At 32.7% G+C, this 202,668-nt stretch overlaps 21 protein-coding genes across 21 annotated transcripts; 9 read left to right on the forward strand and 12 right to left on the reverse strand.

The window, feature by feature from the left end:
* Positions 1-5,898: 5,898 nt before the first annotated feature.
* On the reverse strand, positions 5,899-11,497 carry LOTGIDRAFT_209346 (hypothetical protein). The gene is made up of 13 exons (XM_009057190.1): positions 11,420-11,497; positions 11,076-11,180; positions 10,753-10,810; positions 10,289-10,447; positions 9,871-9,987; positions 9,576-9,680; positions 9,067-9,235; positions 8,641-8,728; positions 8,079-8,218; positions 7,717-7,846; positions 7,307-7,371; positions 6,978-7,116; positions 5,899-6,524 (listed from the first exon to the last, which is right to left on the reverse strand). The coding sequence occupies exons 2-13, from the start codon at positions 11,160-11,162 to the stop codon at positions 6,378-6,380; spliced, it is 1,404 nt and encodes a 467-aa protein (XP_009055438.1). The 5' UTR covers positions 11,163-11,180; positions 11,420-11,497; the 3' UTR covers positions 5,899-6,377.
* Positions 11,348-19,157, reverse strand: LOTGIDRAFT_153285 (hypothetical protein; the record flags this gene model as incomplete). Its single annotated transcript, XM_009057191.1, has 7 exons — positions 11,348-11,365; positions 11,420-11,485; positions 11,879-12,021; positions 13,120-13,261; positions 13,886-14,029; positions 14,192-14,292; positions 18,989-19,157. 7 exons carry the CDS (start codon positions 19,155-19,157, stop codon positions 11,348-11,350), a joined length of 783 nt encoding a protein of 260 aa, XP_009055439.1.
* Positions 19,158-23,264: 4,107 nt separating this feature from the next.
* Positions 23,265-27,441, reverse strand: LOTGIDRAFT_64759 (hypothetical protein; the record flags this gene model as incomplete). The annotated part of the gene is made up of 11 exons (XM_009057016.1): positions 23,265-23,384; positions 23,695-23,774; positions 24,026-24,092; positions 24,347-24,469; positions 24,728-24,830; positions 25,329-25,439; positions 25,615-25,699; positions 25,994-26,131; positions 26,728-26,794; positions 26,998-27,055; positions 27,332-27,441. Coding segments are annotated over 11 exons (1,062 nt in total), but the record flags the coding sequence as incomplete, so codon positions are not given.
* Positions 27,442-30,075: 2,634 nt separating this feature from the next.
* Positions 30,076-33,764, forward strand: LOTGIDRAFT_182228 (hypothetical protein). Its single transcript, XM_009057192.1, has 6 exons — positions 30,076-30,152; positions 30,616-31,446; positions 31,849-32,071; positions 32,433-32,620; positions 33,117-33,237; positions 33,552-33,764. Exons 2-6 carry the CDS (start codon positions 30,658-30,660, stop codon positions 33,713-33,715), a joined length of 1,485 nt encoding a protein of 494 aa, XP_009055440.1. The 5' UTR covers positions 30,076-30,152; positions 30,616-30,657; the 3' UTR covers positions 33,716-33,764.
* A 66-nt stretch (positions 33,765-33,830) lies between these two features.
* On the reverse strand, positions 33,831-43,662 carry LOTGIDRAFT_228583 (hypothetical protein). Its single transcript, XM_009057193.1, has 12 exons — positions 43,547-43,662; positions 42,292-42,443; positions 41,832-41,965; positions 41,068-41,201; positions 40,613-40,725; positions 40,043-40,182; positions 39,724-39,828; positions 39,145-39,273; positions 38,759-38,886; positions 36,619-36,840; positions 36,109-36,229; positions 33,831-35,735 (listed from the first exon to the last, which is right to left on the reverse strand). Exons 2-12 carry the CDS (start codon positions 42,429-42,431, stop codon positions 35,599-35,601), a joined length of 1,503 nt encoding a protein of 500 aa, XP_009055441.1. The 5' UTR covers positions 42,432-42,443; positions 43,547-43,662; the 3' UTR covers positions 33,831-35,598.
* Positions 43,663-43,695: 33 nt separating this feature from the next.
* LOTGIDRAFT_182233 (hypothetical protein) lies at positions 43,696-48,357 on the forward strand. Its single transcript, XM_009057194.1, has 8 exons — positions 43,696-44,012; positions 44,431-44,628; positions 44,832-45,010; positions 45,469-45,676; positions 45,932-46,101; positions 46,487-46,664; positions 47,099-47,257; positions 47,508-48,357. The coding sequence occupies exons 1-8, from the start codon at positions 44,000-44,002 to the stop codon at positions 47,669-47,671; spliced, it is 1,269 nt and encodes a 422-aa protein (XP_009055442.1). The 5' UTR covers positions 43,696-43,999; the 3' UTR covers positions 47,672-48,357.
* A 1,057-nt stretch (positions 48,358-49,414) lies between these two features.
* On the reverse strand, positions 49,415-61,468 carry LOTGIDRAFT_228585 (hypothetical protein; the record flags this gene model as incomplete). The annotated part of the gene is made up of 18 exons (XM_009057195.1): positions 49,415-49,525; positions 49,940-50,053; positions 50,539-50,619; positions 50,859-50,955; positions 51,267-51,344; positions 51,546-51,679; positions 52,080-52,226; positions 52,598-52,720; positions 53,696-53,769; positions 53,906-54,037; positions 54,165-54,291; positions 55,017-55,074; positions 55,205-55,301; positions 55,911-55,986; positions 56,197-56,270; positions 56,563-56,676; positions 59,884-59,980; positions 60,776-61,468. The coding sequence occupies 18 exons, from the start codon at positions 61,466-61,468 to the stop codon at positions 49,415-49,417; spliced, it is 2,427 nt and encodes an 808-aa protein (XP_009055443.1).
* Positions 61,469-65,566: 4,098 nt separating this feature from the next.
* Positions 65,567-69,804, reverse strand: LOTGIDRAFT_182240 (hypothetical protein). The gene is made up of 4 exons (XM_009057196.1): positions 69,729-69,804; positions 67,625-67,798; positions 67,018-67,140; positions 65,567-66,520 (listed from the first exon to the last, which is right to left on the reverse strand). Exons 1-4 carry the CDS (start codon positions 69,729-69,731, stop codon positions 66,428-66,430), a joined length of 393 nt encoding a protein of 130 aa, XP_009055444.1. The 5' UTR covers positions 69,732-69,804; the 3' UTR covers positions 65,567-66,427.
* A 296-nt stretch (positions 69,805-70,100) lies between these two features.
* Positions 70,101-72,846, forward strand: LOTGIDRAFT_104548 (hypothetical protein; the record flags this gene model as incomplete). Its single annotated transcript, XM_009057197.1, has 3 exons — positions 70,101-70,190; positions 72,293-72,352; positions 72,541-72,846. 3 exons carry the CDS (start codon positions 70,101-70,103, stop codon positions 72,844-72,846), a joined length of 456 nt encoding a protein of 151 aa, XP_009055445.1.
* Positions 72,847-76,864: 4,018 nt separating this feature from the next.
* On the reverse strand, positions 76,865-88,642 carry LOTGIDRAFT_209369 (hypothetical protein; the record flags this gene model as incomplete). Its single annotated transcript, XM_009057198.1, has 17 exons — positions 88,483-88,642; positions 88,173-88,285; positions 87,183-87,313; positions 86,870-87,048; positions 86,273-86,434; positions 85,869-85,969; positions 84,929-85,043; positions 84,535-84,650; positions 83,835-83,966; positions 82,999-83,089; positions 82,624-82,744; positions 82,165-82,324; positions 81,836-81,949; positions 81,329-81,460; positions 78,379-78,615; positions 77,878-78,075; positions 76,865-77,092 (listed from the first exon to the last, which is right to left on the reverse strand). The coding sequence occupies exons 3-17, from the start codon at positions 87,284-87,286 to the stop codon at positions 76,865-76,867; spliced, it is 2,190 nt and encodes a 729-aa protein (XP_009055446.1). The 5' UTR covers positions 87,287-87,313; positions 88,173-88,285; positions 88,483-88,642.
* Positions 88,643-90,451: 1,809 nt separating this feature from the next.
* LOTGIDRAFT_228589 (hypothetical protein) lies at positions 90,452-93,388 on the forward strand. Its single transcript, XM_009057199.1, has 8 exons — positions 90,452-90,560; positions 90,895-90,961; positions 91,464-91,517; positions 91,733-91,765; positions 92,108-92,225; positions 92,431-92,534; positions 92,747-92,935; positions 93,116-93,388. Exons 1-8 carry the CDS (start codon positions 90,528-90,530, stop codon positions 93,148-93,150), a joined length of 633 nt encoding a protein of 210 aa, XP_009055447.1. The 5' UTR covers positions 90,452-90,527; the 3' UTR covers positions 93,151-93,388.
* A 441-nt stretch (positions 93,389-93,829) lies between these two features.
* On the reverse strand, positions 93,830-105,935 carry LOTGIDRAFT_182249 (hypothetical protein). The gene is made up of 23 exons (XM_009057200.1): positions 105,803-105,935; positions 104,692-104,772; positions 104,293-104,483; positions 103,998-104,098; positions 103,703-103,803; positions 103,192-103,371; positions 102,605-102,760; positions 101,974-102,105; positions 101,479-101,547; positions 101,187-101,296; positions 100,691-100,827; positions 100,449-100,538; positions 98,872-98,993; positions 98,216-98,368; positions 97,892-98,024; positions 97,456-97,604; positions 96,979-97,212; positions 96,464-96,715; positions 96,187-96,303; positions 95,870-96,004; positions 95,347-95,559; positions 94,940-95,056; positions 93,830-94,593 (listed from the first exon to the last, which is right to left on the reverse strand). Exons 1-23 carry the CDS (start codon positions 105,851-105,853, stop codon positions 94,522-94,524), a joined length of 3,096 nt encoding a protein of 1,031 aa, XP_009055448.1. The 5' UTR covers positions 105,854-105,935; the 3' UTR covers positions 93,830-94,521.
* Positions 105,936-107,326: 1,391 nt separating this feature from the next.
* LOTGIDRAFT_104529 (hypothetical protein) lies at positions 107,327-115,125 on the forward strand (the record flags this gene model as incomplete). The annotated part of the gene is made up of 5 exons (XM_009057201.1): positions 107,327-107,483; positions 110,253-110,512; positions 110,822-110,893; positions 111,481-111,563; positions 114,969-115,125. 5 exons carry the CDS (start codon positions 107,327-107,329, stop codon positions 115,123-115,125), a joined length of 729 nt encoding a protein of 242 aa, XP_009055449.1.
* A 7,885-nt stretch (positions 115,126-123,010) lies between these two features.
* Positions 123,011-123,397, forward strand: LOTGIDRAFT_78635 (hypothetical protein; the record flags this gene model as incomplete). Its single annotated transcript, XM_009057029.1, has 1 exon — positions 123,011-123,397. A coding segment is annotated over one exon (387 nt), but the record flags the coding sequence as incomplete, so codon positions are not given.
* A 3,193-nt stretch (positions 123,398-126,590) lies between these two features.
* On the reverse strand, positions 126,591-128,685 carry LOTGIDRAFT_153301 (hypothetical protein; the record flags this gene model as incomplete). The annotated part of the gene is made up of 2 exons (XM_009057202.1): positions 126,591-126,772; positions 128,445-128,685. The coding sequence occupies 2 exons, from the start codon at positions 128,683-128,685 to the stop codon at positions 126,591-126,593; spliced, it is 423 nt and encodes a 140-aa protein (XP_009055450.1).
* An 808-nt stretch (positions 128,686-129,493) lies between these two features.
* On the reverse strand, positions 129,494-131,479 carry LOTGIDRAFT_228595 (hypothetical protein; the record flags this gene model as incomplete). The annotated part of the gene is made up of 5 exons (XM_009057203.1): positions 129,494-129,747; positions 130,024-130,147; positions 130,332-130,465; positions 131,064-131,259; positions 131,467-131,479. 5 exons carry the CDS (start codon positions 131,477-131,479, stop codon positions 129,612-129,614), a joined length of 603 nt encoding a protein of 200 aa, XP_009055451.1. The 3' UTR covers positions 129,494-129,611.
* Positions 131,480-133,972: 2,493 nt separating this feature from the next.
* On the reverse strand, positions 133,973-141,154 carry LOTGIDRAFT_153303 (hypothetical protein; the record flags this gene model as incomplete). The annotated part of the gene is made up of 4 exons (XM_009057204.1): positions 133,973-134,100; positions 134,159-134,470; positions 139,571-139,764; positions 140,898-141,154. 4 exons carry the CDS (start codon positions 141,152-141,154, stop codon positions 133,973-133,975), a joined length of 891 nt encoding a protein of 296 aa, XP_009055452.1.
* Positions 141,155-143,741: 2,587 nt separating this feature from the next.
* On the forward strand, positions 143,742-145,555 carry LOTGIDRAFT_228596 (hypothetical protein; the record flags this gene model as incomplete). The annotated part of the gene is made up of 2 exons (XM_009057205.1): positions 143,742-144,177; positions 144,906-145,555. 2 exons carry the CDS (start codon positions 143,742-143,744, stop codon positions 145,241-145,243), a joined length of 774 nt encoding a protein of 257 aa, XP_009055453.1. The 3' UTR covers positions 145,244-145,555.
* A 2,013-nt stretch (positions 145,556-147,568) lies between these two features.
* On the forward strand, positions 147,569-152,106 carry LOTGIDRAFT_228597 (hypothetical protein). The gene is made up of 5 exons (XM_009057206.1): positions 147,569-147,608; positions 149,142-149,748; positions 150,108-151,690; positions 151,837-151,840; positions 152,074-152,106. The coding sequence occupies exons 2-3, from the start codon at positions 149,172-149,174 to the stop codon at positions 150,680-150,682; spliced, it is 1,152 nt and encodes a 383-aa protein (XP_009055454.1). The 5' UTR covers positions 147,569-147,608; positions 149,142-149,171; the 3' UTR covers positions 150,683-151,690; positions 151,837-151,840; positions 152,074-152,106.
* Positions 152,088-157,773, reverse strand: LOTGIDRAFT_182253 (hypothetical protein; the record flags this gene model as incomplete). The annotated part of the gene is made up of 5 exons (XM_009057207.1): positions 157,720-157,773; positions 155,296-155,522; positions 153,337-153,419; positions 152,711-152,857; positions 152,088-152,431 (listed from the first exon to the last, which is right to left on the reverse strand). Coding segments are annotated over exons 1-5 (804 nt in total), but the record flags the coding sequence as incomplete, so codon positions are not given.
* A 34,497-nt stretch (positions 157,774-192,270) lies between these two features.
* LOTGIDRAFT_153307 (hypothetical protein) lies at positions 192,271-198,800 on the forward strand (the record flags this gene model as incomplete). Its single annotated transcript, XM_009057208.1, has 4 exons — positions 192,271-192,353; positions 194,937-195,721; positions 198,328-198,499; positions 198,779-198,800. The coding sequence occupies 4 exons, from the start codon at positions 192,271-192,273 to the stop codon at positions 198,798-198,800; spliced, it is 1,062 nt and encodes a 353-aa protein (XP_009055456.1).
* Between the last annotated feature and the right edge of the window lie 3,868 nt (positions 198,801-202,668).

The following is a 202,668-nucleotide window of genomic DNA, read 5'->3' on the forward strand; positions in this document are numbered from 1 at the left end:
ACAAAAAATGCAAAAATTAGTTAAAAATAGGCATGTAAAAACCCAAAAGGGAGGGAGAAAATAGCATAAAATACATTCGTATAGAATCAATTGCATCAAATGTTTTAGTGGACTGGACCCAGAAGTGAGTAAATGTCTCTCTATAAATCACCATACAAGATGGATGTAAGCAAATATGTTTAGTTGGACAAACGGACCTCTTTATTTTAACAATTTAATTTTATTTTATAGCACCTATGAATTCTATGTATGCCAATGGAATGATGGCCAATACAGGTTTTAATTCTCAGATGAGTTCAGTACATCAACGTGCTTTTAGTGCTGAAAATGTTTCTCAAGTTGTACAACTAGTAAGAAGCAAGGTAAGTTTATTACTTGTTTCCTCATATAATATACTTGAAATAAAATTATGATATTCTTTAACCTAATTCTTACCTCAACCATCTGTCATTTATCAATTGAACTTTTACTAATAATATACTTAAAAGGGCATATTTTGAGTAATTATACTTGTAAATTTCAGTTCCCTCACCTTCAAGGAGATATGTTTCAAGCACAAGTTCAGAACATTATAATGCAGCAGATAATGCAATACAATCAACAACACGAACAAGAGGTATTGATTAAAGATTGATTACTCAACAAATGCTAATACTTGCAATTTGTATTCACTCAAGACAATGTAAATTAAAATAGTCTATCTTTGTTAGTTAAATTCAGGGTGTTTTTTTTTAATACGACCACACGAATGTTTTGAGAGTATATTGTATTCACTCTGTCGGTCCGTCAGTTTACATTTGACTCATGGTCACTTCACGGGCTACAATCCTTTAAAGATTCTTTTTCTTTTTAGTTTTTGGGTCATTGTCATCATGAAGATGATCCCTATCGATTTTGGTGATGATCTGATTTTCACCGAAATGTCACCATCTTAACGTATTCACTCTATTAGCTATACAGTGCAAATTTTGCTTACTCTTCATGCAAAAATTCTTTGTGCATTCTTTTGATTTTTATATGCCCACACGTAGTAAGGAAGCATATTGTCGTCCATCCGCTCACTCTACAGGCTACAAACAATGATTTGTACTTGCAATCAAAGCTGCTGGTGGGTGTATGTCACCTTGCTTTGCAAAGCTATCTTAATCTACAGTCCTTGATAGTTTTCAATCTGCTGATTATTTATTTCTATTTACAGTTGGCTATAAGACAGAGACAAGAGTTAGAGAGGTTAAGATTATTACAGAATCAAGTTGCCTCAAGACAGAGATTATTTAATCAGGCTAGTGTTCGTCCACCGCAGGAAGTCTGGGTTCGTCCTAAAATTTTGCCAGCTGGAGCCCAATCATCTCGATCTGCTAATATGACAAGTTTAATACGTAATCAACTAACAAGTAATAATACTTCAGATAAATCAAAAACATCTAAACCTAACCCTGGTGAAAAAACTCCAGAAAAAAATCCCCCACCGTCAGTGGATTTAACTAAATCATGATCTGAATGACAATAAAAGACAGGATTTTTGTGTCTGTGTTTGAAAATTTGTGAGGTTTGGTCTTCTTAAGAAGAATCATGATGAATCAAGAAGAGTTTAAGTGTTGTGAAGAGACAGAAGGATATTAAAAGTGTTATGAAAACACTCTAATAAATTAGTCCTATTACAATACTAGTCTGGATCATCTAGACTATAGATACATCAACTATACAGATGGCTTGTATATCAAGTGGGATATAGTTCTATCTATTGTTGTAGTCTGAACAGCCTTTTATTCATTGGATACCGGTAAAATTCAGTCTGAAGCCTAGAGTGAAAGTCTGTTTCTTTGTGTATGTAATCTTGAATATTTTGGGCTTACATTGATATTTCATAGTGGCTTTCAATCATCATCATTTATTTTGTGTATGCACATAACTAAATGACATCCTTCAATTATTTTTCATTTCATGAATCATTTGGGGCCTATTCTAAATTGTTATCCCATCATTTTTAACAAAATTTATATTTGTAACTGATTTAGTTACAAATCAATCACTTTCCATCTGTAGTTCATGAGAAGGGTTTTAACAACTTCAACAATTTATTATTGTAGAATATTGAATCAGGTGAAAACTTTCTATAGATTTCTCATTCTCATTTTGACCAGTATTCCCAATTAGAATAGAAGCAATTTTACTCTTGTAAGACAATACGGGTCAAAATGTGATTTGTATAAAAACTACCACAGGATACAAGCAGGCACTTGCTGTCACATGTTTGCTGTAACATGTTTGCTGTCAGAACAATTTTGTCAATGAACAGGATTTATTCTTCTAAGAATCTGCTTTACCTTAATCTGTAATAAAGTATTCAAAGATAAAGTGCAAAGATACCTGCATTCATATCTACAACGACCATTGTCTGACAGTAACCTTGTTTGCAGCTGGACAAAAATCTTCTTTAATTGTTACGTGGAAGTTACGTATGCGTTACAAAAAATAGTTCGTCAGATGTTAGTTATCTCTATTGAAGACTATCCTCGTCATAGATAGAAGTCTGGGTGTCAGAGACTAGTCAAATGTGAACGAAAATTAAGCTATTGCCACATGACCTAATATTTGAGAGGAGTCTGATTTATCCGCCAGCTGCATACAAGGTTATTGTCAGGCGTAGCAAGAATGACCGACTTGTTTTTACAATTGGATACCTGGTATAGCAAATATTAACTATACCATATAATTCTATTGTTTAATAGCTGATGTAAATAATTCATTATGAAACCAAAAAACTCATTATATTGTACCATATGTTAAATTAGATATATTGATATTTATTGTAATTTATGGTTTTTAGTCTCTCCACCATAAATAGTTTACTGTTAAGTTGTGGGCTGGGTCCATATATTGATGTTAGGTTAACAAAGTTACATTTGTGTTAAGAACAGAAATTTGTGGTAACTTACTTAAAATATAACTTACCAGTTTCATCTCAGTGACATGTCAAGTAAATTAATATTTTTATCAAAACCTTTAAGAATCATTTTTTGAAGCTTGACAATGGCATAGCTCATATCTTACATACATGTATTCATTATTTTGCAGTGAAAATAGAATTCAAGGGTATATTGAATTTGTGATATTTATTTTGTGAATGATTCATTACAATTATTAGATCAGTTGAAAAGAAATATAGATTTTTATTCATTTGCATATTGAATCAGTTGTCAATCATTGTAAGACCACACCCACATCTTTGTTTGTTGATCATGTTGTGAAATAAAGCTGCTTCCATTGAAACTTAGATTTTTCTTTTATCAGGGAGTCCACAGAGTAACATAATGAGAATCATGCAGTAGAGTTCCTATACAAGCAAACTAAGTAACATTTAGGCAACTTCTCAGCAAATTTTACAGATCCATCTGTTGGATCCACTGAATGTTAGAATTCAGTATACCGATGATATACGTATGAAATAAATTGTGAGTTCCAAAAGACGTCTAATTACGACTTTATAAAAGCACATCTGTTGTACAAATTATTCCATCGAATCGGGTTCAACAGATATGCTTTTGACTAAAAAAAATTATACACCACAAAATGTATGGTTAATTCAGGTAAATCAAACTCACAGTATCAGCTTTATAATTGTTTTTATTCTTTTTAATCATAAAAATACAATCTGATATACAAAACAATGAGAAAACAGTCATTTTAACATTTATAAAATTAAGGTGAACAAGCTGTAACAAAGGGAAGGAGAAACTCCCACCAAGATCAACAGTGTATGAAATAAAAGGAATGTAGATAATTTTACAGTATTGTATTTGTAAGATTTAAACAGTCTGCTAACCATAATCACTAATAGCCAGTCTGGTCAAAATTGTTATTAGTGTGAATAGCCATGTTTAAATTTTCAACTAGAGACAAAAATTGATTACTGGTATATCATTTTAAACCTATTAATTTTATGTAATTTATAGTATCTGCTTCGTAATAGTAGTAACATTTTCAGAATAACTTTACATTAGAAAAAAATCACAATGAGAATTATATGGTTGTGCCTGAAAAATTGCTCCTTCTATAGGCTTAGGTATCTTAGTCTCGTAACTCTTATAAGACCTAGTTACATTACCAGATTGAAGAGATCAAAATAAGTATAAAAATTTGCCTTAAATCTTGATGTCTTGAAAATTGCAGTAATGAATGATAATCAAATTGAGACAAATACAATCAATCTCACTGCAAAACAAGTTAAACAACACATGTCAATATAGAGAACAATTGGACAAATTTGAGACTAGTTTAATGTAAACAATAATCAAGCACTAAAAAATATGAAAATATTGTTCAAATTGAAGCACTTAACAAATCAGTTGCTGGAAATTTACACAATTGGCACTTTTTGGTATTAAAATATTTCTAACAAACTAAAATCAAAAATTTCAGTCCTTGTATGACAGTCCTGTTTTCTTTTTTTCTATTTGAAGCTTAAAATGGTTCATTCAGTTCATTGCAATCACAAAAAAATGTCATAGATACAGAATTGTATTGCCCTAAAAATTATAATTATTATTTTGAAAAAAAGTAACACAAAAATACGACATGGACAAATAACAGAGACTTTCAAGAATTTAAAAATTTGAAAGATGGTAAAAAGAAAGTATTCTTATTGTTTATATAAATCAGATTGACTTTAAAATATTTTATCAATAGATTATTTACAAAACACAATATACATGGAGTCAACAAAACAATGAAATGATGAAAAACGATCAATATGTGTAGTTTATGTCTGATCTAGTTCTTACTTTATAGATACATAATAATAATATTAATATTTGAAAACAACTGTCTACTTCAGTTAGTCTATTGAGCAATATCATTTCCACAAGAAAAGTTACAGTACATATCTGACACAAATAATAGTGTTTATGTACACAAATTTTGCAGTAGAAAATTATAAATTTCATTCTGAACATAAATGGAAACGTAACTATAAGATTTTGAGCAAGAGTTCGATTTTCCTTATGTTAGTCCACATCACATTTTCAACCACAAACGAAGTAAAATTCTTCCCAACATGTTTGACTATTTACTGAATACACAAATATTTGTGTTAAATATACAAATTTGAAATGTTTTAAATCACATTACTAAGAACATTTTCTATTCCCATTACTAATAATATTCATTCAAAACCGTGAGATATGTAACTATAAAGTAAGAATTAAATTTGATGGGGTGGGACAGATATATGACAGAAATATGGGAATTGATGGGGGTGGGGAGAAAATATCTCATCATTCACAGAACCTGCCGGAACAAAATATATCATACACTTAAGTATATTTAAATAAATTTGTACAAATTTAAAAGATTTTTCTTATAAGAAGTAAGCTGTCATATTCAAGAAAGAAACACAAAATGGAGTAGAAATTTGAAGTTTCAAAATTAATTTGTTGAGAAATCATCTGATTATATGACATAAAATTCTTCTTGTCTTTTCCACAATAAATTATATTCTCAAATCAAAAATATTGTACAAATTATAGACAAACACAAAGTTTATCAAAAATGGGAAAAAGGTGAATCACCATTTAAATTTCATTGGTAAAACAATAGAGAAAGTACAAATAAACCATTTTCAGATCACCATTCTTCTGTCACCATGTTAGGCCATTTTAGACAATTGATACATTTATGACAACACAAATTATAAAGTAAGCTGTTTTTGATTACCCTCTGAGAGACGGATAGCAACAGCTGATCTCACTCTACCCTGAAAAATTCTAATTCTTATTAAATATTTTCACCGCACATTTTATCATTCTCAATCTCCTTAGACAGATGAAATGAAAACTGAAGACTAGTTTTGATTTTTGAATTCTTTTAAAAATTCAACTTGAATTCATTCACAAATTAAAATCACTTTCCAGATGTCAAATAATATTGACAGTTCAGACACAATCACACTCCTCTTATAAGAAATAAAGGCAAGTTGACCTTTGAAAGAAAGAAATGAAATGAAATGACTCAATAAATGATAAATGACCTTGACATGACCTTCAAAACGTGATACTGCTGCCTGTTAAATAACATATAGCTACTTTTACCCAGTTTGTTTTTAATTCATTGAAGTAGCACCAACACTGCTATAACACCCAAAGACTTCAAGTCTTCTCGGCACTGTTTATCTGTTATATTTCACAGCTGAGTCCAGATCATCAAGTCTTTACATACACAGTATAATACACATGATTTAAGTCACAAAATCAAGGGCAATAACTATTAAACACCTCTTAAACAAAAACAATTTCTTTAACAATATGAGTTTTAACATGAGAGGCTTCGTCTCAATTTATCTGCGAACACAAATGAGATGGGGATGTGAAATAACGCGGCTATGAATAACCTTGAGGATGACCAGAGTTCAACAACTCACTGAAGGAACTTTCAAAACATCTCTTGATTTCAGCATAACTGACAATAATAACACTCTGTTCATCTCGAGACATCAATGTTACTTTCTCTGGAACACCAGCATCAACCTATAATATCATAAATATTCCAAATAAATATCTACTTCATTAGAATTATAGTTATAATTTAACAACACACACTTTCAGATCAGAGAAATTGTGCCCAAAAAAGAAACTTTGTATTGCATTAGTCTACATTATTTTGTAGAGGTAACACTATAACAGTTTGTAGGTTTGACTTGGATGATTTCAAGCAACATCTATTCTACCCTCGGATATATTACTCCCTGTTTGGTTATGATTTGAATTGTCTTTGGATGTGTTTCAACATATTATTCTGTCTTTCACTCTTTACAAACTACTATTTATATTGGAACAGTTATCTTAGTCAGAACACCTTTAGCAAAGCAGAGACACTTTATCTAGTACAATCATATTCTATAAATAATAAAGAATGTGAAATGTCTAAAGCTATTGGTACCAAATATTATACAAATAAATCATATTACATAGTTTTATTACCTTATTTAAACATTGTATAATGTGAGCCATATCTAACCATGGTGTACCATTCTCATCTACTTGATGGAATAGATAATCTCTAAATAACTTTAATATATATCTATCACCAGTTTCAGACCAGGCTTGATCTAAACTAAAACTACAAATAACAGCAACATTTCATTAATAGGATTATTAACTGAACAATTAGCAATATTAATCTTCATACATGATTTCTTTGCATGTGAATACTGTTTCATGCATCGTTTCATTTTCCATTAAAAATGAAAAACTTGACAATGATATCAAGAATTGTGGACCCTTAAATGAAACAGATAAGTCATACTTACTCTTGTCTTTCATTGATGGCACCAAATTTACATATCAATCGGAATAATCTACCATTCTCTACCTCCTGTAATTAACAATCAAAATATTAAAAACTAAACTAAACAACCTTTTCATTTTTTAAGCCAATGACCTTAACAGGCAGTGTGCAATGATGAAAAACTAGATTGAGAGTCTAATGTATAAATATAACTCAATACAAATAACATTATAATCATAGTGTAATAATGATAACCATGATTGTAATAAATTCTCATTGCGACACTTCTGGTGGATAACACAGACTCGAACCTATTTAGTCCTACACATAAATTTTTAATGTCTATTTGGAAATAATCAATATCTATGTTTGTATGATATTGGTTTTTCTTATTCTGGAATATTGAGTCAGAAAGGGTTTACAGTTACTTACTTTAGCAAGTTCATTTTGTAAAACATCACCACGTAACTGAGCAGCATCAAGCTGTGTAAAAAATCTCGCTCCAATCATTGGCATAACATCATTAATACTTCGTGGTCGATTGGGATTAGTCAATAAATACCTAGTGAGAATCATAAAATAACAATACATTAGACGCAGACATTTTGGGAAATGTGTACATAAGATATGATATTGAATCTTTATGGTACTTGCTAAGAAAAATATGCTTTATGCTTTAATGAAATTCATTTTTGTTTGAAACAGTGTCAAATTCCAAAAATTCCACTTTCAAACAGAAATATACAGCAATGGTATATTAACAATGAAAAAAAAATAAAAGAAAAGTAACGAACAAGATAAGATTTTTCAAATCCGGTGAATAGTTTCTGGAAACCAGGTCTAAAGCATTTTGTAGATTTTCTCTCTGTAAAGACATCACTGAATTACATGCCAAGGCCAACACTATATTTCCTAAAGCATAAAGATCCTTTTGCTGAAAAACATAAACAAAGAATAATTATCATCTGACAGCTTTGAAAGCACAATAGAAAATTTTTTATCTAGTAAAAGAACTACTTAACTTAAGTTCAAAGACTAAAGTATTTATTTTGAAAGCAATTTTCTAAATAAGTTGTTGCAAAATCATATAACTTTTGGTAACCAAATTTATCAATTTGTCCTTGGAGACATATTTGTGGATTCCTATCAAAACTCACTCAACTTATTGTGTTTTTTTCCATTTCTGCACTTAATTTGCTTACTTAATTTCATTGTTTTATGAATTCATGCATTTGTGGATAAGCTGGTCTATAAATAATATAATTATCTTTTCACTGTACTTTTAAGATGAACACACGAGTCCTATTTGAGTAGCAATATGGAATTAAGTAAATTAGTTCAAGACTTATTTCCTACCTGATAATGAGGCATCAATGCCAATGGGTTTCCTTGACTATTATCAAAATTCAATACATCACTTATACCCACACAATTTATACGTAATCTGTCAAAATAAACATTAATAATCAAATCAAATCAAATAATGTCTTTTTTTCTTGCAGCCTATCAAATTTTATACATCTTTTGATTACCATCTGTTAAACAAAAACAATTGAGTTTTACAACCTATTTTTCTGAGATATAGACAAAAAACCATAGAAATAGATGTCAATATTGATCAGTATTCTACAATAAGGTATTTTATTTAGAGTTTCAACATGGTTCAAATAGTCTGGTTATAATATAGATAAACTTTGCTCATGGCTACAAAAAACCTTCCACGATTGTCTTGGCAAATGAATAATGAAATAAATTTATCTTAATACGAAATAGAAAACTAACCTTGATTTACCATAAATCAATATTTTGGTTGGGTCAAGAGAACGACATGCTAAACCAGTAGCATGTATAGCTCTTAAAGCTGAACTCAGTTGTACAACATATGTCCATATCAAACTCTCAGGTAATAATCCATTATTAGCTGGCTGAGGTGTACCACCATTCATAGACACTAAAAATATATAACATTTATTTCAACTTATAATTAATATATTTATCCAGCTTTTATACACAAATACCAAATTAACATCATAGGCTACAAAGACTGTCCAGTTGGAAAGACCTGGTTTTCTAAAAATGAAGTTCACATAGAACATGTATTTTGCCATAACCCAATCTTATATCAAATGGAAAGACCTATTATGTTCTATAATATAATGTTAAAATCTAAGATTTCAGTTTCGCCAGTTTATTTTCAATAAAACACACGATTATTATAGCAAAAAGAGAGAATTAAAAGCAATACTTACCATTACCAGCACTATAAGGTCTAGAAGCAGATGGTGTTTCACCATTAAATGGACTACTATAACCATTAACTGGAGCAGGCATATTACTGAAATGTCTAGACATCAGTGTCTCACTAGCCGGGAAAAAATCATACACAAATACAATGGCTGAAAAAGTAGAGGTTTTAACATTATTGCCAGTAGGGGAATTAGTCCTAACCATTATATTAAAGTTCATTATGTATGGTAACAGAAATATTTGGAAAAATGTTGACTGTTCGATTGAGGGCAGAATGGAACCAATGGAAACTGTTCAAAACAACCCAAAGGCCACCAAATTGAATGATTTGAAACTTACAATTATCACCATAAGCTTTAGTTGTAAATACTTCTTTCAACTGAACAATATTAGGATGATACATTTTCTTCCACATATCAATTAATGGCATACATTTAGTATTAACTAATCTGAACCCTGGAAAAAGATTAAGTTAGCTTTTCATTTCATGTACTATGTAAATAAAGATCTCAAATTTACCCAGCTTTGTTCTAGTACTGTATTCTAGTCTTACAAGCTGATATGAAGTCCAACTCTAGAAAGACATTTTCCTTTAATTTCAGAAGATCTGGCCACTGAAAAAACCAGCATCAAAATATCAGATGTTCAATTTTATTGTATATTCTTACACTTATGATAAATTTTGAAACTAAGATTATCTCATTTAGACTATCTCATTTATAAACAATTGTGAATTTAAGCAAAAAATAACACCTACCATGTATCCTACGTAAACAATAAGTCATACCATCTTTAACATTAACAGCTTTAAAACATGATGTAGGATAACCAAATATATTAGATTTCTGCAGAGGGTTCGCTGGTGGAGGTTCCAGTGGAAACAAATTATGATAGTTATCAACTTCAGCTGGCAGCTCTACAAAATATATAATTATTCATCACTATTTTCAAACCTTACAAAGGAAACTGAATTTTGTGTAATTTATTTTATTTATCAATGACATGTGCTTTTTCTATTTATACCAATATTTCCTTCTTTCTTTCTGACATCTTTGGTTCCTTAGACCAGATTAAACCATCATTGTCATAAATGATATTTGTTTTACATGTGGCACAGGTATGATATTAATTTGATGTAATTGATAAATTTGTTCAGTTCTCATACAATGTTTGTAGTTTAAATTGTGTTTAAATTTGACCAAAAGAAGGAAGTTGTAATACCTGTGTTATGAGACTGATCAAGTTGAGCCATAGTTAAAGCATGTTCATTCAAAATTTGCTGAAAAACATAAGACTCGAACATTAGTTTATGATGTCAATTATTAACAACAGAAATGAAATAAATGGAATATTTCAGGCACTTTACTAGACTAATGAAGACGGGCAACACGATAGAGTGTACAATGAGGGGAATTTTGCCAAGACAGTGGCATTAGCCTACTCTTTTTCAATTTCCAACAGTCAAACTCATTAAACTACTGACAAGGAGACACTAGAGGTTTACAATTCAACTTGTCTTATTCATATTATAAAACTATGCTTACTAGTTTGATTTCATCTGCCATGAAAAATTGTGGCAAGTTAGCTTTCAATTTCATATGGGCTATATGAGGTGGTATGCTTGGATACATAGCAAAATTTGGTAAAACCTAAAAAAACAAATAGTATAACGTAGGCAATTTGGTCTTCATATAGAGAATGTTAATTACTATCTGGAAGTGACAGTAAACTAAACTTCTATGTTTTTAATGAATTGTTAGGGAAGAAGTTGTAAGATTTTAATTATTAAAAGTGATGTGGATAATCAGTTAAAATTCTACACCCCATCCATATCCTGTAAATTGACAAGATATTAACTAACAAAATATTTATGAAGAAAACAACTTACAACTCCTTGATGTTGAGGTGAGAAATCATCAGGTGAATAGAAATAAGTCGTACCACCAACATTTTCCTTTAAATAGATAGTAATTACATATTAATAACTGATTGTCTTTCAATTAACATTGATAATTGGCTAACAATTCTTTTCTAAAGCTACAAACACACAATTTCATTATTTTCCACGTCTGCCAGTATAACCAAATCAAATTTCATTGCAAAATAATAAAATTTGTGGCAAAGACATTTTTACTTACACAAAGAATTTGATTTTTGTTCTATATAGCTGTTTGACAAGAACTCATTCTAGAATTGCTGGTTATACTAGAACTAGCCTACTAGTATGAGCAAAACAAGTAATTATACAGAACATGAACAATATTCAAATTCAAAGAAACAAAAACAAAATTGGTAAGGCACTGTTTGTCACAAAAACATATAGACTAGAATGAATAATAAATATTACCTGAATAGTATTGGCTGATTTCTGAGGGATAGTAGTTTGACGGAGAGGAGTGACAGGAGATGCTGTACGACGTAACATTAGAGGAGAATTAGTTGGTGATATTCCAGGACTCGGGCTTGGACTAACATTAGATGAATAGATCACTGAAATAAAATAATCAATTAATATTTCAGGTTTAATTAATTAAAATTAGTATACAATATTGCCCTCAAAATTTATAGTCAGCATGCATATATTTCTTCCATCAACATGCTATCTCAATGATGGGTTATATAACCATAACTAATTATCATCACTCCTGATAATTTTATGGTTTTAACTCATTCTGATCTTTGTATTTGTATTAACAATGGCTTGCTTCTGCTATCCTTGATTTTCTTCAGGACAAATATATGTGAAGTACTTTTTTGTTATATTTTGTTTAATTTGTTATTAAACTTCATATAGACAATACTTACTATAAATGATATGATTTGATAAGTATATAAATATAGACAATACTTACTATGATTGATATGATTTGATAAGTATATAAATATAGACAATACTTACTATGATTGATATGATTTGATAATATAAATATAGACAATACTTACTTTGAATGATATGATTTGATAAGAATATAAATATAGACAATACTTACTATGAATGATATGATTTGATAAGTATATAAATATAGACAATACTTATTATGATTGATATGATTTGATAAGTATATAAATATAGACAATACTTACTATGATTGATATGATTTGATAAGAATATGAATATAGACAATACTTACTATGAATGATATGATTTAATAAATAACAATATTTACTATGAATGATATGATTTGATAAGCATACAAATGTAGACAATAAGACAATACTTACTATGATTGATATGATTTGATAAGAATATAAATATAGACAATACTTACTATGAATGATATGATTTGATAAGAATATAAATATAGACAATACCTACTATGAATGATATGATTTGATAAGAATATAAACATATACAATACCTACTATGAATGATATGATTTGATAAGTATATAAATATAGACAATACTTACTATGATTGATATGATTTGATAAGTATATAAATATAGACAATACTTACTATGATTTGATAAGAATATAAATATTGACAATACTTACTATGATTGATATGATTTGATAAGTATATAAATATAGACAATACTTACTATGATTGATATGATTTGATTATCAATAAATATAGACAATACTTACTATGATTGATATGATTTGATGTGGTTGGTGTGATAGTATTGGCAGTAGATATTATATTACTATATGTAGAGAATGATGGAGTACTAGCACTATGTGACAGTGAATTATTCGTACCAGATTTTGGAGAAAAATCATTAGGAACCTGAAATAGAGGAGACATATTTAAGACAGTTGTACAAAATTTCTTTCATGTTGTAGGGCCAAGCATGTCTTGAAATATATTGAAAACAATAGTTTAAAAAACATATAGAAAAAAGATAGCTTGCCATACACCGACTGGCAGATTTGATTTTGAATAGAAATATTTGGCAGTGAGAATCACCAGTATGAAATATTCAACCTTCATTCGTACACTTCTTTTCAACTTTTTGGACCTAAAAGTCAAACACGTTTTCAAGGACAAAAGCAAAAACTCATATTTAATATTTTTGTTCATCCTTGGGTGATAACAAACACTCACACCAAGTTTTGTCAAAATCTGTCAAAAATTCCACAGAGTTTACGAGCTAAAAATTGAACACGTTTTCAAGAACAATGTCAATAAATTTTAAAAAGGGGTTCATCCATGGGTGGTAATAGACAATTCAACCAAATTTCATCAAAATCTGTCAAGAAATGTGCTGTCTAGAGTGTTTACAAGCAAGTGTGAACCAACAGACGGACATGGGTGACGACAATATACACCCCCCATTTTATGTGGGCCTATAAAAATAACTTAAAATCAAATCACTTAAAAATTCAGAAATTATGAAATGGATTCTCTTACCTTATTTGGAATATTAGCAGCTGCTAAATTTAAAGCAGCAAAATCATTGGCTATACCTTGATCGTTGGCAGGTGTAGGCACAAAGGGTTTCGCGTTCTGGGAAAGGGATCCAAGCATACTGTTCCGAGATCTGGGTCTTGGACGCTAAAAAACAAACAAATGTTACAGGTATTAACAAGTACAAAACTTTCAAGATTTAAGTCAATACATCATACTTTGACTATTCCAGACACTTTTTAACCTCTTCTATCACGTAAACAAATATTAACAATTATAAGCTTACTTATATCTAAATTTGAAACTTACACCACTGGAAAATTGTTGGAATTCTTGAACCGAGTTCGGAGCTGAACAGAACGTGGCATTAAAATATTGATCACCGCTATTTGCTAAGCTATCTGTCATTCCTGAAATGATATTTAATTAAAGACATTAAAATTAATTACATAGCTTACAGAATATATTCACCTGTCATTTTTTAAATGTTATATAATAACTCATTTATCATTAGACCAGAGTAGTCCGTTATTCACTGTTTCTAGTAAAACATATCATCTTTCTCATTTTCTCAACTTGTAACATCTTCAAATGCAACTGTAGTTATCCTTCATTTAAATAGTCAATCAAGAAACTCATCCACATCAAATTTGGCGTTTTTGTTAGCATGATTGTAAGAAGCATGAAAAAGATAGCTTGCCAGGCAAGGTAACATACGCCCACTACTAAAAATGATTACAAAGTCTTAAGTGACTTAATGAATTTTCAAATAATCTTTAAAAAAAATATAAGTCAACGAAAGACCTCAAAACAGTTCATCAAATTATTATCAAACAAATTATCATAAACAAGGTCTTATCAATATATATATATATACAAGCATACCAAGTTTCATTAAGATCAGATGAAAACTGTAGTCCCTATAGTGTTCACAAAAACATTTGGACATATTTTTACTAAGCCAAGGCAATAACTCAAATTCTGTTCATTGAAAAATTGTCAACTCTGAACTTGACCACTACTTCTAGATGATCATACCAAATTTCATTCAGATCAGATGAAAACTGTAGTCTCTATTGTGTTCACTAACAAATTTTGACATGTTTTTACAAAGTCACTGGCAATAGCTCAAAAAAATAATACATCAAAAAATCTTCAAATTCAAACTTGACCAAGACCTCATCAATATAAATACTCACACCAAAAAGCATTAAAATCGGATAAAAACTGTAGTCTCCATTGTGTTCACAAAATCGTTTTACGCAGTTAAGGGCAATAGCTCAAAAATCGTTCATCGAAAGATCGGCAAATTCGAACTTGACCAAGATCTCATCAATATAAATGATCACACTAAATATCATTAAAATCAGATCAAAACTGTAGTGTCTATTGTGTTCACAAACAAATTTTGATACGTTTTTTAGGCAAGGGCAGTAACTCAAAAACCATTCATCGAAAAGTCGTCAAGATCTCATCAGTATAAAAACTCTACAGACGGACAAGGGCGACGACAATATACAACCATTTGGAATTTACACATTATGAGGTGGGCGCGTAAAACCAAAGATGGAATGAAGCTTGTAATTGCATGACATCGACCATTTTCTGAAACACCATCCAATTGATGTTAGATCCTGATCCTAAAAGCCATAAGGTAAGATATACATCATAACCTGAATCTATGAACTACCAAACATCTAACAGCAGAGAAGAAAAAAAAATCTTTTGATATCAAAAATCAATTGATTTTGTTTCATTAAAATCAATTAAAAACAAACTCACATAAGCTGGTCAGTAGCAACACAAACAAAATCAACAAGATTCCAAATAATATTGAATAACAATTGCCAATAACTTTTGAGCCAAAAATAAATAACCTCTCTTGTCACAGTTCAAGTCAATTATCTCTTAAAAACTGTTAACTAGAAATGAGTCCAGTTATAAGTATAACAAGTATTCAGTATAATCAACTGTTATAACAAGTTATAATAAGAAGTACTAACAGTGTACAATAACTGTGCCATCTGAGTAATCAATAACAACACCTACTGACAACATGTCATTCTAAACTCTTCCACTGACATCAGAGATGTAAGGAGCCTTGAGCTATTGGAAATTCAAACAAATCCACTAATTGGAAAAGAAACTGAGAAATAAAGCTTTAATCTTCCTTCCTTCTTATGTTTTCATTTTCAATATCAACTGCAATCCTTTGATAATTTATCTTAAAGCTTAATCAATCTTATTTTAAAGGAAATCAAAGTAGATTAAAGTTTGCTTTAATGGGTCGGACATCATATTTTTTCTTGATTAGTCTCTTGTGTCAGACACGTAAGCTTATAACTCAGAACAGGTTGAAAAAAGAAGGTATAGTCAGCACTATTAACTGGGACACTCTCAGATTAAAAAGGCTTATCATCGTTGGGTGACATAGAAAAAGCATCTTGTTGTACAGATGGAACAATAAACTGAGGGCCTGTGTGCTACAGACTGTGCATATTTGCACATAAATAATGTTAAGGAAGTGGTAACAATCTATACTTCCACAAGGCTTTTTGGTTGAATTGCAGGAGAACTGGAAGTTGCGTTAACCTTTACAAGTGATTATATAATAACTGATTTTCACACAAAGAAACAAAACCCAAGAACCAAAATTCATCAATCATTAAAAGGTTTTATGTCATTATACAATAAATAAAATCATCAACTATCTATGTAGCCCTACAAAATAGATCTTCCTGTACAGATTAAATTGATTATAAACCTACACCATATTTCTGTGATAGTGACATCATCTGTGAGATATCCCAACTCATTACATTCAATTTTTAAAGGGGCAGGTTCGCTCTTTTCAGAGGTTGATTTGAGTCTTTAATATATTCAAATAGTCTTCACAAATACTACAAAATCTCATAATTCCTTCAAAATTACCTCAAACAAGGAATTGCACTTTTTATTTTTACGTCTTTTTTTTATATATGGCAAAGTCTCAAGAAAAGACAAGTTCAGTCTAAACAAAATTAGACCAAACTTTCATACCGTTTTTATTAATTTTTTTTTTTAATATAGCCACTTTAGTTAGGGTCTAAAGACTAACCTCTTAAACAATCGTCAAAAAAAACGTGTGACTTAACCCTGTTTTAGCCTATCAAATTTCTGCCCTCTCCAGCGCTGGATTGGTTAAAGCAGATGCCATCAGATTAGGTCAAAACGTTATTGCGAAAGAATGTTTAAGATGCCAGTCTTTAGACCCCAACTGAACTGGCTATATCAAAACTAAAAGCTAATAAACCAAAGTTTGGTTCAATTTTAATCATAGACTGACATGGTTGTCTTTTTACGTTTCAAACGTGAATAATTCTGTACACACAAGGATTTGAAGGCTCAAATTTCGACAGTGAGCTGTGAACACTGTTACTGATCAGCTTAGCTAAAAAATTCCTTTTCCTGAGACTAAGGTACGATTGGTTAAACACATGGCCATGTCGCTTTAAAAATGTTCGATTTCAAATGATCATGTTCATGTTCAGTTATCCTTGAGATTGTGACCTTGATTGGGTATTACTATTACTAATCACGCCATTTAATACACATGTAGGTCAGTTATCTGAAGAGTTAAACTCTGATTAACAACATGTTTCAGGTTCTGTTAATATTTCTGATATATAAGTGACATAAATATTGCCCTTGGGACTATTAACATAAAAAAAAAATCAATCTAAATTTATTTATCATACTATTATAAGCTTATATATGTCTAAATTCATAGAGCATGTCAGTATTGTTTTAAATTTTTCACAAATTGTCTTTAATCACCAAGTCAAAATTCTGTTTGTTCCAAAAACAAAGTCCACAACCAAAACAAAACCAAAACAAAACTAGGTAACTCGTCCAAAATATCCTAATGCATTTTGTGAAAATCATAGTATGGTACAATAAGAAAGTCAATTGTTAACATGTAGCAAATGACTAGTAGGCACCAAAAACTCACTATCTGATTTTAGTCAAGGGTACATGTTATTTCTACAACAAACAACTAATAGGCCTACTACTCCCAGAATACCATATTTAAAGGGATTGTAAAGAGCTTTTCTAAGTATTTTATGTGTATCAGGGATACTGATTGAATCAATTTGCACTAGTCCCATTTTCAATCTGACGTCTGTGGTTCGTGCAATTCCACTAAAACTAAGTGTTTGATGACGTCACTAATGACTAAATATGCTTTATCACCTTCGCGATTCTTGATGTCATCAAATATTTAGTTTCAGTTAAATTGTACAAACCACAGTCTGATTGAAAATTTGAATGGTGCAAATTGATGCTATAAATGTCTCTGATACACATACAAAATCTAGAAAACTTCTTTACAATCCATTCAACTTAATACAAATAGTGTGTAGGATATCTATCAATAGATCAGTTTCTACTGTTACTGTTTACTGCATTTTAATGTGATCAGTTTTAGTCAATAGTTTTACTCATATTGCTTAAGTAACACTATTGATTAAAACAACTAATCACATTGAAATGCTTACACATATTCCACTTTCATGTAAAGATCCAATCATTATGACATTGTTAGTAAAGATTAAGTAGACCATTTTTAAAAATGCAGAAGCACAAGAAAAGATAATTAGGCCTATTAATTTTACTATTTCCTCGACAAGAAAAATGAAACATGACCAGACCCTATTGAAGAAAAAACCCAACAAACTCTACACATTTTACGTCATCATTATAAGCCAAGGAAAATGGTTTTTCTTAAAATTTCAAAAGATCTATTGCTTATCTATTAGCATTACATGTTAAAGGCCCTAACATGATTCTTAGTTTTTAGTTTATACATTTTTTTGTTAATTTTGGATTGTTAACCTTCAAATATAATTATATCATGCTTTATTATCAACAATATTGTTCATTAAATATTTAGATCTTGGGACTAAATTGATGACTGTCAATAAAGTCTAAGTAGGCCAAGAAGAATCAGACAAAAACAATCACAATGGAATAACATTAGATCTTCTGACACCATCGGAAACAACTTATACATTTCGTGGCAGTGACCTTAGAAAAGACAATATATCTAGGCCACACAATAATTACCTGGATTTTCCGGAACACCATTCGGTGTGCCAGAGAACGAGTTTGGCATCGAACCTGGATTTGGATGTCCATGTAAAAACTGACATTCGTCGCCGTAGGCACAGACACCCGAGTTCATAAAATATCGGCATAATGCGGCCTTCTTTCCGGGTGGAACCGCACTTGTCATTGTTAAAGGGAGGCGAAATTCACCTCTTCATTAATTTATTCTAAGAAAATAATTGTATTGGCATTTATCCTTTCAAAAGTATGTTTATCTTTCAACTAAGTTTCCCTTATTTTTGAACAGGTACTCCATTATTGATGCGCGCGCACAATTTCAGGGAACTCTGGGAGTAGAAATTTAGGTCAGTAGCAGTCGGCAACATTATAAATATTTGTGTACGAAATTTATCTCAAAAATTATACTTGGATTTTTTATTATCGCAACACTAAATATTCAATTGTGCACCCTGCTAGATAGCACAATCGATTTGCATTCAAAAGTTATATAGGCCTGTAAAGTTTTGGATATTGCGATTTTGTTCATATCGTATAATTATTTTGGAGTAGTGTAGACCACACCTAACGAATCCTACCTACCAACTTAAGGTAATAAAAAATACCAGAATTACATTCCGTAATTGTGTTTGGAATATTCCTTCATTCACAAATGACCGAAACATCTGCCTCTATTCCAGACTCTGGAATGAAATTAAATGAGTGGCGTTTGACGTCCTACTTTTCTGCACCATAGGCCTATGTGCAATGAAGACGGACAACGACATGCAGGTGCAAAGAAGGAGATTTTTTCCAGGACAGCAGCTGCGGCATAAGCCTGCTCTTTTGAACATTGTCAGCTGGTGTCTACTCCGGCCAATGACTTCCAAAATATCTATCAGGGGCTGGAATAGAAGGCAGGTGTTTCGGACTATGCTAGCTGTGATATCAATGAATCTAAGACTAAGGGCATCGCATCCCATGCTAGATTTTTTGAGGCTCCTCCAAGACCTTGAACGAAACGGATTACTTTTTTCATGAAGTGAAAATATAAGCACATCTCATTGTTCCATCACATGATTAGAATTTCATTGACTAATTCTCGAAAAGAAAATACAGACAACCTATCCTTTAAAGGGACATTCCGGTTTTTTGTAGGTCGAAATTTTTTTTGCTCAAATTTGTGAAAACTTTACACCAAAATCTAGAGAAATATGCCCTTTAACTTATCTATTTTTAGGTAAGCTAACTGATGAATATATACTCATATTGACCTTTTCGAGAACTTCAATTTATATTCATTCCAAGACGTAGGTCTAGTATCACTTTAAGGTATTTTGTTCAACATCGATCCTTTATGATTAAAAGATTTGATTATTTCAGACTATTCCTCTTTTCCAGATGTAGGCTACTGTAGGTTATGTCGTGATTAGATGATAGATTTCCACATTATCCTACCGCATTACGGTTCATTATGACCTAGACTTTATTGGACTTTTTTTCTTGTAGCAATTTGATTGGATTGTACGCCAGAGAATACAGCAAATCAATATACCCTCGACATATAGATTTACTAATTCCTACTCTTCTGCACCTAATTCAACTAATGAAGACAAGCAACTAAAAGATATTCCAGTTCGAAAAAATCCAGATGCCTTTGCAAGTTCAATAAACAATAGAGCCATAATGATTAGTAAAAAATAAAGCTGGTAGTAAATTTTTTGAAAAACGCACCCTTTCGGGTTTTTTTTTGGTGTTGTTTTTATTTTATATTCAAACAAAAGTCATTAAACATCCATTCCTCTACTGACTATTTTGGAAATCAATATTGACTTCACAATATTATGTAAAGATGAAAGTAGCATTTATGAAACTGGCATAGGCTTCCCATTTAAGATGTTTCTACAACCGGTGAACGTAATAAGAGTTATACTTTAGAGTTATATCTCGGTATAAAATGGTCATAGGTTTCGATTGAAAGGCTCAAAACATCTCGTATATTTTGTTTACTCAAACTGTGTTCTATATATGAGATGTCAACAAAAAGATTACTATAATCCGATGTTCATTTAAATTTTTCAAAAAATCAATAATAGAACAAAAATGATATAACTCGAGACTACTGCTAAATACTGTCTTCCCACATACGTCGGGAAAATTCTAATTTTTGTAAGAATTGTAATATAGTATGTAGGCCTAGTCGAGCATAGTTAAATTTATGCACACCGGGGAGTGATTCAAATCATAAACACGAACAATCCACTTTAACATGAGGTAGGATAAAAAGGTATGAACGCGATATCAGTGTGGTTTTATATCAATTTATAACTGAAAGTGGACTAGACTACTCTATATGTATTGAATTTGCTCCAAGTGTGCATACATAGGCCTAATAGGCCCTAACTGACAGTTTTAGAATGACTGACATATACATGAACACAAATAATCACTTGGAAAATGTTTTTTTTTTAGTGGCCATTCTCTAGCCAAAATTTGAAAATGTTTGGGTGAATCGACAATTGGTGTACAACCTATGACAAATCAATGGTATAGGCATACTCGAAAGAGGTAAAATGCCTAAATAGGAATAATTTTGGGTAAGAAAAGGGACAAATTAGGAAGGGGCAATATCACCAGTGTCAACATCTTTTAATTAGGCCCTATATAGCATCAATTTCCAGAGCTCAAAGAGCAGAAATGGGGCACGAATAGCCTAGATCTATATTTTCAAGAGAGGAATTAAATGGTATGGTACAATCCAATATATTTTTACTGTTGTGTATCATGAATAAAACTGTTAATATATGCTTTAATTAATGTTCAAAAAACATAATAATTGATGAAAAGAACATAAACATAATATAATTAAGAGCATAAAATATCAAGGAGACAAAACATTTATGCATAGAAAATTATAGGCGTGTTACAAAGAAACTAACTAGAATTAAAATATAACGTATAATACAGAAACCACATAGATCTAGAAACCATGTGAATGATGTCATTAGAGAAACAACATGCTATGAGAAGCTTAATTCGGCAAACAAGTCAAAAATGTTTTCTTATTAACATTATTATGTTTGTTTTTTTTAACATTATGTTCACATCTTAGAAAGGGCTAAATCTCCAATTTTCACGTTTTCTGTCTCAAGTCACTAACTAACAAAAACTCATAAAATTTAATTTCAATTAATTTAAAAATTTTCAAAATTAGTAATTAATTTTGAACAAAGTAACAAAGGGGTACAACATTACAATCAAACATTAACTCATGTAATTCATTGAATAACAAATCATGATAGGGTAGTTAAAATCATGAATCATTCTATTTTGGCAATGAAACTTGCAACATGGAAAATATTCAGAATAACACTAAAACATCTTTAACACCAATAATTTTCTTTAACATAAATAGGAATTCAATTCTTAAAAGATTCAAAAACAAATTATCATAAAACTATGCCTGATTATAAGATATTACTTCAATCTCATTTTCGCTTGTGACTCATATTCACATTTTGAAAATCATTGGAATAAAATTCTTTCAATTTGACATAATTCTCAAGACAGGATTTTCAAATTACCCTGATAAATAAGACTTTCAATATGAAAAAAGCGTTCTTTCATAATACAAGCAAGGTGTGAATAGAATATTGAGTAGTGTATAAATATGATTAATATAAATAATGACTAATATTCAATCAGATTCAAATATAACACTTAATTTTTTCTTTTCTTCAAAGAAAACGGAGAAAACAAAATATCTTGAGCTATATTTAAATCAGGCTGACTATTTTTGGAATTCTTTGTAAGGGATTTTAAGCTTTGAATAACTTGCTCCAAATAACTGTTATAAATCATTTCAAATAATCATCATTCATTATATACTGAGAGAGAGTTTAGTTTTCATTCATTCCATTTCTTCAATCTTTCTCTCCTCAATCCAGATCATCCTGAAAAGAAAAATGTTTAAGATTAAGAGACTTTTAACTCCTGTCCAATGACTCCTCAGTATAAGAAATCATACATCAACTAGATCAAGAATCAATCATTGATCAAAAGATTTATAAAATTAAAAAATGTACAAAAGTTCTGGTGCTATTTTCTCCTCTTTCCTACTGGACAAAAATCTTAAATCTAATCTAACAGAACATTTCTTTTAATTTTATAATCATTCTTTAATATAGTACTATTAACTTACTGTGCTGCTTGGGGGTCCACCTGGCATACCGCCAGACATACCACCAGGCATACCATCAGGCATACCACCTGGCATGTCTCCAGGCATTCCACCACTACCACCAAACTTGGCAGCCATCTTGTTTATAATCTTTTGAACTTTAGGATTATTTTGATATTTTGAAATGTTAGCAGGATTAGCTGAAACATCTTGGAAGGCTGCCATAACTTCTGGATCCTGCAAGATAAATTGATTAGGAACATTGTTTAATAGCATACAAATTTTCAAATCTAATGGATCAATATATATATCACTGGTTAAAGTTTTATGTTGTTCCATAAAGCTGTGTCTATATATCTACTTACAATTGCTAACTACCATTCAAATTAACATTTCTGTAAAATTAGAAACGGGTACAATCTACCTATCACTTTCCAAAAAAAAAACTCAAAAACCTTGTCAACATGTTTTTTGAAAAACTGTGGCAATATTTACTTGTCTTGAGATTTTTAACCTATACATCCTTTAACAATAAAATATATCTTACCTGGAATGCTGTCATTAATTCAGGGTCAGAGAATAAGTCACCTAAATTAGGCATTCCTGGCATACCACCCATACCTCCACCTGCTGAAAAACAAATACAGAACTTGACAGTTTACTTCAATACATTAAGGTCTTAAGGTCTGGTGTAAGTAATCTTTCCTTATTGATCACTTCTGTAGATTTGGTTGTAAAAACGAACAGGCTAAAAGGGAAATTAATACTACAATAGGTAAAAGACTAGATAGAATTTATAGGTCTTTTGGCATTCAGGATTAAAACAAATTGTAAGGTCTAGCTGAGGCTCTACTACTAAAATCTAGAAGATGTGTTACCTTGGAAACCTGGCATACCACCAGGGAAACCACCAGCACCGGGCATGTCCCCTCCAGAGCTTTGTTGCTGTAATAGGAATACATAAGTTTTAATCAATTCTGTATAGTATAGATAGATACAAACTTAAATGAATTTAAATTTATCAGAAAGAATAAAGAAAAATACAAATCATCAATGATATACGTAATCATAGTATCTTTCTAATTTGGGCTTGTATGTTGAGAGAATACTGAGTAGTATTATAACAGAATTTTACATGTCAATACCATCCTTTATGAGCTTATATTTTCATGAGAAAGGAAAGTGGGAGATATCAGTACATGTACCTGTTTTTGCTTTTCATATTCTTCTCTAGCTTTCTTTATTTTAGCTTTCCTTTCATTCAGTATTTTTTCTTCCCTCTTTCTTTCATATCTTCTGTTATGTTCCATTATTTTCATGGCCTACATGTAAATAGAGCTCTTTCAGTTATGGTAAATGTATTTGATTGTTGAGTTGACAGAAATTCTGTTCAACCCTAGGTTCCCAAACTTCTCTAAACACCCTTACTTTCTTTGTACCCTTATCCATTGTGATTTGCGAAATCGTAATGATATCCTTGATCAGAAAACATGTTAGTACAATTGAGTTATCAATAATATCAATTCAAATCACTGAAAACTGCAAATGAAATTTCCAAATAAGGAGAATACCGTACTTACATTAGGTTTGACTTCATTTAACATCATATTGGCATCATCATCATAATCTAATTTACATGCTGTAGTCAAATCATGGTAGGCTTCTTCCCATTTCCCTAACAATCTACAACAATATTTAAATAGGAAATAACTAGAAATGATGATGCAGTTTTTTAACTTTCATAAAATAAAGAAACATTTTTGGGATAGGGGTTAGGCAAAAAGGAAACAGCCTCTTCCACAATGCATTTTGGATATATGTGAATAAAATATTGTTAAAAAAAAAAAAAAGTATATGCCAAATCTGTGCTTCTCTCAAAGGGATTTAGAAAGGCAAGCAGTACAAAAACATTTATAAGGCGTCTGAAATTCTACAATGGATCTCTGCATTCTTTAGCACCCAGGTCATTAATAGGAATTTTATAAATGAGACTACAGGCCAATAGATCTCATCTTTAGATGATCTTAAGAATCCAGATACTGACTATTGTTTGGTAAATTCTTAACAGATGTAATCACTACAAATGAATTTGCTTCATGTTTATATCTTTCTACTCAAACTATTTCATAGGCAAAAGTCCAATGAAATTTCCATATTCAATGAAATCTTTTTAAACATTACCGGTTTGCTTTGCCTCTCCATTTATAAGGTGCAGCAGAATCTGGATTGATTTCTATAGCTCTATCACAATCATGTATTGCCTTTCTAGGTTTCTTGGACTTCAAATAAGCACTGTAAACCAAGAATAAAAACATACTGAATATACTATATAAAATCTTTATTTCAATAGCCTGAAACCATAGTTGAGAGAATAGATTGTATATACAAATCAAATTGTCTCTGCTTGGACATTCATGGATCAATGTTACATTCACAAAAGATTTTAAAAGCTGTAAGAATTACATACCTGGCTCTTTTAGCATACATTAATGCTGAATGTGGATTAAGTTTGATGGCTTCCGTAAAAGACTTGATAGCTTCTTCATAATTTCCTAAAATGATAAACAAAAAATTGTGATCATTCAATGACTTTGTAACGATGTGAAGTGTTTATTGTTTCAAAGCGCAGATAGAAAAACAAGTACTACCAAAACTTCAGTTGGTACACAGTATGAAATAGAGCAGTGATCGCACAGAAACTCTGAGAAATAATATGTTTCAGGTTCTTTTTAAATATTTTTAACTATAGAAAACATTCAAGATGTTAAATACTACTTTTGGATCCTCTTTTTTATGGGGTTAATGTTTTATTTCTTTCCTCTGAAATTGAATAAGCTGCAACTTACCTGAACTAAGAGCATCCATAGCATCATTACGTTTATCATTAGCTTGGTCAATAAGATCATCAGTTACTTCATGATCATCAGGTGCATACTCTGGTAAGCTACCATCACTATCTTCTATTACACCACTGTTATCTAGTTCTGTTAAAGAATTATTAAATATATTTCATTAACGATTTATTCAAAGTTAAGAAACTCATATCGATACAATAGTTTCAATTCAATTCCTTTCTGTTGGAAATACCACTAAGCTTGATAACTTTTTACTCAACAGGCTTTAATTGTAATGAAATATTGGAAGTTTTACATTTTCCTTTTAAGCTCCTGAATGAGCTTATAAAAGGTGAGTCATCGAGCAAAACATGACATAACAGTGTTCAACGCAAGTGATATTCTCTGACTTCCAACAGTTTTGGTTGAAAGGAGTGAGGTTGGCACTATGTGGATGAGCTGTAGCATAATCAGAAATACATTTACTTTTTACATAAAAAAAATAGTAATCTTCAGTTCTTCTCTTGGTCGACATGTGAAATTCTGGTGGCCTTGATTAGGTCATCTTTCCTTATTATTCCAGTTGACCCAGCTGTAAATGGGCACTGATAATCTAGAAAAGATCAATGCCGAAGGATTTGGCCACATATCTGCTGGTTTAAAAGATCCTTGTGAACCTGATGCCTTTTAAAAAAGAATGGTTTTTATCAAAGTAAACTAAGCAGATATTAAATAGTTTTACATACCAATATCACTCTCTACTTCTTCTTCTTCCTCTTCTTCTTCTACTTCAGGTTCTGCTTCAGCAGGTTTCTAGCAAATAAAATCACATAAGGTTATGAGTTCTGCATACATATGTAAGAACCTGTCTATTGTGTACAAGTCTAATGACACTGAAGATCTTTTCTCATGACAAGAATCAGCGCCAGGAATATTGGTTGGAGAAACTAAGCTGTTATGTAAGGTTATTACTTCTTTTTCCTTTACATAAATAATTCACAATGATTTATACTTACAGCCTCTTCTGGCTTAGGCTCTTCTTTGGGTCTACATGGAGGAATTTTACCACCATAGCTAAAATAAAAATTTAACATTATCATTTAGCACTGACAATCAGAAATCTTAAAAGTTAGATGCAACGCAAAGATGTACATGGCGCCTTGAAAACAAATTTGTATGCCTGTGACAGACAGAGCCAAACTTTTTCATCTCCTTGTTAATGACTAGATGTTTGAACTATATCAAACTTCCAATTTGCATCATTGACAAAATGAAAAGATAAAAAATCAGAAAAAGATAGCAAGCCTCCATATTACAGACCACATATTGTCACAATGAAAAAATGTGTACCTTTCAATGAAATCTTTAAAGAAAGCTAATGCAGGCATGTGCAAGACATTAGGATCAGTTTTACACATTGAAACGAACTGCTTTAAGAGATTGATTTGTGTTGAATCCATGTTGATTCTGTGGATCTTATCTGCAAGAAAAATAATTTTGTATCAAAAATACACCATTTTTAACAAAACATTTATATTATACAGTGGTGTAACCTATATTAGTGCATATAATGATTCAAAACCAAATTTTGTCATGATCAAAAATAGGAAAATTATTTTAATGTATTATATGTATGTATTAAATGTACTTCAGATATCATAAAAAATATTCAAAGTTTTCGATTTCCTTTATGTATCTCCCACTTTGACCCAAATTTCATGAGTATCCAACGGTTGCAAAATGCATCACTTATTTTGGCATAAAATGTTTGATCTATAAATAAGTCGAGAAAACATGTTATAGAATTATCATTTCTTAGCATTTATCTTTAATATCAATTCATTGTAACTAATGACAATTCTTTCAAAGAACAATGATTGAAAAATATGACTGTCAAAATAAGATAAGTAAAACGTAAAAATTGATTGAAACAACATAAGAATATTGCCAACATTGTGTTCCATTTTTTTAAATTTTTCTGTCGACATGGAATCCGCTAGTTTGTCACATGACTTTGTTCACTAGAATATATTCTAGCAGACGACACTTGGAATTCCGGGTACAGCTAGGATTATAAGGAAATTGGGCCGATAAAAAATTGTGATATTTGGTATATCTGCCATATTTTGTTTATGCTATAAATACATAATAAATTTGACATTGGTTTGAAACTATAAGAAAAGGTTTGCAGGTTGATGTTGTGGAGATAACCCATGTTTATCAAAACATGCAAATGCAGAGGTCACGCGAAGTTGAACATGCAAATTATTTATTATTTTTTGGAGATGCACGAAATTAAGTTCACACGCAATTAGGTTACGTGACTGTATGTCAATATTATAACTTAAACTTGCAGTAGAAAGTCTCTAAAAAGCAAATTTAATAAACCCTTTTCGGATTCATGTCTTTGAAATAACCATATTCATATTTAAATGAAACTCTGAACCTGATAGTTCTTTAAGTTTAAAAAACAGAACACAATTTTATGGTATACTACTCCTTAGTTTTATTACACACAACATTTCACAATCTACATTGTCATCATCAGGTGAAGTTTCTTTAAGTATCGGCATATCGGCATATGAATATACAGTCAAGTAATTTCGTGGAAACCTATTATTCGTGGATTTCCGGAAAGGATTAATAATTTACATGAGCGACCTTGCGCGAACTCCGCATTAGTTTGTTTTGATAAACAAGGGTTTTCTCTACAATGTCAGCTAGTAGAATGAATCCAGTAGTTTCAAGCAAGGTAAAATGCATAAATGTATACTTTAACAAATACAAAATGGCAGATTTCAGTTATTACCAAACGTCACCATTTTTTTATCGGCCGAATTTCCTTATAATCCCAAGTGATAATCGGAATTCCAGGTGTCATCTGCTAGAATGTAGTCCAACGAATGAAGTCACGTGATCAACTAGCGGATTCCGTGTCAGCAGAAAATTTCTATGGAACACAAAGTGGACCATATTCTTATGTTGTTTCAGTGACTTTTAGCAATAAATCACACTACGTATCTTATTTTGGCAGTCAGTATTTTTTTTAAATCGTGGTTCTTTGAAGGAATTGTCAGTAGTTATAATGAATTGATATCAAAGATAAATACCAAGAGAAGTTAATTATACCACCGGGTATCCATACAACGTGTTTTTCTCGACTTATTTATAGATCAAACATTGCACACGAAAATAGGTGACGCATTCTGCAGCCGTTGCCAAGTTGGTTGCTCATGAAATATGGGTCAAAGTGAAGGATTAATAAAGAAAATCGAAATAAACCAATTTTAATTATTTCGTAGAATATCTGACGAAACATTTAAGACATAAATAAAAAATTTTGTTTTTTTAACTTTGACGAAATTCGGTGTTGAATCCTTGTATCCACGAAAATAGGTTACAGTACTGTATCATTTTGTCAAAAGTTAAATGCTATAATGATATTGATAGGGCATGATTGATTGAATCTTGATCCCCATCTTTGTGCGAAAGCTCTAAAATGTTCCATAGATGTATAAGAGAAAATTATACATTTTTTCCATGAAAATGAAAATGGTGTGTTAAGACCATACAGTTCTATTCATAACTCTATGGTTAATGCAGGCTTGCTAAGAGAAGGGAGATAATTCAATTTTACAACAACCACGCGTTGTTTTAAACCCAAAGAATTTTTCATCAAATAATGCATGAATATGTTCATTTCTTTACAGAGATCCTCTAAAGATTGTCATTTTACAAATAGCAAGACTTTTATACCTGAAGCACGCTTGTCAACGTAGATAATTTATCTCAAAATAACCTATTCTGAAAACAATCGCCTCATAGAAAATTGAGAACGGCCTTGACCTAAATAAAATTTTTATCGCTTAAAACATTGACAAACACTGTTTTTATTTTTTATTATTCAAAAAGTTGACATTCATATTCCAAGCTTATTCATTCATAAATTCGAATATAATTTCATTTGTTGATATAATTTTTGTTTAGAAGAAGACTAAGTCTACTTATTTGACTCTATTTTGCTGTATTTTTCTTGATATAAGCGATATGAAATTATTCAAGGGCTGTAACTCTGTCCTACTCTTCTGATAAAAGTTTTTTGCTCAAGAAAAAAGTTACTTTGTTGTAATTTAATTTCAGACAGCCTTCAGCATCTTTCTGCATTTAATTTTTAAGTCTATTTTTACTCAAAGTTATAGAAGTATTAATTGATAATTAAAAGCTAAGCCAAGCTAGAGCCAGTGACATTGAGCCGGAGTCAACCATCAATCATGCATGGAGCTTAAACTGCTATTCCATTTTATGCGTGGTGTATTGAATTATAACTTCTACAGGGAATGCTGTCAATGATATGTAATTGACAACAGTCCACATTTTCATACTGGCTACAATGAAAAACGTTGAGAACTAGAACTGACTGTACTGGTTATGCTTGACATCAGAAAATAGAATTAAGCATTTTCTGGCTGCTTTGCTCTCAATAAAGTGTGGAAAAATTTACGATCACAATGGCAGATAGATCTTATGTTATGACATCCAACATCTGATGACTTAAATTATTGACTTTGTATATATTTATACTGTATTAGCTGACACCAATGCTATAATCAACTAATTTGATTTTTTTATTATAGAAACTGAAAGCATGGAGGGACTATGAAACGTACACAACAAAAATGTTGAAGAATATGCCTAGGTTAACAAGGCTCTTACTAAGATTGCCTAAAACAAACAATTACAACATACATCAACCAAAAATTTTAGTTTGCAGACATTTTGGTCAGCCAGTGGCATTAACTCATCCACATCTGTTAAATGATGGTGAAGTAACTCCTGGGATAACTAAACTAGAATATCTCACACGTAGAGTGAACTTGGTTGATAAAGCTATCAATCTGTATAAACAAGTTCAGGTCTCCAACCATATCTTTATCATACCTGGAGCAGTAAAATCTTATATGACGAATGATATTCCTTATCCGTTTCACCAACAGACAGACTTTTTATATTTATGTGGTTTCCAGGAACCAGGCAGTGTTCTTATTTTGGAATCTGCAAAAGGCAAAGCTAATAATCATACCTCAACTCTTTTTGTCCCTGAGAAAAATCCAGATAAAGAATTATGGGATGGACCTCGATCTGGAAAAGATGGTGCCTTGACTGTTACTGGTGTAGATAGCACACACAATATAAGTGATTTAGAGAAATATCTTTATGATTTTAGTAAATTTAATCCAGGATTTGTTTTGTGGTATAGGTTTGATAAGCCATCCAATGTTACTGTCCATAATGCTATTTGTCATGAATTCATGATAGAGCCAAAATATCGCAGTCTGGAAGATCCCACTCGTTTGTGCCAACAACTAAGATCTATTAAATCTCCAGCAGAAATTGACTTAATGCACAAATCTGCTGAAATTTCTTCAGAAGCCTTTATTGACGTCATGAAATTTTCCAAACCTGGGGTGAGATTTTGTGTTTTACTGGATGATTTATATTAATCATATATAGTAGACAAGGGATCATTTCAATCTGATGATATAAGTTTCCAATATAAAACCCTTATGAATGGTGGGTTTTAATTGGAGCTCAAATTTATATTGGTCATTATGTGCTCTCTAATTAGGAGCAAGAATTTGTGAACCAAAAGAGTATGTTGCATTCTTGTTTGTGCAGAAATAAATTTGTTTTCATTATTCAAGGGCATTAAAAAATTATCTTATGCTTTAAAAGACATTCCGATCCAAATTCCAAGTATATGATTGCTATTTTTGAATTCAAGAAGTAAATTGGTGTCAGTGATAATATCAATTTGATGTGACAATTGTAGATCTTTGATAACATTCCATTTTGATATATCCCTGCAGGTAAATGAATCAGCGTTGTATGCTAAGATGGATTTTGAATGTAGAATACGTGAAGCTGAGATATTGGCCTACCCACCAGTTGTAGCAGGAGGAAATAGAGCCAATATTATCCACTATATTAACAATGATCAGATTATTAATGATGAAGAATTAGTATTAATGGATGCTGGGTGTGAATATCATGGTTATGCTAGTGATATTACAAGAACTTGGCCAGTCTCAGGTAAACCATCTTGAGCTACCCTAGAAATGCATTTAGTCATGTTTTTATATCTCATATAGTCTCTTACATCTAGACTTCTCCCTCTCCTTTCTTCAGCTGTGTGCATTCCTCACAACCTTCCCCAATGTTGTTAAGTTTCCTTGAGTTGAACAGCAGCACTCTAGTCCCAAAGTTGATACAAATACTGCTGTGTGTATTAAAATGTCCTCTATCAATACTTTTCTTACCCATTTGTTAGATTTGGCTAATATGCTTATAGGAAAGAGTATTGAACAAGAAATTGGAATGGCGCAAGGAAATTTGCACTACAGTTTAACCTTTCATGAATCTTTGTTTCTCGAACATTTGAATCTTGTTTCAGGAAAATTTACTCTGGCCCAGAAACAACTATACAATGCTGTATTAAATATTCAACTATCATGTATTCAACTATGTACAGTACAGTTTTCATTAGATCAGATATATCATGCTATGTTAACATTAATTGGTGTACAGTTACAACACATTGGTCTGTTAGACTCACAGTTAAAATCAACTCAATTAATGAAGGTGAGAGTCTTTAAATCTGTACATACTTGAATTGATTCCAAGTTTTGAATATTCTATCATGCTATCATTGAAATTCCACTGCTGACTGATTACATGTCATTTATATTGCGTTTGGACACATTATTTTTTGTGAGGAAGTTGAGTTTGATTGGATTATTTACAATATCATGAAATTATTTTGACCAGTGAAAAGTATTGTTTCAAAGCCAGCAACTTATTCACTTTATTGACAGTGCCTCAGATTTTCATCACTAATAAGGGAGCCAGGCTATCTTTAATCTTACACATTCCAATGAATTCTTCTTACTGAGTGTATATTTTCTCAAAAATTATGGTGTCCTGTTTTGTTAAGCATACTTGAGGAATAACACTTGGGTGGTAAGTTTATTTTAGTTGAGATGACAAATTTGTTTACATTAATTGACTGTTGCATGGGAACAAATTACAGAAACTGTTTTTGTTGGTTTTCATTACGGGTTTTTAATTTTGTTTGCAGGCTGCCAAAGAATACTGTCCACATCATGTTAGTCATTATTTAGGTATGGATGTACATGATACAGGTGAAATATCTCGTAGTATTAATCTTCAACCTGGTATGATAGTTACAGTTGAACCAGGTAGACATTTTGCTTCTTCTATTCAGTTGCAGCATTAAACAGATGATCAATAATAGAATCTGATTACAATGTAGATTAGGATGTTTAATATTGTAGGGTTACTACTCTCATCTTTTTTTATGCCAATGGATTTAATTTTTTTTTTATTAAAAAGGTATATTTTAATAAAAATTTGTTCAAACTTAAGGGGCATCCTTTTTGGAAGTCAGTTTTGGTCTATTTAAGATATTTTGTTAAGATCTATGAATAATATACTTTGAAATGTTTGTTTTGTTTAAATGTGATATGAGGATGGTTGAAAATTTTTATTACAGGTATTTATATCAATAAAAAAAATAAAACAGTCCCATATGAATTTCGAGGTATTGGTATTAGAATAGAAGATGATGTTTTAGTCACTGATAGTAAACCTATAGTACTAACTGATGGCTGTCCTAAAACAGTAGATGATATAGAAAGTATTATGGCTAGTAATTAAGTATAAAATGATGTTTGTAAAACTTAAAGGGATTTTAAAGAGGTTTTTTAAATTTTTGTTTGATTTTGTCACCAATCATGAAGGGCCTTATTTGCATATTTACTGATTAGTGGTGTCATCAATCACTTAATTTTTGTGAAATCACAGGTAGCACAGACATCTGACTGGAAATTTGAATGTTGCAAATTGATGTTATCAGTGTCCTCAATACACTAAAAATTTACAAAGCAATCTTTACAATGCCTTTAAAGGGATGTAGTCATCTGATTACCTAGGTAACAAGCTACTTCCATTAATATCTGTATTTATTGAACTGCATGTCATATGAACTTGATATTGTTGAATGAAAATTGAACTCTATCAGATACAATGGTGCTTAGATGACTATTACTCCGCAATTGAAGTTTGTTGTGCTGTTTCTTATGACATAAACCAAAGAAAATTATATGAATGTGAAACATTAATATTATAACAATGTTACCAGGTTGCTTGTCTTTTACAGTCTATCCTCTTTTAATTGAATCTTATTGGCATAGTTCAAGTTCAATGTCATCAAATAAACTTTGTAACCATTGTTTCGGCAAATTAAACTTAAGGCAACCTTATGCTTCAGATTCAACGACAATTTGAAAGAAAAGCTGAATGATGCTGCCCTAGCAAATTTCACTCATGTTACTGGCAACTGTGGTGGTTAAAGCTCGGACCAATTTAAACAAATCTCAAACAAAAACTAAAAAAAAAATCTAGATCTGCATTTTAATCACATTGACAATTTGACAAAGATTCCTGTACCTCACTAATAAATGAAACAACTCTCTAGTCTGTGTGTATCAATGCAAGTTAATGGGTGGCCTTATTAATTTTTATAATGTTTATATTAATAAATTGATTTGTTATTGAAATGTTGGCTTCATCTGTGTTGTCGAAATTATTTCAGGGGTTATTTTCCACCAAATAGAAATGTTCAGATTCAGATAACTGGAACTATATATCAATATCACACCAAGCATCCATACTGGTGTTTGCCATTATTTAAGCTGCACTGCTTATCATGTATTGTCAACCACCATACCCCATCCTTCTCCCCCTTTCTATGTCCAAACATGTATGAAATAAAACTTTTATTATAAAGTACGCGAGAATAAATTGTAGGAATTTAATACAAGATTGTCATTATAACAAAAATCTTGAATCTTCACGGTAATAAAATGATATGATTGGAGAGAAATATTTCAACTAACTGTATGTCTGTATGATATGATAATGACAATCATCATATTAAAAATTCAAATATATGAGTATTAGAATAATTATCATTAATGGACAGGAGTATTTGAAGCCATGTCATAAACAAACAAGCAATTTTTAATGCTTAATGGATCCTAAATTTTCATTGAAAATATAAAATTTTTTGTATCCAAACAAGTTCCAAATACAATTCATGTAAACAAAACAATCGAAAAAAAAAAATATCTCTAATAGCACTTCAAAAAGTTTTGATTCGGAAAAAAAAACATCCTGGGTCCGATTTCACAACATTTGAACTATGAAACAATCAAGTTTCTAAGAAATAGAGTAATTTGATAAATAACAAATATTTTTTGTCCCTCAGTCCCTAGCTTCAGTGAGTCTTGATTTGTCTGACACAAGCTGAGTATTATTAACACACTGCACTTGTCAAAAACATTGTAAGTTTAACATAATTGTACTTATACAAAGCATACAACTCTATATCAAGACATCACTTTTACACCTAATAATACAGACCAATCAGATTTTTAGAAGTAAATTAGATAAAGAATCTTAACCTATGAACTTTCTAAGATGAGCTTTCTTTAACAATTCACACAGATATCTCTCTCTGGTCAGTTCTTGAGTTTTGGTCACCAATCTAATTTGACAGGGTAATCCCCTGATAAACATGCTGTACAATGTCCAATAGGCTGACCAGTAGTTGTAATACCTTCCTGTATAGCTTTCACTAAACCTTCTATAGTTAAATATTTCACACTATCAGCACCTACATCAGACAACATACAAGTTTAATGAAATCCTTTTTTATAATATCATTCATGCATTGATAAATAATGATAAAATTATGTGCAGCTTTGTGTTGTAAGGGTACAGCCTATAGCCATAGCATATATTGTTGAAAAGCCCACACTAAAGATAAACTTAGAGAGATGAGTAGCACAGTATGTAGGTACAACAGTATTGTATTATGACATCGTATGAATTATTGAAAAAGGGGTAGCCACAAATTGTGAGCTTGGTAGATGTGGTTAAGTCTAGTGACTATTGTATGGTCAATTCTAGAAATATCATCACCAGACGACAAGTGTTTTTAACACACGCATGCATTTATTGTTTGATTATAATATGCACAAACTTACATAAATGATCTGGTAAATCTTGTAAAGAGATTCTATTAGCTATTAATTCTTCTTTTGTAGGTATATTAATACCCATATAACATGGATATTTAATAGGTGGTGAGGCTACACGAACATGTACCTAAAATATATCAATTCTCAATATCAGATGACACAGGTGAGTTAATTTCAAGATCTGTTCAAGCAGATGTCATCTGTTGACAAAATGGTTCTGTATGTGATAACCCAATTCTTGTCCTCCGAAGTCTGTGGAATAATGTAAAGCAATATGTTAAAACCTCAAAAAGTCAAATGTTTATAGTCAGATGTATCGAGCTTCCTTTGTAGAACCACTGTACTTCAAGATGGTTTATTTCTACAATTTTGATAACAATAGTCAGGGAGTTGTCTTGGAGTAGTTACAAGTAAGTTTATCACAGATTCCAGATAGTCAGGAGAATTGTAATGCTACAGATTCTAATGAAGATGCTACTAAAAGTTTTTTGGTTACGCAATCAATGAATCAATTACCTCTTTAGCACCATATTTCTTCAATAATTTGATGAGAGCTTGCATGGTGTTTCCTCGTACAATAGAATCATCCACCAAAACAATCCTTTTACCAGCAAAATTATCAGTTAATGGTCCAAATTTCTTGGCAACACCCAACTGTCTCAATCTAGTGGTTGGTTGAATAAATGTACGTCCAATATAACGATTTTTACTGAATATTTCTGTATATGGTAAACCTAGCTAAAACAAATTATAACACAGCTGTACACTCCATAGAGACAAAGAAGGGGGGAAGGATCTACTGCCTATTTATCAATTTTTGTAAGGCATTCGATTTGTCCGTCAATAAGAATCTGTTTGAAACAGTGATAAAAAGTGGTATCCATGGAAAATTTATAAATGTACTTAGAGAAATGTACTCAAAATGTCGATCATGTGTTGTAACACCGTTTGGTTTAACTGAATTTTTTGAATGTTGTATAGGAACTAGGCAGGGGTGTATGCTAAGCCCTCTACTTTTTAGTTTGTACATAAACGAGTATGTAAATGAGCTAAATAAATCGATGACTGCAAGGGTATCTTTATCTCAGACTTGGCTGAAAATGTATTTTGTCTGATGTTTGCAGATGATATAGCAAATGTGGCAGATACAGTTTCACGACTGCAACAACAGCATTGTTAAGTTCTGTGACTAATTTAAGCTAAAAGTCAACTTATATAAAACAAAAGTGGTTGTTTTCCGCAATGGTGGGCCACTTTGACATTATGAAAAATGGACTTTTGATGGGGTGCCTCTTGAGACTGTTCCAGAATACCGGTATCTTGGCACTGTATTCACACCTAAACTATTATGGACTAAAACCAAACGAACTCTAGTAGCACAAACAGAAAAAGTCTTCACTATGCTTAAGGTCGTATGCTATAAAATTAAATCATTATCGTTTAAGTCAGCAAATGAAATCTTTGACAAAGCTCTAGTCTCCATAATTACGTATGGATCTGAGATTTGGGGTTTCGAGCCCTCTGACAAAATCGAATCTATTCAAATAATTACTTTAAGTACATCCCTAAAATGCCCAAAGACTCATGAATGTAATGCTGCTGTCCTAGGGGAATGTGACAGAAAACCTTTATATGTTATTTATATAACAAATTGAATTAAATATTGAAAGAACGCTTGGAATTAATGTAAAATAGATGAAAAGAAATAGGTCCAAATCAAATATTTTGTAAATAATAACATTTTGTTTATATACTGCAAATGAAAGAAATTGTCCATAAATTATTTTACAACTATTCACAAGTATAATCTATTACCAGATTGTAAATATTTATTCTTGATATATATATAATTGTTGATTTAACATGTACTTTGTGGCTTTTTGCCTTGTTTACAAATGTCTAATAAAATTATTATTATTATTATATTCAAAACATTGGTGCATAAAGTTTTTGGAAAGGTTACACTATGCCCAATCTGTCTTTAACAAGTGGTTGCCTAGCAAGACACACCCACTTCCCTGATAAATTTTCAGTATATCAAATGCAGTCACCAATCTGTTTCAAATCGTACCAAAAAAAACCATTTGTACAAGATATGTTGATTTAATCAAACACAAAAAATTTCATAAACTTTGGACATGAACTGCCAACAGATTTTGATGCATTTTTGCTAAGTCAGGGCAAGATTGACCAAGATCTGATTATGATAAATGATCACACCAAATTTCATTTGGATGAATGAGATTAAAACTTTAGTCTCTTTTGTGTTCACAAACAAATTTTGATGCATTTTTCCTAAGTCAAGGGCAATAACTCAACAACTGTTAATTGAAAGTTTGTCAAATTTGAACTTGACCAAGATCTTATTAATATAAATGATCACAAAATTTTTTATTCAAATTAAATAAAAACTGCAGCCTACATTGTGTTCACAAGCCAATTGTTGATGATCAGAGGCAACGACAATGTACAACCACATTATAATTTGGGTGATAACAAAAGCAACCAAAAGACCTTGTAGCCAAAAATGCAACAATAATTGCCCATTGAAATCAATGTAAAAGCAATAAAACTGTTGTTTTCTTGTTCTTCAAATCCAAGTATATTGAATTTAATTTTTTTTCAATTAGGTAAGTAAATGAGTTCAATAAGTTACCTTTCTAGCATATTCAACAGCTGATGGTGTAGCCGATTCTGGTACAGTACTAACTATATCTGCCTCAACAGGAGCTTCTATAGCAAGCTGTTCTCCACATCTCTGTCTTGCTGTATATACCATTTGACCTATGACCCACATATTTCTTGAATTAAGCACAAAGTTCAAGTTTTAACTCGGAAATTTTTCTACATGAGTTGCCAAGTATCATAATTAAAAATAGGTAGCAGTAAGAAATCATTCGTAACTGAACTGTATCTCATGTTTAGCAGCTGAATTATATAATAGTCAGCCCTACTTATTTACAGTAAACTTTGAGCTTCTTTCTTTATTTTTCTAATGAAATGAATATAATAATTTTAACATCCTTTTAAAAAGATACTTACTTTCAAAAACAGTATCAGCTCTAGCAAAATAAACATATTCAAATATACAGAATGCTGGAAGTTTACCATTAGGTCTCGATACAATACCACAAGATTTGATACCTTTCTTACTGATTTCTATTATCTCACCTAGTTTAAATAGAAAATGAAATAAGGGGTTTGACAAACACAAACAAAGTGTAAATACTTTCAAAAACAGTATCAGCTCTAGCAAAATAAACATATTCAAATATACAGAATGCTGGAAGTTTACCATTAGGTCTCTATACAATACCACAAGATTTGATACCTTTCTTACTGATTTCTATTATCTCACCTAGTTTAAATAGAAAATGAAATAAGGGGTTTGACAAACACAAACAAAGTGTAAATATGTCTTGAATACAAATGACCTTTTCAAAAAATCTAATACTGTAAGAAAAACCTGGCTCATACTGGAAACGATTATAATTTTTCCCCAAAGAAGGCATAATCTGCTGATAATACATAATGCCAACAAAATTTTTCTTCTCATGAGACATAATGCAAGACAAATACGATCTATCAAATACCTGAGAAGAAATAAAAATTCCATCCTACCTGGAAGAATATCTCTATAATATTTAGCACCTATAGCATGGAATGAACAGGATTCAGAGCTCACTACATAGGCATCAACATCTTTTTCATTACAATTATCCACACCTTAATCATCAAAAACATTGTCTATCATAGATTTATTTAAATTGTATCTCATTGCAGTATCAATATTCAAATCAGCTTTATAGTTGTATATCAATACAATAACCAAACACCAGTTTGCAAAGTCCTTTTAGGGTAAAGGGTACACTATACAGTTTATTAATACTTAAGTTTTTATAATGGATGAATAACTTTTAGAAATAAAAGTTAAACTTACTAATAAAGCTAGAAGGTGGTAGAATTTTACCAATACATAATGGTCTGTTTCCAAACGGATCTCTAACAGCATATACTACATCTTTATACATTATTAATAATGAATAAGACAACATGGCTACCTTCATCATAGCTTTTATTCTACAAAATATATCAGACATGCGTCATTAATGCAAGATTCAGACAGAGCCAAAATAAAAACTGGGCTATGACTTATTAACAGCATAATACAACAAGTTCAAAATGAAATAGTGAAAAGAACTTAGAGATTGATACAAAACGATTCCTAGCACAGCTGCAGGTAAAAACCATGTGACATGGCAATAAAGTGCAAACAAGAGTGTCCAATCCAACACAATCCTATCAAATAAACTCGTCAAACTTTTAAAATTAAAATTTGTCCTGTTATATAATCATTTGTTTGTGTTTTGGAACCATTTTAGCAAGAAATGTAACACAGCTTTAGCTATTTGAACATTGCACATTGTGTGTTCTCCTGTATTTCTTGAAAAAAGGTTTATCTTTATCAACTCTTTATCAATTTCAAAGATAGAAGGTTAAAGTTAAGTACCTGTTTATCCAGTTAGCGCCATCAGGTTCTCCACAAGACGGGGGATGTGTTAATAACTGTATCAATAATTCACTATCACTGTCAGTAGATAATCCTACTCCACTCTTTAATAACTGATACATTTAAATATATAAATCAATGTAATCATTATATATGTTATGTTTATTTTCAACAAACCTGTAAACCTCTGTTATACAACAATCCAATGAAATCTAATGCTACGTCCTGACAACTAGATGTGTGCCACATTTAGGGCGCTGATAAAGTTTTTTCAGAGGTTTTTTTGGTATAAATGCTGTTAATCAATAGTACACCACACCACACTGTCTTATCTCCTAAATAATGACACCTATCAAGAGTTTGTTTTAAAAAAAATTTCTAATATACATTACAAACATTTCTATGGCCTCCGATTATTCTTTATAATTCCTTGTGAATTCAAACAAAAATATTACCTGATGTCTTAATTCAGCTGCATTGACTATTTCACCATTATGTGCTATAGCTATTTTACCATGTATAGTATTTACAACAAATGGCTGTATATTTAACAACTCAGAACCTCCCATAGTAGAATATCTATTGTGAGCTACAAATATATAAATCTGAACTAAGTACAGTCAACCATATCATGTCTTGTGTCTTTAAAAATGGACATATAGGTGATCTGATAAATATGGAGCCAATCTTTACAGAAATTAAGCGAATCTCTTAATAAATCAAAAAACATTTCAAGGAATAAATCAGGTCAATCCAGGAATAGATCATGTTGATCCTGAAATAAATCTGATAAATCTAAGAATAAATCTGGTCACACAGGAATAAGTTTAGGAATAAATTGGGTCAATTCAGGAACGAAGGAAATCATAACAAAATCAGGGAAATCTCAAAATAACTCAAGCCAATCTAGTAATAAATCAGGTCCATCCAAGAATAAAACAGGTGAATACAGAAATAAGTCAGGTCAATCAAGGAATAAATCAGTCAATCGAAGAATCAGGTCAATACAGGAATAAATCAGGTCAATTCCAGAATAAATCAGACCAATATAGAAATACATCAGACCAATCAAGAAATAAATCAGGTCAATCCAGAAATATATCAGGTCAATACAGAAATAAATCATGTCAATCTAGTATAAATCAGGTCAAAAAATTTGTAGATCAGGTCCATTCAAATTCAAACAAACTGATATCTATGCTGGTTAAGAAAGTTATACCTATTCCCATATTTCCATTTAATTTGATCATATCTTCATTTCGGAAAATTTGTTCTACCAGTCCCATTCCTTTCTTTTGTTTAAACTGACCCTCTTCACCTGTAGTTGTGATTATACCAGCACTTTCTTGGCCTCTAAAATACAATTGTAAAAGGGCTAAAAAAATAATTTCCAAATCTTCAAGAGTTGTGACTATAAGTAACTAATTATGAGCTTTAAAGCAACTAAAGACAATAACTCAATTAGGTCAGGTCAAATATCTTCTGATTTACTGTTTTTTTTTTCGATATGGTTCATCCTTGAAAAAAAAATAATAATGATAAACAGTTTCACAAAGTTTTTTCTTAATCCATGAAAATGACCAAGTAAAGAAATATTGATAGTATTTGTTGTTGATGGCAATGATATTTGCCCTAAATTTGATACCTACATAAAGCTCTCTGAGGGAAAAGTTACAAACCGATGTTGAAGTCCAAGCAGTCCTAGAGTAAGAATATGAGGTAAATCCAACTGTGTAGGCCAAGGTTCTACTGCTACTGCACCAAATATACCACAATAATGTTTCATTCCACTCTCCTCTTGATTATCACAATCAGCCATATCTTAACTTAACTATAAATGAAAAAAAGAAAATCTAACAAAAATTGTTTTAAAAAAAGAAAACAAGTCATGTTGCAATCAAGCCACAACTCAGAGATTCTGACAAAATTTGAATTTCAAAACTATTATCAATGCCATGAATCCTCAGAATAATTAAAGCAGCTTAAAGCAAAGTAATATCCTATTTGGTGTTTAATATTTCTGCTTCCACAACAGATTAATCAAGTTCTGACTACACTATTTCAACTGGGTGATACAATAGGCCTAGTGATAGAGCTCTAGTATATCTTAAAAGGTTCAAGTGCGGCATTTGGTGGGTTAAATTCGACCTTGACTCTATGTAAATAGTCTTCTAGACTTCTAAAACTGTAAGAAAAATCAAATAATTCCTTCTAATAGACCCCAAACAAGAAATTCAACTTTTTATTTATTTATTTCGTTCACAACCTTATGTTCTTTCTAGAAAATTGGGGTAGCCTACCAGGGTATCCAAAATTTGAACGTCTTGTTAATATAGTCTCTGACGTCAAAATCTCTCTCGTCAATTCTGTGCGTGGACGAAGTGGGATAAGGTAATCATTGAGCCTACTTTATACATGACAAAATAGTTCAGGTATTCAAATATTCAAGTTTGTTAAATGGATGACTTGATGATATCACATTCAAATATTGATAGGCCTATGGCTAATTATGGATACACTCGGATTTGAAGGTTACAGTTAGCTGTGAACATCACATTGATGAGATTACAGGAACAATTCACATTTCTGAGATCAAGGAATCATGAAATGATTTACTCCCGGAAATCTCACTTCTGTCCTTCATTGGCTTCAATCTTATCTCTGACATGGAAAATGTAAGTTTATCACTTTTCAGTATGAAAATCCACCACTTCTTATCCTGTAATGAATGCCTTAATTTGATATCTTTTTGAAGCAGTAAATATAATTTATGTGTATTTTTACTTATAAGCTATCAGGATAGCAGAGGAGGAACAAGAAGGGTTCAAATGGTAATAATAATAATAATAATAGAGAAAAATAAATGATGTTGGACTGGATTCCTTTGCAAATCAAATGGAACAAATAATGGCAAACTACTGCAGATTTACTTACTAGTTGAAGAATGTACGCTTAAAATTCTCAAATAATAAATGTGATCGGGGGTTTCCTTATGAGATTGAAATTGAAAATTTGCTCTTGACCGAGAAAAATGTTGTCATATTTTGTCAATGGCCTTGTCCTTAAGGCAAAATTGACCTGGGTCAAAAGAGAACAGTGCAATATTCGTTCGCTAAATATGCTTTTGTCGTGCAGACAAGGCATTTGTCCAATCATAAAATACAATTTTATAATGTTAAATATAATCTCAAAATCATAACTATTATTTACCTACAAAATATCTTAAATGAAAAGAAATAAATATGGACTATACTGTTGCGGAATTTGATATTGTGTCATGAAGTGTTGACACGTGGTCTCCATATTTACCCGGCAAATCGCACGTGTTCTGCTACTCTGACTACTGATCAACATTGATCATCCTATTTAACTAATCTAAATACAATCATGGCTGATACAGGTTCATATTTTGTGTTTGTCTGATATTCGTTTATGAATTGTTGCAGTTGTCATTGTCTGTTTTGACCGTTATGAGTGACTGGTCTACTCTCTGAGACTACAAATGACAATGAATAACGATTTCTGAATTGAAATTTGAAGTTTGCCAATCATTTTCATATGAACTGAAATATCAACTACAAAATGCAACTGAGAGTTTTTGGTTGTCTTTGAGTTGTTATTATTATTATTCGTAAACACTAATTTATATAGGAACGTAGCCAGTAGGTCATTTTCACATGAATTTTCAAATCAATTCTAAGTGCACCTTTGTCTATGAATAACCCTTGCATTACAGTTGCCTTACATAAATAATGGAATGAATGAGTTTTTACTTTTTCCAAACAAAATATTTGTTAAAACTTGTGTTTTCATTGTAGAGATTAAATTAGGAGCAAAAATAATTGAAGGTAAAACTAAAGTGGTGTATGATATATTAGATCAACCTGGTCGTGTTTTACTTCAATCTAAAGATAGAATAACAGCTGGTGATGGTGCCAGATCACATGAACTAGAAGGCAAGGCAGCAATATCAACATCAACAGCATGTTCTGTTTTCAAACTTCTCACTGAAGCAGGTAAGATGGATATAAATGTGACTTTCTGATAGTGAAGCAAAGTTGACAATCACACATGCAGAAGAGCAATACATGATAATGATCTTATCCTCATAATTACCCTATGGCTTATGCCACAATTTTTTCTACCCAAATTTTTAAGCCAGATTAGACGATAGGAGATTGTTGACTAGTGAATATATAAGTGCCAATTTTTTTTTCAGGTATCAAAACCCATTTTATTGGTAAACATTCTGATACAGCATTGATAACCTACAAATGTGATATGATACCAATAGAATGGGTTACCAGACGAGTTGCTACTGGCTCTTTCATCAGACGTCATAAAGGTGTACCTGAAGGTTACAGATTCTCTCCTCCAAAATTAGAAACTTTTTTCAAGGTAATGTTAGATATTGAACTGTAAGAAAACATTATCAAGTGAGGTCCTTTAATGTTTATATCATAGCTTCTACTCAAATAATTTAATCTTTAGGGTATTTGATGCATTTTTATACGCCCACATCTCTCTATGTGGACGTATATTGTCGGCCCCCCTGTCCTTCCGTCCATCAACATTTGCTTGTAAACGCTCTAAAAACTAGATTTTTTGATGGAATCAAATGAAATTTGGTATGTGTATACATATTCATAAAACAAAGAACAAGTTCGAATATGCTATTACTCTCTTAGTTTTCAACCGATTTTGATGAAACTTAAAATGGATGTTTCGTTTTTACCATCCACATGCCGTGGTCCACTATCTTTTGTTTTTGAAGGGTTAGACTATTTTAAGCATAAGTTCTTACAGCTTTTTCTCCTTTTCTGTTTCACCATCAAGAACCATAATTCTGTTTACAGGATGATGAAAACCATGACCCACAATGGACCCATGAAGAATGTGTGTCTGCTAAGTTAAAGGCGGGAAATAGAACAATAGATGAAGATGATATTGATATTATGGGGAAAATGACAGTAGCAGTATTTGAAATATTAGAAAGAGCCTGGTCATCACTGGACTGTAGCTTAATTGATATGAAAATTGAATTTGGTGTTCGAACAGACAATGGTGAGAGTTTTATTGTAATTTTCTATTGAAAGTATAAAGAACATTTTAATTTTTGATCTGTCAATGATTTAGGATAGGATGTGCTACATAATAGGTGTCTGAACAGAATGGTAAGGAGTTTTGTCTTGGCTGCCAGAGATGTTTGTGTTTATGAAGAACTTTCCACTTTTTGATCAGTCAATGATTAAGGATAGGATTGTGTTTTGCTAGTAGTGTCTGACTACAAGTTTAAGGTCTACCTCTCTGTCATTCTAGGAGAATTAGTAGTAGCTGATATTATAGACAGTGATTCATGGAGATTATGGCCAGCTGGTGATAGAAGGTTAATGAAAGATAAAGAGGTTTATAGACAATTAAAAGAAGTGACATCAGAAGGCTTAGAAACTGTCAAGAGAAATTTTCAGTGGGTGGCTGAAAGAGTAGAGGTATACTTTGAATGTGGTTCTATATATCTAGAAATGCAGAGGGTTACCCTTATGTTATAGATTCCTGAAGTGGCCAAGAACTTTTTTTTCACATATTTGGTATCCCAGAATAGTTTTATTTCACTTCTATAAACTTACTTATCAACCCAATGTTGCTGTTTAGTTGTTGTAGTTTGATTAGTTTATCAAGTATCTTAGAAGTTTCTGACGTATGAGTGAATAACATAACAATTACCCCAGATGGTGGTAATTAGTAAATTCAATGGTAATTGTGGACAAAATGGATTTATGCAAAGACCTGCTTTCTATATTGAGTAGCATCATCTACACTGGTCAATTGATGCCACTCTTTTCTGTTTTACAATCAATATGATTTTCAACATAGAAACTGGTAGTCAAACCAACTGGTAGAGCTGTAGTATTTATGGGTTCACCCTCAGATAAAGAGTATTGTGAGAAGATAAGAGAAGCATGTCAAACCTATGGTGTACCATGTCAGCTACGTGTTTCCTCAGCTCATAAAGGCAGTAAAGATACTTTACAAATACTCAGTGAATATGAAGGTATATTGTTTTTTAGAATTGTACCAATACTTTTTAATAAAATGACTTGGATTTGTGAAAAGCTCTTTCAATTATTGAATACCTTTCAAAAATTAGTTAATTACAGTAGACTACATGTATTCATATTTGAATAAAATGTTAATCTGATCAAGATTTTCTATTTGTTCTTGTCTGTAAGTTAATACACTTGCCATTTTAGATCTGACAAAGTTGATTTCAACTAATAATGTTGCACAACAATTTTTCATCTACAGTGTGCCATCTACAGAATATAAATAATAAAACCTTTAGATCTGTATTTTAATCAGATATGGACTATTTTGACTAGAAGAAACCTGAAGTAGTGATAAACTGCTGGATGGACAATTATTCTTGTCTGAAGATTTGTTAAAAAATAGTCATGTTTGTGCTAATTATTATTATTGATATTTAAGGTGAAGGTATACCAACAGTATTTATTGCTGTAGCTGGTAGAAGTAATGGATTAGGACCAGTATTATCTGGCAATGCTACATGGCCTGTTATAAACTGTCCACCAGTCAAAGCCGACTGGGCAGCTCAAGATGTCTGGTCTTCTTTACGACTTCCATCAGGTATTTACATAATCTATTAAAAAAATAATATCCGCTGTAAAGATGAGCCGTTGTTTGCCTATCTAGAATTTTTTTTAAATTCAAGCTGTAAAGGCTTCTGTGTATGTCCCAATACATTTGTGATCTATACAATGATCATTTTAGTAAAGTGGTTATCTGACTGAAACATAATATGAAATAATATTGAAATAATATACAAAATTGTCAAAGACCATGGATGAGCCTTTGATTCAAATCTTATTTTTTTAAGGATTAGGTTGTGCTACAGTTATATCACCTGAAGGTGCTGGTCTGAATGCTGCTCAGATTCTAGGTTTATATGATCATGTGATCTGGAGTAGATTACGGGCTCGACAAGTCAATACAAGAATTGGTTTAATAGAAGCTGACAAAAAGACAAGAGACGTAATCTGAGCATTTCTAATTGAATTCCCACAATCTTAAATAAAATCTATCCTTTCTAACAAATACTCAACATGTATGAATGTTATTGTATTCATAATAATTTGTGAAATTTCTCTCTATTCAGTCAGCCATAAGCTTTAAAATTTCCAACATGTTTATGATGTCTTGCAAAATGTAGCTTGTTGCACAACATGGCCTACTGAGAATCAATTTGTTTTTGAAAATCCCCTTGGCTATCCTGTTAAGGTGACTCAAATGGTTTGAGTATGAACTTATACACAGTTGATAACTCTTCAAACTCTGCTGAAATATCTGACGAACTCCATGAACTAACTTCATTATCAACAATACAATTGAGTCAGATATCTTACAAGTTCTACCATCATAACCTAAAAGAATATGACCACATGATTTACATTTTCTTAAATGAATATCTATCACTACATTTTGAATTCCATTAAAATACATACTAATGTTTTGTTTGAATTATTTTTTGTCAATTTGTTACTGTATAATATAAACTTTAATTTTTAGATATAACTTCTTTTTTTTTTTTTTCAATTTTAGTTATTTATCCATTATATTTAGATTGGTGATCAAATGAGTTTTTTTAGTGGAGAGCTAAAATCAGTTCATTTCTGTGTTGTCAATTTCAGTAACTTGAAGAATTGTTATCCATAAAATGTATATTCTGTTATTTCTAATTCATTATTACAAGCTTAATCTGGACTATTGTGGATGCCTTCATATGAATTAGAAAAAATACTTTAATATTTTATTTTTTTCCTATAACATAGATAAAAGCTACAACAAATACATAAATAAACATACAGGTAAATATAAAATAAAGGCGCAATGATAAAAGACAATTATCAAAGTCAATACAAACACATACAATTTAAATTATTATGATAATTGATTTTAACCAACAAGACTTACATACATATGTTCGTGACTTCATTTTGACCTGCTCAAAAGTGCCCTGAAGTGTAATGACACTGTCTTATTAACAAGAAACACATGTAAATGTGTAAGTTATACAGTTTTTATAGATATTTATAACTCTTAAAACTCTTAATACACATATCTTATGACCACATAATTGCAATTTTTAGACCCTGATATTAAAGTAATAGATAATTATCATTATTGGAATTAAAACAATATAATTAAAACAATGGGTACCCATCATAAATAACTTAATTCACCTACATATTCTAAAGAATCTCTATGAAATATGAAGGCACTATATACAATAGTAATAAATACATGAAGCCATTGACAGATATACCCGGTACACAAGAAACATTTTACTACAAAAGATTGAATGAATGTTAAATTCTTGTAAAAAAGTGAAGCATGACTGAAGCTAGCTATATAACGCATAAAAGTCTTGCCAAGTTGTTTGATTTTACAACAATTAATAAACTATCAAAGAGCTTCCTATTTCTTTTACCAGACCTGTTATTTCCTTATCTTAATAAAACAGCTGAAATTGGAACTCTAATAATAATAATAATGACGATATTTATATTGCGCAGCAATTAAATATTCGTGGAATTTCCCAAGGCGCACAAGTGGTAAAGCGAATATTTAGACATCTACACCTCTTTAGCTCTAGTAGGCAGTTCTTATAGCTGTCTTGTCTATGTACATTTGAAAACAATGCATTGTTTAGGTCTGCACACAACACCACAAGGCAGACGTTAAGCAGAATGAATGACTATATGGTAATTAGGTAAAATATGATAATTAAAATATTTCATCTTCATCTTCAGAATGACTGTCACCTCTAGCATGTAATGTTAAAGTGGCCCCACCACGACCTTGAAAATATCTTGATCCTTTATCTAATGCTGTTGACTAGAATTAAAATTGAAATCATTGATTAATATATTGATTTTAATGAGACAAATTGCAATCTAAGTTCACCCCACATATTTCAACAAAATAAATGTTCTCAATGAACAGAAACAGATATACCCGATCCTGACGGGGTCATTCTTTAGCTGATAGTCACCGATTTGCCTTCGGTTACCCTTATGTACAATAGCCTTAAAAATAACTCCTAACTTCGTAAAAATCCTAGTTCACTATCTTATAACCTAATTTTTTTGTCATAAGAATTTGGTCAAGAGCTTCCACTGGACTTGTTTAGGTAATACATATGACAGATGGAATATTATAAGCAGAATGCTGTGATACACAAATACATATAGGAACGTTTGGATGAATAGTACCAAAACAGATATATTTATAAATTTAATCAACACATACAGCAATAAGTCTAATACCAGCTGTATCAGATTTTATCTTTTTATCCTGGTCAAAATGACTGTTTAATTTCTTGGTAATATTATCATGTAAGTCTTCATCTCTTGCCGTATCCGACTGAAAAATACAATCATAGGCTATACTGAAAAATTTCATTATTTGTGAGAGCTCAAATTACGTGAATCAAACAATTTGTGAATTTTTCTCCTTAGAAATATACAAGCATACTTTCAATACATATATATATATATACCTTACACTTGAATAGACAAATCTGTGAAATTAGTCTCTTATGTTCTATGGAATAAAAGGACCCTATCAACGTACCACTCTGACCGATTTACCTTGGTTGGAGATGTAAGCAAGGTTTTTATTTCCACTTTTCATGAACCAACACCAACCCCGTTATCAACCAGATATGACCTTCACAGAATAATATATAATGATCATATCCCCAGAAAAAGCCCTTGCCCAAGCCAAGCATAGAATTGCTACTGATTGCCATGGAAACAATCAATATGTTATCTGAGAAATGGTGCTGCACAAACAATCTTGAACACATTGATTGGTAATTGAGAAAAGTGCTACAAGATGATACTTACTGCTACCCAAGGATGTTGTAAAACTTGTTCAGCTGTATAACGATGTTCTGGATCAATTACTAACATATTAGATATTAATTCCTGAAAATATCAATTTAAATACATTTCATATAACCTCATATGACTGTTCTAAGCTGAAAATTTAATGGTGAACTATGCAGAAAGTCAAACTGATAAGCTTTAGATGGTTAGGTTCACAAATTTTAAAAGGTCCGTGAAACATAGACAGTTGACTGTTTGAGTTTAGTATATTCATGTACATCATATTCCCCTGTAAGCTGTAATTCTGATTTTAATTGAAAGTTAAGGTTATTACATACCTTAGCTGAGTCGGAGACATCATCCCAATATGGTTGTATAAATTCAAATTTTCCCTCTAAAATTTGATCAAATAGTTCTTCTTGAATGTCATTTTTGCTGAAAAAATCAGAATATTACAAAACATTTTCTTCAATATTAGCTCATAAAGCAAAACAATTGTAGAACTTTGGAAGTAATCATAACGATTTCCTGCGTTTTTATTTATTGCTCACGTGTTATGTTACACTACTATGCACATGGTGTTGTACTGCTCACATGGTGTTGTACTGCTCAAATGGTGTTGTACTGCTCACATGGTGTTGTCTATGCACATGGTGTTATATCATTAGTACAAGAAGATGATATAATTGAATCAGGTGTTAAAGATTTATTATTGATTTACCAATATGTTTTATAATCTTTCTTACCTGACAAAAGGAGGAAATCCACATAATAAGATATAAGTAATAACCCCAGCTGACCAAATATCTATCTTAACACCATATCTATAATAAATGGTAATATATCTCAAATATCGTTTATACTGTATAACATTACAATAAAAATAATACTGGAATTTCCTGGAATGGTGATATGGAATGTCAATGAACCATCTACATGGTCAAAAACTACGTGCCTTCAAGCTTTGATATAGTAATTTTCGATTTAAGTTAAGGGAATAATTGAACTAACTCTGTACAACTTACCCTGATTCAGCAAGTACTTCTGGAGCTACGTAAGTAGGTGTACCACAAACAGTATATAAAACATCATTTACTTCTGTTGCTAAACCAAAATCTCCTAGTTTTAATGATTTACTTTCGTCTCCATGATCACACACCTGTCGATGAAAAATAAATTATAATTTTTTCACATTATGTTGCCTGCGTTATGCCTCGTCACGACAAAGTATGCATTATTAAAGTCGACAAGAGATTTTCCACGAGTAAGAGGGTAATCGCATTATACATGCTTGCACACTATATTCGCAAATATATGGTATTTTGTGTTGTATATATCTTAGAAGTCAAAATGAAAGGAATTAATCTCAATAAATCATTTTTAATTGTCAAAAATAATCATTAAGCAGACAGTGGGTCTAACTTAATTTACTTGCATCCCTGAAAAAAGATACCTTTAAGGACCAGTATGTGAAAAGAGCAACTGTTGACTCCAGCACCACGAGAACACATATAAGATCACACTACGAAATTAAGTAAATTCGATATAATCTTACTTACCAAGAGGTTTTCAGGTTTGATGTCTCTATGTACGATGTTTAATGAATGGAGATATTTGAGAGCACCAGCTAAATTATATATCATACCACTAGCATCTTGTTCTGTATATTTAGTAGAGTTTGATATAGCATCAAATAGATCTCCTCCCTAGAAGTAAACATAAACAACACATGATGAAAACACTTGGGTCTATTCCATAGGGTCATTGCTCTGTTTGTCAAATCAAACCAAGAAAGTGTTTAGATTTCCAATGATTGCTCTAAATTGAGTTCTTTAGAAGTAGTAGCAATCATAATCTTGGCTTGGTACAATAGATCAAAGTCAAACAGCACGGCCATTTTGCTGGGGGTACAATTTAAATATAGGGACAGGCTGACTTCATGGGGGACAACTGCTGAGGCTGAATTCAAATTATGGATACTCGGTGGTGGTGCCATAGTCACAAGCCTCTCATTGGCGCCGCCAATGCCATTTTGGGTGAGATCATTGCTGACAAAAGTATCATTTCACTAACTCACCTTGACTAACTCCATAACCAAATAAACATTTTCTTTTGTTTCAAATTCTTCTACTAATAGAATAATGTTTGGATGTTTGACCTTTCTCAAAATAGCCACTTCATTTTGTAACATCTCCTCTTCCTGGAAAGATTAGAAATTAGTGAATTAACACAATGACATTACTTCATCTTACTAGCCCACAAACATCATATAAACGTCGTCTACACAGATCTTACTACAAACATCATATACACAGATCTTACTATACACAGATCTTACTACAAACATCATGCACAGATCTTATTACAAACATCGTATACACAGATCTTACTACAAACATCATATAAACAGATCTTAAACACAGATCTTACACAATCTCCGTAAACGTCGTCTACACAGATCTTACTACAAACATTATATACACAGATCTTACTACAAACATCATATACACAGATCTTACTACAAACATCATATACACAGATCTTACTACAAACATCGTATACACAGATTTTACTACTAACAGCTTATACACATATCTTACTACAAACATCATATACATAGATCTTACTATTAAACAAACAGATCTTACTACAAACATCATATACACACATCTTACTACAAACATCATATACACAGATCTTACTACATACGTCTCATATACAGATCTTACACGCAGATCTTACAACAAACATAGTATACACAGATTTTACTACTAACAGCTTATACACATATCTTACTAAAAACATCATATACACAGATCTTACAATTAAACAAACAGATCTTACTACAAATATCAAATACACAGATCTTACTACAAACATCATATACATAGATCTTACTACAAACATCATATACACAGATCTTACTACAAACGTCTCATATACAGATCTTGCACGCAAATCTTACAACAAACATCGCATACACAGATTTTACTACTAACAGCTTATACACATATCTTACTACAAACATCATATACACAGATCTTACTATTAAACAAACAGATCTTACTACAAACATCATATACACAGATGCTACTACAAACATCATATAAACAGATCGTACCGCGAACATCATATCCACAAATCTTACTACAAACATCATATACACAGATCTTACCATTAAACAAACAGATCTTACTACAAACATAATATAAACAGATCGTACCACAAACATCATATACATAGATCTTACTACAAACATCATATACACAAATATTACTGCAAACATCATATACGCAGATCTTACCTTAAACATCATATACGCAGATCTTACTACAAACATCATATACGCAGATCTTACCACTAACATCATATACGCAGATCTTACCACTAACATCATATACATAGATCTTGCCACAAACATCATATACACAGATGTTACTACAAACATCATATACACAGATGTTACTACAAACATCATATACACAGATCTTACTACAAACATCATACACAGATCTTACTACAAACATCATATACGCAGATCTTACCACAAACATCATATACGCAGATCTTACCACAAACATCATATACGCAGATCGTACTTCAAACGTCTCATATACAGATCATGTCATACACACAGATCTTACTACAAACATCGTATACACAGATTTTACTACAAACATCATATACGCAGATCTTACTACAAACATCATAAACGCAGATCTTGCTACAAACATCATATACACTGATCTTACCACAAACATCATATATACACTGATCTTATCACAAACATTATATTCACAGATCTTACTACAAACATCATACACACAGATCTTACTACAAGCATCATACACAGATCTTACTACAAACATCACATACGCAGATCTTACCACAAACATCATATACGCAGATCTTACCACAAACATCATATACGCAGATCGTACTTCAAACGTCTCATATACAGATCATGTCATACACACAGATCTTACTACAAACATCGTATACACAGATTTTACTACAAACATCATATACGCAGATCTTACTACAAACATCATATACGCAGATTTTGCTACAAACATCATATACACTGATCTTACCACAAACATCATATATACACTGATCTTATCACAAACATTATATACACAGATCTTACTTCAAACATCATATACGCAGATCCTACTACAAACATCATTATACGCACGATTCTATCGGGAACGGAAATGTGCGGGTAAACGAGGCTTCGCTGTATTTACCGACCTTACTACAAACATCATATTCATAGATCTTACTACAAACATCATATATTTGGATCGCACCATAGACATAATATACACAGATCTTACTATAAACATAATATTTGCAAATCTTACTACAAACGTCTCATCTACAGATCATGCACACATATCTTAGTACAAACATCATATACGCAGATCTTACTACAAATATCACATAATAGATAACGTCCGTGTGCTTGGCAAGTACAATTACTTATTACTCACCTTTCCTTGGCATTTGTTCTTTTCAATGACTTTCAATGCAAATCTTCTATTATTGAATCTGTAATATTAAATATGTGAAATCATTATAAAAAATGAGTTAAAAATGTTCGAGCTGACATTTATGTTCTTCATACACTTTTGCGCAGCATTACCATTATAAAATGTTGTTTGAAGAAAATATCACTTACCTATCAGTACATTCTTTGACGTGAGCAAAATTTCCTTCCCCAATAATCATACCAATATCGTATCTTTCTGTTAGTTCATCTGGTAGTCTAGCTTTGCCTGAAAAATAAGATATCTGAGATTGCCCGAATCTTTAACCTAGATTTTTGCCCGAAAAAACTTACTTTCGGGGCTTCAAGGGGCGGCTGCCCTCCCCACCCTTTGGCTCCGCCACTGTCGAGAGCCATCATCCAACCAATTTAGAAATTTATCCTCGCATATAACAAAAGGTATGAGAGAAAAGTATGGACTATGGAATGCTCTTCCTTCGTATGTGGTAATTAGACTATGCGTTTACAGTTGAAGTAGTCGATTCAGTTGCCATTAAACTGAAAAAAGGCTAGCACAACGAGGATATAGGATATGGAGAGAAAAGCAAGGAGTATTTCAGATCTAGACGAGGATATTGATTATGACAGGCTAATAAATATCATGTTACTCAATATTCAATCAATAGAAATACTGTGTTACAGATACATAAAGATTATAGTGTGTGTAATAGAAAACAGACCGCTATGAATAAACATGAGTAATTTCATGCTCGGATATGATTCTAGTCTCTGGTTTTTATTTTTTGATACAGGGAAGCCATATCTATCAAACAAAATTATCAGAAATCATATTAGGTATCACTGAAATGATAAAAACGATAATTAATAAGTTACTAACCTGCTGATTTTCTGGTAAGTCTTGGAGAATTAGGAAGACTGGAACTACCATTAGCTGTGCCATTTCTGTATTTTGGCTATAAGGTAATTACATATTATTAACTGTACATGCAATGGTATTTCTGAAAAAGGGGTACCAAGACAATAATAACTCCAGTCTCCATAATGCATACTTTAATGCCCCGAAATCAATTATTGACCACATTGTCGTCTGAATCCTGATTCGCAATGGTGACGAATTTCTATCTTGGCATTTCAAAGATAAGGTTTACTAATAAATAACTCACTGCTGAAACTGTTCTGAGTTTACGTGGTGATTTTGGTGACGAATGACGTGAGGTGTTTGGTGATCCAAGGCCAGCTAAAAATTAAAAAGTGTTACAATATATATTTCATTTCTACATAAGTCATTGTTAATATCTACATAACTATAAAACGACTGTGAATTTAACAAAGATAGAGATCGTTAAAAAAATGTCCATGTGATGGTAGTGAAATGGTCTTGAAACCGCATGTGATAACTAACATTACTTTCACAACTATTCAAAGCAACTAAAGTTATCTGATGGGGTGTCAATGGAAACACATTCGGGCTTCGATAAAAGTGTAATGTAGATGCTGCAAAATTTTTAGAATTTTGTGAATGGTCTTACCTTCATGAAGACTGCGAGATGAAGATGATTTTCGAGGTGATTTTGGAGATCTGAGAGTGATTCTTTCTCTTGATTGACTTAAACTGGATTTATAACCACTCACCAATCTTACCTCTACAGTGGAAAATATTGAAAAAATTAATATATTACACATTAAAGTAAAATACTGTTAAAACACGACTCAGCTCATAGAGATTACAATTGGCAATTACGAAATTTTGTTATCTATCATTTAAATGAATAAAGTATAGGATACTATAATAATGATCAATAAAACATTATTGAATATTATCAACCCATATCAATGGAATAAGCAGGTGTTTCGGACTGCTGGAATCGTAAATAGAATCAATGCATCTGATAAAGCACTGGATTAAAAAATACATCAAATAAGAAAATGAACTGATGATTCAAGAAGGTTCTTTTTATGTCTTCCTGTCAGTTACAATGAATTAAGAAACATGTCTTGAGGCGATGTCAGAGAAACTCTTCTATACAACTGAAAACTGTTCTTTATGTTATTTACTATATATAACTAATGTCTTTAACCTTGTTTGTAATCAAGAAAACATGGAAGAAAATCGAAAAGATATTAACTTCGTCTTTGATATTTGACCTGAGTGTCGACATTGAATTGATTAGGTCATGGTTTAACTCAATATAACATTACTATATATCAATCTTTAGGTCTGTTGATTTTAAAAACATCAAAAACATTTCATGATCTCAGGTAAACATCTGCCGCTCTTCCAGCCTTGCGATAGATATTTTGACAGTTATCGGCTAAAGTAGAGTCAGAAAAACTAAACCCTGTTTTATGGGATTTTCCACCCTAATTTTAAATTACCTTTATAAATGTTGATTAGGGCATCACCGTAACTTTCGTTTTTTAGCATAATGAAACTGCCCACGAAGTTTTGAATAACCGACGAGAAATCAGTTTCGTTAAAAAAAAACTTTGATGGAACCGTAGACGTGACATTAATGGTGCATGGAGATTATAAGGCAAGACTGAACTACAAAAAAAATCCATCCGTGTTTGGCGGGTCCGATTTAAATAAACAGGTTTTAAACGCCCGCACCTTCGGAAATGCGGAAAATCACCATTAACCAGGGCCTATTTTTTCTGTCTCTCCAACTCTCAAATTAGCTATTAGAGGCTGAAATAGAGGCAGATGTTTCAGTCTAGGTAACGACAAGCAAAGATTTACCAATTTACTATCTGGTAATGACAAGATTTGCAAATTATTTAATATTTCTAAATCGTTCCTTTTAATTACAATTTGTAATTTTGTATTCCAATAAATACGTTTCAACCCAATCTGCCTCTGTTAGCTTGCTTGACACGATATTCTGTACCCTACCTACCAGTTTATTGGTTTACTGCTCAGCAACCAATGCCATACTGTCAGTATGTCAGTGACACATTTCCATTATAAATGCGTCTGAATGAGCAAATTGTAGTTTGTTAATTTCAACGTGCAGATGCAACAAAATACATCACATCTCGATTGGTTTCGAATTCTAAATCAATGGAGATGTATTTTAATCATTAAATACTAAATTCAGACTCATGACCATCTGTTCTGATGTGATTATGCCAAGAATTAGCAGGAGATTAAGGAATTATACACATAATTATGACATAATTCGAGTATTATTATTAGATAAAGTGAGATTATTTTTGTAATGCCATGTCATTTATGGAAATATTGCATTATTCTAGAATATTATAGAATATATCTGATTGTTTTATCTCTTTGTTCGTGAACACAGAGTCAAATTTCTGAAAAGAGATACGATAGATTCAATTGCCTTTAAAGCATGATTTCTCTTGAGAGACTAGCAGACTATATGACAATCTTGAGATATACAAGAACCAAACGGCTAGCTTACTCTACTCGTGAATTGAAATCATTTTTTTCAAAACAATCATTTAAGAGCCTGTTCAAATAATCCTTGGTAGAAATGCAATTAGTATAATTAATATACATAGGCCAAATGAAATATTCAGATGTTTCAATCTATTTAGATTGCGTGTTATCTGTATGATTTGATGCTGGGTTATTTCCGACTGGAGGAAGGATTACGTCATCAAACAATGCCAACTGGCATCATGTAATGACAGATGTCACAATGACACGGATAATTGCATACAAATGGAACTGGGGCGAAGCTGTGTACAGATGCAATTATCTTAGTAAACGGATGTTGGTGACAATAAATAAATGATCGTAGAAAACTTTTTAAATATACCTTAGAGAAATGCTACCATTTAAATATCGGGTGACGGAAAAAAATTGTATCTTTTGGGATCACCAACATGGTATAGCAGGCTATGGGTCTCTTAATAAGCAGTCAACTTAAAAAATACTAGTAATCTGTATTTTGCTTATTTAATCATAAATAAATCATTGTTATAAAAGATGCGTGGGATTCATCTTTAAAAAGATATCCGAAAAATCATCTGACCCGTCACTTCATTTAGTGAACTCATTCCTTATGTTATCCAAATCCCATTTAAAACAGAAAAGCATTAATAAATTACATATAACGTATTATATATTACTTATTCTTATATAGATTATTATGATTTAATATTCTCTCTCTGCTTTAACAACCTGTAGCAACAAGCCTTCTCCTGAGAAATCAAAATCACAAAACAATTCTTTCTACAGACATTGTGTAGAATCAAGACCGTTTTAAATTCATAATAAAACACTATAGTTCATGTGTATGTTTTTATAACAGCCCCAGGAGATACTTTCTAATTTGTCTAGTTTGCAGCGACTTTTTATATCCCATGTAGAAAATGTCATTAAATGCCATTAAAAGCTCAGTGCTCTCGGTGAAGAGATCAGTGGAGTAAAATAAACTAATTTTCCGATGGTTGGAGTTGAATTATAGACCTATTAGTATCGATCTTTTACCATGTTAAAAAACAAATATTAAATAAGCCAATTTCTAACCAGATAGGTTTCCATTTCCTGAATACACCAGACTATATAGATTTTATTTGGTTAGTTTTCATTCCCAATATATTTATCCCAAACATGCGTGTCCGCTTTACATAAACCAGGGCTATTAAGATTATTTCTCCAAGTGCACAATAATAAAAGTGTTTTTGTAAATGTTACCATTGTAGTCTTACAGGTCAGTTTGATTTTCCCGTTGAGATGGAGACAACTTTGTTTTTACTGCATTTACTTTTCCAAAATAGTATACATTAAATTTATTGTATTGCCATCTTTCCATTCCGACTCGGGTACAAAGACTAAGTACGACTGGTAATCACGAAGAATGAATGTAGTTCGTACTAACCTTTATGATCTAAATCAAAATCGTCAGCTGACAATTTCTCAGCACCATAAGCAATAAATATAGTGTCATCTTGGAAGAAATCGGACAAACAGGTGACCTGAAATATATACATGTACATCATTCCATAAAAGACAATCTACAAGAGAAGTGACCTTGAATGCAATGAATGTGTCATTTTTATCAAGCAAATGAAATCCTCAGTAGTTTTCATTTCGTATAAAATCGATTAACCTTAAGAAAATTCTGAAATTCCATCATCAAAAACTAAACAAAGTTCATTTCAACTAATGGTATTTGCTTTTTTGTAAGGATGCACATGGCCAATGACTAAGTGACTTGTTTATATAATTCAAAGAAATGTGTTAACGTTTTAGTTGATCTAATAGAATGTTCTAAGAACCAACTCTTAACAGTCTAATCTGTATAGAGACATGCAACTCCTTGACGTCTGTTTGTCATCTACTCGATCATCCATTCTAAAGTCTACTTTATCATACTGTAGGATTTGTTACCATAGAAACAAGACAAGGTATCATATAACCTGTCATTGTTCTTATATACGACAGTCTGAATAAACACGATAATGTATGTAATAAGTTTACATTAAAGGCACCTAATTTATTACAAAAAATTTGTAACTACTGGTTATAGGTGTTGTGGTTTGTAATTGTATAATACAACATGGTGCTCATTAGGCTACTTACAACTTTTTTTAGCATCGGTTTCTGGAAGGTTAAGTTTAAGGGTCCTTAAGAGAAGGTACTTTTGTACTAATTTGACTCAACAGTCAAGCTTTTATCATGCATGCAATATGTAGTATTGCCCCCAATTTGGCTCCGCCATTGTATACAGAATGTCAAATAGAACATAATTAGAAAGGAACAAAACATACCTGTCTGCCATCAATAGTAAAAATTCTTTTCACTGTTCCTGAATCTAACTTAATAGCATTTGTGATATCATCCAGCACTTGTGAGAAAGAATGGGCAGTCTTTCTATTCAATAAAATACGAACTGCTTTTCGTGGTTTTGAACCATTCCGTATAACTGTCACTAATTTGGGTTTGATAAATGCTTTGTCTTCGTCATTCAGATCACTCGGTAACATCGAGGTCGGGTCTTGATTCTCACGTGCTTTGACATTCCAATTCCAATTTTGGCTGCCAGTTCTATTGTATTTGACGTCCTTAAAAGCAGCAGTGGAAGCGCAAATATAACTTTCACCCTCTTCTATTTGGTCCAAAGAGGTGATGACTTTCGAGGTATCCGCACTAAAAATGTACCTCACTCCATTTGGAAGAATATTTTTGTCACAAAGTGGACTGAGTGTCAACTCTGCCAAGAGAGATTCAAATGTTCTAAAGCGTTCTGGCGATACAGCGTAAAGTAGACCTTGGAAGAAACGGTCTCCATTTCTATAGAATCGTACTTTCTTGGCACGTTTATTTTCTGACACTCGCAGAATGCTTTGTCGGAGGAAGTTGTTACTGTTGCTAGGACTAACATTCCGGAAGAGTTTGGTTCCTCGTTGTCCATTGCGTGATCGATCATCAAAATGTTCATCCCATGCTGCTGTTTCTGCCATTCTGAAAAGAAGATATAATCTACTTATGAATATGTGGCCAACCATTAGAAATAAGCCAGGGCATTTTAAAATCTTAAAAATCGGAATCAAAGAACATTCTATATTCTGTGGAGAGTACACTTTAATAAGGATGTTTTTCTAGGCATACCTGATAAAAACTGTCTGTTTCCAAGAGTTTATGATATCCGACTGAAGAATGGAAAGTTAAGCTTTTATAGATAAATAGGAAATGTGAGTCATCGGCGTCTAGCACATACGATTTCTCAATCCCATTACCACACAGCCTATCTCTACTATTATTATTCAATGACAGTTCCATATTCCGTCGTTCATTCTGAAAAATCGATGATTCAGCTTACTTCATTATTAGCTTATAGTGAATCACATTCTCATATTCAATTGAGAAATGTAGAAATTTAGAATTAAATCTAAAAGAGGCCAGCTCAAATTATATTAAGCATTTCTTTTGTTCTGAACTAAATTTATTTGTGGAATATATCGTTATATGTTTCAAATGATTTCTTTGAATTTTATATAATCATTCCAAATTATCAGAAACGGAAGTAATATGTCTTCAGATAATGAGATATTATAAGAGCAGTAACTTTTGGTGTCTCGAATTACTAACTAGTCAAGAGCAAGTTATCATGATTGTCTATCTATGGGTTGCAGAAACCATAGAACTGGAAACTAATTATCATGATATAATATATTGTGGCAGTCGAGAGTCAAACACTGTAGGAAAAAATTGCTGTCGTTGTTAAAAAAAAAAGAACACATGGGATCAATAGTTCCAAAATTGAGCAATGTTTGGTGTTTTAAAGGGGCAGTCTGATTCTTTAAGTAGGTTGGAAAGTAGATGCTGAAATTATTCAAAACGATAGACCAAACTCTAGTGTGTTGTTTAAATTATCTGAAAGTTTTGATAAAAAATATCTTGCCATTTATTTTTCGAACTCATGTTGATCAAGTCAATAGGTCTACATAGCATATTTTATAATATATATTCACGTATAATTTACAACGATTTTAATGAATTGTTTGTACCGCCGCTTTAACTTTAAAATAACCACGATAAAATTTATTCTGCATGTCGACATTAATTTAAATTATCTCTAATTAAAATGTCGAGAGCTATTGACAATCTAATAATCAACAGTAGTAATTAGTCAATGAATTGATTTAGAATATTCTTTACAAATACAATCAGATAGAAATGAATTCGGATGAATAAAAGCCAATATAATGAATTGTCTAACAAGAGCTTTGTTTTTAGTCTTGAATAAAATCAATATCAGGAATTGTGGCATCATGTTTTACTGATTAGATAATACATTGTCTGGCACTATCTGTGACAGCATGTCACGTTCTGCTGTGAGTGTTTGTTCAAGAAATGTGATTTAATGCATGTCCAAACAGTTCGCAGTAATGAATGCATGGCCATTAAGAAATTGAATATTGCAAATTCAGAAAGTGGAGATTCTATTGGGTCTCATGAATCAAGATGCTTTTCCTATGACAGGTTTATTTCAATGCAAATCCTTCATCGATTATATTTTGATCATTTTTCTTAAAGGAACACAATCGTAGAGATAAGCTCTCTCAGAAGATAGGGCTGATTTCTACAGCTATGATATTGAATGGTTAAATCCTACGTCCGTTTTCTCTACATTTCATCTTTGACGTTTCATGGAAGTAAAATTTTAATCTGAAAAGTAATGGGTCTGCCTACAGGTGACTGAAATATAACCTTGAAAGCAAATATTTATACGAGTATATCCTCGTATTCGTTTATTCGATCTTCGAGGCAAAAACTGTGGTATGAATCACATCAGACCTGTTTATTTCAAACTCTAAGGGTCAGATTACTCGAGGTTCTTATGGGTATTTAAGTGCTAATGTTAATAAATTTCGTGTAAAAGGGTATAATTACTAGATGATATCGTATTAAGGGATTATCGGTTGATTATCCGTGTTAATCTGATATTACTTATATATACAATGTATTATAATGTAAATAACTATAGTGATTCAGATCAGATATCTTCGAATGGAGTTATGGTTATGCAATCTTTTACGTGCCTTCCTTTAAGTTTTAAGAGGACATTTCAAAATGTCTTTCAAATATTTTTTCTTTTTTTGTAAAATCTATGCAGCCTTCCGAAAAAGTCGGATATGAAAAGATTGCCAACATATAAATTTGTATTGTCTGTGCTGTGAACATCTTTTCAATCTCTAGCTATTAAAATAACTCATAATAAATTATTATGCTATAACACACGTTACGTAACATTGACCATTGATCCTGAGCTAAAATATATTTTAGAGTTCAAGATGTCTATGTTCAAATTGACACCCATCCGTTTTATCATACAAGATAACTCCTTCTAACATATTTTAAACCTCGTCTACAGACTCGACAAATAAAATTACCGAACTCTTCAGAAAACATAACTTAAGTTCTAAATTTCTTTTTCTCGATAAAACATATTGCAATCTGTCATTTAGACAATGACACGGTTTTTCATTTTAAATAATTTTGGACTGTATCTTTCTTTACAAAATTGATTGTTTGCAAATTTTGCTGAGCAAATTAAATGATCTCGACTTACCTGCCAAAAAATGTCGTCTTGCCCTTATCACAATAATCACGTTTGACCAGCTACTACGGTGTATTCCCTAGTAACACAAATCTCGGATCGTCTGCAACTTTAATTCCGAAGCTCTACCAGACACAAACACCAATCGATATAACGCACGATTTTCATAAATTATTCCATTCTGTGGAGAGAAAGTTAGCCAAGTTTAAAACTGACTAGATAGCGTTGACAACACATACACAAACTAAATAAAAACTATACATAATAACTTTCTATTATAGAAATCACCTCTATTGATAATAATGTAAGCCTTTTATTTAACAATCATAAATTATAATAGATATAAAAAACACCATTCTTTACACGGATTAACGTTATTGGACTAGTCGATTGCTACTCAAGGGTTGATAGGATAGAGACGCGCAAGTCTTATATTCATTAATAAGGCTTAATCAACATAACGAACTATCCATCAAATTCAACTAAATGCAAACTTTTGTTGCGTTGCACATCAGAAAGTTTAGATGGAAAGCTTTACTTTCTTTTTCAACATTATAAGCGGCCTAACGTGAAAGCTATACCAACAAAGCTTTACGCAGACTATCGAATGTATAAGGAATATTTATAAATATTTTCACAAGAAATAATGAAAACGGTGTCCATCAAACAGTGAGCCACATATATTTCAAGTGTAATAAGGGGAACTTTAAATTGGAAATACCTACACAGAATGGTATCAAATGTTACGACTTATCTGTTCATCCTTCGAGTTACCTACTGTGCAGATTTGACCATGGCAGTTGCTCCTCACTTTTTGTATCAAAAAGTCGCTGTTATTTTTTTTTTTGAAGAACTCTTATGGCAAAAATGTGTGAAATTTGTTTTCATCAAGAAGGGACACTTTTCAAGTGTAGTAAACCCTATTTGTTTTCATCTGATTTATGTATTTCTTTTAAAAAAATTGGGAATGGAATAGATAGTCTAAATCTCTAATGCTGGTCTCAAACTATGGTGAATATGCTAACAAAGGTACTTACGAATGGAATATTTGACAGTGTCATGTAAGTGTTAGTAACAAATTCGGAATGTTCAAAAGTCATTCTCCACCTCCTTACGAACACTGGTCAATTTTGGAAGCTCTTCCTTAATTTCAGCAAATGTTGTGAAGATGGTCATTTGCCCTAGGTTTTCATAAGCATTATTTATTTCGTTCACTAGCTTCTTTTTGAAATTTGGGATATCCGAAAGTTTAACATCTTGTCTCTGACACCAAGACATCTTCCGTCACATCTGTGGGTAGGAGAAATGGGACAAGATGATTGAGTCTACTGTATATACATGTCATTATAAGATATTCGAAATAAAATGTCTCTTAAAATGAGGACTTATTGAAATAGATAATTATGGATTTAAGCTGTGAGCATTATTACTGATTAGTTTAACTAAGCCTGGAAATGAAGCATTTGTCCCTTTAAATATTGAGGTAAATATAGCAAGATTTCAAAATAAAATATTTAATATTTCTGTACAAGCTAATATGTTCATAATTTACATTAATCAAACAAAACAAATATGAATAGCGGATTCAAAAGAGGTCTTAAAAAATAAAGGCCTCATTTGAATTACATGACAAGACGATACACTTATTCACACCAAATAAGCACTCATACACAAAGGATATGAATTTTCAAATTTTACCAAAAATGCACCAACATATCTATTCAATTTGACTTAATTTCAGCATTAATACGGGTGAATAACAATGTTTATTGTTCAATCAAGGGTGATAACTCTGTAAACAAATTAACCAAACTACTTTTCTCAAACAGTAACATGTGACGTTCCAAATTCAGATAAAGTAGCAACTTATTTATTTTCAACAGTTTGCAACGAAAGAATGTTATCAACGATGAATAAGAAAAGCCACGGATCTTACATGTGGTGGTCATCTATGTTTGTTATCTGATTCTAGTAAATGGGTTGCCACATTGTTTTGTATGATAGTCTTTCTTCATACAGCCATTCATATTGCAGTTTATTAAACTCTGATTATCTCAATTCACAATAAAACATGGCTATTGAACAACATGTTCCTTTGTACATTATCTACCATGAAAAGAAGTATCTAACACACTAACACATATATCTTGGAAAACTAATTATGTTTTGTACAGTTATTGTTACCATGGTGATATCAAGATGGAATAATGTGGTGTTAGACAGAAAAACTATCCAAGATAATTAAAACATCAGACCAACATTAATGTCTTCAATAAGGATTTTTTTAGAAGAGCACTTCAAGGTTTTTTTTCTTCTCCATATTAAAAAAGATTTTCACTAAACTAAAGATGATATACTATCATGTCTCTTCCTTTTTGGCTTCTGATTTTTTCTCTTTATTGTCTAATGTTTGTTTTACATCCATCTCAATTCTTTCTTTAGCTCTCACAACCTGAACAGAAATAAGGTATACCATTTTATTAATTGCCATGGCAATAGAATCAGCTGGCTTTTTTTATTTTCAATTAACACAGCACTAAATATTTCAAAACTATCAGGAGACAAAGGCAAGATTATAAGTTCCTTTTTTTTTTATTTTAGAAAGTAAAGTTTATGGAGCAGGAAGTTACATTTTCTCCACTGTTCCAGTTAACAAGCAGTAATCTCTTCACATAGTTTCCCTTCAGCACATAAATTGCCCACAATAATCTATAATAGGTAATCAAAGCAAGACTATACTTCTATGATGCAAAAATACACTATGAAATTCAAAATCTTGGGATGTCTTTAATTTTGTATTTACAAGGATTCTCCATTAAAATATTTTGATTATTGACTGCCATCAATAATCGATCTCAATTTGGTAATCGCTATCCGGCCCTACTATTTTAAAGAAAGGCTTCTTTTGCATATCATTTTCAGCATGAAATAAAATCTATTAACAGCTACCTTGGATTGTAAATAAAATGAACCACCCTTAGTTTTATCATTTACATCAAAAAGATGTTGATATTTTTCATTGATTGTTTTAACATCACCCAAATCTGATACATTCAATATTTGTTTGGCTTCCTGAAGAATAAAAAAATAATACAGGTATTTTTAAAAATCATCAACTAACAAAGTTAGTACGTTCCCCTAGAATGTAATTGTCCACACAATTTCTTAATACAATATGCAATGTAATCATTTATGTTTCTTAGTTCAAGATACTACAAACTAACAGAATCAAAACTGATGCCAAATCTTGTACATTTGGCAGTATAAAACATTGTTTGAACAATACAATAACATATACATATTGCGCCAACATTATTTACATATTCATATCCAAGAGATTAAGAAACAACAGTTTACAAAGGGATTGTAAAGAGGTTTTCTTAATTTTTGTATATGTATCGCAGAATGGAATTGGAATGGTCAAATTGATGCTATAAGTGTCTTCGATGCACATAAAATTTTAAGAAAACCTCTTTACTATCCCTTTAAGGGCACTCATCAGTTTTTTCGAGTATTCATATATATATGAACTGTTTAGTCTGTTCATGTTTTATACCTGCAGTGTCATACCCAATGATGTATCAGCAGCTGCCTTCCTAGCCCCCTGTTTACCCCCTCCAGCTCTCTGGGCTGCCTGTTGACTAGCTGTGTATTCTTGTTTTAATGCTCTGACAAAGGCACGGCCAACAACTTGTGTTCCTGCCACAATAACTTGGATGAGGTATTTAGCCTGGAAAGATAAATGAAAATGAATGAACAAATGGGTACGGTATAATTTTATTATCTGATGATCAGGATTTTCTTTTCCTTTTAAAGGAAATTGTTCTTCAGATAATTTCTTGCTTATCTCCCAGTCCTATATTCCTACTACTACTACTATCTGACTACCTTGAGCTCTGAATTGAATTTTTTCTCTCATTTCATAAATATTTCAAACTCTAAACTTTATGTCATTTGTATGGTTTTATAAGAGTAACTCTCTTATAGAAGCACTGGCCTAGGTCACAAGTAGGGACTGTGAATTACAGCATTGGAATACATCAATTTGATAGAAAATTACCTTCTTCTGGAGAGATTTACAAGATAAACAAATAATTCAGAAATGCAAAGTGATTGTTTCAGGTAGTTAATGAAAGGGGATCTAATCTACCTTGGACAAGAACATTACTCAGATTTTTATTCCTTTTGTAAGCAGTCACCAAACGTTTAGTATCGGTGTTTGGGAATTCGGCCTGAAGTTCTTTATAAAAGCGTTTGACAATCACAGAGGCATTTTTAGCTGTAGAATTGTAGGTTGCAACGAAAGGTATAATTTGATTGTCATGCTGTATATTTAGTCTTAGAATGTCTTTTGGTCCATAGAAATATAAGGTTCAGTGATTTTACATCTGAATGAATTTAGCCGAATGAATCCATTTTTTTATCGACCACATTTCCTCATAATCCCAAGCTGTAATCTTATGTTGTTTCAATGATTTTTAGCCATAAATCAATTTTACGTTTTACTAATTTTGTCAGTCAATATATTTTATTTAAAGCATTTACTTTTCAAGGAATTGCCATGACAATTAAATACTAACAAATGTTAATTATACCACTGGGTATCCATATAAAGTGTTTTTCTCGACTTATTTACAGATGAAGGCACTGTTGCCCCAATTTTAATTAGTTTATAGAATCTGAGGAAACATCTATTCTAAGACATAAAAAAATGAAGTCCTGCCTTTCTGGAATTACAGTCAAGTAACCTAATTTCGTGGAAACCTATTATTTGTGGATTTCCGGAAAGGATTAATAATTTACATGAGCGACCTTGCGCGAACTCCGCATTAGTTTGTTTTGATAAACATGGGTTTTCTCTACAATATCAGCTAGTAGAATGAATCCAATAGTTTCAAGAAAGGTAAAATGTATTAATGTATACTTTGACAAATACAACATGGCTGATTTCAGTTATTACCAAACGTCACCATTTTTTATCGGCCGAATTTCCTTATAATAATCCCAAGCGGTAATCGGAATTCCAAGTGTCGTCTGCTACAATGTAGTACAACGAATGAAGTCACATGATCAACTAGCAGATTCCGTGTCAGCAGAAAATTTCTATGGAACACAAAGTGGACCATATTCTTATGTTATTTCAGTGACTTTTAGCAATAAATCACGCTACGTATCTTATTTTGTCAGTCAATATTTTTTTTAAAATCGTGGTTCTTTGAAGGAATTGTCACTAGTTATAATGAATTGATATTAAAGATAAATACTAAGAGAAGTTAATTATACCACCCGGTATCCATACAACGTGTTTTTCTAGACTTATTTATAGATCAAACATTGTACACGAAAATAGGTGACGCATTCTGCCGCCGTTACCGAGTTGGTTGCTCATGAAATAGTGAAGGGAAATCGAAACAAACCAATTTTCATTATTTTGTAGAATATCTGAGGAAACATCTAAGACATACAAAAAATTTTGTTTTTTTAACTTTGACGAAATTCGGTGTTGAATCCTTATATCCACGAAAATAGGTTACACCACTGTAATTCATAAATCGAAATTGCATCAGTCAGGAAAGTCGACTGATCTGTGAATGTGAGATATTCGACAATTTCAAAATAAGGATACAGGCCTATAAAGAGGAAGAAAATGCGAAAATTACCATTCGACAGTTGAATGAAAAAAAAATAAAAACTGTTGATTTACAAATTCTCACATGTCCTCAATCTCAAAACGAAAGTTATCCGGAAGTAAATTTAACCGCTCCGAGATCATGACCTTGACTTTCAAGATTTTTTTTTCATCATAATTTAAGTTCTTTAAAAAAAATTAATACTTTTCTAAGAATATAAGTACATAATAAACTGTATGAGAATGTAGCCCTTTTATTTTTCTAATTATTTCCAAAGTGTACTTTTGTAGACACTGCCGACTTGGTCCAATGATGATACAACAACTTCCGGTGTAAACGTGGGCCGGTTTTACTATTTCACCCTCACAAATTATTTTTCTTCCCAAGATTTATTTAGCGAAAATGGCAAAAAATAGTTTGCGTGATAGAGTAGATGGCAATGAACTTGACCTTAGTCTAAGTAACTTGTCTGTGGTTCCAGTGAAAGAAATAGTAAGTTATAATAACATAAAAGGTGTCCGGTCAAGTCGTCGACACGCCAACTCGTCGACAAACATGATCAAGTCGTCGACAGATCATATTTTATATATATGCAGATCATACGACAAATATTGAATTGAATTGAAATTGACAAATATAGAGTCCATTGATTGCCAAAGTGAATAATCATCTCATTAACCAAGTGAATAGTTTTAATTGAGATTAGCGTTAGTCAGATTAAACCGATTAATCCAATATATGGCTTCCGAAAACGCGTATTATAAAAAGGCAGTATCAACCTTAGCAGGGCAGAATATAGGAAATTGATTAAAGACGGTACTGATTTCCCATGGCAATGTATGTTTTATTAGATAATACCTTTACCTCAAGCTTCAAATGACGACGAAATATGCGACATACCTTTTGTTCGACCATCCTAACTGGTCGCCCACACAATCACCAATCACAGCCTGGTTTGACAGATGGGTTGAAATGCAAAAAAGAAGGGAAAACGGCCGGGGTTAATAATATCTTTAAATCTGGAAATGAAATAGCCGAAGATATCATTTCAGAATGTATTAAGGAAGGCAGACCCGTAATAGGTTGCAGTCAGAACCCAACAGGCCCAAATTCCTTCAATAAGAACTCTCTTCACCAACGAAACGTTAATGAGTCGATTTATAAAATTCTGTCGACGAGTTGACTTATGAAATTCTGCCGACGAGTTGAATTCCGTTGACCACTTGACCGATAAAATTCTGTCGACGAGTTGGCGTGTCGACGACTTGACTGGTATTCACATATAATAGGACCGGTCTGGGGACAGCGTAACTTTTTTTGGAGACAAGAAGCCTACTTTCATTTTCCTTTCAATAGGCTAGTGAAATACGTTTAAAAGAAGAGACAAGTTCGCCATTCGTTTGACCAATTTTATTTTAGTCTCAGAAATGGGAATTCTTTAGCTAAGCTAATCAGTAAAAAAAGTGTTCATAGCTCACCATCCAAATTTGAGCCGTCAAATCAATGGATATCCTGAATTGGGCTGTTTAAAGGTTAAATTTTAGCTTTCAATGCTTGTACTTCAGTAAAGTAGCTAGATATACCAGCTGCAATAGAACTTATCAGGATTTCCAGGTTCCTAACTACGACTAACCTCAAGTAAATTCATGACCAACTATGGGTTTCGCAAAATGAGGGTATTCAACAGCTTGTTCACCGCTTCCACGTTTGTAATGATATGCATGTTGAGGAACATTTTTAATACGGAAAAAATAAAAAAACAATTAGAAATCCATCTATTTACATTAATGTTTTTTTCATCTCGCTAAAACATTACTGGCGGTCTGTAGGTTGCCCACCCCTGGGTTAAAGGGACCTTCCACTTTTTTTTTTGTAGGACGAAAATTTGAGAAAACTTTACTCTAAAATCAAGAGAAATGTGTTTTAAAAAAAAATCATTTTTTTACGCCAAAACTATCAGTTGTTGGATGTGATCCTGTCTTAGATTTGCACAGTTGTTTCCCTACCCTCCTTCAGCAGTTTCCATGCTTTTTAAAGTACAGAATCCCTTTCCAATTAGTAATCTATTTTACCTATATAATTAGATTCGAATTCGTAAAATCCAGATTTAACTGTTTTTGGAAGATATTACCCTGAAGATATTAGATTTAAGACAGACACATCTTAATTTGACAAGTATAACTTAAAGTGACAGATGCAGCATTTTGGGAGTTAATTTTAGTATTGAATATATATAAATTGATTTTCAGAAGTACTAGAAATGTACGAAAATGGCATAATTCCTACTAGGAATTTCACACTAGGAATTTTACTCACTATTTCTATATATGTCTTTCAACATATCACAGAGTATCTTAAAATGACCAGTCGCATTTTAACATTAAAACGCGGATAATTATGGACACACATAGATTTAAAGGTTCAAATTTGGACATTGAGCTGTGAACAATATTACTGATTGGCTTGGCTAAGGGACTAATTAGTATGATTGTTAAAAAAAATGATGCGTCTGTCCCTTTAACGGTCCTTGATCAATGTTATATTAAAGCATGTGTAAAATTTTTATTGAAATGGAATTTATGTTTTGTTTTCAGGCAGCTTTGAAGAAGGCAAACCACTTAGACTTATCTTGTAATCAGTTGAAAGCTTTAAATGTAAGTAGTGTCAAAATTTGATATTAACTCCAATTTCTAAACAGTATTTTACTAAAAAATCCCAAATCTTAGTAACTTTAATTAAACTAGTATGCCTCATACTCTCTAGGATGTTAATCTAAATATGCTTTACTTTAGTGTGGAAAGAAATGGAATATTTTATCAACAATATATTAATTTATTTTTAGGACATATTTTCCACATCTTTAACACATCTGGTAAAAATTGATTTAAGTAAAAATCAGCTCACATCATTACCACATAATTTTGGAAGTTTAAAAAACCTTCAACATTTAGATGTCCTTGGTAACCAATTAACAACATTACCAGTCAGTTTCTGTCAGCTAATAAAGTTAAAATGGTTAGACTTAAAAGACAACCCCATTGAAGAACCATTAAAGACTGTGGCAGGAAATTGTTTAAATGATGCAGAATGCAAGAAATGTGCTCAAAAGGTGAGGAAGTGTAAATGTTTTATGTTGTCGGGTGTGTAAATTGTTGGAAATGTTGCAAAATGACACACGTTATATGAAATAATATGCATACTTAATGAAATAAAAGAAATCAAGATGTTATTTATTTTCAGGTGGTCAGGTTTTTAACTGGTGTTAATTCACAATTATTAAAAAAGCAAGAAGAAGAAGAAGAGAAACAACGAGGTATATAAATATCAAATCAGGAAATTCCAGCAAAAAAGTGTCTAGTTGTTCGGATGGGACCATAAACTAATGCTCTGTGTTTATTCCTTGACAGTTAAAAAACAGAAAATGCTTCAGTCCTTGCATGACATTTTGTTAGCCCAATCAGGTGTAGAAAAGTAGGATGTAGAACTCCATTCACTTCAAAATGACTAACAATTTTAAAAAACTAAGTAAAATGTATTTTTTTTCAGAGCTGGAGAAGGCTCAAAAAGCAGAAATAGCTCGAGAAAAAAAGAAACAAAAAGCTGAAAAACAAGCTCAAATGGAGGAAGCAAAGAAAAAGAAGCAAGCTTTGAAAAAAGCAGAGAAAAATCAGGCTAAAACTGAAGAAGAAGAAGAAACAACAGAAGAAGGTAATATCTTCTAAGGAATATTTTTTTCCAATTTCAGATTAATCATTTGAGTTTGAGTTTTCTACTTTTTGTCAGAAAAGGTCTTTTACAAACATTTTGTCCATAATAATTCTCTGAAAGGGGTAGGGAGCTTGCAGTGTAAATTAGGGGTTCCAAAACACTGAGAAGAAATACAAAAATGAAGTAAGATTTCCTTATATATTTGTATTGGATATCACACATGTTTAAAACCTTTTGCATTCCACAATCAGATATATTTATTTTGTACTACAATACTCTGTTTTTATTTAGATGAAGTAAAACCAATGAAAAATGGTATAAAGAAACATGAAGTGGTTGACAACATTTCAGGTTAGTAGGCTTGTTCAAATTATTTGGGCACAGAAGAAATGGGTCTTATGGGTTTCAATACTAGATGATGAGATTTTAAAAACTATTATCTTTTATCAAATTAAATGAATAAAGGTTAAAAAGTGAGTTTTCAAACACATTTTGGCTTGTCTGTCTGTTACTTGTTCATTAGAAAACTACATTAAAGGTATCAAGCTATCTCAACTTGAGTTTTCAGAGACGCTGTTCCTTTGAAATGAATACTGAATTTGTGAATTTTCAAAATTGCTCATCTATAAAATAGCGATCTCACATATCTGAAATTATTTGAAACTTCATTTTCTTTCAACCATGTACCAATCCTGTCTGCCTGAATTTTTTTGCTCTATCATTCAAGTATTCTAATTCAATAACATTGTTTTTCCTTTACAGAAGGTGGCGTGTTATTTAATTTTTGTGGAATGTTGATGGCTCTGTTAGTTTTACTCCTTGCAGCTTGTATTGGTTTACAATACTTCTGTAACACTCACAGTGATGATAAATATTGTAAAATATACTATAAACCGGCAGAACAACATGTATTACAACATTATGATACAGTACAAAAGAAGGTGTTAGATTTGTACAAAAAGACTGTTGCATCATTCAAATAAACTACACAAACTCATGGACATTGAAGATATTAAAAGTGATGATTATACATCTATGCATAGTGATTTCCATTTTCTGTTAAATACAAATTTAACGTTTTTACCAAAGGTGCTAGTCATAAATTTTAGGCAAGTCAAGGAATGCTGGGCTGACTTATATTTGTCTGTTCTTCTTCAGACACATAAGATTCTGGGAGAGAGTTTGAGATAAAGGGAAATTTGTCATAAATATATTCATTTGTTGTTCAATAGTCATATAAATATTCATCTATTCATCTGGAAACATGGGAACTTCATCTAGAGAAGTATGGAAATTCATCTCTTATTCTTAAGATATATGGAAATTTATTAATATTTTCCGGAGGCATAACTTTATCTTGTCTTTTAACCAGAATACGAGTGAAAATTTAATATGGAAATTTAGCTCTATCTGGAAACATTATATATATGTTTTTTTTCAAAATAATGGAGTGTGAATATATATGTCAGATTGGCAGTTAATTCATATTCCTTAAAAAAAAATATGTTAATAAGTTTTTGAAGTCTTTACCTTTAAGCTGCCTTATCTTATGACTAAATCTGTTTTGTAGTGATTATCTGATTACTAAATGTTTCTCAATTATACTATATTATGTACATTATCAAGATATTGTTACCGGTTATTGTTATTTTAATTTGTAAATAAAAGTTTCATCTCAGTAAAGTGAAATAATAATATTAAATATCTATTAGACTCAATTGTATGTCAAGTCAATATTGTAAGCTATACATGACTAGCTCTCATATGGATTTTCTTTCTTCAGTTTTAAGAGCCAAGGAAGTCAACAAAATGTAAAATCAAGCAACAATTTTTTATGCATAGTCAATGAACAAAAGCAGTCTTTGTTTTCGGGTACAATCAGTATTTAATTGGCATGTATAGTTTACTGTAGCAGAACAACTATATTTGTGCACATCTGGGTCAGAATTAAACATAAATCAAGTGGACTTGTGTCCTCAATCTGAAAAGAAAACACTGTTTATGATATGAATCATCCCTTGATGTAGATTAATACCTTAACAGGACTGAGAGTAATCCATCATGTACAATCATCATCAATTTCCATTCAGAAAATAGAATACAAAAATGGACCAGGTGGCCTTCTGATTTTTATTTCATATATTTAAGATTTACAGAAACTTTTTACTTTATCACATTTCCATTATCACAATAAAATATTTTCCCCCCACAACAAAACAAAATAAACTTTAACTCATGCAAATAACAATATAATATTCCATAATACAACATGTATTTGTACTTCAATAATGCTTGTTGACTTCATGCTTACACAAAGGTTAGGCAATATATAGTGAAGCAAAGATATTTGAGAATATGAACAGTCTGTTTTATTTCCATAATAAATATTTATACAACCCCATAACAAATACTGCTAGACATTTGCAAACATCTCACACTTTGGCTATCAGCATCATTCTAACTATATATACCATTTTAATTAGTTTTTATATTAAATCAGGAATATAATAAGACATGCTGGTGATACAAACCATTGACATGAAAAACTAAACGAACATATCTACCCGAGATATTCAATATGCAAAAATTTATCAAAAAATTTGATTAAGATACATTTATAACAGTATAAGCTATTGACTTTTACCTTGACTATTGAAGTGAAAATGAGCATAAACATATAACTCACTATCTAAAGCATATCACTGAAATGTACGACACGTAAGGAGAAACAGTTTGGGATTAGGATTGTCACATGGAAGATGGAAATAGCAACAAATACAAGCAATGGTGGAGAAAATAATAACTGACTCATTCTTTCAATCATACAGTTGACTATTTAGATATTTTGATTTTTTCTATGATAGACATACAAACATTTCCAAGATAGCCCCTGGCCTTATTCTTGAAAATTTAACTAAGGTGTTCCTGTGATATGATGGGGCACTTGCTTTAAATTTAAAATGTAGTTGTAACAAGTTATCAAATGACTATGATTCTTCAAATCTTGATATTAATTGACTCTCCAAACACTTATTTTTGTATTTAATTTTTTTGCATTGGCTTTAGGCGCTTCAGAAACCATAGCGATCACAATTAGTTCAATTTTGAAGAAACTGGCCTTTTTGATTTCCAAATGTAAATAATTACAGCTTTCTAGACACTCATATCAAATATAAGTGAATGGATGACAATGTGAATCTTTCAATAAACCATGGGATAATCATTGTCATTGGCCTTAAAAGTATTATTCCCACTGATCAATTCCTGACAAAGTTTAAACACAAAACTTAATTTAGATATTTTCCTCAATAACTAATACAAAAACCATGAATGAATAAACATACCAAAAGAACATTATGAGCAATGTGAACTCTCTTGAAAAGGATGCTGAGAAGTAAAGCGTTGTCATAAATTTCTAAATCAAACTAAACTTCTTTTGTTCCATTTATTTTGTTCTGTTAATCAATACACGTGTAGACAAAATAACAGAACAATAAAATGCCTAATATAAGAGAAATAGTTACAAGAACAGTTTTACCATGTTTACTACACCATGATGGTTCTATAACTTCTTCATATTCTTTACGTTGCCGTCTTTTTCTACCTTTTGTCTTTCTCTCAAATGCTTCAAGTTCTTCTCTTTCCTTTCTCTCCCGTTCTTCTTTTTTTAATCTTTCTGCTTCATCCTCCTTCAATATATCACAAGACATTGTAAGATCAATCCTACCTTAGTCTCAGAAACAGGATTTTTTAGCTAAGCTAATCAGTAATTTAAATAGTGTTCTGCCTTCCATCTATGTGTGTCCAGAATTATCTGGATTTGAAAGTTAAAACAAAGACTCATCTTTTCTTGATACTTCTCCATATTCAGAAGAGGCATATAGAAATAGAAAAATAAATTCCTAGTTCAAGGTATATTTAAAGGGATTATGTGATTTTCGTGCAGTTCTAGCACTTATATTTACATATATTCAGGACCCAAATCATCCTAGAAATTAGCGAACCATGCCCTTTAACATAATTAGCCAAAAGAAATCAAAGATGATAATGACTTTTTGGGACTGAAGATTCAGCACATGTTGAAGAGAGGAGAGATTTCAAGGGATTGTAGAGTTTCATCTTATCTATGATAAGGTTTAAGTATAGATTAAGCTATAGATTAACAAAGAAACATAACACTACAGTGTACAATGAGATTTTATTAGCATGAGGCTATTCTTTTCACATTTCAAACAAGGGATTTCTATTGAGTACAGCCTGAAGTACACAGCCTAGGTTTATTGTCTCATCCAAAGAACTATATGTTTCTCCTCTGTAAGCTCTCCTATTTGCATCACTGACAGGGAGAAACTAGGTTGTAAATTCAATGGCACTATCTTGACCAATGATGGAAATAAAACTTCCCAGATAGAAAGAAAGGATGCTTCCATTTAATCATCAACAAATTCAAATAAGTGATATAGTATTTCACCTTAGCTTTTTTCTCAGCTTTAATTCTTTCACATTCAGCTTCACAATCTATATATTTCTTTTTACCATGGTGGTCAAAACAAATAGCTTGTCTACTTAATCGTTTACATCGACATGTTACTTTGATAAGTTGTTGACATTTAACTTCAGGACAGGTTCCATTATGACATGGTGATAAACAGCGGTGACCACAGGCCATCTATAAATACAAATAATCTTGTTAAAATAAACATATCACAGCTACATCACTGAACTTTTAATAGCCTGAGATTAGATCTCTCATCGAATTATCGAATTTTTCTTTTATGGAACATATGATTTCACAAACATTTGCATCAAATAAGTTCTATATTAAAACAACTTTTTCATGATTCTTCTTCATGTTAGCCTGTTTAACGTATATAACTGACAGCGGGAAAGAAAATCTAAAAGCAACATGTTGACCTATGCTAAAAGCTATACTACTAGACAAATATTAACATCTAAATATGAATCAACTTACATCTTTAGGACATCTAGCGCCACAAGATTTGAGAGTAGCTTTAGTTTCTGGTGTAGCAGACGCCCATTCTAAACATGGTATTTGTTTTATTATAGAATTACAGTGACACCTGGTTTTAACAGTAAACTGACACGGAGGACAGTCACCAGCATGACAAGGTAGAGGACAGGAATGATTACAACCTGGTGGTCGTTCTTTCATACATAGTTCATCACATGATTGACAGTTTGTTCCAGCCTGTAATGTGATAACAATAATGAACTAGAGCCACTTGTGGCACAGAGTGGGACTTTGCAAATGTAGCAATTTGCTAAAGACCCCGAAAAAAATCAACCATCGGCGATAATTAGGTCAAGCGCAAGAACAGTCTAAAGTTGAGAAATTTTCATTTTTTAGAAGATTCTAATACCGGAAGTAGACGTCAGACCTCACAAATAAAAGTATCAGCAGATAGCCAAGGTCAATGACCTTTGATCTTGTAAAGGAAAAGGTCTAAAAAAGGCAAGATCAAGAGATATACGCCATTAAATTTTCAAATTGCTAAAGACTATAAAACCGAAGTTGACATAGGACAGCAAATATAAGAGTATAAATAGATAGCCAATGACGTTTGATCCTACAAAGGTCAAGGTCAACAAAGGTCAAGGTCAAAAATTGAAAATTTTGAATTTCCAAAACCTGTTCCTTTTTTTTGAACTATGAAGCGGAAACAACCGAAATTCTAAGACAAAGTGGCTCAAAATATGAGGTAATTGTGTGCAAAGTTCCATTTTGAACAAATGTATACTTTGCGAGTTATGCCCCTGGCCAAAAATGTCAATAGTGAGTAATTTAACCCGGAAGTGCCACGCCCACCTCAATTTTTTTTGAATAGGTTAATTAATATTCAAAATGTTACGTTATGTTCCAAATGTCAAGTTCCTACATAATAGAGGTCAAAAGATATAGGTCAACAAAAGTCAACAAAGGTCAAAATCAAAAAAATGAAAATATCCAAATGTTAAAACCCGTTCCTTTTTTGAAACTATAAAGCTGAAACAACTGAGCTGTTAATACATACTGGCCAAAAGGATGAGGTAATTGTGTGCAAAGTCTCTTTTTGAACAAACGCATCCTATGCAAGTTATGCCCCAGCCCCAAAATGTAAACAATTAGTAATTCAACCCGGATGTGCCATGCCCACGTCAAATTTTTTGTACTCACTTTATAAATATTGATAATAACATATACATGCGTTATTTTTAAGGCTTTACATCTATTGGTTAATGCGATATACAATCATCAAGGTCAAAAACAGTCAAAATCTAAAATTGAAAATTTTGAAAATCCTAAAACCCGTTCCTTTTTTTGAACTAAAAAGCTGAAACATCTGAGATTTTTATATAATTCAGCTTAAGTAATGAGGTAAGCGTGTGCAAAAGCATTTTCCAAAAAATTGTAATCTATATATTTTTTTTCTAGACAACAAAATGTAAACAAAATGAAAATTTAACCCGGATGTGCCACGCCCACGTCAACTTTTTTTGGGTGGATACATTTATATGGGGTATGTTTAATTATGTTCCAAGTTTGAAGCCTCTATATTTAATGGTTCGTGAGATAGGGTTATATTAATGTCAAAAAATTCACAAAATCAGTTAAAGGTTTCCAAAAATTAAAAAATATAAAAAAATCAAATTTTGCATTACAATCCATTGTGATATATCGTTCGAAAAAGTTCGTAAAGACCATTCAGAATCTGCAAAAATGAACTCTCTAGGTCAATTAGGTCACCTGTACGAGCAGTCCAAAGTTGCTATTTTGGCTGTTTTCGGACAGCTATAAAACCGGAAGTAGGTGTTGGAGGTCAAATATCAAAGTATCATCTGGTAGCCAAGGTCAATGACTTTTGACCTACTTAAGGTCAAGGTCATCAAAGGTCAATGTCACGAGATATACACCATCAAATATTGAAAAAATTCAATTGCAAATTGCAAAAAAGCAAAATCGAAATTCAAAAATCGGCTTCCTGCCATCTCTCTTAATTTTTATGTTCTTTCATTTGACACCAAAACTTTGAAATTCGGTTTAGCCAAATTGGCTGAATAAAAATCGAAGAGTTTCAGGGAAATCAAAATGGCGGCCAAAGTATCATTTCCGGTCTGGATTTTATATTCTTCGTTTTTTTGTATTAGCATTTACTTACGACCTGCATAAATTCCGTTGACCTATTTCACCGGAAGTAGATTGTACTTTCAATTGATTCCACCTTCAAAACCGGAAGTGACGTCAAAACTCTGACTGTATCATATCATTGACTTTATTGATGTCTCTTTGCATTTTAAATTTCAGATCAATCGATGCAAAATCAAAAAAGTTGCAAAAAAATTGTAAATTCAATCGTAAAAAGTTTGCGACAAATTTTCGAATTTCGTAATTTTTCAAGTGCTATCTGATCAGAAATTACAGCCAGATTTTAAAAATGAAAACCCGAAGAAAATCGATGCAAAAATGCGCCTTCTAGAGCCAATTTACGAGTTTTTGACAATAGGATTGATGTTACACCTCTCTGCACCAAGAAGGTGAAAACAGAGAAGTGTGAGTAGTAAAACAACCAGATTAGCCAACGCGATGACTGACACACAGAGAATGAGAAATAATTGACAATATGATAACAAACTGGATCACAATAAAATAGTGTGGAGTCTAAAAACAAAGTGATATCTCAAACATTCTTTTCCATGTTACTCAACATTTAAATTATACCACAATATCAACTCTGATAAAACCACATGAAGAATATAATTAATGGTGGCATTGTAATAAGATTTTCTCCACGGCATTGTGGACAATTTTGTAGACGAATATTCTACATAGAAACAATAGAAGTGTACATTTCACATCAAGAACTTGACAATGACTGAGCCACAGAGAGTGACTTAAAATGAGATATATAAAAATATATACTAACTGACAGACTATCTTTAGGTGAGAGTACATTATGACAAGTTAATGTACAGGTATGGTTAGTACAATCTAATAATCTACCACACGGTTGATGACAGCTATATACTCCAAGTTTACTACACTCTACTTGACTTATCTACAATATAAACATTTATACACAAAACATTATACATTTAACATGATAAACAACTATTCTATATGGATCCTAAAAATTCCACAAGAACAAACCTCAGATACTCCTCTAAACATCTTGTCAGTAACTTTGGTGCTTTGCGGCTAATTTTTAGTCATGACAAACAAATACAAATAGTCAATTTAACAACCCTATAATAGTTTCTCAAAAAATTCAATAATAAATTTGGGCAAAATTGTGTTGTTTCTCAGAAATGCTATTTTCAGTTTCTTTTCTTAAGGCCCTTAGGTTACTGAGCTCAAATATATCCAGTAAGTATCTCAATTGCAATAGTGATTAAACGAATTTGACAAAATATCATGTATTTAAAACGTTTACCTCATGGTTTCCAAGACAGGACTGTGGTAATAACACTTTACAGGATGCACAAGGTTTCTGAACTATTTCTACAACTTCTCTAGGTTTAGGATCCCAAGGTCCAATTCTTGCAGTCTACAACATTATCAATTATCATTAATGTTTCTTATAATACCAGACCTAGCACAATACAGAAATTGTTGTTTCACTTGATCCAACTGGTAATGGTACAAAACTAAAAAGAAAGATATCCAACCAACAACTTCTTCACAGAAAGAAAACAATTGATGTGAAAAAGCACTCCTCTAAGCTAAAACTGCCAATCATTTAAACTAATTCAGTACTCTGACCTTTTCTATGGTTTTCACCTTGACCTCATCATGACAAGATAAAGGACATGCATGTTGACAATGTGGTAGTTTTAATCCACAAATTTGACGGCATGGTGGACATTCATTAAAATGACATCTATGTTTACTTTGAACTTCATGATGACAAGTTGGTGGTTTTCTAAAAGAAATAAAATTGATGAATAAATGTAGTTAATTGTGGCCATGTACCCAAAATTCAGGTTCAGAGTCTTGTTATTGCAGGAAATCAACTGTCTATTACTGATCTATCAAAGGTACCAAAGTCAAATAAACTACAATCTTTACTAAATTTCTTAAAATAAATAGGAGAGAACATCTGTACTTTTACATTGCGCTAATATTTTTCTTCACTTACAAGGGATTTAAATCCATTACACATCTTTCTCTAGCAATTGATAATCCAGTTATCTTTCTACATCTATAATTGTAATACCTTACCTACATAACTGGTGACATTTAGGTTTCCTGGTTTTTTTTTCTTTTCCACATGGTACTGTTATTTTAGTGCATTTACAATAACAGAAAACATGAACAGCTAGTGGACATGGATAACATGGACCTAATGATAAAATTACATGTTAAAACATGGTATAGAGGTTTTTCTAAGCTATTTTTGTTTATCAGTAACATTGATAGCATCGATTAGCAGTATTCAAATTTTCAGTCACAAACTTCCACTAGATTCCACTGCATGAAGTCACTATCACCAAAGTACCATGAAATTCATCATTAAAGAAATAGGAAAGAGGTTTTCTGAATTTATATATCTATTAGAGATATTGACTTAAAGCCGGTACGAAGAACTAAACTTACCACTATGACAAGGACTGGCACATTTATGATTTTTACAACCTAATGGTTTACCACAAATCTGATCACATGGTGGACAATTACCTTTACAGCACTGTAAAATATATCATTCATTAACAAATTCAAAAAAAGATAGTGGACCACAGCCATATACGCCCACCACGGCATGAGAATGGTAAATATTAAAGATTTTGGGGCAAGGGCAATAACTCTGCTTCTTACGGTTGAAAATAGCTCAAATTCGAACTTGATCTTCGTTTTAGGAATATGTCTACACATACCAAATTTCATTTGATTCCATCAAAAAATCTAGTTTTTAGAGCATTTACAAGCAAATGATGTTGATAGAAGCACTTACTGTATAGAGGTTAAAGGGCGATAACTCCTCAAAACTGACGTAAGAGGCCTAAATCTTGAAAAAGCATTAAATTTAATCAGAAGTAAGCTAAACTTTCTTAAACCTTTTGGTGGGGCGACAATATACGTCCACATAGAGAGAGGCGTATAAAAACATACCAAAAATGATGAGGATGAACATTGTAACAGAAACATAATATGAACTCTTGTTAAAGGCATAAAAAAATAGATATTGATGGTGCAATTCAAATTACACTTAATATAATCTTATAATCAAAGTTCCATTATAAAAATACTATTTTATCTGCTGATATCTGCATCAAATTTTATTTAAATACATAAGGCAGATATCCATCTAGATCAAACTATGCAGAAAAAGCAATTGTGGCAACCTGAGAGCTAAGTTAAATGCATTATGCTAGAGAAACACTTACCATATCTGAATATTTAGCACTTGGAATTCTTTCTTCAATTGAACCTACCTTTTTCCTACATTGATGTCGTCCACAATTTTTCTGTTTATTACATTTAGAATCACAGTTAAATTCTTTACTACATAACGTTTCTTTTTGTTTCCTACCACATCGGCATCTCTTAACAGTTATATGTTGACACTAAAATATATAGATATTTTCTCTCATTACAGATTTAAGACTCTGTGATCATTCATACAGACTGAAGTCTTGGATAGTCAAGACTCTAAATCACAAATCCTTTATAAACTTGTTGGTCGGTCTTGCCTCTTTTCCAGTGACATCAAAGTCTGATTTTTATGGTAAGCACTAGTGTTTGGGTTTGATGTTTTTCTTACTGCTACTTGAGGCATTTCTCTTTACAGATTAAATGAATTCATATTACTTGATTTCGAGAGTTATTTTATCAACATTTGCTTAACCAGCAACTAGAGTCTAACCTCAGCTATCTGTGACACTTTTCAGTCCAAAAATGACAGCAACAATGAGGAAACAATTCAATTTCATTATCAATACTCTTCAATGCAAGCAAAACTGACAATATCAAGTACATTTTGTAATTACAACTGAACAAGTCAGACGTCAAATTTTCATTCTGAAAGGCGATATGGGAAATAGAAACTGAGGTCCATTAGATAGTAATACTAATAGTTAAGAGGTTGCAATAGCCACAAGTAATAGCCATCTTGATATAACAAAAGAAACTTACAGGTGTACAAGGTCCAGTGTGACATCTCTCAAGACATTTATGTTGACCACAAGCCAGTAATTTTTCACAAGTATCACCACATGGAGGTATATCTTCTGTACAAGGTAATTCAAATTCTGAAATACATTTTTCTCTAGTTTCAAAATATTGTCATAATCATGATCATTTTCTGAACACCACAGGCTACTCCTGACTTTATCACCATATCAGGACTGTTTAGTTGGCTATGCTATAAGGGAATTCATAAGATGGAATCACAAATACTTTTTTACCATTTCTCAAATCCACCTGTTCACCAGGCAATTGTATCTATAGTTCATAGTTTTTTACCTTAAAAAGAATGGCCCATAATCGAATGACAGTGCAGAAATCAAATCAAACGTCATGTACTTACGTGTTTTGCCACAAGGACATGATCTGAGACCTAATCTAGGACAATTACCACAATCACCACTGTGGCAAATCTTTTCACAAACATGGTTTTTACAGTTCAAAACTTTATTACACACCTGAAATCAGATTCAATATTGACATGTATTAATATTCATTCTCTACCTAATTGTGATTGAGTTATAAACTAGATAGCTATTGAAAAATAGACAACTCATATGAGACACAGAGAGCTGATATTATACTGTTGATCCGATACAAACTTATTCATTAAGACAAATTACAATTCAACTAAATCTTTAAAGATAGTGGACCACAGCCATATAAACCCACCGCGGCATGCGGATGGAAAATATTAAAGATCTTGGGGAAAGGGCAATAACTCTGCTTCTCACAGTCGAAAATAGCTCAAATTCAAACTTGATCTTCGTTTTATGAATATGTCTACACATACCAAATTTCATTTGATTCCATCAAAAAATCTAGTTTTTAGAGCGTTTACAAGCAGATGATGTTGATAGAAGCACTAACTGTATAGAGGTTAAAGGGCGATAACTCCTCAAAACTGACGTAAGAGGCCTAAATCTTGAAAAAGCCTTAAATTTATTCAGAAGTAAACTAAACTTTCTTAAACCTTTCGATTTAGATCCAATAACATCCATTTTAAGTTTCATCAAAATTGGTTGAAAACTAAGAGAGTAATAGCATATTCAAGATTTTGGGGCAAGGGCAATAACTCTGCTTCTAACATTATATATACACATATCGAATTTCATTTGATTCCATCAAAAAATCTAGTTTGTAGAGCGTTTACAAGCAAATGTTGACGGACGGACAGACAGGGGTGCTGACAAAATAAGTCCACAGAGAGATGTGGATTAAACCCTGGGCCTTCAATAACAAACTTTTGTAGCTTCCCAAATAAAATTCAAAAAGTAACTTACCTCTTTACATTTCCAATCTGGACTAGAACAAGGTCTTATTTCACTATGTCTACCACACCGACAAAACTGTTCACTGGTTTTAGTACATGGTGCACATTCACCTACATGTGAAATAAAATAATGTAAAATAAGGAAATATTCCAAACCACTATTTCTCTGTAATTTTTCCTTAGATATTATAATCCTTGTGTAAAGATATGAGAAACCTTTGTAAGGGATAGCAAGTGAACACCTACTGAAGTAATTACTGCAATGAAGCTTAATCTAAAGCTAGCAGTCTGAATAATGCCTTCCAAGTGAAAACAGTCGGTTGATGTTAAACAAAAAAACAGTAACTTTTAAGATACTAATTTTTGAAGGGTCATATATTTGATTTTGAAGTTTGTTTTATGAAGACTACTTACCCTCATGACATATTTGTTGACAAGAATGTTGATTACAAGATAATAATTTACCACATTTAGAACTACACGCCCAATATCTATTGCTACATCTTTTCATCTGAGGTGATTGTTTACCACAATAACATGTTGATTTGATTGTCTTAGGACATGATGGACAAGGACCTTAAACAAAGACAGAAAATTAGAACTGCTTTTCACTTATTCAAGCCAGTTTTCTCTCGTCAGACATAATAAAATGTCTTTCTAGAAAGGGCAGCAATATTGTGTGCTGTTCTTCTTGTGCCACACTACTAGCAAATGTACAATCACGTGAACTTATTGCTGATAAACACTAAACAATAATATCTAATTCCATCTCAATTCTTTAATTCACTAGGTGATAGTACTTGATTGAATTTTAATTGTAGGTGAACTTGATGTCAGATTTGTATTATGAAAAGCACAAAACAATATAATAATCTCTGCTAGTTCTTTATATGTATAAGCTACATGTTGTATTAATCTATTATGAAAAAATATTCAATTACATAATATAAGTTAATACACTATTATTATGCTGGACAAAACTCTAACAATATTTGATCACAGAATCCTTACCTGGATGACAGAGTAGAAGACAAGTGTGGCCACAGTCTGGTTTTAGTCTTCGATTACATGTCTGACCACAAGAATGTGGTACTAACCAGGGATCAAATGGTGGATCCGCTACTTTACCACAAAAACAATAATATTTACTTGGACAATCTTTCTGTTCATATTCATGACGGCATTTTGGACTGCAATGTAACATATTTGTTAATATTAGTATCCATAGTAGTGTAAGATCTATCAGTCTTTAATCTAATTTTACTTAGGATTCCTTTATAGGATAAAGCAAAATAAAATTACACACTTATAACATAATACATACCAATACCATGGAATGTTAGCTGTAGGTACATCATTATCTGATTTATAATTAAACTGATATGCTCCTTCTTTCACCCATTTCTGTATACAGGTTATATGAAACATTCCAGAACATCCACGACAACACCAAATCTGTCAAAAAATTATGAGAAATTAAATGAAATGAATATTTCATGCAATATTTAGCATGTATTTGGGCGTAGCAGAATTTATCCAGGACAGCAGTATTAGCCTACACTTTCATGATTTCCGACTGAGACCTTAAACATGCAAAGTCTGTAGCACAAGAAGCCTAAGTTAACAGTCCTATTCAAACAACTAAACGCTTTTTCTGTGTCACTGACAGAAATCTGAATTGACTTTTATGATAGCTAGCAAGCATCTAACTCACTTATCCACATCTGCTCCCAGGAATTACTCGAAAATTTTGAAATCTTGAAGTTTTTAGAAGATATGAGTGTGTATGTACTGTTAAAGATGGGTTTCCTTAATTTTGAGTGTCAAATTAAGAAAACTATTTGATTAATTGCTGTTTCTAATGAATATTATCATGAATTCTTAATCATACCATAATGTTCTTACTGCATATAATTAAGAGTTATAACCAATCATAAATGTATGTACAGTCTGGATAAACAAAAAAAGACTTTTTGACCTTTCTTGATCGGTCACTCATTGGAATTCTGCTGGTAATTCTCTTCTAATTTAGCTAATTATGAATTAATTATTAACTGTATGTCAGATAAACTGGTATTTTTTCAAGTCATTAGAACACCTCTACTTTCTATTCATATAAGTATTAGCATGTTCATTTTCATAAATGAAAATAAGGGAACCCATCTTTAAGTGTCATTCAATCTAGATTACAACTCATGAAAATTTAACTATCATAATTTTAGTGATGGACCAGTTTACTGAAAAGAAAAAATAATTTTTTAGTAAAGTTCTATCAAACTAGATCAAAATAATATTCAAGAAGTCAAAAACTTACAGCTTCTTCTTTCCTAATAGTTTCAATACAAACTAGACAAGCTGAGGTAGCAGAACGGAATGAATGAATCAAATCATCTTGAGCTTTATGCTTCCACTCTTTCTCTCCATTATCTACAAACATTTTAATTCAAATTGCAGAAATATTTAAACAGAACTTGAAGCATGTTGTTACTCAGAGTTTTATCTAACGAATTAAAAAAACATTGGAACTTTGAACATTTACATGTTTGAAATCTTACAAAATAACAATATGAAAAATTTCAGAAACACAACAGATAGGTAACCTTTGATATTCTCCACATACATACCATTAGAATTAGAATATGATTTGAATATAGATTCTATAATATTATCTTTTAATTCTTCTTCTTCTCCTTCATCTTCATCATCAGATAGTTCTACTTGTTTCAAATATTTACTAGCTGATGCTCTATGTTTATTACTGATGGCTTCAAATCGTTCTTGTGCATCATTATTACTATTACAATTTTCTAAAATGAAAATAAATAGAAAGAATTGATAGGGAGTTTGATCTCCAGGTTTGGAACCAAGTGTTTGACTATCTAAACAGAAAATGCATTTTTAAACATCAAAGTCGAATATGGGATGTCTCCTAAATATCTTCATCAAGCTATGTTTCAATATTTATAAATAACATGTGGATTGGATATTATAGAAACTTGTGCTAATAATTTGAAAATTTATTATCCAGGGCTAGGGATATATCAATCTGACTAAAAATTGACCTATGTATAAATCAGTTTCAAAATATTATTATTTTGGCATTATACACCCAAATATACAGTATATATCATAAATACCATACAGCATTGTAATAGTCAACAGACCAACATCAACTTATGGGCTATCATAAAAAAAAATGTATGAGATGAGAAAAGTTACCATGAAAATTAGAATTGTTTGCACAGGACGATGAATTTTGTAATCCACCAGGCATGGATGTTGCGGGTTTTGGTTTTGGTTTTGATAAAACATCTTCAGCTATGTGACCTCTACCTCTTGCCCTACCCCTTCCTCTTCCTTTCAAATATGCTGGAGTAGAATCCATCACTCCTTATTATCTATAATTTCATTCATATAATAAGGATAAATAAATAAATTTGTTGATTTCCAATCATTAAGATTAGAAAATTGAAGATCTTTTCTCAAAGTCAAACCCAATTTGATCTCATTTGATAATTAATAGGTACTGGTTTCCAGACTTCTTGACTAGCCTCTTTAAGTCAGCTGAAACTCTATCAGCTAGGAAAGCAAATAGATCTAGGCCTCTTCTATTACTGTCTGACTACATTGAGCTCTGAATTGAATTTTTTCTCTCATTTCATCAATATTCAAATTAAATTTTCAGTCATATGTCATTTGTCTTATTTGTGAATTATGGACAACCGGAAATATGAGGTTCAGTGATTTTACATATAAAATTGAAACACTGCCCTCCCAGAAAATTCACATGTAAATGACCCACTTTTCAGACTGAAAATTCCCCTCTGCAAAATCTTTTTTAACAATTAATATTTTTTTCAGTGGTTAACATTTTCATCAACCCAAAGAAAATCTTAGACTCTCACTAATATTTTGTAGTTGGTATTTCAATTCATAGGAAAATGATTGTCAAAATTCAATTCAGAAAACAGTTTAGGGCCTACCGGTAGTCAGAGAGTAAGTCTTATCTAATATCTAGCCTACTCTGCAGTTTGCCTCTTGCACTTTAAAGCTGGAAGTGGTGTGGTGTGTGGTGTGTTTTGTGGTGTATTTTGTGATGTGGCAAGCTCTGTCACTGTCAGTGACTCGTGAGCGATAGATGCAGTGCCAGCAGGGAGTAGACTATATCACAGCATGGCAGTAAATCTATTGATATCTTATGTTACGCTTATCAACAAGTTTCCAAAATAATGCCAGTAATCTTTCGATTACAATACCGTAAATGCGGGATAGTTACCTTTTAGCAAACAGACATTATTTCTTCACATTATTATTTTTCTTCTACTGCCATTTTACTGGGTTGAGTTCGTTTTAGATGAATCCTATATAAACCTTCCAGATTTTATACATTTAATTATTGATGAGAATTTGTAGAAGCGTTAAAAAAGATGCAACTATATTTCAAAACATCATTGGGCTAAGTCATTTTTTATCTTCAAAGCTTTTCATGGTCACAATTCAGAATTTGATTCAGGTAGAGATAATAAAACGAAGATACTAAGTTTCCATTTAAAGTTGAAGGTCATTGCATAAAAGTAAAAGTATACACAGACTAACTGTCTTGTAAACTATTGAAGTAATTACATTATAATAAACGTGACAATTTGAATATTGCTTCTATTTTTATGCAATGGCGCAAGCTGAAAGTGCTAAAACACTGAAGGTAAATATGGCGATTAAATATAAGCTTATAAAACCGAGGAAAAATATGCAATCTGTCTGTCTGTGCTCTGTGTATGTGAACAGTGACAGGAATTAGGATACCCTTTTTTGGCTTTGGGTTTTTGATGCCCTTGAGAGAAATATTTGTAATTTATTGCAAAATAGTTTGAGGTTGTTTCATTGTCATGTTTTTGCTCATTTCTCAACCGTTTCATGTTTTTTTGGGTTGTTTTCTGGGCCTAGTAGTTTCTGGTGGTTTCCTTGTTGGTTTTTGTTTTAGAAAGTACTGGTAGGCCTACTTAATTTACAAAAGGATTTTCTTTTGAAAATTTTAGATTGAATTGACTAAAGAAGATAAAGTTCTTATTAAGGAATGTTATAAAGAATCACTTTATTATCGAAGTGAGTATCTTTGATGAAATTTGTCTTCAACTTTTCAGTAGTTATGTCTTATTTCTGTATAACAATGTTCAATTTCTATGTCTAATTAAAAAATCACACAAAATGTGTCAATATGAATATTATTCATAATGAATAAATTATTAAAAAGCTAATAGCTATGTGATTTGCATCAATTTTTAATTTTATGTTGTATAAGCTTTAATTTTAAAGGTATTGTAAAGAGGTTTTATGAATTTTTTATGTGTATTGCCTTACTCCCATTTTCAATCATACGTCTGTGGTTCCTGCAATGCCACTAAAACTAAGTGCCAGATGACATCATTAATCACTAAGGGCCTTATGAGGATAAAGCATATTTTGCAATTAGTGACATCATCAAACACTTATTTTTCGTGGAATTCCAGGAACGTCAGACGCCCGACTGTAAAGTGTTACACATTAAAACATTTAGAAAACCTCCTTACAATCCCTTCAAGTTCAAATCCATGTGTTGTTTTTTTAGGTCTTCCTTTGGTGACAATTAATTCTGTTGGTACTTATGCATTGCATAAGAGAGGTATGATGAATATTTGTACATGGATCATTTTTGATACAATTTGTGTATTTTCTTCTGTATCCTTGATTAAAATTTTGAATTATTTTACATGTTTGAGTGTTTATTAAAGCAAACAAGTTTTGTTATATTCTGAATTCTTAAAAAAATATACCATCTTCATTCTGTGACACATAGTACCAATAAAATATAAGCTTATATTTCTCTTATATTTTCAGGACTTATTAAACGGCCCTTTTTAACTTATTCATGTAAGTTTTTCAAATCTTTTATTTTAAATGTAGATGATTTTTATATTTTATTCCAACTTTTTATGACCTTAGAATTAAATCATGCACTGGTCAGTGTCACATTGGAGTGGGGAATCTGATTTTTAGACCTACCTATATTAGAACATGGAAACATGCTAATAAGTTTTCCACTATCCTATATCAAGAAATTGTTAACTTTAGCAGTTAGAAGTCAGAAATGAGTAATTGTAACTCATTTAACATAAATAAGTTGTGTTATTTTACCTTTACCTATCTGATTTTCCCCAGTTCAACATTGTGTGAATTAAATATATATCAGAGTAATCAGAATTATAATTTTAGTTGGAGCCATTATAGGAATTTTTGTTGGAGTGGCATCTTATGGTCCAGCATGTAGAAAAAAGTTTGCAGCTAAAGTTCCTACTTCTGACTTCAGTCGATTGTACACTGGTAAAATCAGGTAAGATAAAAACAACTCGTCTATCCTGTACAAAGATAACAATTCCTGTATTGTTTATTGGTAATCAACAACTTTTAATTGTCATAACTTCTGCTGGTTGAACATTTAACAATTTTACTCATCATTAATGATCAGAGTGTATTTTTAACCTGTGTGTTTAGCAAATGTTTAGGCTAACTATTTATTACACTGATATGTATTACAGTCCTCAAGATCTAGTAGAAGAACAACGTCAATCTAGAAGAGTACACCAAGATAGACAAGATGAAGAACCAGTATCATATTTAAAAGAATTAGGACATGGAGAAGGTAGCTCAGTGAACCAGTTCTAGATTGTACATACATGTAACTCTGTAAAAAATATTCAAATAGAGCTATATATATTAATTGTTGAATATATAAATATAACTTACAATTCACAGATACTAGTAAATAAACAACAATATAAATATTACAGACCATCCTGTATTTACAATATTCAACTTGCCTGTTTAGTAGAAATGACTTTTTTCTTGATTTAGCCCAATTAACAAATGAAGAAATTGTTGAAGGCGGGAATAAAAAAATTACTTATGAAGAAACAAAAAACCGTGCCCAGTTGCAGCCTCAACAACCACCACCTAGATATCAGTCACAGGATGACCAGTGGAATAATGAAGATGGACCAAGATCACCTCAAACACCAAAGAGCTTTATAGATAAAAGAGATGGTAATACATGTATTTTAAAAATAAAAAAATTTCAGATTTTCATAAAAATTACATTTCCATGCATGACTTACTATTGGTGAAGCACATCAGTTCACTTTTCATGACTCTTAATGATCTTATGACAAGTAACAAACTTGGGCTGAATATCTTCAAATTCTCAATAAAATCTTACATTTTCAGCTAAAAGAAACAAATATGGTGATGTTATGGATTAAGATTCATTATAATTGAACATTTGTGAAAGAAGATCCCCACTACTAACTATGGGCTATCAACATGTCCTAATATTGGAGACGAAAGTTTGTACGGTTTGAATTTTGATTCAGGAATGAGCCAGTTGTGAAAAACATGATGTATGTTAATTCTATGAATGAAAATAGTTGTGTATTTAAATAGATCAACTATTAGAAGAATGTAATGTGTATGAGATTTTAAATTAAAGTATTTGTATTGAAAGTCCTTTATTCAAACCTGATCAAAATATCCAAGAATTCTTATTGCCAATATTCAACTCTGGTATATCATGAAGCAACCCACGGGAGTTCTAATAAGTAAAACTCATGTAATATAATTATATTGCAATAAGCATGCTTTGATACTAAATTTCTTAGATGTGCACTCAGGGGCATATCTAGAAAATGCCTGGGAGGTGATGGGGGGGAAATGAGGTGTCTCTCAGAGGCCCTCACAATCCAATGGATTCCAGATGGTCTGAGTTGAATTTTGAGGATTTACAGGGCTTTATTTTAACTTCAAAATTTCACATTTCACAGGCCCCTACCCCTAAATACCCCACTGAATATATTTCAAGTCCCCCAAATAAAATGTACTTCTTCATGAACCCAAAGAATTTGACAAAGTTCTGTACCAAAGTACATAAAGTAAAAGTCTGAAGATAATTTATGATTTTATTTCAATGATCTACTTTATGATACGAAATGATTATGTACAATGAGTAGTAAAGAATATGCCAACAAATTGAGGAGACAGATTTCTACCAATTCAAAAAGAGAAATATTCAGAACATTCACATATTATGAGTTCATACAATAGCAAAATATTTATTGCCTGTTAAAATAATGCCCAATGCTAATGCATTTTTTTGTATTTTAATGCTACACAGTTATAGATGGGTTAAATATTTAGGTTGTTTAAGAGACATTATGAAAATGTTAAAGGGACATAAGGTCCTCCAGTTATACAAAATGTTATTAGGCAATCCAATTGAAAAATGCAATTTTGGATTAAAGGAATTTAACATCGAGCTTTAGGGTTATACACAAGTAACACAACTATGAAGGATAACATAGTAGAGATTTGTCAACTTATTGATGAAGATGATGCTGTTGACCTCTGCTTCATAATATAACATCAACACTATACAATGTATAGTGATTCAGCATCTCTCTATAATTGGAACTATTCTGTGCCATATTTTGGAGTCCACAACACATAATTTAATACATCTGACGTACTAAACTTAGGCAGCTTTTACCACTGTACACAATATATTGATCTACTATATATGTACACCACTGATAAAAGCACTTAATTCACAGTAAAAATAATAACAATAGTTAGTCACTTCATCGTTTGGATTTCTTCGATTTACTTTTTGAGTCTGGTGTTCCATCAGCCTTTCGTTTTGCTGCTGCTCCCTGTCATAATAAATAATATTCTATTAGTTTTAAACCTTAGAAATCTATACACAAGTTTATTCACACAATTTACACAGTACAGCAATTCTCAGCAGTATTAGTGAAGCTGAAACCACCTCAGTACTAAATGTGTATTCTAGGATAAGGAATAAGCATGATGACATTTTTCCAATGATTCAAGTGATAGAGATATTGTATCCAGAATCTAGTCCATAGCTTTAGAGCCTTTAGGAATAATGCTCACATTTAGTTATGCTATTAAAACTACATCTTGGTATAAATCTCTCAAATAGGGATGAAATGGGTTGAGAATATTCATAAGAAAATTCCATAAATGGATATTCACCTTAGGAGTTCCAGGTTTTGATCCTTTCTTTCGTTTTTCTGCCTTTTCTTTTTCTTCTAATTCCAGATTTTCTCTTTCTATTAGTGTGATTAATGTGTTACATCTCCTTTGTAATTCCTTAAAACAAATTTCAAACAACATATAATAAATCAAATACAATGCGGCTTCAATCTATATCTGTAAACAGACAATTACAGAAAATCTAAAATTGTATAATCTAAGGTACTTGATCTCATCAACCCAATTTACAAAATTTTTTGAAGCATAGCTTATCATTGGATGACCAAAATGTTTTATGGCATGGGATGTTTCAACTCATTTCCTTTACAGTGTATAAGCATACAAAGCACTGGCTAATATACCTTTCACAACTTAAGTTGTGCTTAATTTAATTACAAAACACTTACCATAGCTGTTCTTGATTTAATAAACCAATCAAATCTAAACTGTGGAGCTTGACGTACTGCCTGTCTTAATTCATCGTAAACATTTTCTTTATCAAAACCTAACTTATGTAACATACACACTAAAAATCTATCTTCCTCTTCTGTATAATTTTTACCTTTGTTTGTACCATACTGTATACGTAACTGATGGAATGGAGCTCTGTATCTAGCCATCTGAAAATAAATGGAATGTATTGTATCAATACATACAATAAGTATACAAGTATCAAGGAAGCACATTTTGTTTTGTTTTCATGTTTATTTAAAATATATCATATTTCCTTTAACAGAATTTTTCTCTATGCTTTAAATCTTACCAAAACAATATCAGTTCATTGAATCTAGCAGTTGGTCTACTGAGGTGTAGAGAACAGAGTTGCTGAAACAACCAGACAGATTAGTGTTAATTCATATATTAACTCATAATTTACAAATAGAAGACTACTTATGTATGTACTTGTTACTATAAATATATATAAGTTACCTTGACATCTAGAGCACGTTTTATACCAATACGTCTCTGTATTCTAGCTTCACCACGATCAATCTGAGCCATAATCTTCTCAATATCTTGTAATTCATTGCAACGTTCCCAAAACACAGTTGAATATTGGATCACCTGCGAAAGAAGTTTTAAATTAGACAAATGTCCTGTCCTGAATGATCGGTTTTAACATCAATTTAAATTCGTGAAAACTTATACTGATACAATAATGAACAGATACAAAAAAGTGAATTTTTTCAAAGAAGGAACTCTAAGGATGAGAGTCATATAAGACTTCAGTATCAGTTTTTCTTTACCTCTTCTGGTGTCTTTCCTTCCACTTCCCTGGCTATACTATCAATGTCATCTCGACCATATTTCTCATTAGCTTTTATAAACTGTTGAAAATCACGCTTGGACCAGTTAGTAAAACCCTAGGTAGAAAAAAACATAAGTGAATTATTATCTGTTGAAGGAATCATCTTGATTGAATCACCCTTAAGTTAGTGAACTGAACTCAAAATACACTGCAGCTCCACCAAATAATCAAATTACATATTTCTACTACATTTTCTTTTATTTTTATGTACATACTCCATTAGTTCCTGGTTTCAACAGTTCTTCCTTTTCAGCTAACTCTTCTTCATTCAGTGGTTCAGCGTCATCAATTCTTTGTTGTTCTTCCATCTGTATTTTACCAGCATCACTACCCAATTCTGGGTTCCTTGGTACTCGATACCCAATAGAATTACGGTAATAGTAAATTTCTTTATCTAGTAATTCGAATAACCTTGGTGGAAAAAACTGGAAATCTTGTACATTTGGTTGCTTAGGGGGTCGTGGAGCCTAAATAAAGATAGAAATAAAGCATTACTAAGAGATATTCTTTCTGTCAAAGGTGGAGGGAAAAAAAATCAGACCTAAGAAAATCCAGTTCTCCCTTCCATGATTTCAATTGCTTCCAGTCTCCTTTGCTTCTAGTATTATTACAAGTCAGCAACTTGAACATAAGTAGGTTCTCCAAAAATACAATAATTCAGTAAATTTCATACCAAACAAGCTAGAAAAATTCAACATTCAAACTCGATCCAATACGCTCAAAAAATTACCTTTGGTGCTTTTGGTTCATTTACTCTGAGGGCCTCACGGAAATATGCATCAACAGCATAGTTAGCCTTTCTTTCTCTTTTGGGTGGTTCAATCCAACCAATACCACCTATTTTTTGTTTTTCACGATAATCAGAGCCTTCAAAATTATAAATACTATTATCTGTAGCCTCCATTGTAAAATTCCGTAAAGACGACTCGCCTAAACTGTCTAATTTTGATTTCAACTCAGCTGTCTGAAATTACAAAACAATTTTTGATAAATACCAACAGGAACATACCAAATAAAATACTAATTGTTTCCAACCTGAAACATTATTCCAATTTCGGAATACCAGATTAAGTCAACTTAAAAGTAAAAAGACACATATACCATGAGCTACAAATTTTTAAAGTTGGCATGATTTATGTACAATAATTTGACCAATTGTTTGTGCTGGCCCCTGTATCTATAAGTCTGAGAGTAATTCAATTCCTACCTTCTGTTCTCCTTTCTCTAAGATCTGATCAATGTCAGCATCAGTTATTTCACTATCTTTACTAGCAAATACATGACTAGCACCATGTCTAATCATAGTTAGCACTTCATCTTTACCTAATTTATTAGCAGCTTGATCAACTAAACGTCCTGAAAAAAAAATAATAATAATGATTATTTCCCACAAAAATTATTACACACCAGGGTTAAGTTTCACAATAAAAACTTGTTGTAGGAATCTGTTGTAGGCGCGAAATGAATAGTAAGATCTTGGTTAAGCTTTCGAAACTATTTTCAGATGTCATACCATTTTTTAGTTTTAAGTTTCAATAAATATCATTGGTTTCACACTATACCCCTGACTAATCAAATTTACTGACAAAATGATAATGTTTGAGTTATAGACAGCCTAGCAATTTAATTTGGTATATCCATACCTTGCTGTATGACAATACTGTCTAGTTTTAATTTCAATTCAGCTTTTTCTACAATTCTTTCTTCTACAGTATTCTCAGTTATAAATCTTAACACTTTGACTTGTTTCTTCTGACCAATACGATGAGCACGATCCTATTAATTAGTTAAGAAAAAAATTTGACACTGTAAAGTAATTGAATACAAGAAATATCATTTCAAACTATGACAGACAATGCTAAGCAGTGTATAAGTATGAAAATCTGGCACAAAAAAGTGGTTTTTGTTAATTGGCTTGACATGCTTTCAAAGAGAATCTATCTGAAGAGACTAGAACCATATCTTACCATAGCCTGTAAATCAGCTTGTGGATTCCAATCAGAATCAAAGATGATAACAATATCAGCTGTAGCTAAATTAATACCTAGACCACCAGCCCTCGTACTTAACATAAATATAAACTTTTTACTTCCTGGTGAATTAAAGTCATTGATAGAATTCTACAACAAATAAAAATACATTAGTGTAGAAACATAATAACAAGAATGCCACGTAATAAGATATTGCCTCATTTGGGTAGAACTGAGAAAAAGATAATGACAACGTTTTGATTGTGTCTATTGAAGATCTATAAAGATATTCTGATCAATTAGAGTTTGCTATGCTGTTAATTGGATCACTGAATACTAATCAGTGAATAAGAAAAAATTAAATGAAATGAATGAAGGGTACAATGAGGAAAATTTTGCCATTACAGCGGCATTAGCCTGCTCTTTTTCGATTTCCAACTGTCAAAGAATTTTTAACGTGCACAGCCTGTAGCATACAGGGCCTTGGTTCATTGTTCTATTGTTTCAAATCGGGTTCAAAAATCTGAAAGGTAATATCTTGACTTGATTGAACCCTGGTCATTCCTCCTTAATGTTAGCGAGCAAGCGTGTAACTCATTGAGCCACTGCCACTCCAATTACTGCAGCATGTTGAAAAGAGTCATAATGCTTACCTGTCGATCTTCGTGTGGTGTTTGACCATCCAATCTACAATAATCATATCCTCTCCAGAAACAATAATCTTCCAGAATATCTAACATACGGGTCATCTGACTAAAGATTAATACTCTAGAATCTAGAAAAAATCAACAGAAACAATAATCTTCTAGAATATCTAACATACGAGTCATCTGACTAAAGATTATCACTCTAGAATCTAGAAAATATCAACAGAAACAATAATCTTCTAGAATATCTAACATACGGGTCATCTTACTAAAGATTAACACTCTGGAATCTAGAATATATCAACAGAAATCAATAATCTTCTAGAATATCTAACATACGGGTCATCTTACTAAAGATTAACACTCTGGAATCTAGAAAATATCAACAGAAACAATAATCTTTTAGAATATCTAACATACGGGTCATCTGACTAAAGATTAATACTCTAGAATCTAGAAAAAATCAACAGAAACAATAATCTTCTAGAATATCTAACATACGAGTCATCTGACTAAAGATTATCACTCTAGAATCTAGAAAATATCAACAGAAACAATAATCTTCTAGAATATCTAACATACGGGTCATCTTACTAAAGATTAACACTCTGGAATCTAGAATATATCAACAGAAATCAATAATCTTCTAGAATATCTAACATACGGGTCATCTTACTAAAGATTAACACTCTAGAATCTAGTATATATCAACAGAAACAATAATCTTTTAGAATATCTAACATACGGGTCATCTTACTAAAGATTAACACTCTGGAATCTAGAATATATCAACAGAAACAATAATCTTCTAGAATGTCTAACATACGGGTCATCTGACTAAAGATTAACACTCTAGAATCTAGAAAATATCAACAGAAATCAATAATCTTCTAGAATATCTAACATACGGGTCATCTGATTAAAGATTAACACTCTGGATCTAGAATATATCAACAGAAACAATAATCTTCTAGAATATCTAACATACGGGTCATCTGATTAAAGATTAACACTCTGGATCTAGAATATATCAACAGAAACAATAATCTTCTAGAATATCTAACATACGGGTCATCTGACTAAAGATTAACACTCTGGAATCTAGAATATATCAACAGAAACAATCTTCTAGAATGTCTAACATACGGGTCATCTGACTAAAGATTAACACTCTAGAATCTAGAAAATATCAACAGAAATCAATAATCTTCTAGAATATCTAACATACGGGTCATCTTACTAAAGATTAACACTCTGGAATCTAGAATATATCAACAGAAACAATAATCTTCTAGAATATCTAACATACGGGTCATCTGGCTAAAGATTAACACTCTAGAATCTAGAATATATCAACAGAAACAATAATCTTCTAGAATATCTAACATACGGGTCATCTTACTAAAGATTAACACTCTGGAATCTAGAATATATCAACAGAAACAATAATCTTCTAGAATGTCTAACATACAGGTCATCTGATTAAATATTTCCATGAAAGAGACTTATTCATATTTTGTACATTCAAAGAGTCATAATTCTTAAATAAGGCTAAAGCAGACCAAGAATAACTAAGAACTAACCTTGTGCTTGTAGCTTAGGTAAGAGTTTATCTAATATGACCATTTTACCAGAATTTTCAAATAAATGTTTATCTGTTGTATATGGAGGACCTAAAATACAAAATGAATCAATTTAAAAAAAACCCACACAAAGAATTTTCACATTTGTACTGTACATTCTTACTAAAATATCTATAATCAATTAGTGTTAATTATTCTTTATTAAAAGATTTGGAAATTTTTTATTAATGACTTTGAAATACCTGGTTCAGCACCATCAAATAAATAGGGATGATTACAACATTTTCTCAACTGCATAAGAATATTCAACAATCTCATTTTATCTAATTTACCAGCCCCATTAACTATATCTATATCTTTCATTAAAATCTTTGTGTACCTAAAAATATTGAGAACAAATTTATAAGGAAACTTTTCTGAAAACAGCACATATCTGATTTGCACTTCCTTTTTAGGAAATTATGATTTATTTATCAATATCACTCACATTACATTCTAAGTGAATGCTTTACAAAAAATCTTTCATGTTAAGAGAGAATTTTCTTGCTCTTAATCCATTAATCATTGAGTGTGAATAAAATAAAAAAACATCATATTCCCTGAACTCAAAGTCACATGACAATGCTTTTAAAAAGAAGTGAAGTCATTTGGTAAACTGACTGCTCAGGAATATATCATGAAATTTTAGGACAATAGAGCAGCTACTATTTGTCAAGATGGTGAGGTTTGTTTACATACCATTCTCTCTGTAAAGCTGACAATCCTACAAACACCTTTACTTCTTTCTTTGGTAGTAGAGATTTCTCTACTTCTGATTTAATACGTCTCAACAAAAATGGCCTTAATACCTACAATCATAATAACAACAAAATGTACACTCAATTTATAGAATTTTTTTAATAATCAGATTAATTACAAAACGAATAACCAATCATATGTTGTATTGTAGAGTTGTGAATTCAAATCCAGCTATAGAGGGTATTTTGGGTTTTACTGGATTCCAAATTGAAGGATGAGATAAGCTACTTACAGCATGTAATCTTTCTACTAACTGTTGATCTCCCAAACAATTATTAGTATTAAACCATGAATCAAAGTCCTACAAAATATAAATCATTAGTCAATACCATATAAAGCATCGAGTTATTTATTACTGATTGCAAATTTTCCTTCTCTCAATTTGTATTTATTGTTCAGTACCTTTTTAAGTAAGTAAATGATACAGAAAAAGAGTTTGTAAATGATACAGAAAAAGAGTTTGAAAATGATACAGAATAAGAGTTTGAAAATGATACAGAATAAGAGTTTGAAAATGATACAGAATAAGAGTTTGAAAATGATACAGAATAAGAGTTTGAAAATGATACAGAAAAAGAGTTTGTAAATGATACAGAATAAGAGTTTGTAAAAGATACAGAATAAGAGTTTGTAAATGATAAAGAATACGGGTTTGTAAATGATACTGAATAAGAGTTTGTAAATGATACAGAATAAGAGTTTGTAAAAGATACAAGAGACTACTAACCTCAGCTGAATTAAAAACATCAGGTAATAAGAAGTTTAATAATGCCCACAGTTCATGAAGATTATTTTGTAATGGTGTACCAGTTAATAATAATCTATTAGTGGATTTAAATTCTCGTACAATTTCAGACAACTACAATAAAAAAATTACAGCATAATCTCTCTGCTTTATTGTACACATCAGATTGTCATGGTATTGTACTATGGCAACAGATAATGATGGCAAACATATACATATTGAATAGTACATATATATCATTGCTTGTTAGAAATATTAAAACAGAACTTGAATCATGTTATTACTTAGGGTGTCATTCCATGCGATCTTCAGACAACTGTCTTATATTCAGCTTGTGTCAGGTTAAAAATAGGTCAGTTGTCTGAAGATCGCATGTTTTTTTTGGTTCTGTTTTAATATTTCTATATCACTTTACAATTAATGTATTGAGAACTATTTAATTAGTGACGGTATTTCTTTAATGTATTATTGCCAGTTATACATTATTATTTATTCTTAATGTAAATTTCGAATGACATTGGAGCAGAAGCTTCAAAGAGAAGTTTTACATCCTACTTTTAACCAATTAAAATTCAATAGACAATTACGATTTCAGATTTTTAAAAAAATTTACCTTTGACTTTTCGTTTTTGATTCTATGAGCTTCATCAATAATAAGGTATCTCCAATTGAATTTTTTAAACACTGATTTTTCACGGATAACCATTTCATATGAAGTTATAGTGACATCCCATTCACCTGGTAATATGATATCACGAATTATTTCAGCCTGAAACAAACAACAAGAAGTTAATTTCTATTATTATACCATCAGAAATCCCAAGAAAATCAGTTTGAACCCCACTACAAGAGTTTTTTTGTTACCATCACTAGTAAGACAAAGTTTTACAACATACTTCAGAACAGGGGTTGTTATTCTATCAAAGGATTTGTCAACTTAAAATTCTATTTGAAGAGTACATAATTCTATTAAGATGTTTAGGGTAATTGTTTTCAACACAGTTCTCAACAAATCTCAAATCTTTACCACTAGAAACCATGGTACATAGTTTGAAACTTACCTCTATACAACATAATCCTTCTTTAATCCACTAAATTCATTAAACTATGTAATTATTGGGGACTGCTTAAAAATTTGAAGTGTTTTTTTAAAAAAAAACCTTTATTTTTTTGGATAATTACTTAGTTTTATTTACTTACTCTCTTTTCAGCTAAACCAATTAAACAAACAGTTCTTAAAGTTGGACACCATCTTTTAAATTCATTCATCCAGTTACTCAGTGTCGATTTAGGAACAATAACAAGATGAGGGGAGGGGATATTTCTATAATGTTTCATATAACCTAATAATGATATGGTCTGCAACGTTTTTCCCAAACCCTGAAAAAATAAAAAGATAATTTACTAAACAGAACTAAAATTGGATTTTTTCATTTTATAGATTAAGACAAAAATGTTGAATTGAATGTTGCTCTGTTTGCTTCTTGCAACTTTCTGATAAATGAACTGTGCAACATACAACATCAGAACTATCTGAACTAAAAAACCCTACTTCCATCAGCATCAACCTAAGCAAATACTAACAGAGGGATATTTGACAGCTGTCCAAGAAACCATCTCAGCTTATACCAGAATCGAACGCACACTCTTGGCTAGTAAATATTTCAAGACCTTTAAGATTTTCTTCACATAATGATAAATGAAAACAAACCATTTCATCAGCTAATATACCATTTATACCATTTTCATACAGTGATATCATCCAATTTAATCCACGAACTTGATAATCTCTCATTTCACCACCCTTAATAACTAAATTAGAACACATAGAAAATAACACTGTGAATAACAAAATAGGAAGACATTGTAACCTGGAACATCTCAACCACTGTTTATTGACAAAATTTCATCATAAGTGTAAAAGGGATGTTGATTACATGTTACCAACAAAAAGTATAGTTTATTTCTGAAAAGTATTACAGGTAGAAATTCATGTAGTAACTCACATTGTGGGCTGGAGTCGAATCTAGTTATAACAGCATGTGATTTTCTAGCATCAGATAACAATTCTTCATCTTCCTCTTCTTCTGTGCGGCGGTGTCGATGACTAAAATTATATTTTTATGTAGTTTTATATTAACCTACTTTGTTCACAAGATTTACTGAGATTCAAATAAAGGACAGCTGGTAATATAAATCACTCACACTACAGTACATGTTTGTGCATTTGCAACTGGTATATATTTCAATAATTAATAGTCTTGTATAGCAATATGAAACTTAATTAACCAAGTAACTTACTCTCCAGCAACCAAAAGTTTAGTCTTTTCATCCATTTTCCTTCCAGGTTTTCTCCCTGGTTTCATTTTGAGTGGTGAAGCTGGAGCCCCACCTGCTCCTCCCTGATTCTGTAGAGTACCAGTCTGCATGAAATGTCCAAACAATTCTGTCTGTTGTAGTAAAAAGTCAAATCTATGAGTTCTATCAGTCTCCTGGAATAAAAAAATAATTAAAATCAAGTTCGTGTTCTAATGTAAAGGACAATTATATGAACATGGTAATATTCTTTCATTTAGTACAAGCCTTATCTTTTTTTTCAAAAATCATTTAAAAGTTGCTGATGGCAAAAAGGATGATTTACACCAAAATAATCTTGCCCAAAACGTGCCAACATACTGCCAACTGCCTATACTGACTTACAATTTTTTCTTCAAATTCTGTATCTGGTTCAGCATTTTTCTTAGGTGGTGACTTAAGTAAAATAGAAGGTCCTTGAACAGGCTGTAATCAAAAAAATAAAGTTCAAACTTAAAACATCAGTACATAATCAATACTTTATCCATAAACCTAACGCAGGATACTTTTTCTTATTTACATAGCAGTTTTTTGCTCTTTAGGCCGAAATTGCATAGCATTTTAAAATTTTGTGGAGCAATTTCTTCTGCAATAGTTAAAATTGTATATTTTTTCAATATTTTTTAATGTCCAAACCAACCGATAATATTTAAACCTCATGTTTGCAGTTTTTCTTGCGGGAATGAATATTTAAAAGTTGAAATTATTTTGTTACAAATAGGAGTTTTGTTTTGCGATTGTTAATGATGAAGCATTAATTTTTTCCACCACGAAAGCCATAGCCATGCTGCTCTACTCTATCTCCCCGAAATGTCGTCTGCAATCAACTTCAGTATAATATTCCTTATTTAGCACAATCTATGACTATAATATTATTTATAGTAACAATCATGCCTCCTTTGATTCTGTGCCGACTTTCAATCCTCAAGAAATTTACTAAAAGGTGCGACAAATTAAAGGATTCTCATTGTGTCAGACACCAAATTTTATTATTAGTTCATTTTCATTTATTATTAGAAAATATTATGTTTCTCAAAAAAACTGCTCTACGGACAAAAATTACATCGCATTTTGCCGAATATTGTATCCCAAACTGCCATGTGATACGGCTTAATTAGTTCCCTGTAATGGACTGAATTCACATTTGCTTAACCCTGCAACAACAAAAATCTATTCCTAATCCTTGCCCCCCAAAATAATTTTATAAACATTCTTAGACATAGACCTATAATATATATATATATAAATTAAAAGTAATTGCTATAATGTATAAAGCTAAATAAGAAAACATTAGATCTAGGCCTATGCGACAAAATCACTTTTATCACATTTTTTAGTACATTTTTAACGATTCATTGGGACATTAGATTTAGATTTTGTCGGTACTAGTAGTCAGAGTAGATAGATCTACAGGCACAATTTACAGAAAAAATAACATCACATTCCAAATCTTTACCTCAGGAGATTCTTCCTCCTCCATAACTGTTTCATTTTCAGATTCAGACATGTCTATCGGTAAATCGAATGTATTTCTTAGTAGATTCTTTGTGCCTGAAGTCAGAAATGAAATGAGGTTGGCGCGATGAATTATGAAACCGGAAGTGTAGAATAGGCATGCTCAATGATCATCTATGAGGGGAGGGGAGGGGAGGGGGGGGGGGGGGGGGGGGTGTTATTCCTGGACGAAAAACTGTCGGGCTTATAGGCCTAGCATTTTTCATAATAATAGTGGTTCAGAAACCGATCAAGCTCTTAAACAATCAAATCACGCAATAATAGAGACCACGAGTTGAAAGGGAAAACGATGCTTTATATAAGTTATTTCGTCGCTTGGTGTTGTTTTATGGAGAATCGTTTTCGCCAAAAGTTAAAGCATTAATTAGCCACAAAATATACATAATACTAGAGGCCTACAGAGAATTAATTGCGTTGGAATGAATAAATGATATTGTTATATTAAAAACATATGATGTTTATGACAATTAGCTGCAAATCAGCACTTCTAATATGCATAGGTAAAATATAATACAGGCTTAATGAAATTTTGCGTTGATGAAATTGTCAACCAACGATAAAATTTTAAATTAAAAATATGATTTAACAAAAAAGAATTTTAGTCAGAATTGTGGTTATTTTCAGGGAAGATGTGTGTTTCGAAAAAAAAATCACCAAACCTTACATTAATATTTCTATGGACCCGGCATCATTGCAAGAGCATTACCATGCTTCTTGAAATTATTTTGTTTTGAATATTTGTGAATGAGAGAACAAAATTATATCATTATAGTTAAGCTCACTATACTCGAAGAAAGGTTCATGTGATGCAAAAATTTGTCAGACTCTACAAAGTTTCAGATCTCAGAAGCTTGTAATACAGTTTCAAACAATGCAGTTCTTTTTGGAGGGCATGGTTATCCATACAGGCACCTGCTAATGTTTACAGAGGGCGCTTCAGCTGTTATTGACATGACGTCTCCGTCAAAAGTACACTAATGAGGACAAGTCGAGTATGTTGAGGTCAGACACTGCGATTTTTTCACTATGATAACAGTGTTGTAACAACAATGGAATTCTTACCCTAGTTTTTATGTAGGGGAATTAATCGTGACTCGTTATTGACCAGGATTTTGTATCTGAGAACCACATGAATAAAATGAACAGCATGGAAAATCATAAAGAATGGATCTGTTTTCTTTTTCTACCAAGATGGTGGACTAAAAATCCTCTGTTGTCTCTAGTGATTCTTTCATTTGTCATAATTTCTCCAAGTTGTGGTGAAGACTATTACAGTCAAACTCAACAGACTGACAATTATGATGCTATTGTTAAAATATCATACAAAACTTCAGAGGGAGATCAATCTAAAACTATGAAAGGAAAATTGGGTCATGGAGAAAATGTTATTTTGAAGGAACAGACTGGTAAAGTTGTGGCTATTCGATCAAAAGGCAATCATACTCACGGATGTTCTGATTATATTATGGACTTGCCATCTGAAAGATGGATTGCGCTCATTGAGAGAGGAAAATGTCCCTTTCAAGACAAAATAAAGAGAGCCACTGAAAAATATAATGCCACTGCAGTAGTGATATACAACGAAAATAAAACTGAAGATACAATATTTATGAGCCAGGAAGGTGAGAGGTTTAATTTTATGGGTTTATACCTGCTCTTGGTTACAGCTTGACCTCAGATAATGCAATTCTGGAAATGATGGATCTTTTTTCTAATAAGTACTTGTCCGATAAAGACTTCACCAACACTATATATGACACTATATATGACCACTTGGGCCAAATTAAAGACATCTAATTAACTAATTAACAGTTATTATCTTATAATTTGCTTTGATTAAAACTGTTCAATGGGATTAGTTTATGATTAGATGATTTGAAATAAACAGATTAAAATTAAACACTGATGACATTTGCTTTTACCAATAGTTAATCATTGCTAAATTTGTCACTTTTGATTTAAATTTGATTTGTTGCATATTTAGTCATACAATAAAATAATATTATCGGTTCTGCCAATTGACCCAGAGGTAGTCTTGTTTGAAGTCATCTTGGACCCAAGTTTTCCTGATAGAGAAATCTGCATTGGTTCACATAATTGTAGCCTACTTGTAATATGGGTTATCACAAATCTAGAACAATTAACTCTCGTTCAGTTGATTTAGGTAACAGGCATTTTATTAATAATTAAAAAATACTGTGGTATACTTAATGCTGTACCTTTAGTTTAGTTTCACTTTTGTGAGTATAGTTCTCAACCATTAATAAATTGTAATATGCTTTAATACGATTGATGTAGGGAATTAAAATATTTTAAAAATTAATGCTAGGTATTAATTGATTTTAAAAGTTCAATTCAAGAAAGAAAGTGTTTTGCTGCACATTAGGCCAATCAACTAAAAATAGATATTAAAGCTTCTCTTGTGAGATTTTAATATGAATATGAATGAATTATCTGCTTAAATTTGAAGTGGAATAAAATGATAATAGAATTTTTACATGTCAGATTTGAGTGTATATTGTTCATTTAACAGTTATACTGGTGTTAACGTATAAAACTATAATTATGTAATTTTTTGTTAAAATGTGAAGTACAATACGCCAACAAAACTCAGACAGCATTGTGAACCATTGCTTTGATATAATTTATAGCAGACATTGACTTATTGTAAATCAATTTAAATTAAACAACCATTCCAATGAATACCTTCTAAGTATGCCTTGTGAATCGGATTCTGATTCTATTCTAATATCATACTAAAAGATTAGAGAGAAAGCTACTGTGGTTCAACTTGAATGAGTAGCTCCAAATTATATACTGGTATTCAATGTATTTATAACCAGTTTGGTAATATAGTTGATAGGGGTGGGTAACGTCCACTGTCTTTTTAATAGTTTCCAACAATTTCAATCAAGTCAGTGATCAAGTATCAATACATGTCTATTGCGATACACGGATTCACTGATATATCATGCAAGTACTCCAAATGGACACAGTGATTCAAATTTGAATTACTTCAATTACCTTATCTACAATTCAACTACCATTTATTTAACTTTATTAAAATTTTGATTGTTCCTGTATTTGCACAGATATCTTTTTACGAGACTTTACTGTACTAGTAGTAAGCATTTTTACATTAAACAAAATATGTTATATAATTCAAGATGGCTGGAGACAAAAAATTTCTTTACAAATTAAAGTAGTTTCTCACTCTTAGAGGAATTTTCCTAATCTAGTCAATGTTGTAATTATCATTTTATGTTAAAAGTTGAACTAGTTTGTACTTGGTTGGAATTGATAGTAATAACAGCTTTTTTGCTGGAAGATATTGATTGGAAGGACATAGTATTATATGATGGATCACATTTATATATAAGCTATGGTGTTAGTATGCTTAAATATTGAATAGTGATATACTTTATATATTCTCATTACATTGAATGTGTGATGCAGGACTGTTGGTCGAAATTTAGTTTTTTTGAACAACAAAAAATTACATGTTCAGGTTTAATATTTCTATAAATATATATTATTGCTATGGTAATTAAGCTTATTTGAAATATTTTGGATATTTTGAACATTTATATTATCAAATGTCTGCCACTTGAATTTTAATCATAGCTCCTGGATTAATTATACAACATGTACTAAGTTGTTATATTATATTGCTTCTTGAAATGCAGATTGAAATTATTATCTGTTTAATTATACAGAATATATAATATGATAGTATTATGTATCCAATATAATCTTTTGTTGACATGATAGTTAATTATTTACATATGAAATAGTAGGATCATAGTGATAATATTTATAATTCATTACCATATTACAGATTATATCTTTCATCAGTTTATAATGCCATAAAAATTATTATTGGTTTAGTGGGAAAGAAATTAATGAACTCATCTTACCGTATTTTATACATCCACATTAAAATATCAACAAGGTTTAAATCAGAATATTCTATTTGATTTTTCAATTGAGTTTTTTGTTTACTTGTATATTCTACATTATAAATTATAATATTGTAATATATATATAATTATATATTACCCTATAAATAAACTATATTTGATTGATATCTGGGTATCTGTCTCAAGAAATCTTGCACTAAAAAATTGTCGTTATGGTACTGTATTATTTTACATTAAGAAATACCACACATATTACAAAACTTGATCATACAAAACATGATTTTTCAAGAAATTATATCCAGGACCCTGTTTCTCAAGAAATCAATAAAATTTGTTGTAAGTGTTGAATTTACCAGAAGAACCAAACTTTATGAGAAACAGTGGGCCATAGGCTTAGTATCTTCTGTATTCAAAAGTTAACAGTATAAATATAGTTCTGATATACATATGTTGATTTTTCTTTTCTTTCAGATTCTGAAGTGCTCTCTGTGAATCTAAAGAAAGTTGATGGTGAACATATCAAACGACTGTTGGCAAGTGGTATCAGTGTTAAAATGACAATTTCTATTGGTAAAAAATACACTAAAGAAGCTACTCAAAGTAATATTAGTAAAACTTCAGTACTATTTGTCTCAATATCCTTTATAGTGCTGATGATCATATCTCTTGCTTGGTTGGTGTTTTATTATATTCAAAGATTCAGATATGCCCATGCCAAAGAACGACTAGCTGTAAGTATAAAGTTTTATTACTTATTTCATTCAAATTTGATAATTTCAATTCAAATAATTATGATGCTTAGTTGAACATGTAATAAAACTGGTGCTAAAATGGTTCCATAATGTTTGACTGTTGTTTTTGCCTATTTATTTCTGAAGTAAATGATATTTCTGTGTGAGTGCAGATTTATTGAAAAACTTCTGAAAGTATGCTGAATAGGTGTCTTGATTATGTTTCGGAATTATTTTTTTTTATCAATAACTTTTTTTTGCTATTATCAGAACTCTAGCATGCTTTTTAATGAAGTATTTTGTTTACAGAGAAGATTAGCAAGTGCAGCTAAGAAAGCTATAGCTAAAATACCACAAAGAAATGTCAAATCTGGAGACAAGGTAAATAACATTTTTTACGCATCATTTAGTGAGGAAGTTAATTGAATCTCCATGAAAATGTGAATTGATCCATTTTCAGTGCATTATTAAACCTTTAAAAGTTATTCTATTTGATGTTGCAGACAGTATATTGAATAAGACCAATTCAAATGATTCTCTGTAAATTATGAAGTTGGTCTCATGTTTTCAGAATATAAATGACTTAAAGAGGCAGCTCCAAATTATGTACACTTTTCTCTTTGTTGGGCTTTTAAACTATTGACTTCACTTGGGTCAGGGACATATGATCCATCTGTTTGACCATCATATCTTAGTCTCAGAAATGAGAATTTTCACAGCTCAGTGTCTAAACTTAAGCCTTCAAATCCATGTATGTCCAGAATTATTTGCAATTGATAGTTAAAATGATGACTCGTCTTTTCTTGAGTTATAGTTTAAAGTATATTTGAAGGGATTATCCGATTTTCTTGCATTTCTAATACTTCTGAAGACTATTTACCATGGCCTTTAAGTACATTGGTTTTGGTTTCTTTTAATAACTGTTTACTCTGTATTTAATATTAGATGTGAATCTTGTGTAATTCTAGGAATTGGATTCAGATTTTGACCAGTGTGCTGTATGTATAGAAGGATATAAAGCTCATGATGTTATACGCACTCTTCCTTGCAAGTAAGAACTAAGGTTTTGATATTTTGTTTATTTTTGTTCAACACCATATCAAATGATTGTTTATGAAATTGTTTCTGACAAGGTTTTCGTGACAAACATATTACCATAATGCATAATGCTAACTAACATATTTAAATGAACCAGCAAAAATAGTTTCTTTAAGATTTCTGTTTGAATGCTATGAATGTAATTATACTGGTGTATACCTTATGGTGGTTACCGTGACCAATTTTCTAAATTACCTAATTATCACAACTAATTTACCTTATGACCACATGACCAATACTGCCATGATGGTGTGACGAATCTGTAGTTTGAACGATTTACTGTGACCAATTTGTCATGTTACTAATACACCCTGATTTAATTGACAATGTCTAAACATATATTTGAAATACATCCATCACAACCATTGAGTTATATCATCTTTTAGTAGATAGAAAATTTGATCAAATGAATTACAGAACTTTTTTTGCAAGTTTATCTGGAAATCAATAAGGATTTGATGTCTTGAGTTGACATTTGATGATTTTTTTATTGCCCAAGTTTGAGTTTTTTCATAATAGAAAATTCCACACTACTATTTTGCTGTCTGTCATGAAAAAATGTAATATAGTTATATAGAAATATAAGAATCTTATAATCAGATACTATCAGATATATTTACTGGGATTAGGCTTAGATATAATTAGTTAAATTATCAATTGATTCATGACTTTTTTTTTTAATGATAAACTTCAACATTGTTAAAGTATTCGTTGTTGTTTTCACGAAATTTTTGAAAAATAAAATAAGGATTAGATATTAATTAGAAAATAGATTTGTAAGATTAGTTGTAACAATCATATATTATGTTCAGATCATTTAGATATTTTTTGTTGTTTCTGACGTATTTTTGTTCATTGCAAGTACCATTCAAGCCTGTTGAAAACTTTCTAATGCCTTTAACACCATGATATTGGATTTATCAGTTTTAACTTGATCTTTGAACTTTGTCTGATTCTGCATATTGATGAAAAAAAATCAAACATTTTGACTGCTAGTAAAATAAAGGTAAGAATTTGGACCCTGACAACCGTTGAATTGAAACAATATGATTGGGATAAAAACAGACAGTCAGGTGCCAACTGGGTTTGTGATATATATAGATAGATGTTTTAAATGGTCCAGAAAATCTCAATATTATTTCTCAAAATTGATTGAATCAAAATCATATATATATTTATATATATATTATTAGTCTCATAGGATTGAGGATAATGTAACATTGTGATTATATAAATTAAAAAATATTTTGGTCACCAATGGCAACTTTTTGAGTGCTAATTTGAATCTTTTTGTTAGTTCCTGTTTAATTCCAGAATTTTTAAGCAACATGTTTTTATTAATCTCAACGTATCAAAATAGTTTTCTGGCCCTTGTGAGTTGAAGGTTCCATGACTTGTTTACCAATTTCAATCCCTATCAATATAATTACAGCTTGGTCAGCCGTAAAAATAAAACAAATAGATCTCAAATAAAACTCCATCAAAAATTTATCATATGAAAGATCATTTCTTTTGGATAATTTGCATTTGTTTTCATTAATTTTAATGAATCTGATAAAAATATGGATCTGAATGTTTTGACTAATGATTTCATCAGATAGCTACACCATTCATGATCTGATGAAAGCATTCAGCAGGTTATTTTCTTGGTTAACCAATCAAATTTTTCTGTTCAATAAATTTCAAAATATCAAGTGTTTAACACTGTTATGATTGTCAGCTGAAATATAGAAATACGGGTAGGCGACTGTAGTAATACAATACAACAATAAACAGTTCCCATTACATAGTTGGTAATTCTGGTTCACTTTGATTTGATTTCAGCTTATATTAATGATACATGAATAACATCTTAGAGTAATATTTATAATGAAATAATATCTGTGGTGCTTCTGAAACAAGTATTTTCTAACCTCAGCTTTAGTACCTTTTCACATGAAAACCTGTTTTTTCTTTGTAATTTATTCTGTTTGGAAGGATTTTTTTCATAACAAGATATATTTTAACTGAAGCAGAAAGCAAGTTTTTAAAAGAAAGATTAAACAAAAGACAAATAAACATGAGTAAAAAAACCTACAGTGTACTGAATTTAGTTGTAGTAAGCTTTGTAATTAAATGCTGATGTTATATCTATATAGGATTTAGACTGATCATAAACTGGATGGTATTGAACAAATCAATAAACTAATTGGGGAATAGAAGGACAAATGATTGTCTCTAATTATCACCATGTCAATTTACACGGACTTACAATGACTAACATTCTAATGTTTTTTCTCTATAAGTACTCTCATCTCAAATAAAGTTCATATATATTAATTTTTCTCAGGAAACTCTTCTTTTGACTTGACTTGTTAATTGTTTCCTTTAAAGGCAATTTAAAATAATTACTATTGTTTGTATGGCAATGTTACTGAAAAAAATTATTTCCTGCACAATCCAATATTTTTTTTTGCTAATTACAGAAAAAAGGGATAGAGTAGAGCTAGGAACTTGCTCACTAATCTGTAGCTCCAGTGATTGATTCAAATATAGGTCAAGATAACACACATTCAAAATTTTTCAACCTAATTTTATCCTGTTAGTAATCCAGGTCAGAAAGGCTGAAATAAATGTCATTCAATTGGCACAGAATACTAAGACTGTGCACTACAGGTTGTGCTTGTTTAAGATCAAAATTTCTTTTTCAAATATATTAGTTATTCAACAGAAATAGTGTACAATAATTTGTGATAAACTGTGTCAAATCCAACACACTTGAATCAAACTTATTTATTTAACTCTTTATTTAAAATTCAATCATGCCTTTACATATTTAACACCATTTTAGCAAATATTATTTGATCAAATAGTCCACCTATTTCACAAAACTGTTTTGATCCTATTGATTTTGTATATAGTCTACTTAAGGTTCAAGGACTGACATACAACATAAAATCTGCTGTTATCTTTTAAACATAAAAAGAAATATGAAAGAAATGTGATATTTTGAATTGTGCTTTGAGTCAGGGTTTTTTTGGTTTTTTTTTGCAGTCAATGGTCTGTATATTGAGATCACGAAGTCAAAATACCACAAAGTCAATTTTTTAGGGATTTAAGATTTTTTCAGAATGTGGATGTTGTGAAAATATCTAATTTCTTCTACCAAAGCTGATGAAAGTTGACTATCTGCACAACATGATAGTTGTATCTTTTTTTTAAAGTTTTTTTTAGGTTTCTGTAAAGGTTTGATAGTTGGTGTCAACAACTTGAAGGTGCAGATCCAGATATTTGAGTTAATCAACAATCCTTGCAAAAATACTCTTATGAAAATCTTCATTCAAAATCCATCTTACTTGAATATTAATTTCAATTTCAGACATGTTTTCCATAAATCGTGTGTTGATCCATGGTTATTGGAACAAAGAAGTTGTCCTATGTGTAAGTTAGATATATTGAGAGCATATGGCATGCAGGTAAGTACGTCTCTTCTGTTTGATGTATGTATTGAGGTATATTTAATGAAAGAGAATTGATCTGATTCTGCCAAATATTTACCAAGATAATCCTATAGTAGTCACTAAATCAAATATGAGATAAAAAAAAAGCTATGCATAAAAGACTTGGCATGTATTTTATGTTTTTGAATTTTAAAGGCAGAAGGCAGGAATTGTTTAATCAGTAAACAAGCTATTATCAACAGGCTTAAGCCTACTGTTGTAATTCAGTAATATACAGATATTGATGTCTGTGATTAGTAATGAAATGACATACTTTTCTGCACCTTATGGGCTAATGACGGCAGTGCCATGCAGTGTACATTGAGGATAATTTTGCCAAGACAGCAGCATTAGCTTACACTTTTACACCCCCAAAAAAAGTGGAATGTCCCGTTAAAAGAAATATTTACATTACATGTTTCAGGTTGGTGGCAGTGAAGATTGTGTTCATCCTGATGGTGAGAGTGCAGCAGCATCTGTTCAACCAGAAGAAGTTGAGCAGACATCAATAGCAGAAGAACAAGGAGGAGCAGAAGGACAAGTTAAGGTCCTTCTCCTGCCTCACAATTGCATTCACTTTCATCAACATGACGAAGTTGGTGAATCGAGTATTGATTCTCAGACAGAGGATGAGTTGGCTCATGAGGGACATGCAAGTGATAATGAGTTTTTAGAGACCCAGTTATTAATGGATGATAATGTTGATAGTGATAGAGATAGATCTCGAAGACAGCTAGAAACCAATGCCTAGCGTTTCTGACAGCGTTTTCTTTTTGGAAGGGGAGTGAATCCAGTTAAGTCATGTGATAATGTGTTCAAATTGTGTGATATAAGACAAGATGATACTTGAATCAGAAAAGGTTCAAATATACACAAAGGTGTGTATTTATGCTCTGACATGTAGCCTTGCTTTAAACATTTTGTTAAACCTATAAAATGGAAAGTTAATATCTGATTAAACAATGTATGTGGAAAAGGTTTTTGATTGCCTTTAAGTGATAAAATGTGTAGTTATAGTGTGTGCTCACATGTCTCTCCTTCTTATGACTTCAATCAGATTAGACTTGGCTGGCAATTACCAGTACATATATTTTGTTTGGCAACATTTTAATAGGTTCATATCCATAATCTCTGTTATCCTGTAAGTAAGGGGATGAGCCATGTTTGCATCTGAAATGAGAAAGTGTAAACGTTATGTGATTGATTGTTTTACCACAAATCATTAATGACTCAGCTGATAACTTTTACACAGCATTTCTTACATTTTTATTTCGTAGTTGAAGTAGATTCTGTTAATGGCTCAGCTGATAACTTTTACACAGCATTACTTACATTTTTATTTCGTAGTTGAAGTAGATTCTGTTAATGGCTCAACTTACATATTATTATAGCTAGTTACTTAAACTTACATCTTTACTTAGTTTTAATTGCTTTGTAATATAATTAGACAATACACTTAGCAAAGCATTGTGAATAAGGAAATCAGGAAAAAAAATTATACAAGGGTCAAATGGCATATATGAAACTGATTGAAAGAAGTGAGACAAATTTCTCGAGATCTCGAAGAACTTTATGGATTAAGTGTTTTCTGATTTATGGATGTTCTTGTCAGTTATTGCCCTTGTTAAATATTAATATTAGATTTATATCTTGTACACCTAAATACACTTACTTAATTCCTATTATTGATCATGCACCACTAAAAGCAAAATATACCAAAAAAAGTTCTGTTAATTTATTATTTATTGTCGCTAATGTGCTATTTGTTAAACCTATTATTATTATTATTATTATTATATTTTAGTTATTGTAACTGCGATATGTGTTGATGTTATATGGATTGTTTAACTGTAATTTCTCATTATTTGTTGTTGAAGATTATTGTCGAATACTACAATGTAATTAAAATACACCACTTCAAAGACAATTCCTAGGTTTTCTGTACTTCATTCTTACTATGATCTGACAACATTTTAGAATAGTAAAAAAATATATAGATATATCATGATCAAATTGTGGAGGAAATTTAAGGTGAATAAAATATCGGTCTGATTGTGAAAATCTGATAATGAAAAGATTACCTTTAATAGTTAAAATTAGTGTTGTATTTATATGAAGCATCTCTGACAATCTCCTAAAATAAAAAATGTTAATGAAGAAATATCCTGCAATCTAATTGTAATACTCCACCAGATATATTTTCAAGATTTATTACACTCTATAATATTGTCAGTGGAATCAATGTCACATTTATCATTCAAGCCAAAAATAGGAACATCCCTTCAATTACAGGAACCTTAGTTGTATTATAGTTAATCAATTAAGTCCAAAAAGTAGCTTTAAGTGTCACCAGAACACACAGAATAGGTTAGAAGATCTCTTTTGAAACTCTTTAAGGAGATTTTCCATCCTTTTTAGAAGACCTCAATTGTCCTTTAAAGTAAGGATAATGAGTCATATGTATATAGTTATGATAAAGATAATATTGTAGAAAGAAAAAGATTTATTTATTTTATAAATAATATTAAGTGCTCAAATTGTAAATAGAAAAAATCGACTCACAGAAAGAAATATTTAACATTATATTAAATGGATATTGTTGTCTAATTATTGGCTTTGTCAGCTAATAAATCATCCATTTTCACTTCCAGGTAATTTATTAACATCCTTACGTGCAGATATTACTAATTGATATTACATTCTAGGGTACATGAATTGACTTGTAGGAGAACCAGTTGTCATATTTTTATTCTTACAAGTGATATGGATGTATACAAATGGCTGTCAGAATCTATTATCTTGACAACTACATCCTTTTAATTTGAATTTCATGTACATTTCTCTCTTTCATGGAAGATCCAATTATTATGAACCCCCTTAATAAAGATAAACTGAGCTAAAAGTAACAAAGTACATAGTTGTGGTTCACTTATGATGTAAATTTTAGAAAAAGAAAGTCTTTACTACAAAAGATCATTAAATTGAAGTCTTAAAGATGTCAGCTATTTTATCTGATTACAATGCTGTAAAGTGTTTTTAGCATCTTTATGATCCCCAAATTATGTTGTGCCGTCATGGGTATTAATGAGAACAAATCAATTTATGAAGGGAATTTCCAGAGAGACTTGTAATAAATGTTAAATATTGAGTTCTGTGTTACCAGGTCAAGATCATGTTGTGAGATGTATATAAAAAGAATGATAACAACCTTTAAGGTTATGTCTCAAAATGTATATAATATAAGCAAATGCATGTTATAGTTGTTTATAGCTTATCATCCGCATGTCAAAACTGTTTACAAACTATCAAAGTCTTCAGAAAATGTGGCAATATAGGAAGTCTTTAACCCTAGTCTTTGATTTCTCCTCCTTCTAACTCCTCCTTATAATTGATTTGTTTCTCTTTCATTCAAGGGACAGATTCACCATTTTGGGGGGTTGATTTTAGGCTTGAATAAATAGTCTTCAGAAGTATTAGAATTGTATGAAAACCACATGATTCGTTCAAAAATATCTCAAACTATCATGTTAGATGTCTTTTCAAGAAAATATGGATAATTCTGTACACACATGGATTTGAAGGCTCAAATTTTGACGGTGAGCTGTGAACACTATTTCTGATTGGCTTAGCTAAGCTAAAAAAAATCCTGTTTCTGAAACTAAGGTATGATTGGTCCAAAAAGTGGCGCTATTACATTTTCTTAGATATTTACATTTATGAAGTGTCATTTCTCTTGTTTATAAATCATATTCTTTAAAGTTAAATTAAAACAAAGCATTAGATAAAGTTGTAACATACAAATCATTTTGGTGTACCACAGTGACTGGTCACTAATTTTATTTGGTCAAGTTTTAATTTGCAACAATTTAAATTTGTTAAAGCAAGATATCATGGAACATGTCTTGTCATAGAAACTCTATCTAAATATAGCTTTAACAAATCAAAAGGTAGAAAGGTTGAATTTTGTCGTAATCCAGAATTATTATTACTACAATGACCAGAATGTGTTCCTACTGATAAGGTTGCTACTTTCAGAATATAGGGTTCTCACAAGTAGATTCTAGCATATTTTTGACAGTCTTTGTAGACAGCCATTTCAATTAGATAGTTCATGAGGTACATATCAGAAATGACTTCTTTTTTTAGAAAGAAATAGTATATCCCTGCTTTTGTAGGCTTACCTAAGATGTAAATATCTTCTTATCTCAGCCACCCCATCTCTTATTATTGTATTAAATATGTTTTTATTCTAAGACCTTGTGATCTTATTATGTTTAATGGGTATACAGTCAAGTAACCTAATTTCGTGCTAACCTATTTTTCGTGCATTTCCGGAAATGATTTATAATTTACATGTGACCTCCGCATTTGCTTGTTTTGATAAACATGGGTTACCTCTACAATGTCAGCTAGTAGAATGAATCCGGTAGTTTCAAGCAAGGTAAAATGGCGGATTTCAGTTATTACCAAACGTCACAATTTTTTATCGGCCAAATTTCCTTATAATCCCAAGCTGTAATTGGAATTCCAAGTGTCGTCTGCTAGAATGTAGTCTAACGAATGAAGTCACGTGATCAACAAGCGGATTCCGTGTCAACAGAAAATTTCTATGGAACACAAAGCGGGCCAAATTCTCATGTTGTTTCAATAACTTTTAGCAATAAATCGCGCTACGAGCCTACGTATCTTATTTTGTCAGTCACTATTTTTTTCAAATCATTGTTCTTTGAAGGAATTGTCACTAGTTATAATGAATTGATATTTAGGATAAATACTAAGAGAAGTTAATCATACCACTGGGTATCCATACAACGTGTTTTTCTCGACTTATTTATAGATCAAACATTGTACACGAAAATCGGTGATGCATTTTGCCGCCGCTGTCGAGTTGGTTACTCATGAAATATGGGTCGAAGTGAGAGATTCATTAAGAAAATCGAATCAAACCAATTTTAATTATTTTGTAGAATATCTGAGGAAACATCTAAGACATAAAAAAAAAATCCGTTTTTTTTTTAACTTTAAAAGCACGTAAATAGGTTACACCACGGTATATTTTCATATCTAGAGGACCTGCAGAAGGAAGAACCTGTTGGTGGACGAACAAAGGCAGATTTCTACTCTGTACGAAATGAGACGGAGCTACCTACAATGAGCTGCTTTGATTGAGATAATACTCATCCGCCAGAATTTGGCAGTTCACAAAACGACTATTTTTAGAATTAGTCTTCCGCCTTTGTTAAGGCAAATCTTAAAGATAATGCAATTTCAGACATCAAATTCCAAATCTAGACCAAAAATTACTCACGAAAAGGCATGCAAATACCCCAAAAGGCAGAGAGAAAGAAGACTTCTAAAAACAGTAAGACCGTATACTGTTCTCAGTTCTATGATCAAACCATGTAGTTACTCCGCCTTTAAGTAGTTTAAGTTCAGTCAACTACGGCGTAATCTACGCCATTATTCATTTTTCGTTGTCATTCACGTTGTGTGTAAATACTTCGGATCCCATTAGGCCATCACGTAACAGATTTTCTACTAATGCCGCAATATGGAAATTATGATTAGGCCCCACAGTCGACCTTTCTGTAATATTAAAAAAAAGGTTGGACCTTTTCATTTGATTCACCTTATCCACAGACTGCGACAGGAAATCAGAGCCTGTGAAAAGAAATGAAATGAATGGAGTTATACGTCCGACTTTTCCATGTAAAAAGAAACGATCTACCTGTAAGACCCATTGGCCTACCTTTCAGGTATAATTTTTGTAGAAGTCACAAATCTAATATACCGGTTACCATGTTGTTTTTAAATGAAATGCACACAACACGAATCAAATGTCTTCAAGATGCCCTAGTAGATATAGCCTAAATTTTTCACACAAAATTTCAACATTTTAAATGTAGCGTATGTGGTGGTTAATTCACGCTTGCGGTAATTGAAAGACTTCACACATTTTTATATCGTCATTTGGCAGCTTTCACTATGGACCGTTTTATATCACATGAATAATTTCAATGCTTTGGGGATTTTTTACTACCGAAACTATTTATATACTATCGCATACTGTTTTAGCTATTTCTAAAAATGTTTGCCTACTTGCATAAATCAAGATAACTTTTGATGGATGTCTGTAGCACCAGTAATTTTCGATGGTGATTCGTACAAAACTTAGGCCTAGCCACCGAAAAAGTTTCTAGTAAATTAGCAGCATTTGCAATTAGAGATCCTCATAATACGTTAGTTTAGTTTTATTGGAATGTAAGACCCAAGTACGTCTGACTAAAAATTGTGCAAATCGATGCAAATATAGGCCAACTAGGCCTATAAAGCCCAGTCTATATAGTACATATCCGGTGACGTAATTAAACATGTACAGACCTATTATATACACAAAGGCAATACACATACACAAAGGCAAGTCGATCTTTATGGTTTTCCACGAAACAGCTATTTCTACTTTTCTTTTTAACAGTCCGCCATATTGTGAAACACGAAGAGTTTACACTGATAATAATGTGACATTGTTTTACATGTTTATGGTTACTATCTATGAACATATTTCAAACTATACTTTATATAGGCCTATACATGATATTGATAGCAATAGGGGCTATACTATTACCTTTTGGAGAAAACTAGGTCATCAATGGACGAATATGATTATGAATTCCTTTCATTTCACCGACTGGATTTGGATGTTCATTGTGCTGAGACTACAATAAATATGAAAAATCAGTATAATTATTAAAAATTGATCTAGATATTCGACATGGCGACGTATCGTGAAAGATTAAGTCGGAGTAGTTCAGAACAATCATCTTTTGATGAGGATAATATCAGTATCATATCTGACGATTCTGCATTTTGCGAAAAAACTGATGGTAAAGATACTCTAGAGTTGAATGCTATACAGAAAGAAATTGCGGAGTTAGTGGGATATATTAAAGACAACCAACACGAGCCTACCAAGGTTTTTAAACAACTGGGCATCATCCGCAACTTATTCTTTGACAAACCAAACTATAGAAAAGAAATCGGAGAAGCATTGTACATCCAGGGTTATACGTATTATGCTTATAATATTGTTCGAGCTCTCAAAAAACACGATTTTGTCCGTACCGGTGTGCGTGCCTTAACAAACCCAAATCTGCGAACAACATCCAGGCGGGTAATGGATATTGCTTGGAACTATTCGAATTACAGTGACTTGTTTTCTGAGGGACTGGCTGAATATGATGTTATCAAAGAGCTGGGTGATTATTTAGCCCGGAACACCCCTGAAGAAATTATGAAAAATGAAGACAAAGAGCACTTGACAATGGTATCCATCAGTATCATGAGAAACGTAGCAGCCAATCCCAAAACCATCAAACACTTCCATGCTATTGATGCTTACTCTAAGATCAAACGATATTCTAAAATTGGAAAGAGGATCATAAAATTAATCACCTACACTACCATGGCCATGGTGGCTACAAAAGAACAAGCAGAAGAAATGACGTGTCAATCGGATATCTTTGAATACATTGTACGTTTAATGACTTACGCTGCTGGCAGAGATGACTTAGATCGTATTGATGAAAGATACACGGCTTCAGATTTAGCTCTGTACCTCACCAAGATGTCAATTGATGGTAACATAAAGGAAATGATGAAAACAAATATTCTGGACACATTTTACAAAATGTTAAAATCTTCAAATAAGTTGGAAAGATCTCGAGCATCTTTATGTCTCTTCCATTTAAGTCTCAGTTTAGATGGAAGAGAAGCTATTAAAAGCCACACAGTTTTGACAGACTTTTTGAAACATCTGGAAATATATGAAGAATATCAACCGGTGAAGGACAATATAGAAGGCGTTCTGAGTGAACTGAATCCTAACGGTGATCCCCCCAAGACAGCATTATCAAAAAATCGTCATATATTCATTAACTACAACCAAAGGGATAAGGGAATGGTCAAAAAAATAGTTGAGAGAATCAAAGCAGCTGGTTTCAATATCTGGATCGACTACGAAAAAGCTGATGAAGATTTTATCGGTGCAATAGCTTCCGCTGTTGAAAATTCGTCGGTTATCGTCGTGTGTGTATCAGAACCACTTCGTCAAGACCCAAGGTGCAGAAAAGTTGCTAATCAGGCATATAAACGGAACAAAGATTTCATCCCTCTTTGCATGCAGTACAATTATAAACCCGATGGTTGGCTGGAGCATATAACTGATCGAAAATATATCGATTTCAGTGGCCAGGAAGCAAACTTTGAAACCAGCATTAGTGAGTTTATGGATGTGCTGAGACGCCAGGACTTTTTGATGGAAGCGGCATTGAACACCAACAGTAATGGCGATGAAGGGGTGTGTCGTAAAGATCCTGAAGCGGATCTGTTTGCTGAAGAACATGTAGAAAGTGAACAAACCCCTGTTCAAAGTCAAGTAACTCCAGAGACGTCTGGTTTAATTCCTCATAATTTAGAGAAGATGGATTCGGTGAAGGTGAAAAAATGGATTCTAAACAAGAGTTTCAGCACTATTGTTGATAAAATGAATGATGTAGACGGTAAGCGTCTGTGGGAATTGCATTGTATGAAGATTCAGAAACGTGAGTTGTACAATAGTGTCCTGAGAAATCAACACGGGTTCACCGAACGCGAACTTTTGGATTTCAGTTCCCGACTTAGTGATTTAGTCGCTGAAGGTGTTCGTGTATAGTAAGGATTTGTGAAAGCTGTACTATAGAAACGTCGTCTGTGACTTAACTATATTTGGACGAAAATTTCATTTTATTTTAAAATGTTGCTAATGCAGTTAAAGTAGCCATCCCAGATAGATCTGATGTTAGTAAACAATGAATAAACTATCAAGAAAATTAACAATTCTATTTTAAACTATTTTTATATCTAACAATTAAAGCAAATACCACCAGAGAAAATTAAAGCAAAAAATCCTCGTTATTCAGTCACACCCCCCTCCCCGCCCCATTTACACGCTTTAGAACATACCCTGAGTGATACCCATGGGTCTCATATTGCAAATAACCAATATCTCTGAGAGACTTGTGTATCAGATCGGATTTCCATCGTGCAATCGAGATTATTTTTGTTAAAACACACAAGTTATAATACCGGTACGTTACATTTTTATTGCCGTTTTAGTTTAAACGTAGTCGGGTATGTTTTATGGAAAAGCTGCTTCCTCACACAGCGGTACTAGAACCGAGTGTGGCAACGCTTGCAGCCAGTGCATATAATTTAAGGAAAGCCAATTTCTGCTCGTATAGTTTTTGAAGAACAAAATTGGAGTCCTGCTTTTCTGTATCACCTACAGCATGCTTCCAATCTGTGTAGCCTTCAGTGATGAATTTTTATGCACCCGCAAATGTATTGTGAAACACTCGACATGGAAATCAAAAAGGGGCGTCCCTTGACACTGAATACTCCAGCCATGGAAATAGATCATACCAGCTGTTACTAAAATGGCGACCAGACTTCGCTGGAAATTTTATTCTCGGTTGCTTTGGAACATCTTCTTTTCCAATGTCTCCTGGTACTCCTGTCTTTTCAGAGCATCTTGGTACTGCATCCGTTGTGTTGCCCGCTATGGTTTTGATACCAGTGTCAGTCGTAGTAGTGTCGGAACCATCAAGCAATTTGTCTTTTTTGATCAAATATTTATCCATATTTCCTGCGTTTGGTTGTTTGATTCATATGAATACAATTTAGGATAATATATGTCTATTAGTTAGTATTTATAGTCAACCAATCAAATCTTTTGAATTTTGAGACGGGACAGATTACAATCCAGTATCAGACCAATAATTTTGTTACCAATGACGCTTTACTGCAGACTTTTTTATGATTTTCAACGAACTCAATTGTATCAAATTGTTTATTCTAATGTAATTAAATTTAAAAAGCTATGATGTCTGGTTTCATCCTCAGCTAAGTATAAACAGAAAGATATTTAAAAACAGTTCTTAAGTAGGCCTACAGATAGGAATACTTAGTATTTTGTTGGACCATTTCGCATAACGCAGCCCTGAAAGCCATAACCTTATTTTTCGTTACGTATAATCAGAATATAGCAGCTGACTGGTGCACTTACTCCACCATAAAATGCCTGACCAGAATGATCACTGTTTGCTATTCACTCAGACTCAGTTACCTCCCGCTCCTATTGACTCAGGAAAAAGAAAAGGTGTATTTTAAAAAAGTGACCGGTACATTTTTCTAGGAGGGGGGGCAAGATTTGATTTAGCCCCCCCTTGGCTACGGGCCTGCTCTAAACCGGCACCTTAATTAGTTCACGTATTAATCACTAACCGGCATTTGAACATTCAGTCATTCCCGAGCTCAAATTTGCGTTAAATTAGCAGATTCTCTCGAAAGTTTAAATCATAATCACGGAACGCCCTAGCAAACGTCAACTTGTAATGCAAAGGGAATTAAGATTGAAGTAAAAAATTGTTAGTTATTATAATGACATCGCACTGTCTAGAGTTAACATTATAAAGGGCGATAACTACAGATAATGGATTGAGTCATAAAGGGATATAACTCTGTAAGTTATATTGCCACTCCCACAGGCATCGTATCAAGACAGGACTCACAACACTCCATTCATCCTAGGAGCATAGATTTGTTAATATAAATGTATCATGTTCTATCAATAAATTAATCTATTTCTGAGTTAGATTTCAGGGAATACTTATTTCAGGACTGGTGCCATTGCTATATACAGTATATTATATAACATGCAGTGTATTTTTGTGTTTGTGTCTTTTCAACTAAAATCATACTAATGACTAACTAATTTTCACATAATCAATAGACTTATCTATTGCTCTGTGACCTAGGCCAGTGCTTTCATTGAGACTGGTCTCAATACACCCTAACACCACTAATTCATTTTCCATCTCTTCCCATGTTAAAACACGAAATTCAACCTTCTACAACTTTTTCCAGAAATCTCGTTGAAAGCTTTCCAATATGTCGAATGAAAGCCTGGTAAAAAATTCAATATATGATGACCATGAAAATTTTGAGCTACTAAAATTGAAAGTAGACTACTATCGGTTATACTGTAAACTGTTCCTCCTCCCTCTCTTCTAAACCTTCCGAAAACACATATTTATTTTGTGATTTTGAGAACTTTCAACGATTATTATTGCGATTTTGTGATCATAATGACGAATTCTGAAGAATCGTATTACCAAGATTGAAATTTTTAAATATTTTTGGCATGAAGTAGGCGTTAAGTAATTAATTTCTCTACGAGCTCAATGTAGTGTGGATACTAAATGACATTTTACTCTTATGTAAACAAAAATAATATATACAATATTTTCACTTTGATATAGCACTTAATGCATGCATAAAATTTAGATTCATTTAATACTTCCTTTCTTCCACACATAAAAAATCTTCCCAATAATTTTTGAGGTCTTCGAACGAATTTTAGAAACAAAGTCTTCTCATGAAAATGAACAACATGACAATATGAATTATGAATAATTAAATGTTTTCTTCTTCTCCTTCTCGGTTTTCCTGTTGGTATCTTTTACACTGGTGTTCACTGGCTTAGATGCTGTTGAAACATCATTCTTGGGAGTAAATTCGGCAGCTTTGACCACTGTAATCTGATTACTGCTTTTCTTAGTTACTGACCAGCCCTGTCCATAAAGCCCTGTCCATAAGAGTCTTATTTAATAAATGGGATGTACATAATATATACATAATGTTATGACGAAAAGCAGGCTTGAACTATTTACATTCAAATTTGTTGTTGTTTTTGATTGATCATGTTTGGGATTTTTACCTTTAGGTCCACCTGACTTTTGTCTGTACTTTTCCAAGATTCCTTCTTTTCATCAGTAGCTCTTTCATGGCTTGTAACCGTCTTTTGCATGCATCCCTCTAACCAACTTTCTACATATAACATATTTTTCTTTTGGTGAGATCCCACGAGAATAGTGTACATGTATGTACATTTCTAATGCTGGTTCTTTACCTTGACTTGTTTTAGCTGGAAGAGTTTAGCAGATTCTTTGACTTGAATGTTTTGGTTTCTTCGATCTTCATAGTTCTTAAACCATCTTGTCAATTATAGAAATTAAGGTTAAGTCTCTATCAGATGTTGTAGGTTCATCACTCGTTTCGAACCAGCCTAATTTCAACAAAGTCTCCTTATATACTGATCCTAAAATACATTATTGAACAAATTAATGAAACTAGCCTCCAGCCAAGCAGCCATCGGTTACAATTGCAAAACAGAAAATTGTCCACTTATGTTCTGTATCAGCTTATCCGAAACACGATCATTTAGCCCTTGGTTGGAAACTAAATCCACTGAATAGCTTTGGTTCACCAATATAATAAAGGTTAGCTAACCAACAGAGGCAAACATTTCAGTCCACTATTGTCAGCTTATGAGCTAACCCGCATTTGCCAACCTTCTTTAATTCTTTCTTTGAAGCCAGCATGTTCAATAGTCTTTCTATGTCGCCGTTGACTTCTTGCGTGTCCAGTTGAAAATTTGCAATGAAATTCCAATTCATTCCAAAGCCTTCCACGCCTCTCTAAAGGAACAGCAAACCATCCACGTTTCAGCAAGTTTTTTTTCCAAAATTTGTAGCATCAACCAATAATGAAAGAACATAGCAAATTACTTACTATAAAATAAGATTATATATGAAATCTGTTTAAAATTGGTAACGATTATCTCAAAAAAGTACTTAACGAATTTTGGATGCGTTTCAACGTTCCAAGAGGTAAAATTTAATCAAAATGACTGTATCCTTGTTATTCACACAAAGTATTGAATAATGTAAGCATTGTCATGTAATGTTATTATGACGTCACATTTAATAATGGTTTTCAAAAGTCTTTACGCTGATTGGATAATTCATTACCCACCCTACGTTGTGACCCAAAAATACAAATTTTCGAAATTTGATTTGGTTAGACGAATGTAGATCTGTCGTTTTGCTTGAATGCAAATTTGATTTTGTTTCGAGCAAAGCAATAAATTTGCCCGCCTAAATCTATTTATTGATCAAAGCCAAGAATAATATCGGTATCTCATAGGCCTGAAGGATATACCGAATTAGGTAACAAGTTTCGTTCTGATACTTAACCATGCTTATTGGTAATGATCTCTCGTTAATTATCAACCGACTAGGATGAAGAAGGTTGACTTATTTAAGGCTACCAGCCTTTTAAACGTTTTCTCAGGCTACTTTTTCGACCTCGGCCAAAAATATTTGCTTTCTGGATTCATTTAAGTCTGGAGCAATTAAGAGAGATGACGTAATGAAAGCAACCTATTTAAAAGAATACTCATCGAAATAAATATTTACCCTTTTCTAGTTGAGGAATCTGTTTTTCTATGGGCATCGATATTTTTGCAATGTAATCAGTATTGCCATCTTTATTTTCTTCAAATCCGCTTACTGGGTTCAACGTTTTGCTCTCAAAATCAGCAAGCCATTTGTCTAAGTAGCTCGTTGAAGTAGGAGCCAGTTCACCATAGGTTAAAGATGGAATGCCCCCATCTCTTACCCACTCATTCTTCAATAAATACTCTCGAAGTTGTTCCATGTTGACCGATTCTAAAAAACAATACCCTAATTTCGTTTATTTCGATAAAATAATGTTTCTTTTGTTCGAAAAGAAACTCGTGTAATTTTTGAAGTTGTCTATTTCTTAGCCTTTCAAAATCAACACTCCGTAGACATAACATTCAACACAGAAGATACTTCCAATTGAAGTGAAAGAATCGAGTTTACATACCAGATTAACGGTGTTGTAACATTTCCGATTGGTTTAAGATGAAATACTTGTAAATGCTGGAGACAACTAACGCTACACGTCTAAATATTTCTCCGAAATACTTAGAAATGACGCATACGGTATTGTGACGTCATAATCGAAACTGTACTCCCTGATCGAACCAATCAAGATTCTCTGGATGGCACCTTTTATTGTTGAGACTGTCATGGTGCCCCATGTCAGTAGCCAAAACCATAATCGAATATTAGATTAATGTTTTTATACAAGAATGTTGTATTGGACCAGTTCGAAATGGATACAAGTCTCACAAGCTATTATGAATTATTGTCCTTGACTAATTTCCGGGATTTGATAACACAGTTTTGACAAGAACTACACAGTGTACTTGCTGTAGCGATTCTTGGTATTGCGGTAGAGCGGGCATGACATGGTATTGTTTCATTGCTAACTGCTATACCCTAACTATTATGACATCATTGCAATATCATATATCGCTAAGTATCAGAAAAGTTATTTGGAATAAATCATTATAGGTATTGTTCAGATTAACCCATAGTCAACATTCAAACCTTACTTAAAAATTGTCTTAGCATAGATAAAAATAAAATCAGCAAAATGTATTCAAAAATGTTTAATATATTAGACACAAATAATCAAAGCGGTGGCATTATTTACTTTTTTAAAATATAAAAATATAAAAGCCAAATCAGAACCAAAACTTTTTAAAATATACATTAACCAATGACGGGAGGATTAAAATAACATCCCTTGGGTAAGCTGAACCTAACTAATTTCTTGTAGGTTAATCGGGTTCGTATTCCACATGTACGAAGATTTACATCCGCACAGTGGGTAGACACCGAGTATGACCTAAAATGAAATTTATGAAATTAAAAATATTAGCCTGCAAAAATATATCATAAAATTGTGTGTGTGCTTAATGGAAGGGAATTGCGATATGACGAATTTTGGGGCTAACTATGGTCGTAATCAACCATTCAGTTGATTGACTGCCAATACACTCCCGCCTCTCTACTCCATTTAAGTCAGTCTTCCCCAGTTCCAGGAAATTTGCGCCTCTACTGTTACTAATGAAAGAAAGCTGGTGGAGTAGTGCAGACAAAACCAAACCAATAGCTTACTTACATGCAAATTATCTTTAAAGCGTCGTCGAAGCTGTCTGTGTCGCTGTCAATGGTTCTTTTAACTTCTGTTTTCATACATGTTTCCATGCTCCCATATTGCCGTTGGAGACAATGTTGATCTAAATCTAGTGTAACAAAACATAAAATATAAGAATTTCAAGTTGTAGTCGATACCATGGCAAATCTCTAATTTTGACCATACGTAAACATCTAAAGCCAATATGATATGGAATGACCTTTCTTTCTGATCCTGAATTAATGTATGGCTCTCTAAGGCACCCAATGGAGATTATTAATGAACAAACCTACCAGATATGTGGCTACAGAGAAAGGGCAATAATTTAGCCAATTCTGTTTTAATGGGTAGAAGATCTGTATCATTAACACACCGTCTACTAACTGAATCAGCACATAGCTGGGCTCTCTGGTAGGCATCTGTATTGCTGAAATGATAAATATCCATATAAGCCAAACAATCTCCACCACGGCACAAATCGAAAACAACAATAGAACTTCACAAACAAGAAGCACAATTAGGAGAAAATCAGAGCTCTCTTCAGAAGTGGAGTATTTAGGGGACACCGTGGCACCCACCTCCCCCCCCCCACCACCTCGGGACAGAAACAAATGAACAATTTATTTTACTTACACAGCCAAAATTCCTCTGACCCTCCACCGAAACTATTATCCTCTTGAATTCCAAAAGGGGAGGTGCTCTGATGGCCCCCACGCCACTGCTCGACAGAATTACTTCAGTATTATGACTTTCAATGCATGTTTTAACAATTTTCCGTGATACAAGAAAGGTGGCTATTGAAGTCAAGGTATAAGATCGCAATAACTTAACGTTGTGAAGATGTAGTCAATCAATTTTGGATGAAACTTATTTATATTATGTATATTAAAATCAGGTTTAAATGTATGCTAAAGTGTGATGAGCTCCGAAAACATGACAAAAATTGACAAATACGCACTCTAGAGACTCGATGAAGGCGGACTTACGAATTTTGCCAACTTTATATTAAAAAAGAATCTATTTACTTGCACTGTGGATATAAACCCACTGGACTATTCTCTACCAAGTCGACGTATGATGTATTAAAATCAACTTGCAACGGTACAATTACATCTATAAACTCATCATCAAAACATTGTTGTATAGCATCATGCATGGTGAATTTACTTTCACACACATTGAAACATTGGTATCCCGTCACAACCAATAATATTATTAGTACTGAAACAATTCATAAAAATATCAAGTTAGAAAAAAATACATATTAAACAGACACAAAAAAAAGTTGAGTCTTGAAAGGATACTTGAACTTACTCCAGCTCTTATCAGCTGGTACAGTAGTTCAAACCAGATATATATTTATAAGTTTGTTGCATGGACTTCGCCCGTAAAAAAAATACCAATAATTATATACTCCCCAAGTCTTACCTTTGACAATCATATTGATAGAACAGGGGTTATAAGTACCATGTAATTTTCTAGAACTATGTTACTGGGGAGGGAAATAAGACTGAAAGGATATTTATATATTATACTCAAATCTAATCTCATTATTGTGAAACATTTCATATTAAAGGGGTAGATTCAGATGAACTAATTTGAATGGATTTGAAAGTGTATTAGAGACATCTAAAGCTTATATCTGTACCGCTCTGATTTCAAAATCGGCGTTTGTGACTCTCTACTGCCAAAAAGCTTAACCACTTTTCTATATCGCAGGTATTTCAATGGTTATACTTTACGCTAATTTACGCAATAATCTGGGCCGTTTTCATTTTGTCACAGTACACAGTTAACTTGTGTTGAGAGTTTGTAAATACAATAATTTGATTGGTTTGTATGATATTGAATAAAGACAATCAGAGTCCTCCACAGAATGGCAAAATGGCTGCGCATGAAAGTACTAATCGAGGACTGTGATTGGCTGTATTCGCTAGAGGACAATCCAAGAAACCCTCTGTGAAACAGGAAAGGTGCTAAACCCCCTTTAAAACTTTGTTGTAAGCCTTATATCCAACATTCCTTCGTAGTATAGATCTAATGATCTGTTATCGTTTTTTGATGACTTCAAATTATTTGCTCTCGTAGGCTCAGTACATCGATATGTGCGTTAGGTCCTGAGCATCTTCAGTTCTATTTATCACATTAACCCTGCAACGGAATCACTCAAATGTGGATCCTAGAGAATTTAACAAATGCTGAGGCTGAATTCAAATTTTGGCTACTCTGTGGTGGTGCCACAGTCGCAAGCCTCTCATAGAACGTCTTAGAGGGTTCTTTCAAGAAAATTTTAGAAAAAAATGAATTGATTTTGTACATTGACACATATATTGGAGATTTGTAGAAATAAAGTTGGGGTACAATTGGGGGTGCCCCCGGTCTATCCTTTAAAAACCCTACTTTACATCGAACATTCCTTCGTAGTATAGATCTGATGATCTGTTATCATTGGTGAGTTCATATGATTTGTTCTCTCGTGGGCGGAAACCTTTAGTACAGTTGGGTAATTGTCAACGATATGGGCATATCGTTTTTATATCGTCTTAAATATAATTATTTAAACTCTGTTTCAAGTAGGCTCTATTGACTTGAAAAATTTGAAATTAAAGAAAGAAACAAATGTTTCACATGCGCTCTGCAACTTATATTCTATTTCATCAGAATGATTGAATATCGCCCTGGCATTGTATGACTTTGCAATTTGTTTCAATGTCATTATTGACATGTGCTCACGTCTGCAGTGTAGTAGGCCTTCTTAAATTGATTCGTTCGAAATCTATGAATTGTTAACAATTATTTCCACAAAACGATGCTTTTCTCACATTCCTCACGATCATTATAATTGAACAGCTACTGTTCGAACAAATATTCCTGTCATACCATGGTAGCTTTAATTACATATAGTTGACTATATTACATATACACATATCACTGTGGTCTTTTTAAAAAGAGTTATTTTCCGTATGTTTTTATTTCAAAATAGGTCGATAGATTGGCAACCGTCCAGGTAAAAAATGATATTGTGTTTGATATCTGTGATAATTTCGAAGGTTCGTACACCATTTTCAACATTTTCACGTATTAAAAAAAAATCGTTTCATTTGTCAGGGTAAAAAATTAACCGATTATACCGCCCTGCAATAATTATTGCTCTAATAGTCGCGATTAGTGAGACTTAATCTTTCGGATGCAGACTGAGGCTTTCTTTATCATGAACTAGTTTAGAATTTAGTTACAAATTCTCTTGTGGGAGATGCGTCATTTCCGGTTAACTCTTTCTTGAATCGCAGCCAATGCAGGAACCATGGGCATCGATCGGACGAATGAATGTCCCAAATTGAAGTCAAATGCGTCCCCAATACACATAAAAAGGCTACAAAACCTCTTTACAATTTTTAAGGGGAAGAAGTAGATTTCGAATAGGTTATATGTCACGTTTAATTGTTGTGGACATAGAGTGTAAGGACTCATTTATTTGGCATAATAATATACATGTGCTATTACAAATGGCAAGAAATTACGTCAATAAGGAGTGCGTGTCACGTGACTAGCTAGTGTACTGTATGGAAAGCAATCTCCTACTAAATACCATATGCGTGCTCTAGTCACAGTATTAGAGTAAATACATCACACTCCTCCTTGCTAAGCTTAAATGTTCTTCCATATTGTTTATCCTTTATGAAAACATAACTATGATTAAATGTCCACGAAATTAACGTGATTAAAAGTAATACTGTTCATAACTAAATCTGAAATTATCTACTTGATAATAACACGTAATTTATAGTATCCGTAACGCACACAAAGAATATTGATTATTCATATACAAATTGACATATTAAAACTTTTCTATCAGTCTTTGTGTTTTATTGGCAATTCGCGAAGATCTTCGAACTTGAGTACTTGAAGATTTGGTACTTGACTTTGAATCTTCTCATGGTGTAGTTATATGTTTATCTGGTTCTCTAGAATTAGGCGTTGACATCCTTGGATATACATCACTTCTATTGCTACTAGATCTATCAGCTGCACTGTTCATATCACCACAATTATTATCTACTACTGAAGAAGTCAGATCATTACTAGTTGATTCTGGAGTGAACGTTTGATCTGAATAAACCTTCCCATCTTACTCTTCTTGGTAAACTAGTCTGCTGATGATGTTTCAACTGACTATAATTATCAGGTTTGTGTACCCCCAGTTGTACTGTAGTAGAATCTGTTGGAGAATTAACCATTGGTTTATTAACTTCTGTATTCTCTCCCTCACTATTTTCAACTATCACATTATCTTCAAGAGAGTTGTCTCCCTTCCTCATTTGATCAATATGTCTCCTCCATACACGACCGTCACGTAGAACTACTACATAAGACTTAGGAGCAGTTCTTTCTGCTATTGTACCAGGCCACCATGTACCTTTGTGTCGAAAGTCTTTAATTAAAACAGAATCTCCTGGGTAAAATTCCCACAGAGAAATTAAATTGTCATGATTAGCTTTTTGATTACTTTGATGATCAAGAACTGTTGATTTCACATGAGGATGTAGCCAACTAGGACGTGTCCTAATTTCCCGACCAAGGAAAAGTTTTGCTGGCGTACAACCTGTAGTTGGATGTTTAGTTGACCTATATAATAACAAAAATGCATCTATGCGATGTTGGAGAGTTAATTCCATCTTAATACTTGCACTTAAAGCACGTTTAAATGATTGTACCATGCGTTCGGCAGCACCGTTACTGGCAGCATGGTAAGGTGCAACTAATACTTGCTTAATACCATTCCGTTTGAGAAAAAGTTTACATTCCTCGCTGACAAATTGAGGACCATTGTCACTAACCAACTGTGCTGGTATTCCATATTTACTAAACAAGTCTCTTAAAACAATAATTGTTGCCTGTGATGTCGTACTATTCATAAGAAGGCCACTTTGAATAACTGTCTACCACAATGAGATAATTCTTATTATCTTTTTCAGCTACGTCTATATGCACACGAGTCCATGGTGAACCTGGCCATAACCATGGCATTAATGGTGCAGAAGCTGGCAAACTTCTGGTTTGTTGACACGTAGAACACCCTTTTACGATATCAGAAATGTCCTTGTCTATATTCGGCCACCAAACATGACTACGTGTGATTTCCTTCATTCTAACAATGCCCGGATGTGTGGCATGTAATTCTGCTAAAATGTCACTAATAAATATAGCTGGTAAAACCACTCTTATTCCCCATAGAATACAATCCTGTTCAATTGTTAAATCAAATCATCGTTGGAAATAAGGCTTTAATCGTTCATCGTCTACAGCATCTGGCTATCCAGTTTTTGCATAATGTAAAACTCGTGATAATACTGGATCTGTCCTAGTAACTGCATAAATCTGTTTACTCGTAACTGAAAAACTATCCAATATTTTATCCTGAATATTGTATACCATATCAACATCTAATGATTGATTATTGACTGTTGCAGGTAGTGGTAAACGTGATAATGCGTCAGCATAAGCATTCTCTTTAGAAGAAATATATTTCAATTCATAATCAAGAGCTGATAACTCTATTGCCCATCGTTGTAAACGTTGTGCTGCTAGCGTAGGAACAGCAGTCTTCGATCCTAAAATACGTTCTTAAGGTTTATGATCGTTTAATATTGTAAAATGTCTACCATATACGTAATTCCTTAAACGTCTAATACCAAATATAATTGATAATGCTTCCTTATCCAATTGTGCATAATTACGTTCATGTTTATGCAAACTCCTAGAAGCATAAGCTATAGGCTTACGTACACCACCAATTTTATGAAGCATCACTGCACCAACACCATAAGGTGATGCGTCCGTAGCAAGTTCCAAAGGTAACTTAGTATTATAATGAACCAATAGTTTATCCGAACTAATAAGTCGTTTCACAGTGTCAAATGACGTTTGACAATCATTTGTCCATTTCCACTCCCGATTTCCTAATAGTTCATTCAGTGGATATAATTTCGTTGATAAATTCGGTAAGAATTGTCCATACCTAAAAATGATCTCAGTTCAGTAACATTCGTAGGAGTAGGTGCTTTGCGAATCGCTTCAACTTTAGTTTCCGTAGGTCGTAAACCATCAGCAGATAACATTCTACCCATATACACAACATTGTCCTGTAGAAATTTACACTTCTCAAATCTAACACGTAACTGATACTTTTCAAATCGTTTGAACAGTCTGTCTAAATTCTCAAAATGTTCTGCGTCATCTTTTCCAGTAACTAATACATCATCCATAATTGCACAGGTATTGTCTAAAACCGAAAGTACTTGATCTATAAAACGTTGCCTGCATATTGCAGGGCTGGATGACACCAAAAGGTAATCTTGTATAACGAAATAGTCCCTTGTGCGTATTAATCGTAACAACATTCTGTGATTCCTCATCTAGGATGAATTGTTGATAAGCACACCGTAAATCTATTTTCGAAAACTTTTGACCTCCTGATAACTTCTCGTACACTTCTTCTGGCGTTGGAATCGGATACTGTTCTGTATTAATATATTGATTCACTGACACCTTATAATCACCACATATTCTAACTGTTCCATCAGATTTGGCTATACAAAATAAAGGTGTACCCCATTCACTAAATTCAACCGGTACTATGATTCCTTCTTTTTGCAAGCGCAAAAGTTCTTTTTCAACCTGAGGTCGTAACGCAAACGCCACAGGTCGCGGTCGACAAAACACTGCCTCTGCCTCTGGTTTCATATAAAGATGAGCTTTCACCCCTTTAACTCCTACCAATTCTTCTGTGAAACCTTCAGCATATCGTGGCTTTAATTCTTGTAAAGGATTTCGGCTTACTGTGAACTGCCCTTGTGATTGTGAAAATATGTTGTTCCAGTCTATTTTAATTATGTTGATCCAGTCCTTACCAAGTAATGGAGATGCGTAATGATCTGCTCGCGTTACACAAATAGACAAATTCTTAAACAATTGTTCTCCATATCTCACATTGACCACAATTTCACCAAAGACTTCTATTTTAGTACCAGCATAAGTATGCAATTGTTTATTACTATGTTCCAGTTTATGATTCTTAAAATATTTCACGTTATCTTCGTAACTAATAAGTGTCACTGCGGCACCAGTGTCAAGTTCCATAGTTAGTAAAACACCCAATAAAGTCATATCAATTTTGATTGGTTTACAGTTTTTAAACATATTCACCCTATAAATCGTATGAGCAAATTCACCATTTTCTTTACTGTCATTTCCGTTAACATTATCATCAGATGTGTCGTTAAAATCTTCAGAACTATCTACTAAACTGTAGTCTATCCGGTCAATCTCCGATAGCCCTAGTCCTATTTTTGCGAGTTCATCTGCAATTTCGTTCCCTTATATGCCGACGTGAGACGGGATCCATGCCAACTCGATTGATTTGCCTTGACTATGTACAAGTGAGCACGCTTGCCTGATTTCATCCACTAGCTCCGCTTGGGAATAAGAGGAATCGTTGAGTATCGATGTCAGGCTACTTAGCGAGTCGCTTAGTACTACATAATTTGAATGATAGTGGCCCGCGGAATATTTCACCGCATAAAGGATTGCAAGCATCTCTGAGGTGTACACTGAGCAGTTATTGGGCAATCGCTTGCTAATTCTTGTGCTGCTCGAGGGGACGTAGATCCCCAAACCCGTTGTACCATCATCCGGGTTATGTGAACCATCAGTATAGATACGTATGCTTTCCGACCACCTTGCGCCCATATGAGTTAAGGCGATCATTCGAGCGATGCACGGATCTTCCCGTTTCTTATCCAATCTCGAGGCGAGAGGCGTCCAAGGAGCAACTTGGGAAAATACAAGAGGCTTTATGGGCAACCTATCTAGCCCATATTTCCAAACGGAATCCCGAACTGACTGTCCGAAGCTTATCGTTTTTTTGGCGTGGCTGAACCTCGCGGTCTCGAGGTAGGTAGGAGATGATTCTCCAAGGTGTTTCAATTTTGACCAGTATCTAAGGGCTAACTCTCTGCGGATTTGTAGAGGAACCTCACCAACATCTTAGAGTAATGACTCCGATTTTATGCCGATGCCTGCTCCGGTGGCTAGTCGGGGGGCTTTGTGCTGTATGACATCTAACTTATGAAGGAGCATTGGTCTGGCGGTCAGGAATGCCTGTGAACCGTAGTCCAAGATGGGCCGGATCAGCGCACGATAGATCATCATGAGCGTCACAACATTGGTACATTGCCGTATATTTACCGTTTTGGCTTTGGATATTCTGAATCCCCAGTTATTTGCCCACTTTGCAAAGCGATCCAAACATGTATATAACGTACCATTCCCCCAAAAAGTGCTGTCGTCAGCAAACATCGCGATCTGAAATTTGTTTGACAGGTATTTGGGGTTGTGGATATCATTGACCATTACGCTAAACAAGGTGAGCTAATAACCGAGCCTTGGGGCGTGCCATTTTCCAAACTGAATTCTTCGCTGAGACTCTTTTCTATGGTTACACGTATCTTCCTGTCCGCAAGAAAACTTGCTATCCAGTTGTGCATACGACCACCTATTCCTAGTTGGCGCAGCTTGTGCATCAATCCATCTGTCCAGACAAGATCGAAAGCTTTCGTTAGGTCTACGAACACTGCACAGAGGACCCCAGAACTGTTCAATGTCTTAGACATTGCGTGTTGTAGCCTAACTATGTGATCCGCCGTAGATCTGAGCTTTCTGAACCCACTTTGATTCTTATCTAGAAGATTATTAATTTCTAAGTAATACCGAAGACGATGAGTTACCATCGTTTCGAGGATTTTGCATAAGGTGGATGTCAGGCTGACGGGTCTGTAAGACTCCGTTTTATTGGGATCTTTCCCTGCCTTTAGGATAGGTATAATGGATGCCGTCTTCCATTTTGTCGGTACGTGGCCATTGGTCCAAGATTCGTTAAAGAAATCCAGTAGGATTTTCGAAGCTTCGGGAGGCAATTTCTTCAACATCGAGTACTTGACTTCATCCTCCCCAGCTGCACTGTCTTTTTTAGACGAGAGAGCTTTCTGAAGTTCATCAGACGTGAAAGGGAGATTCAGTGGATCGTTTTCATCTATGTGCGTCAACACATTGGAATGGCCCACTGCGAAGTTAGTTTTTCGATTCATGAATTCGGGAGGGTGGTGTTTATCACCACTCGCGTCAGCAAAGCTCTCAGCCATAAGGTTTGCCTTCTGTCTATCGCTCTCTCCTACTCTATCCCCATAGGTTACTACGGAGATTTCGCGGGTAGATTTAGTGCCGTTCATCGATTTTATTTTGGCCCAGACATCCCTGAACTGGGTATGCTGGTTTAGCGTTTGACAGAAGCCATGCCAGTGACTGGTGTGAGCCTCACTGATTACTTTCCTGGCGTTCTCTGTGGCTTCCAAGTATGCCCGTTTTGTTTCGGTGTTGAGGTTGCATTGAACACGACGTAGTGTTTTCCTTCTAAGCTTTACTGCATTTTGGCAGGCGTCCGACCACCAGGGCTTAGGACAAGCCCTGTTTTTACCAGAGGTTCTAGGCATAGCGTCCTTGGCTGCCTCCATGAGGACCATGGTGACATTGTTGGCGTAGACATCAACATCGGCGTCCTGTATATCCTTTACGTCCCACTGCCAGCAGTTTTCAGTAAATTTTATCCAATCTGCCTTTGCGATTCGCCATTTTGGTTTTCCAACGGTTCCTTCCCTCTTTATTTGACCCCTGTAAGTGATATTTATTGATAGATGATCATTTCCCAGCGTTTCAGACGAACTGACCTGCCACTCACAGTTTGAAGCTATATTAGATGTTGCGATAGTAAGGTCTAGATGAGACATCTCCCCAGAAGAGTTATGAATCAAAGTAGGCCTCCCATCGTTAAGTATGTACATGTCGTTATCCTCAATGAATTGGAGTAATCCCTCTCCTCGCTCGTCTTGTTTGTACGATCTCCATGCGTTGTGTTTAGAGTTGAAATCACCACAGAACAGGACGTTCCGGTGTGAAATCTGTTCGCATAGGTTTCGAAACGAGCTTGGTTCAATGACATTCTTACCAGGCGGCAGATAAACATTGACTATTGCAATTTTGCTTCCATCGGCAAGCGAGAGGGACACTCCGTTGACTTCGAACTCCGTACTGTGCAGGACTAGTGTTTGATATGATAGTTCAGTCCTGACATAGATTGCGAGTCCTCCACCGAAACATTTGCTATGAGCACCAGGCCTATCCAGTCGAGATAAACGATATCCGGGCAATATTGTATCTTTAACTCCAGGATAGAGCTTGGTTTCTTGGAAGCAGAGAACGTCGTACCTTGCGGTACTTAGAAATTTAATCAGTTCAGTGAGCCTGGCCCGAAGGCAATTCAGGTTATGCTGCAGGATTTTGAGACTGCGATCCATTGCGACAGTACTAAAGATACGAGTCTAATCCTGTTCCGTTCGAGGCGTTTTTTATTCGTCCTGCCAGTCGTGCCCAGGGGTTAAGCAAGTATTGGAGTTGGAGTGCTCAGATCGAACATCCTCCTCCAACGCCTCCTCCTCTCCTTCTCTCACTTCCGGGTTGGACTCATAAGCCGTTGTGTTTGAATTTTCGGCTTTAGATGCGCACCAGTCCTACTTGAATTTGGAGTTGATGGCATCGAAAGGATGCGACCTGTTGACCGTTCTGACGTACTTGACAGCTGATCTGCAGTTAGTTGTGTCGTGGGTCAAGGTCTCCTCGTGCTCCCTTTTTTCCTTTTTCGGGAAACGTCCGTTTGGCTACTAACTGGGAGGGAGAGCTCTTTAAAGTTCTCAGCAGAGTTTTTGACGGCCTGAATGATCTTCGAGCCAACCCTGTGCCTATCATACCCTTCGTCGGAGTTGGCAGCTGTTGCAGCAATTTCTGCAACGTCCAGCATCAAGTTTAGAAAACTCTCCGCATCCCGGAACACTGGTGTGAAGCCGGACCCCTTAGACACTATTGGGGGGACGGTTGTTTCCAATACTGGATTTGACTTTTTTGGCTTCTCAACCTTAGAAGAATGATCTTTCTTCTGTGGTTTCGTTGCCTCAAAGCCTTCCCGTATGGTCACAAGAGCTGTTGCCTCTTTGAAAGATATAGCCATCTTAGCTTTTACCTTTAGTGTATGTTTGACCTTCCTCAACTTAGGACAAGTTGGGTCACCTGCCATGTGCCTTCCATTACAGTTGGCACACTTTGAATCCGGTGCCTTGCATGCCTCCACATTTGCCGCATTTTGGTGTCCCTCGGCAGTGTTTGCCAAGATGACCAAAATTTTGGCATTTGTAGCAGCGGCGGACCCCGTGCACGTAGGGGTAGGTATACCGGATCAGGTAGACGATTCCGATCTGTCTTTGAATCTGCCCTTTCGGGAACGATAGTACTACCGTGCCGTCTTCGGCTCCTTCCTTAACTTTGAATCGACGTACACTAGATACGTTATACCCCATTTCATGAAGGTCTTCTAACAATTCCTCCTCAGAGTAAGCAGATGGTATCCGATACACAACGCATCGGTCTGAGCTGACGGATTGCGGTACCCCCATCCTCGACTTTCTACCGAGTAGGCTGTCCTTAGTAGGTGCGATGTCCGCGCTTTCCCTCGCCTGGAAAGCTAAGCGAACCGATCCATTGCCTAAGATCTTGACCATTGGGAATCTGGCAATTCCCCAAGATCTAATTTCCCGACCGATTGCTGTCGCCTTACATCCTTTGAATGTAAGACCCTCCTCGAGTCTGACAAGAACTACATGATCATAGGGCTTGTCTGGTGTGGCTTTGGGGGGAGGTTTTTGGAGTTGGAGTACTCTTAAACACTTCCGCCATAGTACGAGCACCAGCTTTGGGGCTTTCCATTTTACCGACTAGAGTAAGTAGAAACGGTAATTAAGTATTATAACTGACTAGAGAGTAGAATTCAGTATAATCTTACTTTGATCCGGGCGGATCTAACGACCAGTTAAATAAGTATTATGACTGACTAGAGAGTAGAATTCAGTATAATCTTACTTTGATCCGGGCGGATCTAACGACCAATTGAATAAGTGTTATGACTGACTAGAGAGTAGAATTCAGTATAATCTTACTGCGATCTGGCGGATCTAACGACCAAGATAGTATGATTTCAAAGAAATCAGAGTTGTGAATAATTCACAAAAGAACAATTCACTAAAACACTAGGAATAATCCAACACAAAGCGGCTATCCAAATAATTAGTAGAAGTAATCATTTAAATCCAAAGAAATCAACATCCACAAAAATATGCAAGATGAATTAATAAATTCAGCTCACAAATCACAATAACTAAACACTATTAAGTCCAGCAAAAAGTAGCTATCCTAATATCGATTAGTAATTCAACACTTGTAAGTGACAATAATGACACTAATTAGTGGAGCAGATAATTAGTCTTCGAGTGCTCAACCAATTATGAAGTTTTTATAATAGCAATCGTCTCTAGAGTGATTGGATAATACACATCTGTCACATCGTGATCTGAATCCATCAGGTTTGGACTGCGATTGTGAAGGAGCATCCCTAGGTTTCCTGGAGTAGACTTTATTTACAGGAGTAGTCGTACTGGTACTATTGTTGTTATCCCTTTTATTCATATCTTTGGCATTTTGCCTGGCTGCTTCTTCTGCTTTGACAAGTCTAACTGATTCATGATAATCTTTATTTTCATACAAAAATTTCTTCTGAATACTAGTGTTTAGCAAACCACAAATAAAGCTGTCCTTCAGATTTTCTTCCAAAGTTCTAGCAGTAAATTCACAATAGGTTGCCATATGATTCAATTCCTTGACGTAATCTGTTATGGACTGTCCTTCCTTTTGTTTAAAATTGTGAAATTTGAAACGTTCTGTGACTGGAATCTTGGACGATTTGTAATGTTCGTTTAGTAACGTACTCAATTCATCATATGATTTCACGTGAGGAGCTGCAGGAAAACATAAATCAGTCAAGACTTGAAATGGCGTCCCTCCAATACTACTTAAAAGTATTGCACGTCGTTTAGCGGCATTGGCTCTCGTATTTTCAACATCGTTGGCAATGAAAAATTGGTCCAATCTTGCTATGTAACAGGAAATGTCGCCATCTTTGACATCGAATTCCTCGTACAGTGTTCCTTTTAATGCCATTTTGACCGTTAAAAAGTTGAGTATCGTACGTTAAAATGTTTTCAAAACGTTCTCAAACCTCCTATTTATCTCTCGTCGCCAATGTCACGTTTAATTGTTGTGGACATAGAGTGTAAGGACTCATTTATTTGGCATAATAATATACATGTGCTATTACTAAATGGCGGCTTACATTACAAGAAATTACGTCACTAAGAAATGCGTGTCACGTGACTAGCTAGTGTACTGTATGGAAAGCAATCTCCGACTAAATATCATATGCGTGCTCTAGTCACAGCATTAGAGTAAATACATCACATTATACACTGTGCATATTGTACTAAAATGTATTTCATTTTGGAGAGCCGTGTATTTGTTTAGCTAACCAGGTCAAATTCCTGCATTTTTTTTTATAAACGGTTAGCTGAGATTGAGCTCCATGCAAATATTAAGACGAACTTGCCCCTGAACCTTGCAACCTCTGAATACCAAAAAGACAATAAATACTGTAGGGAGTTATATTTTTCAGAATGTGAAAGAAACTACTTATAGGTTTTTCCAAAAGCAATATGGGAAATAGACCAGGACACCAACACAGAGAATCACCGTATCCAGGTCCATCTCCAGATTATAGGTTCATTAACCTAGAAATCGGTGCCGGACAAGAAATGATGTCAAGAAATGTAGAAGCTTTAGCACGACATTACAATGAAAATTTTAGACTTTTATGTTTAAACAAAACATTATCTCAGACACATTCTGGTATGGTTTCTCCAACTATCAAAGTTCCTAATCAAGCTATTAACATTTACCGTTCTCCGAACCCAAATGAAGTCTGGAGACTCCAAATTGAAAAGTCGGTTATAGAAAGTTGCAGAACGTTACAGGCTTCTTCACAACTAATCAAAACTATGTCAACAATGTCTGAACAAGGTGGGAGATTGATTTGTATTGAAGAAACTGTACAACAAGTCGCTCACGGTACCTCCGGTGGATCACGAGGCTGTAAGTTTTATTCCTCTTTAATTGTTCTGTTGGTTGTCTAACCGCTAACCTTCAACTTTATCTATTTTTAAGCAGATGATGGAGACATTGGTTTATGGTTTATCATGTAATCATGAAAGGATTACGAGCCTTATTTTTGTGTCCTATGCAATTGTACGTTTGAGTAGAAGGGTTCCACTGCTGAATTTCAGTGGGGACGTCTATACGACATCCTGGATAAAACTCCTATAATTGATGTATTTGATATGAATCGTATGTTTTAGCACGATATACTTGTATTTAGATAACAATTTCGTTTCGTTATTATTTTTTGTCGGTCTCCATAGAAATCTAACGAGATTTATACCAGGGTCACGTACTGGTGACGTTTCAAGCTATTTCATTGGTTGAAATGAACGTAAACGGTAGGTCCTACACTATGTTGGTATAAATCTTTTTAGATAACTATATGGAGTCCGACCGAAAGTTATAAAGAAATTGTTATTTAATTTCAAGTAGATTGGTGTTAGCATATCCACTGATTTTGATTTTTGACTAGTAATATTTAAATATGTTTTACCTATGCTCGATATGTTAACTGTACCCCGCGTATTCCTGTCTTCATAGATCAAAATGCTTAAATCTGGGACACTTACTTCATATATTTTAATGAGCAAAATACGACCAGTTTCACTATGAATTCGCATGATTTTGGTGCCACGGAGCCAAACGGTTTTTCTGTTTTTCAGCCATTGGTGTTGATGTGTTCTTTGATATGCCAACTCACCCAAATCCACATATATACGAGTACCATCTTCAACCTATACCAATGGAAATAAAAGCAGGTTCTGGTGAAACTGTGTGCAGTGAATGGGCCTCATTTTTAGAAATGAACTTGTGGCAAGGATTGCGATTGGTTGATATATTCATTGACAAAAGTAATGTCGCTGATACTATTTGGTTTTTTGAAACGATTGATCCTAAGACGGATGGTATTACACCAATGTACGAAGGAACTGTTGTTGATCACTGTATTACATTGCAGGATGGATTCTCTGCTTCCTGTGGTTTAGAATTTAGAATTTAGATTCTTGAAATGGCATCTCAAGGATGGGAATTGGCTTGTACTCTTAGGACAGCAGAAGAACGTGGAACTGGGGTTTCTATGGCCAAAATAAAATTCCTAATTTTCTTTCAAAGAAACATATATCCATAGCCAGCACCAAAGGCTTACGTTTTTTTAAGATGCCTCGGGCACCACTCTAGACAAGAATTCCTTCAAAAGTAGTAACATTATATAGTAACATTAATAACTTTAAAACTCACTAAAGAAAAAAACAATTTTGATCCAAACCGCTGCTGTCTAAGACCAATAATATACATGTATATGATTTGAATTATGATTTAAGATATCGTCTGAACAGTGACGTTTCCATATATCCAGGGGCGGCGATCCATTTTGCAAACAGAGGGGGTGGGGGGGGGGGAGGGGACACATCTTTTAGGGGTACTGGTCGAAGGGGGGAGGGGGGGGGGGCAAGAGGAGGAGCGTATCGCAGATATAGTTTTGGGTCAGTTTGTACGATAAGGGGACTGTTTTTTGAAGATTGAAAAGAAATAAACATTAACATTAGTTATTATTCCCTAATTGTTCAAACTATTTTGAACTACCTGCTACCTGCAAATATCGATACCCAGATAATGTCAGAGATTATCGTCGGCCGATATCCTTATCGATGTATACCACGATGATCGATTATATTTATTTATCGATTTATTATTGACTATTATTAACTATTGGGTTAAATTGAATGAATGAAGTGCATATGAGGTCCAGGTCAATTGTATGAATGAATTGAATTTTTATTAATGGGGGCACGGTTGGGTAATTGTCAACAATATGTGCATTTGTTTAATACACTTTTCATAGCAGACCTACCATCATGTCCAAACCACACCCCCATTCGTCATAATTCCTCGAGACCTTGGTAATACAAGTGAGAAAAATTACGTATTCATAGCTAAATAATGTCCAATCAAACTGGCCCCTACTGTCTTGGTAATAAAATTTCAACCAATCAAAACAAATCACTCGTTAAGACAAAACGAAAGCAGCGTGTCATTACATATTTTGATTAATATGTGTCATAGTATTACCTAATAATATCTATAATATAGAATAACCCAATTTACCACCCCTTCAAACTATTATAATCTTTAAATGACATTTAGAAGTAGGTAGAACATTCAGCAAAATTAAATTACAGGAGTAGTATATCCATAATAGTTTTCCTTGCTGAATATAGTATTATAATAGACTATTCCATGTATATATTGTCATGCACTATTCTGTATACTCTCTCTCTATTACATCACTCACCAATAAACATCCCTATACCATGTGTTATCCTTCTGCATACCACATGGTTGCTGCAATGGTTTGATAACCACCAAAAGTCATTACAATATGAACTGTATAAATTCAGTCAGATTTTCGGTAAAGAATTGAAACTGAGAGAAATTCAAACCTTACTTTGGAATGTTTATTTGGAAAGAATGTGTTCTTGTATGTTCTACCGATCTGATTGGTCAGATGCAAATAGCAACAATCTCATGTCCATGCCCAAAAAATGAAGTGTAGTGGGCTTAGTTTAATACGTGTTAATAAGACTATTTCAAAACCCGTAGTGATACGATGCAGACCTACTTAAATTGAATAGTTTGTAATATTTGACTTGTTAAAAATTATTTCCACAAAACGATGCATTTCTCACATTCCTCACGATCATTATAATTGTAGAGCTACTGTTCGAACAAATATTCCTGTCATACCATGGTAGCTTTAATTACATACAGTTAACCATAGAACTGTATAGTATACACGACACTGCAGTTAACTTTACATCTTTAACTTTATATAGACTCACTCCACTAATTCATTTGTCATCTCTTCCCATGTTAAAAGACGACATTCAACCTTCTACAACTTTTTCCAGAAATCTCGTTGAAAGCTTTCCAATATGTCAAATGAAAGCCTGACCAATCCTCAATGTCTCCTAAAAAATTCAATATATGATGACCATGAAAATTTTGAGCTACTAAAATAGAAAGTAGACTACTACCGGTTATGCTCATCCGCTAGAGTTTGGCAGTTCACAAAACGACTTTTTTTAGAATTAGCCTTAGGCCTTTAGGTCTCTCATCATCTCACCAAATCTTAAAGATAATGCAATTTCAGACATCAAATTCCAAATCTAGACCATAAATTACCCCAAATATAGGCATGCAAAAACCCCAAAAGGGAGAGAGAAAGAAGATTTCTAAAATAGCCACAATCATTTGCATAAAATGTTTTAGTGGAGTGAGTCATATATCACTGTGGTCTGATTAAAAAGAGTTATGTCCCGTATGTTTTTATTTCAAAATAGGTCGATAGATTGGCAACTGGTCAGGTAAGAAATAATATTTTGTTGGATGTCTATGATAATTTCTTCACGAATTTCATTTCGCATGAGGTTCATGTACCGCAACATTACATACTTTTTCATGTTAACGAATAAAGATCGTTTCATTTGTCAGGGTACATTGTTCTAATGAACATAGTCGAGATTAGTAGGATTTAATCTTTAGGATGCAGACTGAGGCTTTCGTTGTCATGATTATCCAGACCTCTATTCAACTATCTTGTTGACATCGATGATGGTACTTAATACAATGACAATGTATTTACTCTCATTACACGCAACAATTACTTTATATTATGTTATGTACACAATGATATCAACAACATATTGGGAAAGATTTATTTGTGACACAATATCTCGTGTTATGTTGCGCAATCATGGATATTCTTAGTCCGAAATATGCTAACTTTTATCAAGCTCTTTTGAATATAATGTAATCTCAATTCTTATGATTTTCAAGTCACCTACATATACAGTCAAGTAACCTAATTTCGTGGAAACCTATTATTCGTGGATTTCCGGAAATGTACATGTATTAATTTGAGTCTATTTCGGACTAGGTTATTCGTTGACATTAACAAACCAGGGAGGATTTTTCTTATTGGTTGAATGATTGGACTGTTAGTTTGTAGCCTTGACGGACTAATGTATATATCTTACTAAAATTGACATTAATTTAACCTAAGATTTGTAAGGTAAGTTGATTTTTTACAAGTTGTCCTAATTTGCAAACATAGATAAGCCACACACAATGTTGTCAAAAAGATTTCACGGTCAGGAAACATTCCAACTTGAAATTATTAGGTATAAAAACTCTCCGAAAACGGCGTGTCAATAACTAGTCACAAAGTGTAAACAGGTATTTAGGAAGGGTGAGCATGTCCTGCTTCGTTAGCGACCGTGACACAGTATACCGAGTGAACTGGAGCCATTTAACGCTTCATTCAATGAGGCATTGATCGACGAATGCGACGAGTTAGGGAAGGGGGTGGTATTGAGTCTATATTGAATATCGACTTTCTGAAGTAGATTTCAGATACATGTAAACTCTAAACCCTACTCATCATACTTATTTCAATACCAGCTGATAAGGGTATTCTTTTAATTATTAATATTTACTTTACTTGGTTAGTCCTTTAATTATTAATAAATTATTTACTTTACCAGCTGATTGGGTTAGTCCTTTAATTCACAATTATTAACCTACCAGCTGATAGGATTATTACCTATATTATTAATATTTACCTTACCATCAGATTGAGTTGGTTCTTTAATTATATTTACCTTACTAGTTTATCAGTTGATATGGTTAACCCTTTCATTATTAATATTTACTTTACCAGCTGATAGGGTTAGTCTTTTAACTATTAATATTTACTTTACTTATATGGTTAAATTTACATTCTAGACGAATCAGAAATTGTTTTTATACTACGTGGTTGGCTGAGATAAAGTTCCATAGGATGACCAAGCAAATATTTAGACTTATATTTTCACTATAGTAAGTTTTATATTTTTCAGATCGTGTTTATAGGTATTTTTAAAAACAAGATGGGCAATTCTTCAGGACACCACCAAGGAGGCCAGGTTATTAATAAACATGATCCAAACCAACCACAAGCTCAACCACCACCAAGAGAACCACCATACCCAGGTCCATCTCCAGATTATAGGTTCATCAACCTAGAAATCTCCAACACAGCAAAATACAGTTTTGGTGGTGCAGGACAAGAAATGATGTCAAGCAATGTAGACTCGTTTTATCCCATGTTATCACAACATTACCATGAAAATTTTAGACTGTTATCTTTTTACAAAACTCCATCTCAGACACATTCTGGTATGTTTAATCCAACTATCAAAGTACCTTATCAAGCTATTTATTACCGTTATCCGTACCAGAATGAAGGATGGAGACTCCAAATTGAGAAGTCGGTTTTAGAACCCAGAAGAACATATAATTATAGTTTCTTGAGCTCCGAAGGACATGGGATGGTGGCGGATTCTTCACAACTAATCCAAGCTATATCAAGACACTCGTCACAAGGTGGGAGATTGATTTGTATGGAAGAAACTGGACAGCAAGTTGCTCAAGGTTTCTCAGGTGGATTACAAGGTCGTTTACCATGTAAGTGCCTTCCTCATTATTCTTTTGAGTAGGTCAGTCTCAGGGTGTCAGAGATTGTTCTGTTGTTCAATGTTTCACCGCCACCCTTTCACCTTAGACCCCACCCCGTCACGGTCGAATAGATGATGCTCACATTGGTATGTGTTTTATCATACTGTACGCGAGATGGGTTTAAGGGTAATACATCTGTCATGACCGTTACCGTTTACGTCTCCTCTAGTAGGGAGAGTTCCGTGTAAACTGCGTCATTTCATTCGGAACTGACTCTGACATAGTAGGCTACTCTCATTATTTTTTCATATATTTTTGGTGCCATGCCAATTGCTTTCATTATGTTTTTTATTTCTTCTTTTTTTCAGCCATTGGTGTTGACGTGTTCTTTGATATGCCAACCCACCCTAATCCACAGATATACACGTACCAAATTATATCAGTACCAATGGAAGTAAGGGCAGGTTTTGGTGGTCAAACTGTTTTTTGTGATTGGGCCTCACATTTAGGTCAGTTCTTATGTCAAGGATGGCGTTTAGTTGAAATTTTCGTGGACAATAGTCAAGTTGCTGGTAGGGGATTTTCCATGACAGCATATGCCAATACCATTTGGTTTTTTGAAAAGCCTCTTTCTAAGATGAATGATACGACACCAGTCTATCAAGGAACCTTTATTGACCACTTCGTAACTTTGCATGGTGGATTCTCTGGTGTTACTGCTAATTGTGGTTGGGAACAGAAGATTCTTGAAATGGCATCTCAAGGATGGGAATTGGCTTGTATTCTCAGAACCCCAGAACAACGTGGAACTGGAATTGCTAGGGCCGAAATAAAATTCATACTTTTCTTTCAAAGAAATTTAGTCCAACAGTCTGCGCCAAACACAGCCTATGGCTTTGAGTCGGCTGGGGCACCACCCCCATATGAATCAGTTGGAAAGTAGTGACATTAATATAACCTTATAACGTAAAAAAAAACCAAACCTAACTCGATTTTTACCACTGCTAACAAAGCCAGAGAAAGGGCAACAACCTAATTTGTGAGACAGATATCATCTTTTTATCGATGAAGTGATGCTTAATATTTAGGATGATATACATTTTCCCTAAGAGGATAAGAAGGGTGCGCATTACATTCGGAATTATACGGTATATTGTTCTTCATAATGCATAATTTATCTGTCAGGGCGTAAGTTACCTTGTCTGACAACGTATCTTATTTCAAAAGCTGATATAGATAGAGGAATGATATACATGTACTCATATAATTATACTACATGAACATTACTACAATAATCATTATGTTACAAAATGTATTATTGCTGCCAGAAGTTTGCAAATAAAACTACTTTATTTCAATGGGAACTTTAATTTTATGGACAATTCCTGAAGAAATACATCAATTTGTGTCTGTTCATCGAAACTTCAACCACCAACGACCAATTGCTTTCTCTGGGATAGGACTACTCATTTTATATTCACTTTTATTGTCAGCACTTAACAGTGTTTCATTTTTATGCATTTTATGCTCCACGAAAAACTTTCAGATTGTACTATTAGAATTCTATTTGATACTACGCTTGAGGCTTTGGCTCATGTAAGGGAATACCTTGATAAATTTCATTGTATACCCTTGTATATGAAAGTAGGTGCAAAATTCCGATGCTTTATATTTTTCGGAATATAAGAGATTTCTGATTCTCATGTGCGTTGTAAATTCGTTTCAAAAGTTCGATACGACCAATAATTCACAGATAGCTATCCCCGAGAAGAAGGAAATGTTAAATTCTTCTATCAAGTTGCATCAAACGCATAATGTTTATATACTGCCCAATAAACAATATTTAAAACAACAAATACAGCGGGGAAAGCTATTCTGGCTACTTTATCCATCTGTCTGGCTTGGTATAGGGGACTATCCTTTCTCACACTCGCCAATGGTTTTATCTCCTGAAATAAGTTGATAAAAATTTGACTAATCTATCAAACAAATGCGAAATAACATTATGAAAAAAGAAAACCCTGAAAATGATGCCGAATTGACAAACTCAGTCGCACAGTGGAATCGTGTATTCCAGAAGATTAAAAATGTAGCCTACTTCTTTACTACAGCAAATCAGCTACAGTAATTATTGTACTGGATAACTCGTATCATGTTCCAGGGGTTGCTTAGTTGTGGTAGATATTGGTGTCCACCTATACCCCCAGAAATAGTCGGTTAGTGTTTCTGCTCTTTCAGGATTACTACGTAATTATCTCAACCGTAGCTTGGAATCAAAAACTAATTCTATGGAAAAGGTCTTCAGTAATTTTGATTAAACATCTCACCTCTTCAATACCTACTTTACTTTTCTCCATCTGAATTCTTTTCGCTCTTTTTCTTGTCATTACATTAACGTAAGCAAATTCTAACAGAGACGCAAACACAAAAAATAAACACATTGCCATCCAAACATCTATAGCTTTAACATATGACACTTTGGGTAGCGAGGACTGAGCGCCGGAGCTCTGAGTAGTCATTGTTAAAACAGTCAATACACCTAATGAGATACGAGCTGGTACTGCCTCAACATCTATCCAGAATGATATCCACGATAAGATAACTATCAGCATACTGGGAATATAAACTTGGACAATAAAATAACCAATAGCTCTATCTAATTTAAAATTAGCTCGTATACAGGCGAAATTTTCTGAAAAAAGAAAACATTTTAGGTATGAGTTTGAAGCACATTTTAAATCACCTTACATCTCACAATGTTACATTCTAATATTATACGTAATGGCTGTCAGGTAAATCTAGAAGCATCTGTCTTTTATTGTCTCAATATTTCATTCAACAAAAAAGTCAGGACGTCTTCTTTCCGATCATCTGATTTCATAACCATATGCGGCATATAAAAGCAGCACTATACAGTACTACTACAGCAAAGGATGACATTCCTTGTCTATCCGATAAAACACATCAGCACCCGTACCATACTTACTTTCAAATAAATCAAGACAATCTTCAGTATAAAAGCCATTAATATAAAATGTAGGTAATGTTAAATCATTAGGTATAGTAATTGGATTAATATCAGACCATTGAAATACCACATTATCTTTTGTATAGGCATCTAAAAGTATTATAAAAGAAGCTTATACAAGGCAACCAAATAAGGGAATTAACGGTGACATTGCTGTTTTCTCCTCGGAACATTTTAGAGTCTGTTTCAGATCATCTAGTTAAACCTTATTTAGCGTCATGGCTGATCATTATCACCACATGAAAGAAAGCTGAAATTGGTCAATGTAGAAAACTAAACGACAACACCCTGTTAAGGCTGCGAACAACTACAGTCATGCTTCAACCAACAGTCAACCTTATTCAGCTGGATTCTTTAATGAAAAGACAGTATAAATTCATCCCAAAACATCTTAAACATCTTTCACCTCAAATCAATACCAAAGCTGCTGTTTACCATTACATTGATCACATTTGTTTTTGCAAATCATTATATAAATGATGATTTATTACAAAACCACTATAGTAAAGTAATAGATTGATTGATGAAATGGGAAACAACTCAGTAACCATGAAAAAAATATAACTTACAACTCTGTAAAACTATAGGACATTCTTGACTATCAAGAGGATATTCTACTAAATTCATTGAACAACCCAACGTTAGCGACAATCTGAAAGGTAAACCATAGTTGAGGCATTTAGTTCATACCATGCTAAATCTCGCAAAATCTTATTTGATATAAAGTAAAGTTTACCACATTCCCAATAAACCATGTTCAAAATTTCTAGACTAACATCAGTCGATAACCGATAATAAATATATATCAGAGGTTGGTTAAGTCAGAGAGTTTCCAACCTAACTGACAAGATGACAACGTTGTTTATGTGTTTTAAATTTCAATTAGATTGGCGAGTTTCGGGCTAAATCTCAGCTAGTGAAAGCAACCCCACCCCCTCAAGTTAGCCTTTATGATAGATTCTCGTTACAGTACTATACTCAATGTCCATCGGATGTCCATAAAAACTTAACAGTATTTACGGTGATCAAAATGCTACATTTATACAGAATATATGATATAAAGAATTTGATTTCTGTGTGAGAAAAATCAAAGGGATTCAGTACGAAATTGCATGTTATTATTCAGATTATAAGTTTGTAAAGTTATCCCAGCAGAATCCCAAATGGTCACCTTAACCTGTAGAATTGATATCACTGGTAGTAAATATTACAATAACGACTACCACGAGATTTTTATTTACATTTTTATTCATGACTATAATTTCCCTAACCGATCGTTTTACTGGAAGAAATCATAAATTGAGAACTAGTTGTAATACGTAATATAAAATACAGACTTTGTTCAAAATATGTGAATAAATCCATACCATGTGCGATATCAAAACCACAACATAAACACAACCAAGATTTTTATTTTTTTCTGTGATTTCTATGTTGTAGAAGGAATCACAAAAGTCCGGATAGGTTTTAACAATCAAATGCTAAATGACCGCTCCAAATACTTGGTTGAAATGGATCAAATTACTAAATGTATTAAGAGCTATCACTGTGTTCGACACATTATCAGTTCTCTGCGTTCGAAATGGAATCACGACAATTTGGATCACTTCGACAAAGCTTGAGAGGAGGAAAAGTCACGTTTCAAACTGCTTATTTGACAATGCTCTTTATATTCGTCTATAATAGTTTCTTTGTTTAATTCTAAAAATGATATATTCAATGCCAGAATCAGTGTTGGTATAATACATGCAGATTGCCTAGAATCTTCTCTGTCCATTATATGAATATAACTTTATTCATTGAATTAGAGAGGCAATTGAATAATGTAAGACTAAACTATGTAAATAACCCTCGACAATATTACCAAACACGCTCAGAAAATAATTCCGGTGGAATAATAATTTATTTATGTTCCATTGATATATGGCCTAGATAGAGCCATAACACCTAAATTATTTATCTCAAATAACCATTATCATTTAACCGGAAATAAAAGGAAGGTCGGACTTCATCTAATACCTTGACTACAATAGCCACCTTTCTTGTATAACGGACTGTACCGATTTCAATGGATTGTACGCCAGCGAAGACAGTCAATCATAGCCGACAGATAGATTGTAAACATTAAGGATTATTGTTTACAGAAGACTCCGATATCTATTGCTAACGTACAATCCAACCAAATCAATACATTTAAAACTGATATCAGAAAGGTGGCTATTGTAGTCAAGGTATAATTAGACGAGTTTGTAATAGGTTAACGCGGTGAAGATGGTCGGAGGGTTTATAGCTTTCCATTTTGTTTATTCAATAACACAGTATCTATATATATATAGCTCCTTCCTACCCACACCACTCTGTCACCTTTACTTTCGGTTGTCTGTCCAAGGGATAAGGTTTTGCAAACCATATAATAAAAAAAACCGGATAAACATATAGGAGTAAAGGTTAACTGACATTTAATCCCAGCTTAAATTTGAATGAATAATAACATCAAGTTATTCAACTAATGAATAAAGATGACTTACTTTAAGCTGTAGTTAATAGTGCCATCTTTATGTATATGTACCAGTCGGTTTGGCACTGTGACATTATGGAATGATGAACCTTTTTCGTTTCTGAAGAATGTATCAGGAACCCAGACATCACTAATCCTTCTAGTATCTAGTTCTAACCAATCCGATTTATTATAATCTGGAAATTGTAAACGGCTATCCACCCATTTCTGTCTCAGATAGATGGTTATGGTGTAATCCTAGAAATAAAAAGGCGATTAAATCAGGCTTATACTTAATCGAATGAAGTTGATGTCCAATTTATCTCATATCTCAGAAACAGGCTATGTTACAGAATATTTTTCTCATTTCGCTAATTCTGTGGAACCGTAGGGGAATAGATGCAGATGGCATTCGGACTTTTCAACAATAGACCCATGCTATTTGGATGTAAAAAAACCCTCATTACATAAATTTTACATAATTCCTTAAAATTAATTTATTTAAATCGTAGTCATTATTTCAGGCAAGAAATATATAGTTTTGTTTCGATCAATCATATTTTCCTGGTGGTGTTCACTTAAGCTGTCTAAGAGATTTGGTTTAAATATTGATAGATCTTTTAGTCTGACTAAAGCCTGTTGATGAATAAACTTTGTAAAATTGCCAATCTTCATGATTTATGGATCGACTAATAGTATACTGAAGCTAAAGTGCCTCTAAATTGACAGCTAAGATTACGTCTATAAAATCTGTTTCCAAGCGATTTAAAACAGACTTTTAACAGAACACGCTCATTTCCAGAGCAGAACAACATCGGTTTCCTGCCAAATTATTAGTGTTGTGTTATAAATATTTCAATTAAGTTGACAATGGCTGTAGTTTTATATCTATGTTTGTCTCGAGGAAATGACTTGATTTGTATTCCCAGACGATTTGAGGTGAAAAAAAAACCCCATAAAATCTATAATAAAGCAACATATATCAAACATCAATTTTAATTACTACTGTCAGCCTAAACAACCGTTCTGATTGATTTGTATGGGCCACGAAACAAAAACAAGATAGCTTGCCAGGCAAGATAACATACGCCCACCACCAGCTGTCAGAAATGATAAAGTCATCAATGACTTAAAAATACATTTTCTCATAATCTTAATAATATTTTTAAAAAACAAGGCAATAGCTAAAAACATGTTATCAAATTATCATCAAATTCAAATATGGACAATATGTCTTATCAACATACACATTTATTTCGAATTGCATTAAAATTGCATTAACACCTCAGTTTCTACGATCTTTACAGACCAAACTTGACACCCTTAAATAGTGCAATTCTTTAAGAAAAACAAAATATCGTCAATTTCAAACTTAAATAAGATCTTATCACAAATATTCTCAAAAGTGCTCTTTGGGTTGTAACAAAATTCAAATCTAAACAAGATATAATAAATATACATTTATACCCAGTTTCACCAAGATCGAACAAAAACTTGAGCCTCTATCGTGCCTTGAAGGCAAATTGGCACGTTTTCATTAAGTCAAGGGAAATAAGGCTAAAATCATTCTTCCGATAATTACCACATTCGTCTACGAGCCAAATTTGACGCTTTTTTACTAAGTTAAGCTAAAAATTCAAAAACCGTTCATCCCATTAATACCAAATTCGAACTTGACTGAGATCTCATCAATATATACATGTATATCAAATATCACTAAGATTGGATTATAACTGTAGCCTCTATCGTGTCTAGAAGAAATGTGAACGGGCGGACGGATAGGGGCGACGGGGCAACGGCGATATACGTCCACATTCACGTGGCCATACAAACATCGTAATAGGCCTACAGATGACGATAGTTACATCGTGCCAGATATTACACACTGGGACATTAGCTATGTGGAATCGGGTGTTCCAGAAAGTATTTTTAAAAAGGATTAAACAGAAGTTATCTCATTTAGATGAGAATGACTTAAAAGTATCTTTTAATTCCTTGAAGATCTCAACTATTATTGAAATATGATATAATTCCCACTGCATTCAGAAAACAATCTTCCCTATTGTCAATATATGTCTCTATACATCTCATATGAATATTTAATTATGAGACAAATAAAAAGATAACATTGTTTCAGCAAGGCGTATTGATTATAACAACAATTGAAGGTGCTTTATCAACAATATTGATTTAAAAAGAAACATGACATAATTATTTTCTTCTATAATTATACTATATTGAAATGAATGCCGGATTGTGGAAGCAAAATTAGCCATCCATTGAGGTAAGCGTGCTTTGTCTCGATAGCAACACGATTTCGTATAGCAGTGAAACTTACATTATACTAGTATTATACTTATTAAATATGAAATATTCCTTTGATGGCAAACAAGGACATGAGTCAGATGAGTGGTGTCTCAATAAGTTTTCTCTATAAGCCAAAAAAAAATCTTACCATTGTAGCTTCGCTTATGGTATCAAAACTTAGTAAATATACTTGCAACGTCACTTTTGTTGCAAAATCTGAAAAAGTAATATGCATTTCATCGATATGATTTCAAAACCATTCGTTCTATCAAGTAGGTTATACTAACAGCTAAACTAGAAATTGGAGTAATTCTTAAAAGATCTCATTGATTGAAAATTTTCTTTTTGACAAGAGACTATCTTATTTGCTGAAAGATCTTAATACAGATTGGCGAATTTGTTTTCAATCTGGCCATAGAAACCGTTATTGTACAATCTGCTAGTTACTTGGAAACTATGTTATGTCATGCTTTAGAATTGATCTGAAATCAATAGTTTCAAAGTTTCCACTGAAATCAGTGAGTTGGTATCAGTTCTATTCAGGATGTCTGCTTTATGGACATGGCCAATTCTATCTTATAGATGCTAACTACGATGTCAACAATCACGGCAGGGTTTATCTTGTTAGGGTTAAAGGTTCAACTATTCTGGACATGGTTAATCTGATTGTCAATATCAAATTATTGTTTTGACAGAGGCTCAAGTAGCTCATTAACTTTCTTACAAATATGTTATTAAATTTCAGAGCTGTCTTTTGTTATCAAAATTAAGCACTATTGTTTAATCATGTATCAAGGTCTACTTCGTAATGCAAAGTTCCGAAATCTGCATGTAACTAATTTATTATTCCTTGAATGTAATCTGTCAAAATAATCAATTTCATTTCATTCCTCAAATCAAATTTGATAGCAAAATTATATGTTATATCACGTCAAAGACTCGAACCACTGGTTCACCATAGAGACCATATGATCCTATACCATCATTGTTCTAGGCTGTTTTCAGCTTCTAAACCGTCATTGGAATGCATGTATTGTAAGTCTGGCGTAGCAATCACCTAAATGACTAAATCTTGTAAGGGTGCTGGGAGACATTTTATCATATTGCTGACATTTTACTGCAATTATTATACACTTACCCTTTTCATAGTCTGGTGGAATTCTTGGATCGTAGGAATCGGATTTTAATAGATGGTTTAACATTTCTCTCCTGAAAAAAATCAGGGCAACAATTGAACAAAACATACAATAAAATGACCTCTTAACATATTTTGCATGCCTGTGTGTACATCCACTTTTACATTGCGTCGAGTCTAAAATTTATTGTGTTGTCTGGGAATAGATAACCTCTCTGAACTCTATGAGTTAACTCTATGAGTTATTAGAACTCTATGCGTTATTAGAAGTCTATTGATCGTCAATTGTTCAAAAACTTTCCACGATTAGCACGATTATCAGAACTGACATCGAGATATGCTATGATCACCATGATTAGTCCAAGATTAATACCACTATTCAAATTGTGTAGCACTTAAACTCTTGTTGTCAGCTTTTGATTTGCATCGTTTCACAGGGCCACAGGCTGTGGCATCAGAAATTCTGTTTTACATTGAAGTTAATTTGAAACTAACTCTAAATTATAACACTGGTTCCAGATTCTTGGATAAAACTATTAATCACCATTTAATTACTCAATTAGAATCTGTTGTGTGTGATTTTTTTTAGCATCTGTCACAATTTATGAATATTATCATTATTTTACCTGTTTATTTATGTTCTATTATTAATCTGCTATTATGTAAACTATTAAAAAGTGCGTACATTGTTCTCTTGTTTGACATTAAGGCAGTGTTCCTACTCGACATATTGACATATGATATTCTTCTGTTTTACTATAAATGTATATTACAAAATTGCTCTTGGTATGTTCTTCTGTAGGTCCTGAATCTGAGAAACCCCTCTCACTGAACGAGATACATGTAGACCATCAGACATCAACACTGCAAAACTAATTTCAGGCCATTGCTGCATTAAATTTTTATACATACTGATAGTTAGGAGTAACAGTCTAGAAAAGAATACTGTCGTTTATTCATTTAAACCAACCATGACACTTAAAATCCGACTTTTAGTTCGCCGACTTAAAGAGAAATCGACGACATTCTGGGTTTTCTGGGTTTCCCACAGTTTACTAATGAGATCATAATACTATCTGTGTTTCGATATTTAGAATCATCCATGGATTTGTATGACTTTGGAAGGTCTAGACCATTTTCACAATGTTCGTCGTTTGTATTAACTTAACATTGTGTACAGAGATCTGGACATCGAAATTGTTACATTCGTCCTTTGTAAATTCACAATTGAGAAGGTGAAAAATAGAGAAAAGGCTGTGAAAAGGGTGAGAAAGCGAGTGAGAAAAGACAACGATAAATGCGAGAAGGCGAGAACGATTATCATCGGATTATTCTCGCTTTCTAGCTTTTTCCTGTGGGGATTGACTTCTTGCCTCTTTCCTCTAAAAGTTGATTGGTCACAGCCGCCTTCCATAGATCATCTTCACAATGTCAAGCTCTTACGAACTTCGTTATTACCTTGATTACATTAGCCAATATTCTTGTATCAAAGAATGCGACGATTTGATTAGAATGTACGCTAGTGAATACAGCCAATCAGAGCTTTATGTTCACAGACTTCCTGTGGAGGCCTCTGCTTGGCTGTATTAGCTAGCATACAATCCAATCAAGTCGCTTCATGATACAAGAAAGGTGACTATTGAGGTCAATTTAAAAGACAATAGCTTGACATTGTGAAGATGTCCATAGATAAGAGACAACAATTTCACTTAACAATAAATGTGAACAGTTTTTTTTAAATTTTTCTTGATTTATAATAAATAATTTTGTATTCACAGAGATAAAAACTAGTTAGGAAAGCAATTAGCACCTATACAGAAACTAAATAGAAGATTCCCTGACTTCATGAAGGCCGTAAAAATACCTTAATAGAATTGATTGGTATCCCACGGGAAACAGGTCTTACACACTGGAAACGAAACTGAAAACATATTGAATTTATAATTCCCTGACGTATCCCTTGAGGAATTGTTAACCAATCTTAGCATTGATGTTTTAGAAAGTAATTAAAATTTAAAAACATTGTGGTTTATAGACAAAGTAACTTTCTATTAACAGTGTTGAATTGGAAAATTGTATTGTGTTAAATTTGTACACCGAGAAAAATATTTCTGCATGAAGCGTCTTGTGCCATTTCAAATTAATCATTTTTATAGTTTATTGGTGTATACGTTGCATGTGCAGAGGTATTACAGTTGAGTGGTACTATTTACGAGTAATAACGACACAGCATCATCTTCACAATGTCAAGGTATTACAAGGTATTCTGCTTTGACAATATTAGGCACATAATATATAATTAAAGGAAATTTTATAGCGAATAACGCCAATCAGAACCGTTGACAAATAGGCAGTAAACAATATGACTGAGTAACCACTCAGGGTTCTGATTGGTTGTATTCGCTACCGTTAAAATCTAATTACACTGCTGCACTTTCAAATATCTGTGATACAAGAAAGGTACTTAAATGATGTCAAGGTATAAGATGGAGTTCGTAATACCTTTACTTTGTGAAGATGATGACATATAAGACCCAAAACTTTAAAAATAGATGATTAAGTTATTGAAAAGGTTCACGTAATTTCATTACTCAGCTGCATCTGATAACAAGACTCGAAACAATGTATCTTTCATTCTATATGACAATTTGATATATTGCTCTGACAGCCAGCATTTGCCAATTTTCAGTCTTTCTGATGATATTTATAATAACTTGAGTTAACATACAAGCATCTTCACAATGTTAAAGGTATTACGAATTTTGGTCTTATACCTTGACTTCAATAAAATAATACTGTAAAAACTGATCTATATATTTACTTGTGATCTAATAAAAAGGAACGGCTAGGTTCGTGTGTAAGTTGAATCTTAATTAGGTTTGAATTGATTTTTAACGGAATCGGTAGATAATTGACAATCTGTAGAGTAAATACGATAGAATGGCCATTCATATAGTGATCTGAGTTACTGTTTTCAGTATTTTAGTAATCTGGTTTTAAAACGTTTGGAGTGTTATTAAAAACAATTTCAAATGGTCAAAAAAGAGAAACCACACAACATAAGGTACACATGATAATAGCCAAACAAAATAGACAACACATTATGACATACACAGTTGCAAGGAAACATAACTATTAAACCATCAAAGCAAAGATGGATCGCACGACTTCGTTTTCTGTTGCCCAGTTCAAAACATAATGACGCTATTAATGCTGCAATTGATATGAAATACAATCTTTAATTCAAAACTCGCTCCATTATGTCTAACTTTGCACTCATTGCCATTAGTTTAAGGAAACGGGAAACGAATCAAAATATGGAGAACTGTGTTTAAATCAGATTTGCATATAAGCTGTTCATATTCACATCAAAGCAATGGAGATCATGAGAACGAATCAATTATTTGAAACCAGTTGATGAAAGTTTAATCAAAGGGGTAAAACTGGAATAGAATTAGTTCAGATCAATACTTTTACTGTAATATTTCGTGATGATTGACACTTACTGTTGAAGAGTTTAAAAAGCACAGCCATCAAGTTAAAAAAGACTGATACGTAACAGATAGTTTTATGTCTTGATAAGTGTTGAAGAGTTAAAGGACAGCCAAGTTAAACAAGACTGATACGTTACAGACAAGGTTAGTGTTGAAGAGTTTAAAAAAAGACAGCCAAGTTAACACAGATAGACTGATACGTAACAGACAGTTTTATGTCTTGATAAGTGTTGAAGAGTTAAAGGACAGACAAATTAAAAAAGACTGATACGTTACAGACAAGGTTAGTGTTGAAGAGTTTAAAAAAAGACAGCCAAGTTAACACAGATAGACTGATACGTAACAGACAGTTTTATGTCTTGATAAGTGTTGAAGAGTTAAAGGACAGCCAAATTAAAAAAGACTGATACGTTACAGACAAGGTTAGTGTTGAAGAGTTTAAAAAAAGACAGCCAAGTTAACATAGATTTGTTAGAAATAGAAATATCTATCCAACCACTTCTTTCACACTCCCCAAAAGTAGCCATTGCCTAGTTCACATTCTTATGTTGCATTGTTAAGTAGAATTTACATTATTAGATTATATGCCAATAATCAAAGTAAAGGAATTTCATCAAAATTATTACTGAGGCCCTATTAGAGTTTCACTGTACTTTCATCTCTCAGAATGAACTTATCAATTACATTACTGTACCTTTCACCACCATCCTATTACGTTAGTAGTGTACAATCCCTAAAGATCAATTTATCAACCTAATAAGATACACTCTAATCAAGTGATAAAAACGATCATCACCGTCGTTATTCTGACTTGATGTAGCTTAACTAACTAGTTATTGAACCGTCTCTTCATATTTTACCCTCGATATATCAAAATCATGTGATACAATCCCTGCAAACGTTATTTAGAAGTAATGTTCATTTTAGTGTTGATGGCGATGATGGTGTTGAAGTTTTGAATATTGTAATGGTCGTGAAGTACACTTCTGATAGATAGCACTTGTCTCAGCTAATGACGAACAAAGTGCATATATATTGACCGAAATTCTGCTATATTAAGCCTCTACTTACTTTCGATTCAATCTCTGAAATATTTTTGTATAATCTCTGAAGTGGAAAATGAATCAATCAACTAATCTTGATAAAGAAATAGTTGCTTAGTGCATCGGAGCACTAAACCTTATCCCGTTACCAATGAGTTGGACTGGAATACGGGTCTCGCAACAGTAATCATGAGATTCATGTCACAGTAACATGAAATAAGAACACTCCGTGTAGTTATAAGTACTTAGGTACATGTATATAATATTCTACGGTTCTTATGCAACTAATAATATTCAAAGCTGTTGGAGCCATTATGCCACGTTATACAGAAGATGTAAGATGCATAATTACTAAATTTTTATATAGGTATAATGGGAAAAAGATGCATAAATGATGGTGCAGAACGTATAAAACAAACAAAATATCTGTTTATTGTATGGTTTTCTCTTTGATGGTTTGGCGGACCTAAGGCAAAAAACATTATATTACAAATCAATGTAAAAGTTGTATGCATAACCGGGGTTTACCGGGATGGGGCTTCTGTGCAAGCAATCTAATACAGTGTCGTTACTTCCACTACATAAAAGAAGATCTGGTCGCCAAGTTTTCTTTCTAAAATTGTGGGAGCAACCGAAACAAGATGATACCCGCTGATAAAATATTTTGACTATATCGTTAAAGTACCGGTAATATTTAAGTCTTTTACTTAAGCGAACATTTTTGAAATGGTAGCGTAGCAAAGCAGTTTTTTTAAGTTTCAGCAGATGGAGGCTTTGACTTCTCCCAAACACGCCAAGCATCTATCTGATGGTCTTGATTGGCAGGGTAGTTTTGAAGCAAGAAGAGTACATTTTGAGTCTTACCTTGTAAAACTGTTGATATCGACACCTATAACCGCCATACATGTTTCAACTATTAATAATATCACAATCCACATATCCATTCTGAACTACTTAATCTTCATCACATCACTTCCTGATTCTCATGGTATTCCTGAAATTACAGACTGATAACACTATAATCCTTATCTTCTATATACTGAGTATCATACAGACGATTCTCTGATAGCGTGCTATTATGTATAACCTTCTAAAGAATAACAACAGGATGTTCAGTTGTGTGATAAAAGTACTACTTTAATAGAACGTTTTCGAAATCTGCGATAAGCATGAGATCACATTAAATGAAAATGGAACTAAAAGTAGTATTTAAGATTGTCAATGAAATTTTGTAGAGCTTTTGATTTACCACTTTGAATATTCATATATTTAGACATTTCTTTAATTCTATGACGTTTACGTTTCGACACATTGTATCTCTTTAACGTTGGCAAAGTATGCTGCGTTACATGATTTCAATGCTATCGTGAGTGTTCCCTTATACGTTCAAATCAATCTAATGAAGGTTACGAAAACTCAGCTAATAACATTGAGCCAAATACATGTAGGCTTTTACAGGTAAATGTTACACAGCGAACATAATTGACAGTTCTTACCTACATGCTTAAACTTCATTGAACAATGTTCTACACCACAAAGAAAGGCCAAAACATGTTTATCTATTGTTTCTAATATTCTGTTATCAGCCTACTCATCTCAAAGTCACTCCCCAAAAATTAACCAAGGATTTTTAGGTGATAATAATGCACGAAAACTGATAAATAAAAAAACACTTAATTTTGTAACGTAATTTTCATTTAAACATATCGAAACTAAATTATCTTTTTGGCATGTATGGTGCTTCGAGATATATTTCTTTAATTTTGATCAAGATTGTCTTTGTTATATCAAGCCTACCATAAGATTTCAAGCGATTTGGACAATAATGAGAGAGATTTTTTCCTCGATTTATCATAATAATATGATATAAGTAGAGCAATTTCCTCGATCATACTGGCCACTTTCCATGATAAAATGATAAGACTGGCCCAGGAATATTGATATGATATTATCATACAATAATTATACTCAGATTTGTTATTTACATTAACCGCTTTAAAGAGGAACTGTCTGTAAATATATCATCTATTTCTTTGTGTTAGTTGGTCAAACATTTTACCAATTATGAATCCAGGGTATCCAGAATTTTGGCAGCCGTGATAGAAATACAACCAGAACAATTTTAGCAGGTCATGAAATTAAGTCATCAATCTTATTAAATGCAGATGAAAATTAGGCCTACTTCGTTCGGTGTTTATTCTGCGAGCTAACTGGCCTTAGCGAGAAAGTAGAATTTACCCAATGTAATACACGTAAGCAATCTTTGATCAGCATTTTAGTTAAAACTTTAATGGGACTGGAGTAAAGAACTTTATTCAAAGAGATATTAAGGTTATCATTCATTGTGTAAAGTACGATCTATTTCCTAAGCCGGTTTGAAACTGGAGTTTCCTGAAATACGTTTTATGTGATTACACACTACAGACATCTATGTTACTGAATTTTCAGTTTAAGTTTATTCTGAATTTACCCAAAACCTTTACCATGTAACATTTATCTATCCTTAATATACCTCATTATACATCATTACGACTAGAAAATTTAATTACAAGGGTAATCATAATGAGATTTATCAATACAGATATGTTGACATTTATCTTTCTTTTAGTTTCATTGGGGCCATATTGCCTTTGTAAATTGTATTATAAAGAAAGGATTTGCCTGTGAAACTTGATTTTCTTCGTAAAGACCAAAAGCTAACACAGTTTGGTTGGGCGAATGTTTTCAGATAGGACGAATTCTAAAGGCGCCGATTGCTTCGTACAGTTCCGCGGACGATTTCATTTCATAATAATTTTACCTTTTAAAAGTTTTCTGTTTCTTAATGCCCACAAAACTGAAAACAATATCATGTCATATAGTATTCTGTTTCGTTTCTTTCCTGTGAGTTATTTCAGCCAATCTACATTGGACGAGTGTCTTTCACGATGCCATTGGTATAATGCAAAGTATAAATTGCAGACCCAATCTTAATGAGTTAGTTTTCAATTTAGAGTCAATATTTATTAAAAGAAATATCCCAGAATTTCTCACACAAAAACCTTTGAAGTGCACGGTTATGTAGAATGGTTGCAATAACCCACAGAAATTACTATGATACACGACGGAACAAGTGCATTATTGTTGACTCATAAATGCATAAATAATTACTTTTAAAATACTTTACCTCTGATTCTAGGTCTAAAATCCTAAAATATCCTCAATATTATTGTGTGATTAATCGTGTATTCAATACACTACAGCTGTTGGAAATATCTACTTTATTCTATTAATCTATAATCTATCAAACAGTCTTTAATGAGATGGCTTATGGTGGCTCATTTAGGACGTATCGATGAGAGTTCCGTTAAGTCAACAAGTAACTAGAGGTCCACAATTTGCATTTTTTTATGGTCCCCGTTACACCGGACAAGGGTTCTTACTACGCTGATACTGCGATGGAAATTGGAGAGCGTGTTAATAAAAATGTGTGTCAGTTGTCCTAAAAATACCACCGTATTCTCTTACACTCTTACTGACAATATTGATAATACAGATACAAACTGCGTTCTCTATCTCAATCAAAGCTAGACCAATGATTCCTCGGTATAATTATAATCGAAATAGCTTGAGATGTTGATAACATTTAACGAAAAAGATCAAACCTACTAAAGTACTAAAGATCCGCAACTGCAAAGCGAAACCCAAAATCCAAATTAACTGTTTGACAATAGGACCTACAAAGGTTGCAGCTGATGAACTTTTTATATCCAAAATAACTAAAATTCCAAAAACATAGAACGACAGGGTACGGAACCGAAAGTGGTTATATAGCTGCTGAAACTAGTGTGAAAGTAGGGTGATTGACAACTTACAACAAAGGCACATTGGTTAGAAAGTTGAATTCAGATCAGATTTTGTCATCACAATCCTCATGCGTTTCTTTGATGTAAGTTGTTAATCACACTGACTCATATCTCTACCAAACTTGTTTAATAACAATTTCCTACTTCTTAAAGGTTCACAAGACTAAACCAAAACAAGCATCCTTTTAACTAAAACTTAATATAGTAAACAGCTCTATACAATTACACAAAAACATAAAAGTGACTTCTTGAAGACTGAAATATTGTCACACTATAATTTTGTTCATCGATTTTCTATCAAATATTATTCATAAATTTGGATTTTACAATTACTAGAAACAAACTTTGTCAGCTGTCAGCTGGTAGATTAATTTAAACAGAATATATAGAATTCGAACGATTGAACAGAGATGTGTTATTTAGCCTTTCAATGAATACACGTTTTACCTCTATCATTTTTACATCATTAATTACACGGTCGTTCGACGTCTGTGATTCCTGCAATTCCAAGAAACTTGTCTATCACGTAAATAGGCAAGAAAAATTCTTTCGAATGCCGAAATGAAATGATGAAATGTTTATGACCCAATTACTGCCATATATATCGCTCTATGTTCGAAAGTCAAAGTGCATAGAGTTTACACCGAGTAGTTTACACAATGGCTCATAAGTCTATAGTCTCATCTCATCCTGTCACCTACAGGACATCTTTACAATGTCAAGCTATTACGACCAGAGTTAATATTACTTATCTTGTGTTTCGTTTTTCTTATATCACAGAATGCCGCATTATTTGATTAACATTATAAAAATCAAGGCTTATGGTTTCAGGTATTTCTGTCAAGGGCGCTGATTAGCTGTATTCGGTAGCGTACAATCCCATAAAATTGCTGTATTTACAAACTTCCAATGAACAAGAAAGCTTGCTATTGCACCCAATGGATTAGTAGGGTACAAAATAGCTCGACATTAGGAACATACCGAACTATATACTAAAAGAAACATTTTGACTCTAACCAGGAATATGATATACCAAACTTTCTCAGTTCAAAGTCCTACATGGTGAAAATATACTGCAAAACATTACAATGGTCTAAACTGGTCATAACTATCAAATTTTAATATAAAAGTAAGTTAAATAAGTTAAATATTGTGTCTGTAATCATAGTTTACCTTTACTCTATACATATAAACACTTAACTATCTCCTCAGCATAATTCCCAGTATGATAATATTTACATAGCATAATTACATTTTAAATTGAATACATCTTGAAACAGTTGAAGCAGTTGAGGGTTATAGTAGCGATTATCAAGTTAAACGTTTCCGAGGAGTGAACGGTACATTGAATCGTTATCAGACAGGCATGGTATAAATAGGGAATATTTTAACAAGAACTGATGAGATGGAATGCAGCCAAATATGAATAAGTGTATTTTTACTCAGCCGTCGAAACAAACAGAACTTTTAAGTTCAATTCATTTTGGGGCTGCACGTGTAATAACTATCTTTTCTGACACTGGCTGCTATCTGTCAGAAATCTAAGGTTAGAACAAAATATACAAATTTTTTTCGTATGATTTAGCCTTCGAATCAATAGCTTATATCGAAATAATTTGATGTAGTAATAACTGAGTATACAGCCGTTTGTAAAGAGATCTCCAACATTAAAATTGTCTGAGATAATATCAATAGAATTAAGATTAGCATGGAAATATATATTATCTAAATATTGTATCATTTAATGGTTTTATTCAGAATATTCAATTAATAGTTAAAAGGTTACATCTATAACTGAATTAGTATTTAAATCAACCATAACGTTATAATATTATAAGAGTCAAATGACATGTTCAGCCATAACTATATATTAGACTGATAAAAATGTGTCAAATGACATCCGCAGTTCTTCAATCAATTGTCTAATGTCGTCGGTTCAATAAAATCGTCAAAAATTCATACAAAATGTGTCAAATGATATTTCTGTCTTTATTGTTTAATAGTCCAATATAAAATGTGTCAGATGACATACTCACTCCCAATACAGTGTCAAATGACATCTTCACTTCAAGATAATAATCCAATTAAATGCAATATGTGTCAAATGACATTTTCTGTGCTGTTTAGCCTACTCGTAAATGTCCATTCTAAAAATGTTAAGTACAACTGGGAAATACCTAATAATATCAAACTTGCCAATTTACATCACCAGTCATAACTGTAAAGTACCCAGAAGTAAATTGTGTCAAGGAAACTAATCATACAGATCTAAAGTACCCTTTGTGTGAACATCAATAATTAATAATTTTGGAACGTTTGGCTAAATTGAGGATTAGATCCCTATCTCTATGCCATTTACTGTGAATCTTGCTCACGCGACTACTTTGACACTTTCTGTAAAATTCGGCAATCCTCGACAGTTTCCATAAAGCTGGATGTTTTAGAGCGCTAGCAGAACTTTCAGTAATGCAGCAATAATATTGGATGCTTGGTGTCAAGTTCCTTCAGATTATTACATCATTATTTCTTAAATAATCATACAAATACTCAATAAATCAGCTTTTAGACACGAGTCCGCCCTATAAAAGTATTCACTAGTCTATGTGTCTGGTAAATTTTATAGTTCTTATTAATCACTTCATACCTGTCAAGGAACCAGGAACAAACTGATACAATACTATGTCTATTATCATCATAATCAATTCGTCGAATGTTTTTAAGATTTTCAACAAGGAACAGTCACAGTAATATATTTGGATTCTAGGTGATTTTGCTGATGACCAAACCATTGTAACAATGACTACAAAACCCAAATAACTTTATTGGCTGTGAAACGATTACCCAGTTGTAGAATGGGACCGACATTTCAAAGATATCTGGCGTAAGATATTTATTAAAGAATTACTACATAACATAAAATATGACAATTAAGAAAGATCTAGTTATTATCTATATTCACGACTCTAGTCAATAAGTAACTCAGTAAATATTTATTGACCAGTCTTTATGATTATATTACAGATATTAGGTTACAACCACTAGATCTGAGCGATACGTTTTATAAGGAAAATGATTCACATTGCCATTGATATGGACAGTGGCCACAGTGGGGGTATATTTGAGTAGGTCAATGTATGTGTATGTGATGAATTGAACAACTCTAATGTAACACATTTATCTGAACTATTGGGTACATTGCTATGAAACTAGCAGGTGAAACACCCTGAAAGTATCAAAGCAAAGCCTTTATTAAGTAACCACCTTCAAAAGGTGACCAATTTTGACTGCTTGTACCTGATATGAAGTGAGGTGGTTAAATTGTTAAATTCAATTAACACTTCGGCTGTAACATCTGGCGACATTTCATAGTTAATATTATACTTTTATACATATTAATGTATACTAACTCACCTGGTGGTACTACCATACTAATTTAATCCGCATTATTTTCGAAACATAGTCGTTCCAAAGTGTTTTTCAACATTCTGCATCTAAAAATTGTTTTGTTTTCAGATTTCAAAAAGTGTCAGTAGCTACAAATTTATACATAGCGGTTACCTAAATATAGCTTTAACTTAAGGCCAAATGCCCTGAAGGTAAATTGTGGTACTAATTAACTTCACTATATCACGAGTTGATAGATCCATTATGTGCTCTCCTTTATCTCATTTGTATTGTACATTCAAAGCAACGAACCACCTTTAGTACCAGCGAACACTTGAAAAACACCATCTTAGTTGCAATAGGGTGTATTGGTGTTTTGGCCGATCTGACACCTAAATCTTATTTTTTGTTGTCCATTTTCTGTTGTATGATTAATGTATTAGGTGATGGTTTTTATAAGTCATGGCTTGTTTCAGAAAATCTCACAATACCTAGTCCTATCTTAAAATGAAAGACATGCGATTGTTAATTACATTGCTTAGTATAAGTCACGGGAATATACACTAGTTTTTACTCTCGAGTAAGGAGATACGAATGTATGTTTTTTGAATCCCAGACACCATTTATGTTTCATACATAACAAGAAATTATACTATATACAGACGTAGTATTATCTAGGTCAAAGATTTGCATGACAAGAAATATCTATTAGAGTAATTGCTCTCCGGAAAATTGCCTACCATGAATACGAGTACACTTAAGGTACCTACAAGTATTTGGAAGAATACATAAACGAGCATACTTGCATTGAGTCACCTATGTCACAGCCACTACGAGTTGAACTCGAATTAAGAACACTCAATTCATGAAAATTGTAATTGCTAACATAGAAGTATTAAATTTCAACTGTCACTTCAAACCCTATTAGACCCTCCAATACCGAGGTTCGAAATACTATCTTGTTAAAGCCACTAGACATCGAAAAACACACGTAAAATATAACACATGAACATAATTTACTTGTCTATGTTTACACATTTTTATGTTTAACAATAATATGTACTATAAACGTGTTTTTAAAACTCCCATTATTAATGTTTTAACCACATTGTTTTTTTTATCATACTGAAATCTGTATCGTATTTTATTTTTATTTTTCATATTGTATTATTGATTAATGTATGTATATTCTATGCTGTCCTTTAAGGTATGTAATGATACAATAAAATATCTAGATCTATCTAACAGTAACTTACTGAAAAAGATTTACTTTCACAGCAAATGATGCCAGTCTGAACAGAATGAAGCAAACTAAGCCATCACGATATCATAATAAAGATACATACCTGAATGTTGTGCTCAAATCCACAGTGAAAACAATGATCAGTGTTCCACGTCTGTCACAAAATCATTATTGAAGTAGGACAACACATTCATGTCTATATTAACCTCAAATTGAGGAGAGTGGTAGAACTTTACTATATAATCCCTCTCCTTCGCAGTGGCTTATCGATTGGAACTTCACTTTTCTTCAAGTGAACGTTATCAGTTGTGTTTCATCCTTTCTTAATGATATAAATGAATTGCAACGAAAACGTCAAGCGTAATCAGAGTGGTTTTTGATCGTTATCCACATGTTGCTGATTATATTTAATTTAAATAGTAAATTGCCATGTTTCCTCCATACCCCTCTAATCTAGACTTGACAAGAGTTATCAGATAAATATATACAAGCATATTACATATTGAAACAGCACCATTGTTGAGTTGATGATATATTTACAGAATGTTAAGAAGTTTGTTAATATGAAGGTATGACTTTTTTGTGTTAAACAATATTTGTTTACCGATTTGCCAACCTAAGGTACTTGTAAGTGTTGTTTATAGGACATTGATGATGTTAAAACTGCTCTCAATGTAAATGAAAAAGTCACTGCCGTTGAGTTTGGAAGATGATACCAAGTACGATTGGCTGTAAATTATAGCCTAGACACTGGTTACGCATTGAGCCTTCATTAATACACTATTTAATTTAATATCAACCAACTGCTCTATAACTTAATAACTCTCTATGATAAACTCACGAGTCATGGTTAATTAACCGCGTTGATTAAGTTTTCAGTATCAATTGCTTGAGATCCAGACCAAATGAGTATGAGTAACAGATAACATTTCTAGTAGTTCATTATTTCTGTCTGAGTTTTTCCCATCTTGCCTGTTTTTGTCTCATCGAATTGTCTTGTTTCGATAACTGCCTCGAATCCCAATAATTGACTATATATAGTCCACTGGCAGCTTTGATTTTAAATAAAACAATTTGGCAGTACAGTAACAATTACCAGTATAAAATATTCAACCTTAAGTCATACACTTCTGTTAACTCTTTGGGGCAATACTGAATAATATTGCCCTTATTTTTGCAAATGTGTTTAATTTTTAGCTTGTGACAACTCTAGAGGGGAAATATTCAACCTTCAGCGCGGTACTGAATAATAAAACCAAGTTGTCAAAATTCGGCAAGAATCAGGCCTTTTAGTGTTTGAGAGCTAAAAATTGAAAGCGTTTTCAAGAACGAGGTCAATAACTCCTACGAAACATTTTTCGGCGTTCTCAAGAATAGGGACAATAACTCATACTAAATATTTGTCTGATTTTCAATTGATTTTATCCTTGGTTGATAACAAACACTCATGCCAAGTTTCGTCAAAATCCGTGCAGAATTTATTGTGCCTTCTATGAGTGTTTCCGAGCTAAAAAATGAACGCGTTCTCAAGAACATGGGCAGTAACTCCTACTAAATATTTTTTAATTTTTTTTTAATTCTTCCGATTTTCAATAGTGTTCATACTTGGGTGATTACGAACACTCAAACCAAGTTTTGTCAGAATCTGTCAAGAATTGTGTCTTGTAGAGTGCTTACGAGCAATTGTGGACGGACGGACATGGGTGACGGCAATATACGCCCCCCCATTTGATGTGGGCGTATATAAATGAGTGTTTACAGTACTTGCCTAATGCTGCCCTCACACTGTGGCGAATATTCTCGAGATATGAATTTTTCAATTTCGTGGTGAATTCGTTCAAAAATTGAGATTGGATAGTGAATACTTTCGATCTCGGTCACCTGTCGGCGATGACGAAATTGAATTGAAAACTGAGCTTTTTATACTCTCTGGACACCTGCCTAGGGCGAATGCCATTTATATTCGCAATATTTGCCTAAAAATTGGCAAGACATTTGCAATACATTCTTAATGGCATTTTGAGAATAACACGCGTTCGCAAGCATTGGTAACCATTCGTAATTGGTATAAGCAATCCATTGGGAAGCGTTCAAGCATTGGTATAGCATTTGTAACATTGGCAACAGTGGTAAGACATTCGTAAGGAAGTGTCCCGACGAAAGTTACAAACGCCTTAAGAAAAATGCGTCTACGAACTTTGCCAACGCTTTACGCACGCTTTATCAATGTTACCAACTGCTTACCAATGCTTACGAAAATTGACGGCGAATTGCCGTCTTCACAACATTCGCCGAAATTAAGGAAGCGCTTCCTAAATTAGCCAATCTTCTTAACGAGATGGAGAATGACTTGAGGACGTTCGGAATTTGTTACTAACATTTACAAAGACTCGGCGAATATTGCGTGTGAGCGATTGTCAAATATTTCCATTCGTAAGCACATTTGCTAGAATATTCGCCACGGTGTGAGACCTGCATAAGTTTGTCTGTATTGGTTAAGTAACTATATATAATCTAAATGGCCTATTCATTCGTCAAGGTGCAAATCATGCTATCCGTTGAGATGGTGTTTTGGGTAATTTTAGCAGCCTGATTCGCCAGTCGATGATGAAGGCGAGAATGTGTAATAAATCTTGACCTTTTTTTTTGTACACTGAATCTGGTCGTTTTATCTCTTAGCGCAATCAAGAGAAAATAAGACTAAGCGCTAGATAAGTAGGATGTTTCTCAGAAGATAATGACCAATATGGCTATCAATGATGACACTAAGTTGACGTTTTATGAGGAGTGGAAATAGTGGCTTAGAATTCCTACCAACAGATAGTAAATATGACGCAAATTTATGGAAGCCGGCTGCGGCCATGTCTACTCTCGACTTCTCGCCCACGAGAAAGCAAAGAATCTCGACTTCACGCCAACGAAATAGGCGAGAAAGCGAGGGTAAAAAAAAACGAGGAAAAGGGCGAGAAAGCGAGGTTTCTCGCCTTTTTCCTCACTTTCTCGACTTCTCGCCTTTTTTACTCTCGCTTTCTCGCTTTTTTCCTCGCTTTCTCGCCTTTATCCTCGCTTTCTCGCCTTTTTCCTAGATATCTATTTATCTACTGGATCAAACTGAATTTGATTTCAATACGTTAATTAACAAATGGATCTGTTTTTTTTATCTTGTAAATGGATAGTTAATTAATTAGTTTGACCTAGTTTTGATGTTTGTCTTTTTAATGGCTCAAAAATTAGGCTAAATTTCCCTAAAATAATGCGTTTAATTTGCTTAAATCCGTACAGTAGTTTTCTTGCAATTAACAAAAACAATACAAACTTACAAAGTTTATGTAATGTGTAGCCTAGGCCTACGTCATAAGCTTATAGAATAGTTTTGGCGTTTAATGGCTGGATTTCTTAAGTTAAAACTTTCATATATCATTATTCAGGGACACATTTTTCTAGATTTTGGTATACCTTTTTGAGCAAAAAAAAATTCTTTTACCTACAAAAAAGCGGAATGCCACCGTTGAGTGAATTTCATATCAATCAAAAATCGAATTTTTGTAAAAAATATTTGTATACACATTTATCTTGTTACAAGGAACATAAAAAAGAAAACCGAGTTTAATTGGTCCATATATAAGCCATACAGACTCCCAAAAACAGGTTTTTTAACAATGTGCCTTGGTCCGGTTTTTCAAAAGTTTTTATGTTTTTAATAGAAGAATAGTGAAGATATTCGATAACACTATAAATACTCTTTCCTTTCAAATTACACACTAAGATATAAGTCCTGTGCCCGTGCTTTCGTAACTATGTCATTAGTACCAAATTACAACCTATACTCCCTAAGATTTATAATAGGTTGAAAATGTTTAACATGGCATAAGACGTCAGTTGATAGGCATATTCATCATTTCATTATAAATGAATACTTATTTCATTGATAAATCGAATCCAAGGACCATAGTTTTATTACAAAATAGAAAAGGAGACGCATTTGTTTGTTGCCCATCCCATTTCGTAATATTATTCTTTAATAAAAAAAAAATCGACTTAATGCTAGATTCTCATTCGATTACCAATAATGTGAACCGACATGGGTACCGATTTTAAATACAAAATGCAAAATACCGTATGCATGGAACAACAGCAAAACTATTTTGAAGGAATATGTGTTACTTCTGATTAACATTCTTTCAAAATAATTTCGTATGTTTTTTTTCAATTTTTCATTAATTCAATTAAATTAACAATTTGAAAAAAAAATGTGCACTGATAAAGATGAACGAAAATAGGCGAGGAATAAGGCGAGAAAATGAGGAAAAGGGCGAGAAAGCGAGGAAAACGGCGAGAAAGCGAGGAAAAGGGTGAGAAAGCGAGGAAAAAGGCGAGAAAGCGAGAAAGCTTTTTCCTCGCCTTTTTTTACCCCCGCTTTCTCGCCTTTTTCCTCGCTTTCTCGTCTCTCGACTTCTCTTGGGAGGGTGATATGGCCGCAGCCGGCTTCCATACAAATTCAAGAACAGTGTGTTTTAATATTATATTCTTTCTTCTTGAGTTATAAAACCGTAAGAGCATTACGTGTGTCACAACACCCCTGCTTTTGGATAAATACAAATGTATTCAAACACAGCGAAACACACTAAATCACAGTATGTCACATTATGTATGGATATTATAACTCTATAGCATGTTCGCGTGTTTGTTTGAAATTCATAACTTAGACTTAGAGATACGCTCATCACTTCCATGCACCTGCTAGTAAATTTCAAACTTACTTTATCAGGAGATAAAATATATATCCAATTTCATTCACTTATAAAAAGGTACATTTTCTAATTCTTCAGATGCTACAATTAGATAAAATCATGCGGAACCTCAATTCAAATGTCCACACTAAATTAAGTTCCCAAACAAAGACACAAGTGCTCAGCTATTAAACAAGCAGTTGTGAAGTGTTCTTAGGGTACATATAGTAAAGTAATATATAGGTTAGATTCGTACCGTTTAAAACATCTATACCATATGGTAAACATTTTAAACAGATTGTCGGGCCGTTAAAATTCATATAATAGAAAAGGTAGTGGCGTTTATATTAATTTTCATGAGTTGTAGGTATCTCCTCGCTGAATACTTTCAATATGTCAAGCACAGTTCTCTGCAGCTTTGGGCATCTCTGTTATTGGACATTCTGTAAATCCATGAAAAGTTATACTTATTTCGGTCTGGATTGTTCAGAGCACAAATGATTGTCTCCCATCATCTATAACAGCCACGATTTCAACTTCTGAATCTGCAAGAGTTTTGCCAGAAGAATTACAATATTTGAAAAATCCATATAAAAAATATAAAAGAAGCTGAATAGTTGAATTGAGTAGATGGTTATTATCAAAAAATCAAATATCGTTAAATTATTTATATGATTGTAGGAAGATCTTAACATTCAGGTAAGAACACTGAAGGTATTTAGAGAGTTAAATTAATAATACATTTTTCATGCTAAGTTCTTACTCCATCCAAATTAACATTACAAGAGTACCATCCTGTCTTGTGCACCAGAGCCTAATTGCTTAAAGGCACAGGTAAATTGAAAACAGAAATAAAGCAATTACGCTTTTTATATGTAAAGATAGCTTGCCAGACAAGGTAACATACGCCCACTGGCAACTGTCAGAAATGACAAAACAGTCTTTAGTGACTAAAGTACGAATTTTCTCTTATTAAAAAAAGTTTGAATTCAATGATATATATGTTTACTGCCAGTTATTTATACTGAGTAATTCCATTTTTTTTTGTTTTAAAATCAATATCAATAACCCAAATACATCAAACAATTAAATCATACAGCTCTAATATCAAGGGCAAAATATTGTTAAGAGTGAAACGTTGAAAATACAAACTTGACCAAGATCTCATCAAAATAAATAAAAAGACGTAAAACTCCATTCATTTCATTTCATTCATCAATATAAGTCATCACATCACATTTCATAAAAATCACATGAAATCTCTAGTCTCTATTGTGCTCATGAACAAATATTGAAGCATTTTATCTAAGTCAGGGGCTATAATTAAAAAAATCTCTCATCGAAAAATCGTCATATTTGAACTTGACCAAGATATTATCAATATAAATGATCATACCATATTTCATTTATATCAAATGAACACAATTCTCTAAGTCAAGGGTAATAATTCATAAACCGTTCAACGAAAAATCGTCAAATTCGAACTTAACCAAGTTCTCATGAACATAAATGATCGCACCAAATCTCATTAAAATCAGTTGAAAACTGAGGTCTCTATTGTGCTCATGAATAAATTTTGAAGCGTTTTTCAAAGGCAATATCTCAAAAAACGTTCATCGAAAAAACGTCAAATTCGAACTTGACCAAGATCTCATCAATATACATGATCACATAAAGTTGTATTAATCAGATAAAAACTGTAGTCTCTATTGTGTTCACAAGAAAGGTTGGCGGACCGACATTTCCATTTGGGCGTATAAAAAGTAGAGAGTAAAACTCAAACTAAATTATCTATCATTTAACATGAAATTTAACCATTAACTTTTATCCTTTATTTTATTCATTGCAGCATTAGGCTACTTTAGTTATTAGTTTTACTGTGAGACCCATTATCATAAATCAAAATATTTACTTAGTCGCTTTTTGGGGTACTCAAATCATTTAAGACTCCATGACAAAATTGCAATTCTTGAAACTAAATAGGCCAGAATCTTTAATCAGTTGAATCATAAAATAATAAGGACCAATGGCGGCGCCAGCCTCCCGATACTGGGGGTACGTGGGCAAACCGACTCCAAAATTCAGCAACACCGAGGAGCTTTCATATCGCCAACCTCACAAAGATAGTCTGAAAGGGCTCCCCCAGGAACATTGATTTGATACATTCCGGTGCATATTTTGGGGCTAATTCGCATAAGAATCATATATTTCTAAATTTGTTAAATATGGTCGGAGTACAAACCATTTCTCTAGGGCCGCAAATACTGGATTCGTCTCTGAAGAGTTTCCCTTAAAATTCTTGATAGGACTTCAGAGAGTTTGCCCAAAACCTTACTTACTTGATTTGGTTCTGCAGAGATTATCCAAAATCTTTCTTGATTTGGTTCTAAAATGTTTATCCGAAATCTTTTTTGATTTGACTTTGAAGAGTTACTTAAGACTTATCTTTTTTTGACTCAGTAGATTTTACCCTGGGCGATTGACATAAAACCTTTGTTGATTACTTTTTTTTTTGATACATTGACACAAATGACTCAAATCTTTCTTGATTTAGGTTTGTCCCGTTTACCTCAAACAGGTTAAATTTTTACTCCGTTGATTTGAAATGTAACCTTTTTTGATTTAACTTGTGGCAACCTACGTTGATTTAGCTTGACCTTTGGCAACTTACACTGATACGTTGATATGACTTCACCTTTGGCAACCTACATGGATTTGATTTCACCTTTATCTTAGTTTGAAATGTTGAAACAAAATTTATATCCATAATTCAGAACTACCTATTCATACCGACTTATCAATGACATAAATAATCATACCTAATCTCAGCTTATCTATACCGTATCTTGTATAAGAGATTTTAAATTCCGTCTAATCCTTTAGGGAAACATCACTTATCTAACGACAAATCTTGACTGAATTCTCACAGTATCTGCTCAATATCATTGATTTCCCTGCCGATTCTAAAATATCGAGCTCATTGGATAGCTGTTATCATTCAATCATACGACAATGTGTTAAAACCAGTAGGCCAGGAGTGATTCACAGAAACAGACGATGATCGCTTGGTAATCTTCTAGTGACTAATAAGAGGCTGATTATTCCCTATAATTTAGTCCTCATGCCACTCTGTCACAGTCTTGGTCTCAACATGGTCTGATATACTGCCATAGAAATATAGTGATGAAATTATGAAACACTGAATCAAATGAAATTGATCGAAGTTACCTGATTGTTGCATGCATAAGGGTGTGCGTGAGGAAGTTCTCGGAATATAGAAATATAATAGTAAAATTGTGAAACATTGAATCAAGTTAAACTGACAAGGAGGTGACGCTTTCTTTCATGTCTTTCATGTCGCACTAATGTGATTATGTTATTTAGTATCATATGGACTCAATTCATATGGCATCTCTTTAACGTTAAATCAAACAATTCAACCTTTTGTAAACCTTTCCAGAAATGTCTTCATAATCTGGCATATGCAAGCCTGGCCAATACTTAACGTCTCATCCAAAATTCAATATATTATGACTATTGTAATGCCTCGCCCACGTGGTGGGACCTAACATTGAGTGTAAACGGCTGATTGGTTAAAGTTTATTGACAAGAATTTTAATATGACAGAATTCTCATTCCTTGTATTCTTGTACTCTGGTGCAATCATAACCGTAAAAGACTGAAAGTACAAAAATGGGCAAGGATGTACAAAAACAGAAAAAGAAATTTTAAATTGAAAATAATAAAATAGTCAAGGCATAAGAAAGTGGGTGGAATTTAAGAGTATGATGCAATGACACACTTATGTATAGCAGTCATGGGTTTCCATACAAAATAATTTCTTAAAAGCAGGTTGCACAGTTTGACATTCCAGAAATTGATAAGACATTGTAAAAGTTATCAATAGTAAGTACAAACATTTAATATAGTGTCTAATGTACGGAGTTGGGGGGGGGGGGGGGGTGGGGGGTATAAACTTACGTTGTGGTTGGCTAAACCTGAAGAATTAGAGAAATGAATTTGAGGAATTAATAATTTTTCTACTCTCTTAGACAGAAGAATTCTAAACAGAAATATGAATCTTGTCAAGACTGAGCTAAGTTTCAGACTACAGATACCACACATGAATAAAGTGATAAAATGGTAACATTACACATATTTTGATGAACATTAATGAAAATTAATAAGACCATGTAAAAACACTATTCGTGATAAGATGTGGCACTACAATCATTAATGCAGAATGTGTTAGTGGTCAGAGTCCTATCTTGTTGATGGACACGGTAATTAATTTGCCATTTGTTTCATATCATGATTGAACTAGCTAAACTGAAAGTAGACCAATATATTTTATCAACATCCGACTGTGACATCAAATTCCAAATCTAGACCAAATGTTTTTGAAAAAAAGGGGAATTTCTAAAAATAGCACGGACTACATTAGCATAGAATGTTTTACTGTCGGTCCCGTTTTCCGAGTCTACAATTTCAATGGACTACTTTTTGTTTCCCCTGTTACATGTCATTATCCTGAATTCAAATCGATTTCTGCCGTATTCAAGCTTGTATTGTTGTTGTTATTGACATTCACTTAAAACTATGTTTTATAAAGACAAAGACGTGTTTATGTACAAGATTCTTTCTTCGATCCAACTAGAATCTACACAAATCACTTCAGAGCACAATAGTGTTGAACAGTAGGTTTTACTCATAGAAAAATATAACTGGTTCTGTCTTGTCAAATACTATGTATCAAAGATTTTTTGTGACATACAATTTCAGAACTACAAAAATGCTTAGCCTCGAGTAAAATGTTGAATTCAAGAAAGGGCCATATTTCAACCATCTTCACCAAGTAGGTGTAGCTAATATTAATGCGTCTCACACACCGATTCGTTGAAAATGTGCTGTCTCAAAGAAGGAAGACGAAACATTTATTTGTTTTGGAACACTTGTTTACATCACCGATTCATTCTTTTAAATTCTATCCATTTTATTCATATATTATGAAAATTCACGGTCCTTGATAATATAAAATAAAAAAAGGTATAAATGCTCAAATTTTGGCTTTCCTGTAGGTCGTTTGGTGTTGGTTGGAGAATGGGATTCAATACAATTCCTTCTCACTAAGATTGTAGATTCAAAGCGGAAACTTTTTAACTGTACTATTTTCAAACATTTTTGAGAACCTGATGGTCCGAGTCTTATAGAAACTGATCCGAGTTGTCCTTTAAAAGTGATCCGAGTTGTTTTTCGTCCGAGTTGTCTTGATTTCCAGAAAGACATACAACTAGGATTGGTATTATCTTAAACCTTTCAGTCGCTTTAATTTATTGTAACTGATATCAGAAAATCTTGTCATTAATAAAACAAATATCACGATGTCCAACTTTAGCATGTTTTACAAGATACTCAATATATGAATGAAGGAGCGGAAAGAACTACGACCTATCATCACTGATAAGAGTTATGTTTATTGGCATTTTGGATCTAAACGTCAAGTAATTAATGAGTAACTCTATTGACTCTGCTTTATTGTTATTACTTCATTATCACAGGCACACAATCAATATACATTCTATCAGACAATGTACAATCAACTGGTGTTCAACTAACAAAGTATCCCTATTGTCGATTTACATAAACATGAGTTTAAATGAGAGTAGGCTGTGACAATGGTTTGCTGTAAGTTTTAGCTAGTTCAGCCAACATCCATGAGTTTTATTAAGCTGATTATATTGTCGTAAAACTGTAATTGAAAATCAATTATTTTAATGATGAACCTAGATGAAATGTGTATCGACAGCCTTTTGTAAAATTTTCTTGTGGTTTTCGTCGTATTTTGCATTCAATCTACATTTTACTGCTCGATTTTTTTGTATGCTTAGTCTGGAATTAAGACAAAATGAATTTGTTATTTGTACTAGGAATTTTAGGTTGTAACATTGCGGTTAAGCAATGTTACGAAAGCACAGGCACAGGCATGTAGGCGTAACCTCTAGTGATAGAGCAATGTTTGTGAAGTTAGTTTAAAAGAATGATATAGAATATTTGAAATGACTAGGGTCAGTCATGTTTCTGCGGTAAACACTAAGGTTAGTTTACACTACAGGCAGAACAGGACGGTCCAGAGATGGACAGAGAAGAGGGAAGTGGAGCAGCGCGAACAGAATTTCACATTATAAGCAGAACATGGCGAACTGATCATTCGCCATTGAGGATCTCGTATGTACGTTCCTTTGTCATGTAAATTGAACAATGGATAACGGGGTAAACAACTCTTAGTCTGTAGATTGAAACTATTCGGGCCGCCCTGCTCAGCTTGCAGTTTGAACCTACAGAACCATTCAACAGAACAAGGAGGGCAAGGTTTTTGCGTTAGACCATATACTGATCGTTTTGCATAAGCACGGTCAATACTAACATTGGCCTGAGCAGTCTTATATTTAACCGAATACGTTACTTTGTCTTAATTGTACCAGATACGAAATTTCAAATAACTCAAACAGACAAAACCTTACAAATGGATGTAACGAATGAACTTTTTGACTTTGAGTCAACTTGTTTCTGAGATCACGCAGGCGTTATACACTGATATGTTTTTGTCATGACATTGCTGTCATTACTCCAAAATGATACATGCTTCATCCAATTCTTGTATCAATCTTGTTCATCCCCCGTGATTCCACCACAGACAATACCACGCTGACTGAACAAACTATCATTCAATGTCATTTGTGTTCAGGGTTTGAAATGCTGAATTTATCTGAAATCCTCTGATATATTGTGGGTTGACATGTGTATTTGTCTGTTACCTATACATCAATCTGTAATTCCAGTTTCAGATTGGATCCAAAAACATTTCCTTTTAGTCGATATTCAAGTAAATCATCAGCTTTATTGACCATAGGAAATCATTATGTCCAACTAGTTAGCAGATTGTCTGATACAATAGCTAGTGGCCATATTAGAAATAGAAGCTAATAAAAAAAGGAATGAAAGTTTGGTCTAATTTTAATTGACTGATTTATGTGCAAGTTTGGAAGAGAAATAAAGGACTATTTCCCACAAACGGTGTATTATCTTGATAAACATTAAAGAGTTTTTTCGAAAATGTATTCCTCCCTAAATAAATCAGTCGTTTTGAAACGCATTTCACACGAAAAATGTATTCATGCCTCGATTCTCGATGTTGACTTGAAAGTCTCGGTATAACATTTATAAATGAAGCAATATAACACGATATAGCATCAAAGCTGAATATGCTTGTTTTTTCCTGGAATTTCAGGAAACACAGACTCGTTTTATTGAACAGGAACTTCGATAATTAACCCAAGACTTGATATACACATCCAAATGCTTGAAAACTCCCCATAAATGCTCATAAAAGCAAGTAACACATTATATATTCCCGTAGTATAGACAGTGAAATTTAGCTTAAAAGGGATAGGTGTACCATTTTGAGGGTTAATTTGAGTCTTGTAAATATGTAAATAGTCTTCTGAAGTACTAGAAATGTACGAAAAATCGCATTATTTCTTCAAATATATCTCAATTTCTTATCCTATTTCTAAAGATGTCTTTTCAATATAAGACTGATTTTATTAACTTTCAAAGGCGGGTAATTCTGAACACACATGATTTGAAGGCTCAAATTCCAACGGTGATCTGTGAAATTAATAATTGGCCTAGCTAAAAAATTCCCGCTGAGACTGAGGTATTATTGTTCAAAATGGCGCATCTGTCCCTTCTATACTGTTGATTCCCATAAAGAATGTGCCACACTTTATGCATCAATAATGACCATTGCGTTAAATTTGGATCTTCAATTCCATGTCAATCAAAATAAACGGGACATAAAAGAACGCCCACTCTGATATAACAGTTTATATTGGCATCGATTTATGAACAAACCTGAAAGTCCAGCATTTAATGTGTGTATAGTACCATTAGCCATGTGATGTAGCAGCCAGCATTAACTTGTCGGTACTGATTATAATCATTTGTTAATACACTTTTCTAAGAATATCATATATACATATTATCGGTGAAGGTTGAGAGCGGACCTATGAGAGATACTCTCAGTTAAATGTTGGAATAAGTCATAAACATATATAAATGTTGAAAGTGAACACTACACACTTCGTATTTCAGTTGAGGTGTGATTTATGGTTAAAAGAAAAATGAAACAAATACAAATAAATAGTGCTGGAAGTGATAAACAAGGTTTGGTGTAGAGGGCGGACATATGAGCAAGACTCAAAATCAAGTTATCCAAGTTAGATACAAAAAAGTGAAAAAATTTGTTGGTATAAGTTGGAAACATAACTTGTGGACAACGTATAAAATAAAGTGTTCTGAAAGGGATAATTCTGTCTTCTGTTGAACGCGGACCTATGAGAAAGCGTCAAGTACGTAAGGAAGGACTTAATTTGTGTAATGTAATAGGTATATCGGTGATAAGTAAATTATAACTTATCGGCTTATTATATTAGACAACAGTCCAGACATTGCCAGTAGCTTCAGTGTCGACTCCTTCAAGAAATATATCCAATATATGAATTCATTCTATTCATTGTGAGTGTATTTGCTGGTTATCGATTGCATATAGGACAGTAATGAAACTATGTGGACCCTTTCTTGATTTTATTTACAGAAAAGTTTTTTTTTGCTCAATTGAGTTGATACTTTGAATCATTGTTTGTAATGAGATGTTGGATGTTCCATAATGGTATAATATTAGTACGCAACTACTAATGACATAAGGTAAGCAAAAATCTTTTTGATGATACTTTTTAGAGTTTGAACTGTGTATATAAGCAATTTTCGCAATATTTCATTTGAATATTATTATTCTAAATTCTTCTTCGATTAATAGGTTATAGACACCTTAAATACAGGGTTTGATAACACAAGGTAGATCAATTTCAGAAAATGACAATATGCTAGTTGCTCATTACGACAGTTTGTTCATGCATGTTGTTTCTATTGATTTTATGACATTGTGTTGTTAGATGTACAATGCTAGAATAAACCACATTCAAATGATATTGAAAGTTGATTGCCAACTGCCAAAGTTAAGATAAAATAAGAGATTTAGACAGTTTCCGGGAGTTCAATCACGATGTTAACGACACAAACAATTATAATCACTGAGAGTCCGGTTGAAGACATAATTTGATCTCATTTATAGACTACAGGATATCAGAAACCACCTATATTTATATAATAGCTTTAATGTTAGGTTCGTAAGGACGCTGCAAAAACGGATTTATTTTTATTTTCTTAAGAGCGCCGTCACAACGGTGTCTTTACTGAACATAAGCATGGTATTAGCGTGTAGAAGCTTTAAATATCACACGATGGGCGCTTTTGTCGCTAATAATCGCCGTTGAGATCGCCTCAGAATCGAGAGTGTCCTTAGACAACCTTCGCCTTATTGAAGGCAATAAAAGTTAAATGCACCATGACATTGATTTTTTTTAGAAATTTGTCTATTGACTAATGTATAGCAGTTTTAGTGCGACTGTTATAGAATTTGCAATTTAATTGTACCTTTTATCGCCTTTTTTTCACGTTTTCTGGTGTCCAAGTACATTGTTGGTCGCGGTAAGGTCAGTGTGACGGCGCAGGATATTTTCACTTTTCTTGTAATTAAGGGCATTCTTTACCATCCAATTATCAATCCACTTATGCACCAATGGTCATTGAACCTAGATGGTGAATTCTAGGAGCCTGTTAGGTAATGTTTATTTCAAAATGGTGGTCATAAACGCAAATTTTTGTTAAATTGTGGTAAAGGTTTTATCAACTAACGGGGCTACTTTAAGAACAATTTTCTTGTATTATTCCAGGTCTTATGTTAGCACTTTTAGCAATAATATGATCTGGTTGATAAGTATTCTGAGCCTTGACTATTGCCACTGCAGAAACACTGCTTTTGGACCAGTGAAGATCATACTTAATAAAACAAAACCAATCGAATCTAAAATATTTTGCCTATAGATATTGTCTTATTTGAGGTAGAATAATAAAATACCACAATGAATCCCTTAAATGTATTTTAATTTCTTTACGGGTAACCAGAATCAAATCAATAATTAGACGGCTGTATCCCTTTTCGTTCTACCACACTAAAATTGTTGTACGAGCCTCTAAAGCTTGAGAAACTTTCCTTACCAGTTCATCAGACGCTCCTCTGCGGATGTTATTTCGTCACATGATTTCGTTACAGTTAGGAAATCAGATCGGTATATCAAGCCTGAGGTACTCGAAGGGCCAGATTTGTCGTGCTAGAGTCTGTGTTGAAATTCAGTGTTGAAGTTAACATGATAATATACGCTATTCTATAATTTAATTAAGTTATATAAAAAATAAACTATAGTTGGAACAGTGCCGAAACAAATTTCTGGATAATATTTGTATGATAAATGATTATTGCATCTCGTGTGTATCTACGATTTTCTCTCGCTTAATTTGACTAATATTCTCTTCCTCATGACTAGCGGAAATTCATGTTAAGTTCTTATTGGTTAAATCAACCGTTCAGGATTATTTCAGATGAGATGGAAACATTAAAAATTACGGAAGAAAAAATTCTTAAAGTTTGAAGTTTTTCTCGATTCATTTTTTGAATCACACTTAATCAATTTGATTAAATCGTCTTGTTTACTTTAATCATTCCACATCTAATGAAATAAAGTTGCATATTCTAAACTTTCTTATATCCAACATGTTGAGTGTCATTGTGTTGGTTATTGACGTAATATTTGTTTGTGATTAAGTACAGGTACATTGTGGTTTCGATGGTGTAGTCAATGGTCCTGCTGCACCACATTTTCTATAAATATTGCCCTTATTCTGAAATGAAATGGCATATGATTCCGGCTATTAAAGAAGGGTAACGCCATGCAGTGTTAACGTTTTCCAAGGTCGTTGAAATTAGCTGTGTAGCATGTCTTTATGTATGTCGAGATAGTGTCTAGTTCACCAACGGCTTCAGTGGGGGTCCATGTACACCCACTTCATTTCAAATTCAACACCAATTGAGTCAATCTGTCGCCTACTAGTACCTCCAGTTTCCGGAGGATTGCGCCTCCACTGCCATTTCGCTATTTTGAGACACACCCTTCACGATGTTTGTGTACATTTTCCAGAAGTGCATTTCAAATTGTAAATATATAAATATAGTCGAAATATAAGCATGATTTAAGTAAAATGAAATCAAGTTCCGTTCAAATATTCGTTTCAAATAAGACGTTATTATTTCCCGTTTTGGTCAATAGTTAACCCTCCAGAGATTAATTACTGAACACCAGCTTTATTCCAGTAGACAATACTAGCTATCAATGAGAGGAATGGAATGGGGTTTACGTTCACCTATACCTTATTTAATTTGATTAAAATGCAGCTCTAAATGCTTCGTTTCGTGATTTATTTTTCTATGGGTGTCTCCACTCGTAATGTGAACATTCTACTGTTTTCTAGTACCACCACTACCCCCTAAAATACTGGAAGTGGTCATTCTGTAACATCGTGAGATTACATGGATTTGTCATTTTAGCCTATCGAATAAGGCGAAAGAATTAATACAGAATACGGATACTGTTGTATAATGTCAATGGGCAATGCTACCTCTGTGCTCGTATATGATAGTAATTAGGGTCGGTAATGTATTATGTCTCATGGTATTATTAGTTTATGATAATATTGCTATTACTTCATGGAAAAGTTATTAAATATATACCTATATATCACCGTATTAAGACAGACTGGGTTGAATAAAGGATTACTGTTACAGTTTCTACAGTTGATCTGGTGTCCTTTATATAGATATCATATTTAATCATCGTGAAATTCTCGTGCAGAGCTAGTGCATTCTAAATCTCTCAAACAGGTAACATACTAATATATCCTGAATTTCTCTCAATTTTACACAGAGCTGGTGTACTCTCAATCTCACATAAAGAGCTGGCGTGCTCCCAATCTCGCATAGAGCTGGTGAACCCTCAATCTCACATATAGAGCTGGTGTGCTCTCAATCTCTCATAGAGCTGGTGTGCTCTCAATCTCACATAGAGCTGGTGTACACTCAATCTCACGTATAGAGCTGGCGTACTCTCAATCACACATATAGCTGGTGTGCTCTCGATCTCGCATAGAGCTGGCGTGCTCCCAATCTCGCATAGAGCTGGTGTACTCTCAATCTCACATATAGAGCTGATGTTCTCTCAATCTCCCATAGAGCTGGTGTGCTCTCAATCTCATATAGAGCTGGTGTACATTCAATCTCACATATAGAGCTGGCGTACTCTCAATCTCACATATAGCTGGTGTGCTCTCAATCGCACATGGAGCTGGTGTGCTCTCAATCTAATATAGAGCAGGCGTATTCTCATTACACAGAGCTGGCGTACTCTCAATCTCACATATAGAGCTGACTTACTCTCAATCTCACATATAGCTGGTGTACTCTCAATCTCGCATAGAGCTGGCGTGCTCCCAATCTCACATAGAGCTGGTGTACTCCCAATCTCACATATAGAGCTGCTTTGCTCTCAATCTCACATAGAGCTGGTGTACTCCCAATCTCACATATAGAGCTGCTTTGCTCTCAATCTCACTTATAGCTGGTGTGCTCTCAATCTCACATATAGCTGGTGTGCTCTCAATCTCACATATAGAGCTGGCGTACTCTCAATCTCACATATAGAGCTGGCGTACTCTCAATCTCACATATAGCTGGTGTGCTCTCAATCGCACGTGGAGCTGGTGTGCTCTCAATCTAATATAAAGCAAGCGTATTCTCATTATACAGAGTTGGTGTACTTTCAATCTCACATAGAGCTGATGTACTCTCAATCTAATACAGAGCTGGTCTACTCAATTTCCCTTAGAGCTGGTGTACCCAATCTACCATAGAGCTGGTGTGCTCCCAATCGCATATATAGCTGGTGTACTCTCAATCTGACATAGAGCTGGTGTACTCTCAATCGCTCGTAGAGCTGAAGTAAAATCAATCTCACGTAGAATTGGTGTACTCTCATTACATATAGATGGTGTACTCTCAGTCTCACATAGAGCTGGTGTACTCTCAATCTCACATAGAGCTGGTGTACTCTCAGTCTCACATAGAGCTGGTGCACTCTCAATCTCACATAGAGCTGGTGTACTCTCAATCTTACATAGAGCTGGTTTGCTCTCGCCACGGACATCAGTCTGACTGTTTCATTAATTCCCGTCTGAATGATTCATGATGAATGTTGGACTCATTCCCCTGCTGCGAGTGGGCTTTGACTCATTATGAATTTCAGTTTGAACTGTTAGTTGCTTTTCTCCTACTGATTTGTAAGGACACTTTCTTTTGTTACTTCTTTTCAATAAAATCGTGTGTAACCTTTGTGATGTTTTCTTTAAATAAGATTTTGTTACCTTAGTTACCATTTTATTCTTTTGATTCAGTTTCTTTTCAAACATTCTTTAACAATTTATGGAATGTACAAAATGTTTCTTTAATTCGTGATCACTCAAACACTTTGTAACTAACGAATTTCTCCGATACAATTTCGATTGAATTTTCGCCATGGTTTTCCGTTGAATTTCCGCTTAAACTTCTCGTATGATGTTGAGATTGTTAATGAGGTTCTTTATACGGAAGCAACAAAATGGGAGTGAAAATCCTAAAATCAATTTAAAACCCTGAGAGAATTAAAATAACTGTCATTCAGTATGGATCTAAAATAAACCAGGATTCTAACAAAACTTAATGAGATGTGACGAAATCGACTTTCATTAGAAATCATCCAGTCAATTTCACGTGAAGAGAAACACCAATCTTTGACGTAGATAGTAGTCTGCTTTGTAATTCTTGGAGTATTGGTACGCTGACATGGAGCTTTAAAAACTCTCATTTCATCGAGGTATGTTTTTTACTTGTACGTTTCATATCATACCGACGATACATTGACAGTATTTTGTCTGATATGACAGTGTTGATCTCCACACTCAAATGTTTAGCCAATATGTCATGGTCAAGGGCAATAACTTACGAAGCGGCGATATAAAAACGAAACCGAAAACTTTGCAAATGCTGAGGGGTTAGGTTTTTAAAAGCATGTGATTTGCTGAAATTCTACAGAATCTTTTCGTTTTAACATATTACACGAAGGCGTTCAAAGGATTACGTACAATAGAAAGGTAAAATAATCGATTCAATATACAATATAAGTTGTTATAAAAGTATTTTAGTATTGTTTAAGTCTATTGTCTGTTCAAATGTCTAGGAGCTTTTCTATTCATGTTAAATATAAATATCAAGAGTTTTCTTAACACTTTATTTAATAAATATTTTATTTATTCTATTGTCTCAATCCTACTATAAACATAAAGTTTTTGTATATCTCAGACAAATTCTTTTAATTCTATTTTAATGTTTTGTTTTATGTAAATTCTATTTACTTTCGATTTATGGATGTGTTTTTTTACAACAAACAAAACATTGCCAACGTTATTTTTTTAATTTTTGTTTTGAAACTACTTTTTTCAACTAATTGATTAGATATTTTTATTCTTCTACAATCTACAGAAGATTGTCGGTTTTACTCAAACAGGTAAAATTTAATAATGTTTGTTGAGATCGTACTCAATTAGACACATATCTGAAGTTTGATGTTCCTTGATTCCAAATGTCCCGTTGGGTTAATTTTTTCATCTGATGGTCGCTCCGTTTTAAAGTTATTAATGACTTTATATTTGAACTATACAATGATATATATGAAATATTTATTCTATAATGGACATGAACACTGTGTCTGTATGCAGTAATATTATATATATAGATAGATCACGTTGATCTACTTTTTAATAGATTAGAGTTATTAAAAGGTTTGCGTCATTGTTTGGTAAAAGTGTTAAGAGTTACTGGACAATGTATTTTCTGAGAAACACAGGAGCATTTCATATTTCATCCACGGGAGTTGGGACTTTTGGGCGTTTTCTTTATCAAGCGATTGATCCGAAACTAAACGTTCTTAAAATACATGTAATGAATACATACAGAGAATACATATTGTCTTATTAAGAAATTTGTTGAGTATACATAAACATATTTTGATTTAAAAAGCATAAAGCGTCTGAGACAGATCTGATGTTAATAGAGTTAGAAATACTGTTCAAAGATTGGAATAGAAGATGATTTACAAATAATGCAGTGATGTATACGATTGTCATCAAAATGAAAAAAATAAAAAGTGTCTAGTTAATTTATTCTATTTCTAGAAAAGAATTTTCGGGGTGCAGCCAATGAGCCGCTTATCCTATCTGTGAAGTCTTCTTGACAAGAGTAAAAGACTTCGTCATCCAGATTCCAGAAAACGTTGTTAGGGTCGCGTACTTTTAGCTATAAAAATACGATGGTAATTTAATAAAGAAACCATAATTCTATTTAGTAGAAGCTTTTAAAGCAGCTTAATGTTAACCTTTCAACGAACTTTTCATTATATCATATCAGTTTAAAGGACCACAATCCATCACATTTCATTGTGGGCGATCCTAATGTCTACAATTACAAAACCCTTTTTGAATTACTTTAGTTGCATGGTTAATTCTTGATAAATGCGAGACAAGAGAGAACCCACCAAGAACAAGCTCAGTTCTATAATTTCCACCACAATTTCAAGAAATGTAGCAAATTCTAGCAAACGATTATGTAGGTTACTGATTGATTTTTTGACACCGATATATATTTTCGATCTGTAGCGGTGCAGAAAGCCGCTAGATGCACATAAGTCTCGATAAAATGTCAATATATTGACACAGCTTTATGGAATGTCAGTAGTTTACATTAGGAGTGCACGTCCCCATAATTTAACGCAACCGAAAAATTCAAACGGCGTTACATCAAAAAATGGGTGAGTGTGTGCTGGCATTTAGATCTCAAATTCCATATTAAGCACCACTTAGCACTCTGTTACAGATGATAAATCTGAAGATCATTGACTTATAAAGAAATCATACAAAAAACAGGTTGTTTTAATGGATGTCATGGGTCCAAAATTGAAAGGCTTTTTTTTATCTCAATGTTAGCCAAATTCTTTTCTTTATTTCATATGTTTATATATCACTAATGTTAAATAACAGAACACAGTGATGAAAATTCTGATGATTCTTCCTGTAGTATTTATTTCAACACAATATGTTGCTTATCGATTATAAACCTTGATAAAAATATCAAATACATAAAGCAAACTTCTCAAATAAAACGGAGACTAGATTCTGTGAGTAAGCAAGAGACCATCAGATTATGTGAGCAATAAAACACCTATTTTAAGAGAAAGTTAGCAGACTGAAGAACATAAGATATATTATTATCACCATGGGAGTCGTTATTTCACCCTAATCCCGATCAATTTTCTACCATTTATATTCAAATAAATTTAAAATTTTTTTTATTGATATTGAGATTTTACTGAAAACAAGGATCTTTATATTCGTAATTGACGTATTGTATTGTTTTATTTAGCAAAGTAAATACTTGCTATAGCTCAAAATATATCATACAAGAACCAGAACAAAAAGCAACCTATTTACAATCAAAGTCTAATAATTCGAATAAATTATAATGATAAAAAAGAAAGAACAATAGAAATATGAATTAAATGATAGCTGATCATTCCACTCTGAACCTCTAAGATTGAAGGCAACAAAAATGAATCTACCTAAGCTTAGAAGTTCAGAGTGGGATCTCGGATTCATTAATTCATTCATTTTGTGCAATGATGGGAATTACCAAAATCGACGGCGAAAGTACTTGCGACGTAATGCAATATATTAAGGACAATACAAGATAAAGTGGAATTCATCTTCTACATAAATACAATAACAGCATAAACATAATCTTTTATCTCTCGGAGTTTTATTATATCTACCTATTTCAATTTGTAGTTTTAGGTTTCCAACGCGAAATTTACAAATCAAAGATTTAAATTTATCGTCCAATAAGATTCAAGTTCGAAATTGGTTTTAAAAGTTTTATAAAATCTCAATTTACTAGATAAATTGAGTTGAGAATACCATAACTGAGTGTATTGGTCCTCTAAGCGTTTTCTAAATTCACATACGTTTAGGAAGTGTGGATCATCTAATAAAAATGAAAATCCAGTTTCATTTAGAAGTAATCTTATATCAGTGACCCAGTTGTGTTTGTCATTTACGTTATCCTTGCACAAAATCTCGTATACCAGAGAAAATTATCAGAGCAAACAACCTTATTCCGGAATTAAACAAAAATTCTGAGTTCACCTCATGCAGCCTCTAATTGAGTGGATTTACTTCGCTGGCATATATTAACAGAAACTATTTGCTAGAAATATTTAAATAGAAGGATTTCAGCTAAGATAGAAGGGAACCAAGGACCTTTATACTCCGAGAAGCAATTTGTTTAACAGCACGAACATACATTCCATTTTGGAAAAACAATAAACTTAGATAAATATATTCAGTGAAAGCTGAGTAAATTATTGATCCAGATAATCTATTTGGTGCAGTTATTATTCAGAATATTGTAGTTTTCTATATATTGTGCAATGAAGGTCATTTTTGCCATCAACTGAACATTTCTGACATCAGTTCTATCTTGACTGGCTGCTTTAATTTTGTTTCGCAATAAGAAAACAAGCTAGAATTAAATTCCAGAATTTTGTCGAGAAGAAAACCTTAATCCTGTTTGTGAAAGTTTGGTGAATAAGTTTTAAATCGGATTATCTCATGCTTGACTATATCTCGTGATATCTATTTATGTATAATATTGGTAACAATTTTCTTCTATGAATTTAAAAGAAATGGTTTTTGAAACTAAGTAGTTGATGGATTGATAACAAATCCAACACATCCTAAAATAACGATTTAATGAATGTATACACGTAGCCTATTTATCAGAAATAACGACAAATTGTGTCTCTATCTAATGAACTCCGTACGCTCACATCTGTAATTCCTAAAATATTTATTGACCACACAGTTACATGTACCCTATTAAAATAAGGTCGTTTTAAACTTTCTCAATATGGACAGATTTATCAATTTACCGAAAAATCAATTTAAAAAGTTTTTATTTACAGCTGCAGTAAAATAGATTTTGAAGAAACTTTTCTACATTCATATTCAAAATGTATCTTATTCTACAAAAAGTTAACAATATAAAAGACACTTAAAATCTATATTGTATACATTACCTTTAAGATGGGTTCCCTTATTTTTATTTATTTATATATATATATTCGATTATTGGGTGGCTAATACTTATATCAATCGAAAGTACATGTGATCTATAGATCCCTAATTAACTCGTAATAAGCTAATTACGAAGGGAATGCAGACAAATTGTATGAGCAGTGCCCGCGATAGAACGATCAATTTGTCTTTTATCCATTATTCAGTCTGTACAGCCATTGGCATTTATGATTGGTTAAAACTCCCATAATTATATGCATCAGCTACTCGAGTATTTTGGTATTCCAAAAAGGTCTACAAGCATACTTTATCTTTCATATAAACTACAGTAAAGGTCTTCAAGCATACTTTATCTTTCATATAAACTACAGTAAAGGTCTACAAGCATACTTTATATTTCATTCAAATTACATTAAAGGTCTACAAGCATACTGTATCTTTCATATAAATTACAGTAAAGGTCTACAAGCATACTTTATCTTTCATACAAATTACAGTAAAGGTCTACGAGCTAACTTTATCTTTCATATAAACTACAGTAAAGGTCTACAAGCATACTTTATCTTTCATACAAATTACAGTAAAGGTCTACAAGCATACTTTATATTTCAAACAAACTACTATAAAGGTCTACAAGCATACTTTATCTTTCATATAAACTACAGTAAAGGTCTACAAGCATACTTTATCTTTCATATAAACTACAGTAAACGTCTACAAGCATACTTTATCTTTCATATAAACTACAGTAAACGTCTACAAGATTACTTTATCTTTCATATAAACTACAGTAAACGTCTACAAGCTTACTTTATCTTTAATACAATCTACAGTAAAGGTCTACAAGCTTACTTTATCTTTCATACAATCTACAGTAAAGGTCTACAAGCTTACTTTTTCTTTCATATAAACTACAGTAAACGTCTACAAGCTTACTTTATCTTTCATATAAACTACAGTAAAGGTCTACAAGCATACTTTATCTTTCATATAAACTACAGTAAACGTCTACAAGCATACTTTATCTTTAATACAATCTACAGTAAAGGTCTACAAGCATATATTTTATCTTTCATATAAACTACAGTAAAGGTCTACAAGCACACTTTATCTTTCATATAAACTACAGTAAAGGTCTACAAGCATTCTTTATCTTTAATACAATCTACAGTAAAGGTCTACAAGCATACTTTATCTTTCATACAAACTACAGTAAAGTTCTACATGCATACTTTATCTTTCATATAAACTACAGTAAAGGTCTACAAGCATACTTTATCTTTCATACAAACTACAGTAAAGGTCTACAAGCATACTTTATCTTTCATACAAATTACAGTAAAGGTCTACAAGCATACTTTATCTTTCATATAAACTACAGTAAAGGTCTACAAGCATACTTTATCTTTCATATAAACTACAGTAAAGGTCTACAAGCACACTTTATCTTTCATATAAACTACAGTAAAGGTCTACATGCATACTTTATCTTTCATATAAACTACAGTAAAGGTCTACATGCATACTTTATCTTTAATACAATATACAGTAAAGGTCTACAAGCATACTTTATCTTTCATATAAACTACAGTAAAGGTCTACAAGCATACTTTATCTTCCATATAAACTACAGTAAGGGTCTACAAGCATACTTTATCTTTAATACAATCTACAGTAAAGGTCTACAAGCATACTTTATCTTTCATATAAACTACAGTAAAGGTCTACATGCATACTTTATCTTTAATACAATATACAGTAAAGGTCTACAAGAATACTTTATCTTTAGTACAATATACAGTAAAGCCAGTAAAATTCTACAGGCATAAATGTTCTTTTATTTAATCTACAGTAAAGCCAGTAAAGGTCTTTACATCATACAATCTAAAGTAAAGTTCTATAGGTATACATTATTTTTTGAATATAATCTACAGTTAATTTCTACAAGCATACCGTCGTTAATATAATCTACAATAAGTATAGACTGAGGCCTTGAATATAATATGCTTCAGTTAAATTTTATAAGTATTACCTTTTCTATATGACCTTTATTTAATTTGCACGGTACATATTACCTAATAAGCTCGCCAAATGAATACGTAGTATCGTAGTCTATATTTATTTTGATAATGATATTGAGTAACTTTAAATGAAATTGCATGAAATCGCTTGAGGATATAGTAAAAGAATCAACTGAAGCTGTAATATCTGAAATATGATATTGATTGAAAATCAACAAACTGATATTTCAGTATTCAAACGTTATTTACTTTTGTTTGAAGGGCTTTTACATCGGAGTTTAACATCGATTCTTGTTCTCTCAAGTGCTTTTTGTTTCACATTCAAATATGAGTTTAACAATTGCACTGTAGTGCCCGATCTTTCATGAATGTACGGAATATAGATTTTATGTGTCATCTAATGTTTATTTTGATTTTAGAATCTTAGATAATAGTTCATATTGGTGAAGGTTATGTATTAGTGTTTGAATAATATCACAAATGTTTCATTTATTAAGTATAGTTTATTGATTATAGTTAATCTGAAATGACTGAAATATCGTCAATCTTGGGACTTTTTCGTCGTGTGCTAAATGAGAAGCATTCTTTATTGGCTGTGCACTAATTATTGACAAACGTTAAGATTTTATTAACTACGTGGATAGCCGTTGACAAACCTAGTCTCGGTGGCATAAGATGTCCCAGAAGAATTGACACAGCCTGATTCCTACCAAGAAACGTATTGTAATAAATTTCATATTCAAACAGTCTGTTGGAATAAAGTTATAAATCTTTGGAGTTAATAAGGAGTATTTTTATATTAATTTGAAAAAGACCCGGATCTGCTCAGGATCTGAAAGCAGTTGTTATTTTCAGAGAACATGACATTGTGAAAGGAAAACCTAAAAACTAAATGAAAAATAAATCATTAACTTTTTTCCAACTTGTACATTTCCTTATTTAAGAAACTATTTACTTTAGCTGGGTAAATATTAATTTAGTTTTCAATTAATTTAATGATGTCTTCCCATCTTTATGTTTAAAGGAAGTAATTCATTAAATTTTCTTAAAATACTGACTTTTTAGAAAAAATCTGTCATAAGTTGAATTTTTGACATGATAGCAGAATGGTCATAGCGCAAAAATTTCATTAATCTTTCAAAAAAAAAAAACAACCGGTTCTGGTTTCCTTGACGTGTTAGCCTATTACAATTTTCTTGTGTACCCCTCTCGTCTGTAAACTGGGGCGAACATATCTTTAATACTCTCACTATATGATGCATAAAACTTAACTCGAAAATGAATAATCGAAAATTGCTTAGGCTACTAACAGATGTGTACTGCGAAAGATATCATTAGACTCAAACTTGTACAAACCAAGCGGCTAGGGGAATGCTTAAGATTGGATGCTCTCTGAAGATTGCTGTTGAATGTATTAACATTATCTCGTCAGCCAGCTCACAGTTGAATTTTCAGTATGAAAGATGTTACGGGTATTTAGTAGATTGTATCTCTTTAATGACATTTAATTCTACCAACTGTAAAATGTGTTCCAATAATGATGCTTCGTTCTATGTAAACCTTTACATTGATGGTTTCCATTAATTTCAATTAGATGTAAGCACATATTTACTTTATTTTTTATCTATTTTAGGTTTAATAATGGAAGCAATACGTGTCTTGACGTGGGCGGAGTTTAAGGCTTGTCCTGGTCGACTACATAGGTTTTTTTCTGAAGTCAGTGGGTGTATCCATTTTGATCGACAGTTAGTTTTGGACCTCTCAGATTTAACACCAGATAAAGAAATACGAGTAAAAGTTCAAAAGTAAGTAAACCATTCATTTCCATTACTTTTCATAGTTATAAACAACGCCATATTGCCATATTATCTACATAATTATTTACATGAATGTCTTTTCTCGAGAAGTTTAGTCAAATTGTTAATAATTTGAAAAGCGAAAGGCTATTCCTCTAAATTAATAATTTGTAATCTACGGAATCTATCTCCGTAATATAGGACTAATTATTGTATATCCTGGGTAGAGCCGATTTACTTTAATGTTTTACTACGTGATTCTAACAATGCGATCTAAATATTCTTCAGCTTAAGAACCATCATGGGATAATTCTACTTGGCTGTGTTCACAACGACACGTTGTCCCGTTTGACAAGGCTATGCTGTTTAATAAACTGTTCAAAGTCACGTGATCACATAGCAATCTGACAAAATAGTACCTGTAAACATGGCAACCATTAACTACTGTGATATGTTGCAGAGCGCTCACGAAACTTTTATCGTGTGCCGTTAGTTGATCCATCTGAACGGGTGGTCGCTTCTGTCGAAACAGGCTTCCAAATCGGTATCGTGGCTCTTAAATGAAAGTAATAACACCAATTATGATAAGAATAATATATCACTGAAGGATAAAGAAATAAAATGGGAAATAAAATTGAGTTATGAAAGTGGCTATATAAATGACCACTTCGGTCAGTAACTATTTCCGGCTGATTGCTGTTGATAATGAGTTCTGAAAGTGAACCATGATAAATTAATGATTACATTTTGATGGTTACAACCGTCCGTTTTGCTGAACATGAAGAGTGAATAAAATGGCTTCCGTCTGTAAGGTGGTTTGATGTCCTACTCCCCCACACATCCTTGAGGATAATGCAGATTGTACTGTTAACTTCTTTTCAAATATTTGGATAAGCAACCCTCAGTTTCCAATCAATCCATTATGAAATAACTATATCTCATATACACGATGTTGGATATAACATAATAAAGTTTTGTAATAAATCTAATGGAAAACCCATTCACCGTCATAACAAAGATATATTAATACAATTCAAATGACAAAGTTCAAATATCAATTGGTTTCCATCGAAAGGTTTATGTCATTCAATATTTAAGAGCTAATGGAAAATGTAATATGATTTATTTTTAATAAACGTTTCAATTAAACTTATTATCATTAGAAGGCGTTGTGATTAGCGATTTTTTTTTCAGAAAATACCAAATTACCCGCTCTTTGCATTGTGGATGGTGAGGACAATTAGTTGACTACCCAGCGTGGTGATGACATTTAGTTGACTACCCAGCGTGGTGAGGACATTTAGTTGACTACCTAGCCGCATGCATGTATTATTTGAAATGAATGACAGTTTTTGATTTATTAAATGTATTAGTATTTACATTCATTTACAACAATTATTGAGTTTGTTCGCTGATTAAGTTTGCAAAATAGATAACCAGCGCTTACTTTACTTGCAATTTGTTTTGACTTTGATAGTTAGATTTAATTTGATTCAAATTCCACACATTTGATAGATGAAAAGCCTGGAAATCGGCAGACGCGGACACACTTAAAAGATTCTGCTTCATATAATTGCTTTAAAGGTCTCAACTTGAGGGCAACGTCGTTAATTAGCAAATTGCTCAGGAGATTTGCCACAGGCCTTTTTTCCGGGACAAATCTAATCAAATTCAACTGAATATCTTTGAATTAATTCGTCGATTGGTGAAATAACTCATTTCGACCTGTGTCATAAATGATGACTTCATAAAATAATCATCCGGCAATCCTCAGCTGAATCTGACTGAATAGAGAATTTCGTTGGGTCTTCTTGTGCGAGACTCTTTACTTCCGGTATTTAGCAGTGATTTGTCAAATGAATAATGATATATTTTGTTATTACTTTGAATACATATCTTACGGATGTTTTGTTTTCATTGATTTTGTTTACAAACACCAATAGTCCTGAACGACCAGAGAATTAGAATTGTACCAAATTGAAACTTTTGTCTTAATATCTTGTCCAGATACTTGTAAGACCTTTTGTACAAATATATTTGTTTTAGAAACATAAACAAGAGCAGTCCGATATGTTTTCAGATGGAATAAATATTTATGAAACTATGAAAGCTAAACGTATATTGCTGTCCTTACAACTTTGGGTTAAGATTCAATGTATTCAAAGGCACCACTTAACTGAAACTCAAAAATGCGGAAATCACTATCAAGCTGCATGCATTACTGAATCCTACAACGACTTAACAACACAAGTCCTCTACAACAAATCATACCCACAACACCTCAACAACACCTCATCTACAAAGTCTTAAACTATACCTAAAACACCCCAACACCTCAACAACACCTCATCTACAGAGTCTTAAACCATACCTACAACACCCTAACACCTAAACATCACCTCATCTACAAAGTCTTAAACCATACCTACAACACATCAACGCCTCAACAACACCTCATCTACAAACTCTTAAATCATACCTAAAACACCCCAGCGCCTCAACAACACCTCATCTACAAAGTCTTAAACCATACCTACAACACCCTAACACCTCAACAACATTAGTCTTCTACAACTTCTCAAACCATACCTACAACATCCTACAACACGTCAACATCATCAGTCTTCTACAACTTCTCAAACCATACCTACAACATCCTACAAAACCTCAACAACATCAGTCCTCTACAACATCCCAAAACTAGTTTCATTTCGTGTAAATATGGAATCAGACCTTAATTGTCGGATTTTAACAAAATGAACACATAAAAAATTCACAGAAAACGTAATTTTGAAAAATTGTATTAAAATAATTACATAAAGCTCAGGTCTCTATTGGGAAAAGTATCTGTTTTGATAAGTTTGAGTTATGTCTAAAATAGTGCAAGGCAATATTGGTAAAAGCAAAATGAAATTTTCCTATTTGGGATAAAGTAATCCTGTTATTTATGGAACTTGAGCTATGACTTAATTCAACTCCATTCGCTTGATTGCGTGTCTTAATATTATTTGACATTGTTGAAATTCGAATTTGAGATTTTTTCCATTCCGAAATAGTTTTTATTTAAATCTTATTTCCGTAAATGACATGATCGTGTGAGAAACTTTGCTGAAATTCAATTCCCTGGCTGTCTAAAAACATCCACACCGATTTCCTTTTACATTATTCTTTATCTCATAAGTAAGGGTCATAATGAGTTTAAACTAGATCTAATCGATTTGGGATTTGTTGTCAATAGTTCAGCAACAAAATATCCATATTGCATGTTTTGCTAATTGACATTTTGTTTCATTATGTTCATTTCTGATTTAGGTTAATTCGTCCCATATTTATGCCATTAGTCTTGTTCGTCACCAATAAATCCATTATTCCCTCGTCTTTTTTATGTTTTCAACCCGCTTATTCAATCTCACCAATACCGTGATGTTATTAGTTTCATCATGTAGACCTGTTATATTATATAGAAAGATTCATCATATCCACCTGTTATATTACATCTATAGTTTCATCATATCTATAGTTTCATCATATCCACCTGTTATATTATATCTATAGTTTCACCATGTCCACCTGTTTTATCACATCTATAGTTTCATCATTATTATCCAACTGTTATATCATATCTATAGTTTCATCATGAACTTCTGTTTTATCATATCTATAGTTTTATCATGTCCACCTGTTATATTATATCTATAGTTTCGTCATGTACATCTGTTTTATTATATCTCTAGTTTCATCATAGCCAACTGTTATATTATATCTCTAGTTTCATCATGTCCATCTGTAATATTATATCTCTAGTTTCATCATGTACATATGTTATATTATATAGAAAGATTCATCATATCAACCTGTTATTTTATATCTATAGTTTCATCATATCCAACTGTTATATTATATCTCTAGTTTCATCATGTCCATCTGTAATATTATATCTCTAGTTTCATCATGTACATATGTTATATTATATAGAAAGATTCATCATATCAACCTGTTATTTTATATCTATAGTTTCATCATATCCAACTGTTATATTATATCTCTAGTTTCATCATGTCCATCTGTAATATTATATCTCTAGTTTCATCATGTACATCTGTTTTATTATATCTCTAGTTTCATCATGTCCATCTGTTATATTATATCTCTAGTTTCGTCATGTACATCCTGTTTAT

The sequence above is a fragment of the Lottia gigantea genome (genome assembly GCF_000327385.1).
Source record: "Lottia gigantea unplaced genomic scaffold LOTGIsca_3, whole genome shotgun sequence".
NCBI lineage: Eukaryota > Metazoa > Mollusca > Gastropoda > Lottiidae > Lottia > Lottia gigantea.

What these genes read in the sequence shown, in the direction of transcription:
- LOTGIDRAFT_209346 (XM_009057190.1), bottom strand. Translation starts at nt 11,162, where the DNA reads ATGTATCCAAGCATACCACCTCATATAGCCCATATGAAATTGAAAGCT. An exon ending in TTGATTTATGGTAAATCAAG is followed by an intron (nt 8,729 to 9,066) that starts GTTAGTTTTCTA and finishes TTATTTTGACAG; the next exon opens with ATTACGTATAAATTGTGTGG. An exon ending in TACAAAATGAACTTGCTAAA is followed by an intron (nt 7,372 to 7,716) that starts GTAAGTAACTGT and finishes TGTTAATTACAG; the next exon opens with GAGGTAGAGAATGGTAGATT.
- LOTGIDRAFT_182228 (XM_009057192.1), top strand. Translation starts at nt 30,658, where the DNA reads ATGTTGAAGAATATGCCTAGGTTAACAAGGCTCTTACTAAGATTGCCT. An exon ending in TGAAATTTTCCAAACCTGGG is followed by an intron (nt 31,447 to 31,848) that starts GTGAGATTTTGT and finishes ATATCCCTGCAG; the next exon opens with GTAAATGAATCAGCGTTGTA. An exon ending in AAGAACTTGGCCAGTCTCAG is followed by an intron (nt 32,072 to 32,432) that starts GTAAACCATCTT and finishes ATCTTGTTTCAG; the next exon opens with GAAAATTTACTCTGGCCCAG.
- LOTGIDRAFT_228583 (XM_009057193.1), bottom strand. Translation starts at nt 42,431, where the DNA reads ATGGCTGATTGTGATAATCAAGAGGAGAGTGGAATGAAACATTATTGT. An exon ending in AAATGGAAATATGGGAATAG is followed by an intron (nt 41,202 to 41,831) that starts GTATAACTTTCT and finishes ATATATTTGTAG; the next exon opens with CTCACAATAGATATTCTACT. An exon ending in ACCACCTTCTAGCTTTATTA is followed by an intron (nt 39,829 to 40,042) that starts GTAAGTTTAACT and finishes TTGATGATTAAG; the next exon opens with GTGTGGATAATTGTAATGAA.
- LOTGIDRAFT_182233 (XM_009057194.1), top strand. An exon ending in GGGTGGCTGAAAGAGTAGAG is followed by an intron (nt 46,102 to 46,486) that starts GTATACTTTGAA and finishes TTTTCAACATAG; the next exon opens with AAACTGGTAGTCAAACCAAC. An exon ending in TTCTTTACGACTTCCATCAG is followed by an intron (nt 47,258 to 47,507) that starts GTATTTACATAA and finishes TATTTTTTTAAG; the next exon opens with GATTAGGTTGTGCTACAGTT.
- LOTGIDRAFT_182240 (XM_009057196.1), bottom strand. An exon ending in CATTGGGTATGACACTGCAG is followed by an intron (nt 67,141 to 67,624) that starts GTATAAAACATG and finishes TTTATTCTTCAG; the next exon opens with GAAGCCAAACAAATATTGAA. An exon ending in CATTTTATTTACAATCCAAG is followed by an intron (nt 66,521 to 67,017) that starts GTAGCTGTTAAT and finishes ATTTCTGTTCAG; the next exon opens with GTTGTGAGAGCTAAAGAAAG.
- LOTGIDRAFT_228589 (XM_009057199.1), top strand. Translation starts at nt 90,528, where the DNA reads ATGGCGCAAGCTGAAAGTGCTAAAACACTGAAG. An exon ending in GCCCTTTTTAACTTATTCAT is followed by an intron (nt 91,766 to 92,107) that starts GTAAGTTTTTCA and finishes TTATAATTTTAG; the next exon opens with TTGGAGCCATTATAGGAATT. An exon ending in CTTTATAGATAAAAGAGATG is followed by an intron (nt 92,936 to 93,115) that starts GTAATACATGTA and finishes TTACATTTTCAG; the next exon opens with CTAAAAGAAACAAATATGGT.
- LOTGIDRAFT_182249 (XM_009057200.1), bottom strand. Translation starts at nt 105,853, where the DNA reads ATGTCTGAATCTGAAAATGAAACAGTTATGGAGGAGGAAGAATCTCCT. An exon ending in CACCACACGAAGATCGACAG is followed by an intron (nt 98,369 to 98,871) that starts GTAAGCATTATG and finishes TATTTGTTGTAG; the next exon opens with AATTCTATCAATGACTTTAA. An exon ending in AAGCTGATTTACAGGCTATG is followed by an intron (nt 98,025 to 98,215) that starts GTAAGATATGGT and finishes ACTAATTAATAG; the next exon opens with GATCGTGCTCATCGTATTGG.
- LOTGIDRAFT_228597 (XM_009057206.1), top strand. Translation starts at nt 149,172, where the DNA reads ATGGGCAATTCTTCAGGACACCACCAAGGAGGCCAGGTTATTAATAAA. An exon ending in ATTACAAGGTCGTTTACCAT is followed by an intron (nt 149,749 to 150,107) that starts GTAAGTGCCTTC and finishes TCTTTTTTTCAG; the next exon opens with CCATTGGTGTTGACGTGTTC.